At 39.5% G+C, this 267,188-nt stretch overlaps 5 protein-coding genes across 11 annotated transcripts; 4 read left to right on the top strand and 1 right to left on the bottom strand.

Annotated features, from left to right (window-relative positions):
* Positions 1 to 14,574: 14,574 nt before the first annotated feature.
* Positions 14,575 to 20,975, top strand: yipf5 (Yip1 domain family, member 5). The gene is made up of 6 exons (XM_018692418.2): positions 14,575 to 14,684; positions 16,229 to 16,346; positions 16,756 to 16,928; positions 18,886 to 19,031; positions 19,184 to 19,365; positions 19,711 to 20,975. Exons 2-6 carry the CDS (start codon positions 16,237 to 16,239, stop codon positions 19,871 to 19,873), a joined length of 774 nt encoding a protein of 257 aa, XP_018547934.1. The 5' UTR covers positions 14,575 to 14,684; positions 16,229 to 16,236; the 3' UTR covers positions 19,874 to 20,975.
* Positions 20,976 to 46,926: 25,951 nt separating this feature from the next.
* On the top strand, positions 46,927 to 114,090 carry LOC108893559 (glucocorticoid receptor). Of its 2 annotated transcripts, XM_018691679.2 has the most exons (10): positions 46,927 to 47,526; positions 49,377 to 50,653; positions 87,320 to 87,489; positions 88,964 to 88,990; positions 96,183 to 96,299; positions 99,447 to 99,719; positions 102,823 to 102,967; positions 105,480 to 105,610; positions 108,200 to 108,357; positions 109,168 to 114,090. In XM_018691679.2, the coding sequence occupies exons 2-10, from the start codon at positions 49,386 to 49,388 to the stop codon at positions 109,318 to 109,320; spliced, it is 2,442 nt and encodes an 813-aa protein (XP_018547195.1). In that variant the 5' UTR covers positions 46,927 to 47,526; positions 49,377 to 49,385; the 3' UTR covers positions 109,321 to 114,090. The 2 variants fall into 2 exon arrangements, with proteins under 2 accessions (XP_018547195.1, XP_018547196.1); XM_018691680.2 differs by lacking the exon at positions 88,964 to 88,990.
* A 2,530-nt stretch (positions 114,091 to 116,620) lies between these two features.
* On the bottom strand, positions 116,621 to 202,248 carry LOC108893483 (rho GTPase-activating protein 26). The gene is made up of 24 exons (XM_018691552.2): positions 201,463 to 202,248; positions 165,170 to 165,265; positions 162,860 to 162,921; positions 162,346 to 162,417; positions 157,979 to 158,080; positions 157,777 to 157,887; positions 157,084 to 157,188; positions 156,314 to 156,443; positions 155,674 to 155,774; positions 153,747 to 153,841; positions 151,922 to 152,000; positions 150,716 to 150,752; positions 150,328 to 150,393; positions 148,539 to 148,613; positions 148,352 to 148,436; positions 147,201 to 147,259; positions 138,848 to 138,953; positions 135,902 to 136,061; positions 134,135 to 134,279; positions 133,664 to 133,844; positions 123,050 to 123,085; positions 122,794 to 122,904; positions 121,553 to 121,644; positions 116,621 to 118,784 (listed from the first exon to the last, which is right to left on the bottom strand). The coding sequence occupies exons 1-24, from the start codon at positions 201,614 to 201,616 to the stop codon at positions 118,696 to 118,698; spliced, it is 2,349 nt and encodes a 782-aa protein (XP_018547068.1). The 5' UTR covers positions 201,617 to 202,248; the 3' UTR covers positions 116,621 to 118,695.
* Positions 202,249 to 207,495: 5,247 nt separating this feature from the next.
* Positions 207,496 to 212,773, top strand: LOC108893486 (putative fibroblast growth factor 1). 6 transcript variants are annotated; one of them, XM_051078824.1, is made up of 4 exons: positions 207,496 to 207,574; positions 209,453 to 209,669; positions 210,328 to 210,431; positions 211,030 to 212,773. In XM_051078824.1, the coding sequence occupies exons 1-4, from the start codon at positions 207,512 to 207,514 to the stop codon at positions 211,213 to 211,215; spliced, it is 570 nt and encodes a 189-aa protein (XP_050934781.1). In that variant the 5' UTR covers positions 207,496 to 207,511; the 3' UTR covers positions 211,216 to 212,773. The 6 variants fall into 6 exon arrangements, with proteins under 6 accessions (XP_050934781.1, XP_018547071.1, XP_050934782.1 ...); XM_018691555.2 differs by lacking the exon at positions 207,496 to 207,574 and adding an exon at positions 207,721 to 207,906; XM_051078825.1 differs by lacking the exon at positions 207,496 to 207,574 and adding an exon at positions 208,281 to 208,406.
* A 46,087-nt stretch (positions 212,774 to 258,860) lies between these two features.
* On the top strand, positions 258,861 to 266,192 carry spry4 (sprouty homolog 4 (Drosophila)). Its single transcript, XM_018691553.2, has 2 exons — positions 258,861 to 259,125; positions 261,675 to 266,192. The coding sequence occupies exon 2, from the start codon at positions 261,726 to 261,728 to the stop codon at positions 262,872 to 262,874; it is 1,149 nt and encodes a 382-aa protein (XP_018547069.1). The 5' UTR covers positions 258,861 to 259,125; positions 261,675 to 261,725; the 3' UTR covers positions 262,875 to 266,192.
* Positions 266,193 to 267,188: the final 996 nt, after the last annotated feature.

The following is a 267,188-nucleotide window of genomic DNA, read 5'->3' as shown; positions in this document are numbered from 1 at the left end:
CCTCCCCCTGTTTGTATTGCGACGTGCCCCAGACTTCTTCTTTCAGCACCATGGACAGAATCTCACACAGAAAATTTGACAAAGATTGATCTTTTCCTGTTGCACTATGCTTCACATTCATACTGAGACAGTATGAGACAAAAGTGACTTCAACCTATCCCACAGGATACTATGCATTAGATTTCTACAGACTTCAGTAAGTGAATATAGATAAAATGTAGAGTAATCTCTAGTCTGACAAACACACAGCAGCTGCAGGGCCAAAAGGGTTTGTATTAAATACTAATACCATGAAAAAAGTATAATAGATACAAAGTCTTTTGGGTCTTGGTGAAAGTCTGGTTCTTACTAAATATTGGCCTTATTACAGCCTTCTGTTATCTCTCATCTGTCTACAACCTTGCCTAAAACCAAACTGCATTTTTCAGCATTCTTTCGCTATATGTCACCGCTTTCCTCTTTAAATTTTAAATTCAATTTTATTCTGTTTGCAAGCATTGACCATAGTTCACAGAGACACTTAAATAGAGGCAGTCGCTTTCATTTGGAATCTGTTTCAGGATTTGTTGTCCTTGCTCAAAGGTACTTCAACAATTTGGGGCATCACTTTCACTGGAACTTTAGCAAGCAAGACTTCAGCTCCTGTGTAGCCTCCCAATAAGCCCTGCGTGTATGTATCCTGAATTATGAACGACTCTTTCCCCCTGTCCCACATTCAAACCATGTTTCAAATGTCTATGAGGTCACACTGGGGGAAATTACAAAATAAAGGCCACTTTAAAATCCAAACATGCATAAGAGTCCCCTGACTTTTCAATTTGGCACTGATGGAAAGTTCTGAGCCCAGATGGTGTTGTCTAGAACTTTTAAAAAGACCAGAAAAAAACAACTGCAGTTGCCATTTGTAACATTTTCAAATTTGAAATGAGTGTTTATTTTGAAGCAGTTGTTCAATGTGACACAAAGCAGCACACACATAGGATTAGAGTACAGTATTTTCTTACATACCAGCAAACAAATTCATGCACCGTGAAAAATAATACACAGTAAATACTTTATAGAGTGAGTAATTTGAAGATGTTTCAACTGGTGCAATCATATTGATAGTATTGAGCTATATTATGTACACTACAGCTTTAATCTTCCTCAAATTCAATCCAACAATTCATAAGAAGCCAGACAGAGTTGACAAGAGAGAAATGGGGCAAGAGAATGAGTGATAGAAACCAAATGAATAAAAGACAGAGAGAGAGCAAGGAGGTGTGCCCGACTGGGACCTGAGCAGTCACCCAGAAGTAGGCCACAGCTGTAGCTTCATCATAAATACATGTGGCCACTACAAGGTTCCCTGCTGCACTGCTATTTAAAGAACAGATGATTGACCACCTGTAAAGAGTTAAAACCTGTTTGGGCTGACACAATTCATTTCAACTCGACTTCCTCTGTCCCCAGAGAGCGTTTGGTTTAATGGCATAAAAGCTTGCAAAACACACAGCAGGACCATCACCAGAGCAGACGACACATTCCTCCAAGGAGTCTGTTCCATGCATGTATTTCAAAATATATCTGCGTAGACTGTAACACATCTTAGTTTATGGTTGTGTAATAGAAGAATTCCAGAGGAGACAGAATGGAAATGAAGTTTTATTCAGTCAGTGAAACAAAGATGACCTCAGAGCTAGAATGACGGATCTGTTTACATCAAACAGGTTGTGACATCTGTTTCAGTCGCGTGGTTTCTTTGCTGTTTCACATCTCTGCAAATCCATTTCAGTTTCATACTAATCTATACAAAATATACAATGAAATATTTACTTGACAAGCCACAGCAGCAACGTTCATAATTTATCCTTTTTCCAAGAGAGACACAATATCAGAGAGATTTTTAATTTTTGACTCGCAAAAGAAAATCCACTTTTCGCATTCCGAGTAAAATCATGAGCACTTCACTTCCTTGACACAGGTCAGCTCACAGCGCAGTCATTTTCCTCCTCTGCTGTGTGGAGAAGACTATTAAAGGGAATTTTCAGGCCAGTCACAGATGGTTGAAATAAACAGCATACTACTTCCACTTCCATCTCTCATTACAGCCACACTGAATGATGCCAGACCTTAGATGGGAAATCTGCAAGTGCAGCAGGCAGATATTCAATGCATAAATTCAGTCAACTCAGAGGGGATGAGTATTTACCAAAATGAGTTTCTATCAGCTATCCCTCAAACTTGGACGTTTATTAAAGTTGGTCAGCTATTTATAATTTGCAGAAGTTTCAACCTGCAACAACTCTGAATCTCAGGAAGAAGAAATCAATTGACCAATCAAAGGAGAAGGGTGGAAACAAAGGCAGAATGTTTGCCAGGTGGAATAAGGCATTTTGGGGAAAGTGACTATAGATGTCATGGAAAAGACATTGCTGATGGCATTATGCCTATTTATTTTGAACTCATCAGTGCTGCTAAGACATCAAGTGTTGTGAGTCACTGTGTGATTAGATGGTCTGAAGGCAAGCTGGAAGGGATGTGTGTGTGTGCGTGCGTGCTTGCGTGTGTGTCCACATACGTGGTTTGCATAAGAGCTTTGAGAGGGGAGCAATGGGAGGGTTGGTCTCTCAAGAGGGAAAGAGAATCAGCTTAATGAGGATCATGACGTCATGCACGGTAGTCATCAGTGATATCAGTGTGCTGTTTATTTCACGTGACCACACTCTCAGGTGTCCGTATTTAGCGTAAACTGTAATCATTTTTGCTTTAGTACTTACTGTATGCTTATAATGAGCACATTAACTATCCCTTTGTTGTAAAATTCACGCAGGCACCTACTCTCTTTCTGTTTGGTGTGAACAAAACTGAAAAAGAAAGATAAAACTTGTCAGCCTAAAGTTTAGTGAAACAGGTTTGCGAGGTTGCAGATCAACCCCAGACTGGCAGAATGAAAAAATGTGGGTGGAGAAAAAAAAAAAGAAGAGGTGCCCTTGAGCAAGGCCCTTAACTCCTGCACCAGTATATCAGACTTCCAGATGTAAAAATTTTTTGGGTGTGATCAGGATGGTCCTGTAAACGAGAGTATTCACCTCCCTGTGGAAGGCAGAAGAATGTAAATAGATACATGAGCAAACCACTAGTGGTGCACAGCTTGTCTGTGCTAAATTAATCAAGTCAGTGCTTTGCATTTTAAAGTAGATCTATGGAGTTATTTTTTCAGAAAGCCTGTGAATGCACTCCACATCTTTTATGCATGTTTGAAATATATCTATATTTTAATGGTTTATTTATATATTCTGGGTTTTTTTTTTTGTTGTTTTTTGTTTTTTTTTTTGCATAAGACAAAAATAACCAGCTGATGCTCAGTTCCCATGTGATCATCTTAGCAGGCTGGTGACCAGGCTGAACTTCTGCTCTCCTACTGATCAGGTACACTCCAACACCTCTGGCTTCTAATGCAATGACTCATCAATCTCAAGTCTGAGTCTTCAAAGACTTTCAGCTTATTATTAGAAGTCTTGAACTCATAATCATCAAGAAGTGTCTCATCTCTGCAGTATTGATCTTCAGCCATGAACTCCATGACGTCCTTGTGGGAATCAGCAACAAGTCCCAATGCCCCAGATTTGGTATCAAAACAAGATAATTTTAGCTGATTCTGGAAAAATAAATAAATAAATACACTGCGTCTTACTACTTGCAATCAGACCCTTTACAGGGGAAAGTTGAACTCAGGAAGTAGATTATCTGTAGTCGCCACATTGTCATCATCACATGTCAAATGGTGGCATCAGTATCATGATCTACAAACAGTTTCAAGTAGAAAACAATTTCCTCCCTGGCTCAAAACACAAATTCAAATTCAAATTCCAGCAGACTGGCAAACCAAGGGCACATTTCTTGTCACAGTATGATAGTCTTTTGGCTACTGAGCAGTAAAATCATAGTATTTCTGGATTTCTGCCAGGCTAAAAAAAAAAGACTTCCTACTTGCTTTGTGTCGTTTTGCTGCTGTGTCCCTCAATCCCCTCCTCATCCACTCTCTGCACAGGCTGATGCAGCTTTCCCCTCTAAACTAGGTCCACTGCCTTCCCCCAGAGGCGAGGATATTTAACAGGAAGCCCACTAAACATTAAGGACTTTGGCAGCCCAAGCAGAGCAGGATGTTGAGGGACAAGACAAGCAACTCCTGGAGCCAGGATAAGTAGAAGCCTCCAAGACGCCACAGCGAACCGGGAAGTTGAACTTGTCAGCTTGTCTCCTGGCCAGCAACACAGCAGCAGAGCTGTCATCCCACTCACCAACACTGACTCTGCAGGTGTCTCTCGGTGTGTGTTTGTGTGTGTGTGTGTGTGTGTGTGTGTTGTTCAGTGCACTGGTAAAGGCATCAAGAAAGAGGATGTATCCTTGGAGCCAAGTCTAAACAGAACAGGGAAATATGGATCCAGCGCTATTTTGGTTGCAGCCAGTTGAGCCAGGAGTTATTCTTGTGTTTATTTGTTGCTTCTAATTTGTGGAGTTGACATCAGGAATGATGTTAGATGATGACGCTAAATGAAGCTCAGAACATATTTGTAATGTTTTCATTTGTAGGTTCAGACCCAGTTGATAACATATCCTCTAGGAGGATCTATGATTTACATATCTGCTTGGAGGACACACATGTTCATACCTTTTCACAACTTTTTTCACAACAGATGTTGTTTCGATGCGTGTATTCATGTGCTTTCTTGTAGACTATTCTGTAACTAAAACTTGCTAGATTTAACTGTAAGCATCCCAATGTTTTTCCTCCTAGTGATTTTATCCTTTTCTTAGCTTAGTGTAGTGTGGATTTACTTTACTTTATTGGAGGCTTTTCTCAGCTACAAATTGCCTCTCTATGGACTTATAACATTGATTTAAATCTCCTGCCTCATATACTCATATACTACTATATACTATAATACTGTGGCTTTAACTGTCAAGAAGGCAATATGTGCCAAAACGCTGATTGACAAAACAAAACAAAATACGGGACTGTATTAGAGTTATGACTGCAAAGCTTTTGCCTCTTATCTGCAAGTCATTTACTTATTAGAACTGGTGTTATAGCATTACATATCTTTTTCAGACAGACATGTTTACTGGTAGACAAGTGAACTACAGGACACCCAAAAGCAACTGTTAATTCATTCATCCATCAACTGTCTTCTAGCCATTTATCCTGTTGAGGGTTATCCCTGCGTGCATTAGGTCAGGGATTTGGTACCTTCACATCACCACTCTATCACAGGCACAACTGAAATTACCATTATTATTAAAATTCCCTTTGCTACATGTTTTCTGTTTCTTCAAACACATACTGTAGTTGTGATTACTTGTGTGTGGGCACACAGTACTATGGTTATGGTGAGGAAGAAACTTCTGTACATATCGCTTTGCGACAACCAGCCTGTGTGTTTTTGCATTCATGACTTTGTACACAAAACAGGAATGCAACATTTACTGACTTAATAATGATGCTTTGAGGCCCTGAGCTTTGGCATTTGGAGTGGATGTTCAAAGAGAACTGGAAGGAGGTGGACTGGACAGATGTCCACACAAACATGGGTTGATTGTGTCTTGTGTATGTAGATCCCACTCTAGTTTATGGTATGCAGGGTCTGGTCAGGCATTTTTCTCACACAACCATGTCATTGTAGATCTTTCATATGTTGTCACGGGTAATCCGTTCTGACAGTAAAGATACTCGACTTGGCCATCGCCAACGCAACAAGCCTGCTGCCATCCAAGACGTTTGCCCATTCAAGCAGTATATGCCAAGTAAACCTAGGATATACGGGATCAAGAACTGGGCAGTGTGTGATACCAGGACCAGCTACGCCTGGACCACGTGAGTGTGCAAAGGCAAACCTGCTGGTAGAGCGCAAGAGAAGAATCAGGCCAAGCGTGTGGTCCCGGACATGACAGCAGGTCTCCAGGGGTACAACGTCACATGATAATCTCCTTACTTCGCATGACCTCAGCCAAGAGCTGCTATGGAAGACACTGACTACAGTGGGGACAGTCAGACAGAACAAGCCTGAACGCCCTCCTGCACCACTGGCCGCAGAGGACGAGACTCAATTTTCATCTAAGTTTGCCTTCACAGAGATGCACATTCTTCATGTCAGTCTGTCCTAAGAGAAACAAAAATGTCCCTCTGATGAGCAGCAAGCACTTTGATGACACTGTGAGAACAAGGAAGGACAAGATGCCATATCCTGTTCTAGACTACAAGAAAATCAAAGACAAAGTTGACAATTTTTATAAGGTAGGCTGCTTTTTATCCACTAACTCTCATGTAATTACCAGATGTTTTGTATGCACATTCAGTAATGGCATCAAAATGGGTTTTTTTTACATTGAATTACCTAATTAAACACCATGTATCAAATTTTCTTCATTTGAATATGGAAATACGTTTTTAGATGTGATGACCTGCAGGCAATATTTCACATGTTACTTTGTAAGACATGAAATACCACTTGTATGTATTCAGTGTTTTATTGTTGCAGGTTACTGGCATATCTTCATGTAAAAGAATGGCTGCTCAATGGCCCTTGGTGGTGTTTTTCAACATCCTCGACATGTCAGCCCACGATGCTTCTATAGTACAAACGGAGGCTGGAATCAGAAGAAAACACTCAAAAAGAGGCTTTTCCTGGAGGAGCTGGGGAAAGCCATGTTCATGCCTCTCATTCAAAGGCGCCAGCTCTTTCCCTGAACACCAGCATCTGGCATGTTGGCGCTCTACAACCCTACAACCCCAAAGACGCCAATAGTTGTAAAAACGAGTGCAACATGTATATTTGCAAGGTATATGCAAAAACCATCACATATTGTCAGTAATTTGCATGACTACACACATACATACATAACATAACCACCATGGATAATAAATAGAGCAATACATTTCCTCTGTTACTGACTGTAGTAGACTGTAGTAATAATATGCAAATATTTATTTTACTCAGAAACGAGTTGCATGTTCAGCTCAATGAGGCCTATAAATCTACAAGCTCCAAAGAGATGTGCAAACCTTGTTATAATTATTAGGAATAAAGTTGATTTTTAAAAAAAAGAGACAACGCAACATCAGGTGGTAATTATGTATTATGATTTATAAACAGTTGTATGACTCAGTAATTTTTTTAGCAAGAACACAACCACAACAACACAATGTTCTTTTCCACTTTGTTACAAAGGAAATAGCAGATTTGCATTAAACTTGTAAGCAGTATTAAAACCAGTAGGTTTTGTGTGAATCATACAGTAGCTGGTCTTTGATTCAGTTTGCACCATGTGGGACTTGGAAAGCAGTTGGCCAGGATCAAGTTGTGGGTGTAGTGAAAGGATGGGAGGGGGCGGAGGATCTGACAGCTTTGCGGCGAAGGAAGAAATATCTCTTCATTTGTTAAAGGAAAAAAAAAACATCCATTGAGTCAGTGTGTGTGTGTATACTGACTCATCTTTCTATGTGGATAGCAGATGAGCCGTGATGACCGTGTACAGAGTAGCCATTCAGTCAGAATTCATGTCAGATCATATAGACTCACTGCACATTAAACCCTTCCCAAAGGTAAAGTGACATCTGCAGCACAATGTGGTCTACAGTTCAGCAGCATGTCACACAACCCATTTGAAATAAAACACAGTGTACGTGTTTTAATTTTAATGTAGTACTTAACGATGCATTTAATGTTATGAAAACACATTAGTATTGAACTCTGCTGCGTTAGTTACATTTAAAATAAACCTTGTTATTTAATTGCGTTGAGGTCATTCTGCTTGTGTTTAATTAGAAATGATGTTCTTTAGGACGATGACAAAATGGGTGTTGTGGAAATGTGATGGTAACCCATAACAAACAGTAATTTGCTTTTATACAACTCCCCAGTGTCTCCCATTCAGACTTGATTTGGAGATTTAAGCTATTTCAGACTTTGGGCAGCTCTGACTGGTCTCTGCCAGCTTATGTTTGAACCCAACTCAAAAATAACCGCAAGAGATAATTAAGAGAGGAGAGCTGGCCAAGGGAAAAAAAAACATCTTGACCACTCATTTGGTGAATGAAATATAAAACTGAAAATATTATGTAACTGAGGTTAAATCAGTCAAACTGCTTCCAATACTTTCAGTTTGTTTCAAATCTTTTTGAATCAAGAAACAAGAGAAACTGTGAAACGGTTGAAACAGGTGATCACTTCTTATCAGCAACCTGTGTTTTCCAACCCTGGAGGCTAAATACTGAGACTAAGCAACTAAAGCAGGGATTTTTGCCAAGAAGAGAGTCAGCCCATATCTGCACCATTCCCTCCATCTCTCAGGCCGCCCCTTGGCAGTGCACAGTGCAGTGAAGTTCTCCAAGCCTAAAGGGATCTTGACCCTGTTGATTTGGCAAACCATGCAGATGAGATGTTGCTAAGCACCCAGTCTCCCTCTGCCAGCGTAAAAGGCCATGTGGGAACACTGTGGACGGGTAGATAGCTGTGCTAGTTTACTGCCGCAGTCAGCTCTCCTGCAGTGTGTATTTCTGTCTCTGTGAGTGTGTAGGAGAGTGTTAGTGTATGTGTGAGTGTGTCGAAGCACAATCTCTCTCTCTTTTTCTCTCTCTTTCTCTCTCTCTCTCTCTCTCTCTCTCTCTCTCTCTCTCTCTTTCTTTCCCTCCCTCCCTTCACTATTTTCCAGGCATTACTCCCCGACTCTTGGGATTAAAGGGTGGTTTACGCAGGTCCTCAATGTGTGACAAATCTCTTGATGGGGCCAAATCTCCAAAAGTCCTTTGAACTGTAAAACCCCTCTAAAAGGTGTTTAAAGGGGGTTTTAGTTTCTTCTTCTTCAGTTAATCAGCGATTTGATTTAAATGTTTTAAAGGATGTTCAGTATATAATTAAACATTAATGTATTAATTTTCCTCTTAATCTAATATGTATATTAACAGAATTTATATGCGCCACTTTACAGAGCATCCTTCCATCTATAGCTGACAAACTACAATGTAGTGTAAAGTGAAATGAATGAAGTGAGCACTCAAGAACTGTGCGAAGTTCTCTGCACACAGAGTGAAAATGAATAATTTCTGCATGTGTGAGAAACCGAACGTGACGAATAGTGAGTAGAAGATGTATAATTGAATGTGTTGGTGGGTTTCTCCTGCCATCAGTAATTTCATCAGGAAAGCATTAATGTCCAGTGGGGACACCCCAAACAAACAAACAAAAAGAGAGAGTCAACAGGAATTACAAGTCTTTTTAAGCTGTTATTGTAGCTTTGTTTGCAGTGTAAAACACTTGTCATTCACTGTGCACAGCATCATTTGTTTATGCACAAAAGAACTGACAATGCTGAATATTGTTACAGTCGATGTATTTTCAAGGTTATTTGCATTTGTGGGATTCTTCCTGTTGATGGACTCAAATCTTACTGCGATATTACCACTTAAAGCTGTTGTTTGTTGCAAATCTTACAACAAAAAAATAGTAAATCAAGAGCAAGGGCTCCTGTCTAGACTCATCTTTCAGCAATGACACTCAACAGTCAAACCGGGAGAAATCCATCATTAAAAGGACTGATATTTATCTCTCCACTGACAGTAACTTTAATAATGCAACAGTGGACACTGCATCCAATGAAAGAGATACACAGCTGTCATTTTTTTCTCACCTGCCATCTAGTTAAGAGAAGAAAACATAGCTGAAGGCAACAAGATCATACCTGTTCTCAGAGGACTGTCAAAAACCATTCTGGCAAATATAGGAAGGAGTAGAAAATAGAAGAGACCAGTTGAGGGAGCAGGCCGAAAAAGCAGGCAAAGCTTCATCATAACTTCTGGAACCTCTGAAATGCGTTAAACATCATGAACCGATGACATAAAACCATTTGAGAGTATCTGAGGGAGGGATTTTTCTGGTGCTGAGTGGCCAGACTGATGATCAGATAACATGAGATGGCAATTCTACTGGAGTCCCATAAGAAATTTCTGCCTCAGTCTTGGACCCACTTTCACCTCTGTCAAATGATTTGTTTCAGTTAGATTGAAAAATACACTCAGGAAGAAAAGAGAAACTTTTCAGATGGTGAGTATTACAGTTAGACTGGTGGTACTGACTTTTTATCAGCCTTGTCAGATTTACTTTTAATACATTTTTCAGACATTTAATATTCATTTTATTATTGCTTATTTTGTTATTGCAGTAGCAGTGCTTGTGGATTTCAGGGTCTTTTTCTTACAATATGTATATGTGGAACTCCGAAATCTGCTAGTTTAAAGATATTACATATTGACACAAAATATTGCTTATTAGCAGTTCTCTATCCAAACACATTGATCTTTGCATCAAAGTTGATGCAAAGATCAATCTCAAATTGATATTTGCATCACCAGTGTAAGAACTTGAAGGATATGGGGGTTTAATTGTAAGATATGGATTCTGCACTCTGGAAGATGCTATAAACAACAATCCCCAAGATGCTGTCATGTGGAAAAAATATTGATTTTCCTTAATTTGATCTGCAATAACAAAATACTGTAACATTAATCCACTGGGATAAAGCAAATTTATGTCCAGCATGGACATACCTCACAAACACCCCACAAACAAAAAGTTAAGGGAACTGGGAAGTGAAACTTGGCAGGGTGGCTGTGAGGGTAGGATGGAAGAGGAGGGAGAGCCAAGGCCATGCAACTGTTTATAATATAAGACTTATTATAGAAGCTTCTAAATCTGTTTTGACAGGTAGAACACTCGTGGGTCGACTGGTGCTGTCCCTGATGCCAGCCAGAGGCAGATAAGAAGAGGATGGCAAAACTCCACAGTATACTCCCGCCAGAAAGCATCACTCCTGTATTAGGGCTTCTTGTTTACCATTTCAGAATCAAAGGTTTAAATGAAATGACACTTGCTTAATGATGCATGTGTTCATTTAGGATAAAATGTAGGCTAAGAAATGAAGCATGGATATCTCAGTGAAACACATTTTTATCATTAACATTATGCACTGTATTGTGTATTTGTGTATGATGCACATTTTTTGTGTGTTCTAGGTAGTGTCTCTGTTCCAGCAAGAATTCCTCAGAATAATATGATTACTGGAAAAACTGAAAGCACATTCATTTGAAGAAGAAAATTGAACAAAATTGTTTTTACATAAACTTAATTACACCTTAATTTAATATTTTTGCCCTATTTAAATGTTTTGGCTTTGCTAGTATCATCAATATGTTCTACAAAGAAATGTATTTTTATGTTGACTTTCATTTTGTCAGAAACTGTTGAATCTCGAGTGGGTGGAAATCTCATTTTGGAACAAACAAATTTCACAAACTCCTCGGCTGCCGATTGTTATTTTAGTGTTTATGTAGCTCAGTCACAGACAGAGAGAAAGCTGCTCCAGAAAAAGGACCACACCAAGAACCAGATGCCTATTAATTTATGATCTGTGCAGCAGTCATAATGTGGGGAGGCAGGAAATTGAATTAGTTGAATTAAAGGAATTTAATCTTGTAAATGTTCTGAGGAAACGTGTGCATCTATTTCTACTATAAAAATAGAGCTGTGTGTTTTTTATGTTGTGTGCAGAGGGAGGCAAATTATCATCTATCGGCATCTTTTTTGTAAGATAGCTAGATCGCTTTTTCCTTTCTCCTTGATCCCGGAGAGGTGGAGAGAGAAATCTTAATTGAGGGTACAGTAGGTGGTTGGAGACAAGAGGTTGCTGCAGTAGAGGAAATTCAGTAGTTTTAATCCACTCATCCACCCAGGCAGTGACAGCAGGATTACAGCAGAGTCTTTATAAAAAGAAGGCAATTATGACAGCACATGGCAATACACTGCCCTAAATTCAATTACCCTCTCTGGCACTTTTCAATTTTCTTTCATTAAGTGGATTAAGAGGAAAGACACGTTCTTCAAGTTTAGAAATGATTAAAAGTCTAAAGAAAGATGAGAGGCAATGGAGGGGAGGCGACTCATTTCTGCTTATGATTAGTCATGGGTGTTTGCTGTAGGAGTTCACGTTTCGTGCATCAAATTGATTTTGTTCATCATGTAGCAGGGAAATGATCCAAGTCAGGCCTGCACAGCTGAGAGCTTTGTTAATGATATTCCTCTGTTGTTTTTTGTGTTTTTTCTCATCCACCCCAACTTTTCATATGCTATGAGCTGCATTTGCCTGTCCTTCAACATAAAAAACACTTCAATGGAACTGTCTCAGAGCTATCTTAGAACAAGTGATTTAACAAAAAGTCTACTTGCCATCATTGCCTTCAACAGGAAACAAAATATGACAGATGGCCACAAAGTTTCCTGGCGAGAAAATTTTCTCCTGACTCGTGCAACCTTGCTGATGCAACTGCTTTTGTGCAGCTTTGTCCAAAAGGTGTCTTGGTGTATTTGTGTTTGAGACCAATAACTTGATCAGTTTCTCTGTCAGAGATGGAAAATGCTCAATATGTTTCCTATAAATAATGAGAAAGTTTCCTCTCACGCCTTTTTCCACAGTATTATTTTTCCCATTTCTCCTTCTCTAACTTCAGGCAAGGAGCAGAGCCAAGTCTGTGTAATTTAGTTTTAACACTGCACCACTTAATGTATGGCTGAAATTCAAACATTATATTGTTATGAATGTCAAAGGTGTTTTTGTTTCAGCACAGAGGAAGAAATAATCCAGTTTTAATAAGTCCTGGGTGAGAAGCCAAGATAGTAGTAGTTACAAATGTTACATCAATTTATATTAATTTCCAAGTTTTCCAGTACCACAGAAAGATCAATTTTGGTCATTTTATATTTATATCTGAATTGATATCTACGTTGTATTCTCTTGACTTTTAAATATAAAGATGAAAGACTACTCATGCCCACTGAACACAGTCAGGGAATGGAAAATGCAGGTTGATCTAGCCCAGAGACTCCCCTTCCCATCCAAATATTGCAACAACCAACCTGTGACTGGATCTGGTCGGATGTTTCGGATGAGCGGGAAAAAAAAACCTGCAGTACACCAACCTGGCAGCTGAGGCAGGGGAGCAAGGCTGGAATGTAAGAGTGCTTCCAGCTGAGGTGGGTCGCAGGGGCCTTGTAAGCAGCTCCACTGCAAGGCTTCAGGGGGAAGTTGGAGTCAGAGGGCAGGCCCATGGGAGGGCAATCAAAGTACTTGCCAATGCCGCTGAACACAGAAGAAGCTGTGGCTGAAAAGCAGAGATGCTGTCTTGGCTGCCAAGTGGCCATCTAGAAGCTATAACCATGAGACATTGATCCAGTTCTGATCAGCCTGTGGTGGGCTTGCCTCCGCTAAGAGTGTCTTGTGATAACAGGCTGAAGAAGAAGTGAAGTAATGGTAGCAACATCATCTAGCGGTCCTCTCCAAGAATTCAAATCAATTGCAGCACAGAAAAGTAAGGGCCTGTAACACTCAATCCCACAAATCAACCTTTTGTTTCTGTCCTTCATTTGGAGTCTGCCATTCATTACAGGTCACACCCACATCTGTCTCTGCCTGTCATCCCCCCTGTCCCTATTTCCTCTCAGCAGAGGTCATCAGTCCGTTATTTTACATTATCTGTCATCATCAAAGAGGATGGATCCGCCCGCAGTATTTGGTAGCGGTGCAGCTCTCCCGCGCAGGCAGAATGATCGATGTGCTCCTCTGCTTCCTGATGAAAGAAACTACCTTTTGTTCTTGCCGGGAGCTCCGCACTTGTCCAGTTAAATCATCCTCTACCCTCTGTCTCTGTTGCCATTAAACTGTGGTTTTGTCAAACGATGAGTCAGAACCCAGTAGGATCCCTTGCCTACTGTGGTGGACAAAACAGACAATAGTTTGACATGTCTAACCATATCTCTTTGTAAATTCAATATATTTTTTCCCCAGCCCTTGTATTTGTTTATCATTCATTATACAAAGAATTGCATATTGCTAACAACTTGTAATGTTTCCGTACACACTAGCAAGTAACCTTGTGCTTTGTTGGTACTCTAGCACTTAATAGCCTATTCCTGTGACATTTGCACAGCATCCATGATCTTGTAAAATGTACTATGCTCATTCTTCTTGGCAGACAGGGGTGGGGGGTTTAGGTCTCAACGTGTTGTCCAGCTGCTCTCTGTAGCTGTGAAGAGTTATCTGAATTACTGTAGCTGTCAACTTGAACCAATCTGGCCATTCTCCTCTGGCCCTTCTCATCAACAAGGCATTTCCATCCACAGGCCCACTGCTCAACAGATGGTTTTTGCTTTTCGCACCATTCTGAGTAAGCTCTACAGAGACTGTTGTGTGAAAAAATCTCAGGAGATCAGTAGGTTCAGTAATACATTTTTCCCCCTCGGGGATGTTTGGGGTGAACATTAACTGAAGCTCCAGACCCTTATCTGTATGGCATTGCACTGCTGCCACATGATTGCATCACTAAGCAGGCGTAGGTGTTCCTAATAAAGTGCTAAGTGAGTGTATATTCATACTGTACATTCGCCCTGCTGGTAAATTCATGCAGTCGGTGATCATGTTGTAATGCCATTATTCGTCTGTAGGATGCGCCACATTTTCCGCAAAAGGCAATTTGTCAGTGTCCCTAACGACTTCCCGTCGTCTACGTATCAACCCGGAAGATTTACCTTTCTCCTGACACGTAGCAGCCGCAACCAAGTTGGCATCGCACTGGGTGGGTTTATCAGAAATCACAGGTAAGTTTTAGCGCTTGCTACACTTTTATAGTTCACGAATAATGATTTTATGTGTCTAATATTAAAGCTATCGCTGACATTATGTGCATAAAATGCATGCCAGGTCTCCACAACCGTCAGATAGCTAGCATTAGCTAAGCATTTAGCCGCAGAATTAACGGTACGTTAGCCACCCAAAGATTAGCAGCTTATTTTGACAAGATTAATTGTTCTTCTAGGTAAGTGTGATTGGCGAGTCATTTGATAGTTGATACAGTTTTAAATCATATGCTTTTAACATACAATTTTGTCTCGGTGTTGTTTGTGAAGCTTAATACGCTACCCACTTCAGCTCACAGTTAAGTTTGAATCAGGGAGGTAACGTTATTCCAGTGACAATGGTTTGAGTATTACCGCTCTCCTCATATTTAACTTTGCAAATTTACGCGTTTAAATGGTTTATTTGAGACGTCAACTCTTGTCCCGTAGCGGTGGTTAACGTTAGGCACGTTAGCAATTTTTCAAGTCTACGACTTGCAGACTGGTGATGTTTTCATGACCGCTTTTTAAAGTATAACGGAATTTCATCACTTGGTAGGGATGTTGGCTTGAAGATTCTATGTTCCTTGTAATGCCTTTAAGTTGCTTCATTATCTGTGAAAACTATTCATAGATCAAATTAAATGTTCTGTTGCTGTTTCATGGAATATTAATGCAATTAGTCTTTTTAAATAAACTTGTAAATAGCAAACATTCAAATAGTAATTGTAGCATTTGTATACGTTTGGGCACCCTACCAAGTCAGTCCTGTGTAACCTTACCTTTGCCAGCTGTTAGTCATGGGGATGGAAATGTTCTGCTTTGGGGTTTTGTGGCAGCCAGTGACACGGGATACACAAGTATAGATTCCTTTAAACATCAGAAAATTTTGAATGCAAATCTCCTGCACTCAGTCAAGAAAGTGAAACTGAAAAGAGGCTGGTCTCTACAACAGGACTCCAAAACAGACCTCAAAATCCACCATGTACTACTTGACTGTTTCAAGAAACTCTAGCTGCAGCTTTGGTGTGACCCTCACATTCCCCCTGGCCTGAACATTATTGGCAATTAGTGGGTGGAACTTAAACATGTTTGGTGTGCAAGACAGTTTAAAAATATCTCAGACCTTGAAGTGATCTGCAAAGAAGAGTAGATGGCATTATGAGGAACTAGGGTTCCAAACTTCTGCACGACACAAATACTGTTTTCAGTTTTTCGTGTTTAAAGTTGAAATAAGATAGTGAAATAAAAAGTAGCAGTCCATTAACATTTGACGAAAGGCTACTTTTTAATGTTGGTGACATCTTTTCACATCAAAATCTTTATGCTTTGATATTGACAAACAGCAAAATTGGACATTAGCATTGCTGTAACAGGAAGTGAACAAAGCTGGCCGAGATTGTGTAATATATAGTATATGGGTACTGTGTATGTGTGGGGATTAAGATAAATACCTCACTGCAGACCAAAATAATCATCCTAACTGATCAGTTATACTCCTGTTTCTGTCCCTGTGTTTCTGCCAGAGTGAGAGATGTCTGGGTTTGACAACTTTAACACAGACTTTTACCAGTCAAGCTACAGCGTAGATGACCAAAGCCAGGCCACCTATGGCTATGGCAACGCAGACAACCCCTATAACAAGTAAGTAAAGCAAGCCCTTTTTACCTGATTCTTTCTCAGCTGTTGAACATCTTGAAGAGCAACATTGTTATTCATTTATGTGCTATTTCTGCTGCTGAAGACTAACCTTTTCTTACCGGTCTTAACACCTCATTTAGCATCTTTTTTAGTGTTAAAGTGAGTTAGAAAATAACACCTGAACTGGTATTTTGGGTGGGTAAGGTTGGAGGTAGGTAGGAGGATAGGAAAAGCTGAAGGGCAAGTATGTCAAATGATAAATAAAAAAACACCTTTCTTACATGAGATTTTAAATGCTAACACTGCCCCACTGAAAATCATCTTTGAAGAGCAACTTGGAGTTATAAAGAAGAAATGGGCAGTCTCTCAGCTAAAGAGTCCTGCTGAACATTATTGTTATTTTGTTTTCCAGGCCATATGGTCAGTATGACTACTCCCAGCCCATGGGCTACTCTTCCCCAGGGATGATGCAACCTCAGCAGCCATACACAGGACAAATTTTCCAGCCCACACAGACCTACACCCCATCCCCATCACAGTCCATGTACAGCAGCAGCTTTGATGACGAGCCACCGCTGCTAGAAGGTAGGTGAAACACTCCTCCGCATAGCTCCTCGGCTCATACAGTTTCTCTTGCTTCCTATAATTTTTCTCATTGTGCATTGTAAACTGTGCTAAATATACTTGTTTGTTATTATTCTGTTAGTTTATTGCAATCTTTACAACATGTTCTCTGTTTCATATTACTTCTGAAAACTCAAAACCTTGGTTGCAGTCATTGAAAGTAATCAGTAGCTGTACTGTTTACCAGCTTTTGAAATATTTGCAAGTTACTGTTACAACAACACCAGTTAAATTCCCAAAATACCAAAATAAAATAAATAATGTTCCTGTTGAAATCAGTCTGCAGTTTCACTTCTAGGCCATGAGATCTGGTCTAAAGGCGTGAAATTAAAGTTTCATCCGCCTGTTGCAGTCACTAGCAGAGTCTGAGAATTTCTTAGCTGCAAGAAAGTTTTGATAGAATAAGAAAACCTGATGGATCAAAAGCAGGCTGCTGGTTGCCAGAGTGACTGCAAAATTGGCACACCAGAGTTTTCCAAAATCTTGCAGTATTCTTCCTCTAATTACACACATGAGAAAGCTTTTCATTGGCATACATGCTGTGCACATACACACAAACCAGTAGCATACTAATTTAAAATTGAATTGTGTGAGAGATGATGGCTGCAGTTTTATCACAATAATGTAACCGCTGTTTTCCACTTTGATAGTGTGTGTTTATATCGTTGAAGTTAAGAAAAGTTTGACACAAAATGCTGGTAAATAAAAGCTGTTTTACTGTTGTTAAATGATTTCTGTGTCTACAATGTTATCAGCTCATACAGATGCATTTTCTGTTTAGTGTTTTCCCGTGTAATTAGTTTCAGTTACAATAATGATAATGATGATAATAATAATACGTTTTATTTATAGAGCATTTTTCAAGCATTTTTCATGCACTAGAGCTGTTTATATGGTCCAAAGTACCAGAATGTGCTTTTCACAATTTCTTATACATCTAATGGTGGGAGCTGGCATATCATCAGACACTGGCTGCTATGTTAATGAAAAAAGCTCTTTGGTGTGACTGACACTCATAATGCTCCTTATAATGCTGCTTTACTCATCATATCTTGACCTTTTGTAGCCATGTCCTGCATCCTTATTAAAAATTACCCTGATGACATTATAAGACAATTTATTTCCTTGTTGGTTGGTGGACATAATGTGAAATCTAAACAGTCACAGCACTACTGCCTTACTAAATGTGTTTTACATTACATTACTTCGGAGTATAACAACCTCTAATGAAATAAAATAGCCTTATCTCTTGACACAACAAAGAGAGGGCTCCTCCAGCACCACCTGCTAAACCACTCTGTCTGGTCTCTACTCCTAACTGCTGTGAAGTCGTGTTTTGGTAAATGGACAGCTAACAAGGCAGAAGAATGTAATGGACATGATGGAAATCAGTGTGAAAATCTGAGCCTCTTGATCCTTCTCACTCTTTGAGAAACTGAAATCAGATTTAAAGAGGATTCTGTATCAGTTATACAGAGCTGAGATCAGGCTGACCTAGAGATACATCTCCATCGCTCTAACTGTGTCTTGACCATGTGGCGCCACACAGTTATGGCTCAGTGACAGATTGACAGCTGGGCTGTACTAAATGCTCTGAGACCATGAAAATGTTGACAGTTACTCAAACCCAATTCATGTTCTTTAGACTGAAATGAGTGTGACTGGTAATAGTGAGGACACTTGAAAGCTTCTCTGAGAAGAAAAGCTCTGACTGAAAAGTCTGAGTATTTGTGAAGAGGTTTGTAAGGACCTGAGGTTTATATAGCAAACTAGTATCAAATGCTGCATGTAATTGCATCTCTATCAAGCTCTTTTGTGAATTTATTTTATGGATTTTTTCCTCTTGACTATGTTTGATTATAGTTCTAGTATCCAATATATCTAATGTGTGTTTTGTGTTTTTTCTCCCGTCTCTTAGAACTAGGAATCAACTTTGACCACATCTGGCAGAAAACCTTGACAGTGCTCCATCCAATGAAAGCAGCAGACGGCAGCATCATGAATGAGACAGACCTGGCTGGGCCCATGGTCTTCTGTTTGGCATTCGGAGCGACACTCCTGCTGGTAAATCATTAAATAAGCATTGGCAAATGATAGATAGATATACAATATACTGTATCTGTATGCCTATCTGTACAGCTGTCATTATGTAGGTGTAGTAACATTCATATCTAACTCTGTGAGTGTTTTTTTTTTTTTCTCCTTTCCATTCACAGTCAGGTAAGATCCAGTTTGGCTATGTATACGGTATCAGTGCAATCGGCTGCCTCGGCATGTACTGCCTACTCAACCTTATGAGTATGACGGGCGTCTCCTTCGGCTGTGTGGCAAGCGTGTTGGGATACTGCCTCCTCCCCATGATCCTCCTCTCCAGCTTCGGAGTCCTCTTCTCTTTACAGTGAGTACACAGGACAACAGCTAAGTTTACAGACTTTGATATAACCTGTAAATCAAGGAAAGGCTTTTCTTTATGTAGACCACACTACTAGACACTGTCTAGTAGTATCAACTTCCCAGACAGGGTTTTATGGTATTAGTATAGTGCAACCTCCGTGTGATCATAGGTTAACATCAGCTACATTGTGATCATTTTCCATCTTGATTAATGTGTAGGACAGTGTATCTTTTGCGGGATGTTTTTATAGTTTCACATTAAAACAAAAAAAGCTGTGTAAATGCTTTTCTTACAGATAATTGTTAAAATAATCAAAGACAACTTCCTGCTTCCTTTTGTCATCTCTAGGGGCATGATGGGAATTATATTAACAGCAGCAATCATTGGCTGGTGCAGCTTCTCAGCTTCAAAGATCTTCATCTCGGCGTTAGCCATGGATGGGCAACAGCTGTTGGTTGCTTACCCCTGTGCTCTCCTATATGGGGTCTTTGCACTCATCTCTGTCTTCTAAAAAAATAATTGAGTTTAATATAACTCCAGTTTCTGTAATATCAGTCTAATTAGCATCAGTGTAATTAGTGTAATTATTGGCTAATTACACTGTTATTACAGAAAAATAGGAGCTGCTGTCTAAAATGGCACCAAGGTTTTTTTTTTTTTTTTCTTTTATGAGCCTCCATCTCTCACTATACTCCAACTTGCAGGCTGGAGTGTATCATCTCACTCATGTCTGCTCTCCACCTTGCTCCCTTCATGCATCTTAAAGGAGAGGGCTGTAAAATAAACCTGGTGAAAAATAACTCCTGTGGACCGCGTTGGGCCTTAAACGTCCTAGTACAGTCCTATGATTTTAAGGACATGAAGGGGAAGGAAGTGGATGAGGAAGTAGTTCACATGACAGAAACCTGAGGAGACTGTTTAATTTGGACACAGATGGGAAAAGGTTCTCACTTTCCAAGATGGACCGATAATAACCAACCCTCAGCAAAGACCTGCAGGTTAATTTGGAGCCAGTGGAAATGCTGCGTATCTCGATTTTTTGCGAAATGCTGCGTTGAGCCATTTCTGGCAAACATCCATAGATTCTACAACTGCAAGACTAAGGGAAACACCTACTTTCATTCTACGCAAGACTACAGCAGCCCATTCTACTTCTCTACCCAGAAAGGGCAGAGCAAAAAAAAAGGTGGTGTCTCTGCCTCAATATCTTATTTTCTTCGGGACTTGAGGAGCCATGAATCATATTGTCTGCTCATTATAGCAGTGATCTGATCTTCGATGTAAAATCAGCAGCTCTGCTATATCTTCTCATGTATTGTTTTATTATACTCTCTTGAGATTTATTTGCATTTTGATGCCTTTCAAAAAGACAAAAATACAGATTGCACACAAACCTTGTTCTGATTTTCAAAACCAAACAAATTTGATTAGTCATTGAAAATTAATAGTTTGAGAGATACTGTATGCGTCTAGGTACAGACATATAGGGTGTTGCTATAGTTTGCATCCCTTACATTTCTTAAATCTTTATTTTAGAGTCGACTCACTTTGTATGCTTTGATGTGTCATCTGTTGTTCATGTCTTATACACATTAAAGTTGTCTTTGAAGGTTGTCTGCCTTGTGATCTTAAAAGGTGTGTTGTACAGTCAAGCAGAATTGTAAGAAGTGGCATAACCTCTGCTGAAGAGAGACTGAAACTGGGATTTTTATTTCTGTAGTGTTTGCTATGTGGTTGCAGAAAGGCTGGTGTGTGTGTATGATACATAATGACAGTTTACAACAACCTGGGCAGAGCTGGTTGGTAGATTTAAGGAAATAATCTGCACGCTTTGATTCACAGTCATTTTTATTAGATCTGGAAGACCTTCAAGTTTTAAAACGCCTTGTAATTGCACGCAAAGTATGTGCCGATGTTTTCTCATGCCGGACGTATTTGCATCTCCAGCACTAGAGCTTGGTCAGTTGAGGGCAATGTTAACCACACATCACCTCTGTTGCAGGTACTCTTGAAGGATCTCCCACAACAGGATAGGTCAATTATTGGGAATGGGTAATTTCTAAACTTGGGGCTGTGCAGTTTGTGGAATAGTTGGCAACAAGTGTAACATGTTTCTCAGTAAAAACATCACCCTCTTTACACCCTGCCATATAACACAGGAGCTAAACATTCTCAAGCTATCATAAAAATACTCCAACTTGATGAAAAAAAAAAAAAAGCTACACTGTAAGTTTCTCTAAGTGTGTAATTATATGAAATTTATGCAGTTTTGTTTGCTTGTGTTGCCTTTCAACCATAGCACCAGTGCATGAGGTGTCACTGAGGTGTCTTCCAAGAAACACAGGCCAGACTTCTGCTGAATATATTTATGGAACTTTGTCTGAAACTTCAGCTTACCAATGTTAGTACTGTTTGGCCGAATAAAAACTACAACTCTGACTGTTTTTGAGCTGGTCAGCCCTTGATTGACATTCCTATTCTCAAGTAAAGCTTTAAAATACAAGAACCCAGTCCAAACAGACGATTTACAAGAAGGAATGTTGATATATTTTTTTATGGTTAGAACGCATCTTTTATTCCTTCTTCTTCCTTCTGGGTTTTCTTTGCACTAACATACATGTACAGGGGGGGCTCCTTAAATGGATTATAACCCACTTAGGAGAGATGAATAATTCAAAAATTAAAATGGAGTGCTTTTTCTATCCCAACAACCTCAACATCAAGGAGATACTTTGCATTTCAAGCAAACTGAGCAGGAGCAGTCTACTCTCACAGGCCACTTTCATATAGCCACATGTTTATATATATGCATCTTCTGTATGTATAATCTGTTTTATATATCTATTTAAAAAGAGGCCTGTATTTTAGTGTCAGAGTCGTGATGCATGTATGAAAGTGTCTAGTGTTCGCAGGATGTATTTAGTTTCTCCCTATGGCTTGTATATGTCATAAATTGCTCAATTTCTGCATACACCCTGTGGTGAGTATCTTAAGTGCCTCAAATTATGCTCTAGGTCGATGTCCTTCTTAGCTCTTGGGATCTCTGAAACAGTTGATATTCTGGATATACAAGGGAGCAGGATATTGACATTCATGCACCGTTTGTGTATGTACAGTATCTGGTTCCAGCCAGTTTGCAGAGCAGTCGGGTTTCAGTATCCTGCATCTGTATTCACTCAGGGGCATCTCACATTTTTTCTCTTGAGCCTAGAGGAGGAATTCATTCCAAAAATTCCATGCTTTACTTTCAACAGGTTGTTTTCCGATTCTCACGGAACCCTGGGGTTCCCAACATTTTTCAGTTGGTGCTGAAGTGAGAAAAATCTTGGAACATCAACACTTAAAATGCATTTACTTTGTGCATTTCAGTGGTGATGTGTAGGGAAGGAAGATAGTGTGCCTGATTTCCTTTGAATAACATAATAGTCTCCCTAAACTGTTAAAGATGTCCAAGTTCGATCTACTGTTTTATTTTTTGAGGCTTATTATCAGCTGATGAAGTTTAGAATGAGAAATGGCCACAGTTTCAACAAAAACAAGATGCATATGAACAGGATTTTGTGTTAACAGTTCAGGATTAGCTTCTCATGCAACAGTAGAAAGAAAAACATTTTAGTTTACACAGTACACTGTTATGTCCTAATTTTTATATTTGATTGCAACTTAAATAATAACATACCTTATACAGGCAGCCGACAGTTTCGTGATCAATGTAAATACTGAGAGACATTAAATTGAGTAGGTATGAACTATGTGATGAGGGTCAGTGCTCACCATGATGCAGACAATCAAATAACAAGCCTCTCCTTGTGTCAATAATTTTGATGCACTGACTAGGCCTAAGCATGTGAAAGAGTAAGGATGTGTCTGTGAGGGAAAAAAAGGTTGAACATAAAGACAATAAAAAAAAAAAATTGGTAAGTCTTATTTTCCACATCAATAGGGAACTTTGGCTACTTGCTTTCACACATATTGCTCTATTTTAGTATGTTATTATTTCATGCTTTTTGAATTAGCTAAATATGCTGCTGTGAGCTAGGCTTTTACGTCTTCAGAACTTCTTATCCACATTGTTTTCTCTGAAACTTTGGTTATTTATGTTCTGCTTTAGCTGACTTTAATGGAATTTGGCAGTGCATATCCTCCCATTTATAACAGGTGATGAGTCAGTGATTCTCCAGTTGTGTTCACAACACAGATTAAAAATAGCAAAGGTGGATTCAATAACAGAGGCTCGAAGCTAGAGGAATTAGACTGGCTGGCTGTTACGTCCTTTTCCCACGTGGCGTATTTACTGTGCTAAAAGTTAAGAAATCTTGATGGGAGCCAGATGGCTGCTGAAGCGACAGAAAACAGCACCAACACAGGAGAAGAGCTGTGTCGTCCTGTTTTTCATCACCTCCTGAAACATTTACACCCAAGCGCCTCCAGATGACAGTGTTGAGTTACATATTGTCTGTCCTCTTGGCTGGCGAAATGCTGTGTTTTTTCTGTGTTCATTGGCTACAACCCCTGACATTTCCCCTGGAGTAATGACTACATCCCTACTTTTTTTTTTTTTTTTTTTTTTTTTAACTTCCTCACAGTCATTATCAGGAAATTTATGGCTCACTCTGGAGGGGATCAGTATGTATGAGTTGTTTCAGCCTCGCCCACCCAGCTCAGTACTTAGGCTGTTTTATTGGTTGTTTGTTTACACGTTTGTTTGCTTGGCTCTGCTTTGTTTCTTTGTTTGGTTGCTAGTTTATTGGCTAATTGCTTATCTTACATAACATAGCGTATCGTGCCATTTGGTGGACACATTTATTTAAGTGTCTTAGGTATCCTGAATACACATAATGTACTTCTGACATGGGTGGGCCTTGAGAAATCATGTCAGTTTCTAAATTTGTCCCTGTAAACACCTATTGCACAAGACAAGACCAATACTGTTATTTAACTAATACTGCTGCTACTCTTCCTCTCATCACTGCTCCTGCTGTTAGTATTAAGAATGAAACTTATCATAAATATTATCATCATCATCCACAAGCTGTTTTAGAAAGAGTTGACTGGTCTGCTTGTGAATAAAGGCTTGCATACCGTTATGTTATCTAGAGGAGGATAATCTCTCCCCCATCTGGCCAGCCTGAGCCACAGTCTGTTCAGCTCAGCAAGCTGGCCCGGCTGACCGATGAGTAGCAACTAATGATGAAATTGTCTCCTGCTCTGCTAGAAAGAAATACATGGAGTGAGACAAGCTGTAAGGGTGGAGGCAGAGAGGGGAACAGATGCTTAACACAAAATCTTTAGTTATAAAACTCTATAAAATGTGATATTTGCAGTAACTGTATCAGAAAATATATTCTGTCATAAATCAGGAATCTGGTATGAGCATTAATCTCAAATATTGTACTCTGTGAATTTGGTGTTCATGTAACTAGTGTCTAAGACTGTTACTGTTTTGCTTTTGCAAATGAAGGCTGCATAACTCGTTATGACATACATGTCTTTGAGCACATTCAGTAGTTATGAGATTAGCACAGAGTACTACATGCTTTTAAATTTAATATGACATTGGATTATTTCTTGGTGTGGCACTGTTTCTTCTTATCCCTCTCTTGCTATACCAGTGTGGGTGGTGGTGATGTTGGCTTGCCAAGTTCTTCAGCCATCATTGCATTTAACAGTAGGTTAGAGTAGCCCTGCTTCTTCAGGGCAGTTTGGACGCTACATTGAGTCACTATCGAAAAGTGGTGAGAGGGGCGTGTCAGGCTGTGGCTAGCTGGTTAGCATGCTATCTTTAGTAGAAGTAAAGAAGTGATAGAACTAGAAGCAAAACATCTGTGTTGCTTTTCACTACTGGAGACAGGTCTTGGCGAGTAAGGGAAAGAAGTTTGATGCTGCACTAGCCACGTTTCCTCAAGACTAGTATGTAAACAGCTGGTAATGCTAACATTGGCAAGGTAGTGATTGCCAGACTTACAAATAGCTCCTTCAAAGCAAAGTTATATTAACTAGCTAACGTTGTCATAGGAAATGTCGCCACTGACACCAGATTTAAAACTGTTTTTGTTTTTTTTTTCCTGTGATAAAAACCAGTCAAAGGGCACATAGGAGAATTAATGCACTGGCTAGTTAAAGCCCTCTGTATGCAGGATGCAGAATATTGATTATTGGTAACTCCAAGTGGTAGTATAAAAAACACAATGTGAAAATGCTCCTGCAAAAAATTGGATCAGACATTTTCATTAGGATTGTTTCATTTTTATACTCTGCACAAATGGAATAGTGGGTAGAGTAAAGCCTACAGTCACCTCAAGCAAAATTAGCTGGTCTTCTTCATGGTCTGCCATTATGTGCTATGTCCTTTAAAAAGGATGATATATTTTGTAGAGGGAAACACACAACTATGCTCTATATATGTAGGGTGAAAGGGTACTTGGGTTTTTAGATGATAGACACCCCTAGATGTTGTTGGATTGGGTGACAGATGTGGCCTGTGTTTGAGTAGAGATGTGCTCCAGAGGAAAAAAAAATGCTAACAGCAGTGAGGCTGATTATCTTCAGTGAGGGAGCAGACGAGCGACAGGTGGAAATGTAACGATTGGTATTCAGCAACGCAGCACCGCCTTTTAATGCATCTGCAAAGCCAACAGCACATGAATATTCACTGAGCAACTGTTAGCACAGCACTGAGTGTGATTTGCTCCTGCACTTCATTAGGCTAATTGTCCCCTCTCATGGCACTGCGGACTCTTCTAACATTTGATTCAGAACTCAATGAACTAACGCAAACACTGCAAGGGATGATCAGCAGAGTGGTGTGTGTGTATGAATGCATGCTTGTGTATTCCTGAGTGGGTGTGAATTAAATGTGTCGTACAAGCATTCATTTTTAAGTATGTACTTTTACATATATAGAGCATAGTTGTGTGTTTCTGATGGGAAAGCATACAGGAAATAATCATTCTCAGCTTGACAGATCATTTAAAAAATGTTGGTCTTATTACAGTGTACAAACAAAAATATGAGAATAGAGTTAACATGTTAGAAGACACAAATACACACACAGATACAAAATGCACATACTATATTTGTAGATTAGGTGAGGTTAAGTCAGACCGCAAATTGGATATTGCCTGCTGGCTACAGACGTGTAACTGACAGTTTTATTAATGGTTGCAACCAGTTCTGATATTCCTGATATTTCTGATATAGACACGATAAGGGTAAAAAAAAACTATATCTCCACCAGTATTTGTATTTTTATTTCTTTATTTCTTTCTTATTAACTTATTCAAGAATTTACTTGGGGTTAATTGAAGAGGACATTGTAGAGGTGGTGAATTTGTGCAGCTGTTTTTTCCTGAAGAAAAGTTTTAAATCTTACCCTGAGTTAAATGCCTTTTTTATAACTTGGCAAACAAATTCACAAAAACATTGGTGCACAGGTTTGAAACTATGGATCAATAGTCACAATTTAATTCAGCCAGACAGATTTTCAGGTGCTCATTCTTCATGCTGTCTGAGTGAGAAATATAAAATGTAGGAGAGATCACTCCTGAGACACCTTTCCAATTTCTGGGAGAAAAAGTACTTTCTCTTTTCAACTCCCTGTGCTGCCGGGAACCGTCTACTCAGGTCTAGGAGAAGAGATACTTCACTGGAAACCAGCGTCTCTCCTGCCTGCTCTTGAATCTTCGCAAAATGGGGATTTTTGGCATGTGTCGCTATGGTTGTGTCTGTGAAAACACTCTCCTCTCTACCAAAAAGAGGTTTTCAATGTGGCAAAGGGAAGAATTATGAAGGGATCATGAGATATAAAAAGCCAAACAGAGGAATAAAGAGAGATAATCTAGATAACCTGAGGCTAAATGAGCCAAGCTGGGGTCTGGTGGATAACAAAGGAATATTGAAAGCACAGTATTACATAATGATTTCACTACATGATATTTTTACCCATGACAATTTTTGCTCTGACATACATAATTTTAAGAAAACTGAATTACATAATTCCCCTGTCATTGGAGACCTTTTGTCAGTATTCTCTGTGTAACCTTATTAATCTGCTTGAATGCTTTATAAAAGGTTTTTACTGTTCACTTTGGGCAGTAAAATTGTGTGCAGCTTCAGATTAGAGCGGCTACAAAGACTGGAAACCCATCTGGTCTTGCTGGGGGCGTTTGTATTCAATATGCATGACATAAGCATAATAATTCAGAACATCAGCTTACCACAGCAAGCAGCAACTGAGTAACGTCATTCCATATTTGTGCTTTCATTAGTAGAAATGTGACTCATCATTTATTTTTCTGTCCTTGTGTTTTTCCCCTGATTTCTACTCTGATGTTTGTGGTTCCTACACCAATGTGAAAGACAGACAAATTTCCTCACCGCGGTGACTTGAAGGAAATCAGTCAGAATGGTACCAAAATGTCAAAAGGCATCATTTTAAAATTGTGTGTACAATTAATTTTTTTTTTTTGAAAACTACAGAGATTAAATACATTCATTTTATTCCTTTCTAAGACGCTACAGGATTAGTATGAAAAATAGTGTGCCTGGCTGAGTATATTTAGAGGATAATGATTGCATTGAATAAACCTAGCATTGCTGATCCATGTTTTAAGCCTATAAGCTACAAATGTGGGCATTATTTATGCCTTTCTCTCTCTCTCTTTTTTCTTGCAGTACCCAGGGTAATAAAATATAAATTTACGTAATCATCTTGACTATTTATTTATTAATGAAAGCTATTTGCCATATTTATAGATAGGTTGGTGTGTCTCTGTAAATTATGTAACACCCAATGCCATAACAGCTGAATGATCAAAATCTCAGATATATGCACATGGAGAGGAATGAACAAACTAAATAAATAAAAGTGTCTGTGCTGAACTAACTCCACCACTGGTGCATAGTAAGGTTATATAGGGATAACTGAAATTTTAGAGGTAATCTTTACATGCTAAATGTTTTTTGAGTAATAAATGCATCATAACATTTACATTATAATCATTGTAGCATTTGTTTATGGTGGTATGACTCCACTGTCCACAACTTATATAAGGTATTTAGGGTACCTGAGGTCTGGCTTAGAAATGCAGTATAGTGCATAGCTCACATGTAGTGCATTGTAAACATGGCCTTCAGAAACAGTATATTTCATTTAGTAAGTAAGCATGCACATTTCATGTTGCTCTACAGTAAACAGAAGGCACAAAGCTCTATTTAGTCTCTGGGTTCTGTCTTTTTTTCTATCACTTTTTTCTGGCCATCATATAGCTGTCAGTTTAATTCTACACTGTTCAGTGGAGTAAGAATAACATAATGATTATTTCAGGAGTCATCAATTCTGTAGTTAAAAGTAGTGCCTGCAATGGCAGCAGTAGTTTAAACCACTTCCTTTTCCCTCCAGGACCCTGGAAGTAATTGGCATCATGTTGGAGAACCACAGAGAGACGTATGCACCTCATAGCAACTCAAAGGCAAGAACTCAAGTAGAAAAAAAAAATCTTGACAGGGCCTTGTATAAGCCTGTGGTTTTAATTATTTATGAAATTGCCAGTGACAAATATAATTCTGGGTTTGACACACTGGACCTAGACACAGAGGAGGACAGAGACAAGTCAGAGAGGGAAAAGACCAAGGGAGGGAGTGAAAGTCAAGCCTAAAAATAAATAAAACACAACTGAGATGTCAATAATGTAAAAAAAAAAAACATACAATACAGAGTCCACTATAGCTGCAAGATCCATCTTTTGTGGGGTGGACGTCCCATCATGTATTTGTCATATCAAGTGCAGCAAGAATATTATCTGCAACAGGAAGAGGATACAGGATCTCATTTAGGGGAGGTGGTACAACCTGATCATTGCATTGGGATCCTAAGTCCAGAGTCTAGTAATTCTTGTCGTAAAGTCTTATGCATCTTGTACATTATGTAAATATGACCATTTTATGAGTATCGTTAACATCTGTCTCATATCCACATTATAGTAGATATGATATTACCAAGTAATCTGGAATATACTTACACTGGAAATCACTGGTTGCATATCCCCATTTTTCTAACAATCTGCCAAACCACTTTCACCCCCTTTTTTTTTTTTTTGATTCCAAGCAACCTCACTCTGAAAGTAAATAGCTAGAATAACAAGCTTTGGCTAGCCATTTGATCACCATTTGTTTCCAGTATGTCAAGGGGCATTAGGCATTCAGATATGACAACCAATCAAAGCATTTGCTCTGTGGCTCAGCACACACTGCACAATGAATGGACAGTTTCCAGACTGTAGTGGAAACAGCTCACTGTGACAGGCAACTGGCATTTGCCAGACTATTGGCCACCTCATTTCAGATTATCAATGCAGTATAATGGTTAGCAGAATGAGATAAAATAAAAAAAAACTTCTGTCTTGCCTTCAGGACTCGGTGAGTTAGTCCTCTCCCTGCATTCCAATCAACCTGTGAGAGACTGTACACGGTCACTAATTAATCTCTTTAGTGCAGAATAAATCCCTGATATTTAGTGAGTAATATAATGTACCAAAATACAAACTAATTATACTCTTTGTGCTGCAGGTTACATGCTTGTCAGGGTCTTGGCACATAATGTGTTTGCTTTTTTTTTCATCCTGTTCATTCATTTTTTTTTTTTTTTTTTTACTAGTATGTAACTGCATCACCATTTCTCAGGAAACAGAAAACAGGACATCACAGACATGTTTTTAACATATATATATATATAAAGGTACAGAGTCAAATACTTATAACTACTACAAATACTCGTTACATGAATAACATGTAACCACACACTTACTAGCACCAAATCTTGCAACTCATATTTCTCCTACCTCATCCACAGATCCTGCTACGAACAGCCCAGTTTCAATTGAGTTAAAAATGACTGGCACACAGCCGCAACCTAAAACCAATTACGTGTTGTAACAAATGTGATTCAACATTTATATATTACAATGTTGAAAGTAACATTTACCAATCTTGTTGCCTCATAAATAGCCTGAAACCTATAAGCTTTTCATGTGGCTAACTGTGCAGTATATAAAGCATGCACATATTGTTGTGGAGTTAACTTACTGACTGTATTCACTTCCCAGCTGTAAACACAATATAATAGCATTTTATCACTTGTTAGGAATATCAGCCTCAGAAAACATTTCCTACCAACATTCTGATTTTACCTAAAGCTTTATAAATGAGAAAACAAACGAAGAAATATACAACAGTTGAGTGTTCAGGTTGTTCTTGATATTTAACATAACGCATAAAAGCAATTATGGCATTCATTTGACTTTCACTCTTTCATCATTATCCCTGTCTCCCTCATTGCTCTGTCCTCACAGTACTGTACAGGCAGTGCCTGTCTGTCTTCAGCCACGCATGCATGATGCACAGCTTAATAGCAAATTAGATCATTGTGCTCTAATTGTTAGGGCACTAATCACTCTGAGTGGAGACCACACTCACACATGACATACTCTGGTTGACACACTGGTTGCATCATACTGTATATCCAACACATGTTTTACTACAAGGCGAGCTATTTAAGACAATTAGGCTCTGCCAAGTCTTTTGCTCTGCCATGCTGCACTGCTGCTACTGAATACTTGTTGCATTCCATAAGCAAGTCTGCCTGCCGACAGTCTGATGAGTCTGATGGTGTCACTTCAGAAAGGCTTTGTGGAGAGAGTAGTTGCACTTGTGTTTCCAAAAGTCTGTTCATCTCATCAGTTGTCTGCCTCACATATCTCTTCAAGTGAGTTTTCTTGTTCTGCTGTGGGCAGTCTCAGACAAAGGGAGTATTCTTTGCTGAATTGCCAGGGACCACTGCTTCACTCCATGAAGCTTCTATGAGTGTTGGTGTGTTGGTGTTTGGTCTTTGATTTGTGTTTTGTCAGGTATCAGGTTTATTATTGTCATTTCCAAATCTCCCTTTTGAGTATGTTTGCAGGCATCGCCAAGGTCAGAGCCCAGATGCCTAAATATCAACTCTATACATATTATAATCTGTATTCACATAATGCTTTCAAGACCCTCTCACTGTTAATATTTGTAATAATTGCTGCAATATCTTTTCCGTCCACTAAACACTCAGATTAGAGGCACTCATCCTTCTATCTTGGAGCAAATTGTGCAACACATCCTTCATAACAGCTGTGTCCAACCTGGAGTAGGCATGGGTACATTCAAGCTGGCTGCATTCTAATGGCAGATTAAAACACCATGGGTGTAATTGGTGCTAATTGACACATCTAATTACTCCTCCTAGATAAACAAGCCTCTCATTAGTGCAACAATTAGGCAGGTAATGAAACCCTTGTTTTTGGATGACTTCTCAATGTCATAAATGATAGAAGGGAAGGGACAGATCAAGATAAAATACAGGGCACATGAGGGAAATGTCTTGATTCTGTAAGGGACTCTTATTTTGAAAAGGGGATTTGTTTGCTTACATGTTGGGTTCTGCACAACTGTAGGAGCCTTAACTTCAAAGCAAGAATGCTCAGTCTGTCCATTTCCAAGGACATTTTCAAATAAATGGGCTTTTCTTGCTTGATTTTGCCCATTTTCCTCAGAGCCTCTGATTTAAGATGGTAAAATGTGTCCACACAGATGTTTTACCTTTGACACAAATATAAAGTCCACAGTCATATCAGCAAGACTTTTTTTATTTGTTTGTTTATATGGTGCAAATATGACCTGACTGCAGGTGATGTGCGCTTGGGAAACTAGTATGCTATGACTGACTTTCTCTCTTTAGATAAATCATACTGTGTGGTCTTTAGTTATGAGTTAAGTTCACACTATATTTTGCGGACACCAACATAGATAAATATCATTTTATAACGGCTTGAATAAATATCATTGTATAGACTACTCATTATTAATCTCATTTTTGATTAGGAGTGGCATACATTGCAGTATGTCCACAGACATATCAACATTGTGGCCGATGAATGAAAAAGATTTGGCTTGTTGGTTAACACACAGCTTTGTGCTGCATTTTTGTACCAAAACAGGGGGGAAAAGCTATTCCAGTGGAGTCTGACAGTTCTTAAAATTTATATGAACGTATTTATTTAACTGTGTTGTTGACAGAGACAGATTTTAGTGTTTTCTTGCTCATTACTCTTCCTCCACTTTGGCAGACATTGATTTCAGTTAGACTTTGCTCGAATCTTCTATCTCAGAGTGTGTGTTTTGTTTTGTTTTTTTTTGTTTTTTTTTTTTGTTGTTTTTTTTGTGACAGGTATGTGATCACTAAGAGACACTTACAGTCTTGACTGACCTGACCCAAACCTTTCAGTTGCTTATTGTTTTCATGTCCATTTCATGTCTAAAAATAATCCCAATGCCCCTTTCATGGTCCTTTCATATATATAGTGGACAGCAGGTCTCACTATTAATTCACTTAAATTGTATTTTTCACTGTCAAATTCACTTTCTTATAACACACAGACAGAACTGAGCATGTTTCCATCCACATGTTTTGGGCCCATAAAAGCTATGATTGCAAATCCAGTGACTAAAATATTTATTTTCCAGCAAGAGGCTTGAAGCTCCTCAGGAATAAACCTAAATATTGGCTGCTATAAATTATGCATTGCTTTTGTAAGGAATTGATTCCACTGACTTTATATTAGACTTAGCTATACGAGCTGCTTTTGAACATCCACCTCTGGCCTAATTTACACTTAGTTGTACAGTAATGTAGTATTCACTATTAAATAAAGCAGAACTACAGTGACTTTTATTATGACAAAAAAAACAGGAGCAAAAACAACAATTTAGTTTATGAAATTACTGTCATCATTGTAGAATGCAAATACTGCCCTAAAAGCTGTGTGCATCCAGTATTTATTCCTCACAGCGTGTTTCTCACAGCTGATCCATTGTCACAATGTACATCACCAAGGTAGTGTAATGACAAAAATTCACACATTTGCCACTACTCCTAATTTTTTGTGGTTGTTGTGTCAAAATGCTTGTGCCTGATTGCTCAGTGAGCTGAAGGCAAGCGATCACTGAATATAATCATAAACGATGCATGCAATCATGTGACCTTGTCAAGAGGCCAATTCCTCCATAAGCTGAACAATGCAGTGGGTGTATCTTTTGGTCCAATGACATATTCCTGAAAAGATGATTTTCAGGGATGTAAGAGATACATCCATGAAGTATGAAGTATGAATAGATATATAAAAAGATATATAAGATATATAAAAACATATATAGCTTTTTATCCTTTGTAAAGGTGCCTATGACCATTTGCATATGAAGTCAGGACAAAGGCACAAGTTGAAGATGTTTCAGCTTGAACCAACATTTTGCAATTAGTCATTTAGTCCAGGCTTTATAACTCAAATTCATTGATGTGTGCAGACAGGAAAGAAATGAGAGCCTGTAGGAAAACTAACAAAGAAACTAACAAACTAACAAAATCTGGACACACAGAACAAACAGCAAGGAAAAAAATCATTATAAATATTTTAGGGAGCAATTTGAACTGAAGAGACTGACTGAAAGAGCAGTACGTGGCTATTCCATTTGATACTCAGATGAAAAAAAAAATGTGTGTATGAGTTGGAACTGGTGGAGTTGGAGTATGAGAAATATTTTTGATCCATGTTGGAAACTGTGGTGTACAGTTTCAGTTGGTGTGGGTTTGCCACTATGTGACTCATCACATCACATCACCACTCATCACCCCACCAGCCCCATCTCAACCACCACCACCAACCCCTCCCTCTAACATCAATCTCACTCACTCTTTGATGACTAATATATGAGATCTGCACATTTATAATGCAACAGATAGCATGATCAAAAAAAGGGGGGGGGGGCATGCCATACATGGAAAAATAGATGGAAAAAATGAAAAAGAACAACAACTAGTAGAGGAGGTGTTGTCCCATTACATGATTGCATTGTGTAATTGATTGTAATATTGTTTAGAAAATTTTCCCCGTAGCCCCTCAAACGAGACTGACCGTGTATCATTAAAAAAGTTTAGCTTGTTTGAGCTCATGGAGCCGCATATGAAGTATTTCCTTTGAAAAGCACTCCAATTAAAATATAATTATAGAAATGAAGCAAGAGGGAAGGTGTGCTTATTTATTGCACAAAAAAGGGACTGACATATTGGCCCTTTGCAAGATTTTTTTGAAGTTTTGAAAACACTGCCAAGATGACAGCTGACTCATTGATACATTATTCACAGGTTATTTTTACCTTTCTGAGGCAGTATGCTGCATGTGAAGTAACACCCACCTCATTTTTTTTCAATGGATCCTTCAACTGCCTCTCATCTTCCTAGCATGAGATGTAGGCTGCTGAATGCTAAACCAAAGCAGTAAAAGTCGTGGGTAATAAAACCAAAACAACAAACTGAAAAATGCTAAAATGCTCAGCAGAGCTGCAGGAAACTCTAAAGCTGAGTAATAATTCACTTCACAAAAGCTCTCCTCACCCCTTAGTCATGTGATCCCACAGTTGGAACCAGCAAATGGGTTATACAAAATGATTCCCAAAATCAGCAGACACTGAGCAATCCACTCAAAAACTCCTCCAGGTATGAGTATTAAAAAACAATTATTTCTCTGTCAGTATTTCCTAACAGCAAGCTATCTCTGAATCTTTTTTTCTTTTCGGTTGTGTGAAGCCGTAGGCTGCATTTGGCAGCCAGGGCTTTAAGATTTCAGAGATTGGAGACAATCGCCTCTGGCATAATGGCTGACAGCTCAGATCTTTTGGATGCAAACAGTCGCGATCTTTTGTGTCATTTTGTTGTGAAACCTAAGGTTGTTGTTTTCTAATACAGTATTTGCCAGCTAAATAACATCCTGTTGCTTCCAACCGGTCCGACTGAAAGCATTTTAGTATGGATGGATGATAGTTTATTGCTGTAGTTTCATCATTTGAATTTGTAAGTGCTGCTAAAACATCACAAAGGTTAAAGCCTGGCCTGTCTGTGCATGAGTGTATAGCACTTTGGGTGTGTGAGCAAGCGTGTGCTCATGTCTGTGTGTTCCTTTGTGTGAGCACAACCCTACACTAAGCCGTATCCTCAGCGCTTAGTGTATACCAACCACTTAGCACATGATAGGTCGACCCCAAAAGGTCACACCACAGCATGTATCCATGGTGACAGCTTTGCCAGTAGAAAAATGAGCTGGGATCAAAGCTGCAAACTAAACCAAATCAGCACACAAATCTGTGCGTGTAACCGAATAAACATACAAACATGGACGCAACGTGCTGCCGTCAGGAGAGAAGGACATTGAGAACGTAAGAGAGTGAGAATGAGGAGAATAAGTTAAGATGGTGAAGGAGATGAAGTAAGGGTGAGGGAAAGATGGTTTAAACAGAACACTGATGAAATCCTCTAGTCATTCTTTATTTTTATTCTCACAGAGCTGCGGAGAGCAGAGAGACCAGCACTTGTGTTTGCTTCATATATGCATGCTCTTTTTTTAGAATTTAGTAATTGAAAAGATGTGTCAGCTATACCCCCAAAATTAAAGAAAGATTTTTCTGTTTTTCTTTGTGATCACAGCACCTGGGGCAAGCTCAGCCATCAGTCTAGATAAATATTGTAAATGGGTGTTGAGAGAGAGAGAGAAAGATAGAGACTAATTTTTCAAGCTCGCGTTTGCAATGAACACACATTATGTTGCCATGGTTATAATTATCTGTTTGGCTTTTAAGGCCCCAATCCTTAATCCTTAACATACAGACAAGCTAGCACGACTGCAGGAATAAAAAGGCATGAATCTGCCTGCATACTGTTCTTCTTCAGATTCATTTTCTATCCTGGCTATGTCCCTTAATTAAACCTCTTTAAATGATTTAAATATAAATCCTCACTTCTCATGAATTTTCTTTCTGTCTGTGCAGATAATTGACAGCAGTTGAACTGCAGCTCACCAGTTAGCAACATCTTAACACAAGATCCTGCTCTCCTCACTGAATCTGGATCATGATCAATGCCTTCATATTCTCTGGAGGAGATTGGTGCTGTTTATACAGTGCTGGAAAAAAAGACAGGGTGTTGTATCAATACACAAGGGCACACAGAAAACATTTTATTATATGCCAACAAAATCGTCCTGTCACGGAAAAACAAGCGAGAGTTACCATGCACTTGATTCATCAGTTTGCAGAATGATGATGCAGGATGTTTTTATGATTTTATTTTCACCTCTCCTCCCACAAACCCTGAAACCACAAAATATTTGGTATGTTCAAACAGTACGCTTTCTAAGAAATTTATTGCTACCTCATCATTTTTTGAGGTAGGTGTTTTGGAAGGATTATCTCTTTTTAGATGCAGAGACTGTATAATCTCTATAATCCATTTACAATCAAACTGAGGATTTGTTACCTGATCCCGTTTCACTCTTTTTCTCTCTTGCATAAAAGAACAAAGAAGTGGGATCACTGTCTCTCTCTCCCTCTCCCTCGCTGCCTCTCTCTCTCTCTCTTTCTCTGTCTCTCCGTGTGATTCTCAGGTGAGCGAGTGAGTCACCCTGTTAAATAGAACATCTGTGTGTCACATATCGACTGTGAAAACAACAGCTGGCTACACCCTACAAACAAAATAAGCAAAGAACCCAGCAAGGGTTGTACAAATGAGATAGGATCATCAGAATTATCAGCAGAGTGTTCCCTCCTGTCCTTATACTCACACAGATTCTGTGGATATTCTTTCTCAGTAGAAAACTTGGCTTATTAAACAATATCTCAATTAGATGTACTTACCCCCCTTTGAGCTGTTGTGCTAGAAAACTAATCATTCATTACGAATTGCTCATTATTACACAAAGCCAGACTGTATTACACAATGCCAGCTTGTTTACTATCAAAATAGAGCATCTAATTTGCCAGTATACTGGTAGTTTTGTGGTCACACTCTCTGTATATTCTGTTGACCCTTCAAGTCAGAGATAATGAATCTCTTATTGTCATAATTCATTAAGAATATTATTCTAATTTTATGATATGTCAATATAGCAAGACTTTATTGAGAGTCATTGTCACTAAAAAGTAAGACCCATTACCTGAGCTAGTATTACTTATGCATGCTTTCCAAAATAAGTTGGTAAATCAGAGAAAACTGATAGGTCTTATACAGGTAGTCGGTAATTTCTGTCTTCCATTTAAACCCAAAATTATTACATCTTACACATTTACCTGTGAGTATTTTGATTGATACCCTGTATATATACTACTATAGTGAAAAGGATATCATTCTGTACGTTTTCAGTTACAGTTTGCTTGGAAGCATTAGTTTGGACAACATGATTTAGTAAAAATAATAACATTACATGAAAGACCCAGTAGATTCTCCTGAGTCACACATTTTTAGATACTAGCAGGTCTGAGTTGTATTTGCCTTGAGAGTTCCCAGAAAGTGGCCATGAGCATAGTAGTCATAACCGACTATTGACACATCAAACATATAATTTGCTTTGGGTTAGTGCACTGGCTGATGTGCCTCTTGCCACACTGCCAAAACCCAACGGTTAGTTTCGTTTTGGTGTCATGTTTTGGTAAGGCAGGTTCTTTAAAGCCTATTGAGACAGTTACTGGTGTTAAAGGTTTTAAACCCAACTTTATTCAGGCATTGAAGAATTTGACTTAACTTTATCAGATCATTCACTTTTGTTGGAATTAGTGAATTAATTTGCATATTAACCCATTACAAATGATCCTTTAAGGCATTATTGTTGCATGCCTCCATTAGACCTTTCGAATAGCTCCAGTCCAGTTTAAGCTACAAACTAGAAGGTCAGATAACCAATCTGAATAACATTTACACTCCAGTATTCCCACTATACCCAGGCCATTTAAACCCTGTATATCTGTCATCAACTGTTTCCTTGGTCAGAAATGAACATTTTAGACCCAAGTCATGCTCTGAAATGTATCTTTTGCCTATGTTTGCAAAACTTTTAATGGCTGTTTCAGATGAAGAAACTGCCAAAAACATCCAATATGTGTGGATTAGCAGCAGACTGCAAACCTAGGCCTGTATCTATTTATCTTGTCTAATTTGTATAGACTTTTTTTGCCAGCTAGAGCAGCTGACTCCAAAACCAGTTTAATAATTTAACACATTTTCCCGTCAGTGGATTGGAGGCTCAATTAATAACTGTCAGACACCAAAAGCCCACTTTTACAGTGCCCCTTTAGACTTTCATGGCTTTATCAGGAAATTCACAGTGAAAAGAAAAGAAAGGAAAAGAAAAAATTAAGGATGTAAAAGAGATGTTAACAGATGCTCTTGAATTATTAAAGTGACTATGTTCTCAAGGGCTGTTAAGCATTGGCTTGCCCAGATTTTGTTTGGGCAAGTACAGGCAAGCCACAGAGTCCACTATTACAACTTAATGTGTTGTATTCTTTCTTTTTTTTCACTCAACACATTAAGTAAAAAGTTCAGATGGATATACACCACTAGAGTCAAAATGTTGCACTGTAGCGCTGACTCTTAATCTGACTTTACCACAGCAAGATCCTTTGGGGAAACTACAGTAAACTGTTTTGAATGTATGACAGCAGTGGCAGTTGACTGTTTTTTCCCTCCCGGATGTTTATAATAGTACCCTAAACACAGCAGACTCACTCTTATCTTTTATGTGTTTACCTGCTCAGACATTTGCTTTTCTGTCTCATTTCCCTGTAGGTGTTTGCAATTCCTGTGTCACATTTATGTGTGTGTGCCTGTTGTTGAATTTTTATTATTGGTTTGCAGCTGTGAACTGGAAGAAAGTGCAAGTATAAAGCTAGGGGGTGGTTTTTAGCCTGCCAGAAACTGTCTCTTCAGTACATGAGCAACACACACATGCAAACTTTCACAACTGAATGCAACACAAGCCATTCCCCATTCTAAGATCAGAAATCCTAATTGAGTTTTCTGGTTAAGGAGCAGATTGAGGAGAAGCAGATTGAGGAGAACAGTTTGTCCTGATCTTGCATTTGATATAAACCCTTAAAAAGCTGGTGTCTTGTGCTATGTCGGGGAAACATTCATTACTTGAGCTCTTACTAGGGGTGCCAGCAGCAATATGTCTCTCTTCTCTGCCGCCAACAGTTACTGGCACCATGCAGACGTCACACACAAGGTACACTGAGAGTGAAACCCATTTTTCTTCCTGCTTATGTCGCTGCATCTCTTGTGTCCTGCTTGTGAACTAACTGTCTCTTTTCTCTTTTTGGCTGTACAGTATATCTGATTAAAAGTTGTGTTGCCAGTGAAGTCAGTAGTTTGCTGAGGAGGAATGTAAACAGGACTCAGCTAACTTTATTCGATGGTTGCTGTGAACTCATCAAGTGGGTGTGATTAAACACACGAAGAACAGGTTTACAACTCCTTTGTGTCCCTGTTATGATAGTAGGAGATCTATTATGTGTCAGCTGTGTCACCGTGGGTCAAGTACAGTTTCTACACTTGTTCACCAACACAGCTATGGCTCCAATTCAGTCATACAGTGAGCATGCAGTTGCTGAGTAAGAACATCTTATAAGATGATTTCCCTCCTGAGTAACCATGAAAACTAGATGACAAATTTTTCATCGTTAAGGCTGAACATTATACCAGCAAAAAGCAAAAATGCTGCCAAATTGGGCTGTGGGTGGCAAACCTGTCAGCTCTGCAGCCACTTTGTTGTCAGCTAATAGGTGTTTTGTGAGGCTGATCTCTTCTAAAACCCTCGTTTGGTGCTAATAGATCATATTCCCCTGCGAACTACTGAATTCAAAGGTCACTGTGGTCAGTGGACTTGAAGGTTAGCTTCATGCCTTGCTCTCTATGCAAAGCAGATACTGAAACTGAGGATCAAATTTTTTTCATGCAGAGTCTCAAGTTTTTTTCACCTTATGAGGAGATCTGCATCGCAGACATTGTGGCGGTTTGTGGTTTGACATTAGTGTCGCTGTGGGAGAGATGGTGTGAGAAAGTTCAGCATCAAAACAAATTGGGCTGAGTGAGCTGGAACAAAATCAGACAAGTTTTATTGTCTGACTTTGTCTAAACTTGTGTTCAAAATTGCAAGATAGCAAGCAATACACTTTTTTGATGCTAGAAAATTATGCAGGTACTGAACGATAATTTTGGTATATGATCAATAACTCCACAGTGAATTGGACAATAAAATCAACAGTAGCTCAGTCAGAACTAAGAAAGATTCACAGAATATGATGAGGAGCTTTTCCAGGCACCAGCCATTTATTATAGTGCAGTGCATTAACACTTACCACTTAATGGACTGTAATAGTGCAAGGTATTCTGCACACAGAGCTTGTGTGCCATTTAACACAAGTCATAGTTTTTCATAAAGTGGAGACTTATTTTATAGTTACATCGTAGTTTAAAATGTTTGAAAGTTTGAAACTTAAACTGCCATCTTTACAGCTGTGTGGTTGATGGATGTTAGGTTGAGAGAAAAGGTGTATTTTTGTACATTTTATAGGCATCATTAATGAGGAAGTAATCTCACCTTGGTGTCAAATCTCAGGACATTTTTCAAAATGTCTATAAAAAGCTACTAATAGATAATGAGTGGAGATAATTTTTTCTGTGTTATTATGATAGTAAAGTAAGTAAAGTAAGTAAAAAGTGCACTTCACATGATGTGCGTTAAGTCATTCTGGCTCATTTATACTGAGACAAGTCCTGACATGTTATTGCAAAAGTCTTTATACACACTTCAGTAATAGGGAGCAGGCGACTCGATAACATCTATAAAAGTGCAATAACAAAAATAATAATACAACAACTTTTTAACTATTTTAACTTTGCTTTTATGATACTGTTATATTTAATTGTATATTATGTGTTCCAAAGCAGGAATACCAACAATTAGAGGTGACTTTTCCCACATTGCTATGGATGTAGTTGTATAGTAATGGAGCTGGATCAGGAAACACTTTCCTTAAAGCAAGAGCAAATCATGTAACCTTCCTTTTAGAAATGAAATGTTACAGTGACTGGTGTTTAGCAAAAGTTACATTGTCTTTAAACTGTAGAACATCTAGGATCCCATGTAGTTGCATCGCAGTTTATATACTTATATAATTCTTGTTCCAAGCAATTCATGGTTCAGTTACAATGAAAATCGGTTGTGCTTGTTATGCTAGCAGTAACCATACTTGTGAAAAAAATGTGTAGAAAAAAGTACAATATTTCTGTTTGAAATGTAGTGTAGTAGATGCACAAAGTGGCACAAAATGGAAATACTAAAGTACCAGAATTTCAAATTTGTGCTTAAGCACACTACCAGAGTAGATGTACTTACATTCCACATCTTACTTTAAAAAAAATGTTTTATATTGAAATAGATTTCCTGAGATTGTCTGAGATTTGTGACACTCACTGTGTTTCCTTATATTTGATACGCCACACCCATTGTGCTCCTGTATCTCGGCCTTGCAAAACATTAACAAGTATGTGTAACAACAGTTTAACTCAGAGAAGAATAGGCACCGCCTGTAGAGTTGGAGGTGTGTATGTGAGCTCTTATAAGCACTTGCATAAACATAAGCACACCCTCAATTCTGTGGTGAGGCAGAAAGATGGACTTGTGCCAAATACCATCCAGGAATTAGAAATTGTCATCCAGACCTGTCTAACAGAGGTTGAGTGCAGCTTTGACTATATAACTACAGTACAGTATATACTCATGAAGGGCTAAATCTGCTGGATACACAAACAAATCAAAGAAATGGTTCTTGTGTGATTTAAACATAAAACATGCATGGATCAGTTATCATAAGGCCTTGCTTACATTCAGGTCAGATCAGTTCCAGAGATTTTATGTCAAAGTGGAACTCTCTTTAGATGACCCCCAGACTATGATGGCTTTGCGTCAAAGCAACTTGGGTAACATATGCACATGCTCAGATAGACCCACATCTCACACAGAGCAATAACTTGTGTGTAGTCTGTCCAGAAATCCTCCCTTGCCTTGTCATTTTCATCCTTCCTCCATTAGAGTGTTTCCTACTCATTGTCTAACTCAGCGTTCCCTCTGTCTCAGAGAAGAAATACCAAAGGGTGTGAACTGCCTGTTCACCTTTAAAAAGAAATCCTTCCTTCCTTTCTGTACTTGCTTCTCAAAAAAAATTCTTCCTTCCTCTTTGTGCTTTCTACTCCAAGTCTGACATAACTTAGTTGTGTTAGGTAAGCCCTTCTGTGTGAAAGTTAGCAATCCTCTTAAGGAGAGTTTGAATGTTCTATAGTAATACAGAGAGTCAGAAAAATGCAATTTATCACTCATTTAGTGCTGTTTAGTTGTAATTTAGTTCGCTAATTTAGTATTAATTAGTTGTGTAATTAAGCTAATGTAATTTGGCAAGTCAATCAGTTGCTTTAGGTGTGATCTAGTTACTTTGTTGGCTTACTTTCCTTCCTTTTTTGACCATGACTTTGACCTGAAAGTGCACCTTTGTTGGACACTGACATTTTAAGGGCCAGCGGTTTAATTAACAAAGCAGAACCTATCCTTAGAGAGCACTCTAGGGAATGTGCAAAACCCAGTACTAAAGTTTGTTTTTCTTCATCATCCTTTCCCAACCACAGATAGCAATTAGTCCTTCCCGTTGAAAAGTGTCCCAGAACTTCATATATCTTACAAACAATGAAAATCAATTGCTACCAGGCGCCGACTACAGCACCAAACAGCCATGCCACTGTCTCACTGCTAATTAAAATGGAGTGATTACCAGTGAAGAGCTCAAGGGTCATTTGACCATAGTTTTGGACTAATGTGTTAATCAATCATAGCCACTAAGAAAATTGAACTGTACGTAATGATAAAGGGGAAGTAAATGAACAACAAAGTGTTCATTTGGAAACAAAAAAGGAAAGAAAGAGGGTGTTGAGGGAGAAATCCAACTCAGTCGCTGAAGAAAAAGGCTGTACACACTGAAGATGACATTACTGTTCATTTAGCAGGAGCCCAGCAAACTATATAAGACAACAGCAATGATCACAGCAACAATAATACTGATATTGAATAATACTGTGGCAATTCATGCATGTATGGTGCAATATTTTGAGCCCCAATTTTCTGCACATCCCTGCTTCCAGATTGAACAAAAGGCCTGTGAACTCATGAGCTAGTTGGACAAAGTTTGGCAAGTGGTCTGCCAGTGAGGTTAGAGATTTTGGCAGCTGGAGAAGTAAAAACAAATCTGACTCCAACCTCTAGCACGATAGACTTATCTGCACTCTTTCAGTCACTTTACCTTTATTGGCAGTAACACCACTTAATCAAAGGGTTTGGAAACAGGGTTTTTGATCATATTGACAGGGTGCACTGCTGGTATAGGGGTTTAAGGCATAGTGATACAGGGGAACTGAAGCATCCTGGGTTCATATCCTATCCTCACTTCAACTGTGAGCTCTGTAATAAAGGTTTAAAATGTCCAAAACACACATGGAATTGAAATGAAATAATGTTTTTGAAGTGTTCGTTCTCTCCAGGTGAGTTATTGAGTGAGATTTGAGAATTATCCAGACTAAATGGGACACTGTTTCTAAAATAATATGCTGTTCAGTTTTTTGTTTTTTAGGGCTGTGAGCTCCACAAAGAAAATTCCTTTCACTTTCACTGTATTTGGATGGTGGCAGACATCTCAAAGACAGAAATCTCCAAACCTCAGCAGATAAAACCAAAATGTTGCACCATCCACACATGCCCAGATACCACAGGGTTAAATGAGAAACTGTGTTTGTGATTCGAAGGAAGTGACCTTTTAACCGTGCCTCTTACCTGTAATTTAGTCAGACATTTATAAAAGCAAACAGTCTGCCAACAAGTGTATGCCCATTTGTGTGTGTGTGTGTGTGTGTGTGTGTGTGTGTACAACATGCACTTCTGCTTGGATCCAGTAATTCCTAAGGCAAAAATTTAATCCAAGGTTGTGTTTTTCTTTTCTTCTTTAAAGGTCAGTAACATTAAAAACCCAAACCTTGGCCTCTATCAGGTATCAGCACATGTAAGTTCATGTTATTCAAATAATATTCACAAGTAGTCTCTACAGCGCTGAAACTAGTGTAACCCACTATGCATACAGAGAAAGGTGTTATCAAACAACCACAGTAACATATATCTCCATGAATTCCCAGTTGCACATACAGAGCACCACATGTCCAGTGTTTTTATTATTTATTGGCAAGTAGGATCACCCATTGTTACCCAGCATTAAAAACTCACAGTGTTCCCTGCAATGTTTTGAGAACAGTGCGGTTTTCTCAGGCCCTGGGGAGCTCCTGCCTCTCTCCAGCCACACCAGCTCTTAATGAGACATCCACATGCACAGGACACACTCTGCTCCATCTAATCGAATAGCTTACATGGAGGGCCATACCTACCCCTACCCCCCCCCCCCCCCCCCCCCCCCTCCCTTTCCTCTCGCCCCTTTTCCTTTCCCTTTTCCGTTCTTCTTCTTCTGGATGTTGGTTTGCATCTGCCCGTCCTTGTTTCTTGTAGATGGAACAGCATGGATGTCTGCACCTGTCTGCACAGCCTGGACTGTCCACTTTCTCTCCTCTCCTCTCCTCTCCTCTCTCAGCTGACTCTGCTGGACTCATAACTCAAGTTTGTCCTTGTTCTAGTCCACTGAAGTGTCTTCAGGAAAATGAATTTCTAATTAAAGGCCTTGTCTGGTGGAAATAACCAACAGAATTGCATAACAGCTTTATGGTAACTGAAGGGTCACTTAGTTTATGTGGTGCTCAACCCTTTAAATACATATTTTAGCTTTCCTAAAAGATCATAACTGAACTACTGCTGCAAAGTCTCTTTAAAAAGACCATTGTTTTGCCCCTCATGGTCTGTAGTGAAGATAAACCCCTTTTACTCATAGTTATCACAGTTATCTTCAGTTATCTTCTTTTTGCAGTTTTCTTAACAGCTATGTGGTGTTTTTCTCTTATGTATTATATATTATGTTCTCTCTTTCCAGCTGTTGCTTTTTATGGATGGTTGATTACTTGGTCCCTAGGATTAGCTGTTGTTCTATTGGTTGTTGTTCATCATGAATATGTATTATGAATGCTGCTTGACAGAAGTATCTCCAGGAATTCATAGATTTATCATTAGTGTTGTCAGTGTGCAATAGGAGCATTATTTTACTACGATTTATTACCAGTTGGAATATAGGTGTGCAAAGATCACCTTTATTGTATGACAGGCTACATTATACCCATAGTGCAAAGCAGTTCTCCTGCAGCCATGTGTAGCCATATCTTTTTGCTCAGTTTAGTTCAGTGTTGATGAATATTCTGAGGTAAATTAGACCTGGATGAAATAAAACTCTTGATGAGCTCAATGATGATCAGCATGCTCAGTGTCAGTCACCTCCTAGCATTTGAAAACAAGGCAGGCCATGTTGCACGTAGGATGGGGGTCATCCAAAGAATCCTCAGCAAAATATGGAACAGCCTGTTTTATAATTTTAACATCTGGAACGTGAATGACTGTCTGCTTCACTCTATCTTATCCAACAGCACAAATGTTCTCAGACGGGGCCTTCAGGCAGAAATCATACCTGCAGCTTGTCTATATAGGGGGGTTACCATGCAAGAGATTAGGAGTCAGACTCAGGCTTCAAGTTTCCAGAGTGCTACTGGCTGCCAGCTTGCTCTTTAACCCATCACTTAAGCACTGGCCTGCGGAACGATTAATGCCCTTGATCTGAAGGTGGTAAAGGCAGTTTTTTCTGGAAGTTGCTCTTGTCTCTGAATTTTGCATATAAAGACGTTTTTGTTTTTTTTTGAAACCCCACACTGAGTCTGGCTTCCTCTGCTCTTCAACAATTCCCTAAACACTTTTTGTCTCTCAGAGTGATTTTTACAGTTGCTGCTGGTGAGGTGACAGGTGCCAGGCAAGAACCCTGGTTGAATGACACCAAAATAACCTAATACAAGGCCTCAGAACAAACTGGTTTCATATCTCTTGATCACATTAAATACCTCGTGCCTCCACTGCTCCACTTGACCTTAATAGGCCCCTCACATGGGACTTGAACTTTTGGGAACTAAAACCCATAAAGGGATTTATATTAACCATGCCATGCGGTTGAACAGTCTGTGGCACAACTTAAGTTACGACCTACAACTGTCTCCTCAATCCTACCACCGTGCATAGCGGCGGCCGACGAAGACACGTTTTGACAGATTCCCCAGCAGTGAGAGTTTCAGTGAGGAAAGGGGCGTTCACCAGCAAGTGTCAAACTAACAGCTGCGTCAAGCTGCCATAGATGGATAGAGGGCGACAGGATGTTGGGGTGTTCTCCCTTGAAATAAAAGCATAGAAGCTCGTTCTGGCAAACATAAGTTATTAATACATTTGATTGTACTGAGTGTTTTGGCAAAACTGGCCGTTACTGTACATATTTCTGAATTAAAAGCGCTCCAAACGCGCATTTCCCATATGTAAGATAATTATGTAACATCTATAACGACAGCTGCAACGAAAAAGCTTTTACTCTTAAAGGACAAAGCAGAAGCACTCGTCTTGATCCATTTAACTTGACTTCATTTCCCCAACTGTCCGCCCTGCCCTGCCTGAGTTTGCAGTTGAGTGCGCCAGGGCAGGCACAGCTGAATTATATAACTTTAATGTACTCACGGGTTTAATGGCGCAACGGCAGGATATTGCGCCTCAGATCTCTCGATTCATCGCGGATTAGTCGATCGATCACTTCTCTCAAACACCACCACCCTCTACCCCCACCACCAACCCCTTCTCTCTCTCTCTCTCTCTCTCTCTCTCTCTCTCTCTCTCTCTCTCTCTCTCTCTCTCTCTGCCGGCGACGTGCGTTAAAAGTTATCGACAGATCGGCGAAACGGCGCACACACGGTGGATCGACAGCTCCAGCTAGGTCAGCGACGTTGCTGACTTTAGTTAGGGGAACAGCTGATATAGCGGACGATGTTTTCCTGCCGCACGGGGAGAGAGGCAGCGACAGATCCAGTTGACATTTCACCACGCAACGTTACTGCGAGGAAGGGGTCTTATTTGAGAGCTTGACTGTGAGGACATTGCGTTATTTCTCTGATTTTTTTTTTCCCAACCCTCCCCCCCGTCTCCAAGTCGGACTTAACGGGAGATGACCTAACCGGTGGAGTGCATTCCTTTTTCACTAGAGGTACGGTCTGCTTTCAGATGCAACTACGTGTCTTCTAGTTATAAAGCTGCAGGAATATTGAGAGAGAGAGAGTGAGAGTGAGAGCGGTTTAAAAAAAACAACAACTGGCTGTTAACGCCGAGGTAGGCCGACTGCGAGCGTCTCCGGTGCTGCGTTGTAAGGGCGCTCTTCCAAGCTCTGCACAGTGTGACCGCGCCGACTGGCACCGAAACCAGCGCTCGGTCGGGGGAACCGTTCTATTTTTACGTATTTATTTTTTGTGTAAGAAATGGAAAATGTTGCACAAACTTCAACGGAGTGGCTTCTTATCAGCCCCCACCCCCCACCGCGCTGTAGGCGTGTGATCGGCGCAATTTCCCACCGCCGCCAACAGGTTGCACCAATGCTGTAATGATGTGTTGTGCTGCTCGGTAGGAAAAGTAGGCTTCGATATGGAAACCCCAAACTTTTTCAACTTTTAACATACCGAAGATCTCTATTAGCTCCTTTTAAATGCTTCTCCTCAACCGCCTCAGTTGGAAAAGATCGTGTTCCATATACTCTAAATGCAACAGGCTGTTACACCATAGACTATCTATAATGTACTGTGGGCGGGGAAAGTGGTGAAGCCTATGACCAAAACAAAAATCTTTATTATTTTCTACCAGGGAATGCCAGAAGAACGACAAATTGCTTTTGTAGAGGAAACATTTGAGAACCGTCGAAAACCTCTTCTAGTGCTTGGACTTTACTTAAAGTGCCTTAGTACAGTTGTGCACGTGCAAACTAAGAGCGGTAAACCGCTGCCTATAGCAACACATATCTTCTATATGGTATAAGACGTAGTGTCTTCTAGGAGGAATGTCACGACCGCAGAGCGCGACAGGCATTGTTAAAAAATCACAGGATGTGGGCCTGTTTGTGCGTATGTATTTGTAATATAAATTCTAAGGCACTGACTTTGAAACAGAAAAAAAAGCCGCAGCTTGCTTTGTTAGTTCATCTCTGCCCCTCCAGACATGGCAGTTATCATAGTTAATGATCGCAGATAAATGAGTGAGCTGCAGAACCCATACTTGTCAAAAACCCACTTTGCAGAAGTTTCATTTTATCTTATTTTACTTGAATTCATTTAATTAATTTTTTTTTTAAATTGAGTTCTGTCTGAATTGTTGATTTGTTCTTTCTTGTAAATGGAGATAGACAGTCAGTGGTGACTACCACAAATGCCCAGAGGCTCAGAGTGGGTTAATCTTTTATGACAGATGTATGTTGTTGCACACGTGCTTAACTGCTCAGTGGCACTGCCTGTAACATTAGTTACAGCTGGGCATGTCTTGCACAGCTTGACTCTTGAGATGAGGGCACAGGTCAAAGAAATAACACGAACAGTGTAGTAATTTATGTTATGCAATGGCTATGGTCTCTTTTTTTTTTGTACCGATTTCACTCAGCCTGGTTTGTGCCATTTGTGCCTCTGCTGTATTGTTCCAGTGTGGGTATAAGAGGAGAAGATAGCCTGTTTGATTTGGCCGCTGTCATTTCTTGAAAAGTGAAAATAAATAAGAGAATGGTGTAGGCAGAGGCATAGTAGGATGTGGGCCCGACAAGCTTTTAAACTGCGCCATAACACATTTTTAGTGCAGGTGTCTCAAGATCTTTTGAAAGATCTATATTTCTTTTTTTATATTTATAACATTTCACTTTTTTCCTTCTGGAATAGTTGTATGTGTGTATCATGCTATCCATCACCTCTGTTTTCATAGGCTAACAGCGTTTCTTCTCTCTCTCACTGTGTGTGTGTGTGTGTGTGTGTGTGTGTGTGTTGTGTCCGTTGTGTCCTCTTAAACTCACCCTCACTGTCCTGTCAGGATAAAGAAATGGATCAGGGTGGACTGAAGCGCAACGGTAATCGAGACGACAGCCTGACATTTGGGGAGACGGGAGTCGCAGTGGGCAGAGATACAGGTGACACAGCTGGTTCACTGCTCCAGTCTGCGATGCACCTGCCCGGCTCCGGGTCTCTGCCCCAACCCACAGTGGCCCCGAATGGACGGGCTGGAACCAAAGACCAGGGGGAGTTTGTAGGCCTCTTTGAGCCCCCTCAGCGTCACGCCCTAGGTGAAGGGTTAGACATGAAGGAGGGTAAAATCATTAGAATGCATAAACAACAACACCAGGATATTGGTATGTTCAACATGGAGGACAATATGCCGTTACTGAACCAGAGTATTTCCGATCTCGACCGGACGTCCACCTCTGTCATCAGCACCTCAGACACCTCCGTCCTGGGCAACCTCCCTCTGCCAGACCTTTTCCCCCAGCACATCAAGCAGGAGGGGAATTTTTCTCTGGAAAAGGACTTGGGAACTTACAGTGGACACACAGGAGCTGGTCCTTGTGATTTGGATGGCAACAGCACTCGCCTAATCGAGGATACTGAGATTTGGCAAGACCTGGACCTTCCTAATTCGTTGCCAGAAATCAGCGATTTTGAGTTGGATTCAGAAGTGGCACACTTGGATAACATCCTACATGACAGCAGCGGTGCTGGCGGTCCTGACGGCAGCTTGCTAAAGGAAACAAAGTCTCTGGTGGGTAACGGAGGAAACTGTACCAATGTGAACGGCACGGACCAGCAGCAGCAGCACCACCCCATGCACCATCATCATCACCAGCAGCAGCAGCATCACCACCAACTACTACAGCACCAGCAACATCAGCTTCACCATCAACATCAGCAGCCCCCATCGCTTCTCTCCAGTGTCATGATCAAGGAAGAGAAGGATCCCGACGACTCTTTTATCCACATCCGTACACCTGGTGTTGTCAAACAGGAGAAGCAGGACAGCACTGATTTCTGCCAGTCCCAGTGTCTCCAGGGCGGCATGAGCTCTCTCCACAGTGGAGGCCCAATGTCCTCGCCGATAGGCGTCGGCGCTGGATCTGGCTACCACTACAGAGCCAACCCATCCTCCACGGTGGGCCTACAAGACCAGAAGCCTTTTGGCATGTACTCAAACATGCCTCCAGTGGGGGAGAGCTGGGCCAGGGGGAACAGGTTTGGAGACTCATCGGGGATACAGAGGAGTGACGACGGGCTCCCCTCCGCCGCAGCCCTGGCATCTTTTTCTGTCAGCTTCTCCAGGTAGGTCGCCTGAAATGACTTTGTCCTGCACTGTTTACCTTTGTCTTTGTGGCTTTCATTCATGGTATACTCGGCCTTGTATTTGTGTGCAAAGTGGATATTAAAAAATGTTAAATATTTAAATGACGATGGTGATTTATACTGCATTTGCAGTCTTAGCTGTTATATGTTGTATTGGCGCAAATTGTGATCTAGACTCAGTGACCTGTTTTTTCTTTGGCACCTTTTCTGAAAGGAAATCAGAGAAAAATCTGTCGGATATTCTGTATAAAAGCCATTAGCAGTGTGACCCTGCAATCAGTACAATACATTTTAGCAGGAAATAAATTCTGTGAACAGGCTATTTTACAAAATTAGAAAAACTGCATAACCTTTTTTGAAGAGGTGACGAATGATACTAACTGTAATATGTGAAAGTGAATTACAAATTGATTTTAAAAATACAGCAGTCATAAGCTAGAGCTCTCAGAAAGCACAGATTATTCTCTCGTAGAAAAAAATGTAACTTTTTCTTTTGCACTGCGGCTAGTGCAAACCACAAAAAAATCTTTGTTTATGCTCCTGAAATCAAATCGAGTTCAGAGTGATGTATCAGGCTCTTCAGTTCCCCACAGGACATCTTGAGTGTGCATTTGGGAAATGAAAGAAGCATTTAATCTTGAGCCTTCCAGTATGACTCTAGCACAGCAGCACGATAGAAACATCACTTCAGTGTGCCAAAAAGAGTGCTCAGGTGGCGTGGTATGCTTGTCTGTGACTGTTTTTTTTTTTTTTTTTTTTTTGGAGAGAGGGGGGAGGGTGTGCTAGCATCCCTGAGGTGGAGGGCATCTGGCGCTTATCGCCTCCCAATAGTCACACACAGCAGGACACACATTGCTCCGATTCATTCACATCACATCACATTTTAGGAATGCCACGAGAAATTAAAATTCCTTTTTTTCTTTTTCTCTTTTTTTTAAAAACAGGATTAAATACAGTCAGAGGAGGTATATACAAGACAAGGTGATGAGTTAGTTACAGAGTTGCCAGATCACAAGGAAATGGTTGCAGCTTTGGTGATTCCATAACCTAGATCGCTTTTTTTCTATCTCAGAATCAGATATTGAAAATCTGTATTTTTTGGCAAAATTGTGAAAGTGTTCTCATACACATTAACTCATCACAATTTGTCCAGGTTCCTCATTCTGGTATTTTTCCAACCCCGTGCTTGTTATAAAGATATCACAGAGTTACGTAAACGTGTCATCCCACAGGAAATGATTCACTGAGAAAACATGATACGTGCATTTGTCAGGATGTAGAATATGGTCATGTGTGATGAGAGGGAAATGAGTGCTGTGAGAAAGTCGCATATGCTCAGTGTCTGGTGGGCACGCCTCACCTCAGCTTGGAAGCGCTATCTGATAACTGTGTTGGCCGTGAGGTGTTTGGCTTGGGCTGCTTTGTAAACAAGTCAAAAATGAGCATGGGTGTCAGCTACTGTTATCTCCCTGCTGTCACGCTGATATGCTCCTGGATTGTTGTGCTGCTAACTAATTTAAACTGTGAAAAAGTCTCTTTGTCATGGTCCATATGTGTAAACATCCTCTAATCTCCTCAAGTCTGTGTTGTTTTCAAGTCTTCTCTATACATATAATAGACAGTAAACTTCAATTTTACCATAAACACTGATGAGCTTTATAAAAACACAGCTATGTAGTGTTGCTATGTCTTCGTGACATGTTCTTTTTTTTCTCTTCCTAATGGGGCTGCAAGTGTTTGTCACTTGGTAATTTGATCGAATGACAAGCAGTGTTGACTCACTTTGATAAAGCCAAGAATCTGTGCCACAGTGCTGTTGTACCTGGGTTACTTCCTGGTATGGTGACGCTCATTGCACCAGCATAGTGCGTCTGATGCCCGGCACTGATGCTCTGCAAGGCCTAAACAGTGCAATGCAAAATTCTGTACAGTACGAACAACTTCACACACAAACACGTCACAAACAAAACAAGCAACAGTCACTGTTGAGCAGCAATTACATATCCTCATTTCTCAATAGTCCTTTTCTCTGAAAGGATCGTAATACACAATTTATCAAAACATTCAGATTTAATATAGCACAGTATTTTAGATTGATCATATCCCCCCGAAATTTGATCACTTCAAGGTGATCATTAGACTTAATATTAAGACTTTATTCATATTATATTATGTAGAAAATTGATTTCAAAATAAAATTTTTTTTCTTTGATCATTATAATACTAAGTGTGCAACTAATGATCATTTTCATCAGCAATTACGTGATGAATGGCCATCACAGTTTCATGAATTCGAAAGTAACTAAAGTAAGAAAGTATCTTTAATTTTATTTTTTTATTTTTTTTTTGCTTGAAACATGACTTCAGCAATTAATTGATCATCAAAATAGTTGCTGATGAATTTTCTGGTCCACTTATTGTTTCTTCTCTGCATATATATATATATATATATATATATATACATACAGTCATGTATCTTTCAATGCAGACTGTGCTCTGCTCTGCTTCACATGTACATGGGGCTTTGCCCCAGTGCAGATAATTACATTACGGAAATGCACACTATATAATGCAAGTCAATATAACGTAACAAGCTATAATGTCAGTGAAAAATAACAATTTTATGAATCATGCACCTCTCTGACAACATCATAAAAAGTATTTTGATGCAGTGTTGTTGTAATAGACTGCATTATATGATGTGTACATAGAATGCTGAGTATATTTCAAAGTAGAAATGAAAAATGACTGGCTTCCTGGTCACCACGCAAGTTATCATAGTAACTGGCTTCATGTACTTTACTATATATCATCGAGCAAACCTAACTGTGTTGGAAATTTTCAGCACAGTTGTAACACAGTTTGCCTCAATCACGTTGTTTGGCTCAAGGCTCTTGTTATATAACTGACAATCAAATAGACAAATGTTGATGCTTCATGCTCAGGGTGAAATGGGGCCCATGAAAATTTTTTTAAATTCTTGAAACAGCATGATACCCTTTTCATTAAGTAGATATTCAGTTCATTTACATGTGCTTTATTCCATAATTTTTGTATCACATATTACATCTTTTTTTACACGCAGCAGATAATATGTAAATATGCACCGATTTTGTGGTGTTACATGTTAATTTTTTTTATCTTTTTGTTGCTAAATTTAAAATCTCATTATAAAAATATTCTGAGTCATGCTGACTGTAAAAAGGGTTAAAAAGCTGATGTAAACTCTTCTCTGTTGCTGTGCTACATGCGTCAGTTTGCGCCAGAGCCAGGCCGCAGATAGCAAGACAGAATCTTGTCTGTGTGTGTGTCTGTGTGTGTCTGTGTGTGTGTGTGTGTATGTGTGTTTCTCTGTGTGTATATGTGTTTACACACAGAGAGGCTGGGAGGCCACGTGTACAGATCTGCTCTGGTGTGCTGCTGCCTCTCTCCCTCCTTAGACTGCTACTCAGTCACTTTTTTCTTCTCACCTACTCACCCCTGACAGGCCCCTGAGAGCTCTCCATATTTCACAGAGGCATGCGAAAGCCGTGCACACAAAGATGTCATGCAAACACACACACACATACTCTTAGGTTACAAGTGTACTGCAGATTGTGAAGTCAAAGCAAACACTTACTTACACACACATACTTGCATCCTTTTTTTTTCTGACATGAAATCTGTGCTTTTGTTTGATGTTTGGATGTGTCATAGTCAGTGTTTCATGCCAAATGAAAATTTTTTGCTAATGCGTCAAAAAATAGTTGAACACTGTGTTCTGCCAGAGTTGAGTTTGCTGATGCACCCTGGTAATGTGTGGGAGCTCAGTCGACTTCATGCTCCTCTCCAAATACTATTTATGTCCTTTGGATGCAATGGGAAACTTTTCATTCAGAGCCTAACCTAACGCTGATAGGGCCATCTTAAAACACTACAAACACTACACAGCAAATTAAAGAGGCCACAATGATGCTCTACATACAATATTCTGTCTATGTGCTTATGTAGCCCTAAATTTAGATTTGCTAAACTACAACAGCATAGTTTAAAGATCTTTATCTGGCATTTTATTGCAAAGTGAAACATTTTTTAAAGAGGAAGCTGACTTTAATTTTTAGCTGCAAATTAAAACTTGTACAGGCTCATCACAGTACATCTGGCCGCCTTCTTGGATAGAGGCCACAGAACAAAGTGGACAATCACAGACCCAGTTTGGGAGACTGATCCAAGGGGCCAGTAGAGGGGAGACATGCAGCAGAGAGGTAAACATGAGTTATGGCATTTGAGCACTGGAGGGGTGTGATCCATAAATGAGAATCAGAAAATTAATGACTACGGTGATTATGATGATGCATAGGGTGATAATTATTGTTATAATCGCCTCTCAGCTACTTGGTATGAGTGTAATGCTTGGCTTAATGTATTACAGTTAATTTTTTTCACATTGTTGCTTGTGGAAACCGTAGGCAACAGAGATATCATCTTTGTTGTTACTGGATGTTGCGACTGTACAACCTTTTCTAGTTGTGAGGACAAATTCAATGATATGAAAACACCCTAAAGCAAAATTGAGAAACTGAATTGAATCAAATAATTAAAATAATCTGTCACTTATATTAGAATCTGCAAACACATCATTTTGTATAAACCACAAGCCAGCATGCTAGGGCTGTGTGATATCATTTACCGACTTTCAGTTGAAACTCTGCTGTCCAAATGAATGATTCCATCATAATTAAAATCTATCAGAATGAATTATTGAATGTTACATTTGATGTAATGAATAATAAACAGTGGACACAGTTAATTACACTGAACATCAAACTGATTATTTATATGATGTCATCTGGCTTGGGAATACTGTATTATGAAATACATCAGTGTCAAAAACATTCTAATTAATCTTGTATTATTGATCTGAACACATTATGTAATTTGTTCTGTTGCTTGAATTTTGTGTTTAACTTTTCACAATATGATCACAATATGAGATAAATAATACAGTTTTTGCCATGCATATACATTTTATCAGCTATATGCAGGAATTTCATAGCTTACTGGAAGTGTCCTCCGATGACCTCACAACAAGTGCCACATGCAAAAAGGTCAACAAAACAGACCTAAAACCAAGCTGGGTCAGACTCAGATTTCTTGACTCCGTTTCCTGGATTTGTAATCTTTAAGATTATGCCAACCTCAATCCACACTGTTTGTGTGTGCTCCTGTTACTTAATAGGCTTACTGATAACCTTTGCTGCATGCAAGGCTACATTTCACCTCTCTTCTCCTTTCACTGCATTTTGCTATGAAATGACCGCTTTCCAGTGTACCTTCAAATACTGATGCAGTTTTTATTCATAGCTTGACAGGCCTGATTGGTCAAACTGAAGGCATAAAAAGGCTTAATACTGTACATGCGGTCTGAACTCAAAGCAGGCATGTCAGCTCTGATCATCAGCTACGATGCATTTCTCAACAAGATGCTCTTTCCTTCACTCTGTCTTGTAACTGTTCTTCCCTCTACTGGTCTTGGTTGCCCCCTGCTCTCTTTGGAGCCTACTGTACTGAGTCTTTGAAGTAGGCTTTGGTTAGGATCACTGTAGTGCAGAGAACCAAAGGAGGTCTAGGCCTCTTAGCAGCCAAGCTGTTTCTTTTTTAAGGCTGCTCTGATTACTGATGGCTTGTTTACGCTGGTGTTAGGCGATGTGAATATATCCGTGGCCTATGTAACAGGCCACATGATGGATTTAACCTCATTTTGGAGGGAAAAAGAAATACACTGGAAAACAAAGTAAAAGAAACTCAATATTCTATACTATACTATAGAAAGCACTGTCGCAAAAAATTGTTGAATCAACTCTGTTAAGTTCTGAATATTAATTTACTTTGACTCTGTAGCTGCTTAACTGTGCTATCTATTCAAACTATTATTATTACTACTATTCTGTGCACAGGACTTAAGGAGCATCTTTGTTCTCAATCAACCTCTGGAACTTTGGTCACATAATAACAAGTGGTCATGTTCACATGTTATCATATACAGCATGCTGATTGAAAAAGCCACATTAAAAATTGGTGCAACTAAAACTTCTTGTTTTTGTGCGACATTGTTCCTTATTCAGACTAATCCTTTCTGTTCTACCAGCATAATTTTTGTTAATGGCATATTATTTTGTGATTTTTTAATATTCATGTAATTTCATATTCTATATGTAAGTTTTTGCTATTGCTATATAGTCAACATTAGTATTAATAGCTGTTCACTAGTCTATGAGAAACATTGTGTCCGGTGGTGGAAAGCAATGCCAATGTTTTTTTTTTTGCGTCTTGTTCTGTTGCCTCTTTTTTTCTACTGAAGTTAGCGTGCTAACCAGCTAGTCTTGACCTGGCCAGCTCATCTTGTCACTTTCCAATAGTGACTGACTGTGGTACTGAGCGTATTCTAACCTCTTGTATTGAAAACACAACAATGACGGAAGCTCTTGGCAAGCGACCATCACCAACATCACCCCTCCGGCAAGAAACCATGCACAGTTGCAGAGAAAACGTATAAACAGCCCCTTTAAAGCAGCCAAAGTAGTCACCAAGGGATTAAATTTACTTAAATTCTGTATTGTTTTCCAAACCCACATTTGTTTTATGTAATAAGGCCCATGTTCTGTGCACTATGAACAGACAAATGCCTACCCTCGCAAATCATCACATGATGTAATGGCTGTCTGTTGTCAGCGAAACTAGCTGGGAGGAATTTCTTAGGTTAGCAATACTCAGAATATGAGATCCTCCACTCCAGCAGGATTCTCTCTTGTTCAATGAATTATGTGATGGCCTTCAGTGCTATCCTTGAAAGTTCCAGTGAGTGCATATCTGTGCATATGTCACAACTCTCTTTCAATGGCTTACCTCGGCTTGCAGCGATAGAACCAGAAACTGTCAGCATGAAGATTGTAATGGGGTCTATTTGTGATGGCTGCAATCTGTTAGCTATTTTGCTAATGCTTTGTCAGGTACATTCTCATTAAAAAGTTCTGCAAGAAAACTATGCTTGGATATGACAGTAGTGAGCATAAATATAGCCCCGACTGATCTGACTCATTGTGCCTCATAAAGGCATAGGAATGAACTTATGTTTGGAAACATCTCTGTCAGGAAACAGGAAGTGTGGAGTCTGGTGGCTATAGTAGCTCGAGCTATGACCCTTTTTGCCCTATGGGACAAAAAAATTATATATTTCTATTATCATTATTATTATTGTTTTTATGTATATTGTTGTTGTTATTGTTTTTATTATTATGCTGGCACTTTGCTCAGAAGTTGAAGATAATTTGCGCATCTAAATAACTGTATTTTTGTTTTTGCCTTGCTTTGCTTTGTAAGTGCTAGCTCTCATAAACAAATAAACAGTTACATCTCTTACTGAAGCCGTGTGATAGTGCACCAAATGGATATTTCTTGGAAATATGGTGCTTGGCATTAACAAACAAAAACGCTCTTGTATGTTCGGAAAAAAATAATGGAAAATGAAAAGCAGCGACTTCCCAGAATTGACCACAACATTTTTGACCACAACAAGTTGCAAAATGTTGGAAAATTTGCATCAACTACACACAGTACAACAAATCACAGTTTTACACACGCAGTTAACAGCTTATTGGAGCTGATAAGCTACGCCACTGCACATGATTGAGCTTTTTAGAGATGAATCTTACGAAGGTCCCATCAAACAGGGTAATAAACCACAAATACGCAAATGGATAAATAACATGTTTTATAATTTTGGAGTTGTATTATGTAATCAAAATTCAAATCAAAACTTTAATGAGTAAAGTTTGATGGAAACTCATGCCTCATTTGTTTACAATGACAATCCAGTATTTTAATGTTTTATAGCGGAGTAACCATATTGATTATCATCCCACATTCCTGTTGCTGTTAGTCTTGCAGTCTTTTTCTCTTTCTTTGTGAGATGAATGTGTTTCATTATCTGCATTGTTTGAACAAATTTAGATACAAGCACAACAACATTAATAAGTTTTGTCCTTATCATAATGGTGCAGAGAAAAATAGAAGAGCATGACAGGAGCACAAATATTTTAACAGGACTTTGTAAGTGTCGTGTTTCGCTGCAGGTCTTGTAAATTCTCTTACATGTTACGACTTGTTTTCTGATCAATGAATCAAGTTGGTGGTATTTCCTGTCTTTGCTGCTTTCCAGTGCTAGCCTCCCAGTGTAGAAACCCTGAAAGCAGACGGGTACCATGCCTTTCTGTGTTTTCTGTACCCTTTCTTGTTGGTTTGGTTTTTTTTCTGTGAGATATTTTGTTGCTTCACTTGTGTCGTGCACTCTGTCTGCCTAAATGTGGGTCAGCATCACTTCTTTGTCTTTCTCACATCTATAACACAGATGTTTAATCCTTCCTTCCCAAGTTAGCAAGGAGGGGAATGCCGTTAATCTGTATAAGGAATACACATGTCCATGGCCTTCTGGATGTTTCTGATCGGACTAATGGAAAAGTAGTCAGGGTGTGGCTGGCCTTGTTTGCCAAGGTTCAAGGATCACTGTTCATCTGTTTATCTCTCCCACAAACAAAAATAGGACTGAGAAGGGAGTTTGATTTCCCCTCTATCAACTTGTGATTTATTTAGTTATGTTTAGATTAAACCAATAAAGTCTGTGAATGTAATCATCAGTGATTTTAAGCATGCTTTAATTATCTGTCTGATTACATATTTAAAAATTCAGTGCAAATTACAAAGCATATCTTGCTGATACTTTATTCCATACAATTGTATGAGACTGAAAATGAGCCAATAGATGGTCTGTGCCAGCTGCTTATTACGACCCATAGTTACGTTTAATTGACAACCTCTAGTGTAATTATTTCAAACAATTATAATGGGAGCAATGGGGGAAGTCAAGTAGTGGTATAGTATAAAGAGTGACAAAGTCCACATTAAGAAGAGGTTGGGGTGGATGAGTGGGTCAACACAACACAGGACTTTGACACAGGGGAGACTACTGTTCGAGTCAACATTCTTTCTTTTAACCATGATCCTTGCATGACCTTAACTGCATGTTTAATTATTGTAACCATGACAATGAAGGTCTTCCAATCTTAAGGAAATACTTATTTCAGCCCAAACCACAATCTTTTCCTAATCCTAACCAAGTAGTTTCTGTGCCTAAAATGAACCAAATCATGGCCTTTCAACAAGCTTTACCCTCTGCTTATCATTGTAACCATGGCGATGATGGTGGAGTACGCCTGTTGCTGTATGGATGCTATTTTACTAGACCCTCCTATGAGTTCTATCAAGGATAAATTACCTACATTGTTGTTCAGGTTGGACATGTTGCATTGTGCTGATCAGATTAAGTCTACATTTAATGTGTGTGTTAATATGGCTTAATAGACGAGTGTTGAATTTATTCTGGAATATGTTCTTTCTTTTGCTCCTCTACTTGGTTGCTTTTTAGCAAATAAGATTTAGGAGTTTTCCCTCCAACTGACACTCTCCGTGTCAGCAGGGTGCCAGAGTAACATGGGAAACTGTCAGCAGGAGGCTGCAGGTTCACACTCCTTTGGCAGTGCGCATCCAACCTGTTGAAGTGTTAGCAACTTGATTAATCCCTCTAGTCCCAAAGCTGCGTTCCCTCTATTTGAGAAGTGTCATTTGATTATAGCTAATGTAAAATGCCACTCACTTGCCAGGATTTGGACCTCTGAGATCATATATGTGAGGTTGGAGTTGTTTGTGTTTGGAAGTGCTGATTAGCTTGCCATGTGAAATACAGTAAATACTTCAAAGACAGGGTTAGAAAGGGTGGAGTGAATAAAATTCTAGGTTTTTTTCTCCATAGAGTGAAAAAAGTAAGTGTGACTTTCGGGGGAGGAGTTGTTGACACTCTGGGCACCATGTTGTATGCTGTAAGTATGAGATTTGTAGAAACAGCTATAATTTAGTGTTTTTATCGCAAAACATCATGGTGGAGCCCCAAAGCATATGTCATACACCAAAGCCCTAACAAGTTTTTACCTAATCACTGATTACTTATGTTGATGTGAAAGCAGATGAGTTGTCACACTGCCAAGTTGAGCTAAATAGAAAATTTGCTCATGGAATTATTATTTATGTTACAGTTTATTGCATTCTGTTTTATTGCACCAGAACTAACGATTAACTTTTTTGAACGAGAATATGTAGATACACAACCACGTATATGCACAGAAAAAACTCAGTAGGGATACGCAGCCTTGATTGCTGTTTATGTACAGCTGGTCGTATCATAGGTTGTCACCAGACAACGCGGAGGACCTTGTGCCACAGGCCAATCAATGATTTACCTGACAGAGGTTACTGTACATGTGGAGGCAAACATTCCCCCCACCCACCCACCCAGAAGCTGCTGTTCAGACTTACACCATGCGTAATCTTAAGATCCTTTCCAGCTGGTCTGAGGAAAAACTTGATAATGGCCTCATTTTGCCTCGGTCAAAACACCATTAATGAGATTCAGAACGGGCTTGGCCTTTGTACTCTTAGGTGACCCACTTCTTGTTGTATGTTTGCTGAGCTACTGCCATGCACTTAAATCAGGCTCTATCAAGAAAATTGGAATACACTGCTACTACACGCTGACAATAGGATCTGTTTAGCTTTTGAGCTTAGTGAACAGATAGTAAACTGTCAAAACTTTCAACAGTGCTGTCAGTACAGTATATGTTATGTAATGACTTTGCTTGACATTTTATTTCTTTTAAAACTTTTTAAAGAATTTTTAAAGAAACATTCAAAAAGTGTTATAGGGCTGCCCTCCTCTTATTTGAATGGCAAGGCAAAAGTTTATTGATATGTGTTTGGAAAATCCAAGTCATGCCTCTGCTATTAGGACAGCTTGAATTCATCATCATAAGGAGTTTATATATTAAACTAAATGGCCTTGCCTGGATCATTGCAGTACACCCACTCAGTGGTTTGTTCAAAATATAACCTTGGTTATGATGGATATCTAGCTACACTGGGAAGCACTTGAGATGTTGTGGTTTGCTGTAAAAGCCCTTTCTCATTTTCCCTCAGCTTTCAATGTATTGTGCTCCTCCGGGGAATTCAGATTACAGTGTTCACTTGATCCTGCAGCTAAATGGCAATGAAATAAATAATACATGAAACAGAAGAACCAAACTACACAATCTAAAGAAATGGGCTGATTTAATTCCAGTTTGGGCAAATTGGATTGCTGCTGTTGAGAAACAATGAAGTCTGGAAATAAAACAACAGAATTCCCTTTGTAAAAGGAGGAATCCCAAAAGAACACAGGCTGTGGATGCAGCAGCAGTGTTAGCTTAAGGTTTGTGATGGAAAAAATATTCTATTTGTGTGGATGGATGGAGTTACGCTGATCCAGCATGCATTGATATTAACACTGGCAGTGGTAAAACGGGCGTAGGCTGTGTTTAAGACGTAGACTGACTAAGCAAGCAGCTGGTTGACAGGCTGATTGGTGACTGTGTTTATCACTGACTGGTATCTGTGCAGGACACATGGGGTTAGCTGCAGGGATGATACTGTGTTAGATCTGTGTCTTGACCCAATTTCTTTCTGTTATCTCTCAGTCTCATGAACTGATGTAGTAACTGCTAAAACATTTTTCCTTTTTTAAAAAAGAACTTCTCAGTCCCTGTGTTGACTGAAGTGAAACTAAATTGACCCTGGCCCTACTTGCTGCTTGGATTTATTCATTTGTATGGGAATACTGACCCGCCTCCCAGCCACCATTCAGTCATTCTTTAAAATAGAAGCCCCTCTGTGTCTGGAGCTTGTCTATTTTCAGTACGGTTAGTGCTAAGGCCAAACGACTATTTTTAAAGGCGCTTCAGTTTGTGATGATAATTTGTTGCTGTAAGTTTCAGTGTGCCAATTTCTGTCTTGCCAAAACAATGTTGGAAATAGACATGTGTGGTGGAAGAAGCAATGTGCTAGCGATTTTATATTTGTTGCTTATTTATTGACATAAGTTGGCCAAAATTCAAATGTGGGGATAGCGCCAATGACTTGTAAAGCTTGTGCCTCTTTTAAGTTGTTGTTAGGTTTAGGGTTACCCCTGCTATTGCTCACATTGTAGTCAGTCTGAAAGGAAAAAAAAAAAAAAAACACAGCGAGATACACCATTACAGACACTGTGAAGCTTTGAAATGATTCTGTCAGAGCCTGTGCTTTGGAGCTCTGTTTCATTAAAATCACTTTACACTCAGAGCAAAATGGAAATTTCCACGTTGCCTTAATAAAGTGGCTGCCACAGATCTCTGTTGTCTTAGAGCATCATTGTGGTTGGAAAAGCAGTTAATTTCAAACTCTTTGTGCCATTATGAGGTTTCAGTTTAAAAAATGCTGAAATGATAATTAATAGTACTACTCAAAACAGTCAGAAAATTTATGGATTAGTTGATTCACAGTAGATTAATTAATTCAATTTGGAAATCGAGTAATTTTAGTTAGATCTATGGATGGCTCTGTCTGTTGGTCAGTCAGTTGGTCCACCACTTTGGTCCAGACTGAAATATCTCAACGTCACCTGGATGGATTGGCACAAAATTTTGTACAGACAATCATGGTTCTCAGGAGATGAACTACAATGACTTTGTTGATGCTATGCTAACTTCCAAAAATAGGTTAACAGTGAAATCTCTTGTTAACTATTGGATGGATTAGCATGAAATTTGGTACAGGCATTTACTTCACCACCAGCATGCATTAGAATGACCAGTAGTTTGGATAAGGGTGAAGTACATACAAAATCTAATGACACAGTAGTCAGCCACAGTAGTCTGCTTTGTATTAGTTCTAATTAGTTAAAACAGAATGGTAAACAGTGTAAACATTACAACTGATACAAATCAGCAGGTTAAGATTGCCACTGTTAGGATGTTAGCATACTGACATTTGCATTTACGTCAAAGAACCACTATCCCAAAGTATAGTCTCACTGAGCTAGTCTGACTGTAGACTTTTATCTTTTTTAATGGTTGTCAGAGCAAATGCATAATTTTAAGATAAAGCTTTATTAATGTGTTGGTGGGTTGTTGTCATTAGTTTTGACATTTCATGAGCCAAATATTTAATTTGTAAATTGAAAAAGAAGTATTACTTAATTAATTAGTGATGATTGTCTGTTACAGTCCTAGTTCACAAACTGCAGCTCTAAGAAAACCCAACATCCTGCCTCTGCTGAGTTGTAGACAAATTATTTTTGGATTAGGGCCCCTGAAACAGTCGCATACCTGCCACATCACCTCCCCCTACTTTTAACTGAAGAAATTGTATGTAGTTCTGTGCCTGTTGGAAACACAGAATGATTAACAAGTGTTGAGCTATATAACCAACACCCACCCACACACCTTACCCTCTTCCTTTTCCTCCAGACTCTCTCTTCCTACTTTGATGTCTCTGGCTCAGACTGTCTTCTTTTCTAAATGTCACTTTTGCCTCTTCAGGTATCTCACTGCTTCATTGACCTCATTGCCTTTGTTCTCTCTCTCTCTGTCTGTCTGTCTCTCTGTCTGCTCAGCCCAGTCGCTGCGCTATAACCCCTCTACTGTTCACAGTCCACACGAGAATATTACCCATGTCCTTGACCTTATGAGGCCACTTGTCTTCAGTAAAGTAGTGGCAAATTGAAAGGCAGGCAAACAGTGGTCAATGCAAGTCAAAACAACCTTGAAAACAAGAGTTTGATGCTCTGCAGGAGGCAGTGGGAACCACAGGGACTATTTTGTCCACCACACATACTTTATTTCTGTCAAACAGGCTGAACAGGTTCCCTGATTGCTGGCAATAAATCAGCCACTTGACATTTACTTCAACAGTAAGGTATGGACAATTTACCATCCCCGCCCTCTTTGTTTTCTTACCTTAATTGTAGGTGATAAGGAGAAGAGCAAGTCAGTGTGTGAGGAAGTTGTATTGTGGAGGACTTTAAGTGGGACGCAACTAAAAATGGGATTTTTGGGTCAGATACTGGCAGCGAATCAGGCTGCAGTAATAGTTTTTCCTTGTTGATATGTTTAAATTTATTTCGATATGATATGAAAATGCTGCATTTTCTGCTATTTACTGGCACAATTGTGCTCTGACAAACACATTGTAGTGGCATAGTATGGGCTTCTCTTTGAATTGTTTAAAGGAAAGTAAATATGTCTTGAGCTGCTTTGAAGATGGCTGTTCCCTTAATGATTTAGAGTGAATGCTCCATGTTATATTTGATGTTATTTGACTGGAAATGTCTCACTTTTTCATCCTTGAGCAGCAATTTAGTAGCTTGATGTGCATAAACCAGGCTATTTTGATAGCTGGCAATTGAATCCACTGTCTGCTCATATTGCCTTGCAGAAATAGCTTCCACAGGGTTACCAAGGGTATGGTCTTGCTTGAACTTTAATTCTCAGAAGGCATTTCGCAGTTGGTATCCTGCATGCCAGTGTGTGCTGCAAAAGTGCACTTCACTAGTGTGATTCTAATTCTGAACAAGCAACATGTCTGCCTACGGTGGGTTCTTAGCTGACTGTTTCAGCAGCTTCCTGAACTTAGAGGTCTGAACTCATTTCATAATTTTTCTTGTGGACAGTAATAGAAAGCAACAACTGGAACAAATATGTTAGGAAATGGGAACACAGTCAGATATAAAGGTATGTGAAATTTGTATCTCTGTTCATCTTTCATGCCTGCATCACATTTGGGGTACTGAGAAAAATGGCACCCTGGATTTGTTAGCTAAGGATTTGGTCACAGGCAATTTACAGCTCCTCCATATCTGGTTTTTCACGTCCTTTTGCTCAGGCTTGGAAGCCAGCCAACAATATTACATAACAGCTTTCAAAGCTGTATTCAAGTGAGACTGTAGCAGCCCTTTTTTCAAGGTCTGGTGTTGGCCCGTCATGCATACCTTTTAATGCACCACACAAGGTCACGATTTAGCTGCTAAGATCCCTTTTTAGCACTAAAGGGTATATAGATCAGAAATAAGCATGCAATAAGCAGCAAGTAACTGCTGTGTGCATGTCAGAGTTTGTCTCCTAATGAGTACTTAGCTTGTTCAATAGACAAGTTATTTGCAGAGGGTCTCCAACCCTTGGGTGTTGGCTAAAAAGCTGCCTATTTACCTTGGTCTGAATGTAAAGCCACATTTTATTGAACGGGAGTGCAGCTAAGTTGAGGTCATTGACTTGAGTTGATGAATGTTATAGAAACTGAATTAACCAGTCCTGACAAGGGTGTCCTGACAAAACAAATAAAAATATAGATAGATAAGACTTAATTATTTAATTATTACTTATTTACTTATTTATAATTATTAATTATTATTATTTCTTTAATTAAAGTGGTCTAGAGCCTAGAGCTGTTTATCTGACTGCTGTCCATGTCTATTCCTGTCTCACCTATAAAACTGAGACAGAAACATGCATTTCTTAATTTTGTCAAAACAGAGGAATCTGCTTTAATTAATTGTATCTAACTTATTTGTTTTTATACGCTACATAACCTCAAGAAACATTCACAACGAAAAAGTCAAGAGAACTACTAACTAAGTTATTCTAAGCATGCAGTTTTCATTTCCACTATAATATGTCCTGAGAAACAATATTGAAGTTACAGTCAGCTGGCCAAAGCTCTACGACGGTAAATTAAACAATTTCAGGGTACTTACTTTGCTATTGATCACATGCATACTGAATCAGTGCTTTAAGATTAAATAGTACTGTAGTATGAATTATTGCAGTAGAATCAACCAGTTTAGTCTCATCAGTTTACAGCACTTTGTCATGGTAAATAAAAAAAACCCAGTTACACACAAGAAATGTACATTTTCTCATTGTGTAGGTCATGTGAATTAAGCCTTGTCTGAGAGGTGGATCATGGGAATCATGTGGGAAATCACAGCTCTCAAGAATGATGGTAAACATTTTTGCATGGGTACAAACGTTTCAGCAGTGAGGTTGTGAGGTTTCTCTTACATTACATACTATATATGTATGCCATTCTATATACACACACACACACACACACACACACACACATATATGTATAATGTACTGCTGCTTGTTTTTCCTGGCTCCTTGTTCCTTCTGTGACTGTCTGGGAGAGCAGGAAAAGAAGGGGGAGGAGCCCGACAAGCTCTACTGTAAATGGGCCATAATCCAGCTGGGCCAGAATCTCTCTCTATATCTGTCTCTGCCACTTTCCCCCCGATGCTTTCCCTCATTCTCCCCTCCTTCTTACTCTTTCTTCATCTCATCCTTTCTGTTTTTTCTCGCTCTCCAGCACACTCTTAACTTGTTTTTCTTTTCCTCCCCTTTAGTCGTTTCAGTTTGTTTGCTGCTCTCTGCAACTACTGTACCATTTTTTTTATCAGACTTTGTTTTCTCTGTTCTCTCAGTAGCTGAAACTTGGCCAAAACCCATCTGTACAAGGCTCAGCTTTGTTTGTGTACTGTGCTTTCATGTTGTTTGAGAGACCGCTCAAACTTTGTTATTGTTCTGAGGCTTCGAACCAGGGGCTGCTCTCGCTGAAATTCCTGACAAGCTTTCTATTTGCCACATCTAGGTCACCTATTTCTTCTCAGGTTTTTCAAACGCAGAGGAAACATGTGGCACATTCCCGAGTGATCAATCCCACACAGTTTTTAAAAAAAAGCGTAAAACAAGAGCAAAGAGACAGCACTAACATTCCAGTAGGAGCAGTACAGAAGGTATTGATTGTTGACATTTAAACATGTTGAACTTGGTAGGCTGCTATTGCGGACAAAAATGAATTTGTGTCTTCTCTGCGGGCTGCAAAAATCAATTATTTTCACTAAATCTATTGATTTATTTTTTGGGGTCAATTGATTAATCCATCACAATTTTCCTGAGGCAAAGGTTACATCCTGTTTTGCCCAGTGAACAGTCCACAACATAAAGATATTCATATTTTCAATGATATGGACCAAAAAAGCAGCAAATTCTCACATTTAGGAAGTTAGCAACAGCACTGATTTTTGACATTTTTGCTTGATGAATGATTTATTATCTTATAAAAATTTGATTGTCAAAACTCTTCAATTTAGAAATTTACAGTACATCATGTTAACTCTCTTCATCCAGGGGTGACTTGATCAGACCCCCTTGGCTGTGCTGACATGATAAAATTGATAAATAAAAATTATTTGGATTTTTCAAGTTCAGACTTGGCCATTTTGTGCCTTGCATGATCGGTGCCTTGCCTGCTCGGCTGCTGTTAGAGCTGGAGGCCTCACTCTAATGTCTGCCGTTCCCTTTCTCCACATTTCCCTCCTTTCTGGTATATCATCCTTTTAGGCATTAATTACAGCTGACACTCTCTCCCTTTCTCCCCAGTCTGCTCCTTGCTGTACCCTTGCCTCTCTTTTCTTCTGGATTTGTGCTCTCTTGCCGCTGTTTCATCACTCTTTCCGCTCTCTGCCTCCCTCTTGCACTGAAATGGCAAATGGTGTTTGTCAGAACTCATCAGCCCTTTGGTAGGCTCTATTCTAATTGATTTTAACCAGTAAAATCTAGAATACGACCACCATAACCATTCAGTATTTGTCTGCAAATCTCTGTCCGCTTACCTATGCCATTCCCAAGTCCCTTCCTTAAACATCACACAGTTAAATGCCTGAAATATGGTGCAAAACCTGAGCTGAGTGACTTGGTCACCAGCTGGCAGGCAAGAGTCAAAATTAACAGGAAAGATTGCCTTGATTATAGGACTAGTACATGTCTGCAGGCTGATGCTGGTGTAAAAAAGAAAAAAAAACACTGTGAGAGAGACAGCTTCACTGAGCTTAGTCATGCTGTTCTGTCAGTGCTGTTGCTATAGTGTTGAACTCCAGGGTCAAGTTTTTCACTGTTTTTCTGAAATCCAATGCATTTTTGCTGAAGTGAGAACGGAACCATTCAAAGTAGAAGACTGATTATAGTAGACCATTGATTGAGATTGTGTCTCTTAACTCTGAGGAAGGTGGTGGAGAAATAACTGAAGTCAGTTAATCGTTTACATCATGAATGTGGACCTGTAAAGGCCAACAGATTGGCCTTAAATATCCTCCAGTGCTTGGTTAGATTGCTCACAACCAGACTGCTGTAGGCTGGCTGGTGTGTGGAAATAATATACAAAACATTAAAAGGTTGCTATGAAGTTGTGACTTGGGAGGAGCTGCTAGTGCAAGAAACAGTTTTGTGGATGATGTCACAAATGCTATAGGTTAGGCGTTGGTGTTATCTGATTCTTCACACCTTAATGCCTTCTCACCAGGGTATACATTACATAATGGTATTTGTTTAAAAAAAAAACACTAATAATGAATTCATTTTGAAATCCGTTGATCATCACACATATGTCATTACTGTATCCTACAGTGTCTAATACCAAATAACCAGGGCAATTATTGCTGGGATGGAATACTTTTGGCCGATAATATGTTTCCTGTTGTAATAGATTAAATTGATTTTCAACTTGGCATTCATTGGTGAATGTGTGAAATGAAAGCAGGCGAACAGAACAGACACACCGTTTTAGGCGAGATTATATATATATATATATATATATATATATATATATACACACACATATATATACGTATATCGTCTGATTTAATTCAAATGCAGCTCATTTAGGCTAATAATTATAAACTGAATGAATTCACATTGTTCCTTTCAGTCACTCTGTGGTAGTTCCATTTAAAGTCAGCAAATGGACCACCCTTATTCATTTTTACCAACTATGGTGTCAAGTCCAAAATGATTCCACACATTATTTCTCAGAAGGTTTGGTGTGATGCTAATCAGTTCAGTACATCTTGCTAATTTTCTGTGTTTTGTGTTGGCGAAGAGAACAAGCACTGAGGGTAACTGTGTTTATTTAGTGCCTCCTGTCAGAAAACAAGGAACATCTCTTTGCACTTGCACACTGAAATTTGAAAATGTTTTCACGCATTTGCTCAACTTTTGTACTGATGATTCTGAGTTTCATGTCCATCCAAAAAGTGCTCCACTATTGTTCTTTTCTCTTAATTTGTTCTATGTAATGTTTTAGCGTGTGAATTAGCCTAAATAAATCTGATAGTTTAGCAGCTTTAAATAAGGCAGGATCCAGAACATACTAGAAGAATGTACATCTGGTGTGTTTTACGTCAATAAATCTGACGTGTGGTATGTTGTTTCTGTATTTTGTAGCTGTTTGACTAAATTGTAATTTGGAATTTGGAAAACTAACAACTTTTGATGTTTTCCGTTAGTGTTGGCTCAGTGCTTAAAGGCTCTGTGCCTGTGTAGTTGGCCAAATATGAGAAAGAGTAGTTGGCAGCCGCTCTTGGGGAAAGCATTTGAATACCATGGGAAATAACACACATACTATTTGACGTTGACAGTAACGAAATCTGACAACCTCCGCACATGGAGTGAAACAGTCAAATGGCAGATTTGGTGCAACAAATCCTCCTTTTCAAAATTTCTATCTATAAAATAAAATGTTACCAATAGAATCTAATTTCTTTGCGATATAACTCAGTGTAAAAGTAAACTTATGTTAATGTTACTTTATGGTAATGTAATTTAAAGTGGCATCACAGCATGAACTCTATCATGTGGCATCATTTTTAGTCACACAGCATTGCTTCTTTCACTGTAGCTTAAAATCACATTGCCAAAATAGCATTTTCTATGAGTTCTGTGCAGCCGTGATGGACAGGGATAAAGTCATGGCAAAGAAATTTTTAATCATCATTAAACATTGTTCATTTTCATTCCTCTCCTGTGACTTTGTTGTTAACTGTTGTTGGTAAATGGGTCTGCACAGGTTGATAATTACATTGCCCTGACTCCAACCGATGAAGCTCTGTTTTATAGTGGAATATTAAAATGTCAAAAATGAGTGCTAACTAGAAATTTGCATTCTATCAGCAGCCTGATCTTAACACCTACATACCATCAGAGATAACTGCTGGCACCTTTGAGTTATTACCGACAGTAGATAAGCCTCATTTGCAGCCTTTGATTTGTAAATGAAAGGAAACATTTAAAGATATTCCCAAATCTTAGGTCTGTTATGGTGATTTGTCTGGCTTGTCTCCACCTTGTCAGATTCTCTGGACATGCTTTAAGAAGGTGGAAGACACCACTGTCTCAGATGCTTCTTGGTTTTCAGTTTGCTGTAAGGATCCTGTCTGTCCCCTTCAAAGGCTTCAGCATATGTGTTAAATTAAGTCCTATGTCCTTTAAAGTGCAGTGTTCCTGCTTTGTGATCTGTTTTAACAGCATCATCCTCCCAAAAATGCAGCTAAAGAAATCTGACCCAACACCCACCCGCACTTACTGAGGTCATCTGACATCAGAAACTAAAGTTCAGTTTAAAAAAGAAAAAGAAAAAGGATCTTAAATTTCCCACCTGCTATCCATTAATGTGTACAGTCAAATGGAAAAAAAAAATAAAAAACAATAACCAGGTGCCTGTCTCTACTCTGAACAGTTCTCAAATACAGTAGAATGTTTTAGTGGAGTGAGAAGTGGGAGGTCTGTCCTTAAAAGATCTTTGCTTGGCTGTTGACACAGAGCACAGAACTGGTGTGCTCAGATGGACAGTGATCTCAGCTAGCCAGAGCACCTGGGGAGATTAGCATGGTACGCTATGAATAGTGTGTGTGTGCACATGTGCGTGCATGTGTGTGTATATGTGCGCATATGTGCATGCATGCATGCACGCGTGCCTGTGTGTGTGTGTATGAGTGCTGAATTAGTACAAACATGCTCTCCTCAAGCACACCTCTGAGACACTCCTTTGTGTAGTCTGTGCTTTGTTGTGGTTGTTCCATTAATGTTGACCCATGGTGAAAAATGCTACTTTTACCACTTATGGTTTTGTTTACCTCCATTAAAGCAATGCCGTGGATGCTTTATTTTTTTTTTTCAGTTCCTGGGCCTGCATTGGTCACATCTAGCTAATATTACCTTTTTGCATCATTTTTGAAGTTGCCTTTCCAAACTTTAATTTAGTTCAAATTTAAACCATATGTCTTCATTTATGTTTCTTCCTCTCTTACAATAACTCCCACTAACTTTTGATATCAAATCAGTCATGTTTATTCTGTAGAAGGAAGCAGAGGTAACACCCCCCACCCCCACCAACAACACACACACACACACATGCTGTGAACTTATTGTTGGTGCTATCTATGGTTGTTTGGATTACAATAATAGGACCTGGGACAACTGTATCACCTCTCCAGAGCTCTTATCAAGCTCTTCATCCCTCCCTGTTCTTCTTTGTATCAGTCAATAAGTTCATCTTGATTGAAAGCTAACATCTGGAGGATACCTCCCTCCCTCAGCCCTGGGCCAAAGAGTAGAGTCATTGCTGAAATTCTGGGGAGGTAGGGCAGTCAACTCGCTGTCAGAGCCTCTCGATACACATTTTTGATTTCAGAATCCACCAAGTTACCCTCCTATCACTGCCTGTTACAGTGGCCTCTTTTGAGATCTCCATTTTGATTTCTTTATCGTCTTGTGTGTCTCCTCCTCCTCCTCCTCTCTGTTTCCTTTATCATCACTCGCTGTCTTTGAGTAAATAAGGTCATCAACAGTTGGTGCTGTTTATGAAATCTGAGTTGTGAAATCTGGGAAAAAATGTGAGCAATCTAGTGCTTTTCTCCCTAATTTATTTATCTAATTTCATCTTAGTAAGCGTCTTTTCTCTTCACCGTCTCTCGCCTCCTTCCTCTCACCTCCTCTCTGCTTTCCACCTCATATCTCCCCTCACTCTTTTGCATCTTTTTTTGTGGTCACACTGCACATCTTTTCCCTTTGTATCATTTCACCTTGAGGAGGAATGGATAAGAGGCTTTATGAAGGGATATTTAGTGCTCTTCTCTGGGTTAATGATTGGCCCTCTTTCACGGTTTGTGTTTCTGTGTGCATGTGTGGGTGTGTCCCCCGTGTATGTGTGTGCATGTGAGAGGGCGACCTTATGTGCATTAAAACCAGGGTAGCCAAATAAAAGTTGTGTTGTGCCCTTATGGACTCACGGTGAAAGTCTGCTTTGCCTCTTTAATATCACTCACAGAAACAGGGCAGAAGAATAATGTTGTATCACTAGTGGCTGTGGGCAGCTAGTACCAAACCCAGAATGCATAGAAATGAAAATTACTAAATGAAAATTACTAAAATTACTTTGCAAAAATATTATGAAATCATTTTCTAATTATTAAATTCTCAGAAACTTTTTCTTTTATTTGTTTTTCCCTTTTGGTTTTGCAGTCATTATATGTTACACTATATGTTACAACAGTGCAAGAGTATTGCTTTTTACTGAGTTTAATTCATGCCAAGAAAACCTCACTCGGTCCTCGCTTAATTTTCCTCACAGTCACTTTGAAAGCTGTTCAAAACAAACATTGCTTCAGTTTTCTAATAACTGATAAATATTTTAACTGAGCTGGGTTGTAATGCACCAGACTGCTCTGTTTGCTGTATGCCTCGGGCTGGGGTGGAATCAGATCAAATACACATGCATGCATTAATTTGCATGTCTTTTTGACCAGGAGTCAGTTGTATAATTCTAGGAGATTAGCAACTACAGGTGTGTGTTTTTGGATTGTTTTTCTTTTTCTTTCTTTTTCAGGCCTGACCTTATCCTTTTCTCTGTTTTATTAGTGTGCTTATTTGTTATATGCAGCCTTGCCTACAGGCTGCATGGGCTGTGTTTTGTTTTGGCTCTTGTTATGGTTTGACTGCTGAGCCATTCTGGCCTATATTACCAGCAGCTATAAATAAGCCTTTTACAGATAAGATAATGGTTTAAAAAATAAAAAATCCTGACTACTCATGAAGACGCAGAGTTGCAGGGGAAGGTAAACTTCACAATGATTGTCAGTCAAGGTTTTTTTTGGTTTACTTCTGATATTAAAATCTTATATTGACTTTATATTATTAACATTACATAACAAGTGTCTCCTTAGAATTTCTGGATATGATCCTAGGTTTGCTTTCAGCTGTCATTTTCCATTCATATTAAAGTTGTTTCTTAACTTAAAATTAGTTTTTTTTTTTAATGCTGGGAATGGAATATTACTGGTGTCTCATCAGCTGTGCTGTAAAGGTATACAGTGACTGAATCACACTAGACAGCTTAGGGACCACAGAACTAACCAGGCAGGCAGTTCCATAGATTAGAAGTGTTCCCACAGTACCTCAGTGCAGACTTAAAAAGTTAACACACTGCAGCAGTGCAGCTATTTTCTTTGAAGAGCCAAAATGCTGCCAAAGTTAAGATTTTAGGGTTCATTGACAAGCTCCTGTAGATCTCATCTTTACCATGTTTACTGGCAAAATGAGTGAATAATGTCCAGAAGAAATAACATATAGAGTTCATTTGTTGCATTGCAGGAAGTAATTATTTATCTTATCTTTGTGTGCTTGGTTGGATGCACAGAAGTTGCATGTGGACTATTGCATGATGAAGCAAAATATTAAAAAAGCAATGCTTCCATGTATAGTTTGTAGTCTGCTCTGAGGCATATCTGGTAACAGTATTGCTGCTTGAGTGAACTAACAAGAGAGCTATGTACTGTATACTGCATGTAAATATGCTTATAAAAACACCAAGCTAGCACTTGAGAGTTGGCTGCAACAACAGAAATGCATTTCAGTGTTAATATCTGATAACCAATTAGGAACAAGTACTGTAGGAAGGAAGCCATATTCCTCTCTACAGTTACCATGTGAGTGCATCATTAAAGGAGACATAAAATGTTTTGTATACTTTGGCTGAAACTCTGGTGTTGTGTTGTATTTTTCTCCGAGGATACAACTGTACCACTCATCACCCCCATTTGATGATATAGCTGACTACCAGCTGCCAAATCTTGTAGTACTAGGGGTTGTTTAGATTATGGAGATCCTTTCTATTTTACATATTGATTGTAGTTAATATTGAGTCCTGCTTCTCATCCTAAATTATTTGAGTGCTAAAAGAAAACCAAAACATGTCAAAGGCAAAAAGTAAAACAATGAAAAATAAAATATTTTCAGTCATCCCATCTACGACTTCTTGAGCTTGTTGTGCTAGCATATACTGCCTCTGGTCTGTTGAGACTGTATATAACACTGTGTTCTTATCCCATGCTCCAGTAAGTGCTTTGTCATCTTATGACAGACTTCTCTGTGACAGGAAACTAGTTTGGCAAAGTGATTACATTTCACAGTAGCGTCACGTAAAGCTCAGACACACTGTTCCACCACATTACCTGTGCACTCATGCATGCATTCCTGGCAATGTAGAATAACCACTATTGAAAAGCTTCTTGTATATTTGGGAACCTGATTCATTAAGAACTATTTCTCAATACCCAATCCTACACAGCACCCTGAGCAACCACACTTGCTCCGCACTCTCATTGCTCTCTCACTGTCTGTCAGCAGCATTCATTTTGCTTCTTCAACTTCATTAATCTTTTTTGCAGACAGAGATGGTGGGCGTATGCAAATTTAACCCTTCATTAGTCAGCCTGAGCCGCCATCACCCTCCTCTGCTACTGTTGCTGCTGCTGCTGCTTGTGGATGTTTTCTCTGCTTTCTTGTCTGCTAGCGTTGCCTGCCTGCATGTTTGACCTGTTTTCCACCATCACTCAGCCTCTTCGAGGCAGAGACCGCAGTACTGACAGTATGGTTAGGCTTAGTCGACTTACCATCTGTAACAGGACGCTTTCAGATCTGCACATCGCCTGTCTGTAAAGTTGCTTAGTCAGTGTTTTAATGAAAATGATAATAAGGATAATCATGAAAAGAGGCTGTAGGCTATAGGCCTGCCCACACACTGACCCCCACTGAAATCTCAGAGATGTAACAGCATTTAAATACATAATCTTAGCTGAGGTACAGTACAGGGAAGAAAAAGATCAATTCACAGCTGCCATGCTTTGCTTGAGGTCAGAGCCAATTCTATTCACTGCTTGCTAGCGGGCAGTAATATAATGCCAATTCAATGATAGGAGTCATTGGCATCCACTCTCTGGATAGCAGCAGCCAGTAATGTTAGCAAGTTGTAATCTCTTTCACAAACACTTATTTTCATAAGCTGTGACAGGCGAGGGCTCGAGGTGATAGTAGGTGAACATATTGAATTTCAGCTTCCACTGTATTTTGTGTATAGTGGGCTGACATTCAACACATGGTTAACCCCAGCACTCACGCTCTGCTGTGTTGTGTGTTTAAGCCTTTCATGTGTTTTGATGTCCAGTAAATTCAGGCCAAACAGTGGAATGAATGGTAGATTTTTTTCCCCCTTTCTTCACCACAGCACAGCACACCAAACCATTTCTGTCTCCTGCCCTTTTCTTTATTTAACCCAGATGGCAGATATACAAGTATTTTTAAATTGCTGTCTTTTTCATCTCATATATTTGGTTGTTTCACATGATGGAATGTGTTTGAAATGTCCAATGACTTTTTTTGTTATATAACTAAGTAATGCACTGTAGCATAATACACAATCCAATAAAGAATGTGTTTGGGCTTTTCATTTCAAAATTTTTGTAAGAAGACTAACTTTAACAGGTAGAAAAAATTCTCTCCAAAAATTGGATGTTTATGTTTTAATGATTTATATGTTTATGGTCTAGATAAATATTTATATCACTGTAGTAAGCTTTCTGTTATGTAACAGATTTGGCTCACAAGTACATGCGGGATGTCACTGAAGCTTGTTCACAGTAGCAAAAAGGAAAGTGACAATACAAGCTGACAGTTACATTGACACAGTTGCCCTTTTGAATACCATTATGACAGCATTATTATATAGCGAGCATTAGTGATATTAGTGATATTTATGGTAATGAATAATGAACTGGTGAGAGAAGTTTTTTTTCTGTCAACCTGCTGCTGTGAGTGAGAGAGAGAAGACGAGACAGAGAAAGAGTGGGGGGCAGGCATTAAGGTGCTAAATGAAAGCTAATTACATAAGGGCACCAGGGGAAATGGGTGCTCTGTGTCTTCAGGCCATGGCCATCTATCTGATTTAAGACACACAAAGTGTCAGCAGCAAATCGAATCTGCAGGGAGCAATTGAAGGTTCCCAGCACCACACACATACACACACACACACACACATACACGCACACACACATTTCCTTGTGCTAAGGTTAGGCTGGACAATACTCACTTGTAGTCTTTTTTACAGCAGTGTATCATCCACCTAGGTTGTGGATAAGGGTCCCCAGGTTTAATCTATTATCAAAATAGTTGACAGCAAATTTTCTGTTTATGAAGAAAAGACTCATCATCTCCAGTTGCAGTCTACACAGCAAAATCAGCAGTTTTAATTCAACACGTCTTGAGTTAAAGTAAACACTTTGAAAGTGTCTATATTGGACCACACTACATAGAGTTAAACTACACTTTTGAAAGTGTTAAATACTTCACACTATGACAGAGTTGCAGCAAATCTCTCAATAGTTAAAATTGAACACTGGTCAACACAGGTGAGTGTTGAATTTATACAACACTACTGTGTAGTGTCAAAAGTTAACACTATCCATATATTCTTTTTTTTATTAGTCACTGCCATATTAACATTAATATTTAACTCTTTGTAGAGTTGATCTGTATTTTAAAAACCCCATCCATCCATCCATCCATTCATTATCTATACAGCTTAACTGTTAAGGGTTGCAGGGGGGCTTGAGGCTATCCCAGCTGTCATTGGGCGAGAGGCAGGGTACACCCTGTGCAGATCGCCAGTCCATCATAGGGCCAACATATAGAGACGAACAACCATTCACACTCTAATTCACACCTATGGGCAATTTAGAGTCATCAGTTAACCTGCATGTGTTTGGACTGTGGGAGGAACTTCTGTGAATAATCTCAAAACATGCTGTTAGTGTGTCCTCGCCTTCAAAATAAAAGTCTTACCTCACAGTTCCGTTGCCGTAAGGGACCAGTGGACTGCTAACTGCTATTTTCCCCATGAGCAAAATGTTACTAGATCCATTAATTCACTTAGCAACACATGTGATAGAGGTTTATTCTTTTCAATTAACTAGGCGGTACATGACGAGTTGATTAGCTAACGCTATGTAAGCAACTGGGATATTTAGCATAAACCACCAGCTAAAATAAATTGTACTGGGTAGGTAATTTAAGATTAGATGTACACACATCAATGCCCCTGGTCACAATTGGAGTGTTGTCTGGTCATGTCCAGTCAAAAATAAAGACAATAGCTGGCTGGTCTCCTGCCTCGATGCTGGAAAAACACGTTGGACCTCTGGCAATAACACTGGCTACCTAGTGAAATCAAGTCTGTAGAGTTGTTAGCAGAGTACGTCATTTAGCTCTGTATGAACACTGACGCTGTCTGAGGATTAACTATCTTGCAGTCAAATTAGACTTTAACAAGAGTTGAAATGACTCTGTATTTTTACTTTCAACTCTAACACTGAAAATCTAACACTTTTGATTTTGCTGTGTATGTTTTGCAGCAAATCAGTCTTTTTTTTTTTTTTTTTTTGAATTCTGTCCAATGTTACCCCGAATCACAGAAAATCTACTTGTTCATTGTAGGTGTTATTGCATCAGGAGGTGAATTTAAATCAGGACAAATGTAAATACAACACACAATAGCTTGAAATAGCCACAGGGCCTGTTTATACTTCATCTTCAGAAAACACAGAAACTCTCACTGTTTTTCAATTTGACAGTTTGTTAAACCTCCTAATGGTGCTGTAGAACTCATATTCAGTTAAACAGGGATAAACTTGAAAGATTGTGCCATTGCCCTTCATTCTGTTCCCTGTGGTCTAAACCATGTGGCCCAATTTCCTGTGAAGCTCCACATTCCAACGGCATAGCTACACTCCAGGGATTTAACATGTGACCTCATCTAGCCTGAACCGTAACCTTCTCAGAGAGGAAACAGTGCAAGTTTTGTCTAACTTTTCGCTGCTTTGAGTTACTCTCCACTGTTTTCCGCATTATCCTCAATATCAGAGATATAGGAAAAAGGTCCTTCCTGTCTGTCCAGTTGACACACTTTACAGCTGATTGTCTCTTTAATGTTGTGTGTTCTTTTCTGGGCTGAGCTGCTCTGTCTACACACACACTCTTCTCTTGCACCCTCTGTGCAACCGAGTTTGGACTAGGCTGGAGAATGTTGTATGTTTGAAATCGATACCACAGCCATGACTTTGATTTTATGAACATGAGCAAACTCAGTTGTCAAATAATCACCTTGATGTTCATATTAAATAACAAGATAACATTAGGCATGATATTAGATAATTCTCAGATATTCCATCATGTTTTATCAGTTCTTAAACACAGTACACTCATTTTGACAGCACAGTCATCTATCACAATAGACTCAGTATTTTTAATATACCCTGATCATCACAACATGAGTCCACTGAAAGCAGAAAAACAGTGATATTTAATCATTATGTGGCCTTGAGGCAGTTTTGATGCTTCATTTTCTCTTTGTCTAGTCTGCTTCTAGAATGAGGCACATATCGGATCCTTCATCACCTCTCAGCTACACACTTAACTGCATTTCTCACATTTGCATTATGTCAAGAAAGTGCAGTGCTCTGCCTTGCGTTGTGTTTATTACAGCGTAGTTGCAGTACACTGTGCGAGCACTCCTCTGTAAACATGCGATGCATCAACGCATTAGTTGTATAAAAGAAAGCAAAACTACATTCAGGCCTGATAAAAGGAGGCAGCAGAGGAGACAGTGGTGACTGATTTATTTCAGAATCTGAATTAAAAGTCCCCTGGTTCACTGCCAGTCACAGTGGAAATTACTGTTAATGAGATGTCATCGTGGCTGCTTTGCTAATGATTCTTTATGAGCATCTGTGCTGGTGTATTTTAGACCACAGAGGCACACACACACACACAAAAGAGACAGAGAAAGAGAAAGAGACACACTAGAAAAGGTGGGGAGGGAAAAAAAAAATGGAATGACACATACATCAACTGTCAGTCTGTGCATGAGAGGAAGTCAAAGCGCCTGGATGAATTATAAACTTGTTGTTTTTTTCCCCCATTTGAGCTTTCACTTCTCCTGCGTGCTGACTCACCTCATTCGCTTTGGCCTTTTGGCTTATCGCGCAGAGGCTTGCAGACGAGTCGCTGCTCGACATGAAAAGGGTCCCTTTCATGTCAGAACAGTTTTGGATTATGAGACTTAATTTACATCTGTTTTCTAAATGATTGTGAGCCATCCGGGATGTAATTGAAGTGAATGTAGCCAAACGAAATTGAATGATGGAATTTTACTGCCTCAAGTAACATGTTCTCCAGACTAAATGTAAAAGTAGGTAGTTTCTGATCTAGTGCTCCTGTGCTGTGGTTAAAAGTTTGAATATGTTTAAGCATAAAACCAACTTCAGATTAAAGAAAGAAGAAAAGAAACCAGTGATGACTCATGGTGCAGGATGGATGTGAACAACGGTCTCCACTGCCCAAATCATACAATTTGTTGACTCATCCATCCACCCCGACCTTCTCATTAACAGGTTTTCCAGCTGCGCAATAACACATCTTCCACCTTTGCTTCTGACGTGCAATAGCCATAAATCACATGGCTGCAAGGACATACTCAGGTAAACAGAATTTGAACATGAAGCCAATGAGTCTTGCCTCAGCGTCCACATCACAAGAGAAAACAATTGGAACAGCTCAAGCCATGCTGGAGGAAAACAAAAAGAAAGAATAGGCTGATGCTGTGAAATGATGATTGAACTGACAGCAGTGTGTAGGTGATGTGGACACTCAGATGTGAGGAGGGGTGGGTGGGTGGAGTTTAACAAGAGAAAAAAGAGAGAAAAGCAAAGAGGCAGCCATCACACAATCACATGATGATTTCTGAAACAAGGGTAGCTTTATAACTGTGCTCCACTCTAGCAACCAAAAGCTCCACTCAGTAATTCAAAGACCAAATCACCCCCCCCCCCCCCCCCCCCCCCAACCCACCCACCCAAGAAAAAAACAAAAAACATGCACACATGAAAGTGTGTCCTATAACACACACACACAACGCTGTGCACGCTTGTCTCTGGGTAGGTGAGTTGGATAATCCCATGACTCGCCTGACCTCCTCCATACTCCATTCCAGTAATGACGCTCGATTGGCTGAGAGGCTGAAAAAGGCGGAGGGTGGGGGTGGGAGTAGTCTGCCCCAGCAGCAGTAATACGAATATTATATAACCTTGGCAGATGAGGCAGGGTGAGGGGGAAGAGGAAGGAGGAAGAGAGGGAATAAGCAAAGAGAGAGAGAGAGTCAGCAAGAGAGGCAGATGTGATGGTAAGAGGAAGTGAGACTAGAGAAAGGCAGGAAGAGGAAAGTACAGTAAAACAGTAAAATTGCACAATAATGATTCGAAAGGCAGATAGAGAACAGATTTTTTTTCTAAACCGAATGACGATGCATGCATTCAGGACTGCATAGTATTACCAAGTGATGCTTTACAAAGAAGCAGTTGATGCTAAAAAAAAAAAGGCCACATTTTAGTACAGATTTACTTCACTTCAGTACATCAAACAAACATCAGTACATCACAGAACTGCGCTTTCTTTTTCATAATCTGCATGTCTATTGGGTTACAGTCGCAGCAGGAACCTGTTGGATGTTTGAATTCTGCTTTTCCACTTTTAAAAATAGTAATAAAAATTGTATATAATAATGAAATTCTCATTGATATTCCAATTCATTGCAGTCTTTATTTAAATTATCCAATGTCAATTCTTAAAATCCCAAGATCAATCTTTTCATTTGCTCCTTTTCTCCATAACCACCTGTATCTGCATTAAATGCGATGTGTTGGCAGTGATTACTTAGTTCAAGTGGTTCAATTTGTTATTACAGCGTGCACAAAAATGTTGCTTTAAGTTAAAAAGTAACATAGATGACAACTGCTACATGATTCATCTTGACTCACGACTGCTCTGTAAACCTTAAACTTGGGATTGTTAGCCGACTCTGGCTATCACGTAACAAATCGAGAGATTGCATCTGCCACCGAGATAGACTGAAAAACGAGAGCTTCTCGGCTTGCGTTTACTGGTGAGATATTATCTCTGGCTGCGAGATGTGAAGCTGTGGAAGTTGACTGAACAGTGTATGGATTCTGCTTTATTGAGTCTGTCCCTGCTGTTGAGCTAGCACTAGCTAAAAGCTGTCAGCAGATATCAGGCTGAGGTCTTGTCAACACAGAAAGTTTCGATGAATTAGTGAGCAGACTTTCAGTTTCTGCTCCGTCTCTGTTCACAGCGATCAGTAAAGGGGATGCGGTGTGCTTAGTTGAAGCATCTGCTCCTGACAGTGCATGTGTTGCTGTATGAAATAGCATTAATTTTTAAAACATGTATAATGATGACACTCTTGTAAAGGGTGCAGGGTTTTTTTGTTGTTGTTTTTTTTGTTTTTTGGTTATTCTGGCTCAGCTGTGTTGCACATGTGGGCTTAAAAAACATAACTGTGCTACTTTGTAGTCATTTCACATTCCATTCCACAGTTTTATAACTGGGAAATGTGTTTACAATTTAGCCTATTATGTGCACTTAACACAGCTTCATACTCAAAGAAACAACAGTTGCTCACTTGTCAAATTTAGAAGATACTTAGGTTCTCAGGATAAATTCTGATTAGTGCTTTATGTGGCACTGGTATTTATCTGACATAACTGAATTAATAAGAATCTATCTGAATTAATGCTTGACTTTGTGAATCAGAATTAAATGGAACTGGTAGATCAGTGCCAATAGCCAGCCCTGTCCACTAATGGACAGCCTTTCAGAGAACTCACTCACTATCAGAGTTGTGATAATGAAACAAAATGGAAATAAGTATTTTGCAGAAACATACATATGTATCCAAGGTTAAAGTATATGCTTGGAATATACAACACAATCTGAATTTTAATTTCTACCCACTCAGGCTTTCACAGTGCTTTCTATAATTAAAAAGGAAATGAAAATTATAGCAGAAACAATTAATTAAGGAAAGCAAAGTATTTTTAAGATTGTCCAACTGTGTTAAACATTCCCAGAGAAATTTGGAAGTATCAAAGGGAACAGCTATAAGACCTTGTACTCAGTAGTGGTATGTAATTTATTATTAAAAGCAATTCTGAAACAAAATATATGCTTACATTACTTTAGTTTTCTCAAATGTTTACTATAATGTGTTGGCCAAGTCATTCAGTTCCTATATGTGTGTACAACAGCACAGTGACTGTTCTCATAGTCTGCATTTCTTTGCTGAAAGAAACCACTTCTCTCTCCCAGTGCCCAGCTCATACTTTATGCTCCCACACATTAGCCTAAAAAAGCTTTGATCTTAATGGAAAAATCATGCTTATATCAGTTCCCACTGTAGTCATTGGTATACAGCTCCCCAGTGACATAGCAGGTCAGCCCAGTTCAGACGGTCCTCATCCTTTGGAGACTTTTTTTCTGGAGTGACATTAGCCCTGATCTGTCGTTGCCAATGCCTTCTCATGGAAATTTATGAAAAAATGTATAATATTTATTTATTTTTAAGTCATTTATATGTTCTTTGTTTAATTCAAAACTGAGTGACTTGAGAAAGAAGTCAAAATTGATTTTCTGTTGGACATTTTACACAGAAATATACTGTTTGTGTGGAGATAGAGATGATTGTGCATTCTTAACAACAACCTGCAGACACATACAGTGTGTTGCTGCAGGATTTAGTTTTATTTATAGTTATTACTTTCGAGTCTTGTTACTAAGGCCCTTCAGTATTTCTGCACAGCCTTGTAGTGTTGACACACATCTTCAGCACGTGTTCACAGTGCAAAAACATATTTGTAGGTAGAAGTATATTCGTGAGAGAAGTGAGTGGCAGCATGCCCCAGAGCATTAACACTGTCTAGCCTGCTCAAATTTCTGTTACATTTGTCTTTTTAAGACCAGGTGCTCGAGTGCTGCAACAAATTCTGTGCAGAAGTACACACAGACATGGAGTGTTAATGTGTTTGCGCACGCTCAGGGCAGTGTGGGCGGAGATAAAGCAGCAGAGGGGAGTGAACTGCAACCTACTTTTTTGTGTTTATTTTTTTAAAATTGAATTTAATTAATTCATTGATTTATTTTTGCTATTTAGTTCCTCCTGAAAGTATCGGTGAGTGTGTGTGTGTGGGGGTATGTTTGCTGGAGTGTTAGGTCACTGCTTTCTGCATATGTGTACCAGACTTTCTCTGTTTGTGTGTTAATCACTGTCTGCAGCTTGCATTAGTTTCAGATGTGCTCTTGTTCATCAGTACACACAAGTGTATGTGTGTGACTTACTGAGTGAGTGCACATGTTTATTGCGCTCTGGTCCAGTATGGAGGCGTTCCTAATGAGGCTTGAATCGGCGATGCATGGCTCAGAGCCACGCTTGTTGGCTGAGAGCATGTGAGTTAGAGCGGGAGTTGGGAGGTGGGTGTGGGTGGGGGGTGGGGAGGGGTTGGGGGGGGGCTGGGGTGGAGGAGTGGGGGGGGGGGTTTATAAATCTTTAATTCAAACACCACCCTGTGGTCATTTTACATTACCAGCACTCTAAGTCATAATAGAATTGAACTGTGTAACCTGTAATATTTTTTTAGCTCTCTACTGCACATTAAAATGCAAAAAAATAGAAAAGATAAATGAGAGCAAGCACTAAATGTAAAATATTTTAATTCAAGTCTTACAGCACAGTTCTTACCAATAAAAAATGAAAAATCTTGAATTTTAAAAAGCCAACTCTGTGTTAAATGCCTACATTTGGTTGGCTCTTGGTTGTGTCACGTGATATCCCTCTTCACTGTCTCTTTCCCGATGTCTGAGGACTCCTGAGAGAGCTATTACAGGTCAAGGGCTGCCAGATAATTAGTGTTCACAGCATCTTCACCCAAATCCAGCCATAGCTGCCTTAAGTTGACAAGTAATGAGAGAGCCAGAAAGATGAGCGCATCATTGGACACCATACTCCTCATAACGGAGGTTAAAAGAGGACAGTCTCTATAAATACCCTACTACTACCAGGCTGATGATCCAAAGTGAAGACCGGTACATATTAGAAAGCCTCTGCCAAAATATGCAGGGAGCCAGTGTGTGTTGAAATGGGGGAAATCCCTAAATTATTATTGGAAACCTAAATAAATAACAGCATCTTGCATTGTATAGTTTTGCATCATATACAGTTTACATTGCAGTATGTATAGGATTATTTACATGGTGAAACAAGGTTAAAATGACTATTACAGTACATATTGTGGTTTGTATGTGGGATTTTGGTCTTATATTGAAGTCACAGTTTTGTTGACGTTGATTACTGTAGCTCTTGTAGAGAGTTAAAAACAGGTCACAGGTTGCGGGTCGGATAAGTTTCAGAACGAGACATGTATAGTCATTTAGGTGTTACTCATACAACCTTCTAGGTCTGAGGTTGAGTTATGTATTTTATGTTTGAATAAACGTTTTGTTTTTTTTAGTGTGTTTTTGACCACATATATATTTGGAGTCACAAAGATAGTTTTGTTTTTAATAGTCATTGCAGTGCCTTGCAGTACCTAAAAAAAACAAACATGATTTGATATTTTTTTTATAACTTTTGGAATTAATGTGTTTTAGCATCTCCAAAGATGCACATTTTTACAGATAATGTCATCACTGCGAGGGTCACACTCGCTTCCAGACTCTGGGAACAAGCTCCCTGCTCTTACTTCCCCCTGTGTTTATGCCATCTGCAAAACAGTGTGATTGTATATATTTTTTCAGATGTCTGCCAAACTTGTCTGCATGTGTTGGGAATGATCTTGGCTAGTTCACTGTGAAGCTACAGCTAAACTTCTTAGCTGGATGTCTTCCAAGATCCACCTCCTCTACTCCCCTTGGTTGCGGTCCAGTTTACATAAGCAAGTGTTGTCTTTCCAATGACCATGAGGCAGCAGCCACTGTGAAGTTGGATCGTGGTTGTTTGAGGAGGTGGGTGGGGGATGGTCTCTGGTCTGTGTGACGGACACTAACAAGTTTCATTTATGTACTCTCTTCACACTCTGCTCCTGTCTTGCAAATATGGCTCTGTATCTTGGAAGCCATTGGAAGGAAAATAGGTAGGAACAACCCTTGGGGCATTACTTGAATACTGCATCAACACCAGTGCTAAGATATCCAAAGGCCTGAATGTGAAGTCATTATCAAGCTTAGCAAGCCAACTCTGTTACATAATACCCATATACATTCCAACTAGTGTGCTGCTAAAACAAACAAGGGAGAAAAAATGTAAGCCCTTATAATGCTGTCAAATTCTTGTCATGGATTACATAGCAGTATCAGTCTAACAGTAGTCTGGAGTCTGTTTGGTTGCAACATACCCCTATAACTTAACCTACTCTCAGTGGACATATTGGCACTTTGCCTGCGATACAAATGACAAATTGGTGTTGGTGTCTAGTTGAGCTTCGCACTGCAGTTCAGGTGTCTCAGTTACTTTAAGTCTAATTATAGACAGTCGGGGATAATAACAGCTCTGTGTGTGCACGCAAGTTTCTCAAGAGGTTTAAACAAGGCTTTCATTTGCATTGTAACACAATTGGAGGCTTGGAGTGAGATTTAGAGCTTAGCTACTGCACAGAGGAGCTGTCAGCAGTGATAGTGATTCACTGGGTTTATCTTATAGACAGCTGAGGTCATGACATCACATCCGGGCTAGCCTCTGCTCCAGCAGCTTCAGTAATCTTTCTCTCTGCATTTCCTTCATAGGACTGAAAAAATGAAACGCTTTCCTGGTGGTTGGTTTCCATATTCCATGTCAAATTGGCATCCATTACAGCAGTTGCTATAAGAAAGTGAAACCTTCATAATTTTAACAATTACCTTGTGATCACTGACAAAACTACAGCTCCTGTGAAAAAAACCACAAGCGAGGCAACGCGGGTACTTGCATCACTGTAACTTATCATCATATTTACAAATGTCAGTGGGATCTTGAAAGTTTTTAATGTTTTCTTACCTCTGGGACAGAACCTGGAAGTTCCAGTTTTACCTTAATCTCCCAGTTAGTCATACTGAAATCAGTACTTCTTGAAGTCAGACTGAAACTGTTTGCAACCTTGTGCTATATTACTGAAAAGACTATTTTGCAAATGTATTTTTGTTGCGCCACTTATTTATCTCCTTCTCCCACTGGAAAGGATATTTAGAAATTTACAGATTAGCTTTTTTTGTTTGCAGTTTTTTGGAATCTATGCTTTCTTTCCAATGAGAACATATTATATAATATAATAGAGTTATATAGTTTCATTCTGTAAGTAACATCCCCACTGTAATATCACCATTGTTCAAGCCCATCTTCACATTTAATTTTTGGACAATATTCTTTTTGGACAATAGAATCACTGATAAGAGAAGCAGCAGTTTGTTTATCAGTTTTCAGTTTAGATATTTTCCTTATGTGACCTCATATGTCTAAATGGTTTTCATGTCTCCTAACATCATTACAACATTCCACTGGGTCTGTCTGTAAGCACACTGCCTTGAATTTTCACAGACGTCTTCATATTTACATGCAGATCTTCACATATCCTCCCCCTCTTCTCTTCTCTCTCTCTCTCTCTGTGCATTCCAGCTCATCTCCCAGAACAGGAGAGAACAGCAGTTCTGCAGTGCCAGGCCAATCCAAGCCAAGTGGGCAGACCCATAAGATCTGTTTGGTGTGTTCAGATGAGGCCTCGGGATGCCACTACGGGGTTGTAACCTGCGGCAGTTGCAAGGTGTTCTTCAAGAGGGCTGTCGAAGGTTGGTTTCACTTATTTTCATCCAATCCTTCATTCACTCAGACATGACACACCTTGATGACAGGTGATATTATTTACACAAGTCTGTGTGAGGACAAAGTAACAATGTGTTTTCATTTAAATCTTTTATAAATATGGCCACATTAACACCAGGTTATGATCAGATTTGCATATTCATGTCCATATATTCCACCTCTTATAAGTGCACCCACATAGCAATGTTTAACATTCATTAATTTTGTACATTTTGTCGCAAAGATTCTTATTCATGTGAATCACAGAAAGTCAGCTATTGAAGCTGTTGCACAAGAGTGAAACATCTCTGCCCTTTCTGCCCTTTTTCTCTTAGGCAGCAGAAAATTAAATAATGTCTCATAATCCAAGGTCAGAGTGGAATTGTAGGTTTTTGTATTTTCATGGATTTGAATCTTAGTCCTGACCTTGCATGCCACCACCTTCTCTCTTGACTTTCCTGTTTGTCCTGTGTCAAAGAAGAGAGGACTTGCACACAATTTCGTCTGATAAAAAAAATTCAGAGGTACTCCAAAAATGTTACCTCTATGATAGCCTTCCATTTTATAGAGTTCTAAGCTTAAGCTTGTAACATAGCCATTCTTCTGCCTTGCTTCAAAAACACTTATAACCTTATAATACCTTATATAAAGAGCATATGCCTTATAATACAGTATTCACAGTAAGTTTCCAGTAAGTTTGTGTGCCAAGACGTTGGTGCCTTGACAAAATGTTGTGATGGGAAAGGTGGGAATGCATTGGACAGACAGAAAGTAATTAGTGTTAAAGGCTTTCCTCCATGCATTCCATCGCCCACTGCTTCTCTCTGTTATGAATTATTGCATATACATTCATCAACAATGCATACATAGGTAAACACTAACTAAACCACTCTATTTATTATCAGCCCAGCAATCATGCTAAATGCAAAGGAATGACCCATGCTAACCCTTTTTTATGTCCCAGTTGTCCTTTTTCTTTCATTTAGTTCCTACATTCACTATCTCTACCTGTCTGTTTGCGCTATATCTGTAACTAACACATTATTGAAATTGACCAAGTGACCAAACCTACTGTAGGGAAATCATTACTCTGAATGTAAGGTGATGGTGTGAACATGGATTGTTTTACTTCTGCAACAGTTCAGGACTAAAACATGGCTGGTTGTTAATAAGTGCATACAATAAAACATGTATTTGGGGCTACTTTTCCTTTAAAAACATATGCAAAAATAATGATATAGAAGCTGTATAATTACAAACGAAATGAGAGTTGTATGATTGCTAACTGTTATCCAGCATATCAGCTTTTTATTCTGCTGTGCTGGCGTAAATGCCAAGCATTCAAGCCGAAGTGTAAGTTTTATTTTGAAAAGAGCTGCCTACAGTAGCACTGAGATCTGTTATTTTTGTTTTTCTCCTCCCCCCCCTCTCCATTCTCCGGTTGTTGTCTCTATGGTGAAGGATGGAGAGCACGACAAAACACAGATGGTAAATAAATGCACTTTTAATAATAATAATAATAATTGTAATTATGATGATGATGATGATGATAATGATGATGATGATGATGGTGATGATGATGATGGTAAAACTATCACCTCTGATTTGCCCGTTTCCCTATATTCTATTCCTTCAGCACAAAAATATGACCATACTGCTTAGACACATGTATAACCTCTTCTGCCAGCTATCTGTTAATGCATGCAAATGTTCAGATTTGGTAATTCAAATCAGTGTAAATTTCCTGTGTTTTTTTTTTCCCCTTCAATTTCTGCTTGGAATGCTCCACCTCATCACGCTCGCAGGTGGCAGAACCAATAATTGCAATCACGCCCTATCACTTAATTAGGCCTATTCTTTTGCACTTGACCCACATTAACCTCTTGAGATCTGATGTCAGAAATCACCCCTCTAGTTATTTTTTCTCTTGTGTTGTTCATGTGCTTTAGTGTGTTTCACTGTTTCTGTTGATAACTATATTAAGGCCTTGTTCTGGTGTCTGTGTAAATCCACCATATCAAGCATTCAAAGGCACTATGGTTTCCTAATATTATGGTTATTAGCAATGCCTTTAAATTCATCCTGCTGGACTGATCAGCTGATATCAGTGCAGCTTTTATTTCAAATACTGGTTGTAGTCTACAGTAACAACGTCACGTCCTGTGGAAATCATGTATCTCCCAATTGTCAACTTTTTATAGGCTAAAAGGTGCCACTGAAGGCTTCTGTGACCCAGACTCAAGTGTGTTTGCGATTCCTGCATTAGCTGAGACAGTGAATGCAACAAAGATGTAGGTGAAGTGCTACAGAGCAAGGAGAGGGAGGGGAGGGTGGGAGAGGGAAGAGTGGAGAGGTTTGCTTTCATAGTCTCATGCGAGTGCTAGATAGATTTCCAGAATGTGCATATTGTAGCTTTAATCCTTCATTTTATCTGAGAAACTCAAATTCACCAGATTTGGAGACACATGGTTCTTATTGGACAGTGACAATTTGCAAGTTTAGAATTAATTTACCCAGTGAGTGAGAGCCAGGTTATATGTCAAAGGCATAATGTGTAGAGCATCACCTTTCATTTCTCAATAAAAAAACAGCTAAGCCTTAAACAGCCTTAGATAACAAAGCTATCTTAAGTAGATAAGTGAGCACACTTGAATTAATATATATTATATATTGATATATATTGATATACAGACAGTGGCACAAATTAGTTCCTAGAGGATGTTAGTAAGGTGTTGAAACATTTTTGAAAGGATTTAATTGGGTTGTAGGTCCTTGTATTCCCTGCAAGTTTTTATAGTATATTATATTTTATATATTTATTTATAAATGTTTGCTTTAGCTTATAATTTTACCTGCATATTTATGACAATTAATATTTTAATTTATGTCATCAGGTTGTAATTTAGTTGTTTTGTTTAATTGTTTGCTGGTCGTAGCTTCACACATACAAGTAGTTGCTTGCTTTTTAATTAGCAGTCAGCCAGATTAAGTAACTAATATTTATGTTGTAGCCCAACATGCTCATGTTAGGTACGAACTCAGCCAAAGGCTTCACCAACCAGTGCTGCTGGATGGTGCCAGGCCCTTGTTAACAGATCAAGGCAGGATAAGGGAGAGAGGATATCAGTGGGAATTCAGCTGGCACTTTTGACACCACAGATGGCTGTTTACGCCGTTGTTTGCAATGACTTCCTGTGATATCAGTGATGGCTGCAACTGGCAGCCCTGAGGCTGCTATCTTGTCGTCACACCGCCAACCCTGCAGATTCATTTCCAGTCTATGTGGAAAATGATTACTGGTGAGCTGCAAAGGTGATCCTCTCTGTGATTTTGACATGTCCAGAGAGGCACTGCCTTTACTACCAATATAAATACAAATTTTTACATATCTGATTTGGACCTTAAATAGGGACCACAATATAAATAAGTCATGTGACTTTTTGTGATAACCTGATGAATTTGTGTACTGTATTAAAATATATAGAATAAAGTCAATAACTGAATCAATCAGTCAAGTAACTAACAACATTGCTTTGATATATTAGTGCATACTATGATTCTCAGTGTTGGCTTTACTTTCACACTACTATGTTGAAGTACAGTACATATACAGCCACCTGTTTGCTCCACTTTGAATACAGAATTTATTTAGCTTCAGCTGCTATCAACATAGGACACTGCTGTTCTGAAGCATCATTAAGCTGAACTAATCATTTGCTTGATGGCCCAGATTCATTGTTTGCAGGTACTCATAGCACACGTATTTAGACTGCTGTATTAGGGTAGAGTAGTCACTCGCATGTAAAGCACTGCGTGATAGAGGAAATTAAATATGAGCCAACTCACTGTTACTGAGGTAACTACACAGACCAGTGTCACAGAGGTCTGAAAGCCAATATTATGCAATGTATGGAGAGCTTGTCAGCTATGAACAGTGGTTTACGGAAAGTCTTTCATTCTGAAACAATGTCTTCAGCATGCTCGCCAGTGTTAATAATGATATTAGTTCAATATTAGTCTTAGATTAAAAAATGTATATTATTTTTAGGCACTGTTTGCCTCTTTATATCACATTGTGATGATACAGATTGTGTTGTAGCTGCCAAAATTCTTCTTGACTTGGCATTGTTTGTTACTACCTATGCTCTACACTGCAGTGATTGACTCTCTTGTTTACTAAAATAATATTTGCTGTCTAAGTTGAGCTTTAGATGAGCATCTTAAATGTTAGATAGCAAATGTGTGAAACTGATGAAAGAGGTTTGTTTTTTAATGGCCTACATAAATCCTCCTGTCATTCCCACCTATAGCAAACACAGAAGATAGCCAACTAAAAGTAACGTTACAGCCATATCCACAGCCCTTGATTATTGTATGTTATATATGTAGCATATGTATATATCTAGCAGAATATGCTATAATATCCATGCTCCTTCAGAATGTAGTGATACAGAAACAAAAAATACTCACCATACAGTATTATTTCCACATTCTGTTATATGGCATCAATGTGAATGAATGCTCTTTAGTTCTAAAAGCTGCATTAAACACATGGTATTTCTGAGATCAGTCACAATGTTTGTGGCCCCAAAGGGCATTTTGTCATGGCAGTGTTGAACTTTGTATAAGGTCTTGTTTCAGCCCATCATGTTTCCTGTAGTCATGCAGAAACTTCTCAGTGTGTGTGTGAACAATAAATTAAGGGTTGGTAGCAGCAGAACAAGCATGTATGTATTTATTTATGTAATTATGGTATCATCCGGTGTGATGATCTCTGTGTCAATTTAGACTGTAGTGCCAAGTCTCAAGAACATGAAAAGACACATTACAAGGTTTCTGTGTAGTTATTTATTTTATCCTCTGCTTTTGCCATTCCTCACAGAGTAATAGCTGTGTAGATGTGCTCTATAATGAGTAACACTATTATACCAGGAGTGACTAATGAGCGGGCCCTCCACCTTACCTCCCTATATCTACAGTAATTGGTGATGGGGGAGTATATTATAATTTAGTCATCCAATGATCCAGAAGGGGCATATGCTCTTTAATAAGACGTGCTTTTGAACTTAACATTTGTCCCAGGGGACTGCAGCGATATGGTTGTGGTCCTCTATTGCAGAGCTTGAGCTAAAAACTTAAAAATGGTCCAGCCTTAGGTGAGACGCAGTGTAGATCGCCTGCTAGTTGAGTAACCAATGAGTGACTGGAGATCCGAAAGAACAGTTTACATCCCTGCTAATGTTTTGTTTTATTTGTTTGTGTCTTTGTATCTCATCTTTTTCTCCACTTGTGGGAATTGTATAACAGCTTTAGTCTGGCCAACATTTCTCTATTAGACGGGGATCAAAGGAAGCCTTTTAGGAATCCAATATCTGAAAATACTGTGTTAACAACAGTATAAAGCTGTTAGACCTGTGAATAGTATTATGTGAGAGGTTGCTTTGATTGCTGTCTATGTAAAATTATTTTTTAATTGCATGGAAATCTATCAGAATGTAATATCTTCCATTACTGCCCCCCACATACACCCACCCACAAATTTTGCTGACTTCCTGTTAACAGTGACCTGTAACTGAAGGTTGTGAAAAGTTGTGTGTCCTTTTAACTTGCAGATAACATCTAGTGGCAAGTCTTTCTAAATCACTGCCTACGGTGTGTTTTCCACAGTGTTACATGATCTCTGCAGCAGATGTGGAGTTCTCTGCTTGGTTAGTGACTCATCTGGCACATTAGTTGTGATTCTAGTTAATTGTGACAGTTGGATTTCATAGAACTTCTGTCATTGTGAAACGTAGAAAATGACCATGGTATGCTTGGCATGATGTTACGGGACAGCCCCTTGTTAATTTTGTCCATTAGATTGATTATGTCTCAGTCTGAGCTGAAAAGACTGTGTTGATGCTAGAGAGATAAAATTCATGTGACACCCCTCAGGCTCTGCCACACACAGTACAGTATGTACTTAAGGAAAGTCACTGTTGCACTGTGGCCCAGGCTACTGCTACTGAACTGACATTCTAACATGATGTAAAATAGATTCCAAGCTGGACCATACATTATACCTCTGCAGCCCCAATGTGAGGTAAGGGTGCCTTGCACAGCACAGTATGATATTGCAGTCTTTTCCCCCTTAGGTTTTTCTCAGCAGTGGTGTTGTTGTGTGTGCATTCATGTGTGTGTTGGTGTAAAAATACCTTACTAAACTTCTGAAAATTCAAATATAATTTGACTAACAAGATAAGCGTACAGGACAAAGTTGTACCAGTTCACTCTAACTAAACTAGTATCGTTTGCACCGCATATGACCAGGATATTAATAAAACCGTTGTGACTCATTTGTGAGAGCAAAATAAAATGTTTCGCAAAATTTTTTGAGAAATCAAACATTACACTTTTAAACGTAGGCCTCGGCACCCCATTAACATCCCAGTGTCTCCAAAGTGGTGACTCAGTCATTCACACATCATTTGTGCATGTTTGAGCAAGCAAAACAAACATTTTTGCCTCATTTAATCTCATGTGCATTACATTAAATTGTGGTAACTTGAAAAATAATGAAGCACAGATGTTTGTTTTGTTTGCAGAAATGTGCACAAGTGATGTACAAACAAATGAGACCACTTTGGAGTCATTTGGGTGTTAATGCTTGACATTCTAATATTTAATTTCTCAAAATTGGTTTGAGCACAAATATTTATTTTATTCTGCATAAACTTGCACAAACATGTTGGATCTTGCTAAATGGTGACAATACTGTATATGTGTGTGTGTGTGTGTGTGTGTGTGCGCGCACATTTGTTTGTGGGTATGTGGCAAGAGTCCTTGTTGTGTCATACTGGCCCCAGTCAGCTGTGTACAGTGTAGAAAGTACAACCTAAGGTGGTTTCATTGTGAATATTAATGAACCATGTGAAATTTCAGCTGCAGTGCTCATAATGTATGTACAGGGGAGCCACTCTATTGTGTGCATTCATGTGAGAATATCAGTAAAATCCCTCCCCAGGCATGTTCCCCTTTATAACAAATGCTATAAGTGTTTTTTGGTCCAGCTGACTCATCAGGAGGCAAATTTAAATCTGCATAAGATGCTGACAGCACTGTTATCAATATTGAGATGACAAGGATGAAAAGAAAGCATGTGATCGTTCCCCTAAAATGCTACAATAAACAAATAACAGCAGAATTCACTTTTGTGCTTCCTAAAATAACATCAGTGGCTTGAACTGCAAATCCTGTCAGCCGCAAAGATCGCATCCTATCCGGGTTTGCACCACAGAATGTAATAAGTGATCCATCCAAGCTGTACAGGAGAGCAGAAGGCTGATCTACTTGTAGTTAAACCTTTATCACAGCTGCACATTATTTTGGATGGATGATTTTTTTTGTTTTGTTTTGTTTTCTGTATCTTAAATGTGATCATCTAGACAGCGAACATCACATTAACCTGAGCCTCTGTTCCTGCCTCTGGTGGTAAATACATTCACAAGGGAAAAACTGTGTCTATGTCATGTTTAAGAATATGGTCAGAGGTGTGCTCTGTTGCACCTGCAGCCACATCCAACAGTGATATCACATTGTACTGGCATATCCTGGAGTACAGTGCAGTGAGATGAAGTGATCACAGTGTTACATGATAAGTTGCCTCGTACATTCATCATTTTCCATAACTGTGTAGTAGAAATTATAATTGGTGGTGTGAAAGCTTCTGTTTTTCTGTTCTGTTTTTTCGTTATTGTCACCAAACCACATGAAAAAGAAAAAAACACACACACACAAAAGAATTGCTCCCACTAACAAGTTTTTCCTCTGTAGCCAAATCCTGATATAGATTATTCATCTGTGCCATAGTGCTCCATTGTTGTCCAAAATATATTAAAAACACATGTTGGAGCCACTCACTGACCAACATGTTCCTTCATTACTATGAACACAGCCATTGTAGTTTATTTTTAGTGGCACACATAGATTGTCGAGCTGCAGTATATATTCACCAGAGCACCAATTCTGTGGCCTAAAAAGGTTCCCTGGTTTTTGAGTGAAATTTGCTAAAACCTAGAATTCTCTGTTGTTTTAAGAAATAACTTAGCTTTTTTTTAAAGAAATAATTTATTTGTTGCCTGTTTGAAAGATTTATGTCTTCAGCAGGAATTAATGAGCTTGGGTAGAGAAGTCAGAAAGCATTGAGGAATTTACTAATGGATTGTTAGTCTTGGTCTTTTCATCAGATTTGGTTTTTGCTTGCATATCAGGGAGGTTTCTCCCTCTGGTCAAATATTCATTGCTGCCTCACAAATTAGATCAGTGTAATCACAGTTTTCATCTCTGGTTTATTTTCCTACATCCTAATTATGTGGGGCATTGATACCAAACTAGTGAGAATGGGAAAGCATTCATGGTCTAGTACATGGGCCACAACAGGGATGTGGGCCACATATGATTGTTGGGCTAAAAGAGCTCTGTTGACAATCATGGATTGCACCACATGTTCCAAGTTCAGACTTGAGGAAGTGAAGTTGTCAACAGCAGAGGGATGCCACAGGCCTCTCAGACTTACTGTAGAATCAACAGGTGGTTAGTGTGGTCATAATACATACTGCTCAGACTAATCCCTCTGAAACCCTCTTATCCAGCTAATATGTCTAACTTTCCCCCCTTCTCTCTCTTCCTCTCCTCTTTACAGGCCAGCACAACTACCTCTGTGCAGGGAGGAATGACTGCATCATTGATAAGATCCGCAGGAAGAACTGTCCAGCCTGCCGCTTCAGGAAATGTCTTCAAGCCGGAATGAACTTGGAAGGTAAACAGGCTGACCCATCTTTAAATCAGGCCATGCCACATCCAAACACTCACAAACTGACTTTAAAGTCCCAGTGAAATGGCAAGTTAAAGCAAATTTAGCTCTCCTAATATGACATAGTGTATGTGCAGGTAAAATAGAATATGTAAGCAAGTTGTAGTTATGCGATTTGATTGGGATTTGATCACTCAAAAGGTGGGCATAGGAAATCCAGAGCAAAATATAGAGGACTTTTGGCCTTTACCCACACCACCCACAGTGAATAAATTAGACCTCGGCCACATTCTTTTTCTCTGTTCACTTTTTGCCAACTCACCTCCTAAAAGTGCAGTTTTATGTGACGGCCTGGGTTGGCTAGTCGCCCCAAATTGCATTTGACTGGATAAATTTATGCATACACTCCCAAGAGTGTCAGGATGAGTCATCAGAAATATTTTAATGTTATACAGGAAGGCAAACGAGAGGGACTGTTTTATGAAAATTATTGTTTTGTTTGCCATATACCAACAGATAACAGGTCAGACACAGGAGAAGAACTTGGAAAATGAGTTTCTTTTTATTTCATTCATCTGCTACCTTGGCAACAAATAACAAAAAAATTTCCCTTCATTGACTTCCATGTCACTGGCACGGTGACCCTGTCTCCAGTAGGCTATGTCTGGTTTCTGCCTAACCCAGCATCACCCACCCACGCTTGTTTAAATGATAAGAAATTCAGTAAGACAATGTTGCAATACTTATATTCATGTTTGTGTGTTTAATACTTGCATATTATACTAAATTGTATTTTATTACTTATAGTAGAATTGCAATTATTTAAGTATCAGTCTATAAAAGAGTTTAATCATGGTGGTATGTATCATTGTATTAGCAAGTATATATTTGATGAATCAAATATACTTTGTAATTTTAATTTGCTTTCGTTGTATTTTTTTCCAAAGTGTGTTAAGGAGTCTTGTTGATGCTATAAGACTGAAAAGACAGTAGGTTTTATTTTGAAATTGTTATTTTGACTGTAAGATTGAGCAATATTGGAAAATATGACAATATACAACATTTTACATCTCCGCATGAAATAAATATACCAGTGTGTACGAGCGAAGAAAAAGGAAAAAAAAACATGCATACCCCATAGCCATTACTGTGACTATACTGTACTATACAGCATCAACGCGTGGATGATGACATGGTCCTGTATGTCACACTTTCACATCTCCCACATCTTTTTTTATTCCCTAGTCATTTTCTCTCATCTGGAAAGGTCTCTCTGCCATTTTGTTCCCTTCCTACCGCTTCCCTCTTATGTAATATTTCTGTGCCCATAGGTATATTGTTAGGGTATTATAACTGAGATCTAAACTCAGAGGTAAAATGGTTAAAATACAGTGCTTTGTTTGTTAAGGTTAAAGCAGATCACCCACAGGCTTCAAAAATCCTTTTTGAATTTGTGGTTTTGATGGTTTCAAAGTCTACGGATTTGAGGAAGACAAAATAAGACCTTATAATATGCTGAAAGTGAATAAATGGCTTCCAGTCTAGCATGGTGCCAAGACTCCATGGCTCTTATGAAAATTTGTCTTCTCGAGGGAGGCCCTGAATGTGAGCGCAGATATTCCACAACAGTAGAGAAACAATTTTGAAATTAAGAATTTCCTCACCATGAACCATGAAAATCACTGACAAGTCTAGAGCTTGAATGGCTGCAGTGTGGATGGGCTGGTGTTAGTTACCCATCTGGGAGCATGTGTTGTACAAGAGAGTGCTGTTGCCTGCGAATGTGTTGTTCTGTACACAAGTGCTGGTATGCAGGCCAGGCGGAATGAGATAGCACCACCTCCCCATGCGCTCAGTGCATAATCCATTGTCAAGTCCAAGTCCACAGCCTTGGATCACCTGAATCTGCTTCAGGGGATAAATGATGAGGACACGATACATCAATTAAGCCCTGTCGAGGTTAAGAGAGATGAGCAACAGGTGAAGAAAAACAAGTGCTTAACGACTTGGAACTTGTGTTGTGTTGTCACAGCCGATGCGCCCTTAAGGCATGAAATTGTTTTCAGTAGTTTGTACAAATCAGTGCTGAGGGAGATTACATGTAAACAGTATTTGTCAGATGGGGGTAAAGTTAGTTTCACATCCAAAGAGAGAGAGACAGAAAGGCAGAGAGAGGGATTTGATGGACGTCAGTGCATCAGCAGACAAACTCCCACCAGAGAGGCTCTTAGTTGCCATAGAAACACCAGGAGAGGAAATTAAAAAAGGTAGAGAGTAGGGAAAAAAAACATGTTTTTTCATGGTAACCCCTCAACCTCTGACATGTTTTGCACATTTAGTGAGAGAAGATGTCAAAATGATGCCCCGACAATCTACATATTTTGAGCAACAACACAACTACCTACCATGGTTGTTGTTGCACTCAAGAGAAACTATAAAACAGGCAGGTTTGGAAAAAATGGTCCTTCTGAGAAATGGAATGGTTTCCAGGACTTTGTGGCTTAATACTGGGAACAAACCAGCATGATGCATTCCTGTGACCTTTTACTGGCCTGTCAGAACTTGTGGGGTTCAAATTCAAGTTCAGATTCATAACAGCCAGTACAATGACTGTGGTAGAAGATTCATAGTTTAATGTGAACTGAGAATTTAAAATAGATACGGTGATAAAAAACCATGGTTGTTTACAAGTGGTGTGCCAAGGTGAGGTGTAATTTACTTGACACAATTGTGCATTGTTCATGATGTTTACAGGTGAAACAATTGGCCATGAAATCATTAGCAACGCTTAGCAGCCTCTCTAATGTAAGGATTTACCACTTTATTCTTTTTTATAACACTGTATAACCTTGCTCTGTAGGCAGTATGTGCATTTGTACTACATTGTACATGTACATCCTCTGTTTCAAAGTATAACCCAGTGATATTTAACAAACTGGTCACTGCTTTGATCTTTAACTTATTCTATTGCCTATTCTCTGTTGTTTGGATGCGTGTCATTGTAAAATCAGAAATCATTTATAAAAGATGTTGAGAACAGGAGCATCTGTTCAATGCCTAAAAAGTAAAAAGAAAGAAAGAAGAAAAAATGACAGTCACTGCTCACTGGTTTCATGTGTCCTCTCTCTTTCTCTGTCACACCCCTCCCCACAGCGAGGAAAAACAAGAAGCTGATCAAGATGAAAGTGCACCGGCCCCCTGGATCATCAGAGCCCATCAGCAACATGCCTGTTCCAGTCATCCCCAGGTGCATGCCCCAACTCGTGCCCACCATGCTGTCTGTGCTGAAGGCCATCGAGCCAGAAATCATCTACTCTGGCTATGACAGCACACTGCCCGACACCTCGTCACGGCTCATGACCACTCTCAACAGGTTGGGGGGACAGCAGGTCATATCTGCAGTCAAGTGGGCCAAGTCACTGCCAGGTAAGAAGAAAACAAAAACATGTGTTTCCTCAGAATCAGAATCAGACTAGACAAAGACAGCTAGAAAGTAGAAGTAAGAGTAAAGAGCAAAAAGCAAATACTATATTTACAAGGAACATAAATATACTTAGAATTTAAATGTGGGGGGGGGGCAGGATTAGAGTCTGTGACAGTCTGCGTATGTGGGTGGGTGGGGGAGGGACTTAGATCTTGTTAAGGAGCCCGGTTGCAGACAGGAAGAAACTGTTCTTGTGGCGTGAGGTCTTGGGTTTGATGGACTGCAGCCTCCTGCCAGAAGGGAGTGTCTTGAAAAGTTTGTAACCAGGGAGGGAGGGATCGGCCATGATCTTTCCTGCCCACCTCAAGGTCCTGAAGGTGTACAGTTCCTGGAGAAAAGGCAGGTTACAGCCCATCACCCCCTCCTTTCTTTGGTTTGGTTTAGATGCACACTGCTGCTCAAGCAAAGGTTGTTGCTGGCAGTATTAATAGCTTGCAGCCCAGTCAAACATGTAGTGAAATGACACAAATCAGGGAGGGAAAACAGAGACAAGCATGTTGAGTCATGTTACTTTTAATACATGCAGCTGGTCAAGGAAGTTGCATCAGTTTTAGATAAGAAGGGAACATTTCCTTGGTTGTGCACGGCAACATTTGCAGACTACACATGGGAAAAACAGTGGTGAAGCTTTCACTGTTTCCCTCCAGTTAATCGAGCAGCTGCTTGTCAGCATTGTTATCATTCCTCAGTAAAAGTAAAGAACATGAGTAGCCACAAGTTAACTTGCGCAACAATCCAAAATATGTGACATTTCCGGTGAAGAAACAGAACTAGCCACAGTTCAGTGTCACATTTTTTCTTCAGTCGATAAGACAGTACTCTCATCAGATTAATGATATTTGATATGGCTCTTCAGATTTAGGCTACAGCTTCTAGTTGATCAAATGGAATCATATGGTTAATGAGAAACAAAGAAGGAGCCATTGTGTAGCTGAAGTTCATCATTTTGCTGATTGAATTCTGTTTAGGGTGGTAGGTGGTCAGTTTACTTTAATGCTGTGGTGGCTGCTGTGGAAGTTCATTGTCCTCCAACTTCAGACTGTATAAAAATATATACTGTATTTTTATTTTCAAACTGATTCCTCTTGACAGTAGAGCCAAAGAACAACAGATGCCCAGCAACCATGTGTGACCACTGTAATTACAGACAGAGGAGCAGAGCAAGGAGCAGAGCAATCATGGCTTATGAAAGGTTATTGAACTTAAGGCACCCAAGCTCTCCAAAATGCTTTGATTTTGATCAGGTCATGACCAAGGTTAATGTCTTTTTGAACGTGCATAAAGAACATTCTTAATGATGCCTCTACAACCTGCTCAAAGTCATTATCTCTTAATGCTTTCACACATGCACTGCAAAGATGAACTTACCTAGAAATTACATGAAGAAGGAGATCTCCAAATCAGTTGCAACTTTACCCTGCCAGCTCTCTAGTGCAAAGTCTGTGTCATGTCCGACACACCCATGTGTGAATAGAGCAGGTCATTACATGGGAAATTCACAGCGGGCGAGCGAGTGGGTGCATTTATGATGTCTTGATGTGCTGTAAACAAAACACTGGGATTTCCGCAGTGTACTTTTTGCGTCATGCATTGCCTCCTGCACGCCTGAACCAGGCACCAACCCTCACCAAAACCAGAATGTGTCTGACAAGGACAACCTCATTTTGCGAAGAAAATGGCCTCTGTTCAGTAAATGTTCCTACAGCAAGAGAAAAATTCAATTTTTCATCTCAAAGCAGATAAAATCACTGCATTTACTGTCAGTGTCATCTTTACTCACTGGAGCGTTAAATTATTGTTTCAGTTTCTGGATTAGTTCATGAGAGAGCAAGTCAACATGATCAATGGTATTAGAATCAATATGAGCTCCTATCAAGCTATGACTCCAAAAGAAATGCTTTGGGATTCAATTCATAAAGAGATAAATTTATATTTTACTGTTGTCCCAAGTAATGTAAATTCATGTTATAAAGAAAAAAAAGATAATTGCTGGGTTTAAAGGCTACCCAGTATCCATTCCACAAAAACAAAAATGGAAACACAAAGAGTTTGGAATTTCAACCACCCATGATACTGTAGTTTCTAATCATGAGAAAGAAGGCACATGACTTGATAATCGCTCCAAGTATTTGCTTGGAGATTTTCTCTTCCCGCTCTAATTGTTGCCATTGGTCACACCAAAGATTCAAGATCAGATTTCAGAGAGAAATCATTAACTTTTTTTCTTTTTCTTTTTTTTTTTTAACAGTGATTTCTCTGTGTGTGACAGTATGATGAGGGGACAAATCTGGCTCCAGTCTAGTTGTGTGTGCATTGTCTACAGCTGGCAAACTGCCAAGGTGATAGTGAGGAAAGGCTCTTGGGGGTGGGGAGGCTCTTACATAACAGCCATGGTTTAAAACAAATGCAATGTGAAAGGACTTCTCATGTGCAGTTCCACTTGTATAGTTTTGACAGTGTGGAAACAACTGAACTGCAATTTAAATCCAGTTTGAGCATTGATTTAACTAGATGGTCCTCTTTTGTTTTGTGTAAGCTGGCGTCCTAATTGCGTTTTAATGACGTATTGAGAACTACACATTACTTTTTCTTTTCTTCAGTGTTTCTGTATCTTCCTGAAATCAAGACATGAAGATAGTATGCTGTGCATTTAATAAATATATAGAAATAATATTTTAATTAATGTTTATGTGTATACAGACAAAATTCTTCATATTGCATGAACTATTGCCACATAACACAGCATTTAGCTTAGGCTAAGCTGAAAAATATCAACAGTGGAGATACACAGGAAATGTGGTGAAAGAGAGAAGGGGAATTACATGCAGCAAACTGCCTGGGCAAGAGTCGAACTGGTGACTTGCTGCTCGGGGTCTTATGCGCCCTAACCATTTGGCTCGTGGATCACCCAGACCCATCTTTAAAGAACAACTTAATGCTCAAATCTAATGATGCCTTTTTTAGTATGATTGGGCCTCTCTGTCTGTCGACCTGGCTTTTTGTGTGTGTGCTTTCTTTTTAATTTGTTTTATCTGACCTTTCTAGGCTTCCGCAACCTGCACCTGGATGACCAGATGACATTGCTGCAGTGCTCCTGGCTCTTTCTAATGTCCTTCAGCCTTGGTTGGAGGTCGTATGAGCAGTGTAATGGTAGCATGCTCTGCTTTGCCCCTGATCTCGTCATCAACAAGTGCGTACCATGGCCAGATGTTGTATATTTATGCAGCACTTTCTCCAGCACAACATTTTGTCAACCATTTTTCTTTTGCATTTGCTCATTTCAGGGTGTCAGTCTCACTTCATCACTTGGCTTACATACTCCCCCATGTATCTATTCATGACTCAGATTGGCTAGGTCATGAAGCTGGCAATGACTGTATATTGGAAATTTGGCAGTTTGTGTGTTAAGATGTTAAAAGAGGAGAAAAGAAGCAGCTGCTGATGCCATGTTTATCAGAGGAAGCACATGGCTGTTTGCACCCTTCCAAGGCCAACAGTCGACTTATCTGAAACAAAGACTGTGGCACAGGAGAATTTATCCTTACAAATGAGCAAACCATGGCAAAAAAAGTCAAAATGTGGTTAAAAACCTCTACACTCTACTGCCTTTAAAAGAATAGTTTGGCATTTTTGGAAACACAGTTTTGCTCTCATGCAGAGGGTCTGATGTGAAGATCGATACCACTCTCATGTCTGAGCCTTATGTATAGAGCTGTAGCCAGGAGGCAGTTAGACTAGCTGGGAATAGGGGACAGGAGCTAGCCAGACTAAGTTAACAGTGTAAAAAACTCCACCTCCAATGCTCATTAAATGACATGTTTTATCTCATATGTTTAATCCATGCACAAACACAAATGTAAAAGTGACATGTTATGTTATCAGACAGTATATCCTTGTCAGAATTTAAAAATTTCCAAGTGTCAATGACAGCATAGGCATCAAAAATCCAGAGTCAGTCAGGATATAAAAGTGTACATAAAATGTGTACATACCTAAAATGTTGAACTATTAATTTAAGAACAAAGGACAAAAAATTAGATGTAGTTAAACGTATCAGCTACAATACTCTGTGCTCACAAAATCAGTTTACTGTAATACAGCCTTGGCGATCATAAATCAGAATATTACAAAAACTAAACCACAATCCCATATGGTGAAATTCTCTTTTTTTTTTTTTTTGATATCGAATCCTTACATCATGCTGCTCAAACAGTAACAACTGCCAACAGGTGCTCAATCCCAGATGCTCTGTTGATAGGGTGAAAAGAAATATTCTTTAATAATCATAAGAATATTTGTAGTGATTTATTGAAATAAATCTTTATAGGACATTAAAAAAGCACTTTGATCATGCAGACAGATCATGCAGTGCATCAGCTACATACTGAACCATGCAGTAAATAATCTTCTGTACTTAATTGAAACCACAGAGGCACGGGCTCAGGTACGACAGCAGTATGTTAATTATAAGGCCTCATTACTCAAACAGTCCCAGGCTGCAGAAATTGATTGTGTTTGGATATATCTGTGCTTACCGCAGTCTTTGTAGTCCCCAGAGGAAACAAGATAGAGGCTAATCCCCCGTCAGCTTGTCTGTTCCCATAGGGTTGTTTTTATCTTTGGAAGCTCAGACTTTAAATGCTTAGGGAGGTAAAACAACATTGGGCCATTTCATCCATCATCTTCAGTCTTAATCCTTCAAACCTCTTCACACTTTAGTGGGCTTTTGATGATTATTTCCCACAACAGGACTTTTCTTTCTTTCTTTCTGTTTTTTTTAAAACCATTACTGGTTATAGAAAGAAGAGAGGTGCTCCCTCTCCTACCTATGCTGTGTTCCGCTAGCTTCAGTTGTAGCCTTTTTCTGAAAAGGTAAAACATGTTAAGAGTTCAATTTGAATTTGTATCTGCCAATAAAAGAATAAGTAAACAACATTTAGAGCCTGACCAAACATTTCAGTGATAACTTTTAGAATATTTTGCCACTGAAACATATCTTGATTACTTCTGTGCTAAACACTGGGAGAGAGTTCTGGTCATGGCTCTTGTTTTCACATAACCACAGACTCTTATGTGACCATGTAGAAGTCGTCTGAAGTGCAGTGCTCTTTTGCCCAAAGTGTAAATGTTGTTTACTTCATGCTGAGTCAAAGGAGTGCAACAAACACCCTGAACTCTTGCTGCTGACTACCTGCAAACAGCTCATCCTCTTTATTGGAAATACCATGAAAGTGAGGCCTGAGCTGTGAAGAGTCATTCCCAAATGACACGTAAAACCCAAAGGGGGTAAAAATAGATACGAAAGGTGAGGAAGTCATTGCCAGTGGCGCTACAGTTGGTCAGAATGAATAGACAGCTCTAAAGCCAAGGCTCCAAATCTAGAGAATGTGCATTATTGATTTGAGAGGTAGAAAGTAATGTGAGCTGTGTGTTAGTGGAAGTGAAGTGTGAAAATCCATCAGGACTGATTTCACAGTCCAGTTTTCTCTTGCAGGGCTGAAGCACTCCCCTGCAGGGGCTGTTTATTGAGAGCTGAATAACATGATGAGAGCTTTAGAGCTTTAAATCTAATCTGTACGTCTCTCTTCCCTCTGTTTTCCCCTGTTTCTTCCTTGGCTGTCTCCACCTGTTCAACTCTTCTCCCATCTCTTTCCCCTCCTCACCTCTACTTTCTCTATTCCCTCTTCTTGCCCTCCTTTCAGAGAGCGTATGAAGCTGCCCTTCATGAACGACCAGTGCGAGCAAATGCTGAAGATCTGTAATGAGTTTGTCAGACTACAAGTGTCCTATGACGAGTACCTGTGCATGAAGGTCCTGTTGCTGCTCAGTACAGGTAATGGAACACACTTTGCTCTGAAAAAAACACAGCAGCGTTTTTCAAATTTCATGGACTGCAGTTATAATGGGATTAAAACAGATCTCAAAATTACTTTTCCATCTCATTGACTACGTAATACTGCTGAAACCTTTTGCAGTGTGCGGTAGGCTCAATTTGTCATTTGTAGTGTATATTGCAAAGTGGAGGACAAACTGTATCAGAAATGCAAAGTACAACTCATAGCTGAATGCAGACACTTCTATAGCAAATAATTGCTACTGCAGGCAGTTTCTCTGGATCCATGAAGTTCTAAGCATCTGAGAACCAGGAAGGTTTTATAGTTGAACAGATGCATAGAGGGCTTCAAAGTCTGTTTTTAGCTTCAGTGTTTGAAAATCTTTTTACCACGTGGCATGACAGTAACTACATTTTTCATTGTACCACTTCAAACACTCACTAATTCTATTATTAACGATGTACTTGAATTACATAAACAATAAAGCAAACACAGCATTTCAGTAAGTTCTCATGTAAAAATGCTACACATTTTTCACCTCCAGCCTCTCAAATGTGATAATTTGCTTTTTTTCTGTGAGATACTTTAGAGTTGAATATTACGGTTCTGGTCTATCAGAGCCAAAGCAAGCAAGTTGAAGATGCCATTGTCTTTTTTTTTTTGTTCTTCTTCTTTTTTGTTGTTGTTTGTTGTTTGGCCTGCTATGTAATTAACATGGTCACAAATTGCCCTAAATAAAAGCACATTATGGAAAACCTTATTACAACAAAACCTTTTTCCCAATTTTGATCATTTCAGTTTTGCTGAGTGAAAATTAAACTCAGCAGAGATTTGTTATCATATTCTAAATTTATTCTTAATAAACACTGATTTGAAGACAGTTATTTTCTTGAGTTACTTTAAAATGTACAAATTAGTGAAGACCATTAGAGGAGGGACTCTTACTCAGCATTAAAAAAGGTTAAATGTATGGGAGCCCTCACTTTCTTTCTGACATGATAACATATTAGACAGTTATGAAAGCAGTGGGCTACCATTCTAGGTACGCAATTAGCACCATTAAAATTACCAGGAAAACATTATATAGCATGAAAAGTCTACTTTTTCCAATTATGTAAATTTCCCTTTGTTGGGTAGGAGAGCATTCTTCCTTCCACCTCACTGTCAGAGAATGGCAGGGGAAAGGATACACTTAAGAGGCGATTTGCTCATTATGCAGAGGAAATGACATTTCCATAGTGAGCACTGGTTGCATTTTCGTACCTGAGAGCTATTTCCATCTGTTCCCCTCAGGGATGGAAATACTATCAGGTCAGTACAACTTAAGTTTGAGCTGCTGGAATCATTTCTCATGCACATGCACATTTAAGTCACCTATGGGACTATTTGATTTATTATAACGTATCTGTTCAAAAGGCAGATTTCGCTTTCAGCAGAGTTAACATCTGCGCCACAAAATTTTAATAATTATTAAAAAAAAAAACACACAAGAGCCTAAGAGTCAAAGCACTATTAAAAATAAATAACATTCATTTATTTTAAACTAAAAAATCCAAAGTTGAGATCAGCAAAGGCAATCTGTTTTTACTCTTAAAATTTGTCTTACTGCCAAACCTGCAAATGCATAATGTAGAAGCCAGATAGCACTTGCACTTATCTGATTATGTAAATCGGACAGTATTTCATTCTGATCTTTGGCTTTGCATGATCTCTAGGCCAGTGACTGTGGCTTTGCTGGGACTCAATGCCAGGCACCAGACTGACAAGGAATCCATGATGTGTTGACATGGTCGTTATGACAACTGCATATTGACATTATTCAGCCATTTGTGGCTTTTAGCTTCTTACTAGTGACCGGCACTGTGAAAATCCTCAGTGTGGTCTTTGAAATACCCTATACATGCAGAGTTTATGATGTTTTTTGAGGTTTGTGTCCAAACATTCACTGTTCCTCTTAGATTCTCATCCAGGCTGCACCAGTTAGGGAGCACAATGCGCACAGAAGCATTTGATGTTACCTTCAGTTTTGCATATTTTCCACTGCCTACAGTGTTTTGGTTAGGAGCTGCGTGCATGCATGAGTTTGTGTTTACCCAGCGTCTCCTAAGGGTCCTTGTTGGGGTCCCACGCAGTAAATTTTAATGAAGTTTTAATGCCCTGTGCAGCTTGTTTTAGCAGAGAACAGGATAAAGGAGAGGCTAAGATAAATAACGACAATCAGACAGATGTTTGAATGTGCATAACCAGCTGCTCACATCACCAGCTGTCGAGATGGCACATATATAAATGTCTCTAGATCGAAATTCTGATGGTTATGCAAGGTTTTCAGTACAGTTATAATTTTTTTTTTACTCTATTGAAGGTAACACAAAAAGATAAATACTCTAGACCACTTTCACATGTATAATGTTGTGAAGGGTTCCAGCTGCAAATAACATTTCCAAATGAATTCATGTTGTGTCACTCATTAACAATGTTTTCTTTTTTAATTTTAGTTAAGTCACAATCCTGCTTTTGCCAGCTAACTTGCACACTGATGTCTCTTGGTGCCTGTGTTTGTGTTTTTGTTTGTTTGTGTGCGTGTGTAGTACCGAAAGACGGTCTGAAAAGTCAGGCAGTGTTTGACGAGATCAGGATGACCTACATCAAGGAGCTGGGAAAAGCCATCGTCAAGAGAGAGGAGAACGCTAGTCAAAACTGGCAGCGCTTCTATCAGCTAACTAAGCTACTGGACTCCATGCAGGAGGTTAGTGAAACACACACCAATACAGTATACGTTATAATTATTTATGTTTTTACTCTTCTTTTACTATGTTTTTGCGTTGTCTGTCTCTCTGTCCATTTATTCCATTCTCACGAATGTGATATCTCATTAACGCATCGAGGGAATGTCTTGAAATTTGGTACAACCATTCACTTGGACTAAAGGATGAGCCGATTAGACTTTGGTGGTCAAAGGTCAAAGTCACTGTGACCTCACAAAACACATGTTTGGCCTGCTTTGTGGAAATTTCTTCACATTTTGCACAAACATTTACTTGGACTCGAAGATTAATTTATAAAATTTGATTGTCACAGGTCAAAGGTCAAGGTCACTGTGACCACACATAAGACTGTTTTGACCATAACTAAAGACTTTTACACTCTGCAACTGGACTAGTTGATGGAGGTATACAACCTTGAGGTGGTAATTCTAGTTATTATATCTAGTCTGTAAGGTGTTTTTTTTTGTGTACTACAGCTTCCTTTTATGTCTTTTTTCTTTCTAGCCAGGCTTTTTCTTTCATATCATGTGGTTTAAGTGCATCAGTAAGTAGGTGTTCTGCTGAGTTCCCCCGCACCATACTGATTAGTGTAAAACCCTACAGAATGCACACACAGATCCCACTAAGTGCGTTATATTCCTATCAGACCCCTCCTCTGCCTTTCTATAAAGCCTTGTATATGAACACGAGAATGATTTAAAGACAATACTAGATAGATTTTTTTTAAGGCTTTTCAATATCTATAATCTATCAATATTAGATTCTCACTAATGTATCTGTGTTTCCTCCAGATGGTCGAGGGTCTTCTCCAGATCTGTTTCTACACCTTTGTGAATAAAACCCTCAGTGTGGAATTCCCTGAGATGCTGGCAGAGATCATCACCAACCAGATACCAAAATTCAAAGACGGGAGCGTCAAGCCTCTGCTGTTTCATCAGAAATGACTGCCTTAAACTGTGAAGCAATGCCTTAAATCCAGCCCTGTCCATGTACCTTTCCGGGGCCCCCAAGATTTCACCCCGAGCCCTAAGCCTTTGCTTGACCTGCCTCCCCTCCATCACTTTGATTCAAAATCCTTCAGTTTTTCCTGGGCCCCCTTTCTAAGAATTCTGCCACGCCCCTCCAGGCCTCAGCCATTGAGCCTAATCTCAGAGCACAATACCTGTGGCCTCATGCCTCCTAATCCGGTTTTGGCCAAACTGCAGTAGGACACCCTACCACTGACCTGTAGCCCTTCCTCTTGGTTAATCAAGAAGACTTTGGCCTTGATGGGGAAATGTTACGGCTCTGAATGTCTTGTGGGCAGGCTGCGTTTTGGTGATCTACTCCCCCCAACCCCCCTCCCACATCTTTCCTGCCTCCAGTGTTTTACGGCTGTTTTCACTGACAAGCCAACACCTAGATCCACCTTTTCGTCCTTCAACATGACACCTAACATACTGTCCAGCTGGATTAGCAGCCTGTTGAAGCTTGCCCCCAAGTTCTGTTCCTCAGCTCACCTTCCCAGCTTGTCTCTATTTGCCCTTCCCAGCTCCACTGCGCAGAGAATGTAGTGAGTATTCACTTGTTGTGGTTTCCCAGAGAACTGTTGGCGATGAAGGGGATAAACAAAAACACAGAAAAATTAGAAACATATTCTGGCATGAGAGAATCTTTTTTTTTTTGCTGGACCTAAGGACAGTGAGGATGAACTGTTTTCAGCTGTGAATCAGTTATCTTTTCTGAAATGAAACAAATCAGATTTATATACCCAACCAATGGAAGAAAAAAAAAAAAATATTCTCAATTTGTTTTATGCAGGCACGCATCTCTAATCACACATGCAAAAGTCATGCTTACACGCATAAACATATAAAGAATACACAGACATGCATTCACACAGCAAAATGTTTACACAGGATGTATCTGAAGGGAAAACCAGTGCCTTTTAGCTTTTAAAGCTCTTCATAGCCATCCTCTCTAAACCGTTGTGTTTCTTTGCATAAGAATGTAACCTTGACATCCTTCCACATATTTTGTCTGCTTTAGTTTTTCCACGCTGGCAATATCTGTTTTCTTTCCAAACCGCCATTTCAGTGTTTTTAATGTGGGCAGCTCTCTCTGTTCTGATCCCCATAAGGAAGACAGCCTATGATACAGTTTGGAAAAGTGTAGTGCCGCATGACATGGTAAGATCCTAATATTTTCTTTCAAACACTTGAAGAGTTTGAGAATCACATCAAATACACAGGAAAAGTATCACAAAATGTTGTGAAAATCCCAAACATTTTACATATTTTTTCCCCATGTGAAGTATATTTGATAAATATAGTGCATCTCCCAATTAGGATTACAGTGTTTAAAGTTATAGAACCCAGATTATATCAACAAATCAAATAAAATGTTGAATAGACATCCAAATACTATCTCTAAATATCTTCAACAAATTTGTGAGAGGCTGCAAACAGCTTTCTGCTAAATGTACACCACTGGAATTTAAATAAGATATACCTTATGTTTTGTTAAATTTAGGGGCAGTTTTGCTGACTTTAACATTCCAAGATTTTTACATCTTGGAATAATCAGTGAGTTGTTAATTGGAATTAAATATGTTTACAAATTTATTCAGATGCAATCGCACAAATGACTTTTTTTAGTACTGAGCTGCATTTGAAAAGTACACATCCAAGGTGTTAAAAGTCTAAGGTGTCTGTGTGTCGATAAATAGCCATAAGTCAAAACCGTCCTTATATTGCCAGCTGCATTCATACTGCAGTTCTAGTTCTAGTAAAATGGTTTCATACGACTTAATTTTAAAATATGCTTTCATGGAGCATCAGTTGGGATGACTAACCTGACCAGACTGCCTGTTACCATCTCAGAAATCACAGCAAGGTCAAATAGGAATGGAAAGAATTCCTGGTGAGTGTTGTAACCTAACAGGAGTACTAGTTAAAAAGTTTTAAACAATTCTCAAGCCTCTAAATAGTTAGAAGATTACTAATTGATTCTCCAGAAATGATGTACTTCACCAGCTAGTACTCCTGATAGGTAAAGAAAAAACATATTATTGTTTGTGACGAAAGTATTGCATTTTAGATGAAACATACCCTTTAATCAGCTTCATCTCACGAGTGTTTGCACAAACAGGAACTGGGGTTATTATTAAGTTGTTGAGCTAAACACGGCAGAAAAGGTAAATGAAAATATATACACATATATATATTTTGTATATGAGATGTTAAAAATTGAGACACCCATAACCCATAACCTATGTTCTCAGCACAAGATTTCAGTGAAAGTTGAAATATTTTTGGAAGAAGATGCAGTTTGGTAAGAAAAAAAAAAAAAAAAAAGAAATAATAATAAGAAGAATTTGTGAATTAAAGCTCAGGCTATGAGAGACTACATCACCTGGATGTGTTCCACTAGTGCCAAATCTAATAGCAAGTTATTTTTTTATTTTTTTTTTATTTTTTTTCCTGGAGATGTGAAAGAGTGATAATTAAGTTGTGATTTGACATTACCTGGTTCTTGTAACTTTGCTTAAGGGTGCTCATTTGTGAGAAAGATCTTAGTTCTGTGTCACACCTACACCAGCTTAAAAGTACTGATTGTTATCATCCAAGTAAGAGTATATATACTTTTTTTTTTTTTGAGATGCACAAAATGTTGTATTTTTGAAATTGCAAAGTAAGCAGTACTTTCTACTGCTGTCAAACAGGTGGTGATCAGCATTTTGGTACATTTCTAATGTGAAAATATGATTGTACCAGCTTATGCGATAGCCAAAGGAAGATACATTAACATTGCAGTTGTACATTGGCTTCTGCCAAAAGCATAGACACAATGCTCCCCTCCCCCTCATAACGGAAGCAGTTCTATTTTCCTCATTGTTTCTTGTAACTGCCAGGCCTCTCTGCCTAAAATGTCGACCATATAGATTTTCAGCAGTACTCTGAATGGTACTTGTCCTTCCACATCGCATAACTCTGAATGGCAGTTAATAGACCAGGTAGCGGGTTGCCATAGAGACCAGTCATTTATGTGTTACTTACAGCTAACAGCACAGCAGGCTCTGGACGCATACAAGCCACTATTCAATAAGAGCCATCATGTTTTTAAAATTAGCCATTCTGCCAAAGGATGGCCACTTGCAGCAGGGTTGTTTCATGTATAGTAGGCTTTCAGCTTCACCTGCTAACTTGGTCTCATGGCCTTGGGCTTTAAAGAACATGGGGTTGATGCTACTCATGTCTCTGTAGATTATTCTGGGGAAGATATGACTAAACTGTCTAGTTGTTTGGGTAACTTTGCATACAGTATTAACAATTGTTTCCAGGTGGTGGTGCTTCAGAAAACCAGCTTTAAAGTGTAGATGTAACCATATCCCTGCTCATTTCTAAATGGCCATAGATGTATATAGCAGCGCCAACATATCCCGTGCAACGTAATCAGTGTCTATTATTACAAGATATTTTTACATAGACATAACCTCTATACTCCTATACAGTTTCTCTTTTACCTTTCAGCTTCATGTTCAATTAAAGGCCTTGTGAAAGGGAGACAGAGAGCCATAGAAATAAGATTTCAAATCAGGAAATAGATGAACCCTTAACAAATATAAATGCTTTTGGAGATTAATCTGTTGTAAACAAAAAAACAAAAAAACAAAAAAAAGCAAAAAAAAAAAAAGGACAATATTTTCTGCAATTTTGAATACATCAGCTTGATCCTCTTTGATATGATAATTTTACTCAATCCTTTTTGTACATTGAACGAGTCAAGAAAGTAAATATTTTTCTGTTTGTTGGTTTGTGTTTGATTAAAGGTAGATGTGTTGAATTCATTAGGAAGTGTTAAACATGTTTGTCTTGTGAAGTAAATGTAAATTTTACGAGTCAATGGGAAAGTCTACACGAGCGCTCACTGTGTTTTAAAGTTATAAGAAAACGAGGGAGAGGGCGGGAGGGAAGGATGGAAGGTGAGGCGAACTGGGGGAGGTTTTGTGTTATATAAGAGTGACCAAAGCAGAGGAGAAAAAAAAAGATTTAACAAACAAAAAGAAGTATTCAAGTAGTTACATTTTAAGTAGCACTTACTATCCAACTTGTAGTACTTCTTATTTTATTTGAAAGGTATCTTTTGTAAAGGTCAAGGCTTTGGATCCCATGTATATTGCTGTTAGGATTTACTGGTCACTTTAAAATAGAAAACAAAACAAACAAAAAAAAGTTGAATCTCCGCGTGAAAGTAAATCTGCCAGAGCCTGATGGAATTGCACTACCCTCCTACTGGTTGATAAAGTCTATTTTGTATAAAATACATGCAAATATTATCTTTAAAGATTAAGGGCAGATCATGTTTCACTGGTATATATGGCTATGGCTTTCATTGAAGTCTGTTATGTTCGTATTTCAGTTATGTAAATGTAATCCAATGTAAAAAAACAAACAAAAAATCTAAAATGTTTGTTAAAAAAACAAAAAAAAACAATAGTTTGTATTACTTCTGTATTACACCTCCTCTGTAGTCAGTGTCGATATTTTCACCTATTTGATTAAATGTTGAATTAAGTTATCTGTGTTGTTCTTTGACATTGGATTTAGCATCCTGTTGGTAACATCTTGGTTGATGATTTTGTCATCACTGGTTAAAAGTGGAAATTCGGAAGAACTGATTTCTCTTTAGTTCAAACATCTTACACAATAAAGTTTTCTGTTTTTCAATGCTCAGCTCCAGTGTTTTTTCTTTTTTCTTGTCTTTTTTTTTTTTTTTTTTTGATCTGATTACCTGGACATTTGGAACTAGGTTGTAAATCATTTCACAAGTTAGCATGCTAACCAGCTAGCCTCAGCAGTAATAACAACATATATGTAATAACTATCAGTTATTAAATACTCTCAGTAGGTACTTCTTCAGGACAGTCTGGACACTGTTGTACAGTTATTACAGTTATTACATAGTTGCTACATTGCTAGTTGCTATGTAACATAGGGTTACAGTTAGTTATTATTATATTATTACATAGTGGTTAGGGTTAGGGTTAGTTATTACTATATTATTACATAGTTATTACATAGTTGTTAGGGTTAGTTATTAGTATATTATTACATAGTTATCACATAGTTGTTAGGGTTAGTTATTACTATATTATTACATAGTTATTACATAGTGGTTAGGGTTAGGGTTAGTTATTACTATATTATTACATATTGGTTAGGGTTAGTTATTACTATATTATTACATAGTTATTACATAGTGGTTAGGGTTAGTTATTACTATATTATTATATAGTTATTACATAGTGGTTAGGGTTAGAGTTAGGGTTACTTATTACTATATTATTACATAGTTATTACATATTGGTTAGGGTTAGTTATTACTATATTATTACATAGTTATTACATAGTGGTTAGGGTTAGTTATTACTATATTATTACATAGTGGTTAGGGTTAGGGTTAGGGTTAGTTATTACTATATTATTACATAGTTATTACATAGTGGTTAGGGTTAGTTATTACTATATTATTACATAGTTATTACATAGTGGTTAGGGTTAGGGTTAGGGTTAGGGTTAGTTATTACTATATTATTACATAGTTATTACATATTGGTTAGGGTTAGTTATTACTATATTATTACATAGTTATTACAAAGTGGTTAGGGTTAGGGTTAGTTATTACTATATTATTACATAGTTATTACATAGTGGTTAGGGTTAGGGTTAGTGTTAGTTATTACTATATTATTACATATTGGTTAGGGTTAGTTATTACTATATTATTACATAGTTATTACATAGTGGTTAGGGTTAGTTATTACTATATTATTACATAGTTATTACATAGTGGTTAGGGTTAGTTATTACTATATTATTACATATTGGTTAGGGTTAGTTATTACTATATTATTACATAGTTATTACATAGTGGTTAGGGTTAGTTATTACTATATTATTACATAGTTATTACATATTGGTTAGGGTTAGTTATTACTATATTATTACATAGTTATTACATAATGGTTAGGGTTAGTTATTACTATATTATTACATGGTTATTACATAGTGGTGAGGGTTAGGGTTAGTTATCACTATATAATTACATAGTTATCAAATTGTTGTTAGGGACAGTTATTGTTATTACATAATTATTACATAGTGGTCAGGGTCAGTTATTGCTACGTTACATGGTTATTACATAGTTAGGGTTGGTTATAATTATATTATTACATGGTTAGTACATAGTTGTTATATTATTCCTATGTTATTACATTTGTTACGTAGTTGTTATTGGGCTGTTATCACACTTACTACATAGTTCTTCTGTTGCTATTATTACATAGTATTGTCTGCAAATGGGTTAGGGGTTAGGGTTAGGGTTAGCTGAGCTGTCATTATTAGTAACCCCTGTGCTTTTCCTATAATTACATATCAAAATGTCTGCTGTGAAAAAGATCAGTTTAACTTGCTTCAAGTCATGCCATCGGATGATGGTCTCAAGCAACTGACTCCAGAGAAACTTGGGAAATTAAGAAAAATTCAGTGTGCCACTATCCAGAACTTGTAAGTCTCACATTATAATAGTGTCTTTTCTATATGCTGAAAGTCTGTATCGAAAGACTTACGGTATATAGAACAAGTACATGAACTCAACAAGTGTTTTTTTTTTTTTTTTTTACCTTGTGCGTGCATGTCCTACCAGACCATGGTGAGCAGGGGGTGGCTGGAGTTCTAACCCTAACCACTCCCAGCAAGAAGCCACACTCAGCAGCAAAGAAAACTTAGAAAAGGCTATTTTAAAATTGTGCAGTTTGGATCAACAAATGTACCAGGAGTTCTAATACAACTGTAATTATATGTATGTGATCCAGACAGTGTTGGTGCTGGTTCATACAAAAACAGTGTGGGTGAAATTAATTTCCACATCCTTACATAATAGCTTGTGTCAGAAGTTCGGTGATGTAATGATTATTTGTAGGTTGTGCTCAGCTAATATGATAGCCTGAAAGCTTAGGTCAGAATTACCAATGTGGTTTAAAATTGGTAAATATCATCCAGCTGTGAGCTAATCCATTTCTTGCAGTGATTCTATTAAAAGCACTTAACTTTGGTCCAAAATGTTACTATTGTTGATGCCTGTGCTACTTCTTAAACACTACAGTTGCGTTATAAAATACAGAGGAAGTACTGCAACATGTGTTAATACTGCCACAGTATAAATATTCAGACAAGGCGCTAAATCAGAAAGAACAATCAAAGCTGCAGTTGTTCAACATTTATCTTTAATTCTGCACATGCTTGTCAAATCACCAAAACATCTGAAGGAATATTTAAGGCTGTAGATAGACTTAAATGATACAAAAATCTGGGCAACAAAGAAGGAATTAAGTTAGTATGCTAAAAATACAAAATATAAAATTTCATACTTAAAAAATGTTTACCTTATCAAATGTTGTGTATTTATTTACAATGTCAATAAAACACTTCAAAAAGAAGGATTGCGCCTTTAAGAAAGTCTCATAAATAAGAAGTTTAGATATGAACAAAGTAGTCTTGTTTCACATTTTTTTTTTACTCTTCCATTTGATTTTCATGTTAAAATGCTATAATATTCTCTCAATATTCTGTCCTAAAAGAAAAACGGTTGATACAGACTTCACCAAGTGGTTCAAGGAAAAAATTCAGCTTTGATTAATGAAACAAGGACATTCATTGGAGCCCCAGAGCAGACCAGCTTTCACATGTGTATCTGAACAATTCTGAAAAATTAATGACTTCTCTTTTCTTCATGTCTGAGCTTCTCTGAAAAACATCTTAATTTCATTTTCTCATGAATGAGTATCTGTCTCAAATGTAAATGTCCATTTCAGACAATTACATTATTATCACTGTTTTTGTTATTCTACATAAAAACAGAAAAAGGATCCTTATGGTGCATGTTAACATACACAGTATAACCATGTCATATTTTGACTTCCAAATGACTAAAGTTGTTTGCTTACAACATGCGGCTGAAGAGGAGAGCATCTACAATAAAGAAACAGATTGAATCCATATGATAAAATAAAATACCCACACTTAAAATATATATATAAGCTCAATCATATGTATGTATTTCTGAAATGAGGTTGAAACACCAGTACACTGTGATGGGGAAAATCAAAACATTCTGTTTGATGAAAATTCCCCAAATGGACTGAAATAGTGCTTGAGTGACTTGACACTATATACGGTACAGGATCCAGTTATTTCCAACAATTAAAAAATGTCTGAGCTGGGCAAGCAGAGTGAGGCCTCACAGCTCGGCTTGCTTGAACCAGCAGGAATCAGCTGTTCCTCCTATGCTGCACTGTAAGCCACTGATCAGCTTGTGGAGTTGTTTTAAAAAATTTCACATTTTTTGTGAGGGCTCTGCAGGGAGAGGCATTATAAAAAAGGAGAAAGCCAAAGCTGACCTTTGGAGAACTGTTTTCCCGGTAACCTCACCCTGTGCTGATCTGCCCTGGGGCTCCGGCCGCTGAAGTGGAGCTCTGAAACATTAGCCAGGTTGAGTCTTGTCCTGGGGAATTACTGGACTGCCACAGAAAGTGTTAAAAAACACATTTTGGGAGCCATTCAGCCAAACCCAATCATTTAAATCTGTTCTAAAAGCTCCACTCCTCCAATGGGATTAGCAATCATGCAAATACCACACAGAGAAGGTGAACTCGCAAGTCCAAAGTAGGAGGCCGCTTGCTTTTTTGTGTTCAGTGTCATCATCTCCACCATCTCTACAGACACTTTTTATTTCTAGCTGAAGGAGATGCTGAATCAGTGGGGCAGTGCAGCTCAAAATAACAAAGGGTTGAAAAATCACAAGCCTCACAGCTCAGAAATATCAACTCATCTACCCAGGTGACCCCGCCCCCCCCAACACACACTCACACACATTTCTCTCTCTCACACACACACACACACACACACATTCCAGGTTCATTACCACATCATCTTCAACAGGACTTGGGAAGCCATCCACACGAATCCAATAACAGCCGGAACCACACAGGGATTTGAAACTTTTTTTTCCTTTTTTCCAGTGCAATTCATGGGCCTCTTCCCAGTCTGCTCTGCTTTGTTTCTGCATCATATCTGTTTCATATGGTTCTGCTTGGTCCAGTTTCAGTTCTAGTTGAGACGAGTCGAGTGGCCTCATCAACAAGTCCAGTCCAGTAGGAGTATATGATCTAACAAAGTCTGTTCAGTCTTGTGCGGTCAAATCTATTTAATCTAAGTCCAGTTTGATCATCTCTAGTTCAGTATTGTCCAGTTCAGGTCTTTTTTCCCCCCAGCCCTGGACTATAAAAACTCCACATAGTTTTCTGGTATCAGTCCTGTTCGACCATCCAGAGTACCTTCCAGCCAACCCGGCTCCCTGGAGGCATGAACTGAAAAGAGAGAGAAAGAAACACTGCATTTTTTTAAACATCTCAAGATGGAGGCAAAAATGTCCACAAATGTAAGGCATTTTAATATCTACACAAGCATATGTGCAAATAGTGAGAGGAAGAGGGGAGGAAAGGGGGTTAAGAGACAGATGCAAATAACTGAGAACAGTTCTGTTTTTCATATGTAAATATTTTGAGCAGCAACATCACACACTAATAGCCGCTAATAAGTGAGCATGAAATATCTACCAGGGTGAAAGATTTCAAAATCCAGACAGGGGTGTTTCCTACAATTTTCATTAAATGACATTTTGTAAAAGGTATAAAAATTGATTATGGGCATACGGATGGTTTGTTGTTGAGGGATCTAATTAATTAATTCCATCATATTACATTTGTCAGGTAATCATTAATTTCTGTTATCCTTACCACCTAGACAGTCTTTAGACAATTGTGGTGCTACTTTTGGATTTTGGCTTATAGACTGTGCAGCCTAACAGTGAAATGTAACATAAGTCAGCCACATAGGTTTAATGCAGTTTGTTTTGAATTTTAACAGTACTGCATTATCTTTGACATTCCTTAAATTGGTATTAACAGCCTCATAAAGTTGATATTGAAAACTTTTTGAGAAATAATTGCCAACATTAGCATTTATTTGCAGACACGATAATGGGCACCTGAAAAATGCCATCCATTAGCAATACCGCTTATCCTGTGAGGGTCATGTGGAGCTGAAGCCAATCCTAGCTGACTCTGGGTGAGAGGCGGAGTACACCCTGGACAGGTCACCAGTCTAATCATGGGGCATTTACGCTCACACTCACACCTATGGGCAATTTAGAGTTGCCAATAAACCTAACCTTCATGTCACTGGACTGTAGGAGGAAGCCAGAGTACCTGGAGGAAACCCATGCAGGCACAGGGAAAACATAAGAATGTTAAGTCCAACATTCACTCCACTTTTTAGCTTTGTTTTGGTCTCCACTAACTGCGCCAGCTCCACCAATATTTTCTGTTTAGCTGCTAAATACTCCACTATGTTCACCAGCCAGTTACCAACTTTGTGTTGTTGGCCTAATACCTAAACAAAATGGAATGATTCTGAGGGAGGAGGTTTAGTGAATTAATTGTGTATTGCTGTCATTTCCTTGCTACAGTATGTTGTCGTGTTCCAGTCAAAGATCCACTAACCACAAAGTCCTCTGGACTCTGTAGGGAATCTAACTTGCAAACCATGCTGCCTCAGATTACATCAAAGAGAGGAACCAAATGTGAACTGAACATGAGACAGTGCACAAAGTTTTCATCTGTGTTTGATCTTCAGTGATATGAAAAAAAAACCCTCTATTTTAGATTTTGGCTTGTGCAACAACATATGAATCTAAATTGTGGCAACACTGTATATAACACAAAAACATTTATATATTGTATTTAAACATTGTTTTTATGACTGTAAAAAGTGTTGTGAGGCTGCGGTATGAGCTCTGTGGGGATAGCTGGGATGCTCCGTCCTAGGCTAGCCACGAGTAGACAGGGGTGTTGGGATACCACAGTGGGGATTACATGTCCCCAAGGTCACATTTTAACCCAAAGGGCTCCGATGACACTGCTCCGCATTACATAACTCTCAATGGTCTTTACACTGCTAACTCTATTTAGGGAGTCTGAGAGACCATGTGTCAGCTGGCATGACCAAAAAAGTGAATCCCTACAGTATTTAAAACGTACCATAATAGTAGTTCAGTTCAGTTGTTACTCTGCCTGATAACACGTATTAGCAGCACAAGTACTGCTTAAGTAGTTTTACTGTCCTCACATTTGTGCCACTCTGGTCTTTATTAGAGAAGTTTAGAGGAAGAGTGTGGAGAGATTAACATGATTTACAGTTTTGGGAACTCAAGGTTGGAGTGGCTGAAATTAGGCGCAAGAGAACCCCAGAGAGGAGAGTCTGATGAGATTCCTAAGGTTAGGGGGAGGTGGAAAGAAAAATAAAGCGAAAAAAGAAAGGAAGCCGTTGAAAAATAGAAATAATATTATCAATACTTTCCTGTCCTATCCTTTGTGTGCTTGTTTAGGTTTTTCTTTCATATATACATATTGTTTGTTTTTACCCAAAACAAAGCAAATGATTCCTTCATCTGAAAGATATTAAGTTCTAGCCTGCGTGCAAAAGCAATGCATTGCACTTGACTGCATCTGTTACAGTCTAGTCTGCTTGCCAACTTCTAATATTCTTGGGTGAAGTATGCAATAAAAGCAAGTGCACATTCAAGCTTATTTTGATGCCAGGTGCTGGATAAAAATACACTTAACAGATGGAAAAATACATCACTCCCTATGGATTCAGGATGCCAGTAATTGACAGCATGATACCTATTAAAAAGCTTCTTCAAACAAACACTCCAGTGCGCCATCCTCTTTCATCTAGCATGATCACCACTTATTATTAAAGGAAAAACATTGGGAAGAAATGACAAGGAACCATTAAATTCCAATACTGAAATGGCAGTCAAGGGAAAATGGTGTTAACAGAATCTCAGCTATAACTTTTTTCGGGCCAAAACCATTGACCGGTTTGGATAACTTTGAGCATACTTTAATTTCAATCCCAACAATGAAATCCGACACCATGACCACATAAATTATGTCCAGCAAATTCCCAAGGCTGACTTTTTGTTTCAACAGTAATTGTTTGTTTTTATACAAACACCAACCCACATTCTTTTCTTTTTCCTTTCCGCTGGCATGTCCAGAGCCTGACTCACCGTTCTCGAAGATGGTTCCAGCGATGAAGGACAGCTCCGAGTCATGCTCTGCCTTGCAGGCATACAGCGCTCGAGCCTTCCTGCCCGCAATACTGGAGATGTGAAGACAGTTAGAAAAATGTTAAACAATGCTTTAATCAGACACCTCAGACTAGACCTAAAATAACACCTTAAGTTACACAAGCCACAGACAGGTCATTACTTTATACAGACTGTTTTATGACAAGTAAGTAAGTACCAAATGGCTTCATTCACACGTGATAATGGGTGTTTACTAGTGGAAGTCAAACTTAAATGATATAATCCTCTTGGACTAATGTGGGTTTCATGTTCTCAATTTTTTGTTTTGTTTTTATTTTTTAAATTGGACACACATCTCTAATATATTTTATATCTGAAGTACAGATTTCTTCTCTTACAAGCCATTTTATATTCCTGTAACTTATACTGTATCAGGCAACAGAACCTGCTAACTGCCATGTAGAGGTCAGTGGTCGGAGAAAAGGCTGATGTAAAGCAGTGGCAAGGACACTTGAAGCTTGAAACATGAAGCACTGAAATGTAGTGATAGACACAGTTTGTCTGCCAAGGCTGAGTAAAATAACTGCATCTAAATAAGGTTCATTCTTAATCAAATTTAAATAGGCAGGCTTATATAACAATTACAATCAGTATAAAAATAGTTGGGCACACATTAAGATACTATACTGATCCCCCGAAGAGCAGTTTAGCTATTAAATTCCATCTTTTCATGGGGAAGGTCACAGGTCACGGTCCACTACATTGAAGTCTATAGGGAGGACATGCCTCACTGAAGGACACTGCAGCTGAGAAGATGCCTGCAGCAAGCTTTTTCTTAAATTATCATGCTGTTCCTCATGAATACAAGTTTAACAGTCACAACATCTGGCATTATGAATTTTAAAGAGCTACTTAAGTAAATATTAGCATATTAGCACACTGCTAACGGCATTCAAACGATTTACTCAGTAGCCCTTAATGAGTGCTTGATTCAAATTTCCCAGCACTACCACACCTGTAGAAGTGGAACGTGCTGTATAGGAGATCTAAAAATATACTGCTCTCATTAATTTTATTTCTTCTACTCTCACGTCAGTGTGCCATCTGCACACATTCACACACCTTTACACCTTAAGAGTTTTCTTATACAATTACAGTCTTCTGCTGCTTCACTGTGACATGTTGTGATTAAAATCATTACAAAAACAATGTGGACCAACCTGATAGGGGAGGAGTCACTGGAGGCGGAAGACGTCGGCTGAGGACTCGACGGGGCTGAGAACATTGGCCATGAGGGAGAGCGTGGTGAGGTGGGGCTGGGAGATGTTGCACTGATGGACACATAGACACAAAATGACACACTTGTAGTGTTTTACAGAAAGAAAAAAAAACACACATGTATACTTGTATACTATACAGCTCGGGACATTATCAGCTGTGACAAATGAGTGAAAATTAAGGACACATTTTTCTTACCTCGTTGGTATGCTGCTACGATTCTTTGGATTGAGCCTGCAAACCGAAAATCAAATAAACCAAGATTAAATCATCTGTCCTAATCAATGAGGCATACGGATAAGTACTACAACATTTCTGGACTTGTGAAAACAAAGGAGAGCTATTTTAACTAACCTAAACTGATACTAATTTAAACATTATGCCTCAAGAGAGATTATGTTACTGAAGGGTTTTCCCCTCTCACTGTCCTCTCACTGAGGTATACTTGCATTAGCTTTCCAACACACAAGGAACAAATGACATGTCCACAGAGCAGACCTCCCAGCTTGATGGGCAGAAAAAAAGAGGTACAAATGAAACCTAAAACACTTAGCTGCAAGGAGAAACTGACTCCTTAATAGCTCTCAACGGGTGATGTGAGTCTCTTAATGTGCTCCAGCTCTGACTAAAACAACAACCTTAATTGAAGGCTAATAGCCATGATGAAGAAAACGGTACATTCTGGGGAGTTTTCAAAGTCAAAACAAATGAACAATTTGGCTGTCTCCACCATGGATAAACTTGGCCCCGGCATGGTTCTGGTACTTGGTCAATATATGAACTACTTGGTACATTTTATGTTCTATAGATAGGGGAAACACATGTAATGCCATATCAACAGGACTAACCTCTTTACAGTCAAAAAGAACAGATTTGGCTCGTCCATCTACTGCAATTACACATAGTTGTAGTGAAACTCTTTCCAGTTTGGGGGAAGAGTGTGTATCTGCCGTAACCTAATTAAATTTCCAAGTGTTCAGCTGAGATGGTGCTATGAAATATGATTCAATCCTCTGTCTAAGCAAGCTGTTTGCTTTCATCAATCCATTTGTCATTCCATCCATCTAATCTGGAATAGCAAGATGCCAGTGAAGTGAAACTGTCAGCTGTCAACACACACACACACACACACACATCATATAAAGGCATGACCAAGTAACAAGCTTTGAGGTAATTTTACTTGAAAAGTATTTTTAGTGATTAACATGTACGTAGATTATTGCGCAGACAACACAAAACATTCTGACATAAACAAGGCCAGCAGATTCATGAGGAAACAGAACGCCCACCACTTTGCATTCATACTGCAGCACTGACAAAACTCAGCCAGGCTACTGTGCATCATGCCTGACTACATGAGTTTCAGGCTCAAAGAGATTTTCTGCTGCCTCTGCCTCTATTATGTCATTGCTCTGCCCCATAGGAACTAAAATAATACTGAAAAAGCCTTGAAAGGCTGGATTATACAAGGGAGGTGTTGCTTTGTTTGTCAATGTGCAGTACATTGTTTCATGCAGCCACTTGCCTGGTGCTAAAAAACCTCTAATGAGACAAAATTACACACATCATTTTCTATTAGAAATCTTGTCTGTAGACATTTCCGTTCATACAGTACATTGAACAGCACTGACTCCATTGTCTAAAGGCTTCAAAACTACTTCTGGGGCCCTTTTCTTCAGATCAACAAGTAGACTTAAGATGTGCAATCAGCAAGGATCCTATCTTTGAGCAGGTTTAACTGGTCAGTCTATTCAGTTTAAAATACACTCACTGCACTCAGACTGTCTGTACAATCACTGACATTTTGTTGAAAGAAGTGAGCTAAATGGTGCTATTAAAGCTAATAGTGCTGACGTTTATGCATGTAAAGGACTGGAACAAAAATGCTCTCCAGCAGCAAGCTGTGAGCGCAGGATTCCATCTTGATTCACAAATAGGAATAGCTAGAAAGTACTAAAACTTTCAGTGCTACATCCAATTATGGATCATTTCGCCTTTTCAATTTCAGACTGCTTCAATCATTACTTTAAAATCTAATGAATTCCTTAAGACTGAGTTTTGATGGAGAAATTTCGTTTGATGCGATTGTGCATCCAAGAATATATAACACAATATCTGTGTATCTGCACAGCTTCAATGAACTACTTGAACAGGCAGGTACAAAATGTGATATTGTGAAAACAAAGAATTTTTCTCTATATATTTCAAACAGCATGGTGAAATTTAGGTAGAAGAGTTAAACCACTTGGGTGAAACGGAACAAGCTGTAAACACAACACTTTCTCACAACACAACACATTCTCATCCTACAAAGTTGATATGACGAATGTGCTTGCCAACAGTTGCTTGTTTACATACAAGTATAGAGTAACATAAGCATTTAGTTGGGTGTCTGGCCATCCAATAAATGCCACTGCCAAATCAATATACACCCTTTCTAGCTCTGTTTTGTTCTCCACCAACTCCTGAGAAATATAAGCCAAAAGCTCAACTATGTTAACCAGTCTGGTGTCAACCTTGGCTGCTGTTCATGCAGCATTAAGCGGTTTATTAGAGCTTTTCACATCTGTTGCAGCTGCAATGAGAGCTGTGAGACTGAAGCAAAAACAATAAAGCTTTGGGCCATAAAACCAAAACAATGGTTTCTCACTATAAGCAAGTCATTTCAGACTACACATAGTCATTTAATCCTTTGTTACTATAAAAACATTTTACGGTTTATGACTTGAATTAATAAACACATATGATTAGCAGAGACAGAACATAACTACATTTTTCTGCCTGTGTCAGACAATTGTCTGTGATATAATGATTTGAAATATGGTTGCCATGGTGACACTGCTGTATCCTGAGGCGAGATTTGGAATAATCATGGTCTGTCTCTCTTTAGGAGCAAACGCATTATTTACTAAAATAACCACAGTACTGTCACTCGTTGGATAACACATAGACGACAAGTAATAAATGTATTTTCTTTGCAGATGCTACAAAGAGTCCATCTGAGGTTTCTAACAGCGTACTCCAGCAGATAATGCTGACTATACCTCTGCAATCAGATCACCTGTTGCCAAGTGACAAACATAGACAGAGGGATGGATTTGAAATAGATTTAAGGTGGGAAGTTCATTCTTGACCTCGGAAACAACAGTCTCTACACATGGTTGACTCGCACAATCAATTCTGGGTAACTCCATAATGATGGACAGCATTGACAGCATTTTGTTAATATTGAAAAGATTATTGACTGTAGAAAAGGACTTTGTAAAATGAATAGTTTGCTTTCAAATTCTCGATGATTCTAATATTTGTAACTGAGGGTTATGCAGATGAAGATCTGACTAAGATCCAAAGTAGGAAACAGAAGAGATCACATTATTGTTACATAGGCTGCAGAGCAAATAACTAACAGGACCATTACATACTATAAAGTATAAATGAGACATGGTAAACATGCTCAGTCAAGCTCATTCAAGACATTTTATTAATCTGGCTCTGACTATTGTAAGGGTCTTGTCTATTTTTCACCTTAATGGATTAATTTCCTTTCATTTCCTTTCATTTCAGTGGAAAACGCTGCAAAAAGTTTTGGTTATGTGCCTTATTTATTTATCAGACTGTCAGTTTGAGTAACTGTCTCAATGATCCACCTTCTCTCTCCATTTGTCAGTCACTGCTTGTCAATATGCTCTCTCTTATCTGCTTCCTCGGTTTCAATTTCTTTATATCCTGTGTAGCTGTCTTCTCACCCATTCATCTTCTCCCCCTCCCTCGAGTAGAACCGCTGGAAAAGATTTCCAGCTGACAATCAGGATATTTTCAACCATATAAACCAATGTTTTCTTTCCTGCGTTGAAGAGAGGGAATTTTCCTTGGTTAAGACTTCCTGTTCCTGCCCTACCTCCAGCATATAGCACAAGAATTAATAAAGATTGCGGATTACAATGTAAAGCAACTGGTGAATGAAGTCCCCCACATCACATCTAACAAGTGATCTAATTAAACTGATGTCTTGTCTCTCCCCTCTCCTCCTGACAGGCCATTCATTCGCTTTGTCATAGCACACCCACACACTCACTGCAGAATACACACTAGTAGAACGGCGCACACCTCCATCTTATTGAAAGTGAATGCAAAGACACCTCATCTAAAATTTACAGACAATCCATGTGGGCAATGAGCTGCATCTTTACTGCTTTAATGCTAAAAACAACAATCTTGAGTCAGAGTGAAAGGCAGTTCTTGTCTTCACATTTGCCAAAGTGACAACTACCCTGTTGATCACATCTGTCTTTACAGTGAGGAATGACAGTTTACAACCCTGGGAGGAACCCCTAAAAATAGGGTCTATCGTCTATTGCCTAAAGACTGTTTGCAAAATAAAGCGGCATGACCTGCATGACCTGCAAATATCAAGTTTGGGCACCAGAAAAAACACAAGGGTGCCAAAAGCTCATAGAAATATTTCATTAATGAGAGTCATAAATTTTAGGTGGCACTGATGTCACACAAGTGTCACTGTGACCTTAATTATCTTTATGTTTTGACAACAACAGTGAAAGGCTGCTGATTAAAGTACAGGGATGGACAGGGAAGAGATTAGATGAGTTATACTGGTTAATAAACTGTGCTGCTTCCTCCCTCAAAGTGCACTTCTCTATACAAATGAGGACATCAATATGTGATGCCTTGAGAGGCCTTAAGAGCTTTAAGAGCCTTAAGAGCCTTAAGAGGTGACACTTCTCATCTTTTTACTATACACCTGAACTGTAAATTCTCAAAAGATAACGTACCTCAAAAGCAGAGAGCCAGTCCTTCATTTGGCCTTTTATTCCTACTTTACCCTGCATCTCATTAAATTCAGAACTGGAACTTGCTCACTTGTTGTCTTGATCATTTCAATGTAATGTCCATTTCCACAGAACTAAATCAATCAGTGCAAAGACTGAGTCATGTCATACTCACCATTCTGCTATTCTTACTTTCTCTTCTCTGACAGAAACTGTTTTCATTCACAAATTCATTCCAGTCCTTTCCCCCTTCCACCTTTTCCTGATCGATGTTGACATTCTGTGAAGGCAACTTAATAGTTCCAACAGATTTTTCACATCAACAGCCTTCCTGTTATTGGTAGGCTTATAATGTGATATGGACAAAACTGATATTTAAAAAAAAAAAAAAGAAAGTCAAAGCAGCATAATAGTGAGTGTGACCTGTTGTGGTAGACTAAAGATAGTTTTATCACCCTCAGTGTTTTGTCTTGTTTTTTTAACCTGGCCTGTATTAGCAATTGGCCTTTATCTGTTTGTGCTATTTACACTAGTTAAAACAAATATCAGCTGAGAGAGTAAAAAAAACAGCTGTTTTATATTCATTCAGTTGGAATAATATGGCTTGGTCACTTGTCGATTCATTTATCTGCTTATTATGATTATTATTATTATCATTATTATTATGACTGATAATGTGGAGTTTTTTTTATCATCATCATCCAAACAAATCAAGTTGAAACACAGCAACAATCATGATTGTGCAGAAAAACAAGATGATTTGAATAAATGATTACAGCAGAAGGTAATCCACTGAAGGAGGCAGAGAACAGAAAACGTCTCAGAGAGGTAGTCTGGGAAGAACTCTCTGTGAACTTAATGTCTCTCAAAAAAATAAATAAATCAAATCTAGTATGATCATGAGTGCAGCTTTGAATACCCATTTAAAAACTTAAGCTGAATCCCTCATGAGAGACTGCCAGTACTTAGTGTAATATCCAAAGATCTAAGGGTCTGAGGGAGAGAGACATACTGTGTTTGCATTGTGCTGATGACAAACAAAAAAGGAAAAAAAATAAATGGGAACGAGAAACAAACATTTCAAGAAGCAGCTCGTGAGTAAAAGCAGCAGAGGCGTGTGTGTGTGTGTGTACATGGGTGCTATGCTGTGGGGAGGAAATATTTCTATGACAGGTTTCTTACAAAACAGTATAATCACAAAGGAGATGTCATTTAAATTAATAATTTTAAGTCATTTGAATTAACAGCTGTCATCTGTCTTTATCTTGAATCTGTCTGCATTCAAGACTGTTCACCTCTCTTCTGCTTTTTTTTCCTCCTTTTCATTGAAATGCCAAACAGACAGCAGGAATACATTATGAACCACTGACTTTCCCCAGCGGGCACATGGAAGACAGAAAGAGACATTTTGCCGTTTGCCATTTACACTTACTACTAACCTAAGTATATTAGGTTCAAGGTCAAAGCCACTGTCGTATTAATCACACATGCCAGTCTTTTTGTCCTTCATTACTAGAAAGAGTTATCGGATTCTGATTTATACGTGAAAGAACTTAAAGGGTACAAAACGACCTGTAGGCATCTCCCACCTGAAAACAAGGACACGTCAAAACAAACCTGACCAGTAATAAGGGTGCCAAAGCTAAAAATAACATCTGCTTCAGGGTAATGCGGTGCTTTGTTAACCTGTGAACTTTGTAAGTCTCTCTTATCTGTGAGTGAGGGCACAGGCTGGCTCCTCTTGGAAAGCTATGATGTCTGACTCATGTCTGGCTCTGAAAGACTGAGAAAACATGGTCTGGGCAATACACAACATTTTATGCTGTAAATGAGCTTTAATTAAAAAAAAAAACTTCCTCTAGGATCCAAAATTTTAGCTAGTAATACCCACACCTTTCAAATTTTAAAGCCCCAGTTTCTGATCCTTTCAAACTTACTGTCAATCAGCAAATACTGGTATTCGTTTTACTATAATAAGAATAATGTGTTCCTATGACATCGTAAAGAGGAATTTTCATAGTATTCATGGGTGAACCTGAAGTAGACAAAGGACTATCTATTGAATATCAAAATCAACATGAAATTTTACTTCAGCTAATTATCAAGACTTAAAATCTATCATTTTACAAATTGACAGATATACTACTCAACTGATGTGAGCTTCCACGGTATAATCTCATTATAGTCGATGTTTCATTTCTTTCACTTTAGAGCAGCAGTATTGAGAACTAATGTTTAGTGTCTAATGATCTAAATTATAAAAAGAGCAGCATTTTTGGCTTTCGACCTCAGTTAAACTCATGCTTGAACTTAAACCTCCATCAGAGCCGATCCCCGGGCTCTATACCCATATCAGAATATGTTTAGACTCATACTGCGCACTTGGGCCAAGTATTTTGACTATGGGTCATATGCGGCCATTTTCCTCTTGAGAGTTGTGGTTCTTGTCAAACAAAATCTTATCTGTTATGGTAGAGTGTCTGCATGTCTTCAAACCACTTGTAAACACGTGGTTAAATCTGTTTCCAGTAATCTGTGACCAGCAGGTCTAGATCACTTCCTAAACTGTCAGTAAAATTTTGATCAGATACAGTTTCCAGAAGGTCCAAACATCTTTTTCTTTTATCCACATTAACCCATTGTCATCATTTTTGCTAGATTTAAAGGGAGAATTAGAGGGAGTTATGTAACAGGCAGCAATTCAAAGAGCCAAATACCATCTAATTCAATATAATTGCAACATGATATCATCCGCTGTCCTCAATTCATCCTTTAGTTACAGGTTTCAAGGACAACATGACCATTGTGCATGAAACAAAATATCTGCTGGAATGATTTTCATCTGATCTTCTATTTTGGTGTCCTGAATGAGGCAAAATCCATTATCTCAAACTCTGTGAAGGATTGCCATCCTTTCCCAGAAAATTTTACTATGCATACTGACAACAACAAAATGACTTTATATGTTCTTAAGGTAAAGGGTTCTCAGTTTTGTGTTTTTCTACATTTTTGATGAGATACTCATTTGATATTTTAATGCAAATGTGAAACCTCTCATTAGAGATTAATTGCTCTATTATCATCACCCATCAATTGGTGAATAGCAAAACATATTTAACTATATGAAAATTTGGTTAATTAAATCATGCAACAGTGGTAATCGATATACATTATTATGCTGTTGAGGTAGATTGATTCCATCATTCTTTTCATCTCTTTCAGCCTTCCAGTCTCAAGAGTAAAATGACACACACATACTCACCACAACTTGGAACTGTTTCTTTAAAAGGACAACCTGCCACAATTTTGAAAAGCTCACCATATTGATCTTGGCGATGGCAGCTCCTCTGACTCACACTTCAGTGACTACTCCAGCCAGATAGCTTTGGAACTACACTGCTTCTCTTTTCTTGCTACGCGTAATGTTTTCATTGTGGCTGCTTGTTGAGTAGCTTGAAGTCACAGTTCTGTCTTTGAATCTAAAATAAAATCCTCTGCTGTGTGTCTGTTCATGCTGACCTGGCAGAGTCTTGGCCATGCACCGCTCTTTTTACACGCATGAAAATACAACACAGCCATGGTCGAAGGGCAAAGAGTGCAAGGCTTCCCATTTTAGAAATTGTAAGATGCTAATGACTAAACTAGCTGAGTTAATGAAGGGACATCTAATACTCTTTGATCACACATGCATACATGCAATACATACATGAGGAGCCATGTGTGTAAAACACTTGAAAGCACTCTACTCCATACAAGTGTAACCTTAAGAGGAGAAAAGGCAGAAAATAAGGATAGAAGCTTATATCATTTCATGCAACATTAGGTGACCTGTCATGACCAGGTTGTTCAGTTCAGTCATGAAATACTACTTTAATGTGACTCATAATGAAAATACTATCCGAAAAGCTTCTCCATCTCCTTTTTTGCTCACTGCGCTCTTCAGTCTCTCTTTCTGGCTGTTGATCTCTCTGCTGTTATTTGTTATTTATTTGTTGTCATTGCCATCACTAACAAGCAGCTATGGATGACATATCTCCTCTAATTAGCTAATTAACAAAATCAAAAAATATATTGGTCTGTTCAATCAGCTTGCTTCTGTTTATAGCTGACATTTCAAGTGAATCCTTTTTCCACACAAAGTTCAGATTTTGCACTTTGAGAAGTTCACTTTCTCACTCGCTCTTACATACACACCACACACACTGCGCTTTGAAAGGACTGTATTTCATATACCTAGGTGACATTTTTGTTACATTTAGAGGAGGACGCTGCTTGTCATGAGGTTTATACGAACATTTCCTTACTGTTCAGATTTATGACACGGCAGCAGCTGTAATATAGCAGAAAACAGCAGTTAACTGCAGCTCATTTTATTTCAGCTGGCATCATTGCAGGACTGGTTGAGAGGAATTTACAGAAGCAATAAAGAAATGACAGAAGACTTTTCATCTCTGCAGTTACAGTATCGCTGTATTGTATCATAGATGTACTGCAGCTGTGGTCTTCCATTTCCAGAGACTATCTTATTGTACACAGCAATAAAAACAATAAGTATACATTTCTTTCACTCTTTTAGCAGACTGCCTATAGACGAAATCATAAAGTTCCAAAATATTAATGCTAAAACTCCATTGATCTGTATATTTATGCTAATTCTGATCTGATCAACAACATACAACAGAGTTAGTAGCCTACAGCATGTTATTCACGATAGTTGTTAAGGCAGTTGTAATGTCCTCATCAGGAACAGAGAAGAGAGGAGAATCCTACTTCTGAACAGACATGCAGGGAAATGTATAATAATAAATAATCATGACAGCATATCTAGAGGTGAGTAAATAAACAGATATTGGTTGAAGTTATCTGTGAATGAGAACTCACAAAATGAATATAAAGGAGGCTGAGAAGGAATGGAGGTAGCACAGGGAAGCCAGAAGGATAAAAGTATTCAGCTCCAACGTGCAGTCGTCTAAGTGACAGGTTGTACTTGGAGGTCTGTCAGTCAGTAAATTAGATTATTTGTAGTGTGTACTGTATCTTCTCTTGGTCCACCACAGTGTATGTCAACACCAAAGGGAAACACAACATCGTGGAACAGATAATGTCAAGATGATGGACAGAGCATGTGTGCCTGTTAACATTGTGTATATGCTTAATAGCCTCATGTCACTGTGAATTCTGTATGCAGGCGTGTGTTTACACCTGTTAATAACCTCAGGATGGTAATATCCAGTGTTTAAATGAAGATATATGGAACCTCTCACAGGGAGAGGGGCTTGCTCAGACAAGTAGAAATCTTTTTGTTTCAGGTGGTCTTTGGTTTCAGTTTATGTGAACTGCTGATCAGACACTGAGACTGCCTGAAATGTGTGGAAGATAAATCTGAAGAATGCAAATGATGTAACTGCTACCTGATACATTTATGTGTTTATCCATGTGAATGGAATTTTGTGTATTTGATCCTATTCTTGTTTAAGGGAAACAGAGACACTCATTTACTGTTGGAATTGCAGATGCTTGCAGCAGATGTTTCCCAGATGCTTTTGGGATTTAAACCGACAACCTAGTCACAAGAATACCTCTACTAAAGCTCTTAGCTGCCACATATGCACATGTGTGCACTGACATGTGGAAATGTTAAGTATGTTCTCATGCATTCCTCTGCCTGTGGATCCAAACTCTCTGTGTATCCTTCACCCCTGTCTTGCATAAAGGTCATCATTTTGTGTTAAGAATTTCCTATTATTATTTTCTATTTTAAACAGCGCAGAAGTTCTTACAATTCCTCCTGGACACTCACTCAGTTTACAAAATTCAAATAATCAATTTTAAAAAAAAGGTTAAACTGCATTTAATATGCACAGTAAATGGTAAATCTGATTATTAGTTGGTTTTGAGTTATTGATGTTTTTCACATTTGACCTATTCAGTCAATGACTGATCATTTTTTTTAAATAAAAACAATAAATATTGGGCTTATCTATTAGGAACTACACAGGTTAACTTATTGCTCTGTGCCACTCACAATGAGCTGGGTCGGATCTGCCGGGTGTCCTGCTCCCCATCGTTGCTGGTCAGGCTGTGTCTCGGGGTTCGACCTTGGCTGCTGCTGCTGCTACTGCTGCTGCTGTTACAGTTGGCAGAAGAAGAAACCGGCTGCTGTAGTTCGCCGACTGTTGCATTGACCACGCTGTTCCTCTTTTCACCTACAAGACAGAAGAAAGATTTACAAACTCTTTGGTGTTATCAGATGGGAAAACATGGTTTATGTTTCTGCAAATAGCCACTTTTGTACAGACGTGTCTTTTTCTGTTCTAAAACTGTACATCTGTTGACCACTGCGAGCTCTCCCTAATCATAAGCTAACCAACTCAAAGCAAAACTGTCTGTATCAAACTGAACACTGACCACCTGTTCTTTATGCTTGTCAACAAAAATTGGTGGTTGTTTCCTCTCTATGATGACTATATGGCACCACAATCATCATTATTATTACCTTTCTGGGAATGTGTTGGTGTGTGGAAGAGTGTGAGAGGCCTCTCGCTGCAGGACGGGGCTTTGCTCTCAGTGCTTTTTCTCCTGGACAGGTTGAGCTGCAGGTTGGTCGAACCTCCGGCAGAACTCGGTACGGCCCTGAATATCTGTGCAACCAAGATAGGTTTGAGTTCAACCAAAGCAATAATATATGAATTGTGAAAACAAACAGAAAACAAGCAAAATTGCATACGCCAGCTGATGTCAAGCAATTTATAGTCTCATATTAAGCTGCAGGGCAATGCAGCTTTTGTTATCATATCGCACGTAGGGCACAGACAGTGATCACAGTGCTGTGCTTAAATATAAAAACACACACCCATGCAACAACAAGCTGTGATGTTACACTAAACAAGACTAAAAGAAGCAACATGACATGTGCAACCACTGGTTGTTCTACAGTATGAGTCACTTTATGCCTAGTTAATAATTCTTGGCCTCTTGCTTTCTGAAAAGAAAGAATGTAAAATCTGTGAGCTGATACAGTATATATATTATATTAATTCCTGGATTCAGGTAACTGAATTGCAGCGTCAGGCTCTGTCAAACATCGTAACAAAGCTTCTCACTGCTGTGTCAGAAACATCTTTTAACTGGCAATGATTACATTTGTAGAAACTTAACAACAGGGAACATTGTGCATTTCAGTCTGCGATTTGTGGTGGTTATTGTGACACTGCTAAAATGTATTTCTATTCTTTGAAGCATAATTAGGCAAGATGCTTAAAATCCCACACTGTGATAAAAATATACATGTACACGTAAGTTTGTTCCACCCCTCGCTAATTATGAATCTCAACGTTTTTCAAAATTGATGTTTTTCCACAACTAAAGCTGCCCTACTGGTATTAGTCTGTTATTTCAGCCCATGTCAAACATCATCATCCCCACATCTATCATCGCCTTTTTTTCTGCTTTTTTAGCCTGCTCCACACCCAGAGCTCCATTCAAGAAGGAAAAGATGAGAAATAAAAGGCTGGAATGCTGAGGAAGCCAATTTAATGCGCTGGATTTGTTGTTTTGGCTGCTGAAAAGCAAAATAACATGTCATAAACAGGACCACATGAAACAACACAAGTATTTCAGTACAGCACATTTGTGGAGAGAGGACAGATGTGTGTAATGCAGACTTGTTATTCTACAGCTGTACATTAGAAAACTGTGATAAGATCTCCTTTATGTACTGTATATGTATGTATTTATATTGCATTTGTTTTGTTTTGTTTTTTTTGCACATTGAACTAGACACAGCTGTTGCCTGGAGGATGGGAGGGGCTAACATGTCATGTTTGTGTGTGTGTGTGTGTGTGTGTGTGTGTGTGTGTGTGTGTGTGTGTCTCATCCTTTCAACACACACTTCCCCTCTCTTATTTGTCTGTCTAACCGTTGGTCTCTGTCATGGGCTGAACATACTGTGTGTGCGCACAACGCTGGAGTCTCCAACAGTAACGCTGATTTGTCTGTTGCCATGGTGACATCTGTAAGCAGATTGACCTGCCAATAAGCTGCTTGGTTCTAAAAAGGAAAGTGGCTTTAAAGTGCATATGTAGTAAAGTATACAGTTATTCTGTGTGTGTGTGTGTGTGTGTGTGTGTGTGTGTGGTCAGATATAAAGGAATAGATGTATTAATTGTAGGTTTAATGCACAGGGTTATTCCCCTTAATCCCCCACGTCTACAAACTCTACTGTTTGTGTATTTTATTTGTATACATACACACTCCCTCTTACCCTTTCGTGGTGCTCTATGAGGATCTCCACAACAATGTTCTGGAACTTGATGTCCATGATGGCTGCCACCGTCTCCTCCTGGGGGCGGAGCAGAGTCGGCCCGAAGACCACACCCAGATTAGCGATGGTCATGAGGTTCTGCTGGTGGTGACTGGCCACACTGTCGAGAGGGTTAAACAGAGAGAGAGACTGGGTGGCACCACATTTAATCAAAAAACCACTGCAGCTTTATTGTTTTAAAGTAGTCTCACTGCTCTCATCAACCCCTTTCCAAGAGCAACAAGGAGATGTTTCTAGAGAAAAACCTCTAATAAACATACAACTGTCCAACACCGTGGCAGGCTAGCAGAGTTAGCAACTAGCTGCTGAACATAGTGACGCATTTATCAGCTTAGGTGCCAGATATATTAAATGGTGTCACTTGAAACAAGCCTTAAAGTGAGTGCTAATGTTTCTCTGCTTTATGAAGTGGACATATTATGAGTTAATAATGGTCTGTTTACAGCTTGTTCCATCCCACCAAGCAGTGGAAAAAGAAAAAATGTAAACATAGGGAATTGGCTGATGTAACAGGTTGCTATAGAAAAACGTGGTTAGACCTTTGACCAAAATATGAAAAAATAAAAAACATTTTTTTCCAAATTTACCAAAAAATCCACTCTGTTCTTTTGAACTTGCAGAAAAATAAGGTCATAAAGCATGACAGAATTTTTTCTTTAATCTTCACGTGTTTTTAAATAGGCTTTATACTCCTTCCAAACTGCCTGTTGGATGGTCAGATACGTTTTGGAGCTCCTCTCCCACAGCAGCTCTCTGACATTAGGTTCGAGGGTGACTGTATCTGACTGATTCCTGTCACTTTCTGAAACCTACAGTACCATTTTCACACCCACTTAGCACTGTGATTAGCGATTGAGAAAGGAGTCAAAGATTGAACATTTCTCTCTCTGTCACTTTTTTCATTTGTTACACAACTACTTGTGGCACTTTTCATGTTTACAACCAAGGGCAACACCACAAACGTCTCCCTGGAGAGACCATCTGTTGAGAATGTGTGCCATTGTCGCTGTTTTTAACCAATACAATCGGCTTTTCATTGTGCCTGTAGCCGTGCAGATCAGGTATAAACACATGTGACGTCTGATACAGTTGGACAGCACATCTTACGGGCAAGACCCACCAAAATGTGCACTGCCAAATCAGCTGGGATAACTTGAAGCATAATAGGATTCCATTATGTGGTTTATCTATCATAACATCTAACCATAGTTTTCAGGTAACAAAGAGTCAGTACTTAGCCACACACCATTCAACACCTTGAAATCCCTGCTGAGGAGATTTATGACAATACATGCTGTGGAAAACACTATTGTACTTAAATAACACTGCAAAGACCCTGGAGGAAAGACTGAAAGAGCATGAGCAACAAATAACAACAGTAAAACAGGTCACAGCACTGACTGGGAAAAGGATATGAGTCAGTGGACAGTCAGAGAATGATCAAGGATACATCAGAGGCCATCTTTGAACCAAGACAGCGTTAATTTTCTCTCTTTACATATTGATGCCATTGACTGTCTGATCTGATCTGAAAAATACAAACTGCTGAGGTGTGTTTGCTGTGATTCAACCATTCAACCTATGAGCCAGTGGTGGTGATGACGATGATGATGATTTGACCGCCGGCAGGTATAATTTACTAAGCCCAGGTAAAGGTTCTCAAAATACTTGCATGTTGTATAAACATGGCTGACCTCCCATTTGTCACACATCATATCATGCTTCTGCTGTTGAAGAAAAGCCTGATAAAGCCAGAGGGCTTAGATGTGGGTTTACAGTGAAAACACAATGCCAGTTGGCTGAATTAAGAGGAATTACTACACATAAGCCAACAGTGTCATGCTCCGCTTTTTCACTCATGGGTTGCTGCAGCTTGTGGCTATCTAATTTACAGACCATGTTTGTTGAAACCTGTTTGTTTTGCAAGTTTTGTTGTCTTTACTAAAGTCTGATGCCAAATTATGAAGGCAAAGGTAGGATTTGATGCCCTGCGAGAAAGAAAATGAAGAGTCAATTGTCACAGACTGGACTGTACAAAAAAAAGAGATCTTTGCAGGGAGTTTTGTAACAGATTTTCTGAGCTGATTTTCTGGAGCACTCATCAGAATCTGTCCTGCTGAAATGTCCTTGAGCAAAACTGTGAATTCCAATCAGCTGAAAAGGTGAGTAGTATCCCATTATCTCCTAACAAGCAGCGATTTGATGATTGGCAGCTCAATTGACATCTAAAAGCCTATGACAAAACTGGGGTGAATTTGTTTGAAAAACTGGCTGTTTTTTCAACCTTTATGTGCAACATACATATCATATTCCTTCAAAAGCATTAATTACTTTATTTTGGTGTGAAGTTAGGAGTTGCTTCAGATGTTGTTAAAACAAAATTTGTAAGCAAACTAGATGTAAAACTTGTAAGCTACTTTTAGTTTTAACCTACACACCAAGACATTTTTGACCTGCAAATCATTAAACTAGTCTTTACTGGGCTGCAATTACAGTAGCTCCTACACCTGACCACTAACCCCTCCCTCTCTTCGAGGGATAAGTTGAGAAATCGATTTGGCCTGGTGGCTGCTGGGTGGGTTTCTATTTTCAACACACGGTGCCTTAATGTGGTCAAGAGATTACATGTAGCACTAATCCTTTCTGAGGATGGACAAAAACAGAAATCAAGCTAAGGAGTAAAGTAGGGGAGGGGAGGGGAGGAGAGGAGGGGAAAGGAGAGGAGAGGAGCCACTATTAACACTACATAGTAACTGCTAAAATTAAATACTGTTTCTGTTTTCTAGGTGCAAAGTGTCTGATACAGCAAAGACAATAAAGACTGCAGTTATGCATCTGTGTCCAAGCGTGTGTGTGTATGTGTCTGTGTGTGATATCTCCACCTACTTGGCCAGGTGTTTCATCAGCAGCTCCAGCATTTGTCTGTTCTTCTCAGGAAGTCGGTGCACCAGAGCATGGATCTCTGTCACCCTGGCCTCTGGGTTGTCCAATTCTGGTCAGACACAGATAGGAAAAGCAGGGAGAGAGACTGTTTAAGAAATAAATACTTCAGCTTGTCACAGCTAATTATTTTTCTATTGACACATACACACAAGGAGCAGAAACAAAACAGACAAACTAAAGTGTCTACACCTGGAATGCAAGTGGGCAGAGTGCCTTTATTCTTGTTGTTACAAAGATGATACATATTATAAGGTTTTCATTGTGCAGTCCTACACTTGCAAGACCTTGGTGCAGAGACATAAGTCATACTTTGTAAGAATGAACCAAGATTTTTTTTTAAAAGAGTGTACAAGGACTATAAGTAAAATAACACCTTTGGTCATACTTTCAGATTCAGTGGAGAGGTGCAGAGGTTTTCCTAGCCGTAGCGCATATATTAGAGTCATCACTCAGAGTCTGAAGGATAAAGGCTGGTAATATTCTACATTATTCTCATTGCCAAGAAATCTCATGAAAAGATCAGAACCAACAATGGAATTTGAGTAAATCCGACACACACCATCCTGTTGCAGAAAAATATCCACTTGAGGGCTAAATGTGTATGAATCCACGATTGAAAATAGTCCCCAACAAATATTTATTCCTGTTTGAGTTGCATTCATTAAAAACCACATTGCCCAGTTGTTTGAGGGTTTTTTAAATGAAACAATTATTTGTGACTAGTTATAGTCTTCAGTAGGAACAAATGGCCTTGGGGCTGACTAACACAGACAAGATAGGGAAGTCAGAAAGTTTAATGAAAGAATAAGGTATTCTTTGTTTTGGTCTTTTCATTGAGTTTGTTGACAACAAGAAAATTATAACATCAGCCGTATGCTTGAATGTGATTGCCACCATTAAGTATAATAATTTATAACTAGTTTAGATAGAAGAGTACTTATTTCAAGACTGAGAGATGCAGAAGCAGACAGATGGAGTCAGAGACAAATAAAAGCTTTAGTCACTGAGTATTTAATTTTGCTGCAGAGAGCAGAAGCTCTGCATCCTGGTGATGAACAGGTAGACAGGCAGGACAGACAGACAAGCAGGCAGAGAGACCTGTTGTTGACGAATGACTATAATAAGTCACAGCTGCAGAGCCAGTCGATAAAGATATGACAGTAGACTCACACTAGATCAACCCCTCAGGCCCTAGCTGTCAGCGCCAGGCAATATGCTCACAACTAGCAGAGCATCTTAAACATAGGCACACACGCACACACACACAGGAATTTTTGTACTAACTAACAGGGCTGACAAGCTCTAACATACACAACACTCATATACAGTATAACACTTAAACACCCAGAGAGACCAACATTTAGCTCACACATACACACACACAAAGTAAAATACCTTAACATACACATGCATGTGCACACCTGCTACGCCACAAAGATGCATACACATCCTTCACACTCATCCTTCCCTACTGTTCCCTATAATGCATTCCCTGGTGTCCACCACTTCACACACATTATGCTGATACACACTCTCTTCTCTTCCTTCAAACCACAACTCATTACTTAGGTACAAACACAAATATGGTAGCAATGTATGCATAAATATCAGGCTTTCAGACAACCAAATTAACACTACTGATGATGGATTCATTCAATACTGGTTTTTATCTTTGACTTGTTTTTCTAGTCATGCTAAACTCTGGAATTAACTCCCTCTAATGCCCACAAAAGCCCAGGAGAGAGATAGAAAGGTAAATAGAATATGATTCACTGATTACTTAATAGGGTAAATTTATGGTACATTAATCCACCTTGTGAGATATGAGAGTGGAATCAATCCTCTCATCTAACTGCTAATGCAAAAGCAAATAAGAGGCTTTCTCCAAATGCCAAACTATTTCTTTAATGTTGAAATTGTCATGCACTTGGATACACTGCAAGTTGATAGTTGCTGCTAGTCAATACGACTTACAGACAACAGAATTACAGAGAGACAGGTAAATAAAAAAAAAAAAAGTAATTCCACATACTTTGGCAAAATAGTTTTGTTTTTGCTTTATTTTGTGCCTGTGTTTACAACTATGCTTCAATTACACATCACTAAATTGCAAAGGGTTCATCCAATTTCATACCTGCGTGAAAAGAGCCATTTAGGAGGATTCATAATGAAATAAATATGAGCAGCAGTTCTGTTTTTTTGAGGAAGTTACTAAAGACACACTCACTCACATGCAAATACTGTAAACACAGACAGACAGACGAACCACTGTGATGAGTCAAAAACCAAAAAGCAAACATGCACAAACCGCAGTCTGAATGGCAGTGTAACACTGTGGTCAGTAGCCATGGTGCTGAGTCACAAGTGATTACAACAAGCAGAAGTAATTTATCATTGCAGCTTCCACCTCATCCATCACTTAACAGGCGATGACCTTTTGAAATCGCTTTTCCTCTCTGACCTTGAATTTCAGCCCTTTGGACAAAATAAATAAATACATAAAATGACTTTCCAGAATTAATTTTTTATGAGTTTGTGCATCTGAATACAGGTAGACCTGCACATAAGGATGTATGGAGCTACTGTACACACACAATCTCCTATTAGAATTTATGTACATCCTTATACATGTATGTTTGGATGCCCCCATACAATTTAGTTGAAGAACTTTACACAATACAAGCTTGACAGAATTTGGAAGAGAATTTTCTGCCATCCACTACATTACTTAAGAATTTAGCATTTAAAAAGAAAAAATCAAGTTGCATCCATCGCCATATTATAAACTGCAGAGGCCAAAACTCATCATATCACCTATTAGAAGTATTCAGAATGAATCTGTATTGCTATTTTTGGTGATTTCTCAGCCATTCTTTGGAACGTTTTGCTCTTTCTAACACAGGGTAGGGCTCATTAATGACTTTGGCCAACTCTCTTGTTACAGTGTTAATTGGGCTTAGAGCGTTGCCATAGATTTCTATAAAATACCGCCTTTCACTCAGCTCCTGGCTCTAGAAAAAGCTAAGAAAGTCAGGAAAGCAAACATGTGCACACCCATATACTGTAAATCTGTTGACCAATGGCCGATCCTAAACACATTCCAGCACCACCAGCTGTTCTACTTTCTTATCATTCATCATTCATACTTGACATCTCCTGGCATGTGCAGTATATCCTATATTTCATCCTTAGCACGCTGCCTGGATTCATACTGCGGTGGGGTACACAAGACAGAAAGACAGAAATACAAAACATCTACAGTTTTAACAAAGCAAACTTCAACCTTTAACCTTCAATCACATATCTGCAGTTTGTATTTCATATTTGACACATTTTGCTGAAACATTTGAGCAAGAAACCACAGTATCTCAATTTATTTGGTGAATGATTGATAAAAGAAAAGGAGGGTCAAACATCCCCTGTTTCTTTTGTGGCTTTTGCATCTTACTGAGCAGTCACAGAGATCAGAAAATATTACACTGGACATGCATGCAATGTCTTTAAAGCAGCACTAATCTATATTTTTGTATTAACAATGGGTCAAATGACTACATATTATGTGAAAAGGGCATCTGGTAGTGCTGAAACCCAATTTTGCAGTACTTCTCTGCTTTGCAGATTTTGGTATTTTGGCATCTTTTAGCTCTTTGTTTTGGTATGAAGATGTTATGGTGAGTGTTTTTTATAGCCAACTTTTGCATGCAAAAGGGTCACTCATTTCAAAAATGAGCATCAACAGTTTAAAGATTGAGTGCAAAAAATCTGAGGTAGGAGAAAAACATGTATTTGTCTCGGTCTTGATTTCCATTCCTTCACAGAGCAAAACCCTAGATGACAAATAAATCTGCAGTTTTCCTGTTGAATGAATTCCCTTTCATGTTACACTGAAAGACATGTTAGTAGCTGCCTGGCCATCACTTATGCGGAAGATGAGACAGAATAATGTTTGACCACAGTTTAAGATACCAGCTGAAATTACACCACCTGGCTAGCAGCAATATAACACTGCCTACATCCATTCATGCACACAAAGCCGTCTAAATTATTGACTACTGTGTTTCCATTGTTGGGAGTAAAGCCAGCAAGTTCACTGTTAAGTGGAAAGATGTTACTGTTGGCCAAGCTTTGAACTCAGCTTAAACTCTTAATGTGCTATTGCTTGAAATCTCTTGTGTGTAGCTTGAACATGTACCATTAAATGCTTTGTTTGAAAAAAATGATGTCTATGTCTGTATCTGACCATAGCTGACATTCTCCTCTTAAGTTGTGTCAATTGTTACAGTGGGACCAGAGAAGCTCCAGATCAGGTTTTAAGAGATAATGTGGTGAAGCACAAAGGGAACTTTCTAAAAATAATGTCATCAAAACAAAAAAACATGTTAGAAATAAGAGATAAGATGGAGCATTAGGAACATCAACAGGTAGGTCATAACAATATCACCAGTACTGCTGGTAGTGAAAACAGTACTAAACATGAAGGTGAAGGTTTTGACTTACCGGTCTGTCTACATATCTGTACCAACCCTCATCTAGGGTCATGCTATTTGATGAGAGAAGAATGTGACTGTAACTGTGTATACAAGCAAGTCTTTCCTTTGAATGGTGTACTCTGATAAACAGAACTCACACATCTGAAAGCCCTAAGAGTTTAGTTATTGCTTCTTTGGGTTCAAAAGAGGTCAGCTGAGGTAGCTCAGACCCCTGATTAGGATGCCCCCTGGAGGACTGTCTGTGGAGACATTCTAGGCACATCCCTGGGCCATACCCAGAATACCCTAGAGGGAATTTATATCCCATGTGGCCCCTGTGGCCTTGAAATGCCTTTGGATCCCCTAGGAGGAGCTGGAGGAAGTAGTAGGCACCTGTGCTACTTTGTTTAAGGCCAGGGTATGCTTGAAACTAACTACAGTTATCCACCTCTAACAGGTTACACCTGTTCTAAATGCTCAAAGTAGAATGGAAACCTGCTATCACAAGAGAAATGCAAGACACAATGAATCATACAAATGGGGATAATGCTGCACACTACCAGACAGTCTTCAGAGCAACCATGGCATTCCACACAGTTATGCACATAAAAAATGGAAAAAAAAAAACAAGAGAAGAAGTTTAAATGCTTAAAAATCTCAAAACATCTCAAAATATCAACAATCCATCAAGAGTATCAACAATAGATCAATGAAGTTATAAGATAGATTTTGGGAAGTTACAATGTTGCAGAACACAGCCACTCCATTTCCACTGTTGGAGATATATTGGGGAAATTGGATTTTAGAAGTGGTTCAACCATTCAACAAGAACTTGGTTTGAAGTATACTGCTGCCTTTAGCCTGTTACTACCAGAACAAAGACAAGTGGCTGGAAATGAATTAATGGATGGATGGATGGATGGATGGACAAAATATCCATTTCTCAATAACAAGAGGGTATCTCCTGATCCAACTTCACCTCAAAGAGCAGCCAGTATATTAATCCTTAAGTCTACACCTTGTTACTTTTTCAGAGACTTTAAACAACAAGACAAAGAAGGGCCACATAATCATCATAAGTTTGACATCCCAACCCATTCCTTGTGTGATTGGTTCTGCTGCTAAACTTTCATTGTGATTTCTGTATGGTCTGTGGAGCAAGCAGCAAACAAATTGTTTCACAAAGAATTATAGGTATAACGAACCGTTGGTTAAATAGATAAAGTACATAGAAAAACAATCAACACTTGTTAAAAACGTAAGAGTGAATGGTTTTGAGAAATGCTGCTATTTTTTCCACAGGAACCTTTGTCAACTTGGCTGCTTGTAAAAAGGGATAGGGTCTTTTTAAGCCTGTGAAACATGTCCCATTCAGATTAGACTTAATGTCAAACTGCATATTAGCATTAGACTAAACTCATGGTGGCCACCCTTTACCACAATTTCATTTCTCATCTTTACATCACTTTCTTTTATGTACTAGGTTATAAAGCAAGATGGCTAAAGAGAATGACATTTAATCCAGCTTTTTATAGTCTTTACGAGGAACCACCACCTTGCAATGTGAAAGATTAAGACCAGTTGAGGGAAGTTGAGGGAATTCAGGAAAATGATATGAATGAAAATGATGAATAGGAGATAGAGTAAGACATAGAGAAAATAAAAGGTGAAATATGAGGAAACAAATTGATGAATTTATGAAAAAGAGATACTGCAAGCAAAACTAATGACTGGAGACAGAGTAATTACTGTATGTGTGTTTTCCTGTTGGCACATGCCTAAGGCAGGTATCTGAAATCCAGGTGGTACAACCCTCCCTCTCCTCATCTTTCTCTCTCTCACACTCCCCCTTTTTCCACCCCATTACCTCCTTTTCTACCCCCTCTGCCTCTGCTCTGTTTAAACCAGATACTTAAACCAGAGTGGCATGGGATGGGAGAGAGTAAGCCGAGATGAAACTAGAGGAGGAGGAAGATGAAGTTTTGCGAACAGAGTGATGGGAGGAGTTAGACAGGATACGTGAAAGAGAGGAGGAGAAAGGGAGGAGCCAGAAGAGGGAGTTCAACTGAGGACGCTGTCCTCAAAACACCTTGCTGCTTCTGTAAAATTCTGTCCTGGAAAAAATACAAAAGCGCGCTCACACACGCAGACACGCATTTTTGCAGTTATGCATTCACACACAAATTCATGACATGCAAATGCAGACACCCACATAAACAGAAACTGATGGATGACAGGGGAAAAAGAGAGGGAGAGTAGAAATTAACAGAAGGAAAAAATCCAAGGCGAGATGAGAGATATAAATTTGTAAACTTTAACAAATCGCTGGCAAGCATGTGTTGTACGTTATGATATTACAAAACCATGAATGCATACATTATAGCATGGGTGGTCCAAGTTGGTTTCAAGCCACCTACCTAGGCATTCTTAACTGTCACACTCTACTCGTCTCTCGTAATACACACATTAACACACTATTTCTCATTTTATGTTCAGTTGACCTCACTATGGAACCATTTCTTGGTAGCACTGCCAGAGACACACGGTCATTTCCTTCCCCTGTCAGCTCAGCTTTCTCAAGCCTTAGCTACCGACAAACAAAGAAAACAGGTCACTGACACATCTTGTCAGACTAGACTGGATTGGATTAGACTAGACTGCACTTGAGTTCGTTGAAGTAAATCAAATTTTCAAACATTTAGGAAAAAGAAGATGCAGTGGCAACACATAAATGGACTAGATCGTACAAAGCCAGGCTAAAAAAAAGGTTAAAGTGGATCAAACCAGGCAAGAGAAAACCTAGAAGACCACGGTGTGAAAAGTCTTCATGCAAAGTCTCTATTTAATGCTAAAAAACAGCAAGTGCTTGCAAAGTTTATTTTGTTGCCTAGGAGCCACATGAGAAGAATTGAATACACTGAAATGATTGCAGTGACTGTTGGAAAGCTTAGGCAATCTGTCTTCAAGGCAGCTGAATGTTTTTTTTTTAATGAAATTATTTATCCTAAATCAATACACTCCACCCATCAGGTGCTGGTACCAAATAAGGGAACATTTTTTGCAGCTGCTGTCTGACCCAACAAACCTCAAAACCCTATGCTTTTACTAGCTTGTCACTTTTAGATCAGCTCCACAGGCCTTTCCTCTTCATGCAGAATTTGAAGCTCACATAAATATCACATGAAAACACTACACAAAGCAGGTCAGTAACATACTGTGTGCCTCACACAACATAAAGCCGCACAGTCAGGAGGCTCAACTGCCAGACCTAATAGACAGCCAGAGGCATCCTAATGGCACAGTGGGTATGCCGGTATCTCAGCAGGTCTATTTGCAACCAGCAACTGGTTTAACAGCAAGTCATGACCTCATTCACAAGATGATTCATATGATGTTCTTGTTCTCCAAGTTAAACTGGAGGAAGGATTAAGAAATATCTTAAAGTATTCACTGAGAGAGGAGACAGAATCCTTTCTTTAAGTATTACAAAATATATATTTTTTAAAAACTCTAATCCATATTTAATCCATTCATAAACTGTATATATCAATATGACAGGACCCATGAGGATTTCAGTAGCAAACCAAAGGGTACTTAGGAATTATGGTACTTAGCTGAATAAGTGCACTCAATGTAAACCAAAGGATCTTCTATTTTGTACAGTCTACTTAATCCAAGTTGGCAGAATAGCTGTTTGCAACGATTTTCATATGAGTAACTTCAGTGGGAATCAAACAAACCTCAAACTGCAGGAGAGTTTGTCTTGTGTTTGCCAATGAAACTCACATTATAAAGGCAAACAAGACACATAAAAAGACAAAACTCACTGGCAGCTTTGATGAAGCTCCTCTGGTACTGGTATGTCATGAGAGGTGCGGGCAGCACTCTGCAAACACAGGAGACAGAGATGTCAGGTGGAGAACGTCATCTTAGAAAATGTAACAAGAGATTAGGGCCAGCTGCTTTGCAGTAATCAGTAAATAAGTCTGAACAGTTCTGAAGGAGCACTGTTCCCCCTCTTGTCTTTTCTCTCCACCATGACAGCCTGCACAGCTGGACATCAGTTTATCAGTTTAGCCTCCTACTGGTCTTCAATGACACCTGACCTGAGGGCCTGAGGCTGTGAAAGTGTATTTGTGTGCTGTGTATGAATCTGTTATTGTGTCTATTTATATGCATGAGTGTGCACTGTATGTGCATGAATGTGTCCACATGTGAACGTTTGTGTACCTGTGAGTTTGTGAGTAGTGTGCAGTGTAGACTTACTCAGTTACAGTAAATTGGGCACAGTTCGAACACCAATACTCCGCTCTTTCCCTTCATGCATTTCTCATTCCACTGCCTTTTTCTGGCCTCCCACAATCCTGATCCTTCTCTCATTACTAAATGTTGAGATGCTCTTGAGGAATTAATTTAAATGTCAGCTACTATACAGTGGCCAGCAGCTAGGACTGTGGTTGCACTAAGAACATATGATTGATCATAAGTGCAACACTCCAGGGCCATACCCAGAACACCCTAGAGGGACAGAGCAACTAGACTGAGAACAATCCCTCTATTGGTAAATAAAAATTCCAAAAATATAAATAAAATAGCTTTAACAAGCAATTACAGCAAATACTTTATGAATAAACAAAAACATTAACAATATATTGTGCTACATCTAGGCCACACATCTGCTTTATTCTGCATAAGAGCCAGAGACAGAGAGCAGCAATATGCATTTGAAAAGAGCAGAAAAGTGCTGTAATTTCAGGATGAGAGGAATAATTCAGAGTCCATTTACCAAGGGTCTTTGAGGTTGAAACACACTCTTAATCTTTGAATACTGAAACACAATTTAATGACAAATGCTTCTGGGTAAAACAGTAGGAAAATTTTGATAATAACCGCAGAACCATGTACAGTACAGTTGTTTTACGGGATTTTCTATTGTTAAACTTAACATGTGAGTTTATATAATCCTTTTCTCACAAACCTGAGATAGTGCTTGATAGCACTCGTGATAGTCTTAATCTCCCACTCTGGGTTTTCTAGCTCCACGTCAGCACATGTCTTAGGATCTAGTGGACAAAAATATGTGGATAAAAAAAAGACCAATTAAATTACAGAGAAGAAGATTATATTTTCAGTTTTGACTACATGTGTGCATTTCTGTGTTTTACCCATAGCCAGGCTCAGTAGTTTTTGTACTCTGGAGTTGACGCCAACGATTCGGTACAAGCCCTGCTCATCGATACCTAGAAGGAAGAGAGGAGAGGAGAGGTTACCCTCTCCCTGTCCTTCCTCAACTGAGCACTGTACACCCACTGCCTTTTAAATTACTGAAGATGAAGGTAGCATACATATATACGCCAACTAACTGTAAATCATCCACTTACAACTGTGCATTTTATGAAGGTCAAGAGGAGGGCAGCCAGCCAGGTTTATTGTAATGACAAAATGGTTTAATAAAAACACATACATATATTTGCCTTAACATTTACTTTATAAACATTCATTTTTGTTCCATTTTTACTTTCATACATGTTCCTTATGTAAAGAATAATTGTGGCAGCTGAGAAACACGAAAGCCATCATTATATACAATCTATATGTAAATGTGTCTGCCAAGAGATGAAAAGCCAAACAGTGCTCAGTAATGGATGCTCTTGGAGCTGCACATGAAAGTAAAATGTAATGATACTGTACATGTGTACCTTTACTGTGACATTTTAGAAGAATGTCTGTAGAGGGGGGATGTCCACATGCATCAGAAGACAACACACTCAGAAGGTAGTGGGTTCAAATTCTGCAGATGACTTTTGACACCTGTCATTTCAAACCTCAATTTACCGCCACAGCTTGTGTGGTACATAATGTTGAACTTCCTGTACAGAATTTTTCTTCCATGCACCCCTCAATATCTTACATACATTTATATTAGAAATCTATTAATCGGCTGGTACTCATTTTATTACAGCAGTGATTTAGCAGAATTTAGTCTGATCAGCTATGATCAGCTTCCTGCTAATCAAGCTAGCTACTGTACTAGCTGCCAGGAGCTAATGCTAATTACTGGGTGAAGTGCTTTGTATTCAACCCTTTTTATATTTACTCTCATTTACTAGTTTAATAACTGGACTCTATTGTCATTAATATTCAGCTTTTGCTGGTGATACGTGATTTCTTCCTGAAGCACAATGCAACAAATTTGATAAATAACTATTCACAATGTTGTGAATCCAGTTTCCTTTCTAATTCATCTTTACACCTTTTGTCTAACTATTGTTTGCAGAATCTCTTTGTTTTCTGATTTATAAACACTATCATTACATTTGTTGTTCTGTATTGTTCTCACAGCTTCACATTTGCGTCTAGTGAAAACTTCAAAGGCAATCTTTCATCCTATACTGAAAGTGTGTTTAGCTTGCTGCAAAGTTGGATACCTACACACATTATATTTACTGTATGCATACTGTGTGTATCTATGGTAGCATTATATATGCATTTTTCAAGTCTGTATATTGTGTATAATATTTTAATGTGCTTTTTATGCCAGTCTAACATGTCTAATGTCCCCCTATATTTACCTAATGAGCTCAACAAAATCATGAAAATACATTTATTCCATCTATGTGAATTAACTGTACTTCTGTTCAAATAACTAACTAATAGTAGTAGTAGTAATAGTAGTAGTAGAGTTGTTGTAGTAGTAGTATTAGCAGTAGTAGTAGTAGTGGTGGTATTAGTATTAGTGTTAGCATTAGTATCCGTATTAATATTAGTATTAGTAGTATTAGTAGTATTACTATTTTAGTAGTTGAATGCTACCAGTGGTTCAGTCAGTAGTCTGTTTTCTGTACCTCTGTGCTGTGACATAAAAAGTACAGATCTGATTTGAACCTTGCTGAAAAGTACAGTGTACCACACTAAAGAAGCAGGAAACCCACAGAATCTGAGTTAACACTGTACCTCGAGTCTCCACTGCATAGATGAATTTTTTCATCACATTGAACCCAATGACATCCAGCTGGGCCACTGACAGAGAGGGAGAGGAACAGAAGAAGTGTGAACCTTCACAGCAAAATGCATCAGAGTCAGAAGAAAACCGTTTTGGATTTTCATTTGCTTTGATTAACAAAATGAGATGACCATCCATTTTAAAATGGTGACACTACAAGAGTAAAATACATATTTTAGAGATACCAAATTATTCTTTGGGCTACAAATAAGCAAGCATACAGAGCATTTTAAATATTTTATATAAATCTAACCCTAAACCTGCCAATACAGAAAGTCAGATAATAATAATGACTAATTCAGTACACCTAACTAATGAATCTCACTTAAAGCTACTTACGGCCTTCAGCCTGGTTGTCTTTGTTCAGATTGTACACCTGCAAATAAAAAACACATCAACTGCTTCAGCTTATTCACAAAGACAGGACACTAGATAGTCGTATATAACAGATAATGATGAGAATATTTTCTCACGTGAAAACAAGAATTAAAAGTATATAACATAGAAAACACAGTAGGTATGACTGTGTCTGCACATGACTGTGTGTGTTCATGCCCAAATCCATCCTATTTTTCTGAGAGGTTGCATTGTGTAGCTGCGGTAGGTGAGGAGGTTTATTGACTGTCAAGGTCAATGTTTAGAGGCAGCCACAGGAACAGAGAAGTCTTACCACCACAAGGTAGGCGCGACCTTAAGAGTGAAACACGAGCATTGACATATCTTGCTTTATTACAGATCGTCTGAGCAGCTACTACTTGTTCAAGCTTGTGGTAGGTTTATGGATGCCGATTAACGTTGCATGTTTGAATGCAGACAGGAGGACAGGGTAGGTGTTGGGACATGAATGCAACTAAATGAGAGTGTGGAAAGCAGCACTAACATGTACTGCCAGCCTCAGGGTGAAAGAGCTGTATATTAGGAAGGCATAAACCAAGTGTTAGGGAGACTGGCTGTCAGTCAAGTGTCCTATTAGGAACATAAGCACCAAAATTATCTATGAGACAACGGCTCTATGCCAGTGGTTCCAAAACCTGTTTGGCTTGTGACCCTTCACATGACATTGTCCACTTGAGAGCCTTCACCTCTGGCTGTACACTGTATGTCAACAAGTTGTGCAGCTCCATTTAACACTGATTTTCTCTCTGAACCCTCTAAGATTGTTTGATTGATTGAGTCCTAAAATAGCTAAATTACCCAGTATTTCACAGGGTAATTGATTAGAGAAAACTGTTGTTTCTCGTTCTTTCCAATCCCATTAATCAATCCCATTAGTCAAGCTCAGATTAACTTGGGACTCCTTAGAGGAGGCCCTGATTGTAAACTACTTTATGTTAGCAGGTGACAAATCCTATATACTGAGAGCGTGTACTGACGGAAAAGCTGCTGAAGTCAGACCAATGCCACACAATTATTTTTTCATGTTTGAGTTCTTGTTTTGCTTAGCAGGACACATTGTTCCTCCCTCTCTCTCTCTCTATGTGTCTTCGTCTTTCACTCTCTTTGTTTTTGCCACATAAGAACAAAGCAGTAACCGTGGCAACCTACCGGTTCTCTCCCATCCATGGCCTCCATCCACAACCTGCGGTCTTCTTCTGACAGAGCCTGCATGGTGATCACTCCCGGCCTTCACACACACACACACACACACACACACACACACACACACACACACACACACACACGTTGCCATGTTGGCTTATCAAATATCAAGGTCAGTGGCAAACATTGTCCGTTAAATGCCATCAACAGATCTCGCACGTACTGGCCAAACACATGCAAATACATGCACGCTTTTAAAACAAACTAAAGCTATAATCGTAGCTTCACACTTAAAGCAAAGAGCCACTGAGAAGTTTTTCTGGAGGTTTTTAAACTAACTAGCAGAATGATTTAATTAAAAACCTATCCAGTATTAAAAGTAAACATACACTTGATAGAATTATTTAATTTAAAAAGATTGTTGCCCCCCTTCAGATGGATAAAGCTGTGTAGAAGGGTCTCTTCAGGGTGTCATACTTATTCAAGAGCGAAGCATATTCATTTATGGGTGCCTGAGGTATGACTACAGTATCACTTTCCCATAAAAAAAACTGATGATCAACAGTTTTTTCCCCATAAAAGGATGAAAAAAAGGACAAAGAATGAAACCTATAAATTCACAAAGAATATAATCAGGATTCGTTCCAAGTAAGCAACTAAGACTAACTATGATATATATATCTTCCAAGTGCACACACACATAGAGGTACCACAGATACACACACACATAGTGTCATTAGTCATGTCCGTCCCAGTCTTCTATAGGTTTTCAATCGGTCCTATGGTATGTCACTGGCACTGCACTCACCTTCAGCTGTCACCATCACTCACACACACACACACGCACACACGCACACACGCACACACTCACACACACACACACGCACACACACACACACACTAGTGTACACACTGTCTTTCAATAAAGATATGTTCCACCAGGCAAGCACACTCATCCAAACACACTCAGATATATGTGTACAGCCACATTCTCACCACAGGCACATACTCATAGAAATATATGCAAAGCAACACAAACATTTGCAAAAATGACCTAATTATACAATGTGTTTATGCCAGCAACCACACAGAATTTACGTGTAAACACATAATTTAGAGGAAGTGTCTTTGTTTGCTTTAGCATTTCCTTTTCCCACAAACAAACACACACCAAGAAATGCACACACACTATTAATATAAATGTTAAAAAGCAAAAGCGTGAGAACAGGAGACAACAATGAGACGACGAGGTTGATTTGATGGTGGAAGGTTGAAGTTGAGGAAGAGTAGGCAGAGAGGGAGGACAGAGGAAGAGAAGGAGGAGGGAGGGGGGAGGAGAAGTGTAGGAGGGAAAGCACTGCAGGGATGCCTGAGAGGACAAACAGCTAAGACTTCCTGTCCTCAGGTCCAATTCAACTGACCAGCACCCTCGTGTGTATCTTACCTGTAATTACACCATGTAAAAACACCTCACGGCAAGTCACTCAGATCATGGCTCATGAGAGCAATTTTGCTGTATTTTTTTGACATGAAGACAGCGTTCAATCTGGTGTGAAATTCCACGATGCTTCCAGATTTTCTATAACAAAGTCCTGGCTCTACTTGGGTCTTTTTCACAACAGTTTTTCATAACAGATGCTTGGTTGCTGGGACCAAATCTCCTGGAAACCTTTATCCAATGTACCGTATGTGTGACAAAAGCTGACACATAAGACTGATTAAGGCTAATAAACACACACTTTGTCCTCGTGATAGGATAAAGTAAAAAAAAATGTGAATAGGAACTAGTTGGAGGTGGGTCAACATGAAGTCAAATCACACTCTCACTCACCTGTCTACAGCCTCCACATCAAAACAGAACCTCTTTTCTATTGAGTCTGTCTTCCTCCTGGTGCAGGACTTGAGGATGAAGCTCTCCTCATCTCCCTGACAAAAAGAGAGAGAGAGAAAAAGCATCCTGGTATAGTAGTGGTAGTAGGCATCATGGATGACATTTGAAATTATGATCAAGGTTTTCTTCTGACAAGTCTGAAAACTATTTTTTTAGAGTTAACTTTATTTCTCGTTCTCTCCTTCCTCTATTGTTGAAGAATGACTGAAGCTACAGACAGTATTTCCAACTTGTTTCACTTCCAGCTGGAAGCACATTGAGATAATTTTGGACAGTTGCAGTGTGTGATGGGCGACAACACATATTTCTGCAGGGACTAGCTAACAAGAAATGAGCTTGAAACTGAAAAATATGTGTAAACAGGAAATAAGATCTTTTTTGTTTCAGTACCATTTTACAGTTTCATAAGCTCTTGAAAGTATTTGAGTATTGTCTCATCACCGAACCTCATAACACTCTCTATTCTTGTAGCAGCAATATATATTGTAAGTGGCATAGCCCAGCTAAAGCCGTGTTAAGTAGGGATAGACCAATTATTGGCCGGACGCCGGCGCCAATATTCGGCATTTTGACGCATATCAGCATTGGCCTTTTTTTTTAATCCGACGGCCGATAAGAGATCAGTTTAAGACTGGATTATTTTGGCTCTGATGCAGCCTCGGCTAGTAGTCGGCCTCCTTGACTACTAATAATCGGTATCAGCCCTGAAAAAACCATATCGGTCTATCTCTAGTGTTAAGGTCACTTCACTACTGGGGTTATTTGTGGACAATTCAGGTAGTGTCTCATGTTATAACCACAAAAACATGTGCAAAACTTTATTTAGACACAATTTGATTATCATGTTAACTTCCCATTTTTCTATATGTGAGGAACTACATTTATATTTAGTAACTATTCTAAGAAAAGTCAAAAAGCCAATACATAACACACAGTATTCTCGTCCTACACATACAGGGGTGGAAATGCTCAGTCTCAGCACCTTCCTTGTGTCAGTGGTTATGTCTTCTCAAAGCACCATGTTTACACTCCTACCTCATACACATTCAACATACGTACTTACATACTTTTCTTTTAGTCTAATCTACCACAGCTGCTCTGGATCCATCATTTTTGCTTATTTCCCTCTGCCCCATTTCTCACATCTGTCTCTCAGAGCTCTGTGTTTTGTTGTGTTAATACCTTTCTAACCTGTCTTACTGTGTGGGAGTTGGAAGGATTTCTGCAATGTTCAGTGTTTTTTATTTCTACTTTGACCATAGTTGCTGTAATGACTCAAAATGCTCTGTGACAACTGTCGGCAAAACAGGCCTGAACTTGCATCAGCTTTGCATTATTCTAGGCAGAGTGATAAGATAGCACAAAATAAGGTTTGGCAACATCCCTCTCTCATCTACTGAGGTGGCTGTTGTGGAAGACATTGTTATCTCTCTCTCCTAAAACTAGTATCTCCCTGAATGACTGGTGCAAAAATGGCACCATGTGTCAAATATACTTGACTTAAAATAGTTGAACACTTCTCTGCTGTCAGAAAACTTAATTACAGATTGCTTGGAAATGTCTCGTGACAACAAGGCATGTATTGGAATAATAAGAAATACACCCAAGCCCATAGTGAGAGCTCGTTGTGCTCAGCAGTGAGCAGAGTGTGCTAATGAGTGTTGGAGAGCAGCCCGGTGGGATGAACTGGATGAGAACCAACTGCAAATCAGACAACATGATGATGGGCTGAAGTGACACTCAGGCTAAAACAGGTGTGAGTGTTTGTGTCTCTGCATCTATGTATGTGAAACATTTGCTTGTACTTGACTATGTCTCTGCCTCTGTGGAAATCTATGCAGGTCTTTAAACGCACAGAGCTACTCACCATTTTCCCTCCTGACTTAGGGTCAAACAGTACCATGGTCACCCTCTTGGGCTCACGATGGTATGTACAGTAGTACTTCACCCAGGTAGATACAAATGAGCCTGAGTGACAGAGAGAAAGAAATGGAGAGAGGTGAAGGAGAAAGGTTAAAACCAGAAATACAGGAGCAAAAAAAAGAGTGATGTCAAATGGTTAGAGAAAAACAAAAGCAGAGGTAACAGGAGGAGACAGGGTTAAAACAAGCAGGGAAAAAAAGGTTGCTGAGTCTTAGTCAGGCCTGCTTTAGTGCTAGATGTGTTACCATGGTACCCGGTCAGAGCTATGTCTCCGGCAGATCAGACTTGACTTTGTCGACTGTAGGTTCATTATGGTTTGTTTACTCTGCTGCTCTGTCAGTGTGTGTGTTTAAATGTGTGGGTGAGAGCCAAACAACATGCCACTTAACATGTATGTACTGTACCTAATTATACACACAGACCTGCTAACACACTCAATCATGTTTTCATGGTACTGCAAACACTAAATTGTTGCTGAATTGTGTTCTCATTGTAAGATGTAACGTGCACAAACGCACGCGCACGCGCACACACACACACACACACACACACACACACACACACAGAAGTGGGCTTATACATACGCTTCTCCTGTACAAACAGGTATCCCTCCATGGTGTGCTGACTGACGCTCTTGTGATCGTGCGGATTCTCCTTCATCTTCTTCATCAGACTCTCCACCTCCGACCGCGTGCTCTCAAAACGATTCCTCGTCTGTCCAAAAACAAGCACAGGCGAGCACAAGCCTTAGGCCTTTCACTGAATATTCTGATCCTGAGAAAGCTCAACTTGCAACAACAGCAGTACTTACACCTACCTATTTTTTAGGAGAATAAGAGATACATACTCATTGCTATAAACCCTGCATATTTGGCTTTTTTTGTGTGCCCTTGTGGTCTCAAACACTATTTCCAGATGACTCTCAGAGAAACTGTTTTACCTCTCAGCCTGTGGCCACTTCATTATTTTCTTAGACGTCTTCCCAAATTGCACACTTTTTTTCAAGACAAGTTCCTCTGTACTAATAAAGCTGACCTTATGGAGCTCACACCACTTTGAACATGAGTGCTTCAGTGTTGCATTTTCAGTGAAGTACCCTTCTTTAGAGGTGTGAATTAAAACTCAGAAAAGTCTGTCTTTAGTGAAGCCCCTCCGAAGTCTTCTATTGCTCAAAAATAAAATGAATCTGGAAGAGATGGACTGTACTGATCACTAATGCTCTACAAAAACTACCCAGTGTACCTTGATAAAAACAAGCAGTAACAGACAAACAGGGTCAGTTGTGTAACTACTATATGATTTCTAATTGTTTGAATTGCATGTTGCCTTGTATTGTGTTTGTGTGTGACCTTACATTCTGTATGCTGATGGTGAGATCAGTCTTGAAGTGATTAAAGTCCTTTGCCAGCTCATAGCCGTGGTGATAATAGGTGAAAAGGCCTTGGAGAAACGCCAGCAGCTGAAGGGAAACAAGAAATGGGAAATAAAAATGGTAGTGAAAGCAGTTAAGGAAGAGGACGAAGGAATAAAGATGAACACAAGGACAGAGAGGAGGAGGACAACTGGACAACAAAAGACAGATACATTTTATTTTGCATACTCAAAGAGCAATAAATTAGGAGAATTACTGTGTATGTGTTAAAAAAAATATATAACTGATTGAGAAATATCATGTTGCCATATGACAAAGAGAAAATCAAACATGGACAGGATAGAATTTTTAAAAAAAAGGCAGTGAACTAGACCCACAGTTCTATGTACTTTCCAACAGAGCTAAAAGTCAAGACAAATTGTCTTTATTTCCGCCACAGCTACCACTGAAGTGCCCTCAAGCAAAGCACCAAAACCTCCAAACCACTGTTTGCCAACAACAGAGGACTGTGATTTGAGAAAGCAGCTGCTGGGTCTGGATATGTCAAAGTGAGTGAATGTAACACAGACCACTGCTGAAAAAGAGCATGTGTGTTCAGCAACTTTGGGGAAAAGACAAAAAAAAAGGCATATTACATGAAAGGGGAAAAGAACATGAAAACAAGTGTCATCTTACAGGCTCCACAAAGTCAAACATCTTCCTCTCTTGGACCTCCTGCACCTTGAAGACGTACTCCAGAGAAACCTCGTAGAAATGCTGCCGTACGTTGTCTACCTGGTTGTCCGCCTACAACAGAGAGGGGAAATGAGTAAACTGACAGACTGATAATCCCAGCAAAATATGAGAGATGTGAGAGATTAGGTGGGACAAATCTTACTTCATGTAGATGAGACTCTTTTTTCCTTGCTGACAGGCTAAGGTGCTTTTCCAGCACTGCACAATACTTCTCCGTCTCTTTGTCATATTTTTTCTTGGCTTCCTGTAACAGATTAAAAAAAAACTAACTTTTATTTAGGTGATAGACAACACAATCAACTCCTGTGGGACTTCAGTAGGAACATTTCTGTAATGTTAATAAACCCATTATCTAATCAAATTAATTAATCTGCAACATGTTACTATGGGCTAACTTGATCAGTGGCTACTATCTGCAATCAACCAAACCCCTCAAGTAATTGGAAAAATCAGAAAGTGCATTGTTTGAGAACTGAGAGCAAGGTAACCTTCATTTAATGTGAATTTCTTTTAGCTTTTAGATAATATTTTCCATTTGTCAGGGAGTCCAGTTTGAAATTGTTCCTCCAGGGAGCACAGCTGCTTATAAAACAACAGGCTGTTTCATCAGAGCTGAGATCACTAACATAAGAGACAGACAGATGGATGAATGATAAACCAGGGACAGATAGAACAGGGTGTGTATTTTTTTAAGTTTGCTGGAGAAAAACTGAAACGCGTCCAAGAAGATCAAGAGAAACCAAAAGGAGAGAACGAACCAAACGGTTGTTTCTTTTCTTGGTAGCACAGTAATTATCAGTCACGTCAGGATCATTAAACTTTAATCTAATTCAAACCGATGGGAGGAAGAGATGTGGGTATCGGCACAAAGAGACAGAGAGGGAAACAAGAGGAGAGAAGTGGACATATAAACAGAGGAGGGGCAGATCAGGGTGGGTCTCCCTCTGTCAGAGAGGCCCTGGGGTATTATTAACTGTACATCTGCCTCGGCCTGTTAATGTTATTGCATTTCTTTATCCTCAAATCATAACATGACCGGACTGGAGCTTCAGGAGGAAGCTCAGAAACATAGAACAAACTGTTAAAATCGAGAATATTTGATAATGCAGTTAAAAGCAGTAAAAAAAAAAAAAGTGAAATTGTGGTGTACAGTTTTGACTATTTTCTGACATCTTACTCATCATTCAGTTAATTGGTTGACAGAAAAAGAAATAAAATTGCGTAAACAATAAAATGATAGATGGCTGAATTCCTATGACAAGCAAAAACGTCTGCTGCAAAAAAGGCCTATTGTGGGCAATGATGTAAATCAGCGTGGCAATACTGGATTTAGAGGATGTGTTGCAACAATATGATGAATTGTCTTCGTCTGTCATGTTTTTAATTTAATTTCACCAATCTCCCTGACTGGTTATTTGTGCCTGTATGAATTGCCTTTTTCCCCCACTCTTGGTGGGAAGATACTGTATTTGCCAAGGCAATAAAACTCCCAGATCAGTGAAAATAACGAAATGCTGCCTTGTCAGTCTGTGCTCGGACAGGCCCATGATGTCTAACCCCTGCTACAGTCACATGACACAGGTGTTTCATTGCCAAGTCAGTTTCAACAACAAGCAGAGTCCTCAGGGCCAGGGGAGGAATAGACAGCAGCTGCAGAACGCATCAGGGATGATGAACGTTCCTCTAAACAACAAGGCTTCTGTTTAAAGTCTGCCTCTTTCACTTTGTCATATTCACTGTGGGAATCATGGCTAAAATGACCACTTCTGCAACTCTCTCTGCGTCTCCCTCAAGAAATGTGTCTATGTGTGCATCTGTGCTTGTTTTACTATATCTGGAGGGTCTGAAAACTGAGAGCCCACTAGACTTGTGTGGGGTCTGACAGCAATACTGGAGCACACTAGTTTAAATAGCTGTTTGAGGGTTAAGACTCAGTTTAGGAGATAGGTATTAGGTGTACAAGGATGTGTGTGTGTGTACATATATCTGAAAAACACAAATTACACAGCCAGTACTGATGTCATGCTTTCTATCAATCACTGAAAACAAAAAAGAGGCATTTAACTTGATTTACTTTGAGTCACTTCTATCCTCAGCCAGCAGGTGGCAATGTCTTCACAGTATGCTAACTCGCTGATGATTTTCTTTTTCTTTTTTTCCACAAGAGTGAAGTAAGTGAAATGTTCTGAAACAGCATCATGTCCTGCCACCACACTGACTCATGACAGCTACAGTTCAGCTTGACTCCAGGCTCCACTGCTCTGTCATGTCAACAATTACTCGGAAATCCCACTGAAACACAATGCCAACAAACACATCTTCATCCCTGCCTGTTTCTGCACACAGCAGATGGCATATATTTAAGTGGGTTTTTTTTTTTAATATAGCACCAAAGTTCACTAACAGTAAAAGGAATAGACTGTACTATATTATCAATTATGTCCTCAACAGAAGCAACATCTGCTGTGCATTGTTGGGGCTTAAACATACTAAAACACTGATGCAGGGCTGACTTCTGATCTCAACCAGTCATCAGACTTTATTGTTTTAACCTTAACAATTTGTTATTATAACTTAAATCCATGGGAAAATTGCAGACACACAAACTTCACTGACTAAATGAACAAATCAGAATACCACACTGCTCTCCAAGCCTGACGTTGAAAGCAAAAAGCTATATACTAAATCATTAATTTTTCACATACATCTGTGTTTATTAAGGTGACACAATGTTTTATGGCCAAGCCTAATTTAAACAGTAACACAGATTATCCAAAATCACTACAGCATTTAATCATTTCAGAGAGTTTATTCTGAGTGTGTTTATTTTATCATCATTGCAGGATTGATGGTTTGATATAAACACAGCCCTCACATTACCAGCAGTGTTTTCTTCAGTCTTAAAAAACAGTGTTGTGCTGACTGTGCTTACAGTGAATGTTGAATTTAAAGAATTTAATTACTTATGCAATGCTTTTGAGAGACCTTCTTTCTGAAAAAAATTTGATTAGCGAGAATTCCTTAGCAAATAAGATTAGAACCCTGGACCTGAGTTCTCCTTAAATAAACTGCATAATATTTAACCCAGTGTGTTTTAAACATACTTCTATTACTCTTTATCCACTCACTGTAATTGCCCTAAAACTCCCTCATGTTAGAGGTCTGTCAGCGCTGGAGCTTTAGGACAAGGTAAAACTGAGCCAGGCGAAGATGTTAGCAGTTCTTTTAGGGCTAAACTGGGATTAGTACATCGCTCATGGTGACCTAACTGCACAGATTATCTGTTCACTTCTTAATCTGGCCACCAGGTCACAATCAAACAATGACCTATTATAAGGGGATGGATTAGCAGAGCATGCACTGATAACACATTTAATACTGCATGTATCAGTGGAACCCCTGCGGCTACTCATCTTGGTCCTATAGCTAATGACTGCACAGGGTAAGTGTACCATGACCTGCTGTAAGGAGATTACAAACACTGAAACATGGCATATTTTCTAAACAGGGCAAGGGATTACCCAAAAAAACGTACAGTGTAGCACTTATCTTTTAATTCAAGAATGTTCTAACACTTAAAGCAGATCCAAGATACAACATTCAAAATGTAAAAGTCCTCCTTGTTTACCTACTTGCTTACTCTTATATGTTCAATGTTTCCACACCATTTTGTACATTCAGTCAAGGTACCAAAGATTTATACTCACTCAAACACTAAAACAACATTGGCTGTGCCATGAGGGAGCCCTGCTGCCCTCTGAGACCCCCCAGTGGGAATCAGTGATTTATGGCAGGATTATGTATTCCTCTAATCTCCTATCCAGGTCATGTAGTGATGACCTTGATACATACATGTAGACACTCAGTATGGGAGAGGAGATCCTGGCACATACAGTAAATATTCTGCATGGTTTTATAATGTAACCTTTTATTACAAGCTTGACTTAAAAAGCTGTCTTGGTGCAAGGTTATTGTGTGGTTGTACTGTTTAAACAACTGACTAAGATGGTGAGCTTCACAACAATGACTGAGCATTGCAATGTGTCATTAACACACTTAAGTATGGACAAAATGTGTTGCTGCTGAGACAGAAAATCATATCACCTGCAGTGCAAAGGTCACATATCAATTACAACACACAGTGAGCTGAGGTCTTCCCTGAGATCCAAAATCTGATGGGATGAATCACTTTTGAAGCTTTTGTAAAACCACTGAGAACCACCAACATCTATCACTGCCTAACAGTCAAATGTATTTTGAATTTTTAAAACTACAATTAAAGAAATACTGTATGTTAATGTCAATTTGTACATTTTAGGTGGGTGTTGTCTGTGCTAGTCCAATAACAGCTGCAGGAGCACTGAAAGGATTTTATTGATTTAATGATTCATGTTTCCCTGCCACCATATATCATGTATCACCATGTATCAATACTGGTGCACTGTACACGTGTAGGTGAGGTCATTTCTGTCACCAGTCATGTGGCTGTGCGGGTGTTGCTCCCATTACCTTGGCTGCACTGATCTGTTCTTTCCTGAACCGCTCCAGAGGCATAATCAGCACATCATTGGCGTTCTCGATCTGGGGGCACACACATCAATGTCACAGGCTAACAAGTATACATTACTGCAGTACTGACATCTTTTAAATTACCATAGTCACTCACATCATTTTCTGTTAAATAACAGTCATAACTAATATCATTTTCTGTAAAATGGCAACTTGAAAACATCACAGACCTCTGAATTTAGAAGCTAAATACAGCCCCCTGGGTCACAGGGGCATGCAAACCAAAGCCAAAGCCTATCTGTGAATTTTTTATTATGAAAAAAGACTAAACTATTTACCATATTCTAAAAATAAATTACTTGTCCTCTGAGTCATTTTATCTAATCCACTTAGAGGGGTGAGCACTATCAATGTTAAAATATTTGCTGAGTAATGACAAGTTTTATGTGCAAAACACAGCCCCTACTCCCATCAATCACCCACAAAATTCCATACAATCTGTTAGGTCACTCACCATCCGTGTCCTCTCATCTTCCAGGTTTTGTAGGACCGCTGCAAACTCCTGAAGAGACTTGGCTGAGGACGGACACATTGGCAGACAGGGAGGAAAAGAGAAAAAGACACAAGAGACAAGACACAATTGGAAAGAAAGAGGGAAAGAGAAAAAAATTGGCATTTCAAATGGTGACAGTGAGAGACACACAAGTACAGACAAACAGAAGCAGAGAGATTGTTGAAAGTTGCCATGAGGTGGAAGTGATGAAGGTGCTTTGTTTCTGTTCTTGGACCTCTTACAACTTTTTTCCTGAAGTCATGACACAGCAGAGTAATTAACTGGAAATGAAACCGCAATTTAGAGGGTTAGTTTCTATGGTGCTTTCAAAGCGAGCACAGCTCAGTGCTTGTTTCCGTGCTCGCTGGCAAGAGAGGCTCGGCTACATTGTTTTGGGCCAGAGTTTCCACTTCAATTGCCTCTGTCCCACTTCAAACACACACACACTTCAGTCTTCAGAAAGAGTGAGTGCACTTTTGCATTGAGCATGTTCTGCATGTGCACTGGCATGCAAAAATCAGTGTAGCCCAACTTAGTTCCTTAATCATTACATGACAGAATACACACTCACACACACTCTGATCCTCAACATTAGACTTCAAGCTACAGGATTTGGCACTTGGGAGTTAGATCCGACTTAATTCTTTGATCATTACATGACAGAACACACACTCGCACTCAGTTTGCTCCTCAGCATTAGACTAGAGCCTGTGTTACTTGGAAGTTAGATCCAGCTATAAAAGAGAGGGACCTCAGGACTATGCAAGGAATGTTTTAAGAAAGCAATACAACTTTGTAATAAAGATTATAAAATGCAGTGAAATGTTTCAGCTCAATCACACATTCTAAATCAACCACACTGAAAGATAAACACCTGATACTGAGAAAATTACAATTAGATATTGAGCCAGTAAAAGTAATTTATCATTTTAACTTTTACAATTGTAATCAATATGCTGTATACCAGCTTGGAGTGAAATAATCATTATAACAGACAGAAGGAATAAGTTTTAAAATGAGCAAGACTACAAATATCCTAAAAACAACAGTGTCGTGGCGCAGCCCAGTTGAGCGGCAAGCTGCTCAGGAAAGATAGCTAAAGATAGTTAAACAACAGTAGTGGGTGGGTCAGGCCAGTGAAGAGCTGCACAGCCTGCACAGACAGAGCCAGGCAGCATGAGAGGGTGTGGTGGCCACCGCATGTTTCACAGCAGGCTGTTTGGACAAGAAATTTTTTTTTAAAGAGCACTACAAAGCCTGGATGAGTTCATGGAATTAAGAGTTATACACTCATGTACACCAGTAAGGGTTAGGTTTGGGTCAGCAGGATGTTTCCAACACTGGTTGGAGAGGGGAGAGTTGTTAACAGATAAGAGCAACATGTACAACAGGCCTTAGCAATAGCTATGAAACATTATGTTTTCATTATAGAGGATGGCGTCATAATCATGACTATAAAGCTTACGCAAATGAAACTTTTACTGTTGTGAATTAGAAGAAATCTCCTCTGTAAACTGGACGATAGATCTTAGATTATCTGTATTATCCAATGTTCCTGATGTCACTGGGAAAAAAACGCTTATTGATTCTTATTGACAGAGAAATTAAAGTGAAGAGGATTAGGCTTTTGCACAGTTTGGCTAGGTTCACCCTCTGTATCCTGCTACAATTCAATGAAGAGTTCATTTCCAGTTAATGATATTCTGTGTACTTAAATAACTTTTATATTTAATGATATTATCCTTTAAATAATATTATTTATATAAAAGAAAGATGAATAATGACACCTACAAAAAAACAGAACAACACCAACACGACTGCAAAATTGAAATTGAAATAAAAATGATCTTTAGCTTTAGGTTTACAGCCGGTGAACAGTAATCAACTACACTACCACTAAACTGTTAATTACTTGCTGAACAGGATTTAAATGTGAAGTAAATCTTTCTCCCTTTTTTTACTCTTCCTATGGCAGCAAGGTCAGGGAATGGCCTGGCAGTTTTCATGCAACTTTCACAATTTGCCAAAGAATTCTTCTTGATGGGATTCATCCAAGACCTAGCTTTGATACTAAAAAAGACACAGAACAGATTCAGAGCAGAGGCATAATTTGAGACTGTCTGCCTGAAAATCAAGCCGGTCTTTACATCAGAGCTGATGGGACTGTTCTGTTTCAGTGACTATAAATAGCAAAGCATTGTCTACCATCTATTCACAAGCTTTCCTCTGCCGGTACAGTGAAGGTATTGGGTTTCATATCAGCCGGCTCACCTATGCATATCTCATCATCCGTCTCGGCATCGCCAATACACTGGAATTTAAACTCGTTGAGAGAGTCAGCAAACTTCCTCTTGGCTGTTGACAGACCTGAGAGAAAAGAGAGAAAGGAAAAAAGGAGCTGTTAGGTTTAGTGATGTTTTATTTTACCAGTGAGGACACTTTGGAGACAGTATGCTTTTTTAGCACGAGCAATATTTCATGTTAAGTGCGTTATTCAGTGGGAATTCATAACGATTCAACCATTAACTGTAAAGACTCTTAGAAAGCATTGCATTCTTACTATTACTACATACTCTTAATACATTCATACTACCATGTGAAAGAATACTACTTAAGGATACATTTCTTTGTGCAGTTACTGAAAATGAGAGTGAGTGGAAAAAGCCTGAACTCAGACAGGCGGATACTGTGAGTGGATCCCCAGTGGCGTTAGTGATGAAGGTTGACAGCTCCTACATTTGAATGGAGGTTTGTGTGTGTGTGTGTGCGTGATGAAAAGTGCAAAAAGTTCCATTAAACTTAAGTTACATTAGCCAAGTGAGGCAGTGAAAAGCCTCGGACAGATGGATGCCTTTCAAATTATACATGAGGCGCTAAGAGCTCCTAGGAGACAGACACTCGCAGAGAGTTTGGCCCGCTGTCCATTTAAACTCAAGACAGGGTCACCCCCACTACAAAATTTCCTGTTGCTGGGCGGGCCAAGGTCAGACACATATACAGAATAGGTACAAAATAGCAGGAGGATAGAGGGGAGGACAAAAAGCGAGAGAGACCTCCCTTAACTCTCTTAGAAACCACATAGATTGAGGAACAACACACTGCAAACAGGATCTCACATGCTATCCTGACACTGAGACATGATCAGTTAAAGAAATTTTAATTTAATGAGCATCTATATTGATGTATTTTATAATCATTTATTTACTTCCATGGTCAAATTAGAAAGAGAAAGACAATAAGAGTAACAGTACAGTGTGGTCAGTTGCAGCTGGGAACAGAGGACAGAAACTACACAAAATGTTTACAAGCAAAGATTTATTCCAGTGGTGTTTCAAAAAATACGGATGGAACTTAAAATGAGATCCAGACAAGGATGCAGAGGAGGAGACAGAAAAGAGAGGAGAGATCAAGTGTCTCATGGAAAGACAGATGGGAGTCAGGGAAAGGACAGTGAGTGTAGAGAGAGAAGACAGACAGAGCGTAATTGGCCATGTTTGTGTAAATACCACAGGTCCTCCATGTGTGCGCACGTGCACGTGCCAGTTTGGAAAGATCTGCTGCAGCTTGCCAGTCGCAGAAATGAAATGCAGGCCCAGCAGCTCCTGCATGTGCTGCCAGAAAAACACACACACACACACACACACACGTTGGCACACTCATCCCCCCCTCGCTTGTGACTGGCTCAGAAAAACATAGTAGGATCATGTCAGTTAGCAGTGAGTCACAGTGACTCTGTAGCGTCAAAATAACTAAAGTATGACCAAAATGAGACCACACTCCAACCTTGAAGGATAAACTGTGGTTTTACAGTACCAGAATCCAGTAAAGAAAAAAAAACTTTCATTCAGCTCCATTAGTCAGATGTTGTGACACATTATAATAGAATGAAAACTACAGAAGTAAGTTTGAGGGCAAAAAGCAATGTTGACTGTGCTGAAAATAGACAGTGGACCTTCCATTCTTTCCAGTAGACTGAATATTTTTGAACTGAAAAAGCAGTTCAGTTAGAAAAAGGTTTGCATAAAATGCAAGTGTGTTTTATTGTGTGTGCATCTTATCATTGATAAACTAAAAATAATTAATCAGCAACCATTTTCTGTCTATTGATTGTATTTGGTAAAGAGGTATTTCCAAAGCAATCTTTTTTTTTTTTTAGCTATTGCCTGCAAATAAGAAACTGTTACTCCGTCATAGTCTCTGCTCACACGTGGTGTCGTTCATCACTGCTGAGCAAAAGAAGTTGTGTTCAGGTTTGAGACAGCATGGAGCTTTTATTTCAAAAGCAGAGTATATGGCCTGTTCTTTAAAAATGCTGTGTGTGCATCCGTAGTTATGAAAGCCAGGAATCTCAGCACCTGGCAAAGAGATCTATAAGATACTATAGTGACTCAACTACCTCAACAGGTAAAAGCTCTGCAGACATATCAGGGTGTTGTATTGTAAGACAGCTAAATCGTACATGTTAATAACTAATTAAAACTAATGGTTTGGTTCTAGGAAAAAGCCCTAAAGAAAAAAAAGGAATTGTTACTTTGCATGTTTATAAAGCACAGCATTTAAGTGATTAAACACACTCATTCCAAGCTTTAAAAGTTGTTACAGAGAGTTTAGTGATTTATATACTTAACAAGGTGGTTGTATACAGATTTTTGGTGAAGTACCATCTTACATATTGTCAAATGAGGCTACACTGACAACAGTTCTTAGGTATAAACCATATTAAAACACATTACTGACAGGCTCTACCTTTTCAGATGTGAGGCCACTGAAGTGCCGGTTTTCCATCACACATTATTCACTGACCTTTTATATTTGCAGCTTTTCATTTGTTCTGTCTGGTAGCATGAGTGTGTTATTTTCAGCATGGGTGGCTTCGGTAGGGATCAAATCCAGCTCTAGCAACTCTGATGTCATGTTGTGTGTCCACTGTGCTACACAAAACTATATCTCTTTTACTATATCTCTCCTCCTGAGTCTCACTTGTCCGCTCTCGTTTTTGGCCTCTGTCTTTCCTTCCCTTCTCTTTTCGGACTGCTCCTTCCTGCCACCGACAGTTCCTCTCAGCACCTTGTGAGTGAAACGTGCCTGTCGTGGATAATTTCTTCACTCTGGTTCCAGCCACACTCCACATGCTCGCCTTTATTAACATCAAAACCAAGCACAGATGAAGGAGTAGGAAAATAGAAGGGCATTAACAAAACACTGCCTCGGATACAGTTACGCTTATGATTATGTGTATTCTAATAGTTGACACTGAGATTGTTTGCATATCTGTACAGCACCGAGGCCTACATTAGAAAACATGACATCAGCAGGCAGGCTCCTAATTTAAATTTAAAGAGGCAAGTAGGCATTTTCAAAGATACTTCAACACAGATATAGAATAAAAGCAAAAAGTTTGTACATTTGTTTTCGGAGCAGGATCCTGTGCCCATTTCAGCATCTGCATTTTAAAAGGGACTTCTACAATGGTTTCAACATTCAGCTGCTGTAAGACTGTGCATGGAGAAATTGGTGGGTGATGAATTTCTTCCTGTATGTAAGTGAGTTAGGAGAGTAGCCCTTCCTCTCCATGTTTGATGCTGACACTTTAGATCTTAGACCTTTAACAGCCAGAATTCAAGCCTAAAGAGACTGATATCTGTTTGGTTTGATAGCAACAGGTTTTCTATCTCTGTTGAAATAAAACTGCCTCTACTACCCGAAAACATCTGAAGCATTTAGCAGCTGGTGGTGGAGAATAAAAGCCGTTGGAGACCACTCACTACACTTTTTAAACCTTCCCTTTGCAAATAAGCAACTTAATTACTCATTACACATGTGGGGAAAAGTTCATATCACATGATCAGAAAATCACTTCTATAAATTGTGTTTTTAAGCTTTTATTTTGAAAATTCAGAGTAACAGTACAGTAACTGTAACAGTAACTGTTCTCATTAAGACAAGCACACATGATAAACCTTTACAAGAAGGCAGACCTGGGTATTGTCGGTTCATAGTTGCAGAGCTGAGTCATAGTTGACCAAGACTCAACTTAATCAAAGAAATATTTTTAATTTAGCATGAAGCTGAAATTTATGTGGTTGTTTAAAATAAACTGTCATAAACTTAAGTGCATCTCAAGCAGAGCATTAAAACGTTACCAAAACATTTTTAATAGATTTCGCCTGGTGTGAGCGTCCCCTAACCCTCCAATAATGAATGCTGGCAGAGGCACATTAGGTTAGACCATTATATTTTATAAGGGCATTAAAAAAGTACAGCATTCACCACAGTTCATGCATCAGTAAAACAAGCATCCAAAGCCTAACACTAATCCTGAAAAGAAAATGCTCATTAGGCATTAAAATGGATTTGTCTATAGATTAAGGATTGCAGTATTATTGTGGAAAGTGAGTCTCCCTCTCTACTCAGAACATTAAGACTTTAGAGTGTCAGTTTCACAATGTGACTCAAATAAAAAACCCTAAAATAGTCTTTTGTGATGATCAGAAATATAAATGGTTGTTGTAACTGTCATGTGTTAACGTTCGGTAACTCAAAAGCTCAACACGAAATAGTCCATTTTGCCTTCAAGATGGACCATTTAGTCTTCACTTTATTTTTTCTAACAGGTTACAAAAATATACTTTATTGGTCATTTATATATTTAGCTGTCTAAGAATGTAAATTAAATGAATTAGTTTTTATTTTCATTCTTTAGCTTCATTCTGGATGTTGCATTATAAGGCAGCATACAACACAATGGCCAATATTATATTAAAGTCTGATTTGTCCATCCAGATGTGTTCAGTTCCTTACAATAATTTGGTACAGTCAATTTTAATCTGTTGCAGTGTGTGCTGAAACTATTATTATGACATTATTGTTTGTATCATTGTTCGCCAGTTTTTTGACAGTGCTGCTAACAAAATAAGTAGTTTTTTTCGAATTTGACAAGTTCCATGCTGTATTTACATACCGCAAGCAATTTCACTGTTTCTCTCTATTTGTGTTGGCGCTCTGATCACTGTGAAGTATGACTTTATTCCACTTTGAAAACAATGACTTCACGTTGCATCACTCAAAACAGCGATGAAAAACAAGCTTGTTAAGTATGCATTTCTGTTTAGTTTACTTGACCTTGGAGGACGTCTCAATGTACATTTTGGCAAACACTGTAATGAGGTAACACAAATTTTTTCTGGCGTCGATACGTGAATACATCACGCATGTCAGATAAATCATGCGTGTCATGTCACTCCCAAAGCTATGTTCTCGAAAGATGCTGGCAACAACGACACGTTCAAACACATGCAGGCACACACTCACACACCAGCCGCACACTCAAACCATGTTTTCAAATCAAAACCACATTGCTGGCCGATATGATTCGGTAAGGTCTTGCCAACACAAATGAATTACTACAAAACATAGAAAGAATTACATCCCACAATAAGCACATTGTCCAAAGAAGCCTTTGTGTAAGAGAATGTCTACTTACAGATGTAGGGAGCAGTGATGCCTTACCATTTATGGTAGCTGTTTCAATGCAGTGATTACACAAGTTCAAGCCATAGATTAAAAGATACTGAACTGATGTGTGTGATGAATAAAATAACAATTAATTTTAACAAAAATTAAATTACGCCTTGTAGTATTTAGCCAAGCATTTAGTTAGGATTTATGTGCTGATGTTTTCCAGATGTTTAGGCTTTTTACTGCCTAGTTACTCAGGATCATGAACAGACTTTGATGTGTAGTAATTTCTACAATCAGTAGTAATCAAAACTATCTACGTGGCTAGATACCATATGGGAGGAGCACAATAACATTAATGTGTCATCTGACCTTGAAATGCCAATAACACTGGTTATTTTCATTGAACACAGTCAAGGTAAATAACCCACCAAAAAGAACTGAATTACATGTTATGTTGCCCCTCCTGCTACGTGCAGCAGCATTCCATCGCTGGTATTGCTGCGTGGGTCTGTAGTTAATGTGATAAAAATCAACCGTTGGATGGAAAAACTTTGAAATATTTTGAATATGCAATACTGAAAGAAAAAAAGCACCATTGTTGGTGGTTCACAGATGATGCTCGGATGTCACTGCTGTTTAGTATTTGTGTATTGTGTATGTGTCCAGGCAGGAAGGACAGCAGAGGACAGTAACAGCTAAAAATAAGTGACCCTGTTGACTCTCGCCTCTCTGTCCTCTTCCCCTCTTCTCTAGCACTTGTTCGACAAAATTCCCCCCATTCTTCTCTTTTTCACTTCCTCCTGAGCTCATGACACCACCCAATGGAGCAATGCACAAACAAACAGCACCGAGTAACCATAACACATGAACTTGGGACTTTGAATCCTAGTAACTGATTCAAATCTGCCCTTGCAAACTCTTATACTAACTCTTACAATGTTATCATAACAGATGGAAAAGATAGCAGTCACAAGTTATAATAATAGTAATAAAGTAAATATAAATATAAATATAGTAATAAAGAGGTAACATTGTAACAGACCAAAACCAAGCATAATAATTTAGAGATTAAACAATTAGTCAATTCATTGACAGAAGATCAACTGGCAGCCTAAAAAACACTGATCCAAACTTCTACTAGTTTTCTTCGTTTGCTATTAAGGTAACTTGAATCTTTTTTTGGTTTTGAACTGCTGGCCAGACAAAACAAGACGTCTAAATATGTCAAATTGTGTTCTGATTAAAAGTTATTGTCATTTTTCCAGACGTTTGTAAATCAGGCATTTTAAAGATCAAACCATTAAACGATTAATTAAGAAATTAAAATAATCATTAGTTGCAACCCTACATCAATTAGTTATCATCATGTACTTACAAGGTGACCACAGGTACTGTGAACAAAATAATGCTCCTAGTCATGACACAAGAAGTATCAAGAGCTGGTTTGAAGGAAAATAATGACCTGTCCACTACAATCTATTGAATTCACTGAACAGTAATGTATGCATGGTCAGTTGTAACATGGGGATAATACAGGTGCTTTGTTACGGTCATGACATCTGGACATGTAAAGTGAAAAGTGGTCCCGCCTGAGGCAAAACAGATGTTTCTTTTTTCTGGCTTGTCACATAGGTATTTCATAAAGAGGGTTTGCTTATCATGTGTGATTATGATACTACTGTGGGAATCCTGTCAATACTGAATATGCCAGTCACATGCCCTGTCTACAGTTCAACAATGACATTTTGAAGGACCATGGTTTGGATACTGCTGGAATGAGGCATCCTGCTCACAAAAGCAGTACACACACATACATGCACACATAGCACTGTAAGATTCTGTAATTAACCACAACCATGCAGCAGCACTGTACAACGGCTGTTATGTGTATTAACTCACAAACACACACATACACAGTCCGAAGAATGGGTCTGTGTGATATCAACAGGATATCCAGCAGTAGCTTGAAATCTACAGAAGCTTTGTTCTACAAGCATGTGAATAGAAACCCTATTCATCAAGTGGGACAAACACACATAGACACACACACACACATGCACACACACACACCAAACACTATTCATCTGTGGGGACAAAGACAGATTTCAGTCTCCTCATCTAATTCTTTACATGAGCCAGCAGCCAGTGAAAGACTGTCATATATATATAAGTGTTTGTGTATATACAAGTTATATGAGTCACTGTGTTTCTCAAATACTGTATGTCAGAATGAAACAATGATGCAGTCTTGAATTTACGTTATATAAAGTTATATAAGTTCCGTGTTTTCATAATGTGACAAATATTTGGGTCTACAGTATAGCCCGACTAATACTGGATTTTTGATGCAGATCATACTGCATCATACTGCTGCCAAATCCCTTCACCTCTCAGTACAATCCTGTAAAACTGACCCTGATATCTGACACCTGTACAACTGCCCCTGGACAAGATGTGCTTGCTTTCTTGTATGGCAAGCTCTGAATGTGTGAATGGTGTACCGGAAAGGTTAATATTGTCAAAGTCAAATATCATGACTGTGGTATCCGGCTACCTTCATACTGAAAGAAATACAATGTAATTAAAACCGTGTGACTTTGAAAGTAAGTTCATTTCTGACCAGTCCCTTTCCTTCCTCAGCAATAAAGCAGGGTTGGCTTTAAAAAAAAAAAAAAACAAAAACAAGGAATCAAACACTGAGCATAAGCGTGCAGTACATACACTAGCTTTCCTGTTGGACAGAATAACAACAAGGTCACCTTGACATTTAGCAGGGAGGAAGAACTTCTGTGTGAGAGAGAGAAGGGGGGAGGAAGTGGAGATGGCTTCTTTTAGACGTTGCCATAGTGAGTGCAGGTTGGGGGGAAAGCAGAAGTCAAAGGTCACTCTTCGCCTGTCCATTCTGCTAAGTCAGCTTTATGGGAAGCAGACTGGCTCCGCGCACATTGATGGACAACATGTACTGTCTCATCACTCTTCTTCTGACCACAACAGAGCATATACGAGTGATTAAGGTCAAATCTGGCCATGAACGTAGATCCCGTTACAGACCCACATTTCAAGTCCATCTTCCGCCTGTAATACAATCCACCAACACAGCTGGAGAACAGTAGGAAAAAAAGCTCACCACTGTCCAGTAGTATTAGGCCTATACCATCCAATGCCTTGTCATAGGGTCCCTGGGCTGTGTAAAGTGGGTTAATGTTTGGAGGTTAAAGGTGGATTACTAATCATAGTGGAATCACATTCAGCGTCTGTAGTCACTGGAATATACTGTGGCATGAGTGGTGTTAATTTTATGGTTTTCTTGAAAAACAGTATGTGAGCGTGTATTCCAACTGAGTAAGAACAAGAAAGTCAATTTTAATGTTCTGTTATGGCACAAGAGGAATCACATCCAAGATCATTTCAGCACTGTATAAGTTTGCATTGGATGCAACAGCAATAACGTCACTACAGAGATCGAGAGAAAAGAGTGAGAGATTGGCAGGGGAATGGGGGGAGAGAGGTGGAAAAGAGCTCAGAGTTATATTTTATCTCATCACCTTCCAAGGGCTAAGCTGGCTGCCTGTACAGTAAATATGTCATCAGGACAAGCTCCTGCCAAGATGCCTGGAAAACCTCCAGGCCGAGGCTAAGTCTTCACACATCCTTGCACACGTGCAGGACACACATGCATACAGATACTGTAAATGTATGCAAGCATATGTACCAAAACTGACACCATGTCACACTACAAATATATCAGTAAGCTGTATGCGAGGATCACTGTAGTCACTAGGCTTGATCCTCTGGAGATCTCACAATCACCTGTTTAATAGTTTTATTTAGGATATCTCAGTCTGAACCGCAGTTTTTGACCGATCGACTGACAATGTCATCAAGTCCAATTTTGAAAACTGATTATTAATTCAAATTAGTTATTAAGTAAAAAGAGCTGGTGGCCACCCACACACCATCAGCACAACATCTGTTATAGAAGAGACATTTTGGTAAAAGACTTTTATTAGGAATTTAAGGCATTTGAGATCTATGATCAAAACAATGTTGTTGGTGGTTTCCAATTCACAAAAGAAAAGGTCAAGTAACGAACATTTGTATTACTGTAACTTACACAATGTTTGTAATGCAAATTTTTCTGACATCTTATTTGCACAGCACTGAAATCTATCAGAAATTCAATGTGATTTAACATATAGAAACGGCATTTTATTGGCTGCATGGCTCCGCTTCCTATTACCAGCGTAGTGACCATGCATGTGTGTGCTCCAGGGCAATCCAAAATGTACTTACCACATCAACTATAGCTGTTTCAACAGACAGAAAGGTAAAACAAACAACAAAAAAAAAAAAAACCCACACACACACTCACACACAGCTTCTACATACCTCTCAATCACACACTAATTGCCGCCACTTGTATAAATATTCCTGCTGGTGGTTTAACTACAGGCTGACACACAGACCTGAGGTCCAATACCCCCCACCGACCTCCAACGCCAGCCATTCACTGTCAGATTTATATTTAACACACATTTAACCACGGAAATCAATGAAGAGGGAAATGAGGTAATAGTAAAGCTACCATATAGTGCTTAAATTTGACACTGGTTCAGAATTTTTCCACATTTTACAACAGTGAATGAGACTGACTGTACAGCTGCTAGTTTTCCAGCATAACAAGTAAAATATATATTTATTATTGCAAACAGGATTAAACCAAAATGCCTGATTGATGATTCTTCAGTTTACAACTTTAATTTGTGTAAGACTCGAAGACTGAAAACATTCAATCTCATAAATCCCACAACATCTGTAATACGGTGACAAACACGTCAGTTAGTCTGTCCAGGACAGGGGTCTCTCCACGAACAGATTACAAACACTTGTTTTCATATTTACTGGGATAATGTTGTGAAAACCTTTGTGTGTTTGCCAGCAGCAGCTCTGTGGACCATAAACACAGCTAAAGCTGTGATGGAACTCCCTCGCATGTGGGAGTCATGACAGTAAACACACACACACTCTCAAAGAGGGGCACTCACTGGCCCACATTTGGAAGCACTTGTAAAAGCAAACATGGGCCAACACATGACGCAGCACTGGGGTTGACAAAGCAGACCCGACAGACACACACACACACACACACACACACACACACACAATGGAAACACTTCCAATGTCTATCTCAGCAGATGGCTTTCATCACATCTGAATGTGTCAGTGCAGCGACTGAGGGGGCAAGTGCTTGTTTGTGTGTGAGAGAGAGAGAGTGTGTGTGTGTATTGTAAAAAGTTACCTGAGAACAGTCAGAACCTATTCATTTCCCCCCATATAGTACGCCACTCTTTCATCAAGCTAAACTATCTAAAAACAACACACACACATGCAGCACACACACCCCACTTGAATCTTCATTCCTGTTTAATGAGTGTCAAACTGCCCATCCCAGGGAGGAATCCCAGGGAAGGAATTTAAAGAAGGAGCAGGAGGAAAGAAAAAGAAAATCACAGAGAAACAACTTGAATTACGAATTTAAAGAAATTCCTCCTAAATCTAACTTAGATTATAAAGTCAGCAACGCACCGTGCTGGTTTATGGTGGCTTTTCTTTGCCCTGTAATAGCACTTTACCCATCAGAAACTGGATGAATGGTGGTCAGAGGCCAACAGAGTGATTAACAATGGCTAAATAAAGCCTGGGAACAAAAAAGAATTCAACAATGTCACACACACACACAGTCCTAACTAGAATGAAGTGAGAGTCAGATGGTGGAGCGAGCAGGGCAGGAAGAGACTGGGGGAAGCAGGGAGAAGCAAGAGGAAGAAAGTCATATAGTTTTAGAGAGGGGAAAGAGGGAACTGAGCTGAGAAACAGCTGTAAGAGAAGGAAATGTGAGCTGCTGCTGGCTAGATCTGAGGAGTCAGAGAGGAAGAGGAATAGAAGGATATTTAAGGGGTGAGGGTATATTAGGAAGGAAAGAAAAGCCTGGGGAGGGGATGGAAATTTTATCATTTAATATTTCATTTTGAAATTAGACGCATACAAACACGAACAATCATTTAACACTTAATATTATCATGTCTAATGTCACTGTCAGATTTTTTAGATTTTCTTTTAATCTTTTGCTATTGTATTCTAGTTTTGCTACAGTCACATCAGTTGTTGTGACTGACTTAAGTGGAGTTTCTTGCTTTGTCTTAACAGTCAAATTCATTAATTAGGGTTGTAACTTGTTATTTTCATCTGTTTCATCTGTAGTTTCAAAGTAATTTATCAATTAGTCTAAATGAATACCACAGGCTCAAAGAGCCCAAGGCAGCGTCACCATTTACAATGATATAACACAACAAAAAGCAGCAAATTCTCATATTTCAGAAACCAGAATCAGCAAATGTTGATATTTTTGCTTGATAAATGATTTAAATGGTATCTAAGCTTTTGTCTTATTGTTTCAGCACTACTCCCAAACACTGACGTCATACCTTCTTCTGAGACCAGCACTGGTCATGCTCTGACAAGCAAACAAAATGTCAAACCAGCATGAAGTATGCATGTTGAAATATCTGAACCTTCACTCTATATCTTCCCCAAGACAATTAAGCACTTAACTTCCAAACAGAATCTGTGGGTAAAATTATATGACTCACTGCATAACTGACTCTAATAGTTGGAAATTATCTGCGGAGCTTTGGAAGTAAGAGAGGGAAACACTGTACATCATTGAGGCTTCCACTCTCTCCCTCCTCTTGTCCCGGGCCACATAACTACTGTATCCTAGCAACAGGCACAAAGAAGCCAGGTCACCCCAAGGAGCAGGAAGTTCAGCTTCCTTGTCTGTTTTTGATGGGTGGGGATGTCTCTTATACAGTATTTCTACCTCTTTCATCTAATCCCCTCTTTTTGTTTCATGTGTTACTCTTCTGTTCTTGTTTCAGCTTCTCTCACTCATTCATGCTCCGTCACACTCATCCCCATTAACTCTACGGTAACCCTCTTTCAACCTCTCTCTTTCTGTCTCCCCACTCTCTCATTTTGGCACTGCCACGCCTGTTGCTGACACAGCAAACACAGACAACTGGGGAGGCTTTCCTCTCTCTCTCTCTCTCTCTCTCTCTTTTTTAAAAAGAGCATCTGTGGGGTGAAATCATCCTGCAGACCGCCGGCTGCCGCTGGAAAAATCCACAGCAGGAATGTGGGACAATCTGACTTGGAATCCGAGCAGAGGACACAGGGCCAGAAATGCCCTGCTCTGGCTAAAACTGACCTCGTAATTTAAAGGAAAACACCAAGTTTTCAGCCAGATTTATGACATTCTTGTGAAGTGAGGAGAACACAGACACCACAAGTATCCATGTGTCCCCAGTATCATTTGCTTTACGGCTCTGTACATGATGTTGAGATAGTGTGCAGTGGAAAAAGACTGATATTGTAAAAAAAAAAAGAAGAAGAAGAAGAAGAAGAAAGAAATTCAGATGATATAGATTATCAGTTTATTCTATGGAGAGGAACCACATTGTCATCCACTGTGTTGTGATTTTAGACTGCATACACTTACGGCATGTCACTTGTGTTGTGGTTAGTCCATAAACATGACACTTACTCGCAGACAATTTGACACAGTTGTCTTTAGTATATTTTGCTCGATAAATGACTTCATCATTCATTGCTTCAAGCTTCTGAAATGTGAGGGCTTTTTTTATTCTAATATTGTAGCATACCATTGGATTTTGGACTGAAATACAAAGACAACATGGGCTCTGGGAACTTGAGATGGTCATTTTCCATAATTTACTGCCAATCTGTAAAGATAAAATGTAACCAGTTGACTGAAAAGATATAAATGGACTAAATAATAATAAAAAGCTATACCTTCCACATGGTTCAAATGTTATTCTTGCAGCACATTTTTCTTAACTGTCACACCATCTAGTTTAAAAGCATCTCGTGTTTCTCACTGACTCACTTTTAAGATAAGAGCCACCAACAATCCCTCAGTGTACTGAATGATAAAGCACTCTTGTCAAACAGATGATTAGTCAATTAATAGTTCTGTCTATCAGCAACTCTTTTGATATTCTGATACTTGCTGATTCCAAACGTTACTTTGAGCTTCCCCTTTGTAAGCGTTTGCCGCTTTTATGATAGTAAACCTCATATCAAACTGAATATGTGATTGTGGGCTTTCAATTTTTCATTGTAATTTTCCCAATTTTCTGACATTCAGTAGACCAAACTAACAAATAATCCAGAAAAATGACTGGCAGATAAATCTCTATTGAACATAATATTTGCTGAAGCTGTAGAACTCACCAACACTCCCAATAACAACTCATCTAATAGCATTCCCTGATATGACAACCATGACATAACCAAGAGCCCAGGCATCCTCTTCAAAACAGGAAACATAAGAGAGTATATGACCTTGCCTTTGAGAGCTGACAGCAAGAACAGGGGATGACACCGAGGTAAATGACGCAGACGCAAACACACAAAGAGTGACAGAAAGAAACATGCTGACAGAGGAGGGGATAAAAGGCCTCTCTGAAACAAGGTGGGAGACACGGAGAAGGAAACAAGAGCCAGAGGATGACAGAGTAGTTTTCCCCCTGTTGTGGCTTGTTCTCAGCTCTGGGAGACTCTGTTGTCCCACTTGAGGTCATCGCTGGTACGAGACAAACTAAACGCCATTCCAACACAAACAGTGGAAAAAGAACATTTAGTCTTTATCATTATGTCAAGAGGTTGTGAATAAATCATATTAAAGCAACAATGCTGAGGCCACTTTTTTCACACATTTTCCATCAGCTTTGCCCAAAACCTTTCATGATGCAGTGTTCTCAGATAATGAACCAAAACAATTCAACTGCTTAAGTCTGACAAGTAGTTTAGCTTCTCATGCAAACAGTGTTACTACACAAAAAAAGAAGACATCTTTATCCTTTAAAAGCCATTTTCCCTTGAACTATGCAATGTCTAAGCAGCAGTCTGCAGTATAAAAGCTTGTTGGGCACATGATAGATCAGACCAGTATGGCGAGAGTGGTGATAGGAGAAGGAGAAAGGCTGGAAACCACACTAACCAGATTAGTGCCAGTCTCCAAATAGCCTTCGTCCACTTCCTCCCCTACGCCCGACACAAACCTGACCTCTGTTCCAGACAACAACACAAACATACAGCAAAACACTGCCTACAACTCTCCCTGAGAGCCAAACTGTGACCCTGTGAACTCAGTTATACTAAAGGCATTGTTAACTGCTGGTTACTTTAAAGCCGCAAGACATATATTTTGCACATTTGTATTGAGCGGTACACTAACTTCTATACCTCTGAGTGAGTCTAAACATACAATTAAACAATAAAGTGCTTAAAAATCCCACCAAGCAAAGCAAAATGGTGAAGCTTTCAATCTTTAAATATTTGTAACAATTTACCACCCCTCTGGGTAATCAAACCTCAAAACAGCTGCTTAACCTGCCCTTTCAGATTGTGCCTGCACTGATCAACAAGAAGTACAAAAAGTCCCCAAGTGTTAATAAAGGCCACAAATTGCTATGTTACTCAGGAGGGATTGTTGTTATATACTGACAATTCCTTCATGATCGTAATTTATGACAATTATTACAGCTATTATGTCTGCCACGCCAGTCACAAACACATTACATGGCTAATGGAGTATCCTTTAGATGCCAGTTCTACACCGTGGCAACTTGCCTTCTATGGATGCCAACTTCAATTCCAACTAAATGCTTGGATAAAATACCAGTGAATTAGCTGCCAACAAGCTGTCTGAGTGCCAGTGCTGACTGTACTCAAGTTGTTTGTATGAATGCCAATCTTCCCCATCTAAGACGACACAGGACAGCAAGCCCTAAGCACAGACTCTGTGAGACATTAACCAGGAAATAAATCAGCAGTCCCTAACAGGATTGGCTGAAATCCTCTCTGACCTCATTCCATCAACTCTTGTGGAACAGACGGAAAAAGAGATTAAAGGAGAAGCCTGAAAAGAGTGAAAGTCATACATGGAACGAAAATGGGAAACTGACTTTCCACCTTTGACTCATGGATGAAAATACTTTATATTTTGATTATGCTAAATTTGTCTCATCTAATTACTGTGGCAGGTAAATCACTTGTGGCCAGTAGTCATAAAACTTGAGTTTGCTACATGTTCACCCATTCACACACACATTCATAAAGTGCCTCTATGACACATATACACTCATATGGGGACAATTTGGCATTCAGTATGTTGCCAAAGGATGCTTCAACATGCAGACTGGAGGAGCCAAGGGATTGAACCACCACAGATTAGTGGACAACCCACTCTCTTGGTGGAAATTATCATAAGTCGCAGCCCTAAATTTTCCGTGAAATATTCCTACACATCAAAGACACAGTACGAAGTATGTGTGTAACATTATTAGAGACATTGTAGACATTGTTAACCTCACTAAAAGTTTTCCCAGGCTCATAGTGGCCACCCTCGCTACTTTATTTGAAACAGGAAGTGCCTAACAAGAACAGGAAGAGGAAGTAGGTTTGCAATTCAGACTGTTTTTCAGTCAGAATAACTGTACCCAAACATGAAATGGGGACATTCTGTTATATTATAGCACAGGAAATATCTCATGTACTGGGGTGTCAAAACATTTATTTGGACTTAACTGTACAATGAACTCATCAACAAAAAAACAAAATACAAACAGAGAACAGTGTGTGATCCCATTTTACTCCTCAGAGTCAGTGAGCACATACACACAGTCTGAATGGCCACCACATGGCAACCTTTAACCTAGCCAAGGACCTGCTATCCACTGAGCAGATACAGAGAAGTCTTCTCGTTGTGTACCCAATGCCATCTGACATTCACCAGCCAGCCTAGCAACCCTGCCCCCTGCTCGCACCTCGCTGCCTTTTATGTGCTGTGGCAGCAGAGAATTTGCTGGAGGTATTGGAGGTATCCAGAAAAATCCAGCTTCAAACAGAATCCGGGAGAAGGAATAAGAAATTGCACGTTGATCTGTCTCTGGACACAGAGTCTAGCCTACTAGTCTGCCTCTGAACATCTCTTTATAACCCTTTCTCTCACCCCCACCCCCCCTTCTCCTTCTCCTTAGAGGCAAAGAAATATGCATTTAAATTAATATTCTTTTGGCTCCGTGAATGAGCCTCAAAGTCATTCCCATCAACACCCAACCCCCAACCAACCCCCACCATCACCAGCGCTGAAACCTCAACCTTTAGCGAGCCAAACCCCACGCAGACCAGGCACCTCTGATCTGTAATCTCCCTTCCCTCTCCTCCCTGCTTCTACCCCCATTAATCCTTCGCTCTCCTGTTTGCTCCTCTCCTGTCAAGATGTTATCAGGTTATCAGGGCAATCCTGTTAATTCGCCAAGTCCTAAGCGTAAAATTTGACTATGTGAGTGCTCATTTCCTAACATGTATCTGTACTCGAGTGAGAGGGTGTCGTTTGTCATTTGGAAACGTGCTGAATTTTGTGTGACCATAGCTACAAGGCAAACTAATGGGGCGAGTGTGTGGCTCAGCACGCATGTGCTCATGCTGCTGTGCGTATGCATGCATGTGTGAGAAAGCTGTCTCTGACACCTGCCGCAACCTCGGGCAAGCTGCTGTGAGGTTAAGAGAGGCCGAGAGCCAAGTCACGACATAACGGTCGGGTAATGTTGCATTAACATTATGATGTTTGATGTTATGTTAATTCTATGGTTAAAAAAGGGACAGTGATGGCAGGGTTCTTGTAATAGTACAAAAACATGTCAGTAGATGTGTGTTACAGAAGGAATATGGAAGATCTTTTCAAAAGAGAAAGTTGTAAATGCATGATGACTGACTTAAATTTTTCCTTCTCATATTACAAAAAAGTTTTTTTGTTTTTTTAGCCTTAGGCGGGTTGGTCTCTGCGTCAAAACACAGGAGGATTAACTCAAATACATATTTTACAAAGGAAAATCCAGCTGTATTCCCTTTGTTCCTCACAGTTTTATATTTCTGAAACACATGCCACAGTATCCTCCTGTGCATTCATACCCATCTACATATTTTTACACTTTTCAAATTTTTCTTCAACTTTTTCTTCAACTGTCTCACCATCTCTGCCAACACACAACACTTCCGAGCTGTCCGAGTACAGAGAGTGTCTGACAACACTGTGCAAAGTTGAGTTTCATGGATCGACTGGAGAAATTAGTGAAACTACAGTAGAGAAGATTATAGCACTTTGCATTGATGGAAATAAAAATGTTACTGGTTGTCTCACTTACACAACTGATTTATTACAGAAGCTAAACCTTACCACTCCCCCCTCTCGCCTTCATTTTGGCTCCCTGTTGGAGATTGAAAGCAGCCTGAAGGCATCATCACACGCTTTATTAGCTACCAACCACACACAGCGTCTCATTTTAGGTTCATTGGCTATTACAGTGTGCACAGACAGCACAGATAAGCGAGTGAGTACGTATTCTGTCCTTGAAGTCTGTTACGGTCTTTTGTTAGTAAAGCCATTACTGCCTCTCTCTCTGCCCTCCCTCCACCCAGTTTCTCTCTCCCTCTCTGTGTCTCTTTCCGTCAGGATGGATCACAGCAGCCTGAGGGATGTGCGGCCGAGTGGCTGCTGCTTGGTGGTTTGTCAGTTCAAGTTCGTCCTCTGAGGCCAGTGTGACACAGAGAGCGTCCGAGATGAACTCATTGCTGAGCTATGTTCTGTTGCTTGCTAGAGTGCCATGAAAGGCGCCATTAAATAAATGTACTATTATTATTATTATCACTATGACGTTGGGAGGTTCAAAACAGATCATGTCAACAAATGAAATGGCACCCTCCTAATGCACTCACACAGAATTTGGTAGAAACAAACTAGAAGGTCACGATCTACAGCTTTTTGTCTTGAGGTAGTGTAGTCATACCCTGCAATTTCTTGTCTTTAGGGGCTGCCACATTAAACTTGACAGCAAAATTAGATTACAATGTAAAAGACTCAATGACAATGACTAGGTAGATGTTTTTGACCATTATTGAAAAAGATTGTGTCTATGTTTGTACAGTGTTTGTTCACAAAAACATTTCTCGCCAAAATAAAAGAAAAAAAATCAAGAGATGATATAAACACTCCCCAGGTCTTACATTCTGTCAGATACTCAAGTACTAAAGAACATTATACAATTGTCCTGTAGCAGTCATGAATATATAATTTAATACATACATAAATATAATTTAATTTAATGGTTCTGTATTTCTGAGCAAATGCTGCTGCAGACCACAAATCACTGTGAGAAACTTCAATTTCACATAGAGCTGATACAGTATGGTAGTATCAGGACTAATAACACTCATGACTTACATGTTATTTACAAATATGTTAATGTGCAAAAGTTCAATACTGAAAACCCTTACTAGTCTGAAGCACAAATTCTGAAGTTATGAGTAAAAGTAAATCGTATTATATAATATTTATACAATTATCTGCATGTAAGTCCGTAAACTACATTAATACAATACATATAGAGGTAGGAATTTGTTATAGTGAAATTGCAAAGATTTACCTCAAATCTAATTCAGCAGAACGAGGATTCAGACTTTTCTAAATGGAAGCTGAAAGGGGGCTACATCTCAGTTTAAGACTTCAAATGTCAGTCTGTGGAATAATATCGGACAGCCTACAAGTAAGACAGAGGACTGGTTTACAGAGAAGCTGGAAGGGGGGATTCCACTCAATTGACCATTTTAGCATGTTATTCGTTTGGTTTAGAACAGTCTAATCAATAGCCACTTAAAGCAACTCCAGTTAGCTGGGATTCAGATGACGAGTCCAACATGTGATGGTCTGTTGACAGTGGATGGGGAAACTAACTTTGTGGGACCTACAGTGTACAGCGAGACAAATGAGCTTTACATTATTGTGGTTTTGGTGTTTCAGTTCTGGGCCAGAAAATTTGCTTTTATCGCCATATGATCCTCTACGGCATTCCTGCGGTCGGCTTTTGATTTTCACCAAACGTCTCTCAATGTGACATCTTGAATTTGGAAGATGAATATTTATTTTTTTGCCAGCTGCATGAGGCAGGAGTGATAGTAAAGGTTTACTGCATTAGTACATTACATTCCCAAATGAAAATCAGCATATGTCATAATATAACAGACTGCAGCATATTAAAATAATTTAATGAGAATGTTTAAATTACGCAGTCTTTAGTGAATGCCAACATAAAATGCCCTATTTATTTACATTCTGTCAGAGCCTTGCCTGGCATGTGCCTTCTTTTTCCTCTTCAAAAAAGAAGCCACAACAAAACAAATCACTTTTGGAAAGATTGTGTCAGGTTATGTAAGGGTCTAAATTTAGAATAGAAAAGAATTTTCTCTGTGCAAACTCCAGAAAGAATGAGAATTTAGTGTCTCTCTGGATGAGGCGAGTCCTCTGTCATCACAATGAGAAACAGACGACTTAATCTAGCTTTCAGCACAAGAGACGGTGAGACCACAATATCTTCAAAATCTTAAATCTGTCAGTTAAAAAAATGAACCATTAATCATCAAATATAGCTGCAAAATACCGCACAGACTGCACATTCTCTTATTCTGCATGCTCACTTTTCTTCCCTACCTGGAAATACTGTCACTAGAATTCACTTACTTCTCTGGAGGGTGTTAAAAAGTCATGCCCAAAATAGTATCAACATAAAATGATCACGATTTGGTTTCAGCACTGTAGTAACAGTAAAATGTTCTCAGTATTCACTTCAAAACACAACCAAAGTCCCAACGTCCCAGCAGAATGTATACTTTGATGTCTTAGTGTTTCTAAAAAGAAACGCACGGAATACATCCAAATGACAACAATAAGAAATTAAAGCAAGATAAATGCGTATATTTATTCAGTGTCTGTTAGTCATCAGGCAGAAAAAAAGCTGAATTACAGCACCATTATGGGACTAAGAGAGAGGCTGCTTATTCAGCTCAATGAGCCATTATCGCTCAGGCAAACACAAACCCGGGGGCAGACTGAGCCAGCTCAGCAGTCAGACTAAACTCATCTATGTATCTGGACCAGTGAGTCTTCTTTGACCTCAATTTTAACTTGCAAGTCAGGAACAGCTTTGCATGCTGCTCAAAGAGAAGAAACTGATGAGATAGACAAACCAGACTGCAGGCAGTAATTCACAAATAGACAGTAAGTTGATCGTCCATCAGTAAGGAGAAGAAATTATGCTTTTCAAATGCAGCTGTTTTTCTTTTAAAGAATTACAGTTTCAGTTCAAGTGCCTCTTCAGAGAAAATGCTAAACAGCTAAAGCTAAAGATGTAAATGCAGAGCCTTATAATATTAAACAAAAGTTGTAATAATGAAAATAAATAAAAGGAGAAACAAAATAGAGAAATAAAATTGTACAGATCAGTTAACAGCCGGTTTAAACTGGTGCATTTTTAACTGAAGTTGATAAGAAAATACAGAAGGAGCTGTGAAGTAGTTTTAGATATTCAGTCACTTTGCTTTATAGACACAGAGTGTCCTTAGATCCTTGTTTGAATAAAAAAACTACTACAAAACTACTACAAAATAAAATGGATCCCTGAACATTTGGACTAAATGGATGCTCTGTGATCGCAGCTTCAAACTACAAGTGAGATGAGTGCAAGATGACCTTGAACGCTGGAGAAACTGCACCACCCCACCCACATCACATGACCCTGGCCTTAAATGGAGCTTGCAGTAAGCGTCATCACACCTCACAAACTCACCACCTCAGCTAACTCTTTGCAGAATCCTCGATCTCCGGCTGGCCTGTGAATGCTGTTTGTGTTTTCTTTATTAAACAAATTCATCCTGAAATGAGTAGGTATAATGACCTTGACAGTCAAAACCTCTGTATATGAGTGAAATGGCTAAACTACAAAACTACTACAAAAACATTATAGTTCTTCCAGAGGAGGGCTCCACCCTCTGTCACCAGTATCAACCATAAGCTAGTCTGTGTTTGCTATCATTTCCCGCAGAGATAGACATACAGTAAATCCCTGCCCCCCCTAAACTCAATCCTCTCCCACCTACACCACCCCTAACCCCCAACCCCAAGGGTTCTAGCATTAATCCTGGCTTGCCCTCCTGACCCCAAGTCCCATCACGCCAGTCTGACCCTGTAGGATGTGATCAGGACCAAAAGGCAGAGTGGGAAGATCAGAAACATTACTACAAATAAAAATAAAGTCCTCAAAACCTGTGGAAGACACAAAAAACCTAAATGAATACACAGAGATACCCCCATCCTACAATAATCTCCAGCCCATGGGCCAGAGCCAGACACCAGGCCAAGCCAATACCACTTTACCCCCAACAATGACACCAGATGTATGAAAACAGCTAGAATAAAGCAAACACGCCCACTGGTTTACCCCCACTAAGCCTAAGTTTTGGCTGGCTTTATATCAAAAGACCCACCCCCCAAGCTACCCTCACATGTGTGTGTGCATGTACAGCGTGCACATTAAATGTGTGAGGGTGTGATAAAGACCAAGACATAGAAAGAAGAGAGAGCAGTAACCTGGGGATTAAATATTCTTAGCATGGGGTTATTTTTGGAGCAGGCGGGACAAAACGGATGGGAGCTGAACGCAGACATGCACACTGTTAAACACACACACGCACGCACACACACAAACTCCCTCGCTCTCCATGCCAGTGGACTGTGGTTTGTTTGGGTTGGCTCTAGGCAGCAATGGAGACAAGTCTTCCCCTCAGCCCACCCCTGCACGTGCTCTGTCTCTTATGCTCACACTGATACAGGGTGAATTTTAAGTATGTGTCTGTCGTACAGTAAAAGCATGCAGCGCACTGCATCAATATGGGGTGAAATAGTGCAATGAGATTATGTATTAAATTATTACACTACATATGTAATGGATTGTGACTGGAGGGCTGCCAGTTCAAATCCCTCAACCAGCTGGGAAAGTCTGGGTGGTGGAAGTTGAACAGTAGCACGTTTCCTTCCCCCAACAAACACCGCCGAAGTGCTCTAGCGCGATAGATGAAAAGTGCTCCAGTTAAAACAGAGTATTGTTGCTAAAGTTATTCAAAGCTGCATTAATATGTTTTTTCTTTCACCACTATGGGGGAAGAAAACCTCTAAAACATGATCCTATGTCAAACATGTATGTGGATAATTGGCTATTAACGCATCCAGCAGACATGGAGCAACATTAGCATTCATTCACAGCTGTGGTTCTGACTACCTGACAAACAATTAGAGTAAAGCTCTGGTTTGGTGTCCACCAACTCTTGTGAAAAATATCGGTCTCTGTCTTTGTCTCTTTGTCTGTGCTAGATGTTTCATTACATTCATCAGCTACTTTCTAGCTTTATCTGCCTGCCATCTGGTGCTGGGCAGGTAGCGTTCATCACGTTTATCCGAGCGTGTCTCATACAGAAGTTCCCTGCTGCTGCAACTAAACCAAAATGATAATTGTGAAGGCTGCAAAACCAAAACAATAGAAGCTAAAGAAGCTAAAAAACATTTGCTGGAGCTGAAGAACTGAGTGAAAGATCTTTTCTTTAAACATTACTGTCTATCCTGGTGACAAAAATGCTGTTTCATTTTGTCAGTGGTACCCAAAAGACATATTCCCTGCAGATAAATAATAAATGGGCTGAAAAAAAATACAGACACCAGGACAGAGTCCTCAATGGCTTGTGTTAAACCGGGGTAAGCACATCTGTACATTACTACCATGAGTTAAGCTGGGTCCATTTCACTGCCTTGTAACCTGAAACCTGACACGTGAAACTTTGCCTTCTTCCACTGACTTTGCATGAAACTGCACCACCTCCAGCTGTTCTCCCTGTCATTCTGAACAGAAAGTAGGATAAGACGGCTGCCTCTAAACAGGACGACCTTACAGTCTCTTTCACCATGAAATTTGTCTTAAATGAGTCTTAAAAAGCACACCTCAGCTGGGGTCACTGCGTTGCCCTCAATAATTCAGTGCATCCGTTCCTTTTTGAGACCATTTTGCATTCTCCACCAGTACAGCTTCACGTACAGTATATCAAAATAACATAAATAAAAAATGTCTGGCTTGGTGTGACCATGCATTTGCCTGTCTGGAAAGACATTTTCTAATATGTGTGTCACAGAATCAGAAAGCAACCAACTCGCTGCTTATAGTTTTCTGAATCACAGCATCACACTAGCAGCTTCAGATTGATGTCCAGTATGATTACTTCACCACAATGGGGGTTTGCTCATGTCTCATTGTTATAAATATAACACAACCACTGGCAAGAGGTATTATAAGGTCTGGCCAGGCAAACGGTCATGCTTGCTGTGGTACAGAATGAAACAATGGGAGTGATGGAGAGAGTTAGAACCTCCTGCACTTCATTTAATACACACTCCTTCACTCATCCTCTACGGCATTTCCAATAATGGCCGAGTCAGGTTTCTCTGCAAGCACTTATCCTATTCTAATAACACAAAACAGAGCAACTTCAGACAGGGAAGCAGGACGAACAAGGCTGCAGGAAAGAAAAAGGGTAACAGCCATTTCCGTGTCAGATTGACAAAAAGGAAATGAAGAGGGGCAGGAAGATGAGAAAAAGGAGGTGAAGGTGGATGACATTAATATGTTTATGATAAAATATGTACAACCACAGCTAAAGGGAAGGAGGATGGGGGAAGCAAGAGAGAGAGAGGAAGCGGAGGAGAAGGGGAATGTAGAATCATCGTTTTGGAAGGTCAGCAGTCTCCTTCAGTACCAGCCTGACAATGAAAGCCTTAAGGACTTACAGTATTCAGCATTCATTCATTACTTGTTTAAAGTATCCTGAGAGCAAATTAAGCTGCGATAAAGAGCCTTTTCAAGGTCAAGAGTGGGAAACTGACATAACATTTTACAAGTTGATGATTACCTTCTTTAACACTATGCATCATTTCCCTTAGCAAAAACATTTATGTGTAAAAAGGAGGGCCGGTGAAGGAAACTAGTCAGGGGTTTTTATAACACAATAACAAGATCCCATGCTGGTAAAGAAGGTAACAAAAGGGCAAAGGGATGTGATATCTCCACCAGTAAAGGACATACAAGATATTGAGGATATAAAGTTGAAGTGATAAGGTTTAAATTCTGGCCAGAAGACTGGCCTCTCAAATTTACTGTTCCCTGAAATGGTGCTAAAACTGAACATCAAGCTCCCTGAGGGTTGTGGTTACACATCATGTTCCTAAAACCCCACAAAAGGTGAGAATTTTTCCACTAATTTCTCACGTATCATTTCTCATCTTGAAACAAACCCTTGATTGTCCTTGAGAGTCATGGAAAGGGGGACCACGAGTTCACCTTTCAATGAAAAGACCACAAAGAGTTACCATCTTGATACCGAGTCTTGTTATTTGCATTCTGAAGCACAAGAGTGAATCAGTTTATTATATGGGTGGTAATTTTTTTACCAATCCTCCTTCATGGAAACAAAACTTATCTTTTTCATGTTAGGGCGCAGAAAAGAAAGCCTTAGCCTCATGGTTCACATAAAAGAGTACAAAGTGAAAAACACCAGGAGCTTGATAAGGAGGAATCCAACAAAGATAAACTGTTTTCGCGTGCTTTGTTCACTCAGCGGGCTGTAAGCACTGACCGCAATCTCACAACTCATCGAGATCAAATCAAGCACATGACCTTTGCCCAAACATACTGTCTTTTCATGAAAATGTGATGCTTGTTTACTCAATACTCCTACTGAATTCCTATTGACTTGAATTCCTGAACTCTGTAGTAACATATGAAAATGAATGGAAGATGCTCTTTGATCCTGGTATATTCAGAAACTTTTACTTAAGTATATGTGGTATATGACTATAATTATACCCCATTACAAGTAAGTCCTGTATTTAAAATGTTACTTAAGCAAAACTATGTATTCTTAGCAAACTGTCCTTAAGGTATCAACAATAAATAGTACTGAATGCCAAAAAATGGCCTTTGTGAGTGTTATACAATTATATTGTGAAATCTAAAACAATGCATCATATTGGCATGACATGGCATTAACAGAACATACCACTCAAGTAAAGTACAAGTACCTCATATTTGTACTTAAATGCAATACTTGAGTAAATGTACTTGGTTACATTCCACCACTGACCTCAGCATAATGTGGCCACGAGACACCAAAACTTGTTTTCTCCTTTGTGCCCACAAAGAAGTGAGCTGCCAAAGCACTGAAACCCTGGAGCTTGAAATAAAGTCCAAGTTGCTTTTCGAACAACAACAAAGAGGGATTGTTCTCCCCTGTATCGAACACAGTATCATCCCTCCTGGACACAACAACCTGTTTTCACCTTACAACCTCCAGACTCACAGTTCCCTGGAAGGAGGACAGCTTTTTGAACTAGTAACACTGGCTCCTCTCCCTTTGCTCTGACTCACTTCAAGTGCTTTGATGTGAAAGGAAAAATAGCTATTTTATCAACAACATGTGTCAGCATGTGTGTGTATGTGTGTGTGAGTGTGGGAGAGTTTGTGTGCGTTGGTGTATTTGTGTACCTTCGCCTGATTTGAGCCACACCTGTCAGGCTAAAATCACCTTACTTCTAGAAGTGTTCTGGTAACACTTCAGGATATCAGAGAGTAAAAATCCTCCTGCTGAATACGACACCTGTTGCAAGTCTGGGCAGCGAGTTCTACAGTGGCCTAAGGTTTCTTGTTAAAGGGTAACAACTCAGGGCCACACCTTTTCTCCACTGCAGGCTGTGAGTTTCTAGTTCATTATCACACACGTCTTGAATTTGGGACTGACAACTCAACACTGCAGGCTGAGGAATGGTAACCTGGAGGTGAAGATTCATTTTACAAGTTTCACAGGGTTAGATGAATCTTCCTGTCTTCCTCTGACAATTCTCCTTCCTGTAGGATGGAAAAAGATTTTTTTTTATTCCCACGGTATCCTATAACTAACTTTGGTCTGTAGCTTCCTGGTTGTATAACTGCATTACAGCATATTTTTCTCCTCAGCCATCATAAAATGCTGCAAACAAAGGCATTCAGGTCTTGTGACACTTTATGAACAGTGACAACACCCAGCTGCCAGGTGTGACACTGAAAATAAGGCTCTTAACCAATAAGAAAAAAGTGCCTTCAATAGGTCGGATCTGAGGAGACAACACACACGAAGACAAGGATATACACACACACAGTGTATGTATGTAACCTTTAACCCTTCCTGGGGGCCTACTGGCAGTCAGATTAAAAAACATCTCAAAACAGAAGACAGAAGAGCTGGGAGGGGAAGTAAGAGGTAAGTAGAGTAGAAAAGAATTTACTGAAGTTCTGCCTCATTCAGATTCTCAGTAAAATGAGTTCAAACTTGTAGCCAGAAACATACAGATGGAAATTTTGTTCTCATTTTTATATAGTGCATTAGGTGCTGATCAACTGTAAAATCCTGCTTCTCTGTGTCTAAGTTTGCAGAAGATCTTCAAGTGAAACACAAACTTGACATTAAACTTGCTGGGGGATGGGGGATGGGGGGGTCAGGTACAGTAACTCACTGCCCTCCGTCTGCTGTTATAACAGCTCCAATTAAACAATTTGTTTCCATAACCACTGGCAGTAAAAGCTGTTTTTTTAAACAGCTGTGGAAAGCACAGCTGTCTCTTTTATGACCCAACAGCAGCGATCAGGTAGCCGAGTTAAAGAACATTCCTCAGAGTTCACTTTCCCTCCTCTCTTCCCGCTCTATCCCCCATGTTTTATGATCGTTAAGAAGGAACCGAAGCTCGATTCAAGAACATTCTTGAATCAAGTTGGTTTTCATTGGATAACAGGTGACATTATCTCATCCTAATGGCAGACTGCTTCATTTCCTCTAAGAATATTAGGACTGAGCTACGTCTGTGAACGCTGTGACTTCAGTGCAGCTGTACACAGTACACACAGTCAGGTGAAACAAGGTGTTGTCAGGATAGAGTTGCAGGTGATCTTGCAAGTCACACACAGATTTTGTTACTCTACAATTACTCATCCATGGAAGTTTTTTTTCCTATCTTGCTTTTATTTATTTAGATTTGAATTGATAATGGAAGGCATTTTTATATCAATATTTACAACTAATTAACATGTTGAAACTATTTGTTTAGCAGATCTGGCATTCAGTTTTTTCCGGGCACTCAACCTTGGCTTCTCTTTAAAGTCCCCCCTCCAGTCAAAATTTGCTTTTCTTATTTCAATTGGATGTTGACCTTCACTATGCAGAGTGAGTTATCTGCAGTGTTTGACATCTGAACACTGCGTTCACATTCATCTGCTAAAGGGGGAACGTTTGTTCACTTTAAATCTGAGTTTAAGACCAACATGATCATTGTCATTGTTCAGTATGCAACTTACATAACTTAAATGTGGAAACTTCTATCAGACATACACTGAAAATGGATTTCAGTGAAACTGGATCAGATGTAATTTCAACCTTTTAACTCAAGTAGTAAAACTTTTGTGGAAAATCATTATTATTAAAACAAGGGTACTTTTATAAGTCTTAAGACAAGTCCATAAAGAATGACAGCCTTGAGTTTGAGGCCTCAGTTGCTACACCCAGGTGACTTAATGATGCTGCAACATTACGTAACTACCACATGCAGCGGAGTAATGCTGCTTGATTGAGGCAAAAGCAACCAAAAGCTACAAATGGGTAGGTATCTCCTCAAAACCAGGCTTGATTTTAGTATTCACCTTATTGTGGCAGAGACACAGGGAAACCCAAAGTTTAGTTAATGTGTAGATGCAATTTGGCCAAAGCAGTTCTGTTCTGTAGAAATTTCACTTTACAAAATTGTCTCAGCATTGTCCTTATAGAGAACTCAATCTGTGGGGCCAAGCTGATATAGAGCATGAGTCATTTGCACATACTGTATGCTTGCACTCACATGCAAAGGTACACCACAGATGTTGCTTACGGTTCTGCAAATAACTTAACTGTAAGTGTCAGGGGAGTATTTCCATCACTGAAGGTGATGTAGTGGCTGTGATGAAGCACAGGGGATTCATATTTAAACACACTGTTGTTTATGTATGAATCCCACTTCCTACTTTACAGTTTCATGTTCTGTTAAATGGTGGAACTGAGTTAGAATAAATTTATTGCTGTAGAGCATTTTTAACTATGCAATGAGAAAACAAACCTGTCTCTTCTGCACTTCCTCTTTCGGTTCCTCTGATGACACATTTTTCTGTATAAACCTGTAAATCTCTAACATGTTGCCTTCTTTTTGTAAATTATATCTACACCCCCGACACACTGTAAATTAAATATGCATTTCACACTATTTGAAAACTGCCTGAGGAGCAACCTATAAACAGGCAATCCTTTACAAGGCAATGGACGTGTGAACATTAACATTTCTGAACAGCTGCAAAAGCAATACTTATATAGAAATAAGGAAATATGTAATCTTGTTAGATCTTTAGGGCCGATAATGGAGGTGGCATACGGGTAAAATAAGTCCCATATTGTCATGAGAGAAAACACAGAGGTAAGTAATACCACAGTCTGCTGAGGGACTGAGTCACTGTATTATTGCCGGGAAGTGTAACTAAATAAGTCCCCGATCTAAAATATTTACCAGCCTCAGTCCAGACTCCAGGTCCAATACCACACATCAAAGATTCAACTAAGCAGATGAAGCAGTGTGGTGACTGTTATCACCTATGTCTGCTGACCACATGGGGTGATACAGTACATATGTGAAGTAGCACTGAAACATTTAATTAACTATTTCATTAAGTGACTGACAAAAATAGATTGTAATGACGACAAATGTGAGGATTTGCTCCTTTTATGCATTTTCTATAATTACAAATGGAATATATTTTTTCTTACATTTTATAGACTAATCAATTAATAAAACAAAATATCCACAGAATAATCGGCACTGAACATAGTCATTAGTTGAAGCTCTAAGCTGAAGCATGATTCCCATGCATAATGATCAAAAACATGTAGCAGCCTACAAAATGTCAGGATGTATTGAGGCTTTTCAAACTGCTTTTGTTTTGTAGTCTTATTCTGAAAAAAGACTCCAGCATTTTGCAACAGATTATCAATTACACAAGAAAGAAGAAAATGTGTTAAACTGTTGCAAAATTCTGAATGTGGGTGTTGGCGCGCCTTCCGTGTTTTTTAAGGACGAATATATACAATTTTGATACAGTACGGTTTTAAAGTCAGTGACTGTGTGTGTCTGTGTGTGTCTGCCTGTGTCTGTGTGTGACAGGCAGTCTGCACTGACAAAAGCAAAGCAACAATAGCACCAGAGCTGGAGCTGAGTCGTGCCCTAATTTTCTTCTCCTCCACGCTACGTCACAGCTAGAGGAAGACCCCCAACCCCCATTGTGCTGTACTGCAGTGGCAACATGCACATGCATGCAGATGCACGCACACGCACACACATGTTCACTGAGTGCACACACACACACACTTTCTCGTGTGCAAAAATGTACTAGTATAGTGAGAAACACGCATATTGTATGATGCCTGTGTACACCCAAAATATTCATAAAATATGCTGTCTGCATTAAAACACACATGCACACACCCATCTCTCCTCTTTGTTCCTATGTGTTGTATGCAGAGGAATGCCTTCAGACAGAGTGACACTCCGCCTTGACTCTCCCGCCCCCCATCCTCGCTTCTTTCCTCCTCCATCGACTTCCTCCTCTACCCCTTCCCCTCCTCTTCTTCTCTCCACAACCTACATTGCTCCGCTCCAAGCTCCTCTATAGGCGGGTAGAAAATAAGGCCATGTCGGCTTTTAAAGCACAATTGTCAAAGACAACAGCACCCCCACCTCCTCTTTCTTTCACACACACTCTTTCTCTTTCTTTTGCCCCTCAGCACATACTCTCCCTTTGCCCTGGACCTTTTAAAAGAGGGTACACTCCCTCTATCTGCCATAATTGAAAATTAGTTATGGTGCCGTGTGCATTTGTGTGTGTGTGTGACCCTCATCTATCAGCACAGTTGACAGTTGAGCCACTGAATGACTGCCATTATCTTTCTTATGACTCACCAACAGCACAGAGGGTGGCCACAGAAAAACAAAGACAGAAGGTAAAGAGGGAAGAAGATTGAGAGAGGGAGAGAGATGCATTGCAACAGTGCAGTGTCCATCACAGGGAATTCCCACTTCTTGACTGGGACATTTACACACAAGCCCTCAGTTTGCCAGCGGCTTGTTTGTGAGGTTGCTAGGGGCAGTTAAAGGTTCAATTTGAAGTCAGAGTAAACGCCTGAAAACGAAGCCATTATCAAGACGACGCTAATGGGTGGGGGGCTGTTTTTAACCAGTAACAGGCCGCACACAATGAAGCACACATGCCTGAACAATGCATGTGCTTTGAGGGTCAAGCCTTTGATATATATACTATACTTTTTAGGCCAGCCAGCCTTTCAGGTTTACCATGTCATTTTCATATGGCGGTAATTCTTCCAGAGTAATTTTAGTTTTGGGCTATGTTTATAAAAGTTTAGGCATCAACTATGTCTCCAACATCTACAGGCAACGTTTTATTGGCTGAATCTGGTCTATTCATCATGACCATTATATAGAGTTAAAACAGTCGTCGAAATTTTTACTGTTCAGCCATTTTTGTCCAAACTAAACCAGAGACAGACTTCCTCTTCAGGCCCTAGCTATCAATAAACCAGGACTATTTTAAACAACTTCAGGGCATCCGGTGGCCTAATGGTTAAGGCATACCACATAACTGCAACGTCCACGGCTCGAATACCGTACCCTTTCTCTCTGCCCTCGTTTTCTGTCTGACTTTAGACTGTCAACTGTCAAATGAAGTCCAAATGCTAAAAAAAATGCAAACAACTTTATGTTCTCATAAATACTCATCAATCAATGATGATGACTGATTTTGACAAATGATATGACATTGCAAACACATCTTTGTCTGTAGTCTCCCTTTTCTTTTTCCTTTGTCTATGTGTATTGGTATCTGTCCGTCTGACATGTTAATGCTCCATCTGGTAGCATTATCTCATCAGCTCATTCAAGGCCAGGATACACACGTTCTCAGTTTGCACATGGTAAACCAGGTCACCAGGCCACACGAATACCTCTTAAGGATTGTATGATATCCATATTTACAACATACACGCACAAATTTGTGTAAAATTACTCATGACAATACAGTCAACACTAACAGGAGACTCTTGACTGACCAGCTGCGCCTGAGCTGTGTCCTCTTGTGTTTCATGCTTCCAAGCCATAAAAATACTATTTAATGGTAGGAAAACAATCTGTATGACAGAATGATATTTTATGCGTTCACTGTAACACCTGTCTACAGATGTGCACAACTGTGAATGACAATGTGATTATTACATGTCTTAATGGCACAGTAAGATGTCTCTCAGACCAAAAAATTCCTAACTCCTGGAAGCATCACTGTGAGTGTCAGACAATGACCTCATTGTGAAAAACTAGTCTATGACAGCTGAGTCCTGGGACTTCAAACTATTAGTAGGTACTGGATATATATAGTTACAGCAGGTGTTTATGATATTCACTTTTTCCAAATGCTTTCTTGTCCAAAAAGTTCAACATATAGCAAATATTCAGGGTTTTACCCAGAATATATTTTTAGGCAAGCTTGAGAAACATCTAAGACATCATAATAAGACTTGAGAGCGATAATATCTCTAGTCTAACCCTATCTATCATACTGATAAAGAATCCAATGAAAGTTTTACGCCAAGTTATGTTATCTGAGCAGACGTGGATGGCAATTTTACACACTGCTTTATGACATCTCTGCAGCGTACAGTATAGTGAGAATGATGATATATAGTGAGGAGTCACATGAGGCGCACTCAGATACTTAGATGAGCATACTGTGCTGAGCCAAGTCACATGGAAATAAATAAATAACTCCACACTTTCAGCTGAAAACATGGAAACATCATGTGTCGGTGTCATATAAACTGTCTAAACATGGTGTCTCATTTCCCTCACAGCAGCAATGAATGCACAGCTCGTAATTAGGGTTTGTTTGGCTGATTGAGCCGTGTCATGTTAGAGGTGGAGCAGAGGACCAAACATTTCTACGCGCTCCATAATAACAAGCTAGATCTGCCCTTAAATGACATCTGGCTAACACACATTGAAAACACACACACAGATCCTTATGCACCTATCTTTGTGGGGACCCAGCATTGATATAATGCATTCCCTAGCCCCTTACCCAAACCTTAACCACCACAACTGAGTGCCTAACCCTAACCCTTGCCCTAATCCTGGCCTAAATCTAATTCTATCCCTAACCTTAAAACCAAGTTTTAACCCTCAAACAGCAATTTAAACTTTGTCTAGCATTTTGGTCTACACAGTGCTGTCAGACACCATAAGTATAGTGGGCTCCTGGTTCTCCTGGACCTCACGAATACAGTAAAACAAGCCCACACACAACACACATCTGTATCTGCATCTGTGTACACTTCTGCAACCTAAGTGTTTCACAAGTCTCACAACTACATATTCAAGGGAGACTGTGGTTTTCAAAGTCTATACTGAAAAAGTTTGTGTGTGTATGTGTGTCTGCATAGATATTTGAATGTGTCAATATGTTTAATCGCTACTTAAACCAGTTTGACACCCACAAACAGGATGGAGCAGCTGTAAGTTTGCAATAGTGTTAATGGCATCTCTGTGTGAAACCTTCTTCAGTTTGAAAAATTACACCAATGTCTTACACTCATTTCAGGGAAGCTTTGAGCAAAAACACAGATGACTTTTTATAATAAACACTGTACTCAAAATCAAAAAAAAAAAAAAAAATGGAAAAAGGCAAGAATGTCACAGATTGCCAGTTCAGATGCAATGGCCAGAATAACACAGTGGAAGGCTGGTCTGCTTACAAAAATACATCAGAATCAATGCCCATCAATGCAAATCTTTATTAATATCATATCTTTATTTATAGCATTTCATTAATAATGATGCATTTTTGTGTAAAATTGCTGATTTGTATTTGTTTCATCTGGTTACTATACATTGCATGATCACAAGTGCAATTTGTGTAATTTACTATGATGTTTTCTGCACTTGGTAACTTTAATTATTTATAGGAACCAACATCAGACACAATGGCGCTGGCTTCACACTGCACCAATCCATAACAAATTTGTACTGTACTATAGGGGCTGGCAATATGAAGTTATGTATGAGCTTGTATAACTGCATATTGATATATAACATAATATTGTATAAATAATATAAACAACTTACAAGGAATTCATCTTCAGCAGAAAATGAATCAGAATATGAAGTTAAATACCTGAGAAATCAACACACTTTATCACATGAAAATGTAAATCCAGTACTGCCAGAAAGCAGCCCTGTTCATTGATTTGCAACATTGCAATGACTGATTACAGAAACAGCTACATTTATGGGTGTACCTAGTATGGGTCTTTACACTGTACTGATAAGCCACAGAGACATAACAGGCTTCAGTAGGTCTACAGTAGCACTGTGTAAGTTGTGAGTAGCATGGCACGTGTGTAGCCATTACAACAAAAACACATGTGAAAGCTGTCAGGGGACTTTGGGAAACCTCCTCCAGCAACAATTACTGACTAACAAAACTATAGGGGCTTCAGAGGACAGGCTCATATCTTCTCAGTGCCTCAAAAAAAAAAAAAAAAGCAGACAAGGTCAAGGTGCGTTGTTAGATACAGTAGACAAGTCTTGCGGTGTAGCTGAACAGAGAATTTCAAAATGTTAGAATTTCAAAACCTCCTGCAACTTCTTGTCATGTGCCAACCAAAGTAAACAATACTGTGAAGTACAGGCATAAAAAGATTAACCAGGAAAATTTGCTGATTTGCTCTTTGCTGGGCAGCGCCCTGCTACAATGGCACAGAACAAGCAAATGACTCCCTCACACTCTCTCTCGCCTCCCGACCTCAGTGAAACGCTCGTGCTGTTTGATTTCTAGATCTCACCAATAGACAAAAGCAGACTTGTCTTTACAGCTAGACATCAGCTGACAGAGCTTTGTGGTGACAGAGGACTGAGCTAGTTTGTTTTTAAAGGTACAGACGAGAACATGCGGGGTGGAAAGTCCAGGTTAACTGGCAGGCCTGTCTGCCCCTGGACTTTCCAGGATTTGTCCTATCTGGATACAATCTGTGTGAATAATACAGCTACCAAAAAGCACAATGCTATCTACAGTATCAGGAGCATGTGTTGCACCGTGCAGACTACACACACATTTAACACACAGAGTTGAGACAGCTGCCAGTTTTATTACTGCAAAAGTAAAAAAAGATTTAGTGTACTTAACATCACAAATTCAATATCTGATCATCTGATTTTTATGCCAAAACAAATGCCATAAAGGGACTTTAAGTTTGATATGATGGAAACACTTTAAACAGCATTTAGACCACCTCACCATAAAATCCGCTGGTGAACACTCTCACATCGGTGCTGATAATAACAAAAAGATATATGTATATGTATATCATAGCTGATATCAAATATCAAGTTGATAACAATATTGAAGATTAGTTCTAACAATAATCAAGGTAATTTCTTTTGACAAGCAATTTCACCACAAGGTCCACTCAGTAGCTGTTTTTGATCATATCGTATAGTCTTCCTCAGCAGATGGAGGTCCAATTAACATTTTTTAAGAAATTCTCATGGAACTATGGAAAGCTGTGATGAAAATAAAGTAAGAATGAATCTCAACTTTAAATCTCTTCTTTTTTGTGGAGAAAGATTGTGCAATACAATCTCCAAGAACCAAACAGCTGGTAAATGGACCTTGTGGTGGAGACTATTTTGCCAACTGGGATATCCTATATTGCATGACAGCCCTATATTTGATATTAACTGCATGAGATAACTGTTAGTTTTGTCTCTATCTTTTTTTTTTTTTTTGGGTGGTGGGGGGGGGGTTAAGTTTAGATGAATTTGGTTGATGTGACACACACACACACACACACATTCTGAACTAGCCTTAAATGATTTATCATTACATTTATATAGGTCACCATCAGGTTTTAGTCATGATTCACGTAGTATAATATAAAATGAATAGCCTTGATTGAGTCACCAAGGTTACCATTTGAATAATCGTCATTTGTTTTTTATACAAATGCCAATTTTCCTACAGGAATGGATTGTAAATGATGAACCTAAAGTAAGCAAGTAGCATGAAGGGTATGGTTCATGTATATTTAATTGTGTAAAAGTTATAGGTTTATTTGAGTCCTTCTGAACATTGTTCTTGGAGTAGTAAGTGAGTACATTGAGAGCAACTGTAAATCAACCATTTAAAGTCAAACATACTTGGCCTACAAAGCTGAATCTTATCCTGAAATTCAACTTGGGACAAGATCATGCAATAGGATCCAGTCCTGCGTTCTTAGTCTTACTACAGTCTTATTATAGGCCTATGTAAATATGACCATTTTGGTTCCATGCATAAGCACAACCTTCCAATTAATGGGCCACTCACAGCGTGTCTGCCCTGTATAACACTATACAGAAGTAAGCCTGCAATATAAAATAAACTGCCTTTTTACTTTCTGTCTCACCTCATTAACAGTCAGGAGGACACAGCAAGTCACTTCCCTCAAGTCATATACAACAACTATTTCCCAGCTGGTAGTCAGACCCCTTATCAACATTAAACAACTTGAGTTCCTCAAAAGCGAGCACCACACACACACACACACACATACACACCCTCTCCCCCTCTAAACGCCTCATAATGTAAGCTGATGGGAACAAATGTGCTGACAGCTTCAGAGGACACTATGCACTGCTCACTCACTCAACTTCACCCGCCTTGCCTCTTTAACTTCTGAGTCTGAACAGAAACACACACACACACACACACCTGGAGGTATCCCAACTTTATCAAAGACACCTGTGACTCATTCTGTCAAACCCACATGCATCAAACAGATTTTTGTTTGTCAGAATGTCAGTCAATAAACAGCACCTACAGACCTTACTTTCTCTCTCTTACGCACACACACACAGACACACACACCTCTCCATCCTCACTTACATTTCAACGCCTGGATGAGCGCTTTGCCGTCTTTAATCAGCTCCTTGATGAACTTGTTGGTCTTGTCCAGCTCCATTTCGTGGGACTTGAGTCTCTCCCTGAACTGCGGGCTGTCCAGGTAGCAGTCACTGAACTCCAGGGCAGGTAGTCCCATCTTCTCCCTTTGACACAACCCGGACGACCCGGCAAAAAAAAGCTCCGAGCGGGAGAAGGAGGAACAAGAGGAGGAGGAGGGAGAAAACCTGAGTTACTACTACTACTGCTGCTGCTACTGCTGGAAATGATGGAAAATCCAATTACAACATGTAAACAACAGGGCGGAGATGTATGCGAGAGCAATGCCTCCCTGCATAACCTTGCTTTTCAGTTTTTTAAGATAAACACTCAAGTTGACACGAGCATGAGTCCACCAACAGCAGCAGTCCAACACGGCATCCAATTAAATAAAATAAAAGTCAGAGCATGTTTGGCGGGGTGCAGAGAAAAAAAGTGTCCACTTGCTCAGGTAAACCGGTGCTGCGTTCCTCTCGATCAAGTCATTCTGGACCAGACAGAGTCAACCAGGGGCGAGGAGGGAGGGAGGGAGTCTGCAAATTAAAAAAAAAACCAAAACTAGAGGCTCGTAAATGCGGTGTCTTCCCTGGGCGGTTTTAAATGCACTACTTTCTCCACTGCCCCGCTCATCTCAGCGATGCAGACCGTAATCAACCTACCCCGACCCGGATAATCCCCTGATGGACGTCTCTATCGGCCAATCAAATGGCCAGACTCGGCGAGCTGACCGTTTGGGGGCGGGCGTGCGGTGAGCGACTCCAGAGAAAAGACGAGAAAGAAAGCGAAGAGGGTTCACTCATACTCGACTCCTGCAGCCAATCAGGAGCCGCATCCCTCGAGGTTTGCATTTCAAGACTGAGGAGATCATAATGGGTCAACAAGGTCTGTCTAAATCAAAAAGGTTTTGAGTATTTTCAGATAGAAATGATGATGGCACAAGATGAAAACCTTGAGTATCCATAGGAAATTGCCAACATTTCATCCCACAGAAGAGATAATCAAGATAATCATAACTTTGTATCAATCAAGTTTTAAAAAAAAAAATTATACCATATTTCATGTTCACCTGACTAACAGAATGACACTGAAAAATGAATGTAGATGTCATGTAACAGAGGTCCCAGATCAGATTCAAACCAGATTTATGGCTCAGAGGGAGGTATGTTGCCATCAAACACATCAGACAATCCGTCTTTTGCAGTTCTCAAGTATCCCAGAATCCACTGTGAACAAGTATTGGGCTTTTAGGTGACCCTAATCAATTTGTAAAATCACGATATATGACCAACGATATGACCAAGTGTTAGCATTCAAGTGGTCACCTGTGTTGACCAATGAAAAGCCACTACACTGTGTTGGTAAGTTAGCCAGATCTACAGGCTGTTTGTCTGCATAAGTTGTCAATCACAGAGCTTCAGGTGCTGTCACCCGTTGCACCTCACAGTAAACCTGATCATCATGGCTTAACATTACCAGCTTAACACCTTCACAGTATGTGAAACTAACAGTGTGCTGCTGGGCTACAGTCAGCATCATATACACAACACCTAGCCATGTTAGCAATGAGTGTCTAACAATATGTGGTGTTTGACTAGCCTATATATAGCCATTGTAGGTAGATATCTGTCAGTGAAGCAGACATAAATTTACTCATTTTAGGCATTAAATGTCATCTTAATGAATTTTCTAAATTACCTCTAAATGAAAGAGGTGTTAATGATAACAGGTCTTACACTATAGCCATATGTGCACAACACTATAAGTATATATGTAGTATTACATCTTACCGAGCATAGACAATCTTTGCATGCAGCAGGGCTGGAGCCTGGTTGGTGGGAGGAGACGCTGATGTCATTTCAGCCAGAGCGGGGAATTTCTGCAGCACGCTATCTGCCTTGGATTAAAGCCTGCTCCGCTCTCTGGCGACCTCTGTTGGCACGATGATGCACTGCAACAGATTTTTATTCAAATTTTTGTCAATATTTAGTAACTTCTTGTAGTCTGAAACGGTTGAGGTTCATACACTAGTGAACACAATACGAAAGGCTCAGGTGTACATAATAAAATTAATGATGGCTGAATTCTAGTTACCTGCTTTGGTTTCATTGCCACTCGGACACTAGAATGGAGTAACACTTGTGCTTTTCCTGCTTGCTGTTTGCCAATACACATTTACTATTAGACAGTTTGACCCATGATCAGATAGGGAAGACCCTCATAACTTATTTTTCATCTAATGTGAAACTATCCAAGATGACAAGAGAGTTATTTATTACAAAATGGATAGATTCAGGTGACCTAAGTTCTGTTGACTGTATTTTCTATTTTTATTCTAACTTACTTTTGATAATTCTGGGGTCAGTGCTACTGCTGCTTTAGCATTTAGATGGTGACACCTCCAACTTTTTTAACACTGCATGTAGGTCATCAACACATGCACAATTTTGTGTTTGCGGTTATGGTGTGAAAACAGCTCAGATTCAGTTCAGACATGCTACTTCCCCTGCCAAAGCAGAGCACAGCGTCTGGTCGCTTGCTCATTTCTCCATCTGCCGCAGTGTGGTGTACAAAGATAGCCATTTACAGGAAGTCATAGTATGTTGTTGTTGGTGGTGTATATAGTCTCAGATGCAGGAGGCTAGTTGAAGAACCAGAATTATCCAGTTTATAGTCAGGCAGATGTAAGAGATGCAGACTATTGAACATCAGGCACAGAGTTATAATCAATTTTAAATGACAATGACCTGTATTTAAAAATTGATAGCACATCTTTCAACCTCACTGATAATACTAAAATATGATGATATGACACACTTTAAAACAATGGCAGTCTAAATCAGAAGGTTAAGCACAGCGTTTCATCATGTTATCATTTATCTGAATCATTTATCACATGACATAACATATTGGAAATACAGAGAACATACTTCTTTTCCTTTCTCCATAAGCCATCTTGTCTCAAAACACAAATCTGTTTTACTTCATAATACATGACAGACTCCTGAAAAGCCATCACACACACAATCACTCACTCTATGAGCTCATGTTGATTTATGCTGGAAAAAAAAACTGTTTCTTCCAAGTCAGGCGGCACAGTGATGCAGTGGTTAGCAGTGTCCCCTCACAGCAAAAAGGTTTTGGGTTCAAGCCCTGGTTCACCAGACATGCAGGTTAGGTTAACCAGTGACTCTAAATTGCCCATAGGTGTGAATGTGAGTGTGAATGGTTGTTTGTGTACATATGTTGGCCCTGCAATGGACTGGCCATCTGTCCAGGGTGTACTCCCAACGTCAGCTGGGATATTTTCAAAATAAAAGTGTTGGTCTTTAAATGGCCCTGACCTGCCTCTGAAGAGCAGTTAAATGGAAAAAAGAAATTCCATTCACATTAGTATCACTGTGTGTATTATAGATGGTGGTTTTAATCAGCATCAGCACCAGGAAGCTTCATGGCCATCAAGACGCTGTTAATTACATTTTCTTGCCCCCATCTAATTTCATCCATTGCATTAACCTCTCCCAGAGAAAGCTTCCTGCTGAGACACCACTAATTCAATTATCAGCTGGACAGCTAAAAATATCCACATGCATATTCCCATTTCCTGTTTCTATACATGAAACAGATGACTACTTGACTAAAAACTATTCAGTCCTGCACAACTCCAATATCCTCCTCAAGTTTCACCTTAAGTCATCTGAAAGTTAAACAAACATTTCCACATTGTAGGACAAGCTTACACATACTGAGCCAAGCTATATTCTATGTCTCTTTCAGTTCACCATATAAGCTATAGTATTTATGTATCCATCATTACATCAAATTGAAAAACAAATGCCTTCATATTCATTTATCTTACACACATTTTCTTCAGACTGTAGCTTTAAATCAGCTGCTGGTAGTCTGGTGTGATTCAAGAGTCTCCCTCTTACTTCTACGAGGTACCAGTCACACCAATCTCTCTTCTACTCGTCATCTTATCTCCTTGTTTCTCAAGTTCTCTGTCACATCCATCTAGTATTTCTTTACTTTCTCTATCCTTTTCTTCCCTCCACAGAAGGACATGGACACCAGAGGCCTACTTGTGTCATATTCAGCCAGAGGTGTTTCCACCATGGGGAGTCAAAGGCTGTCTTTCTGTACAAACTCAGCTGGCAGTGACAAAAACAGGACACTGGCACTGTCTGGGTGACACTGATTTCTGAGCACAATATCCTTTCATGGCAATGAATACAATCATTGTAGAAGCCATTTGTCTTGAGATATGTCGAGTTCATTCCTATACACTGAGAGCCACTGGAGACTGGAGTCAGATTTCTTGTGTCAAACATACTTTGTAAATACGGCTGATTGGTTTGACAGCCGCAGACTGCATTATCACATCAAGCCTCACATTTAGCTGTCATTCTTTTTCCTGTTACAATTCCATCAGAGGAACGATGCAGCCTCAATATACCTGAACTAAGAACTGACATGAAAACATACTACCAGCTTTAAGTTTTTCTCCCTGAACATGACACACTTGTGAAGTGGGCTGACACATTTTGGGGCTCAAAATTCTTGTCAAAAGACTCACAATGTATACACCTATAGTTCACCCATTGTATTTACAACAGAGGTGTTCACAGTGTATTTACAACTCAGCAATAATATTAATATTATATATTATTTACAATACATTCTAAATGTGTTTCTTCACCTGATTAGTGAGTTGGTGCCTCACAGCTCTTTAACAAAAGAAGAAAAAAAAAAACAGATCATTTTCACATATTGTGCAATGGGAACTTTATCCAATTACAGTGTCTCTTGAATTTAACACTTTTTTGTGTGATTTTGTAGTGTTATTTTATATAGTGTTGCAACACACTTTCACGCACACTGTTTTCATTCCCATAGTTGAGCTATTCTTCCACCTCCTGGTAAACTGAGGTAAAGCAGCTCTTTCCAAACAACCCAATTAGCTCAGTGCTGAACAGGTGAGAAAAAAATAGGTCAGGCTCTCCACTTTTTGGCAGTGCAGTCACTGTTTTTTTTTTTTTTTTTTCTGCATATTCTCTACATCATATGTCTCTTTGTTATAAAACTTTAAAAGGCTGTGTGATGTTATAATGCAGCTGTCCTGTAGAGGATGAATTATACAGAGAAGAGCTTTAAGTATCCATTAGACCAAGGTAGAGACAAGGTGACAAGGTGAATAATTCACCCAGCCTGCACACTAATGCTGTTTATTGTCATGCAAGTGTGAGTTAGACAGTGAAAGTGTGCAAAAATAGATACTGAGATCGCTGCGTCCTCAGAGGACATTTCCACCATTTTGAGAAACGTTAGCACCTCACAGTTCATATCAAATATGTATTTTTCCATTTACTGTAGTGCATTTGGTTAAACTGTTATCATGATGAAGGTGCCACATGCAAAATTATCAATTATATCCCACTATAAACATTCCTAAAGTCTAAAGCCAGTCCAGTATCTATGTTTACAGACAGCAACCATCGAGAGAGAATGCCACTGTGGCTGTTTGCTCACTCCCATTGGAGCTCTAGTTACAAAGCAGGAATCTGAGAGGCAGAGTGACACTTTACTGACAATCAGTTCCTTTTTTAAAATTAGAAAACTGAGCCAGCCTTTTGGTTACCGAGTATTTCAACTGAATTCAAACACCATTTTCCCCTGACCTCATGATTCATATGACCATATCTGCATTTATCCACTGAGGACATTTACTCTATGTGAGATCATTTACTGTCAAGTGTATATTTATCTTTGATGAGTGGGTATTTTACGTTTGCAGGAATGTGAAGCCAATTCCTGTAATCCTGCAATGCGACCCACCGTACCTTTGAACATCTGAGCAGAGACCTGGCTTGGATTGCAGCTGCACTACCATTATGTAAGATTAATTAATTCTGGGAAGTGAAGTCAGTCTCTTTGTGTCTAATACAAATGTTTATATTGTGTTGCTCACCAGTGTCTCCAGGAGGACACCAGCATAAGAATGTATCAGTGCTCAGTCAGACAGGCAGCCCTGCTCATTTCCAGGCTCTGGCTGGATCCCATGGTGAGGACACTTGCGTCACTCTGTCTCTCTCTCTCTCTCTCGCTCTCTCTCTCAATTCCAGTGGTAATTTTTAGTCCTGACGTTGGCCTGTTAAAATGAGTCCTCTGACGTTGTTAGAAGGGTGGTGAGGTGAGGGGAGGGGGATGGAGTACAAATATAGACATACATCCTTAAGTACCCAAAGTCTAGCCACTTCTCCGGTAGAGGAAAGAGGAAGAGCGTGTGGCAAAAAAGGCACTACAAGCTGGTTTCACCCAAACCTCTGTTAAAAAGGAGGAAAAGAGGAGGACATGCTGGCTCATCAGGGGCACTGTCCTATGACTTTCTCACAGGTAGGTGACTGACTCACTAGATTAGGTCAGCCTTGTTGTTTGTGTGTTGGCTAGTAATCACCTCAGCTGATTCACTAACAGATGATGAACTTTGGTGACAGAAAAAGCAAGTTGATACTGATCTTACTTATTTGTTCAGGAATTAATTTAGGAAATCAGGCTTCTGTTTTTTTGTTTTTTTGTTTTTTTTTTTTTTGCTATGCTAAGAGTCGAAGTTAGCCAAGCCTCTGTTCATCCATCAACTGTTTTTTCAAACTTTTAATGACTTTTACTTTAGCCCAGACATCATCACCTTCAGCTATCTTCCCCCCATCCAAACATACACACAGGTTCGATCTCCCCTCCCACACATCTGCACTCTGCACTCAGACTTTGACGTCATTCTCACCGGCACCTCTGTCCGAAGGTCCCTGTGGACTCTTCTGGCTAACTAACTAACCTCTCATATCCCGTAACACAACATTCCTCTCTAGGTCCTTGCTCCTACGGGAAAACAGGCTGTAAGTGGGTAGGCCTTGCATTCCTCTTGTGGCTTTTTTTTTTTTTTTTTTTTTTTTTTTTGCACTGCTCTGTCTTTCACTTTCCTTCTCCTTCTCTCTTCCTCCTCTTCCTCCCTCTATTTCTCCCCAAGACATTCCAGATGTGGGCCCACTTGGCTGCAGCAGCTATACTTCTACCTCTGGCTACAAATGATAACAAAGACCAGAGTTGTACAGTACCACCGCTGGCTGGATCTTTCACTGCTTCCCTGCTCCTTTTCATTTTCATGACAGCTACTGCTGTTCTGGGATCTCTACCCTCCAGGATATAGAGATTACACTGACATTGTGGCTTTGAAATGAACTTGTTTGTTCTTTGGAAAAGCTTTTGAGGAAATATACAGTCCAAGGGTAAGACAGACAGGGCTGGCTGGTTTGTCAGTGGCTGCTGGAGATTTGTTTGACTATTTAACTGTAAAATGTAGTCTGGTAAAGCAAACTGAACACAGGGTGTTAATAGAAAAAGGATTTTCCTTCAAACAGTTTGAAGAAAATTGCTCCTGTGTTTCACTATATTTGTTAAACTATTGCAGGTCTTGCGCTGGCACTTGCAACATTTCCAGCAGGGAGTAAAAGTGTTAACTAGGAATTTTCACCATCCTTCCATGTGTCCATGTGTTGTTTATTTTGTTGTCTGGCCTTGCACCGATTTCAGGTGAAAGTTACATCATCAGTCATCTGGAAATTATTTTCAAACTAAAGAATCTCAGTGACATTCAGTCAGAGAACAAGTTCGGTCATGTGGCGGCCGTGCCTGGCCTCCATCCAGATCTGATCCCCTGGTTGGTTGCATCACTTCATATGAAAAAAAGAGAATGCCTTAAAAGGTTGACAGAGGAAAACAGAGACACAGACAGAAGGGGAAAGTAACTGAGGACGGAGGCTGGGGCATTTCCTGTAATTATATCATGAAGGCAGCGTTGTCCTCCCCTTCCTGTTTTCTCTCATGTCTCAGACACAGTCCAGGTGACATGAACAGTGAGCACGGTGGATCTCTATCATTGCAGGCACAGGGACGTCACGCCGCTTTGTCCAAGCCTCAAACCCTCTGCAGGATGTCTGAGGGAGACGTTACAGTGCTGCCATTTGGACCTGCGTCTCTGGATCTGTCCAGGCAGGAGCAACCGACACTGACCAGGCTCTACAGCCAGAACGGAGGATATCACCTGAGGATTTTACCAGATGGAACTGTGAATGGCGGAAGGCAGGAGAATGACCCATATGGTGAGGGGGAAAGAAAAAAAAACATTTTTTCTGTCTTTTTGATGTGAGATTGGCTGTTGTATTTCAGAATCAGGAGCAGCAGATACAAAATATGGAGGCCAGTAACAGGAAAGTTGTAACAGAAAAGAGTAACAAGAAGCTGAACAAATTTTGTACACACAATTTATCCTTTACAGATTTTAACTCATAATTACTGTTCACTATTTTGACTTTTAAAACTTCAATTGAAAGTTTTAACTCCACTGATGTTTAAAAGTTTACATGGTTCTTAAAATAATGACAAACAAAAGAGGTAATCTCAAGATACTTATCTTGTGAAACTGAAACCGAAAGCCGAAAAATGGAAGCTCATTAAGGCTCAAAGTGAAGTAATTTAACAAGTACAAGAAAGAACAATTGAAGTAATCTTGAATACGGGTTTTCAACTCAGCCATTCCAGTAAAGCTGCTCAGTGATTTGAGTTTGTAATCAAAAGTCCTTACCCTGTGTACACATTTGGATGACAGGGCCTAAATCCCTGAAAAATACCAGGCAAATATTTATTTTGGGAGAAAACTTATGGTTACGTTGTGTTTAAGTAAGTTTACCTCCCACTTTATCTTTGGAACGGCAACAGAAAATGTTGTGTGGTATTAGATGTTATATGTTTGTGTTGCAGACGTCCTCAGGCTGAAGGCTGTGAGTATAGGAGTGGTAGTCATCAAGGGTGAGGCGACAGGAAGGTACCTGGCCATGAACAAAAATGGACGCCTCTATGGATCGGTGAGTATTGACATTTTGTAGTTTGACAAAATTACTGCTACCATCAAGCAAAACCTCATTTTGAATGGAAAGACTGAACACTTGCAGTATCAAACCATGACATTAAACCTGCCAGACATGATGAAATTACACCCTTTTTGTGACTATTACCTGAGACTGTAGTCTTAGGAACCTTTTTATCCAAGGCTATTTTCATCCAATCACATAATACTTCTGGGATTAATTTGTCAGTATAAGTTTAGACTCACTAATTCCTATAATTTTGTAATAGCCACGGCTATTTTCCACAACTGCAAAACACTGGAAAATCACAGTACCAGAGGGTGACCAAAGGAATTTTTTATAATATAAAACACTGTGAGTAATAATTTGTCATTAAGACGCATATAACAACAGATGAGCAGTGTAAGACATTAAGGATTACAAATTTGTTATGTAGACTCTTATTTATTATTCAGCACTCTTTACTCTGTACTGTTGTGTTGCTGTGTGTGTGTGTGTGTGTGTGTGTGTGTGTGTGTAAATACAATTTACAAGAAGGATGAGAAGACTTGCAATAAAGGAAACTTTCCTCTCCTCTTTCATTTTCTTGCCTCAGCAAGCACTGAATGATGAGTGTTACTTCCTGGAGAAGTATGAAGAAAACCACTACAACACGTATCGCTCTCAGAAGTACAGCTGGTATGTTGCGCTGAAGAGGAACGGCCAACCCAAAGCAGGACCAGACACCCACCAGGGTCAGAAAGCCGTCTTTTTCCTGCCAAGGCCTGCAGGCAACATGTAAAGCAAGACGGCACCAGGAAACATGGACATGCTCATTGAAGTCTTTAAATGCACATTACTAGTGAAATGTTACGCTGGGCAAAGTATCCTATTTAAAGGTCACTTAAAATGAATACGATAGGCTGGGGAAGCCAGAGGCAAATACATAACACTATTGTTACAGTTAGTTCAGACTCTTTTTCATTGATTATACGGGAGAATATGTGATCAGGCTATTCCTGCTCATGTTACTAGCTTATACATGTTATCACATGGATCTGAGCTGATAGAGTTCTTTCTGTGTATAGTGACATGTACTGTAAAGCCTCTCACAGCAGACAGAAAATGTGTGCGGTATCAGTGCATGTCAGTCTTGATAAATGAGTGTTCACTTTGAACCCTGGTATGAAATACCACTGCTGGAAGACAGCAATGAGCCGCTTTTACAAAGAAATAGTTTCACAATTGATCACGTCTGGCACAAAGGAAACCAATGAAGCAGGAAAAATAAAAATGTCAACCATCTGGCTTTGAATTCAAACTCGAGCAAACAAAGTTTTTTTTAAAGTCGTGGAATAATTGTTTTCCATAATTGTATTCCAGTTGCTTAACAGTTCTTCAGTGGGCTGGATGTTTGCTCAGTTATGAATGATCTTACTAGTAACTACTTTTAATTTGCTAATGTTTAATTTCTGTAACCACTTCTGGTCAGAATTTTCAAAGGCTCACTTTTGGGAAGCAGTAAATGTCTTCACACAATATTAGAAACCTATGCTAGAGATAAAACAGACTAAAATGTAAACAATCAAAGTCTCATCATAAGCACTGTAGGTTTAAAGTTTACCTTAAGTTTTGACTTCAGGTCAAGGGATAGAATAAATATGATATAGTCTTTCTGATAAAATGCTGCTTTAGAAAACAGCAGCAACCTTGTTTATGATAGGGTTAGCCATGACAACAGGAAAATATTTGTATGATTATATCATTATATTGTATCATCATATTGCTATTATGTGCCTCGGTCAGCTGACAGTCGAATGTGACAACTTTGTCTCAGTAATCAGTGAAGCTGATATATAGCTGTATGTTAAGGAAAAGAAGGAACCAAAGCAGATTTAACATCATTGTGCCACCAAATGCTCAAGTGTGGATTATTTGTTTTTGCTTATACAGAGTCAAAGACGGACCAAATGTTGACCTTTCTGTGCTAATCAACAGAAGTTACACACACAGTTTTTCACTAGACATCATGGTTCAGCAGAAGTTTCTGCAAACTTATTCCTTTATCTTTTTGTTGAAGCACATTTTACTGTAATGTAACACTAAAATAAATTACTATTGTGAATATTTATTTATATATATATATTTTGCTAATGCTAAAATTTAATCTCACTGAACATTGCGATGGATATTTTCAAAATAATTTATACATATATATAATGAAGAAGAAAAAAGGTCATGTGATCACTTTTTCACAAAGTAATACATATTGTATTAAATGTATTTAAATGTTTGAAGTAAAATCAGAATTATTATCCATGATAATAAATACATACAAATAAACTTTAAAATAAATAACATGTTTGATTTGCTGTGCCTGTTTGATTAATGTTTTTTACTTAAAACTGTGCATTCCAACAAAAGTTTATGGCTGCACATGCATATTTTTAAAGGAACGTGTAATGTCTAGTGCTCAGTACATCTGTTCATGTGTTCAGCCTGCTGTGTGTGTGTGTGTTTCTGCCTTTGCATGTGGACATCTGTGTTTCTAATAATATATTAACACTCCTACTGGTGTTTACCAGAAACACATTCCTCCCTATCGCACAAGCATGACAAATAACAATGTTTGGCCACTAGATGGCAGCATTGCTTTACACACAAATAAACAGGTTCAGTAAAGTTTTTCACTCAGGCTGGCACTGAGGGCATCAACAGCCCTAGTGCTTAGTCAGGGTTTATTATCATTGCATGTTTAGGTCTCCCCAAATCCCAGTAAAAATAAATCATGAGTAAAATAAGCAATCTAAGAAACCACACAGTTGCCATCAATAGCATGTGTTTAGCCACCTGTGGGTACTGTAGTCTACACCCATTGTGCACCAGTATCTGGTTATTATGTTATGCCTGATTGATATATGGCACCCATGTGGTATGGTATAGAAAAGTCAATACCGTGTAAATTAAAATTTGTTTTAAAAAATTAATAAATAAATGAAAAGGGAGAGGGAATTCATGATCAAATCACAACTCTTTTCAACAATTTTGTTTGTATTGAGGAAAAATGTAATCTTTAAATGAATAAATACAGTATTTAATTTTGTCTTCACCCAGGCAGTAACACAGTGTAATTTGTTTTAACTAAAATTAACTTAAAAATGACTAAAATACTGTATATTACCAGATTGTGCTTTAAATCTAGTTATCTGAGCAAAGAAAAGTAAACTACACCAAATGTGTGACCAGTTCAGTACCAGTTTCCTGTATTTGATAGATACCAATCTGAGACACAATTTGTCATAATACTATATATAAATACCCAGAATTCCACTTTAAATGTCCTATAAAGATAATGTTTTAATCTTTAATTAGTTTGATGAAATAATCAGTCTTAAAGAGGGAAAAACATTGTTAAAATATACAACACTGATGATCCAGGGATTTACAGAAAAACTGCCTAAACTGTATCATATTTGATACATTTTCATAATACTATGCCAAGATAAAGTAAACAACTTTTTGTAATTACATGCTGCTGGATTACACTGATCATCCACCAGAGGGCAGTTAACATCTGGCAGAATGTAACTGGTTTTTCAGGTAAAGAGTGATCTTGTTGATGATGTAGAGGTCTCAGGTACTCATGTATCAAATATGACAACATTACCTGTGCTAGTCAGTTACTTAATCCTCTCCGGAGCAAGTAAACCTCAATCATAGGGGATTAACATTACAGGGGCAGGTGGGGAATGAAATATTACTATAATATACTATACTCCTTGTTGATTTAACTCATTGTTCCTGACAGCATTTTAACAGTCTGGAAATTACACTATGCGATTTGTAAGAAACGTGCACGACAAACAAAAGTTTCCTCTCACAGGCACCAGACAGTTGAAGGGTAGGCAAAGATATCATGAGAAAGATATCATGAGGTGAATTTAAGCCAATTATTGCTCTACTTCTTGGAGTCATAATTCATCAAATTTCAACTCGCAGACATAAAACACATATTGGTATCATTCAGTGTGACTTACACTTCTAGAGAATATTATCACCTCAGATGGTCACTGTAAATAAAAACCTATAAACCGCTTAGAAATCGTAGAAAAAAGATGCTTCAGAACTTGTCTGAGAATCGTTGCATTTTTAAGTTTTCATCAGTACAAATTTGAAACTGACACACAGGGTTGTTCGGGCCCCTGGTGGCCTGGGGCCCCTAGGCAGATTCCCACATTGCCTGATCACCCAGGCTTGTGCACTAGTTTCAGTGAAGACTTTCTGCTTTTCAGCTGAAATTATTGTGACCATAAAGTTGTGACAGATGATATCAGCACAATGCAGAGAAAGAACTCCGTTCACCCCGATCAAGTATTTTCACCACATTTTTGGAAGCAATGGCATTCTTCATCTAATCCACACTTAATGTCTAACGGCTGAAACAGAACATCGCCTGAAACGCTGTTTCAGAGGGTGCTTTGCCAGGAAAAAGATCCTGGAAGAAACACTGGAACGTGGTTTAAGATGTTTGGGAGGAGTGGAGCTGATTCATGGCTCCAACAAGTTCCATATTATTGTGGGATTTAAACAGAGCTGGCAGGGAACATTGCAGCAGGATTATTACTTTTCCGAGTACCGAGAGTGTGACAAATTACTACTTCAAATTGAGCAATAGTTCTGCATTTTCCCATTTAAAGAATTACTTTCTGATGACCCTTTGTAAATGTCAGATCAGAGCTGAATTATCCTACTTTTAATCCTACTTTCCATCTCCTGGTTTGTCTTTCTTGTCTTTTTGGCTGGAGAACAAAATTTTACATTCTCAGCTGTAAGTGACGTATCGGCAGTACTTGTCTACTTGATCGCGACACTGCAACTGTAAGTATTAATGGTAAAGATATCTATTTAATGCATTTCTGAGGGAAGTATTGTACTTTCTACTCTACTACATTTATCTGAGAGCTATAATGAGCTGTATAGCTTACTTTGTAAGATATTACACAGAGGACAAACGTATGATCAGCTTATAAAACATGATGCATTGTTACAGATTGAATAACAAACAGTATATAAAACTTCCATGTTACTTTTACTTTAATCTACTAAGATATCAAAATGAATAAAATAATTCTTTTTTGTTGTACTCAGGTACAGATTTGAATGCAGGTCTTGTGATGAAATATTTTTACTTTAAGTAAAGGTCTGAGTACTTCTCTCACCATTGGCCTGATGTAAAATCAGCTTTAAATACCATTCTGTAATGCTATATTTTCTTTTTTTTCTCTTACAAACCAACAATTCTGACCCATTGGAAGAAATAAAAAGTAATAAAATTCAAGTTTCAGGAGCAATCAATGATCTGTAAACTGTCTTCTTTCCCAAAAGCATCTGGTCTGGAAAAAAGAAAGAAAAACAAACAAGACAAATCAAAGCAAGCAAAAGAAACCAGGTAGTAATTGAGGACACTGACCGGACACATGGCTGTTAGTGGAAAAATATTGACTATTTAACTATTACACAACTTGTGACCTCTCATTTACAGCACAGTGTCTCTCCTTCTTTCCACCAAGCCACTATATGAACCAACACACACACACACACAAACCTGGTTGGCCATTGGCCTGCAGGGCTGTGCAGGGCAGGAAGGGAATCATTCACTGTAAACTGAACAAGGACTGGCTTCCTCTGGGAGTCCCCTAGCCTGACAGCAGCCAAGATCCCTGCAACACAAACCACTCCAGCAGACACACACATACACACATACACACACACACACACACACACACACATAAATGTGTACACACCCTGGAACTGGGACACATTCTCTCATCTGTTACTCGTCTCTCTTTCCTCAATTCCATCTTTCTTTACTCTCCCTTCCTGCCCGTCTCTCAATTTCCAGCCTCCTTTAACCTCTGTCTCTGTCTTATTGCTTTCTCCTCATCATTTTCTCCCTGCCTTTCCACCTCTCTGTTTTTGTTCCTCTCTGCTAGTATCCTTCCATATTTTTTACCACCTTATCTTCCACTTTTTCCTTTGTGTTATGCACTCACATTCTTATTTTCCTAACCTATTTTCTTTCTATTTCTCTCTGTCTTTCCTCCTGACACATTCATCAGAGAAGTTCACAAATTTGAGGTCTCCTGAACTCCTGAACCTCAGAAAGGTTTTGGAAGTACACAAACTGACAAAAAAAGGTTTAAGTTTAAAGTTAATTTTTTTCAGTCAATCTTTATTATTTTCCCAACAAATAAGGCATTGAATTACACAGTGCAATGCTCCTTTAAAGCATACTAGGCCATAAAAAAATGTTCTCCAATAAGAGATCCAGTGGGCTAAATCTTAACAAATAATGACCCATTTCTTAGGATAAAAAAGGTACTGAAATCCAGTGATTGCTCAACTCTACCCCTCACTACTCCTCTGTCTCTCTCATCATGAAAACAGAGATGCTTTGTCAACGTTACTATTCCCTTCACCTTTCTCCTCTACACAAGCAACCACACACATGCAGCACATGCACACACACACCGACAGGAACGGAAACAGGGGATGCATATCCGTCAGCTGATCCAACTGGAAATGCTGACACCATTCTCCCCATCGCTACTGCTCCAAGACAACGGGGAGGAAGGCAGAGAGGGAGAGAAACTAGGGGGACAGAAAAAGCAAGAGGGAGCATTCTGACAACCCAGAGATTTGCCCGGATGCTTGTGGTTGGCCTTGCAGCAACTGTTTTCCTAATAGATGATTTGTGCTGGATAGACACATTCTGAGGGGGCTCCAAACATGCAGCTTTTCCTTTGAGTGAGAGCGAATGGCAATTGTCAACCCTTTAGGATTTCACCACAGAGTACAGTGAAGGGAAACTGAGTACAGACCCAGTTGCTGCTAGGCTGATGAAAAAAAGTCATGAGAGAAATAAGCTCTTCTCTTTGGTGTGCTACTTGTTTGACTTGTTGTTCATATGGCACTCATTTAGGCCATCTCTCTGCCATTTCACGGTGGCATATGAGCGCCTTGCAAGTTTGTAAGCTGAGAGTTGCTGCACTGTTTTGGGGAAATGAGGCAAAAAAAAGAAAGAAAGAAAGAAAGAAAGAAAAATGTGAGCCTAAAGTGACTGAACATTTATTCTGTGCAGCTTTAAGTCTTGCTTAGAGGTTGAATTCATCAAAGCAGTTGCATTAGATCTTTAATCCATTTACTAACAAGCAGTGGTGCACTTGTAACTGAAGTAGTGGGAATGCCAGTGATGTGGTCAGGGTAATTGTTTAGTATTTGTCCTGAATGATTTGATCAAAGTATGTGAGTATGTGCAGACCAACTATAAAGGAGGCAAGAAAATATGTTTATTGATTGGCACCAACAACTATTGCTGCTTTTTGTAGTTTTTTTTTTTTTTTTTTTTTCAATAAAGTGTATTGGCATGCTGCTTAAAGGAACAGTTCAACATTTATACCATCAAGATAAATGTGCTAATTAATGAGCTTTAGAGGTTCTCGTAGGTCAAAGCCTAGGCTAGCTGTTTCACCATCTTCCAGTCTTTATGCTAAGCTAAGCTAAACACATGCTGGCTCCAAGTTCATACAGACAGAAGAAAGTGAAAGTGAACTGGCTAGTTTTTTCTGATGTGTGAGGAAGAGTAGGTAAATGGATTTCACACAAATAATACTGTGCATTCAAAAATGCTCCTTACCTTAAGACGTGAGGATCTACATCTAAGAATTCCCATATCACATCAATATGATAGAAATAACTGGAATTTTGCTTGTGGTGCTCTGAGCATTGATAGATAATAATATAAAGATAGAAAAAGCTCAGGAGAAATACTTGTTTCTTTCAAGGAACTGTAAACCTTGTTGTGAACAGTTTTTACATTTTTTCTTCAACTCTTGGAATAAAATAGTTACCCATGAAAAGTGTATTTATTCAACCCCAGGTGGAAAATGTCTAATACTAGTTACAAGCTATATGTATTCAATTGTTCCCAATGGTCTATTCTCTTCGCTTTAGTAATAGCTTTTATTCTGGGTACATGACATGCCCGTCTGTGAACGTTCTGTTATACTGTGTTTCTGTATATGTACATCAGTACATCATAATGATGTTCTGAAGAGGTAGGTTAATTCAGGTAGGATACCAGTGAAGGCCTAGGTGTGAAATGCATGGCCTGCCACTGAGGTATTGCATGGGGATTTTAAAAACACTGGCACTGGACATTAAAGAATAATAATAATAATTAAAAAAGTATTTTAATCTGTGATCTGTCCAAAATTGAATTTTGTGTTGGCTAATGTGGATGGTTGGTCTGCTGACAGACAGGAAAGTGTCCCCAGATGGACCACCATCGTAATACTTGGCACTTCAAAAATCTTGGAAGTATCCTACAATTGTCCTAAAAACTGTGAGAGATGGAGGATAATAAATGGGCTGACTGTTTCCCACTCTCTCTCTCTCTCCCTCTCTCTCTCTCACACACACACACACACACACACACACACACACACACACTTCACCCCAGTGTCTCACACATTTTGAGTGTGACTCTCTAAATCACTGCTTGCGCTTCCACAAATATGGGAGAACTGTCATCCATTGTTTTAGTTGAGTAGGCACGCTCACACATACACACACACACACACACCTTGTTGAGACCGGAAACTGGCCTGTCTTCTCAGCTGTGATGTCTCACATACACAAATACACTCTCACACATAGACCAACTGCAGCGATGACGCCTGTGATGGTCAAAAATATCCTCAATGGAATAGTTAGCGATGAAGTCATACCTCTCTTTGTTCCTTTCATCCTTTTAACAACCTCCAAAATACACACTACTGACATTTATGCTACAGCGTGGTACCAGGGATTATTTAAAACACACTTATTCATGCACATAAAGACACACTATATGATTAAAATCAGGCTACAAGTTTCAACGACCCTTTGTGGACACCGTGGCAGCTGATGTCCCATGAAGTCCCACATTACTCAGCATCCTATGGGAAACTAAGCTCTGGTTCCTTCCACTGAAAACAGCTTTTATTAGTGTGTCTTTCAAAGTATCTGTGACGTTTTTCGACTTCCTGATGACGTTCAGAATGAAGGAAAGTGGCCTACTGTTCAATTGTTGAAGTATTATTCACTTCTGTCCCATTATAACATCAAAGTAGAAACCAGAACATCAGGCAGAACATCATGACGTCCACTGGAAGAAAACTCCTGATTTGCTAGGCAGTAAAATAAATGATTATGATGACGGTAACTATGATTGTTATCACCACAAATAACTAAAAAAGGGAAATCAACTCAACAGCATGGGACCAGGATTTCAGCTAAGAATGGGAAAATGAACCAGCAGATGGAATTCAAATTGCTATACCTGTATGAATATAATACAAAAAATAATATGGGAGTACTTTTATTTGTTGGCTGATATTAGTGTATTTACCATCTTTATGTCTCTTCTTGGTTCCGCATCTGATTGTTGAAACTGTAATTTTATCAAGTTAAATTTTTCATTCAGTCTTACATTCCTACTTCTATGAGTGAATTAATATTTTAACAAGTGGTGTATAACAGAAAACATCTAAATGTATTTTTTATGTGCAAACAAGAGCAGGAAAGCCACTCCTCTTATAAAGAAAAGCATGACTACATATGTGTTAAGGACATGATGCAAAACACATTACAGTACCCTCTTTTCATTTCCTTGGAAGCCGTCATGGAATAATTCTTATTCTGGCAGTCAATGCGTAAGCAAAGCCATTACACCCACTCCTCACTACGTTGCTGTCCAGTCTCCTTTTTGGGAAAGAAATGTCCAAGTTTAACCTCTTATCTCTTCCTCTCCCTCTTCCTTTTCCCCTTCCTGTCATTCAGAACATGAAAATAAAAAGCAGAAAAAAAAAACTTGCGCAGCTGAGGGGAAAATAGACCTCTGAACAAACGGTTCAGGCTTATTTATGGCAAATACCTCGCATTCCACACACCCCAGATATCTCGTACTGTTTGGTTGTGGCTGCGACCATGTCATTGCAGGATACTGTGGCTTCCTCTCTCTTTCCTTCTATCTTACTCACTCCCCCACTTTATTCTGTCCCCGCTTCCTTTCCATTCTGTTTTTAGGCAACATCCTTTTTCAGTGTGTGTACCCAGTCCAGAGGAGTAGCTATAATTGTTCTCTCGTTCTCCAGAAGGAATGTCTAAAGCATACTGGCCTTTTGAAGTGGTCCATTGTCTGTTGACCTCAGTAGGTGAGGAGGTGATGGAGGGGGAGGAAAAGGAGGACTAATGGAAAGGTAGCAAATAGGACAGAAGAGGAAGAGAAAGAGAGAGAAATGGTGACATACAAGCAAAAACTGTGTTTAAAAAAAATAAAAGAAATATTGCTACGTTGCACATTAAGAACATGTTTGCTGTTTCAAAACAGTTGTATAAAAGCTAAATTTCTGGGCTGTGTCACTGTACCAAACTCTGTTTACAATTCTTCATATTTTAAATGTTTTCTTGCTGGATGATGGAGATTAACGCTGGTTTTTACTGACATCCAAGTCCTTTTAATTGATTTACAGTTCGGCATTACTCCTTAGTACTCATTACTTGAACTTTCTGGGCCTGATTCTCAGTTAGGCACTTCTGGCATCATGCCAGTCTGAATACACACTATATAACACAAATATAGCTCAAATAAGGGAGCGGTTTTATTTGTTCAGCGCAAGAACTGACTCTCGAAGGAGTTCCCAGAGGTGCTGAGCACTTGTTGACTGCTTTGCCTTCACTCTGTGGTCCAACTCATCCCAAACCATCTCAGTTGGGTTTAGGTCAGGTGATTGTGGAGGCCAGGTCATCTGACGCAGCACTCCATCCCTCTCCTTCTAGGTCAAATAGCTCTTACATAAACTGGAGGTGTGTTTGGGGTCATTGTCCTGTTGAAAAACAAATGATGGTCCCACTACGAACCACACCAGATGGGATGGTATGTCGCTGCAGAATGCTGTGGTGGCCATGCTGGTTAGGTGTGCCTTGAATTTTGAACAAATCACCAACAGTGTCACCAGCAAAGCATCCCCACACCATCACACCTCCTCCTCCATGCTTCACAGTGGGAACCACCCATGTAGAAACCATCTGCTCACCTTTTCTATGTGTCACAAAGATATGGCAGGTGGAACCAAAAATTTCAAATTTGGACCCATCAGACCAAAGCAGATTTCCATGGGTCTAATGTCCATCCCTTGTGTTTCTTGGCTCAACCAGTTCTCTTCTTCTTGTTGTTCTTCCTCAGTAGTGGTTTCTTTGCACCAATTCGACCACGGAGGCCTGATTCACACAGTCTCCTCTGAACAGTTGATGTTGATATGTGTCTGCTACTTGAACTTTGAGAGGCATTTATGTGGGCTTTAATTTGCTGTTAACTTGCAGTTTCTGACTAATGCACTTATTTTCTGCAGCAATAGTAACTCTTGGTCTTCCTTTTCTGGGGCGGTCCTAATGAGAGCCAGTTTCCTCATAGCGTTTGATGGTTTTGTACATGAGGATACATTCAAAGTTCTTGAATCTATCAATTATCTGTTTTGTGTGTTTTTTAAATAGTGGAAGCTTGTAATGGCAACAAATACCTCTCATCTCAGCTGAACATCTTAGACAGTACCAAAAATATATACAATTGATGCAAGCTTTAAAAAACCTTATTCTTTTAAGTGCACTGCCAAAGTTGAATGCACCTCTGCTTTCCTTTGAGGAGAAAGCTCCACATGATCACTGTCCAAAGTGCTGCTCCCAGGCCCAGATAGAGTGCATTGCCAGCATGGTTTTATGTTTGATTTATAAGGGAACTGCTTCAAGTACACTCTCAGCATTGTTTTACAGTTTCGTGCAGCCACCCAGCGTACCTGCCCCAGGCCCAGGGCACAGGCAGGTCTTACAGGGACAACAGGAGGGTGGAATCTCCTTTTTCCAGTCCTCCAGTTGTGGCCTATTCTCTTCATTCACCTCCCAGAGATTTTGTCTGTACAATTTAACTAAAAATGAATGCCAAGAACTTCTTGCTTAAAATAGTGTGTCAGTTTTACTGTAACATAACAGTGGGAGGGTTAGTCAGCTATCCAGTGACAAGTAGTGAATATGTCTGAGCTGCATTTTACTGGAAGTAGTGAAGACACTGCTGCCATTTAACAGATTATTTTTTTCAAAACTGAGTGCACGTTGCTTTTCTTGTTTCCTAACTGCATGTCAATTGCTAGTCCAGTGCTAAATGTTACTCACAGTAAAATAAGCCTTTTGTGTGATCATGCAAGCTTCAAGTCTTGAAAATGTCTTGCAAAGTTGTAAATATACATATATACATATACATATATTTTCTTTTTAAAACATTTTTGATGACTTGAGGGCTGAAATGTATATCAAATCAAGCTCAAAACCAAAGTTATACCAAGTATAACCTTCATGAGACTCTATACACTCCAACTTCAATAAAACTCAGTGGATTTCAGTGTACTGTTGGCATTAGGAAGTGTTTAGCATTTACTCAATTCTGAGATCAATAGGTAACCTGTGTTTATTTTGATGGACTGAAATCACCTTCCACAAATGATGGAAGAGAACTCAAAGCACACAAGGTGAAGACACAAGGTCACAGATAAGAGACAGAGGCAATGTTGTGTGTTCAGCGTGTTACTTTTTCTTCGGGCTTGTGGCTGTCCACCGTTATAGAAAAAGAACATCCAAGAACATCCGAGAAAAAAATTTGAGCTGATAAATAATGTACCAGCAGATTGGTGTTGGGGTGCTAACAATACACATCTGTGGTACTAATCTTGCTCTTTAGCTGCTAAGTAACCTCACTATGTTAACCAGCTAGCTGCCAACTTTGTGCCATTTTTTAATGCTGTTTGCTGCTGGGTAGGAAGCTTACAGTTGATTTTACTTTTTACTGTGCCCTGATGAGAGCTGTGAGACAGTACCTTTACCAAAAAAGTACAGTTGCAGACCTGAAAACCAAAACAAAGAGCAGAAAGACCCTAAAATTCTCATGTAGAGCTGAAGGGAACAGCAGAGTTGGGTGATATACTCTATGGGTTTGTCACAAAGAGTGAAAACTATCACATTACATGTAGTCATTTGATCCAAAATATAGATTATAGCAGCTTTAAGATTAGGAAAAGATTTTAGTTTCTGACCTCACCTTTTGCTCCATCAAACGCTGGACATGATTCTCCCATAAACTGAATCAAGTGCTGTGACACTTCACTCGATGTAACCACAAAAACGCTACTCATGCTTTAGAAGCAACATTTTGTGCTTGCAGTGAACATTTTGCAGATACTTTGAATGTATAAGTTTGTTATATTGAATGAAATATGATAATCAGGAAGTGGGAGGAATTGTATATTAGGATTCTAGGTCTCGGTTACACAGTGATGTACACACACATCTAAATGTGCATGTAGTCACAATCAAAATTGTGATTATGTGAATATATTAGTACTTAGTACAAGTGTGTGTGTGTGTGTGTGTGTGTGTGTGTGTGTGTGTGTGTGTGTGTTGCAGACAAAGGAAACAAAGCTTTTAGTAATCATTTAAAAACATTTTGTCCCAGCAGCTTTTGCAATCATTCTTCCACTGACTCTCTCCTCCTCCGCCTCTTCTCTCCATTTGACTCTCTCTTATTCAAAAACACAAAGTACTTGCTCCTCACACTCACATACATTGACACACACAGAAACACACACACACAGTGCCATGGCCCAAGGCACACAGTGTACAGTTACTCACATCCCCAGGAAGCGGAGGTATGACATCACCTTATTATCTCCTGTGGGCCCATGGGAAGACCGGAGGGGGGAGAGATTCAGAGAGACAGAGAAAGAGAGGGAGGGAGAGAAAGATAAGAAGAATGAAGTCAAAGAAGAAAAGACAGAGCCAGAGAGGTGCAAGGAAAGAAGAGAGGCAAAATGAGGTGAGATGTTTCTAGACGTGTCAAAAGTGATTCTGCGTCACAGCAAATGTGATGAATGGACTCTTTTTCTCTTACACAACTGCTGCATTAAAGCTGTTGCTGTCAGTCACATGCATACATACAAAGACTTGAGTACACAAGACTTACTTTATATGGTATGTGTTAAAAACAGAGACTTCTGAAAACAATCACTGCGGTCGGTGTAATAATCCCAGTTATGCATGCTCTGAAAAGAGGTCAGGTTGAGGAAATAAACAGTGTGCTGGGTTTTATTACTCACACATGACCAAGAATCACTCATTATCAGGACTGACATCGCGCTGGGATCCAGTCCTCGTCTCTTGGATAAGAAAAGTTACTCATATGGGGATGTTATTTATCAATCAATCCATTAGTATGATCTCCAAAATATTGTTTTTCTCCTAACATCCACTTATAAACAAACCATAAAGACGGTTCTTGAGTTCTGTACTGTAGTCTTTGTCAAGGGTATAAATGGGCTTAGACAGCAGATCTGCTTCATCCGGTAAACATGGCGTCACTGGCTGACACAGATCAGGAGAGTGTGACATGAGTACTAAAGCATATCTAGGATGCTGCTGCTGGGAACTGGACTGAAGTTATTGTATGCTATACTTTTTCCTGAACATTATGGGAGCCACATCCCATGCATCATTAGGGGCATAATGCAGGTGAAATTTCCACAAAGTTCTTACACAACATAAAGTCTTACCTTTTGGTGTCAACTGAACTACAGCTGCATCACATTCTGGCTCTGCTATGACAGTCCTCTGCCATTCCAGGTCCACTGAGCCCTCAACTGTTCAAATATACTTCAAAATGAAGTATATTTTAACAGTGATGCAACCACTTAGCTTAGGAAAGTGAATGAACTAAATAGTCAGTGACTATGAATCATTTAAACTGAAGTGAACAAAGTGATCTGAATCAGCAAAGTGGCATCTTGCTCATGGATTAAATGTAGTTATTTTCTCTGCTTTCTTATCACTAAAGGCCAGGTCTACTTTTGCTACAGCAGTTCACCTCTCTGAAGCATGGAAATCACTTGTGAATGCATATAAATGTGCGTATTTAGTTAATAAAAGAATACATTTGGTATGTCATGATGCACTTTCTTATAGACTGTGACTTTTTACATACATAATCAAACCTAGTTTTCTGCTTCTAAAGAGCACATTAGTCAGGTAATACAGATACAAAAAAGACAGGACAGGGTGCCATGTGCAGCAATCAAAGTACAACTACAAAACATCTGTTAACACATTATCATAAATAAGCTGAAAATGAGTTTTCACTATGCCTGTAAATAATAAAAACATTAAAAAAAAAAAAAAAGAGAAAAGACAGCAAAACAACACTGGAAATACAGCTGGTATTGAAAAATCTGCTTTGATTCTCTCCTTGTAGTGGACCCTTAAATCAAAACAGAGACCTAACACAGCTGTAACACAACTGGTGTTAATGACAGGTAAATAGGAGCAAACTTCTGGAGAATGAGAACAAACTATCTGAACATTTCTAGTTCTGATTCCATTTACCATATGAAAAACAACAAACTTAACAAAAAGAAAAGTATTTGGATGTTACTTGGCTCCTTTTCCTGGCTCAAACTGCTCATACTTATTGCAACTATTTCAAGATCTTTTCCCACAAAGTGATAAACGATCTGTTTACAATTCAGTATGCCATCAATCAATGAGAAAATTATGTGTCCCTAAGGGTTCTGAGTGACATTGGGATAAAGCATAATATGTCATAGGACTGTTCCATTAGATGTAGGATATCCAAATGGTATGACACGTCATAACATTGCTTGGCATCAACAAACACAGCATTACATTTCACAGTCCTGCAACTGCCATGGCTCTTGGAAATGACTTCTTTCAAACAGCTCAAATTTTCTCCAAAGTGACAAACAAACACTTTCTTTATACATTTTCTTATTACTGTGAGTATCCAAGTAAATCTTTATAAATAATAAAATCATGGGGGACATGGAAAGCTGTTTTTCAAAATGTGTTTCTTAACATAGTTTCACAGGCATCAATAAACTACTTGCAAATAGATTTGCTGATATGAATGAAATCTATACTTAACTCTCAGCTTGCAACACATTAGCAGAATAAAAATATCTTTGATTAACGTCATTTGGGTGGAAATAGACATAAAAATACAAGTTCACTGGAAAATTCATCACCTAGAGTCAATTGTATGCGTATGAGTGTGTTTGAATCACACACAATGAGAGGAAATAACTGCTTGAACACTGACTCAGTTCAGCTCTCTTATCAAACTGGCTGGGAAAGCACTAAAATGCCTAGTCCACACCATAATACCACTGAAGTCCCACAGCCCCAGACAATAAATGTTATCTGTGAATTGTACACTAAAGATTGTTTTTTTTCCCACCACTGCTGTGATTTATCTTTATCTTAGTCTTATCATTTTCATCTGCCTGCTTCACATGTGGGTACAAAAGAAATTCATCAGAAGGGGAAGTACCAAATAACACATACACTGTTACGTTTTAGATGCCACCCTGGTGTGTGATTTTGATGACACTGGTTTATGTGACTGTGGAGTAAATGAGTGACAATGATAGGACCTGTGATGTTTCCACTCAGAGAGAAGTTAGGCAGCTTGAACATCATCACGAAAAAACAAACAGGTACATCAGTGGGTACAGAACGCCTACAGCTGTCAGTTACACACACACAACTCAGATGACTTCTTCCTATTCAGAAACTGTCAGCATCAAGTAAACTGTAGATTCCCAACACTGTTAGAGTGAGCTCAGTCTCCAGAGTGAAACTTGATTGTCCACTTCAATCACAACCTGTGCTACAAATGCCTAATCTATACTAATAAAACAAACCGGATGAATCATGTAGACAAAAGAGCAGGGGAACAAATGTGATGAAACTGCTGTTATTCTGAAGAAACTGGATTTGGGAAATAAGACAATGGTGTATCTCATCAAGTTGACATCAACCTACAATGGAGGGTTTATGAAGAAAACAACAAGTGCAGGTGTTATGACACAGTAAATTTTTCTTTTGCATGTGTTGGCTTTGTTTGTCATTGACAGTGGCCACAGACCGGTTTTTCTTCAGCAATGGCGCAAGTTAGAACATGAAATAAAGAATTTACTCTTGTCTGAAAATGCACCTCAGCGTGACCCCCCCTGGTCAGTGGCGTAGCACAAAAATCTGCACCCTGCTCATATGCAGCCTCAGTGGGCCCCCTTATCATTTTAATACTAATGTCACACATGGACAAATATGGTTTATTTCCATCAGTAAAACATCAAAACACTAGTAAACTAATTATGTTTCAAATGAGAAATTCTGATATTTTTAAACTACAAGAAATAGACTGACAAACTATTTATTCAGCCAACAGTAATAGCTGACTTATCGTGCTAATAATACAAAATTACAGATAAAAAATTTAATTACAGGCTTTGTGAAGGGCCCTACCTTGTTGGGGGCCTAGTAACTTAGTTCCAATATTAACAAAGAACATGTTTAAATCAACAGCAGCTAGTATAGGCAACCATGTGGCCTTTCAGAGAGACAAGATGTGGTTGGTCTGGATAGGAGCAGCAGCAAAGCAGACACACAAAAGAACAAACAAACAACAACTGTAAATTGCAACACGGGATAATATATAATAAGTGCTATATGTACTGTCAGATAGACAAATATTTTAGCTACATTTGTAAAGAAAAAAGAGCAGAAACTATCACATTTGGACACAATAAGGTGAGACCATCACATAATCCTATTGTTGAGTTCTCATACTGACTGAGACATGTCATCCACTTAGTAAAGTAGGAAGCCCTCAGGCATCACAATGTGGCATTGGTCTATAAATAGCTCAGGTCTATTTATAGATTAATGGATGGATGACTGTAACTCCCCTCAATGTCACTGAGGCCCAGTGACATAACAAGAGCCAATGAGCCACTGCTTTCGTGCTATGTTAGTGATCAAGGGCAATGTCTTCCAAAATACCAGGGCAACAAAAGGGCAAATCTCCCCCAAAATGACACAATCTGCACATTTCTCTGACCCAGATTTCTTCCTCACTGCAGTTAAAATGCTTTTGCAGTGAGCTCAGCCATTACTGATAAGTCCTTTCTTCATCTTCATGCGTGCTCACTCACTGCTGACCATATTCACCATCACAGTTTAACTTAAGCAAGCAGGGCAGTGGAGGATGTGGTTCTTTTTTCATGTTTGTGTGGGAGTTTGTGTCCACTCATGCATGCACTTATGTGTGTGTGTGTGTGTGTGTGTGTGTGTGTGTGTGTTTTGCTAAATATAGCTTTGTTTCCCTGGTAACACCTGAGGATCATACTAATACCTTTAGCACATCAACTCACATGAACATTTTTGTCAATGAAAATGTAATATTTCTAAATCCATTCAGCAAACACTCATCTCCATTTACAAAAACCCATAAAAATGACATTCCTCCTTTCTCATGCTCCCTCCATGTCTGTCACACACTTAAACAGGCATACACATATGCACATGCACTCATAAACACACACGTAAACACACACATACCCCCACCCCCCAATATGCTATTTGTGATCACATAAAGTCAGATACGCTCTGCGGGTGGGGGGATCCATTATTTTAGCTTCTGCCTGCCGCTTTTGTGTGCAGCTCAGCAGCTGAAAGGGAGCGATCAGCCAACCATAACAATCCATAATGGCTTTTCTGCCTCATCCACAAGTCTAGAAGCGTGCCTCCGGTCGGGGCTATCCCCATGTACCCCCTCACCCCCACCACCAGCTCCAGCCTCTACCACCCCTGAGTGTGTGCACGTGCGGGTGGAAGCGTATTTGTGTGAGTGTGTGTGTGTGTGTGTGTACAGGAATTCAGGGCCATGGCTGTGACTGTGACAGCGGAAGACCCCATTGAAAAGGAGTGGAGTCAGCCACTGCGACCAGGGGCCCCTGAGCCTGTCTGATCACGCAACAACGGGGGCACCACTGTCAGGATTGGTGCAGAGCTGGCTGGTTGGATGTTCTAAGGATGTGTGTGGAGTTTTGGGGAAGAAAGTCATCTAGTAGCTTTAGCAACAATAAATGCAGAATTAAAGGGCAATTATTGAATCATCATGTTGTACTTACTGTAAAACGTAGGCACTAATTTCTCCACCAACAGTAGTTGAATAACTGGCTATTAGCTGTTGTTTTTTTGTTTGTTTGTGTTTTCAGATAACTGACAGAAGTAGAATGAATGAGTGTGAAATAGTGACTTGCTTGCAATATTTTTAATTTATTTATCCACTCTGGAGAGTATTCTTAAAGAGCTCAGTGTCGGGATTTGGCAAGTTTGCAAGAAAAACATCCATTTTTCAGACTTATGCAGCTTAAGCTCAAATGATATTTTCCACACAGCTGCAAGGGTCTATGTGATGTAAATTTTGTCATCTGACCTTGTCTGTGGATTGCAATTTTATATCAAAAAGCTCAAGTTCATGAGCGTGGCTACTGGAAACAAACTTTTTGTAGTTGAGAGCATAAATTATGGAAGATGTGCTTCCTTCCATTAGCCTCTGCCTGAGTGCTGGCAAAAACCAAAAACCAACTTCCATAAAAGATTTACCTGATGAGAGCAACTGCCAAAATTCCTGCACTCTTTACAACTGGGCCAATCACAGACACAGTCCTGTGCATGTGTGTGGGTATCACTTGGTAGTTTTATTGGGCACTTAGGAACACTGGACTACAAGTTGAGCTGATATAGATAATGGATGAATGAATGGATAGATTGGTAATAATCAGTTTTCCATTAAAAATGTCCAGATCCAGATATGGAAATTGAAAATGTAAATGTTGAATGTAAACACAGTGAGTGTCATAACCATCCTGATTGGTAATGAATATTAAGTTTTAACTATAAACACTCAAATGTGTGTAATACAAACAGATAAACAGTGGATGCTCCTTCATATTTAACCAAAAAACTGTGTGTTTTTTCAGAGGATATGGTGAAGAAAAGAAAACACAAGAACATACTTTCATAATTTTACTGCATTATAATGGAGAAATGACAGGCAGCTGAATACAACAAAGTGTTAATCAGTTTTAATTAAGAGACAGGAAATCACTCCAGTGCCTCTCTCATCATCTTTAACTGCCATCACCTAATACCTCCCTGAATTAACAGCCTTGTTTTACAGGAGCATCAGTGTTAAGGCACCAGAGGCTCTACAGTAAGTGCCTCCTCCTTCCTCTGCTCTCCGCTGACCACTCCCAGGGGAACAGCATCCATTTTAGGGAGGAAAAGAGCAATGGAACGAAGGCAAAAATGATGGAGGAGGAGAATGGGAGAGGGAGGACCGAGAGAATTAAGGTTATATGTCAGGGAGGGAAGGGGTGAGTGAGCTGGAGAGGGGCAGCGGAGGGGCTGAGAAAGTGAAAATAGGAGTAGGGGAGATGAGAGGAAGGGAGGAAAGGAGAGTAGAGAGAGAAAAAGAGGGAAATCAAGTAGCCATCCGGTGATCATTTTACAGGCTGAGGGGAAGTGTTCCTGGAGAGGGGAAGGAGCCAGACAAATGACTGAATGAGAGCTAAGTGGGTGGCAATGCCGGCCAATTACAAAGCTACTGGCCTTCATCAGTCCCACAGGTAGACAACAGGAACCACAGAGGTGAACTGTGACTTACTGGCAAAGTTACGAATAGAAATATCAATAGAAAAGATGGATGCAACAGCTTTACTTTTCATCTACCTTTAAAGAAGAGGAGAGAGAGGAAGGAGTTACAAAGAGATATACAGGACAACCATGAAAAATATTTAGTGCTTCAGATTTGAGGATACACAATGGTAGACAAAATACATCACTGCTCTGCACCCTGTAGAATCACACCTACTGTATAAGTGTGTTTTAATCTGATGCCACTATCAAGAGGACAGTGTCATTATTTCAAAAATAAACCCATTTTCTGATCTGACACTGCTTTGGTAAAGGTTTGGTTGGGTTTAGGCATAAACCCAACTTGGTTTGGATTAAAATAACCACTTGGTTAAGGTTAGGGGACCTTTGTCATCATAGTTACTATAATAACCATCGGATCAGGGAATGGTTGCGGTTAAAACAAGCCAATGCTGACTGTTGGTTGGAAACAGAAAGCAAACCACTGTCTCCCTGTTTTTTGTTGACCCATCCATCCACTCCAGCATCCTCCATATGCCAGCTCTTTGGCTCTATAATAATGTCACACACATTACTTCCTCCTTTGTTGCTGATGGTCAAGAATCATAATTACTTCAGTCCCAGGAGGGCTTTTTCATTTGAAGATTAAAAAAAAAAGTTGTTTTCTGGCTGATGTTCTCATTTTTCTTGGGAGGACATTCTGACCAAATGAATTGCATTTAGGTTTCTAACACTGTATTTCTGTAAAGTACATCAGTATACAGCCTATTGTAAGTACAGTACAAGAGGCTCTTTCTTTGCAGCTTAAGAAATTAAATAAATTTCCAAAATGTTCCAAATGTAAACCCTGCTACTGTCCTCCACTGTCATCCTCCCATAAGTCTGTTTCTCCATTTTTACAGCTACTTTCTCCTTCAGTCTCTGTAATGACCATGCAACTCTGCATTCCGCATTATAAATTAATAGCCCCATGTGTTGACATGAAACATTGAGTGGGTGGTGTACTTTGAGCGCGGGAGAAATCTGAGGGTTTGCTGGAGAATTGAACGTTGTAAAACAAAACGGTCCATGCAGACGTTACTGTAAGCAAAAAGGCAGATGGCAAGGCAAAGGAGAGGCGGTGAGTTTACATATGCAGAGAAAGAAGGATATGAGACAGATGGTCATTTGTTGTCTAATCTCTCACCGAGCACCTTTTGCACATTTACACTCTGGCGAGACACGGCTGACTGATGACCAAACTAACTTTCCTTCCTCTTTTTGCGTGAATGTGGTTTTTTAAATTCCATGTCACCACATGTAACCACATTTCTTACCCCATCAACGGGTTTCATGCCCCCCAAAGGTATTATGCACATAAGATTCTTCTGAATGTAGTCGATATAGAACTCTCCCCAAAGTTCAATATCAGATGAAACCAAATGAGGTGTGATGATGATGAGAAAACTAAGCACCAGGTGTCCCTGTCTCTCCTCTGTCTGCCCCCACTTAAAAAACAGACGCGCTCACCTCTCTCCTCTTCTCTGTTCTGTCCTCTTTCCCCTCTCTCCTCCCTTCCCCCTCCACCCCACCTGGTCTGCTTGGCAGCCTCACAGTCCTGGGATGTGAGGGAGAGATGCTGGAGAGCGTTTGGTTTCAGCGCTAACAGATACCATAAAATTCTGGTGAGAATCTAATAAGGGAAGTGCGCTCTTCCTCCTGCTCAGGAAGGCAGGATAATGCAGGAAAGTATCAGACATTATTATTGCCTTTCTACCTGTCTGTGATTGTGGAAGCTTTTTGGTTGTGACTGAGTTTATGAGGGTAGTTGGTGCACAAAATGTCCATGAAACTCGTTGACTTTCTAATGAAAACGAGGAAAAAGTTCAAAATCAGATTTACAAGCTGGACAAGTGTATCCATTTGTGTCTCGGCCTGTCAGTGTGCCAGTGCTTGTTTGTATCTGTGGCTTTGCTCGTGCATGCATGTGTGTGTATTGTGTGTGTCTGTGTGTGTGTGTGTGTTCTGGAGTCCTATAAGGCCCCTGGTATCCAGCAGAGGAATGCAGCAGTCTCTTGAAAAGTAGTTATCAGCTAATGAGAATTCCACTTGGAGCAGGAAGGAAGGGCTTAGAATGTGTGTCCCTCAGCGAATTGGGGCGAATGTTAATCACGATGCCTTTAAGTGCACACGCTCACACACACACACGCGCGCGCGCGCTTGCATGCATGCATGCATACACAGGAGTCTAGACCGAGCAGAGAGCTGCAGAGCCTGACACATGAGTGGACGAGAGGGGTGGGGGTGAGGGGTGAGGGGTTCAAGATGGGAAGAGAGAGAGAGAGAAAGAGAGAGAGAGAGAGAGGATGTTTTTAAAAACTAGGCTTGGTGTTGTCTTCGTGGTTTGGAACTAATTGGTTTCAGATGTAAATCAGCGCACACAAACTTGAGAAGGCCTTAATGTTCTTTGCCTTGCACTCCATCTCCCTCTCCTCCTCCTCCTCCTCCTCCTCCCCTGTCTTTACTCCACTTTCTCTCTCTCCCTTGCTTGTCGTCTTCCTGCCGACCCCATCGGTCAATTAATCAGACCTCATCTTGTTTCAGCGCAGCGATTGTTAAGTGTCACGCAGGTCACGGCTCAGGAGAGGACGAGTTCAGATGTAAAATGAAAAGTGGAGGTCTCTCTGGTTTTCTGCAGCTGCCCTGCATTTTCATCAATACACACGAGTTCTCCAGACAGCACGCTGATCATTTAACTTGCTCTCGCAGTTTGTGTTTCCGCCCTGTCTCTCCTTCAATCTCTCCTTCAATCCATCTCTCTCTCTCTCCCTCTCCCCTGTCTATCTCGCTTTCTCCCTGTTTTGCCGTGAAGGACACCAGGCCTCTGGAGATCCTGTCCCTCAGGAAGAAAGCAAGCGTCGTCGTCCCCTTCCTCCTCCGCCCCCCTTCTGTTTTTTCATAACCTATTATTTATGTCTGACAGACCTCCTCCAGACAAATGGCTGCCATATGGAGAAAGAAAGACAGAAAGGCAGAGAAGAAGGAAGGAAGGAAAAAATCTCTCTGCATCCTCTTTCACTCCGGCCTTGTGAGTTTTTCCTCAGAAGTTTTGAAAATTTGATCAGTTTTTGACGACGCTAAGTGGACTTTTTAATGTTTCCTGTTGGATGGCTCATGCCACTTGGATGGCAGTCGGTACTCCTGAGCTGCCTTCTGTCTCATTGAGCTGATGGAGATTTAAAATCCTGGTTCATTGTCAAGAGATGGATAGATTCTGTGGGCTGTAGTCCACAACCACACTCAGACCATGTCTGTGGTCCACAGGAAGGTCTTTCTCTGCCATATCCAGGTGAAGCCTTTTGTGAGAATACATTTTGTGCAAGCACACTTTCCACAGCTCATGATCTGGTCCAGTGCATAGTCTGACTGCTCATCGGGGCCACTGAGACAAATCCCAAACTAATTCGCAGCCCATGAACCATCCAAAAGTGCATAAAGTTTTTACTCGCCCTGTCAGTCTCTTCACCAAGCTTCTCTGTGTGCCTGTCATTCAAGTTGCGCATGTTAACACGCTGGGTGTGTGTTCTGGGACTGGGCTCACTGGCCGAACCGCAAACAAGTTTTCAAATAATTTTCTTCCAGTTTTGTGAACTAATTGCGTATTCTTTGCCTTACAGTTGTCTTCTTCGCAACAGGAAACAACGGGAGTCAGTCATAATTTTGAGAAAGGCGTGAGACATAACACACCTAACAACAGCAGAGGTGTAATCTCAGCTGTGTCACATTCGCACTTTATTTGAAGTACAGTGATTTTATGTTGTTTGCAGAGAAACTAGGAAAAACTGGTTGGTTTGTCGCTGCCCCCTAAAAATGTGAGCATTAACACCAGTCCAGACTAAAGAGGATAAAACTGGATTTCAGGAAGTTTTGTTAACAGACACTTGCAAAGCATTTAGTACCAAATAGCCTGAAATGTTCATGCTCATCCAACTGAAGACTTGTACCAAAATCTCTGTTTGTTACTGTGGGAATTTTAGCAAATAATGGATTCCGGCCATCCACCTACAACATGGTGCAAGTTCAGACAAGTACGCAAACCTGAAAGCTTCCGTTAAATATTATGTAAATATAAACAGTGGATAATCATTTTAAAAGCTAAAATATTGCCTCTGGCTATGATGGCGTGAACCACACGCTCAATCGACAGATTCAGGTCCACATCTGAGCTGAAACAGAGTTAAATTTGCACTCAAAACAAAATTTCCTTGCCGTGTGACTCAGATCACCACTATCAAGTCACCTCACACACACACACACACACACACACACACACACAATTTTAGCTGCTAGTAGCTGCAGTTAAGAACATTACCTGAGTTAGAAACTGCACATAAAGGCTGACTGAGGAAAGCAAGAGAAGACTAAGAAATAGGTGTTCATTTTACCTGGCGGAAGTGGGAGGCCAGTTTGCTTCATTTGCAGTCAAACAGAATGGTAAAATATCACTATGATGAAAAAGAAAAAAATGTAAAATCAGTAGAATCAGCATGCATTTAGTGGAAAAACTTACATCAGTGTCTCTGCCTGGCTGTCACACCTTTTGTTTAGAGACTTGGTTACACAGTTGAGGTGTAAATTCTCCTGTAAATACTTACTATGTGTTTTGTTTACATAGTTCTGGAGGTTTTTTTAACTTAAATATTACTCCCTTGATCCATCTTTTCTGGGCTTTTGACACTATTGAAATGTGGCAAGTGAGCCCTTGAGACTTGCAGTTGAATACCCTGTTAGATAAATAACCATTGTACAGGTATGGTGGTTCACTGTCACTGCTGCTAGAACAGATGCCTTATATGATATTTCATTCCTTCCTTTACTATAGTTCCTTTATTCCTCTTCTTGGCTCTTTTAACATTTGTCCTTCTGTTATTCCCCTGCTTTTTTCAATGTTTACCCTTCTTCGGTTATTCTTCCCGTCTCTTCCTTACCGCCCTCTGGAGTCACTCTTCCTGTCAGAATAAAAGTGTCTCTCATGTCTGGTCCCTGAGGGAGCAGCTGGCCAGCTAATCCCCGACGGGGCCTTCTTCTCCTCCTCTTCCACCCGTCCCGTCCCCCCTCCCTCCCTGGATCTCCCTTCCTTCCTTCCTTCCTTCCTCCATCTCTCGTGTAATAGCTCCCTTGTTCCCCCCGGACAAAACAGCACCTTTGTGGCCTCTCTGCCTCTCTTTCTCTCCATTTCTCTAACCCCCCCTCCTCCACCCCTTCACCCCACCCTTTTCTCTCTCTCAGAGTGAAGCAACATTTAAAGCAGGGATGGGGAAATTGTAAACAGCAGGTTTTTGGGCCTGGAGGCCGAGGCAGAGTCCAGCAGGGCTCAGAGTCCAGCAGAGCAGAGAAGCAGGCCTTTGTTATTAGGGGATTAGTTAGGGAGGTGAGGGTAGGGTTGCCACCTCCTACACCATACCCTCCACACCACCACCTCTAATCACCACCACCAGTACACACACATAAAATGAAAAAAAAAAAGTCAATTGCCCATAGATGTGAGCTTTAAGATGCTTTCCAGGTCTTAAAAACAGAAATATGATCTAAGCGAGGACCACTGTGGCTGGTTTATGTGCAAATCAGTATTAGCTGCTGTATTAGTTATACATCATGGCACTGTAGTCACTGCTACTGTTACAGTCATCTGGGAGAAGTGACCATCTGCGTTTAACATTGTGGCTCAGTAAGGAAGGCAACATTTTTCTCCATAATGAATAAGCCATTACCTGCCGTCTGTCTCCAAGCTCTCTCTCGGTCTTTGTTTCATTGCTGTGATTAGTTTCACTTTCTACAGTTTCCTCTGGATTAGTTCTGTAATTATAACCGTGCTATTCTACATATCTTTCACCATTACACAAGTGAGAACATGAGTACATATTGAACAACAGTTTGTGGAGAGAGACTGAATTCAAGGTACAAATGGTTTTCATATGAAGAGAACAAAGGCAAACATGGTTGTGGCTGTAAGTGCCAGAGGATTGGACAAAAACGAAAACAAAAATGAAGAAATGCATGAATGGCCCATATACAACGACTTATCTTGATGTCAAGAGAAAACGGTGTGGATGTTATGTGTACAGAGAAGCTTAATGTTTACAGCTGAAGATTTCAGGGGGCTACAAGACATATATACAGAAAATACAGAAAAATCTAACATCTTTTTTAGACAAAATGTGTAACAAACGTCAGCTACTTGGTTTATAGCGGCTGTGGCTCAGGTGGTGGAGTGGATTGTCCATCCCTGGCTCCTCCTGTCCAAATGCCCTTGAGCAATACACTGAACCCCAAGTTGCCTCACTTGTAAGTGGCTTTGGATAAAAGTGTCTGCCAAATGAGAGCATGTCAAAATGTCAGTGTATTCTGCAGTTATAGTAACTGCATGTCACTGCAAAGTTCCCTAATTTCATTCATTTGTCAAATGTGAATATCTAAGCAAGAACTTTATTATGTAGTTTTGGTGGAATGAAAGTATTTTGGACAAGAAGTGCAGCCTGACAGCCTTTATTTACACCCATTAATTAGAAACACAGTGGGTGTCTGCCTGTGTCTGCCTTCGTGCCAAACCATACGGAGGAGGCTTTAAATCTTTGCACTATAGCGGATAGATTTACAAAAGGGCAGTCCATCAGCACTGACCATTGTTCCTATTTTAACCATCCATCAGCACCTAACTGTAAATCACCAAATGGCATTTCCTGTCTTCTGAAGAAATCCCCAGCATGTGGCTGGAAGGTGTGTGCCCTAAAACACACGTGCGCACCGGTGAGATCGATCAAACACCACAGCTAGGGATTGATGTGCATCTGCTGCGGAGAGAATAACAACCTCATGCTGAAAATTTAGCGTTGAGCTGGAAATGCAAAGTGAGGCAGGTTAGCATGGTTCTTTGATGAGAGATATCAAATGGCTTTTGAGGGTTTTCCTCTCTTTGCCTTTTATGTCTCTCTCCCTCACTCTTCCTCTCTTCCTCTTCCATCCTCTGTCTCACTCTTGGTTCTGCGCTGAACTTTCCATCCACAGCCTGCCTCTCCCTGTGTGTGCTTTGAACTCCTCAAACTGTTCTTTTGAAGGGCAGAGTCATAAAACGTCCTTTTATGCAGGCCCGCTCTCTTTGATGGGGTTGTCACTTTGTACAATGCTCCACTCTAAGCTTCAGAAACTTCAGACAGGCATGACCACACCCACGCAGACACACAGACGGACAGACGGACAGACGGACAGACCTCAAGAATTACAGGGAGACTGTCAGATTTGGTGCCTTTACATTGTTCCTATAGTAACTAAAGATATCCAGGCGCAAGAAAAAAGAGCACTAACAGTAACTCTGTACTTATTTAATACAACATTGTGCCAGAGTAAAAGAACGCTACAGGTGGTTTTTAACTCATAAACTGTGTGCACATTACATTACTGTGCATAATTTTCCTCTGGAAAAGTTGGTAAACATATTCATGATTGCCTGACAGTGTATCTTAATGATTCTGGAGACCCTTCACCTTTCCTTTAGTGCCACCGCTCAGTTAACATAAGTTGGTTTTGAGTGAGATGCCATTCTGCAGCTGAATCTCAAATATCTGAGTTGTACAAGTGAGTAGCTGCACAACTGAGGAAGAGTTTTCAGAATTGTCCTGGACTGCAGCTGCATTTAAACATGATAATTATCTACAATAGACAAACAAGAATAAGAGTCTACAGTCATGCTAGCAGTTCCACAGGTGGATTTCATTTTAAATTTTTTTGTGCAAATTTAACCAATGTGTTGGTTTGCCATGATAAACAACTGATGGCCAACAGAGTGCCATTAAAACCACTGGAGAAGAAGAGTGTGCAACATGATGATCCCAGTTTCACACAGACCTGACTATTTTTATGTAATTCATGGAAATCCATCCAACAGTAGTTGAGATATTTTAGTATGGACTGAAGTGGGGGACCTAACATTATGACACCACTAGCATGGGTAATAACTAAAGCCTGGTAAGTGTTCACTGTCATTTATCTCAAGCCAGACTATACAAGTCATGGTGGACCAGCATGAACAGAAAGCATTAACAGCCAAAGGTACTAAATCTAAATAAGTATGGCATGCTGTGGCATTTGGATTGTAAACTACATGATTTGCAGTTAATTGACTGAAACATTCAAATCCAGTACCTCTGCACTCTGTATCTGACGTGTTGTCAGATACAGAGTGCAGAGGTACTGGACGAGCCAAGCTTCTAACCCAAAATCAGACAGGCTGCTTGGGAGTTGGAGCAGCCACTAGGCCCCAAACCACCACACATGTTTACCATTGGAGGCTCTGTTGTGGTGTCACACCCTGTGAATAATGCACATTCTGTCTTTCATCACCTGTTTTTCTTTTCTTTTTTACCCATGGCTCCTGTTCATTCTTTCCATCTGTTTTCTCTTGATTTACTTGATCTTTGATATTGGTGGGTTTCTGTTAAAAGAAAACAATTGTTTGACACCAAGGCTTTCTCCTAATATTTTCAAGTCATGCTGGCTCTCCTCTTCTCTCTTGGCATGTCAAGTAGCAGAAGTCAGTGCCCTGTCTGATTTGTCTGAAGTCTGTATCTATGTATCTATCTAAGAAGGACATTGTCCTGTAAGAAGGAAAGCTCTTTCAGTAGAATAGAAGTAACCTGTCTGCCAATGCACAGACACATTTTAGACTTCTAGCAACAGTTCCTCTATTGTAACAGTTTGTTCAATCAAACACCAACTGGGTCCTCATCGCTCAGTTACTGTAGGTGCTCCTGATTGGCCAAGACGCTTGCGTAGAGGACTGTGGGATCCATACCATAACCCAATCCTAATTTCGAGAGCTCTCACCCTTTGGGTGCCCAACAGATTCATATAGCAGTGTGTTGCATACTAATTCATTATATGATATTTTGTATTCTAAATTTGTTCTTGTTTGTAGAGTGGCTTACCAGATCTTTACTTTTTGTATGGAACATTAAGGTGTAAAAATCTCATCTCCCAGGCTTATACAGTAGATGTATCCTGTCTTCCATTAGTTCCCAGTTGTCAAACGATGGCCATTACAGTCTGGGTTGGGTTTCCCATAAGCATCCCAACACTGAGACAATCTTTGTTCCATTGTGAGCCTGTGAGCACTGAGAGGCTTTTGGGAAGTTGGAACCTGGCTGTTCCCAGGATCCTTTTCACCTGAGCCGGAGAAACAACAGGGGGGAAAAAGGGGTGACAGAGAAAGGCTGTTGGAGAGCAGAAGTAAATGGAATACAAACATGCATGCAGACACACACATTCACACAGGAATATGGACACAGATACATATACAGTACGCACAGAGAAAATTGTTTCTCTGACACACATACACACTTCTAACAAAGCATTCATGGACAATGTATTATACAATTTGGTACAACTGTAGGTCATTACAGACCAGTTTCCTACAATGGTTAAATTGTAGTTTAAGTGCTTCTATCTGAAAACCACTCCACCTTAGAGATTTGATCAGTAGGTTTGGTTAGTTTGTAGTTTTGGATTGCAGCAAAAGTCATATCCCTTTGCTACAGGACTGGCCAGTTGTACAAGCATTATATTTCAGTTCACACACTTGGTGGCATGTCATGATCTGAATGCAAAAGTCCTCTGTGGACATGTCTTCATGCTGTTGAAAACAGAATACTATTCATTTAGCTTACTCAACTGCATATGACCACCTCACAACTTGCTACTTGTTTTAACATGAACATCCTAGAGAAGTTTGAGGTGTGAAATACAGTCAAATTACTGTATTTGTGATATAATTTTAGAAACACCCACTAGCTGGTTATCACCTGTATAATTTCTGCCTCATTTTTTCGTATCAGCAATTATGAAACTGGAGGAGGAAATGAATGTGTACAAAACATCCTTGGTGGGTTAACGCATTCACTGTTAACCTTTGCAGCTGTACCATTGATCATGATCCATTCCCGGAACAGCAAAACTCAGATGTTTACCGCTCATGATATGTCAAGGTATTGTTTTGCTATCTAAGTGAAGAATTGCTTCACAAACAGTCTCAATCCTATACCAGAGAAGCCAGCCTTTCAAGAAACAGAATGTTTGTGAGACAGGACCCCACTAACTTCTGAAATATCCATCACCGTCACATTCAGAGTTCAGTGGAAGTGCTGTCAGGGTTGAGTGTGTGAAACAGATTTCTAGGACAATATCTCTATACAAACATCACAAGGCCTCTGTTAAACCAGTTTGATCATCAACCTGTTTTCTTACAGAGCATGTCTTCCGCTCTTTGGTCTGTGGGTTTTGTGTGGCTTTTGCTTGTGTGTTAGCGTGTACCTCCTCAGTAAGAAAGTCTAAGAGGACGTAAATCACCCCATCAAAAGTGAGCGCTGTGAAAACATCCTGAGTGCATAGTGAAACGCTCATACACACACGTACGCACACACACATGTACAAACGCTAGAACTGTCCACGTGAGGTGAGTAATAATTCAGGTGGTGGAGTGGAGTTAAGGAAAGTATAAGAATTAAAATTAGAATTAACAGAGGTACTTTTCTCTTTGTCTCTCGGAACAAAAGATTTTAATATGTACCTCTATGCATCACAGTCATTCTTAGATAAAAAGATGAGTCAAATAGCAACTCTCATGTTTTGTCAGTGTGACAGAAAGAAAATCGACAAGCCACATGATCACAATCATTTACAGATGACCTTTAGGTTTCGACCTCAAAACCTTTTTTAAAAATTGTATCTTAGTTGTCACGACACCATGTATCATCAGCAAATCTGGCAACAGACATAGTCTCTCACTGTTTTGTTTCCGTTCTCCTCGCCTTGGAAAGTTTTTTTTTTTTTTTTCAGTTTCCCATGTCACAGACGACTGAAAGTGTTGCTTCACCAGAGAGCTAAATATAACACAGAGACATCTGTGGTAAGAAGGTTTTGAAATCTTACAGATAAGCGTTTTGCACAGATGTGGGCTGCGAAAATGTGAACTCCTCAGTTATCATAACACGGCTCCCAGACAGGATGGTGAGTAACATAAAGTATATTCAGGAGATGTGGCTTTATTTGAAGAAGCCATGTGATTCACCGGACCGAAGGCTCAGGAGTTTTCAACCTTAATATTAAGTTTCTCCCCTGATCATTATAGACCTGTAATTTGAGTTATGATGGGTTAAGAACAGACATATAACATAACAAACGCATGGGAAAGAGCATGATGTGAGTACAAACCAATTTTAGATGGTCAGATAAATTTTAGGTTTTACCTTTAAACAGCAGCTTGGTATCAGAACACACAGCTGCTATTTTGTCTTAAACTTCCATTGTTTTTTAAAAGTATTTTAAACAAATTCAAGTCATATATTGTCCTGTAACTGTCATTGTGAAATAAGAAAGTGCTTTGATGGCTGTCAGAGACCAATCAAGTCATGGGTCAATGGGTCACATAGCCAACAGACTGCAAAAGGCCACAGTCAATGAGAGAGAGACACAAGGGAGGAAAAGCAGGAGGGCAAAGACAAATGCTTATCGCTTGAGCGCCCTTGTGTCGGCCGCGCCATCTCTGACTGTCACCACCTTGAGTGACACACATCAGGGTTGAGGGGTCAGCAGGGGTGAGGAAGTGTGATGTATGTGGGTGTGTGAGTGAGGAGCTGTAAACTTCCTTGGAGGGGAACAATAAAAGTGGTGATTGCGGGGCAGGTTTTAAGCCTGTTTGACCAAACACAGGGCCATAAAAGAGCATGTCATCTCTCTTGATTTTAGACTAGTTGGAAAGTCTGTTAAAAGTAAAATTTAGGAATCAATAATGTCTAGCAAAATCCCTGCCCAGAAGTCTTCATATTGATAGTAGTGTCAACCACTGCTTGCTTGTACTCTGACTGAAAGCTACAGATGTTTGCTGACAGGTGTCACTTTTGTGTTTGACCAGTCACTGCTGTTAGCATCTTGATACTTCCTGGGCTATTAGGAAGTGCTAGCCCAGCAGCAGGGGACTGGGGGCCTGAACCATAACTGGAACTGCAGTACATTCCTGTGGTTGTAATGCAGGTTAAGTTCCTAACTTCCTGAACAGGTTTCTTGAAAGGATGACGTGGTAGAGCAGGGACATTGGGCTGCTATAGTGAGGCTAGGGGCACAGTAATACAGATTAAGGTCCTGAAGCATCAGCACTGGAAAAACATCTTATTTTTTAACCACAACGCCTTCACAGATATGTTGGTATACTAACTTTTAACAGAAATATTAAGTGGGAATCCTGATGTGTCAAACTTGCTCTCAAACTTGCATAACTGATCACAACATTGTAGTCGTTTATTGAAGGGACACTCTGTCGCATTTTTTTGTGGATGTGCAAAGTGGATGAAGCACAAAGGAAGTAAACGTTATGTGTCACCATACGTGTTCGGACATATAGTATGTGTACACCCATTTGTATGTATTCAAAGCGACAACAAGAGCGAAAGATAGAGAAAAAATGCCCTTAAGAAGCATTTTAACACTTAGCTATTAGCCATATTAGAGGAAGAACAGTAGATGAAGGTGAATGGGGGATGGTGAGTGAACATGGAAGACTGTGTGAGTGACAGAACAGAGGATAGGTAGGGGGCAAGGCAGGAGGTGGGTGGTGTGACCATTGTGAAAGGTTAGGCTACTGTTAGTCGGGTGGGAGCAGCAGAGGAGATTGGAGGTGAAGTGAGGGTGTGACTGACACATGGATAGAGACGACTAGCAGGGGGTGGTAGGAGGTGGCTGGCAGACAATAATGGTAGCAGGATGCGGGTGTGCTTCATTGACAAGTGTGTGTGTGTGTGTGTGTGTGTGTGTGTGTGTGTGTGTGTGTGTGAGTGCCACTGGAGGCTATGCGTGGTCTCCATGTTGTTTCAGGTGTCCATACAACCCCCAGCCAAACAGCAGGCCCTGGAGGGAGGACTGGCAGCTCATTAGCCTGATCAAAGACTCCACTTCCCCCTCTAGTTTAACACACACACAGTGCAATGTTTACCTGGCTAATCTGAGGTTAATCTGCCTGATATGCAGGATGTGGGGATCAATTAAGGAAATGAAGGTGTGCTGATGAAGGGAGGGGTGGAGAAGGAAGAAAAAGGAAAGGTGAGGCCCATAATGAAATGTCACATTTCCAGGTCAATTATGTAGATTTTTCTTCCTTTACAGAAGAGAGGGTTAAACAAACATTCAGACTTTTTGGTCAAAATAAAAAAAGATTAAAAAAGAGAGAGAGAGACTACATTATAGTGTGTAATAAGCAATTTATTAAATGTTTATATACTGTTTGTAAATGCAAGATAGCAGGGGTTAAAATGTTATTTCTCTGCATTGCTATTACAGCAATACTTCTGCTATATAAAGTCTGATTAGAAACCTGGTTAAGCATATACAATAAGCTATATAACTGAGAAATACCTGAGTGCAAGTGAATCCATTGAGTGACACAGCTCCTCTGATACAGTCAAATATTCTTTGTAGACTGAAGCTGACCACCTGAGTGTAATCATTACCACTGACTCAGCTCCTGAAGCTGAAAATGATTTATTTTAGTGGGAACTGTATCATGTAAAAATAGACCTAATAGTGAAAAGCCGCTGTTTATTTTCTTTTTTCATATTGAATCAGATCCTGATTCATATCCTGTATTGACTGGGCCTGCATTGGGAAACTGACCACCTCATCATCCATCACAACAAAAGAACCAGTGAGTCAAAGCATCCCTCTTGAGCCACATCCTCTCAGCTCAGGGGGGAGATCGTGTTATATTAATCAGAGACGTGTAAAGCACAATCACTGAGTACACTCACATCTGGACACAAATGCACACAAACCAACTCCTGGGGGCTAAATCTGATTTACATACACCTCTACAGATTGTTAACTGACATTTCAATGTTATAATCCTACAGTATATTCACATCAGAGTCGATCTAACAGTTTTAGATCATTCTGAACTCCAACTATAAGCCATGTCAGTTCCATAAGTGCTTAACAAGAAAAAAGAAAAGAAAAATTAAAGACAACTAAAGAAAACAAAAAAGTGAGCCTTATTTCCTCAGCTAAGCTCTGTCACTGATGAAGTCTACCTTTTTTCCCAGGACTGTATGTAGTTTGATGACGAGAAGATCAATACCACTGTGTTAAGCATAAAGCCCGAACCAGGAGACGATTAACTTAGCTTAGCATAAACACTAGCAGGGGGGGAAATAGCTAACCTGGTTGGGTCCAAAGTCCAAAAATACACGTAACAGCACCTCTAAAGTTCACTAATGAATGTGTTTAATGTGTACACAGAAATGTTAAAATGACAAGCTGTTGTTTCACAGGGAGTTACGCACTTAGACTGTTTTTGGCTGGGTGCAGTGATGTTCTGATGTGAGTTTTAGAGGTGCTGACTGGCAAGCTAGCTGTTCACCCTGCTTCCTGTCTTTATGCTAAGCTAAGCTAATGGTGTCCAGGTTCTAGCTTCATACATCACGCACAGTCATGAAAGTGGTTTTGATCTTCTCATCTAACTATTGGCAATGAAGTCTACATCCCCAAAAGTTGAACAATTCTTTTTAAACAACATAAGATACTCAGCTTTATTGCTAAAAACCATATTAATGGAGCTGTTTCAGGCTGGCAGCTTGTTTAGACTCTGGGTCACTTGAACATAAAATAAACTGTTAACTTTTAAAAGTAACAGAAAGCAGTCTCTCTTATGCCAGCTGGCAACAGATATTTAATAAAAGCCCCGCATTGGTCTACCACGTCAGTCTGACCCTGTTCCCAAAACCCCCTCAATGAGTCTGCCTCTTTATATATGACCAGTTCACATCAGACCAGACAGCAAAATCAAATTGTGGGTAGGTCCCCAAGATGAAACTAATTTTCCTTCATCCCACTTCATCCGCCTCATGTTCCTCTCCAGACTGATGGCTCACAGGAAGTTACTGTAGCTGTCTCATGTCTATCCCTCACCATCTCCCCTCGTCCTCCTGTCCTTCCACTAGCCACGTTTCCTTCCTCTGCTCCTCTTTTCTACCTCCCCTCTCCTCCCCCACGATCATTTTATACTCCTCTCATCTCCCTCTCACCTCTTTCCTTCCTCCTTTTCCTTTGATCTCATCACCCCTCTCATCTGCCCCCTTTTCTTCTCCCCCTTCCGTCCTCCCCTCCCGTCCTCTCATTTACCTCCTTTTTTCCAATCATCTGATCCTCCTGTCCTTCCTCCTCTCCTCTACTCCTTTCCTCTCCTCTTGTCCTCCCGTCCCTCCTCTGAAGGCTTAATTTAAGCTTGTCATCAGAGTGTCTGTGAGCTGAAGTTGGATACTGCTGATGCTGCAGCCATCACGACTTCTGGGGTGCTGATAACTTGCCTGCAAGACTGTTGGTCCCTATTTCTGCCTGTTTCACATGATAAAGTGATTATTTCTCACCTTTTTAGGCTGTTGAGAGCATAAACAAATATATGTAAAAAAAAAAAAAAAAAAAAAAAAAAAAAAACAGGCTGAAACACATTTGGTTTGCAGACAGTCTAAAAATAAGAAACATATTGTGGATTTGGTGGGGATCTCACCAATGTGTTATCTGGCTCTGAGACAGGCTGGCTTCTGAATTTGACTTCAAAAACAGCACTGGTGCTAAATGTATATCTTTTCCTAATATAATTTCTCTCTGCTTTTACTTCAATGGTGGTCATTTTGTATGGTAGCAGCTCAGAACACCACTACTTAAAGCAACATTATGTAACTATTTTTACCTTAAAATGATAGCTACAGAATAATTTTGACGGTACACCGACTTGTAATGGTGTCCCTGTCATTCCTACTTAATGAACTTTGGTGAGCGGGCATGATCTCCTGTGAAAAGTGCATAAGTGATAGTCAGCAGCCTAAACAGCTGGAATCAGGCCCAGTAAGATCAAGAGCAATGCTGAACTTGTAGATCAATTAAAAGAAGTCATTAAAAACCGGCGTTCATCTCCAACATCCAGCAAGCAAACTTTGAAAATATCAAGAATTCTAAATGGAGTTTGGCATCTGTCACAGTGACAGCACTTCTGGCTCCAGAGGCCAGGGATCACAAGGAACATACACCCTTCAGTCAGACCTAAGGTAAAAAGATTGATACTTTGTTTTTTGTACATGAAAGCTGCTCGGACTTGAAGCCTAACAGATTTAATTACATCTTGTGGTTGCAGAGGCCGCTGCTGCTCTGCAAAGTTGCATTTTGTTGCTTTATGAAAACACATCCAAATAGAGTAGAATAAAAACACAAGCAAACCAAACATGAAACAAGCTGAAAATATAGAAGCAAGCAAATATAGAAAACACACAAAGTTGAGGACACGTCAATGGTGTTAGAAGCTATAGAGCTAATGGGTTATTTCAGTTTTGACATTCTGATTGCATGATATTGCAGATGCCTGTATATAGTGTACAAGCTAATGTCCCTTTATCATGATAAGTCATTGACCAAGTAACTCTATGAGCACCAGCCATGGCAAGACCTGATGTGCCCAGACATGTTTGTCAGTTTTTTGTGTCCCCTGGAAACTTAATTTGGAACGCAGTTTTGTTTTTTTCTGAGCACTTGTTTCTGTATTTTGAGTTTTTGTATTTGAGTCTTTTCTTACTCTGCATACAGTATGTTCTCAGGCTCAGGCTCACTGTTATTTAGAGAATATGTCATAACCTGTTGTACAAAGATGCAAGTCATACAGCTGTCAACAAGCATTAAGATTACATACTTAAAATGTATTACTGAGAATCTCTTCTCATTTTAACACCTGTACATTTGGCCCACTGTAGCTACAGTACCTACTATAATGTGTCCTCTGTACCTAGCTAGTATCTACCCATGTATTCATTAAATATACCCTAACATTTCAAATGACAACCTGTAATAGTGTGATTTATAACCAAAAAGAGACCCAGAACGAGGGGGAGGCCATTGGAAAGTAAGAAAGCTATATTTAGTCAAGTAATATATGACTGTGCCTAATGTGTATTTCCATGGAGTGTATGTGTCATCAGTGTTTACATGTTTAGTAGATGTTAGATAACTGTGGCTCTTCTTATCAGTGTGACCACATAAACATGTTGAAACTAGATATATACAGCAGTTGAAATATCACCTCATACAAATTAGCGCAGTAAGCTTCTAAATATATCAGTGTGATCTTGATGAGTTTTAACTTGTTGAGTACCCCGTAATGCAAAAATTACTATTTGTATTGGTTCATCTGTACTAGCAGCTCAATAAAAAGTGAAAGTTATAAAAAAGTTAAAAAGGATTTGTAACCTTTAATGAGCAATGATTAATAATGATAGTGTAACTTTGAAAAGTTAGTCTTATTCACTGTGATGTGTAACAAATCTCAAAGCCAGTTTCAAGAATGTGTTATCTATTATCAAACTAAACAGACATGAATGGCAGGCAGTGACTATCTGGGAAGTCAGAAATGATTACTGCAATGGTTCCTCTGAACATAATGTCTTTTTTTAAGCTGAAAGTAAGACCTCTGCTTTGGAGGTGACTGGCCTTCAGCTCTAATACTCTTACGGTACTTGTGATTCAGAGTTTAAGTCCTTTCCAGTGAGGTGTTTATTTTGTCACATAATAATATTCCACCTTCGCTCAGCAGCATATGAGGATGTGACACAACACTTTAACACCTACAACTGAGCAAATGTACTGATACAGAACATTTAAATCATAATAGCTGAGAGTTGAAACCATTTGGCTGGAACAAAGTGGGTTTAAATGACTCTTTCAATAAAAACATTAAGATTATATTTTTGATGTTGTAGACTCAAACCACAGTGAGATATTTATACCTGATGAATCACAGATTCTGTACTACGTTTGTATAGTCTACATGCATGTAGGAAAGAATAAAAAGTTGAGACAAATCTACAGATTTTAGCAGTAGGGCTTCTAATCATTTGAAAAATTCCTAAAACATCGGTTTGGTTTTGACTTCATGGCTCTTGTCTAAGCTGCAAGAACCCCGCCGGGCGAGGGGAGGAAAGGAGAGGTCCGGTGGAAGTCAACCTTCGACCTCTCCTCAGAGGAGTGACAGGACCCCGACTGCACTCCGACCTCCAGGGACCAACCAACCGCTGAAGCATGACCTGCCATCAGGGGTGTGGCCCCAAAGACCTGCACTTCTCCTCGCCACCCCTCACATTCTGGGCATTCCAAGTGTCGCTCTGAGCACATATCATCCAGGCACCCCGGGGACGAACACATACACGCACACACATGCACGCATGCATGTACCACACACAGATTCAGTGGCATACTGATTCAAGTACTGTACTTTGGTGCAAATTTGATGTACTTTACTTGAGTATTTACATTTCATGCTATTTTATACTCCTCCATGTTTATTTGACAGCTATACTTACTGGTTACTTTATAAATTAAGATTTTTCTACACAAAACATATGATGGACTTACTGTATGAACACAATAAACCTAACAGTATATTAAAAAGTAAAGTAACAGTATTGATGATTTAATAACAGGCCTACAGTATACTCACATGGTCCTTTGTTCTATATTGAGCATGTTCACTTTAAGTACTTTTAAGTACAGACTTTAAGTACTTTAAGTACAGATTGCTAGAATACTGGCATCACTTGAAGTCCCCCTTTTTAGCATTTATAAGCAGCATGCAAACATTTAATAAATGGTTTACAAGACACTATAATGTAGTTGTACGCAGCTATAAGGGCATTTTAAGTGTTTATTAACTAGTATTTTTCAGCAATAATAACTTTTCTTATGAAAACATATTATATATTATGTGTTTTACTATGTTATTCATTATTTGTATATTTACCAACATCCACTTATGGGTGTCCACGGGAGTTACAGTCGTTGAAAAATACATTAATGAACACTTATATGCTTTCAGCTACATTATAGTGTGTTATAAATTTACTAAATATAAAATAAATACTATTACATTCACTTAAGTAAAGCAACCAACTACTCACCCCATACTTGGACAGTTTGTCATACCTGTACTTTCCCCTCTTGTCTCTGGAGACATATAACATCTTGTAAAATGTAGCATTTTGAAATGCACTTTTAGGTGTATTATGTTGTAGAATTTCAAACAGCGTATAAAAGTCTGTAGACTGAAGGCTGTGGATTAAAGGCAACTTCCAGATGTTGCTCTAACCAGGATTGCAAAACCAGCTCTGCACCACTAATGCAAAGAAAGAAAGAAAGAAAGAAAATGGCAAAAATATGGTGTTTTTCTCTGGGCAACTTTAGAAATCCTTTCCCTCTCTGTAACTGAACTTTAATACTCCTCTCATTTATGTCAGTGTCAGAATTAGTTTCATAAATGTAACATTGAGCCCACACATGCTTTTATTTATATATTATTTTGTCTTTGATGTACCCTATTACTACTCACTGGGACATGGATCATTAGCATTTCATCCAAATTTGAAAGTCAAAATTCTATTGCTGTCTGTCTGTCTGCTTAGTTTGGCACATTCATGAGTTTTAATATGAGTGATGTGTATGTTTTGCGGCTGACTGGTAAAAAGCATTGCCCCATATTGGTTGTTCTCTGCTATTTATGCATTTGCACATATGACCAATTGCGCATCCTTGGCACAGGGCTACCAAGGATACCACTACTCTGTGTGTGTGTGTGTGTGTGTGTGTGTGTGTGTGTGTGTGTGTGTTTGAGCACAGTAATGTGTTTTTTATTTGCCCTCTACGTATGGTACTGCTCAGAGTGGTGCAGTCCCATCCTGTGGTGCTGGCTAACATCAGACTCAACACACACACACACATATACAGTCTCGACACTGACCCAGACAGACCCAGACCAGGCTACACACTAATTACATGCCTGAAATTAGACATAATATCAGCCAGCCGGTTGACTATGGAAACAGTGATAGAAGGCCAAGTTAGGGGTGTGTGTGTGATTTCTGAATGTGCTGTATGTTCATGAATGTTTATGGATGTCTTTCTGTGCATGTACATTTATGTTATTGTGTATTAGGAATTGAATGTGAAAACGGAAGAGTCGGACAAGAGGAGACCAGAAAATGCTTTTTCTAATATGTATATATTTTCCTCAGTCACCTTGAGAGACAAGTTACAATATAAACTGCTCTGCTATATGTCATCTGCATCATTTTTTCACAGCAAGAGTTTCCAGCTCTGTTTTGACACTCAGTTCCAATGATACAAAATGTTTTCTCCAATATTTTGCATGGTAGAGTGTCCTGTTGTTTCTACAGCACCCAAAAAACAGGAGTATCAGTCTGGAACTGTTGAAAAAGGATTTATATAGCATCCCCCAGTGAACAAAGCACTCAAGTTCAAATGTAGTTTTAAGGCAAGAGTGGCACTGTTGTTGAAAGTGCTCTCTCATGCCCACTGTTGGTATATCCACTGGAGTCTGTCTATTTGTTGGTGAATACATGTATCATGTTTTATTTATAGTAATATGATTTTATTTATGTATCATGCAGAGATCTGTTGAAAAAAAACAGATGTGGCAGCTGTCAGATGTGGCCCTTTCATCTCAGTACTTAAATTATTTTGTACCGGTTTCTGTACTTTTGTTCGTATTCTCACATAGGTGCCATAGGACTAGAATGAATAGAAAAGGAGGATGTATGAGCAGATATATGCATCCATAACCATCCTGCTGGTCTCAGGTCCTGCCCTGACTCCCTGAGTTCATTAGGCCAGAATTGTAATGATATAAAGCTGTAGAAGAAATGATCAATAGTCTAGGCCTCTGAAATCCTATGATTCCCTGGGACCACCCATACTAAAATGTATCATAGTGTTTTAATGAGATGGTTTTATTGATCCCTACAAGGAAATTCTTTCATCACTTTTCCACAAACTAAGGAAGTTCAGAGGTCTGGGTCAGAGGACAGAGCAGCACCCCTGCAGCTGACATGGATTCAGGGTCACGCTTGAGAGTATTTCAGCAGGGCAGATGCTTGTCAACATGGACACCAAGCCTGGGTCATCCAGTGAAAATATAGTCTCCCTGACCTCAAGGTTAGGGTTTCCAAACTAGGGATCCTCAATTGTCCCTGAGAGTCAAAGCAAAATGAAGCTGATGTAGGTTGTTATCACATTAATTTCATTTCTAAACATTTTTCACATACAAAAGCATAAATCAACTAATCATTGCTTGTTGCACCAAATAAGTATAGTTTTCTTCCAATTTATCAGCAACAATCTTTTCAGCAGGCATTCTCTGAGACAAAATCTTCTTAATAGGGGTCTAGACTATGTGCATTTATTTTGAGGTCACTATTTCGAGGGCTCAATGTAACTCTCTTGCCCAGAGAATGGAAAAAAGATTCTGCTAAATGGCATATGCTACTTGATGTTGTCTTAAGTATGACCAACCCAAACCAGGTGAGGCCACATTTCCTGGGATGGCTGCCCAGGAAAAAAAAAGGAAACAAAAAACAACAGCGTCCTGTGGGTTCACTGCTGACCTGGACAGACCGGTACTAAGAAACCAGGACCTTTCTCACAATGGGTGTGACTATCTGGAGCCACAAACCCCATTTCCTCCTGCATAACCATGTAAAATTATTGGTCACGAAATTTCCTCTCAAAATGTCAAATGATCATGCAAAGCTTTTAGGCTGATGTGGAATAAGGTCATGTCAGAGCTAACTAGACGGACGACACAATTACTTGGTTTGGGGTTAAAGTAGAAATATTTCAATTCTGGTGATGACAGTGATTTGTTTGAATGTATTCCTTGTGTATACACTGACAAAATATGATGAATTGTGAACTCACAATAGAACAAAAATACATTTCAGACCAAAAAGGTTTAAAAGTAAGCTGTTCAAAAATGCAACCTACAACAAAAACTTAACAAAATATAGGATTTACCCATGCATTTAAAGGAAATTTTAAGTAAGTTGTAATAGATTAATAGATAATGAAGTGAAACTGTTGAGTTTAGAATCCAAGTTTTGCAAGGAAATTTGATTTCCCACAGTCCACAAATAAATACTTGATTAAAAGTAATATAATAGTCTAGTTGGGATCCTGTTACAAAACAATCTGTTGTGAAACTCCTTAGGGAGCAGAGCCACTGTAGCTCATTTGGCCCCTGTGTTGTTATTCCTTTACAGGAATTTTTAAGCTCTCTAATGGCTCTAAGTGAATTAGGTCTAATGTATCCTATTATGGTGCAATAAGGGCAGGCCAAAGTCATCAAACTCTTTATTTTGATGGATGTGGACACACAGACTCACACAACCACATGTACATGCACCCCCACCCCCCCTTCCTACCTCTCTTACCACACACCTTTCCTGACTCCAAAGCATACAAACACACCTCCTGACCAGGCGGGTAGCGAGGAAGGAAGTCAATATTTGAGGAGTTGAAGCTACCTGGCCTCGTGGTCGAGATCCGCCTCTCACTGCAGGCAAACTATAGAGTTTTCTACAATGCAGCTCTCAGCTTGCTCAGTTTGAGTGTTCCTGTAGGTTCTAACACGTCATTACATTTGCTAATTCTGTTATTGTTGGCCCTAAGCCTAGCTACTCTCTACACCACCCTTACGATAAAATTACAAAACACAAGTATACTCTGCTGCAGTAGTTTGCAACCTTTTTTCATCTGACATACCCCCGTAGCCCTATCAGATGAGTTCAAGTAGCACCCTTTCGTCAACACTACCCTTCATGTTCCCATATGCCCTTGTGAATTTATTATGATGTAGATGTTATACACTATACATTTTTAGCAGATGCTGATTTTTTTTTACATACTGTTAAACTGTCAATATTTGGGTACATATAGCTGGAGGTATCTGCAATTTATTCATCACTTGTTACTTTGAGTTAACTATTTTAACTGTTTATTCATTAGTTGTAGCTAGCCAAACTATTTGTAACTTTTAGCCTACTATTTCACTCAGGTTTCTTTCATTTTAACTGTTTATCTATTACTTTTGACTATTTATGTCAGCATTTAGCTATCCCTTTCAGCAAACTATTTCAACTGTTTATTCATTACTTTAAATAGCTAACTATTTTAATTGTAGCTTACTGGTTATTGTTAATTTACTAAATATCATACCAAGTTAATCCTACTTGACTGTGTATTTTCCTCCTTTACACAAATATGTGGATATATTTTTTAAGCCATGTTTAGCTGAGTTTGTTAGTTAAACTTTCCATGTGCCCCCTGGCAGCTGCTGAGCTACCTTGGTAGGGATACACTACTCAGGCTATATGAAGTATCTCTTAGTACAATAAGTAGTTAATCACAGACAATGGGACATCAGTCTGAGATATTTTAGAGAAACTATATTAAGAGAACAATCAGAATAATTTGACAGTAACAGTAAACATCATATTTTGATGTAAACATTTTTAAAAATCCCACAGTGATGATGATATGCTGTGAGAGTGTGATGGAGGAAGTCTCCTCTAATCCATCATTGCATCAACATCCTTTCGTAATTTGACTAACAAACATTCTGCTCCACAACCAGGCAGAGTTTCATCATGACCAAACAGTTGTTGTGATATGTAGGAACAGTCATTCCTCTGAATGTAGACTACCAGGGGGTCCAATGCTCACAGCCAGAAGGTAGAATAGGATTGCTCAATGTTCCTTAACAACACAAATATTTACAGGAAGCAAGCAAAGGAAAGTTGCCAAGTCAGAGACAGAACTCCAAGGAGAGTTGGGATTTTCTGTGGGGTTGCAACTGTCTGTACCTAATCTTAAATGTAGCTATCTTTACTGGTAGTGTTAGGTATAGGGTTAGGATTACTTTTAGAGGGGAAATATTTAGGAACTGAACATGTTTTCCCCAGCATCTTCATTTTACAGTATTTTTTATAAATCATTCTGTCTGTTGCAGAACTGTGATTCAAAATTGTGCATTGAGCAAATGTATGCTTATGCTATCCAGTATACTGGATTGCCAAATGTGCAAAGTAGGCAACTGCACAGGGGCCCAAGGCGTCCAGGGGCCCCAAAAGCCACAGGTTTATTCCATATCATTTCTGTCCCCACAATTTGATTAGTTATACATTTGTTAGTATTTTGTTCCACTAAAGGCAAGGCACATTTATTTGTGCAGAGAGCCAAGGTTATGATATCACACCGGGGGCCCGCCCATGTTCCACTAGCTCCAGTAACGCAATTGAAACTCAAATCAATTCAGCATTGCTTTCATCAGTCTTTCTGTAAAAATGAAATGTATTCCTGGGGGTTACTTTCCATTTTCTTTGACAAACTGCCATTCACTGCAGCAGCTGCTACAAGAAACTGAAAGTTTTGTGATTTTAAAAGAGCTAAACAATGATTACTTTGTGAGCAGAGAAAAAACTCCAGCTTACATGGAGAAACTACAGCCTCAGGAGTACTAGTAATTAGGTTACTAGTGAATATTCACATTTGAGAAGCTTGTGCCAGTGAATGTTTTGACATTTTTGCTTGAAAAATTTCTTAAACGATTATCAAAATTGTGACCAATTTATATTCTTTCAGTTCACTTCCAAACAATTAGTCAACCACCCATTTCAGCTGTATTGAATACTGGTTTGTTTGTCAGTGCCTGGGGAAGTAAAGATACTGCCATGTAAAATGGGGGTCAACCAGGGCCCAACTATAAATTTTCACCCAGGGCCCCTCAGGAGGTTAATATGGCCATGTTTATACTGTATGTTGTGCATGTGCATTAAATACAATGGACCAACATTAAATCTCTCCTTTTAAGAACAATTTTTACTGTCAGTTAGCACCACTTTTTTCTCAAGATTTGAGGAAAGCAGCAGGCATAGAGTCATGGTGGCTTTGCGTGAAATGCACTTTGAAGGCATTCACAATCTTCAACCTGTCACACCACAACTACAGGCCCACACAACTGCTAATTGGTGAGAGATGCGTATTGTAAAGTGTCGGGGGTGGAGGGTAAATGATGGCTTACCTGCAACAGGAAGCTTTTGATGTAAGCTGAGAGCACTCTGTAAGAGCTATCACTGTGATTTGCATTTAAGCACTGCCATCTAACACTCTGCTCACACACAGACACACAAACACACATACAACAAACAATTACCACCATTTTTCTGGTTATTGTGTCTTGGGAACAGTCAGGAAATACTCGACTGACAAACGCCAATAGATTAGTAAAATACATCAAGTGATAGACCTAAGTGATAAAAAGGTTATTGACATTGTAATTTGATTTAGGCTGTCATGTTTGTGGATTAGTCTGGATCTAAACATTCAGAGCTGCATGGGGAGAAGAGTTCAACTGGATATTTGAAATAGAACAAAGACAAAAGAAAGTTTTAATAATGAAGGTTTTGTTAGGTTTGTTCAAGGGAATGAAAAAAACTTTTACCATTAAATATGTCAAACTGCTCTGGAAGCAGATGGGGCTGTCCATTATAATCCCAAACTCACAGCAGTAGCCAACAGATGTGGCAGGAAGGAAGGCTGGGAGGGAAGACTCTGGAGAGAAATCTAGGCCTTCCCTTCCGTGCATGTATGCCTGGATGATCACACCGACAAGAAATCTACAATTCAACAAGCACTTCATGTAGGCCATGCCTGTGAGCCACGCAGCTGCGGACAGAAATCTGCAAGTATTTCCAGCATGTGCATCTCCATGAGAGAGAAGATAGAGAAAGGGAAGACAGGCTGCCATGTAAGATTTACATATTTGTGGGACTATTATGAAAGCTTTCATTCTTTCGTAATATACAGTATAGTACATCTTTAAAGTAGCTTCTCTCAGTTTTTACTTTTTACTGACACAGTCATAGTTGTAACATAAAGGCATATTGTTTACACAGAGCTATTTTGTAATGCATAGTAGATATTTAAGAGATACTATTTAAAAACAGTGTAGTTATATAGTCATTCAAATGTATTCTTTTATTCTTCTTTTATATATGAACTGTGTAAAACCACTGTATGAATAAAGTCCAGTCAGTTTCATTGATATGACCCCATATCATACATTTGCCTATGTGCTTACTTAGCTTTTTATTTTTTCCTTGTTACAATTATTTATTAATCATATCAATGTAAATTATATTTTTGGTAATATAAAATAAAAAAACAACAAAACACAAAAAAACAAAAAACATGCCGGTTGCATGATAAGAACCACAAATTTACTCTTGAGCACCACAGTCACACCTGTGTATGAATATTAAAAGTACATAAGAATATTATTGTGATATTATGGGATGGAAAGCACAATCAAGTGTAATAAAGTCCCTTTAAACTCACAATTATGCAATAAAAATAAACTACTAGACTCATCGATGTAAATGTTGACAGTGATTTTTACATTTGCGATTGCAATTGATCAGGAGCTATTGTTTAAAATTCATTTGTTTAAACTTGATTGTTTTTACAGAGATGAATGGGACAGTGTATAGACAATAACTTAACCCTTATTCATCCAGACATAAATAAATTAAACACCTTTTCTCCCTCTTTCTTTCTCTGTCTCTGCAGCTTTCTCCAAAACAGTAATCCCAATTTGGAGGTGTAGTGGTTGCCATGGTGATGTGTGCAAACGGATAATGGGGCAACTGTTAACCTTTGACTGGTTAAAAGCCCCAAGCTGGGGTGGGGTGGGGGGGGTGTCGCAGGGAAACACACACACACACACACACACACACACACTGGGATGTCAGGGAGAAGGGAAATTCACACTCATTTCCTCCGTGTGGTTTCGGTACAAATCAACAACATCCTGTCCTTTTGTGAATCCTGCCTGCCCTCATGCTGGTTTGCGTTTCAGAGTAGGCGTTATAGCACCCCTCCCCACCCCCCTTCTCCTCGCCTCCCCTCCTCCTCCTTCTCCTCTGTTTTTTTTTTTTTTTTTTTTCTAAAACACCGCCATGGAAGCCGTAGTCATACCTTACATTGTAGCAGAGGAAGGAAGGGCACGTCCTTGTTGGCAATAAACCGCTTTAGATAGAACAGGAAGGGTATTATTTATCCTAATCGAGCTGAGGCATGTGATCTGAAAGATTCTCTGACATCTTGATAGCCCAGAGAATACACTGATTATAATGAAAAAATAAGCCTCAGACTTCCACTGTCTTTCATTTATTGAACCCGCTGGTATCGTATCCTTTCAGATTCGTGGCTTTAGCTGGGGTGTTTTGTTTTCTAGAAAACAGGCCATGACTGCCTCTTCATGTTTTTCATTAGACACTTTGGCACCAATTCATCAGAATCAGAAGAATACTGGTGAAAAAAAATAATTAATTAATTGCAGATTTAGCCCACTCACATCTCGCTCGCTCTCTCATCTATTACACAATACCATAATCACGTCTCTTTTAGCAGGAAGCGCGAGCTGCATAGATAAATAAATTAACGGGCTAAAATAAAGCGAGAGTGGCACCACAGCCGATGAGCCGACTCTTTATGTAAATCAGACCTGACATTGCCCTTGTGACCAATAAAAGCCCCCACCTCTTCATTCCCTCAACCCCCACCCACCCCCCATCTCTCTCTCGCTCTTTCTCTCACACACACGTCTCATTCGCCATTCCTTCCCATTCATAAAAATCTCGGCATCGCGCCTGCGCAATGCCATTCTGAGTCCTCCCCATTCATAAAAATGTAACCTCCGCATTTCAGCCCTCCCGAGTCGCTCTGCCCTCCCATTCACAAAAAAAAGGGGGGGGGGGGGGGCGAGGCATCTGCGCAGTGCCGTCCCTTTCCTTTCCTCTACCCTCCCATTCATAAAAACTCACTTCCCTCCCCCTCGGTGGTTGCAACATCATACCCAAAGCTCTGCGTCCACAACCGCAGTCGCCTTTTACGCACCAGCGAGTGGAGATTAGTGCTGGAGGCTCGCTCTCCTTTCGCCCACCTTGCTCATATTATTTCCTAATATCTGGACTTAATCTTTACTCAACAATTTTTTGTTTTTGGAGCTACTCGCTTGCTCGGACTGGACTATATATCCAGCGCGCAAACGTCGTGCGCAACGAAGAGATGAGAATTTTACTCTGAAACCACAGTAAGTGATCTGCTCTTTGCTGTTTTCTCGTCGTTAAAATGTTTGTAACTTGTGTGTGGTGCGCCTGCACGGACCGACAGATCCTCTTAAACCTCTCTTACTGCCTACGCTCAACTGCCCCCTCTCAACACCCCCCCCCCCCCCGAGCCGCTGGATCGCAGGCACGAAAAAACGCTCTTGCAAATTCTATTTTGTAACAAGCTGTTTCCCCCCGACCCCGTGTTTGCACACAAAGTCAATATTTAACCACCCATTTTGTAGCAAAAGCAGGGTTGAGAGCGCAGAGAGAGAGAAGGGAAAACGGTGTCGTGTTTTAAAGTGTAACTTGTTCGAAATGCCGCTTTTTTGACAGCGAATATGGATTTCGACATCTATCGCGACGCCGTTTGTAGCTTCTTTGAAAGCCACTGTCATAATAAAGGCAGCGGAATATGAACATACTTCAATTTCTGTCTAATATATCTCCGTCCTGAAGCCTTTACATGTTTTATCTCGGGCGGTTCGTTTGCGTGTGTCGTTCTCGCTCTGCAGCGACCGCCTGGTTGGCACGCCATGTAGGTTGTGTCAGGTGTTTTTGCTATTAATCCCAAGCACTTTCATCTCATTCCGTTGCACTTCCTCTAAAATGTCAAATTTTGTTTTTTAATCTGATTGTCTTTTAGTTGCCACGAACGATAACATCCAGGTTTACGCATCAAACTACGCACTTAAATGCCGACGATTAAAACTACCCGACAGTCGTCTGTCCGGTACTGGCACACGGTGTACCATTCTCATTATCAAGGTTACACTTTGGTCAATTTACAGATATTAGGACCGAGGTGTTGAATACGTGGTTACAATGCCTATATAAACATGCTATTTGAGTATGCCGAGCGGCCGCCTCCGTTTTTTTATGACTCAGTTCATTCACATATTGAAGGGAGGGACGCACACACGCGCTCGCACACGCACAGTTCCGGCTTGGAGCTCATAATGGTCTAGATTTGACGATCACAAGCCCCTCTGTCGGTGCCAGCAATGTCGCAACAGGTTTCTCAACCACCAGGCTTTAGCGAAATCCGAGGAAAAGGAGAATAACACGAGCTGACGGTCAAGAAAAGCATTGCCGTTGAGTCATTTTGAGATGAAATAGATGACCAATAAGCAGGTTAATATGTGTTGATGAGCCACAACACGACAGCTATGAGGTTCCTAGGAAAATTCACATTGCCTTGAAATAATAGTCAGAAACACCATGCATCCGATCGTCTGAACAAACTGGGTTTCGTTGGGGTATATTTGGCAATGAGGTAACTAAACACCGCAGATATGGGTCAGTTGAAATGTTGCCTGTGCTGCGGCGTTTGTCTTCAATCACCTTTTTGTTTACCGTAAAGTAGGTTAGGTCCTTTGCCTGCTGCCGAGCGCTCATTGATGAAATGGATGAAACCGATTTCATTCAGGCTCATCATGACTGGGACGCATTGATCCATGCTTGCAACGTAGAGTGCAGCCTGCAGCTTTCATTCACAAAAAACTGCAGTTCACATTCATTCCATTCACAAATTCCAAGACTGGTCTGTTACTCTGATTAACTTATATTGAGAGAGAAATTTGCTAACTAAACTACACTAAAATTACATTACTTGGTATTTGTTAATAACTCTCACTTTGCTGTGATCCTATACAAAGAACTCATTTCCTTTGCCTCTTGCATTCGTTTTGTCTTTGTTGAAGTCCCTTTTCAGGCAGCCCTCTCCTCTCTTTGCTCTGCCTTGTTTTGCATCTTTGAGTCTTTTGCATGCAAGCCCTGCTCTCCAGTGCTCCCTGCTCTTTGGAAGGGAGGCGATGAGAGCCCAAGTTCTATTGTTCTAATGTCAAAGTTAGAATGGAGGAGGTTTGAAACCCTGTTGGTATTCAGTCTAAAAATCAAGATCGTTTGGAAACTCTACACTCAGATTACTGCAGAGATCCGGCCTGGAAAAAAGATTTCTATTGAGAGACTGAAATGCTTTGGTTCTTAAGATTTAATCATTGTCTTGAATGAAAGAAACTGTTTGTAATATATGTTAGTTTTACATGCTGTCTGATGTGTTGATCTGAAATTGAGTGATCCCTTTAGCTCTTGGATAGTCACTGTATGATCTATTACAGTCATATAGAAAATTTTCAAACGTGGAGAGTAGTTTTAGTAGCTCAGTCATGAGATGAAGCAGGGTTTAGGTATCAACAGCGGTAATGCAAAAGCAGCAGGAAACATGACCCACCAATATACGTCAGCATATGTTGATGTTTTTCCTCTCACATCATGTCAAGTAAACTGACGGCTTCAACCTCAACCTGCCCTGGTTTGGTTAAAGACAAATTAAGGAAGGCAATGTGTTTATGTACTTGCACTCTGTCCTTTATAGCTACCTTGGCTGTCATTCTTTGGACAGTGTTATTTTTCATTGTCACTACTGTTTAAGATAAGGCCTTTAGAAAACAGAGGGTCAAATGGGTAAAAGTGTGAGAACAGCAGCAGATACAGCAAGTAATAACTGTCTCTTTTGTATCTGTCTTTGCAGTTTTGCTAAATGCTGCTTTAGAGTGAAGACGTGCGAGGCACCAGCCTACACATGGAGTCCAGGGTTCCCCACCACATCCCCGGCGTGTCCTCTTCCCTCATATCCCAGCCCCTGCTGGACAGTCGAGTGCCCTATGGCCGCCTACAGCACCCCCTCACCATCTACCCCATCGATCAGATAAAGTCCTCACATGTGGAGAATGACTACATAGACAGCCCAGCTGTCGTCTCCCAGCAGCCCCCGAGCCAGAAGTCTGTAAACCGAAGAATCACCTGGCTTGGTCAGAATCAGGAGGCCTTCCTGGGGGCAAACCACAACCATCACCACAATCACCAACACCAGCACCACCAGCAGGGCAGGTGCGAGCCTCACCCTCACCAGGACACCACCACCCACCCTTGGATTTCCTTCAGTGGGAGGCCCAGCTCTATCAGCAGCAGCAGCAGCACCTCATCTGACCAGAGGCTGTTGGACCATGCTGCACCCACCCCAACAGTGGACCACAACCCAAACCTGCACCCCCACCAGGGCCCCTTCAACACAGTCACTACTCGAACTCCAGGCTGTTTCACTTCCTCTGAATCTAAGGTCCTCACCTCCTCTTCCTCTGCTTCCTCCTGCTCCTCCTCCTCCAAATCACTGGACCTCAAGTCTGCAAAGGTTCCTGCAGGAGGCGTGTGCTCCACTGGTGGTCAGCAGGGGTTGGTGCTGATCCCTTCCTCCCCGGCCGAGAAGAAGCACCTCCTTCTCTGCGAGCACTGCGGGAAGTGCCGCTGCACGGAGTGTACGCTCCCCAGAACCCTACCCTCTTGCTGGGTCTGCAACCAGGAGTGCCTGTGCTCTGCTCAGAGCCTGGTGGATACAGCCACCTGCATGTGCCTGGTCAAAGGGATCTTCTACCACTGTACTGAGGATGAGGATGACGAGGGTTCCTGCGCCGACAAGCCATGCTCGTGCTCCCAGGCCAACTGCTGCGCGCGCTGGTCCTTCATGGCCGCCCTTTCCCTTGTCCTGCCTTGCCTGGTCTGCTATCTGCCAGCCATGGGCCTGGCCAAACTGGGACAGAAGTGTTACGACAATGTTAGCAGGCCTGGCTGCCGCTGCAAGAACTTGCAGGGTGGCTTGAGTGTCCCTGTGTGTAAAAACGGAGGTGTGGAAGCAAAAGTTGGAAAGCTAGAGAAGCAACAGCAGGCGTCATGATACTGGACCAAATTGGCTGGCAGTAGCCTTGCTAAAAAATGGACAGGTCTACACAGTACTTGCTTGCTCTCTATGGATAGGACAATCCAACACCAACCCCTTAAACTACCCCATTAATCTGCTGGAAGATGACTTATGTAAATCAAAGGTACTTAAATGGCTTTTTGACCTATGTCTGATAGGGTGGTGAACAAAACGGGCCTGATCTGAGAGAGTTGGCTTGAAGGAATAGCTAACGGGCCCTCTGAGATGGTTTTTTGTTGTTGTTTTGTTTTTTTGTTTTGTAAGAGTGACACAAGAAGAAGAGACTAGATTGTGGGACTGGTGTTTGTGGTGTGTGTGAAGATGGCTGAAGACACAAAGTCATTGTACCTCTCTGCTGCTCTGTATCTCTCAGCTAATTTTGTAACGGTAACTAATCAGAAGCTGGTTTGCTGATCCTTGGATAACATAGAAGTTATATGATGATGGAGATAAATATCTGTACAACCCTTACCACCCCCAAAAGCACAGTCCCCAGTCTGAACAAAACAAGTGATTACCTATACTGTGGCTTTATTATAGGCCACTGCAAGAGTGAAACCACCACTTACTCACTCACTCTCTCTGCTATAATGATGATCACCATCTCTTAGTGTCGCCATTTTTCCTCTTATACCTTAAAGATGCTGGCTCGATATTGCTAACATTTTATCTCCAAGTTTTTTATCTCCACAGAGGAGGTGTAAAAACAAAACCTTTAAGACTTTAAAATAATAGTAATTTCCCACAATTCTCACTCTGTATTGTGTGCAGGCAGTTGTACTGCAAGTGAGAGAGATAATCATTTTTAACAGTGTGTTTCCTATTTTTGGGACAGTGAAGCCCAGACATTCTAAACGATTTTGAATGCCATTCACCAATCACCTCGGAGGTAATGCATGTCATGACCTGCATGCTCTAGTGTAATGGTTACCCACCGTGCTAGAAGTCGATGTGTCGTAGAGAAATGTGTTTTTTTTTTAAAGTACACCCAACCTTCTCAGGGACTGTCACAGTAATCCTCTCTAGAACCTGGCCTACAGCATGTTGATTTCTAAACTGCCTAAGAGCCTGGTCTGCTTCCTCTTTGCACAAGACAGCAAAGAAACATTTAGGGGCAAAAAGGCAATAGTGAATAATTTAAAATGAGTAAGCTAAGCGAGACAAACTGGCCAGAAAATCATGTTTTCAGGAGGAGAGGGGATGCAAGTGATAGGGAGTGAAGAGGGGGAGAGAAGGCATAGCAAAGTCGTTGTTGTGTTTGTATCTAGTCAGCCTTTGTCTAAAATCAAACCTGCCACTTGCACAACCTTTTTAGGAAGACGCAAACCCCTTAAAGGACGTACTAAAGCACAGTATTAACCACCTCAGCTATCTCACATTACATTGGCGTGCACTACATTTAGCCCACGACCCCCACCCCTATCCATCCGACCACCACCACCTCTACATACACAGTGTCTTCATTAAATTCTAATCATTATGCTGCATAGCTGTGTTAGTCAGATAGTCTATCTTTTATTCTTAAAGTCTATTTTTGTGGCTTGCATGACATTCTTAGGACTTTGCCAAAGGAAGCTAGCATACAGTAGCATGTTTTTGCTGTCTGAGTGATCACAGTTGTTATGCACTCTTGCCAAATGGGAGTTGACGGCAGTTGGTTCTTAAAGGCATGCTGCCCTTTAATACAGATGGCCTTTTTTTTTTTGGCATAAAGGCATATTGTCTTTGTTGCTCTGTAACACACACCTCTCTTTCATGTTGGACCCTTAACTTTCATTAGGGTGCCAAACTTTGCTCATACCTGTATTTGTCTTGTTGCACAAAGCCGATATCACACAGGAAAAAAAGGAAAGAAAAAAACACACTGTCCTTAGTCTTGAATGTATGAGGCAATATTTTCAAAACCTAGCAATTCAGTCTGAGAGAAAGGTGCCAAAACTGAGAATGTTTGTATGACTGGGCAAAGGCCTGGTAGGTGTAGGTGGGCAGCAAAAATCACAAATGTTTTGACAATATATTTAGTAATAGAGCTATGCAGGTGAAATGTTATTTGCTGTAAATAGTTTCACAACATTTGTGTTCTTTAGAAGAGACTTTTAAATGTCCTTGAAAGATTGCATGGTACATTATAACTACAATTCAGTACAAAATATATAGAGAATATATTAGATATATATTTTGAGGGTAAGATAAAGGTGTTTTGAGGTTGTGAGAGGGAGGGTGGCGAAGAGGAAGGTTTGGGAAGGGGTAACAAAAATGACAGGTCTTTCTATTACTAGCACTTGAATTAGAAAAAGTGTGCCCGGCAATAAAAAAAGAGGAAAAAAACTCCTGCTGTTTATGCTATCCATGGCTCATTAGCAGTCGAGAGGCTAAGCTAATTCCCTGGTTCCTCTCAGAGTCCTAAAGACTGTGGACTCATTGAATCCACACAGGGAACACAATCTACCCCTATCCGGATCAACCCATTTCCTGCTGTTACTGCTCAGTGTCTCAGCTCTCTCCCCTCTTTTTCTTACCCCCCCACCCCCACCCCCCTTCTTCTTCCCTCCTTCCTCTCTGAGAAATTGTCCAACAAACACCCCTGGCCTTGATTGACAAACACAGCTGCTGCGCATAAACTTGTCATACCACAGAGATGGGAGAGAAAGACAAGTCTGTCTCTCTTTCTCTCCCTTTCTCCCCGTTTTTCCTCTTGAGTTGTGTTCAGTGCCATCTTTCTCAACCAGTGGACCTCTTTTTTCGACAGTTGATGCCTTTCTTTCTTTAATTCCTCTGCTCTGTCAGTGCAAGAGAAATGTTTTTCACTTCACGTTAGCTTTACACTTTCACATGTGCTCGCTAGCCTGTTCAAGGTGTGGAATAATCACCAACAACGACAATTCAGTGATTAAAACCTTCTCTTTCTTTTCCTTTGCTACAATGCTGTGATTTTTACACACTCATACCCCTTTGCGTTGCTCATTTACGGGCTCGGATCATGTTTTTAATTATTATTTTCTACCCCAAACAAGAGGAAAAGTCTCATACAGCTGGGTTGATGCTACTCCATTCCTTTATGCCTTTGCAATGTCAATGTTGGGGATTAAGAAACGAGATCTGTGCTTTTGTTTTGTTTAGATATAACAAAAAGAAAAAAAATCTCTCATATAAAAGGTTCCCTTTATAGATATATTTATTTTGAAGTTCTATTTTATATAGTATTTATTTAGATGCCAACTTTTTGTTTGTGAAGAAAGCTTATGTCGAAATGGAATGTACATTGACAATGGAAATATATATTGTTAAATATTCCAGGCTGTTGTGTCATTACTTTTCTGAGTAGTTTTTTATCAAATCACCCACACACATAAACACACATACCATACAGTCTACTTTCAGAATGACCGTGAACGACATCAAGGAAATTAAGTGGGATTTTTGGGGAAAAAACACATATTATGTAAAAATACATAGCTTAATTTATGACCAAATATGCACAAAGGAACATTTTCTATTTTTTAAAGGTCCAACATGCTGAGTGAAACTTTATATCCTGCAGTAATGATGTACATGCCCAGTACATTTTTGGACAGAAAATACATTTTAACCCACTGCTAACTTCTCTGTAGCCACTTAAGTACTTCTTGTGAGTATACTTAAATTACTAAATGCTGATTAATTTAACTATTAATCATTCTATTAAACAACATTTACAGGCTTTAGTTGTTTTACATTAGCACGTCAACTTCCTGAGGTCCCCCCCTTCCTCTGTGTGAATAGATGGCACTCTATAAAACACAGGTCAGGTGGCAAAGGCTAAATAAAGCAGCTTGACCTTAAACCAAGAGAAAATATTATATAAATTACAGAGTATAATTCATAGACTTCCTCTGGACAATGTAACATGAAACATGAATCAGTAAGGTGCTCACATCATTTCAGAGCACATAGTAGAAGGCTGCTGTGGTTGTGTGTGTGTGTTTGACTCACAGGTTAAACTGACTTCCTTCTTGTTTATAGGGGTGGTCTGTTATAATCTGGATGTGTAACATTCCTTTCTCTCCAAAGCACCTCTTTATGAAGCTGGAGCACACACAAAATCTTCCTGTCACACACACACTCACACACACACTGTCGTCACCCCCCACCCCCCAGCCCACCTGTGCTGCTGTTGCCCTGAGGCGTTCTTCCTCCCCTCATGCCCACCCCTTCTCTGCACCTGGGAGAGGAGAGGGTAACGAATGAAGGAGAAAAGGTGAGAGAAGAGAAGAGAAGAGAAGAGAAGAGAAGAGCTGACCTGGCTTTTCC

This window comes from Lates calcarifer, linkage group LG20, assembly GCF_001640805.2.
Source record: "Lates calcarifer isolate ASB-BC8 linkage group LG20, TLL_Latcal_v3, whole genome shotgun sequence".
Lineage (NCBI taxonomy): Eukaryota > Metazoa > Chordata > Actinopteri > Centropomidae > Lates > Lates calcarifer.
The sequence above is the reverse complement of the archived record's forward strand: the minus strand, read 5'-3'. Positions and strand labels throughout refer to the sequence as shown.

Bases quoted from the DNA above. Each gene is read 5' to 3' on its own strand.
- yipf5 (XM_018692418.2), top strand. From the start codon at position 16,237: ATGTCTGGGTTTGACAACTTTAACACAGACTTTTACCAGTCAAGCTAC. The intron at 16,929-18,885 runs GTAGGTGAAACA...CCCGTCTCTTAG, and splicing joins CGAGCCACCGCTGCTAGAAG to AACTAGGAATCAACTTTGAC. The intron at 19,032-19,183 runs GTAAATCATTAA...TTCCATTCACAG, and splicing joins TCGGAGCGACACTCCTGCTG to TCAGGTAAGATCCAGTTTGG.
- LOC108893559 (XM_018691679.2), top strand. From the start codon at position 49,386: ATGGATCAGGGTGGACTGAAGCGCAACGGTAATCGAGACGACAGCCTG. The intron at 105,611-108,199 runs GTAATGGAACAC...GTGCGTGTGTAG, and splicing joins CCTGTTGCTGCTCAGTACAG to TACCGAAAGACGGTCTGAAA. The intron at 108,358-109,167 runs GTTAGTGAAACA...TGTTTCCTCCAG, and splicing joins TACTGGACTCCATGCAGGAG to ATGGTCGAGGGTCTTCTCCA.
- LOC108893483 (XM_018691552.2), bottom strand. From the start codon at position 201,616: ATGGGACTACCTGCCCTGGAGTTCAGTGACTGCTACCTGGACAGCCCG. The intron at 157,888-157,978 runs GTAAGATTTGTC...TCTCTGTTGTAG, and splicing joins AAGAGTCTCATCTACATGAA to GCGGACAACCAGGTAGACAA. The intron at 138,954-147,200 runs GTGAGTTTTGTC...GTGTCTGACCAG, and splicing joins GAGCTTCATCAAAGCTGCCA to AATTGGACAACCCAGAGGCC.
- LOC108893486 (XM_018691554.2), top strand. From the start codon at position 209,354: ATGAAGGCAGCGTTGTCCTCCCCTTCCTGTTTTCTCTCATGTCTCAGA. The intron at 209,670-210,327 runs GTGAGGGGGAAA...TTTGTGTTGCAG, and splicing joins GCAGGAGAATGACCCATATG to ACGTCCTCAGGCTGAAGGCT. The intron at 210,432-211,029 runs GTGAGTATTGAC...TTCTTGCCTCAG, and splicing joins ATGGACGCCTCTATGGATCG to CAAGCACTGAATGATGAGTG.
- spry4 (XM_018691553.2), top strand. From the start codon at position 261,726: ATGGAGTCCAGGGTTCCCCACCACATCCCCGGCGTGTCCTCTTCCCTC.